The sequence below is a fragment of the Aythya ferina genome (assembly GCF_964211825.1).
Source record: "Aythya ferina genome assembly, chromosome: 11".
In the NCBI taxonomy this organism is placed as follows: Eukaryota; Metazoa; Chordata; class Aves; order Anseriformes; family Anatidae; genus Aythya; species Aythya ferina.
Genome location: NC_140307.1, coordinates 5,761,107 through 6,012,173, shown reverse-complemented (window position 1 = coordinate 6,012,173; position 251,067 = coordinate 5,761,107). Strand labels below are relative to the sequence as shown.

Genomic DNA, 251,067 nt, shown 5'->3' with positions numbered 1-251,067 from the left:
GTAACCTGTTGGATTTACTGGGGGTGTGGGTGGGAGTCAGCATGAAATGCTTTAATGTATGCTTATTTTATATCAGCCTCAAACTGTTGACACAAGGATTAGGCTTTTTTTTTTTAAGGCTGCAGTACCATAAATCTCTAGTCTGGCATTTGTGGTTTATAAGGGTTGAGTGGCTGTGGTGATCTTCCATAAACAATTCAGACATCTGGAAGATGAATTTTAATGAGTGTTCTCAAAGCTAAGTGCTACCTCTCACTTCTGCACCTCAAATTCACTGTTTTATTTTGTTATATTGGAGGCTGATCTGTATTTTTTCTGATTATCTACACTTAAGTTGGATTCCCTCAAACCCAGAGGAAGGGGACCATAGCTGGGTACACAGAGGTAGGTTTCTCACCTGGCTTTGCTTACATGAGGGTTTAGACTCCCAAAACACCTGGGCTTTTCTAGGGGTGGGATTAGCATCCTTGTGTTCAGGGATTGTTTCATTTACTTTTGCCTGTGCAAGAGGCTTTTGTTTCATGTCCTGTGTACAAAATGTTGAACCTTGTTCTAGGAAAGGCTCCAAAGTAAATTAGAGAAGCCTCAGGGGCTGTTTTAAATCATAGCAGCTGAGGCCGTACCCTAGCACTTCATGCTCCGCCCTGTGCCTCTTCTACCAGCACTCTCTGCCATAAGCTCAGATCTTCATCTTTCCAGAGAAAACTCCCTGCTCTGCATCATTGGCAGGTTTTCCTAGGTTGGGAAATAGTCAAATATGCTTACAATACTCAAAGAGAATGAGAGCCCACTAGGTTTGCTGGAAACAGGCATTCATTTACTGGTTACAGTAATTCAGCATTACTGTTTATATTCTGAAGAGCGTAGAGTGACGAAGTAGGAAAAACACAGCTAGAATAATTGCTCCTGGGTATTGTGCTTGTAGATGCAAACTTAACCACTCCTGAAGCTGCTGAGGACGGTTTCCCTGAACTTCCAGTATTGTGCAATTGACCGTATGCTTTCTCTGGGGTTTCCACTTTCCTCAGTTTAGGCAAATACTGGTCTCTGCCGGAGGCAGGGAAGGGAAATTGGTGGATCGGTGGAATGATCCAATACCAACAAATCCGTAGTTGCAAAAATAGCAAGTTATTCTTACTTTTTTCATTCTGACTCAATTTCCTGCCCTCCTGCTACACTGTTCTGAAGACTGCCTGGATGACTGATCTGCTTTGAAGATGGTTATACCCCTCTGAAAAATAAAGTGTGTGTTGAATAGTAATTTATCATGACTGTGTTGAAGAACAATGACTGGGAGCAGGGCAAGAAGCTGAGCTGATGTTAACAGCCTTTGATCACATTTGACATGTATCTAACTAATTCATGGGGTGGGCATTATTATTATTATTATTTTAATATTTCTGATCCTATTGTAGTAAATGATAGAAAACATTTTTTGCTTGATGAGTTTTATCATACTTCTTAGTGATCTCTTGCTCTCCAACTCTGAGAGTGATAACGCTTGGCATGGGCTGGTGGTGAGCAGATGGAGCTGGCTTTCTCTTTGGACAGTACAGCTGTCCTTGGTGTAGGAAGCATGATAACCTTTAATTCTACCATAAAGACCTTTAGGGATCTATGTACTAATGGCTCTAAAGGTGAATATGACAGTTGGTCTGACTTTGCAAACTGGTCACCTTTAGCTTGTCATCATCAAACCTTGTAAAGCTTAGCTATAGCAGTGCTCAGCTCACCTTCAGTAATTTCTGTATTTTTAGATATTAAAATAAAATTGAAAAGACTCAAGAGTCTGTGGTCTGATCCTTTCAAAAGTACTTCTGTGTGTGGTCATGTGAAAATGCTGGAGAGTCTCACTCAGTAGTACTCTAAGTAGACTTGTGACTATGTCTACATGGAAACACTTGCTCTCATCCATGACCATTACTACTGTGTAGCTCACTCCTCATCTAGAGGCACATACAAGACTAATATCCCCCAGTCAACAATTCTAGTGAGTCTGCTAAGACATGTCCAGAAGATTGTTTAATTAATAGGGATGGAATCTGTTGTGCTTTTAGTCTTAGATTTGGAATTTAAGCTTAATGAGATTTTGTGGTACTGTAATGAAACAGTGATAAATGCTGTAATAGGAGGTATCCAAGTCAGTTTTGAGAAACGAAGATATTGCTTCCTAGCTCTAAAACATTAAACACAGTTGAAGACTCGCATGTTAAAACTTTTACTGTCTGTAAGTTTCCTCCTTCAGCTATCCCAACTCAACTTCTGAGCACATGCCTGTTCCCACAGAGGCAGTGCAAGGCAGGAGAATCCTGTACTGAATGAGCACTTCTCTGATAGTAGGCCTAAAGGAAAAATACTTCACTTGGTAGAGTCTGCAATGGAATACAGATTAAATTCGTTTCCCTGTTCTCTAGATCCAGGACTTGTCTATAACACACTATTACTCTTCTAGTTTGTTTGCATGTTCTTCCCATGAGGATCAATTGAAATGGAGGGATTGTGTACACCAATAATCTGCTTTTAATACTGATTTATACAACTCTGCAGATGAAGGGAGGAGGAGAGGCTCTTCAGGAGGAATATTACAAAATATTGAATGGTTGTTCTTCATTTTTTCCAGCCCTCTTTAACTTATTCACATTGTTCAAATCTCCTACCTGTGCCTTTTGTGTTTGTGTTCTTTTTGTGTCTGAAGATGAAGACCAAAGGGATAAATATGAAGAAAATCACAGTTAAAGAGCAAAGATTGCCTGGCTTCAGTAGATGCATTCCAACCACTGTGCTGGTGATATTTCTCAGTGCTAAAGGTTATAGCAGAAGTCAATTTGGTAATTTAGAGTGTATCTAGGCAAAAGATTGCTGTGAGGTAAAACAGCCTCAATATGTCACTGACCAGAGCCCTTGGTGTTCTCTAGCTGTCACAGTACAATTTGTGGTGTGTCGGTAGTAAGATTTAAACTGCAGTTACCTTTTGTTTTAGTGTTTGAAGCTGACCAAAGGAACAAGAAAATATGGTAAACTCAGCTTAGTAGGGGTCAAAGCAAAAGCAGATCAAATATGGAAGATGCAAGCAAACTTCTGGATGGGGACTCCTGTTTCATTCAGAGCTCAGCAAGGTCTGGGATATCCTTTATCTCTCCAGGGCAAGATCTCACTGTCTGAAGCACCTATTGAATAATAAAAAAGGGCAGGGAAGCGATGAGGTCACCAATCTCACTGATTTCAAATGACTCACTGCAACTACAATAAGAGCACAAAACTGGAAGGTGGAAAATTCAGGTGCCCAACTTTCCTAGTGTGAGAAGTGCCATCAGAATAGCTAACCCAAAATAAACTGCCTAACTCTTCGTTTCCTACCAGATGCTTTGGTGTTACTGGAAGAATCAAAATGTTATATTCTATTCCTGTCACTGATTTCATATATATATATATTCCTATATAACCTTAAACCAACCACAGAACAAAAACTTAGCTTGTTAGTCATGCTTATGACTACTTCTAAGATGTATGAGGATGAATTGATGTTAAATTGCTTGGAGATTTGTGGATGCAATTCCTTATTCTGTTCCTGAGCATGTTTTCTAACAGCTCTCAGGAGCACATGGATTCACTGCACAGCTCTGCACCACTTCTGAAATGAATCAAAAGATGAGTTTTCAAATGTTCTTGAAGTTCATTGTTTGCACAAAAAAGTCTTCTGCATTGCTGCCTAATGAACTGTCAGGAAAATGACTCCACAGATACTAAATTATAAGATCTGTCACAAAATGCAGCATGCTTAAATAATTTTTAAAAGCTATTAATAAATTCTGAGTTGAAACAACTGTCTCCATTCTTTCTCACCAGAGACAGCTCATCAAAACGTAGTCAGCACTGAATGGCTTGACACAGTTGAGTTGCACACAAATATGGGCACATGACTGTAAAAGAGGAGAAACTTGAGGTTGTGATGGTTTCGTTTCTTTGAAGTTTAAGCTCAGGTTTCACCATGTGGCATTTCCGCTGCTCAGACAGAAAAGTGGTCAGTGACATTTCAGACAATGAGAAGATAATCTAGCCATAAAGTGTTTTTTTGTCTGAGAATCACAAGGATGAGTGGAAGAAATGTGGTTTTATGGTAATTTTCCAGAGTTGAAAATAAGTAGTCAAATCATAAGTAATTGTCATTATTCATATCTGAACCCTGAACTACTGACATGTTTAAATGTCCTGAAGTCTTGGATACACTTCTGTAGTTACACAGAGTGACTTAAACCTTGCAGCCTGCTTGGTTTGCATTCTGGGAATGGCTTAATGCTCGTGGATATGGAGAGCTAGCACACCCTTGGTCCTGCTCCAAATTCTGCCTGTAAGCCAGGTGCTCAGCTGCACAGAAAGTGAGCTGCATGTTAGAGATCTGCAGTTCTGTGTTGGGGTCATCAGGACTTCTTGGACCCAGTTGTTCAACTGTGAAATAAAATCTAGTATTTACTCTTGCATAAATGTTGCTTTTTAATAATATATATATATAAAGGCCTTTATTAGTTGTGTACCTGAGGGTTTTTGCCCTAGGCTAACAAATGTCAAAGTAATTGTTAAGCCTCTGTAAACAAGTCAGTGAAGTCAGCGCTGAATAGCTGGGTGCTTAGAATAAGGCCGAGGAGATCTTTGAGGCTTTTGGTGGTGTTCCCAGGGGTTGTGATAGTGAACGCCTACCTGTAGGTGGGATAGGAGACAGGAGTAACTGACCAATGCTTTTTGTTTGAACTCCAAATACTTGTGTTACTATATATGCTACTTGTGAGGTCAGGGAAAGGGTGTTCTAATGCAAATGAAGGATTTTTATTTTTCTTTTGACTAGATTTCCTTGTGCCTCTGTACACTCAAGCCTCGATTTCCCTACCTCATAACCCTGGAAGATGCGCTGCTGGAAGCGGCCCACATAGTGAACTGGCCAGGATATTAATGTTTCACTTGTTGTAACTCTGAACTTGTGATTAGGAATGCAACAAAAACTTATCTTAACAGCCTCATGTATATCCACTGTGGCCAACTTTTGATAAAGACTGAGTAAGTCATTTTTTTCCAGCAGTCAGATTACAAGGAAAAAAGCAGGGCAAAGGAGAAAAGTTGCAATTTTTTCTGAGAAGAGAGCTTTTCTTTATGAGAAAATGAGACATTCTTACAAAAGACAAGTTGGGTTTGATAATGCCAACTGTAAGTTTCAATTATATATTTTCTCTTTTCTTCTCCCAAAGGAATTGTTAATGCCATCCTTAATAACATCTAGAAGAAAATCATTTGTGTGCATGAAGGGGAAGGTGTACAGTGGCTCCTTGCAAGTATTCTATATAGCTGCCTGTAAAGGTAATGAAAAATCTTGTTTAGATATGCACGCTTTCATTTTTTTTTCCCCAATTGAAATGATTGTTGGCTATATTTTTAGCTGTGCTTTCATCTGTAATGTGGGATTTTTTACAGTGGGATTTAACTAGTGTTTCTCAAAGTCCAAACCAAACTGAGTTAATTTTATAATAACTGACATCTTAGCTCTTGATGGCTTCAAAGGCCATTGGATACATTCATAAGAGATCCTCAGGTTGGCTTCCCTTATGTTTTATCTTGATATTTCACCTGCTTCACTAGTCTTTGGTGATAATTCCAAAGTATCAAGTCCCATCCTCCCTTCCACCCAGCCCACCAACAATGGAAATCTATTTCCCAGCGTCACCCTCTCTTTCCTTTCTTGGTTAGCAGTGAAACAGCCAAAGCCTTGACATTTCCAGTACCCTGCAAAGAGCCTTGGCATTCAGTGTGCTGTAATGACCAGCATCAGATAACATCCCACTGCAGTCCTTGCAGTGGCTCACAAATCTGGGATGATTTCTCATGTCAATTCCCTTCCACTTGCACTTCAACTCCATGTCGATACCTTAAAAATGGTGAGATGTGTCCTGTGAAACTATGTTACAGGAGTTGTTAAAACTACTTTTTTTTTTTTTTTTTTTTTTAAATAAGCACTAGCTTTTGTTAAAAATGAATGCTAATAAATAGACATATAGTTACAAGTATAAGAGACAGGATAAGTTCTCAGGGTAGAGGTTTCTTGCCTATTTGTAATAACAGGGTGTTCTAGGAAATTTCATTACTATGACCATATCAAATAGAGGAAAGAGAAATATGAAGAGTTCAAAGATGGAAAGTGTCTATAGGGGCCAAAGAGGAATAATGAGTCACCAGGTCCACTAGCATTTACAGGAACTAGAAAGCAGATAAGGCTTCGTGCTCGATGTTTTTCAGTGAGATGTCTTCAGTAAACAAGCAAAACTATTACTTCTGTGGGATGATTTTTTTTGTCATCATGTGATTAATAATTTTTTACTCCACTTCCATCATTCTATTCTTCCAACAAGGCGCACAATGAACATGTACTGTTTTTTCTAAGTGTTGCATATGCACTGTCAGGGAAGAAAACAACAACAAAACAAACATAAGTAGTGATGATCCTGATGAGATTACATACTGTGAACAGCCCCCATAGCTGTGTGTTCCAAGATAGATGTAGTGGTTATAAGTTATTTGATGTACAAGAAGAATTTATCATCTAATCATTATAAGAGTCTGTATCTGGATGGTCCTGTAACAGTTGATTTTTTTTATTATTATTATTTTTTTATCACTAATCCATGGTGATCTTTTCTCATTTTGATGGACACAAGAGCTTAATTCTTGTATGTTTTCCTCCTGTTTCATCTAAAGGATGCTTGCATTTTATTTCAGCAAACTAGTTTTTTTCTTGGCTACTCAAAACATCAGCAGTGTTTTCTATTAGATTGCCCTTGGGCACATTTACAGTTCTGCTGTCTTGGCTATAGTATATGACAAAACATTCATGGAATTATTTTTATGATAAGCATTTTGTGGGATTATAGAATTGACAAAAGTATTTTAAAAAGACTATATTGTTCTTGTTCCAAAACTCACTCGTTTATCTGAATCTGATGCTTTTTTGATTTAGATGAAAGGATAACAAATATTAATGACAATTCTTCTGTTTTCAGCTTAGGTGTTTTTTTTTTTTTTTCTTTATTCTCAGCCAACTTCACCTTTATTTTCAATTGCACAGTCAGTAAAACTGGCCTACTCAGCATTTAGCAAAGCTTTGGAAAACCATGTACACTCTAGGAATAGCTGCATACTTTAGATAAAGACAATGGTAGTAACAGATATTCTCATTGAAGTAGTGCTGGAACATGAGGATTTGGCCACTCAAATACAAAGACTGTCACAGGGCAAAAATGAAGCTTTATCAATACTGACTTTTGTCCTAGTCCTATAAATATCTTGCATGGTGAGCAACTGTCCTACTGTTGTGTAGCTCCCTGCTCCTCACCTTTTAGATTGGGGGGACTGGTGAATGTGAATTCCTCCCCTCTAGATTTGGTTGCAAGGATAATGGTATTCACAATGTCTTCCCCATGTTTTCCTTCAGTGGTTAGTGGGATAATTCTTTGCACTACACCAAACCCTTACCACGTGTGTATGATTATGTCTATTTCACAATAGTATAACTTGATTGCATCACCGGTTTTCACTCGATGATATGTCAGTATGTCAGCTATGCTCTCAGATAATGTGCAATTCCAGTTGAGCAGAAGATAGGGGAAGTAAATTCCATTACAAAGCTTTCTTTTTATATATATATATATTTTTCTTTTTTTTTTCCCTTATTGCTTTTCAAGTCACTTAGCGATACCCCAGTCAATGGAGGTTAAGCACCACAGACAAGAGTGGTGACGCTTGACTTGCATGCAGTCTTTCAGAAGGGGTTGTGGTGGAGGGTGAGATCCACAAACTGCCCTCACAAACAAACTGATGTTTCAGAGGTGGCAAGGTAGCATTTGCCTTTCCATGCTGTGCCATACTCATGGGGAAATCCATAGGTGCTCTTGCCTCAGCTGTGGGCATGCCAGGTGAGCAGGTCACTGTACCTATCCCTGCCTTGATTGCCTTGTCTAAAGCACACAGCTGTGAGACTTGGCTCCCTCCTTAGGCACCTGAAGATGAAGCCAAGAAAATGTGTTACGTGGCAGTGCTGCTGTTGGTTTTCTTTTCCCCTTGCCTGTAGTCATGCACGCAATTTCCTTTCCAGCTCCACCCTTACCCAGGGTGGCTGTTACCAGCCCCCTGCACTCACCCACCCCCTTCCCCTCTGTTTCTCGGCCTTTGGGACAAAGGCCGTTCCCGGGGGGGAAACAGCGTGGGTGACTGGTGGCATCTGGAAACGATGCTCCACAGCCTGATGATGGGAAGGATGGAGGTCTGGGAGGGGATGCTCCTGGCGGGATCCATGCTGGGGTCGAGAAGGATGCTTTAGGGGGAACGTGCTGGAGGGGGGGATGCTGCCGTGGGGCTGGCGGGAAGAGCTCTGGGGGTGGAGGAGGATGCTCAGGGGATGGAGCTGCGGGCCGGCACGGGGATGCTGCGAAGGGGGCGCTTGCGGTAAACCCAGCGCGTTCCGGGCAGGGCCCCCCCGGGGCCGCGGCGGAGGCGGTGGTGGCACCGCCCGGCGGGGCGGAGGGACCGGCACCGGGGCGGGGGCAGCGCGGCAGGGAGGCGACAGGGACGGGGACAGCGACACGTGCCGCCGCGGGGGGACGGAGCGGAGAGAGATGGCCGTGCCCGGCTGGCAGGTAACCCGGCGGCAGGTAGCCCGGTTCCCCCGGTGTCCCCCCGAGCCCCTGCCTTGGCTTTAAGAAGGCTGCAAGATGCTGCTTGTGCCCGGCCGCTTTGGTTCTTTGCACCTTCTTCTCGCCTTGGTTTAAATACGGAGCGACTTCTCTTTGAAAGGAAAAAAAAATAAAAATTAAACTGCTCGTAGGAGTTCGGGGTTTATGTGGTTTTGCTATTTAGTTATTTATTTCATTGTGGCGGCCACGTTGTTTTCAGGCGTTGTTCTTATTGCCCTGGGTATCCAAGAGAAGTAAGTTTGTACTGGGAGGCTCGGGATTAACTCTGCTCGCTGCTTTTGCTTTGCAATGCGTGGCTGTAAGCGCTGCTGTGCATGATACTCGGACTTAAACGTTCAGACTTGTGTGAGTGTTTTTTTTTCCTGTGAGAAAGTTATGTTGAAGAAATCAAAATTCCTCTTTCCCAGTCCCTTTTCAGTGAACTGATTCATGCCTGTGTATATGTGTTTATTGGAATGGAGTTGACTATTGACGTTAGTTAAAGATATAAGCTACTTAATTAAACAAACAAACAAACATGACAACTGAAAACAAAAAGGAAAAAATACAGAAGTATGTCGACATAGCGAAGTTGTTTTAAAAGCACTTTTAAGGGAGTTTTAGGAAGTAAGCTATTGCATTTGTTTGTTTTTAAAACTTCAGCAACCTGTTCATGTGCTTGTAATGAGAAAAAAATAATTTTTCAGTGATGTTTGCACAGCCATGGCAACTAGTAAGGAGCTGGCTAGTTGGTGGACTTAATGATATGAGAGTTACTCAAAGTGTGCTGGAAGCTGAATTACTGCAATGTGGCTTTAAGAAAATAGAAATTATCACCTGGATATTTTTGCATTATTTTTTTGGTTATTAAGTTGTAAAATTTGTGAATATGTTGCGGTGATTTTGGCTCATTCTCAGAATGATGCTATTGAGTGGGTAGATTTAGCTGTCAGGATGAATGGGAGTGTTTGAGTAATAATCCTATTTGTTTCATTTCTTGCTGTTGTTCAATACCAATCGTAAAATAGCTTATCAGGCAAATAAGCTTTCATATGATGGAGACTGAGGGTGGAATTGACATGTGTAGTTCCACTTTGCAATAACTGTGGGAAGAAGAATTTAAAGAATATGGTGCAGAAGGGAAATTTTTAATTTTGTTTCTTAAAATGTTTTTTGGCACACTTCATCATTAATAGTAATAGTAGTGTCAAAAGTATGCTTAACTTTGATTACTTTAGAGAAGCTATCAAACTGTTTGAATTTGTGTGCATTTAAGGTATTCATTATGATACAAGACATCTACAGGGGCACCCACGTACTGTCACAGCCAGTGGAGGTGGGCACTTGAATACAATGTGGGCATCTAAATAATGTGTTTTCCTGCAATTGTCCCCTTTGGCTAAAGCACAACATTGTCTCTGAGGGCTAGAAGTGATGCTTGTTGTGTTGTGTGAGTTAATTGCTTTCACGACTAGATCAACTTCGCTGCAAGCTTTTTTTTTTTTTTTTTTTTTTTTTTTTTACAAGGGCTTTTGCATTTAGTAATGTAAGCAGCTGGTTTCCAGCTGTGCTAATGAAATGCCTTTTACTTGAACAGATAGTTGTTCAAAATACCTGCTCAGGCCAGAAATGCTCCTGAGGAGGCTGCATTTTGGATGCTGAAGCTCACCAGGGCTTGGGGACTCTGGTGAAGCTGCTTTGGGCCTGAGCATGTCTGGGGAATGAGCCTTGTCCTGGGATCTCTTGGTTCCCCCCTGAAGATTTCCAAGCAATAATGTACTTCTGCTTTGTCTGGTTTAGTCTAAATAAAAGTGATTTGCCCACCCTCTCATCTCTAAAGATAATTTCTTCTTGATAGCTGAGTGTTGTTTTGAGGCATTTGCTAGCTGTGGTGAAATGTAACACAGGATGTATGTAGCAACTCGAGCTGCTGTTGTGACTGGAGAACCTCAGGTTTTATCAGTGTTGGTTATTTGCCCCTATACTCTGAACTAATTTTAGTCAGAGGGAGGGCTTTGAATTTTGTTTTTTGGGATGTATTTGGAAATATGGGGTCTCAGCTCTGTGCTGCTGGGGTAGGGCCTGCTGTCATGTGCAAGAAAGCGGCTTCACCTTGGGAGAGGAGGCTGAAGCACTCCAAATATGCCCTGCATTTCCTCTGCGCTGGTTCCATCCTTGAGAGGAAAATTGCTACTGATTTCCTCAGATTCAGAGGATTTATGTTGGCATCCTTCCCACATTCCCATTTTGCTTCCAGCTGTATTTATTAGACAGCATACTTGTGATAGAAGTCCGCTTTTGAGTGACAGGAATGCTTTTCCCAAATCTATTCCTACCTGAGTTAAGCAGTTAAATGTTCCCTGGGTCCCGGGGGACTGTTTTTCAAAATGAAATTGTTCTTTGCAGGATTATGAGGCTGTCAGAAGCACAAATGCCTTGAACACTGGTTTCAAATTGAGTACCAGTGTAACAGCTGCACCTGAGCATGCCTGTTGATGCTATAAAAATCAAATGTTAGAAGCTGAGAGGATATTTGTGGTTTTGGACAATTCATGTCGCAATCTAGATTTTGTTTTGATGTTCCATATAAATGATACTTCTGAACGAAGACTGCAGGATCACATGCAAAATGCTAAGAGAAACTGGGCTGAGTCTCTTGTGTTTGGTCAAATGGTTGATCGCCTTATTAAATGCTTGGCAACTTCTCACTTGAGGAAATTAGGTTGGGTGTAACTACAGGTTTACCAGCATTGCCACGGAGTGGAGTGATTGCTGCGTGGGCAGTTTTGGTCTAATTTAGGCAGCAATAATAAAGAAACCTTGTTAATGGATGCTTTGTTAGATGCGCTCCATCTTCCCTGGATCTTGTGTAGCATGCAAGTGGTAAGGCCCTATGAAGGCTCAAGTCTGTCTGTCCTGCCCCAAAAGTGCTGAGGACACCACTTCACAAAGCATACCCAACTGTCACGGTGTGCATTACAGCTCAACTCTCAGTGCTGGGGAAAATACCTGCACGTGTGTACTTTTATTTGCTCTGACTCATCATGTAGCCACTCAGCATTGATGTTGTTCCTAGTTCCTAGTCTAATTTTTAAAAGTATTTGGGAATTACCAGTTTTGTTACTGTTTATCAAAACTGCAGTCCTTACAACACGATCTCACACAACCAATCAAGTTTAAAACACTTGAATTTTTTTTTTTTTTTCCAACTTAAAAATTACTTGTTTGATTAGACCTAATGAAAGGTTGTGGAAAAGAAGGTGTTAAATAATTAACTTTTCTGGAAACATTCCTAGAATGTTTTGGGGCTTTGATTGTCTTGAACTACATTATAAATTCAGACAAATCACTTACCTCAAAAAAAAAAAAAAAAAAAAAAAGAAAAGAATCATACTTTGTATGCCTACTGTGCATGCTAGTTAAGCTGTCCTGATGGCATATCATTAACTAGCCACTGTGATGATCTGTGCTTTTCAATTAAGAGGACTGTTTGGGGAGGATATGGTAGAAGTGGACAAAATCTGAGTGATATGGGATAAATAGAGAATGATTGCATATAATTTCACATAACCCAAGATCTTAAGTGAGACTGATGAGCAAAATTCAGTGATTTCTTTTGAGTTCCTTTTCAATAAAAGGAGATGCTGGTTTGTACAAGCATAATTTATATATGGAACCTATCGCTGTAGGGCATTCCTGTTGCTTAACTTCTAAATGAATTTTAAAAGTTTTAAAGCAAATTCATAGAGAGAAAAAAGTGTGCTAGAACTATTAATCACAAAGATGCAGGTATGATTTCTGGCTGAAGCAGCCCCTAAACCACAGATTCCTGGAAATCAGGAGATTATTTTGCAGGCAGAATCACTGTATAATTTGCTGACCTTATATTCTTTTCACTGAGCATCTGCTTTTGGTCAGAATTAGAGGCAGCTTATTGGTTTAAATCGATATTTGGAGCGATGCAGTTGACTTGCGTGCTCTACGGGATAAAAATTTGGGTAGGTTATTCTCAGGTCACCACTATGTCCAGAACATTTCCAGGCAAGTGAATGTCAGATATAACTTCAATTTTCAAGCTTAGGGAAAAAACTACAGTACTGTGCTTAATGCTGTTTCTTTACATTTTGATCAATTGGTTGTTCATAACATTCTGTTGAGAATGTGAATTGATTTGATGTTTTGAAAGGCTATATGGTAGCTGCAAATCTCCATTGTTTTATCACTCAAGAAACAATTGGATTATCTTGTGAAAATCAGAAGAATGTTGTGATTTTGTTTTTGATATGTTTCCCTTAAATGCATACTAATTTTCTTTTTCCTTGAAAGAGGCTATTTTTTTTTTTAATCTTCACATATTCAGTATGTTGACCTGTAGGCTTTTATATTTACTTATTTTTTTTGCCTTTCTTTCTGAATCTTATGCCACCTCCCCTAAGCCCAGCATCAGGGCTTGTCATAGTGACAAGTTGTGCCTGTGCTTTCCCATTGACTTCAGCTGCTGTCTGCCTAAGGAAAACAGACCCTTGAGCTGGGAGTCTTCAAGGCTGCATGTGGAATTCGTGCTGGAACATTTCCAGCTTGGTCATGCACGTTTCCAGCCTCCCTGTCGCCAGAGAGAACCTCACATGGGTAGGTGGGATGCATGGTGTGAACACCTTTTGTATTACAGAGCTGCCCTTTGGTAATACTTTCTGATGGTCCTTAACTAAAACTAGTTAGCTTGAAGGCTTTCTTCTTGGTTAGAGAACGGTGAGAATTGGAGTTAATTGACACGGAGGGTGACTTTTCTGCCTCCTGTGGTGAGTGGTTGTTTCCTTTGTATTTACACAGATGCCCCTTTGTTAGTTTGTTTTCACTTTCCCACAAGAACAAGTTGCTAAAATACCAGTAAAATAGTAACCAGTAAATACCAGTAAAATACATTTAGAAATCTTTTATTGTTGCTTTGTTTGCCTTCTGGGCCAGGGAAAAAAAAAAAAAAGAAAAGAAAAGAAAAGGAATATCTTATTTATATCCTTCCTTTCTGGGAAGTACTTGTACCCTTGACTATTCTTCCTGTTGCCCACTCCTACGAACTCCATTTGTCGTTTGCAAAGTAAATTATGCTTCAGTGGAAACTTTAGGTTAGTACAGAATTCATTATTTTTGGAAATACTTGGAATTGTATAGCTTTGCTGCATTAAAATCAGAGATAAAATCTAATTTGGAAATAAGAGCTCTATCTCCATATAACACCGTAAATTAAGACACAGAAGCATCTCTGTGTTCCCTCCAGTATTTACTAGTAAATGTTTTCCTCTTTGCTCTCTAACAGATTAGAGCTAATCTAGAAGTAAATTTTGGCTGGGATATGATATATAATCTGGGTTGTTTGGTAATCTCTTAATAGAGACAAATGAAAATGTGATGGCCATACTAACTTGTTTAAGCAGGCATTTGTCTCTAATGTCATTGATGTGGAGGTGGTGATGATCAGGAGCTGTCAACGAGGACAGAAGCAGATGCTCTGAGCTCATATCATGGCTGTGAAATTTTTTTTATAAACCTGGATCATTTGTTTTTAAATGGGAAGGGTTTATCATGCTCTGGCCTTTGAAATTGTATTGCTTACACATTCCCTTCAATGTAAAATCCTATTTAACCTGGTGTTTTTGACAATTTCAAATTAAAATATTCAAATGAATGAAGCAACGTAACTCTGCTTTCCTGGGTTTCAAGTAGAATGTTTTCTGGCCTCTTCCCTCATGGGAAACATCTGCAGAAGCAAATGACAAATCATTAATGTTCATTCAATAGCAGGCTTTGTTCCAGGTTTATTGTACTTGGAAACAATTAAATGTAGGGTTTTGTTTTGTCTTTTTAAAAAATACAAATATTTGGTTTGTTATATATTCTAGTGGATTTCTTAGAAATCTTGCTGCTTTGCATTTATTGTACTTCTGTTAGAACAATCTCCACACTCAAATTTGATAATTCAATCAAGAAATTGTGATAGTATCTCCATGGTTGGAGTGTGATTATTTTTTGTGTATAAGTGGCAGCATTATGTTCAACTTTGTAAAGCTATCATTTAAGATGTAAAGCTCATTACATCTTAAATGATGTAGTAGGCGAACATACGAGTTTTGAATTGGAGCCTTTCTTCAACTTCAGGAAAGATTCGGGTTTCCAACGCCTACCAAATGATGCATTGTAGTAACATCTAGCAAAAAAATCTATCTAGCCTTTGATAATAATGTAATGAAAGTTGAGGAAGATTGAGCTTTCATCTACTTAGGTGCAAAATTTGAACCAGAAACCTCCTAATCTATTTAGCTAACTGTGGGCAGTTCCCATTTCAGGACGCTTGTCAAATGTCAGATTAGTGACTCTTGGCTGTATCTGCTACATGCATGTAAAGGGAATCTGAATAGCTCTTAAATCCATTAAAAGCATTACTACATTTTGGAAGTTTTTTTTTTTTTTTTTTTTTTTTTTTTTTTTTTCTCACAGCTGTTGCAAAAGTTTTGTTTATGAGCTCTAATTTGTTTTACTCCATGAGCAAATACAGGAAATTGTATGATTATAATAGCCAAACTAAAATGCCTTTTAGTTAGTATTCACCAGAACTAAACGACGATTCATCAACTCTGCTTTTTGTTTGTTAATTATAGGCAAAGTTATCATAATTTATGCGTTTAAAATTTAGTTTGAGAATACCTGAAGGGGACATGGTGATGACAAGTGGACTGGTCAGTTTGATCTGCACAAAAACGTCCTGCCTGGAGCCATGTATACATGACAGGAGAGTTAAGAAAGCCCCACAGTGGTGACACAGTTTACAAATGAGCAGTTGGGCAGCATGAGAAAGGTGCTGCAGGTAGGCTGAAGGGAAGACATTTAAAGTTTAGCAAAATTTAAACATCACCTTCCTGTCCATGACAAACTTATCCCAGATGAATGGAGGCTGAGATGTTTTTAAGGGCTGTGTAATGTGTTTGTGTTTTTTCATGATAGAGTAGTTCGATTTGGAACGTCTTCATGGGCCCACCATGTGGATACAGCATGTGGCTGCCAGGTGCTCTCTGTTTGGATCTAGGATTTGTGTTCTTTAGTCAGTCTTGTTTAATCGAAATGGAATAAAATCCTGCGAACTCTGGCTCTGAATAGACCATCTCTTGAATAATAGCATTTTAAATATTTTTTTTTATGTTGATGTTTAGGTGTCTTGTGCCAACAGAAGAGGTAAGCACCCTTTCCCTTGACGGTGTATGGTGAGAATGAATAATGCTTTTAAAGATGCTCTTCAGTTTTGCCATGAATCACTGGTCCATATCAGCATTCCTCAAAGCATGGGGTGTTTCCTTTGTCCTTCTATCCCAAAAAGCATTTAAGGGAGGTATAAATGAGGACTGCATTGCACTGAGGATGCTGAAGTGAGGTAGGCATTGGGATATTGAATGCTTCTGTGTGATACCTACCTTAGCCTTAATTTTGGGATGGCCCTAGCAGCTGGTTCTCTGGCAGACACCAGCAAGGCATGCAGTGTAAAATCAGAGAAGCTCTTACTGGCTCCCCAGAGAGGACTGAATATTTTGCTAAATTCTGAGTTTAAACCAGAAAACACTGAAGAAAGTTGCCCGTGACATCAGATCGAATGACAAGAATGCTGGTACAATGTCAGTGAGCCTAATTCTTACAGAAAAGCTGCCTGTATCTGCAGTGATGGAAAAGATGTGCAAAATCAAAGCTCCAGAGAGGGTTTGTCATATGAGCCAAATACCTCAGAAGAGCTGAAAAATTAAAATTTTAAATGGCTGTACTGTAGTGTCAAGGCTTTCTGAACTTCTGCAGCTAAAGTCCTGAATGGGTTGCTTCATCCTTGCATGGGATAGCAGCAAACTCTTCTATTTTGATTTTGACCTTTTTATTCAAACTTCTAATAGTCACTGGAATTACAGTGTGTTTTTTTTTTTTTTTTTTGAATGATGTTAGCATTTACAGGCTTCAGCTTTAGGAAAGTGAAGTCCCACTGTGAAGACCTGGGAAGTGTCAGTGTGTAATTTGCGAACAAATATGAGTTAAATTTACCAACTTTATCTGATCTTCTTAATGGGAAAATCAGGCTGTAACAGAACCCAGAGACAAGTTACGTTTCTTGTGCCAGGAGGCTGTAAACTCAAATGGTGTATGGAAAGATAAACCTCAAAGCTGTTTCACTTCTGTGAGAAATGCATTTAGAGAGACCTGTGCTGGCATACGTTTAGTTGGTATAATTTAAAAAAAAAATGTTTAAAGGGGTCATTGGGTTTATGCTGACATTTGTGTACTGTCATTTTACTGACTTTAGGGGGAACAATGTGACTTTGTACATGTATTTTTAGTTGCATGCTTTGGCTCCTTTGTGTTTAAAGTACTGAGTTATTGTCTGTCTGGGATGAAATCCATATTCTCCAGAGTGACTTCTATGAATAAGTAGCATTGAGCTCCTTTAGCTCAGGCTAAAGGTATACTGATGCACGTGCTCGCTTTTCCATCATACAACAGCCTTGCTTCTTACCCAGAAGCCAGGTTGGTGTAAGCAAGAGAAATTTTCTTGGCATTAGTGATTAGTTTATTTGCATCTCTTTTCTATGTTGTTTGTAACCAGAGTAGATATTTTGCTGCTTATCTTCATAAAGTTAGCAATATAACATATGTTTTAGTCTCCTCTAAATTACTGTAATTTTTAAAAGCATATCTTATTGCTGATTGTTAAAAACTTCTCCTAAAATAGCCATTTTTCTACCTAGCATTACTGATCCTTACTGCCATGTACCCAATGAATGCAAAAGCAAAGATTTCAAAGATTTTTATTTTCAGTAGTTGTTCCCTAGTAACTTTCTGCACTTGCCTTGGTATTTTCCTTAATTTCTTATCTCTTTTTTAATTAAATTTTAGGATATCTGAGACAAACTATGAAGCCTACTAAAATGTTCACGTATTGGTTATATGCTTAAATTACGATGACTGTAACATGGGCATAAGCATGGGCATAAGTGTGTTCTGCACAGTCATAGTTGATTTCTTGGGTATTTGGGAAACATTGTGTGTTCCAGTAATCCTGCCCTAGAAAAATATGTCCATGAGAGGTGTTTTTTTATTTTTGTTCTTTTCCTTCACATAAATACTTTTTTATGAAATTTATAATCTGTAGGTCAGAAGCTTACTTATTGTGGCTATGAATAAGCGCCCTCTGAGTGGAGGATCTGATGACTGCTTTGTTGAATGCTGAAGATTTGTTTTATTCTTCATTTGGACATCGTTGTGCTTCTCTCAGGCTCTCTGTTTCACTTGTGGTCATGGTGTCAGCCATCACACATCTGTGTGCTGTCAGCTAGTCACAAGATGCGCTTTGGGTTGCATGACAGCATGAGAGATGGCACTGAAATGCTCAAACATTTGGTTTCACCAAAGGCTTCCTAGGATTTTTTTTTTCTGTGGGGCTTTTCCAATCTCTCAGCTTTCCCAATGGCAATGAACAGCTTCAGATACTTAAATGCAATGATTCGCTGTAAGGAGGCTGGAGGTTTTCACAGAAATTGAGGACTTTTAGTGATGAATTTCCTCATTCAGCGGCACTATGACACGTAAACCTCTATTTTCTTGAGTTGCCTTTGGCTTCCTGCCTTTGTGAATTAAGAAACTGTAAAAACACTCTGTAATTTTTATCTACAGATATACCCAAGCCATGCGGAGATGTTAAATGTGAAAGGAAATTTAATCATACAGGTCAGTACAGATCCAGAGTAACGTGACCTGTCCTGTGTACCTGGCATTCACCGTGAGCTCTGGCCCTGGCACGTGCTGTGTTGCTGCTGGGAAGAGGGACACGTTGTGGTACAGAAGGTGGCATACTGTAACAGCTGCCTTACTGCTGCCTTTTGTCCTGCTCAGTTCCAGTTAGCATCAGGACATTTTTTCTGATTGAAGTGTTCACTTTATGCCTCTCTGGCAAATAGTCCTTAAAGAATCATGCAGAGCTTTTTCCTCTATGGCCACTGAGTTTTGATGAGTAATTTGGCAATTACAGTATTTATTTAGGGAGCAATGCAGGAACATGCACAAGTAATTTGCATATAAACAAAACCTTTTTTTTTTTTTTTTTTTTTTTAATGTGACTTCAGTGCTAGTAAAAGGCACTGGCTCACTTGGCCTCCAGTGGAAATGAGTCTCCAGTTTCCTTCCTAGGTTTGTTTTCCCTGAAAGTTATGAAGAGGCATGATCTATTTCTGTGCACCTCTTGTTATAAAAATATACCTTTTGTTATGAGAGAGGTGAATGAAGGCTCAAAGGAGAGAGTGAGCTGTGAGGAGGCCGCAGGGCTGGATTCCTGCAGGAACTCCTCCAGACAGGCACTGACTCCAGCATGTGGCTCCCTGCCTCGTTCCTCATCTTGAGTTGCTCCTCACTTAAGCCCTGATAAACCCATTATTTTTTTCTTTATTTTATAAGGCCACTTATCTCACTTTTAGTCAATAACGACTGACATCCCCCATCACTCTTTCACCTTTCTACTCATCAGCTTTCCCTCTTCCCCTGCTCTTTGAGGTGCTCTGCTCCAGGTACCATCTTTCCAGGGATCACCTGGTATGGTTGGGAGCAATGAGGCAAGTTAGAAAATATATCCAATGGCAAAGAAACAACCTGCCTGCTGGCTTGGTCTCTGCACGTGGCACAATGCCTTCCGACGGCAGCATCTGTTGCTCCAGGATCTTGGAGTCTGGTTAGATGTGCGTATCCCCTACTGAGATACAGGGCTGCAGGAGACAGATCTTCATGTGAGTGGGAAGGTCTGGTACTTGTCAGGTGATGGCACTGTAAAGAATATATGCAATTATACCAGCTCGTTACAATCCTATGAGTTAGATTGAGAGGGGCCTCTGGCTTGCATGGGTACAATTACAAGTGACAATATTTTGAAGGAAGCTGAAGGAGTTGGAGGGACCTTGCGAAATATTTTTAGAAAAATGCACCCAAACACTTCCTCCTTCATTTCCTCCATGAATACTCATTTTTTCTTCTGTTTTAGAATACACAGAAACAAACCGAAAGCAATACTTTTACAAGCTGGAGTCAGGTGCAGGTTTTTTTTTTTTTTTTTTTTTTTTTTTTTTTTTTTTCAGTAACTTTCACTATCAGATGCTATTTTAATATGCTTGTAGCAGCTGGTAGTTCTGTTACTTCTTGTAGTTACTGTCTGCTGATAAATGTTGAGAAGAAAGCTCTTTAGATTGTGCAAAAGAGTCTCTGAGGAGTTGGAGCATCCTCATGTTCCTCTCTTGTGTGAAAAGTGGAGGAAGATGTGTGCCCATTTCTTGTTTTTGTGAAAGGTGGAGGTCATCGTGTTTGAACCAATTAAAAAATGAAAAGGCAAGCATGGAATCCAAACGCCCACAGCTGGAAAACCCAAGGACCTGTGGAGGATTTAGGTACAACAATAAACATAGCTAAGAAGAGCATTATTCAAGATGTTTCTATTATCTGCATGGGATAAACAAGCTTTTTGTAAGATTCACATTTACCTTTAATATTATTGATGCCTTTCTACAGCAAAGACTGTAGATTTCTTCCAGCTTACATCAAGAAAATAAGTTAGGTTTCTTTTGGACTTAGTTCTATTCAAGCATTGAAGCATGCAAAATTGTCTTTTATGAAACACTTGCACTAACTTGTTTGACAGCATCAAGTCACATTTTTATTTTTAAAATTTACCCTTGCAGTATGCTTTGCAAAGGAATCTGTAGAAATAGAAGAGCAGAATCTGCCTCAATGGACTCACATTATTTGAAGCCCAGCAAGGGAAGCTTAAGCCCAGCTGCAATGGTGAGATTTGGAAGCTGGCCAAGGCATGACCCTGCTTTTGCAGCAAGCCGCCTGTGCAATGAAGACGTTAGCTACACTTCAGCAGTGTGTTCCCTTTGATGCTTGTTAGTACTAAAAATAATTCTAACACTGATTTCCCCGGGGTAATTAGCCTGTGCAGAGTCAGACTGAGATTAGACTTTTTCTGGTGCTGTGGCAAATTTTAGCTCAGGTATTTACCCTGTGCTGTCGGACAGAGATGCAGGAAGAAAAGTCTGTCTCACTTGTTCTGTGTCATGATGTAGCTCTCTAATTCAGTGGCCCTCGGTAGCTTGTGTGATCACGGTCAGAGGAGCAGCCACAGGTCAGCCTTTTGTTTCGGACTTGTTTTACCTGCCAAGGAAGTGGTTGAAGGGGTTGATAACCTAAGGGACATCCTGCCCATGGTGAAGTATGCAGTTTTCTTTTTAATGTTTTAAGTATTGTATACGAGTTTAACTCGTGCTGCATTTAGAGTATTCCAGGAGAAACTGGTAGCTCTGAGCAAAGCTGGGCTTTGTGGAGATGTATAGATATTTTCTTATCTCTGTGGTTGATGATGCTTATGACTAAGTATTGCATTGCCAGATAAATGACTGAAATAAGCTACTGCAAAGAAGGAAGCATAGGTTTATTTTTCTGAAGTAATTCTGCTCTCAGTTGTAAAGCTTCACACTCGACTGAAGTTCCATATGCAGTGCTGAGGAAAAACCTGGGACACTTTATACAATGCTACAGAAGTAACCAGCCTGCACATACAGTTGTTTAACCAGCAGAGAGTTTTTTTTTTCCTTATATTTTCCTTATTTCTCCCAGGGAGGAATGGTTTAATTTGTGGCTGCTAGTGCAGATGGCTGGGATTTGTAGGAAAAGTGTAATTAGCTTTGCTTGAAAGTTGTGTAATGTAGGTTTTATGCCAGTGCCTGCTGTGCAGGCAGAGATTAGGGGGAGTATTTTACACCAGAACAGCCAGAATCAATGGAGGTTTTATAGCAAGGGAGTTCTGTTAGTTTGTTGTCCAGTGGGAACCTATGTTAAGATGCATGCAACTGAAGAATATCTTCCTAACATCCTCTAACACATTACCCTTTCCAGCTACACTGGGTTGAAATGTTGGCCAGCATTTGGTTGGAGCTGAGAGCATACTGACTGAATTACAGATTATGAACATTGTTGGCACGCTGACTGACCCAACATTCACACTTTAACTGGAGAAGTAAATTGAGCACAGTGATTACCGGATTTATGAAGGTTGTAATAGTGGCGGCGGTGTACTCAATTGTGTTTTTATCTTTTTGCTGGCTGTGAGGACGCCTCTGAAAGGCCTTAGCGGGGAGCATTTCAGGGCTGCTTCAGTGAGCATTAAGCACTTTGGGTGTGCAGAGAATGATTACTTAAAGTGAAGAAAGACAAACATGTTCTGTAATTTCCAATATTTAAATCAATTTGGTTTTGTTTCCCCACTTATTTGGGATATTGTTCACTTTTATAGTATTTTTTTGTCATGTAGTATTTCTCACTTGTGTTTCTTCTGGCTTCCTGACAAAACAGTATGTGAAGTGAAATTGCAGGATGATTTCTCTAGGCTTTCAATGACTTCTGAAATCTCTCACAGCCACCTGTTAGAACACCTAAAAAATCATATAACTCTGAATATTATAACCACTTAAGGGAGTAAGTAGAGTGTGTTACAGTGATAGAGACCAAAACGTTATTTAAAAAAAAAAAAAAAAAAAAAAAGTAATCCTGAAGACTGTAGTTAGAAGATACTTAAGGGAGAATAAAATACTAGAAATTAGTAACATCAGTCAGGTGGTGAGCTGTGACCAGTTTTGCTGTCATGAATCTTTTCTTTCTTGCTCCTACTGCCCCCAAAAGAGGAGACACAGCAAAAGAACAGGCTGTAATAAAAATGACAGGTGCAATCCAAAAGTGTCTCTCTGAAGGAAGAGATTAAGCTATAGGGATTGCTCTGAGCTTTAGCAGCATATTACAGAGTAAGCTGAAGAAGATAGACTGATTATTATTTTTTTTAATTTATATCTTATTATGTAACAAGGAGCCATTCAATTAAAAACAACCAAGTTAAAATTGATAACAGGAAATGTTTCTCAGGATATTGTTTGCAGCTCTATAGGACAATGTGCCATTGATGCAAGGAAAGAATAAAGAGGCCACGCTCAGACCAGCAATTTGGCAAAGTACGCCTTTCACCATGTCTGCTCGGGGAATCTCAGGTGATAGGCTTGGCACTAAACTTCTGAGACAGTGGAAGGAAAAGGAAAAGGTGCTGGCCTGTGGCGGATAAGGAGTACGTGAGCAACATGTTGACACAAAGAACAGGTTTTTTACAAGAAACAGGGAATTTCTCTCTCTTTAAAATGATGTGCCTCTGTTGATGCTGCTCAGTATGGAAAAGGAAAGTGGAGGAAAACTCATGAAGTAAGAAAGAACAGACTGGCTTAATTAGTGGTGTGGTTTAATGTTCATAAGAGCTCGTGTGCTCATTCAGGGAAACATCTGAACATGTGAATGTTTATTTTTGGGGTGGGTGTACCCCCAAAAGCCTGGCACACCTATCTCCAGCACTGCACCAGGGTGGTGGTCCCCATCCCTCGTCTTCCACTGATTTCTCCAGGGCATAAATTTCTGCTCACGGGGGTGGTTTTGTGTTGTTTTTCTTTGTAAACTGGGGAAGTGAAAAAAGTGCCAGGATGGCTGGCAGATGTCAAAGTGCATTTGCCCTTCAGACTGTATTTACCCTTTTTGTATAAAATCACAACACTTGCAGTAATGTATGTATTTTTGTGTATTACAACAGTCGTTTGGATTAATTTGCTTGTCTTTACAATATTTATAAAATGAAAGTTACAGTTGCAGCAGGCGTGTGGGTGTATAGGTTCAGAGGTGGAGTATGGCCAAACCCTTCGGCAATCCAGGGCTGGGTTGAACAGCTTCTCCTCTGGCCTCAGTTCAAGCAGCCTTGTGCTCCTTCACACAGCAAATATTGCCACTGTTAACCCAGCATAGGAGCTGCTGAGCTGCTCGAGCTATCCCTGCTGTCCTGACCAACCAAAACCGAGAAACCTTTCCCCTGTTTTTTTTTTGTTGTTGTTTGTTTTTTTTTGTTTTGTTTTGTTTGTTTTGTTTTGTTTTGTTTTGTTTTGTTTTCCTCCACTGTGATTCTGTCTGGCTTGAGGAAACCTGCTCGTTATGAGTCAAGTGCCAGTGGGGCTCAGAAATACCCCATGGCCTTCAGACCATCCTTGCTGAATGGGCATTTCTATGAAAAAACAACTGGAGGAATGTAACTACAAAACCTACAGGAACTAGCCTGCTGCTAGGAAACAAAATCTCAAAGCAAACAAAGTAAGAACGACAGCAGTGGGCCATCAAAACGAGAGGGGTGGAGAATAACAGGAAAGGAATGGGAAGCAGTAAGAGCCTTGGGAGGCGAATGTTGTGAGCTGGTTCCTGCCTTTATCCATGATGGCTTTGCTTTGGAAGGCTTCTGGGCAGGCGGAGTGGAGGCCACTGGCAGGAGACAGTTGTTTCAACGAATGCCAACAGTGGTATTTCATAACGTTTTGTGCAACTGTGTTTACCCTAGTAATTTCTCTTGAGGTACAATGCTACCAAGAAGGCCTGCAGCTTCCTTGTCAAATTTTTATTTAAAGAATGAAGAACCTAGGTCAAGGCTATCTGCCAAGGTGAGCACAGCTCGCACAGGGCATCAGGTGCTTCTTCACCATGGGCATCCCTGTATATCTGGTCAAATGTGTTCAGGTTTGCATTTATTTCTTCTCTCCCTGGTACATTTGGTTCAGAAATGTTTTTGCTTCTTCGTGATGTGAAGAAAAAATAATTCTAGTTGTCCATGTGCACTTTGATATTAGGTCTGTCTATAGGAGCTAGGGGTGAAAATCCTGTGTTTAGCTGATGTGTCTATACTAGCACACATTCCTATGTGGGCAAAATTCGATATTGCTTTGTTGAATGCATGTAGTGCCAAAATAGCTTATTATTTTTCGAATTGACTGTAACTATTATGATAGCAAGCATTTATATTGCAATATAAATGAGGGTAGGAGGGATTGTGTAGCTTTAGTTATGCAGTAATACAGTTAAAGACTTTTGTAGATGCCTGAACACTGCAAATGTGGTGGGGATAGTCATAAATTTAAATAAGTTGTTAAGAAACTGCCTGGGCAACCTCATTCAAACTAATGAAATATAAGAGTAGATGTCTTGGAGAGCAGACAGTGATTTCTCTATCTGGGTTTATGCATCAGTTGTATTTCTATTGTCTACTCTGGTATTTTCCATCAATATAGGGTAATAATGGGATGAGTTATTTTTGGTCAGCTAAGCGATTTGGTCAACTGTGTGCATTTAAATGCGCTCTGATTTTTGGAAGCAGAAATATAGAATTTAACAGGTATCCATTGCTAATGATATAGGTATGTGCTATAAGCTCTGTGTCTTTGTTGACAGTAAGAGTAAATCTGCAAGTTTCATTTTTTTTTTTTTTTCTTAACGACTGTGGATGATGGTTTGACTGTCTTTGCTTTACAGAATAAGGATGGTTGCTCAGATGCTAACTCCAAAAAACACAGTCTGTGAGGATATTCCTGTGCACAGATGCGTCCATTCAACCATTGTCTTACAATGCAGATTCAGTAGGTGATTTTGGAACTTTTCTTCGTGCCCTTCACTATTGTAGAAGTGTTCAGCATGAATCAATTTAAAGACAAAACTCCACCAGCCAGGTTTTCAAAATCTGTGATTTCTTATGTCATTTTTGTCCTCATTTTCTCTGAACTGCCTTCTTTATGAGGTAAATTAATTCTTCAGAGGTGACTACTGCTGATAGTGGGTAACATGAGGGTGTATTTTGGGGTGTCTTAGTTGGGATTTCTAATGCTACAGGTGATCTCTTCTGCCTTCTTCATTTAGTTTGTGGAGCTGATTTTTGTGTGCTTGTCCTCTGGTAAGTTATGGAAAAATCCTCACAGTCTAAGAAAGAACAAAGAAAATGTACGTAGACTGAAAAATCATCATCAGAAATCACAGTGACAGCTTTGCCAGCATTTTTTTTGTGTGCTAGAATTATGATTTAAATTCCGTCAGTAAGTTTTTTTCAGAAGCAGTTTCAAACGAGATAAATTTTTTTTTTTTTTTTTCAAACCAGGACTTGGCAGAAGTGATATAAAATGTTCTCATAGCAATCATAAAGCAGTGGACAGACATTGCATTTTAGTGTAGAATTAAATACTTGTTCTGGCTGTTTTCCTTGTAAACAATCAAACCTACCTACCAGATTGTATTGGGAAGCACTTACTAATGCTTTGCTTTTACTGTTGAGAAAAATGACTGAAAGTTTTAAGATGAGGCATTGTGAATCATAACCTTCAGCGGTTGTTAGTTTTCCTGACTGACTTGCTTTCTTCCTACGTTCCTTTTAGTCACCCCAGGAATCGCTGATGCTGTTTTGTACCAGAGGCATTGCTGAGGTCCCGTGTGCAGCAATGGACTTGGATAAGCCATCCGTCTGGGGATCCCTGAAGCAGAGAACGAGGCCGTTCCTGCAAAACTTAAGCACAAGGAAGACGAAGAAGAGATCCAGCAAGATGGTGGTGAGCAAGGTCCGCTCGCTGGACCGACGCCTCAGTGTGTCAGTGCCTGACATGCTGGAGGTGGAGACTATCACAGAAGAAGAAACGACGTATTCGAGCACTCAGGTCCTGTCAGGAGACTCCCCCAGCAACCTCCCCAGGCCTGTGGTGTCTCTGAAAAGCAGAAACGCATCGGTGAGGCCAGCAGGAGGGGACTGGCCATGGCCAAGGCAGTCGACTGCACGCACGGAGGGGGATGTGGCCTGCTCGGTTGCACGTGTGGCAGAAGGCCCCACACCTGAGGGGAAACGGCCGTCCAGTGATGACCTTCTTGAGCTGCTGCAGAGAGCCCGACTGAGCAATGACCTGGCAGATGAGATGATGGAGGTGAGGGGCTTGGGTGATGGCCAAGCTGAGTGGCCCTCTTGAGCCAGACTGGGTTATGAAGGGGTGGAGAAGAGGGACCACTTGTGAGGTATAAGGGTTAAAAAATAGCATAAACCCAATGTGCTATATATATTTTTGAGGCCAAATTCAGATATCCTTTCTGTCATTGTGGAGCTGCAAAATTAACCACACTTCGATTTTTTTTTTTTTTTTGGCAAATCTATGATACTTCAGATTGTTCAGAGACATTGGAATTGCTTACTTAGGTCAAAAGTAGCTGTAGCTTTCTGAGCTCTGAAACATACTGCTGTCTGATGCACTTGTAGAATTCTTTTTAATTAATATAACTTACTAGGACTGCTGTAGCAAAACCAACTTACTGCCCACTCAAGGTCCAGCTGAAGGCAAGAGGTGAAAGATGAAGGGTGAAGCGAACTCTGCCAACACCTGGAATTAGTCAAAATGAATGTGTGGTGGAATGCAGTGGGTGTGTGGAACATGCTCAGGGCTGTCCTTTGGGTTTGGTTTGTGATTAATTAGAGGAGGTGTAAAATCAAAATACTTGGTCTGAATTCCCCATCTTGTTCCCCTTCTTTCCTTTCTTACCACTTTTGTGGTCAGTGCTTCTGTGGCTGGACATAATGTCCCAAGAACAGGAGGATCCAAGTCCAACATGCTTTGAATTTGACATGAAACAGTAAATCCTGCCTGGCCAGAGCAAAGTGGCAAATCTATGGAGTCACATGGTAGCTTTATAAGACAAACAGTTGAAGGTTGTGGCTGTCTGAAACATTGTAGGCAAAATTTTTTTTGTTTGTGGAAATCTGTTTCCTTCTGAGTTGAGTTTTCACTAGGAAAGTTAGGTTTTGAGCTAAGTTTTGAGGTTGTTTTCCCATAAATTAAGTGTTGCAGGTATGGCAGCTGATTTTCTGAGTCATCCAAGATGTAAAAATGGAAAACAGACGCTTAGGTTTAAAGCTCTCCTTTGGAAGTGGCTTTCACAGGTGAATTAACATCTTTAACAAAATTATGATCAGTGCTACTATAAGGAAAATGGTCTTTTATGATATAAAACTTGTTCTCTATCTCTGTGCATTCTTATCAAAGCAATGTTATCTCCCCTGTGAAGCAACAGATCACAGTGTTAGCTAGTGAACATCACTTCTGTTGCTAAATTTTAAACATGTTAGCTTAAAATTTATATCAACTCAGGTTAATCAGCATAAAGTAGGTTGGATAATCATTATTTTAGGAGCTTGCTTCCAGGTTTTTTTAATGATATCAGCAGTTCTTTTCTGCTGTTGTAGACCAACAAATTCCAACCTAAAATTTAGCAACTGTATTTGCAGCAGCACCAAAATTAATCCCAAATTCTGCTTGACTTTTGGGCAAACTAAGCACTACAGCAGAAAGTGGTAACTGTATAATGATGGAATAGATTAATTTCAAGTTTCCTCCAGACGCATAGCAATCTGTCTGTCTTATTCTTTGTAGCATTTATATCATTCCCAAAATGTGTTTGTGCATCTAAATCATTTAATATTTACTTTCATGCCAAACCCTATCTCTGTGTGAAGATCTTACCTCCATTCCTGTAATCTGCCTCCAATAACTTTTAAATGCAGAAAGATTTTTCTAAATATCTTGTAGCAGAATGAAGCAAATGAAAGTAGAAATAGATAAGGAATATTAAACTCAATTATTTTCAAAGTTTGGTTCTTATTCTTCATTGAACAGCCATGAAATCTTTAGTCTGAGCCCCTCTGATGGGGACAGCTTGTTGTGCATGTTATTGGTGTTCTAATACTAGGTGGGGTTGTTGCAGAGAGCACAGCATGACAATTACTTGCATCATTCTTTTGTGAACATCATTCACTGATTAGTGAGGTAAATCAGAAGGAAGGCAGGCAGATCCATGGAACAAAATAAACTAAAAAAAGAAAAGATGTAGGTTGAGCTTTTTTCCCCCTGAATTGCCTGTCACATGCCACCTACTCATTTCCTGGTTTTCTTTGGTCACCCAGTACCATGAGATACTTTCTGAGCCTCATACCTAAGCTCAGTGTGGGGTTGTGGTTTTTACACCGTTCTGAATGCTCAACACAGAGCCGTTGGTGCTGGGAGCATTCCATCTTCAGTAGAAGTTCTCACTGCTCACATTGCATTTCCATTTGCCAAAAGATTAACTTTATTTGTCCTCTGTAGTCGCGGTATGCAGATTGAAAGAGCAGAGGAGTAACTGAAGTTGTGTTGAACCCCTGCCTGATTTGTTCAGATTGCAAAGGACACTGTTGATGTCACTTTTTGCTGTTGCTTTTTGTCCGTGGTCACGCGTCATTACTGAAGTGCACTAACACCATTTCTTCATCTAACACCTTGCTGTGAGTCAGTAGCAACCCAAAGGCCCGTCTGGTTGATGATATACTCAGTGCACTTGTATTTTGAATCATTCTTGGCCTTGAACAAATAAGAAGAGGAGGTAGAGGTTGTAAACCCTGCCAGGAGGAAAGTTTTATTCATTTGTATATATTCATGCATATGCTAACGTTTTATTTTTTTGCACACAGATTTGCAGCTATGACCCTGTTGATGAATGTGGTGCTGTTTGCTTGTATTAAGTTCAGAAATATTACTGTAGTTAGATAAAATCAAGATTTCAGGACAGTATTTTTGGCTAGACTTTTATGTATATTCAATGATCTCATTGCAATCAGCTACATAGAGTAATAGTGCTTCACTTTATATGGAGATAACATGAAAAACAAGCTATTTTTATTCAATTTCTATCCATATAATACAAGTAAAGAAAGAACAAACAACAAATACGAATGCATAACTTTGAGGATGGATTTTTTATTGTAAAAGATATTAGGGTAGTTTAGTACTTCTTATTATTCTAATTGTGCTTTTCAATACAGTTCTTTGATTCCATGTTTTGCCATGCAGAACAAGAGAAACTATTATCAGTGCCAATAACGGTGCCTGAAAGACATTCCTGTGAAGCCAGAGACTACTGTAGAAATGCTAGGTTTAATGCACACAAGTGAGATTTTATGCATGCTAGTCAGGAAATTCAAAGTTAGGGTTCCCCTAGCAGCTATAACTCAGTTCTGTTGTGCAAGGAAACTCTTCTGCTGCTCTTTATGATAATAATATTTCTACTTTTAATGTGTTTTTGCAAGGTGGCCAAGTTACGATTACTGTGGGAACCATAATGTTAAATTTTGTCTGTCATGCAAGTAAAATTTTACTTGCAGTGCTGGATTACTGTATTTCCTGATATGTAATATATGTATATGGGAAGAGGAGGGGAAGAATAATTACACAGAAGTTTATTTATATTTATTTCAGCATATCAATATCTCTAAGATTTATGATCTGTGATGCAGGAACTGCTTCTTTTTATTTATTTATTTTTTTGTTGTTGTTTGTATGGTGCTCAACACAATGCAGCTCTCATCTAAGAGATTTGGATGTTACCACACTGCACGAAATAACATTTTCACATGGGGATCAAATTTCACCTTGTGTGCATTTCTGTAGAGTGAGGTTGTTATTAGAATAAATCTTGGTATTTGAATAGGCTGTGATTGTCCTGCATTAGACCAAAGAGTTGCATGTGCACATAGGTCCTCTTCAGTGTAAGTGATCATCATAGACTGTCCTGGCAGTCAAAATAGCGTCAGCAGCAGTGTCCTGGCCACTGAATGAATCCCTTCTGTGTGTCCAGACAGTCTAGACACTGCGTCACTATAGCCTCAAGTTTTTGAATGAGTTAGTCTTTAGGAAGAAATGTTTGACTTCCTCTGATGTGCTAGAGACTTGATAACAATTTTTGGTCTTTCCAGTTACTACAGAATGTAGGGAAGTAAATGTCCACTATCCTTTTTTTCCCTCCTTTTTCCCTTTGACATTTGGTTCTAATTTTTTTTTTTTTTTTTTCCCTCTGAACTTTGCAAATGTGCCCCATGGAATTACACACATTGTGTGTACGTTTGTATGAGTTACTGGAGCATAACTTACACTAAAATATTAGCATGAAACCTTCTCTCCCCACTGAAAGTTTAAGAGATCTGAATTAAAACACAAAACAAGGTTTTGCAAAACAAAACAAAACAAAAAACAAAAAACAACAACCTTCTCTTGGGCCTTAACTTTCGGGCAACGAAGGAGAAATTGCAGTGATGTGAGAGTGCCACCCACTCTCCAAACTCAGGTTGTTGCTGCTGCTGCCACCACTTCTGGATTTTTATTTATTTATTTTAATTGTAGCGAGGAAACTTGGAGATTCAACAACTGTAATTCTGCCCAGGAGTAAGGGTCAGCATTGCAACTGATAAGTCACCAGATGGAATAACCATTGGGCATCAGGGGAGTTTTGGAAAGGACCTTCAGCAATGAAGGCACCGTGTATTACTATGTTACTGTTACCTATTACTATATTATTACTATTACCTATTACTATGTTACTTTTATTACTATTGTCTAACTCTTTCTATTTTTTTGATAGGACTCTTGTGGAGGAATAGATTTAGACTCTTCCATATCGTCTCAATTTTTTGATGATCAGATGGTACGTCCTATTACTTTAAAGTATTTTGAATCTTTGTCAGACTGTTTAGGGGAAGCACAATTAATTTTAGGTTTGGGTTCTTTGCTGATTTGCTCCTTACAGGTTAAAAAAAAAAAAAAAAAAAAAAAAAAAAAAAAAAAAGCATGTGAAGCTTCCTATAGGTTTTTCCGGCATGGTATTTTTGGGGCATTTTTTTGGCGGTCATGCAAGGCAGGTTTGAATATTTTAAATAGATTGGCATGTCCTGCTTTTGTAAAGTATTCTATAATTTCTGTTGGCAGTGCTAACTGATGAAAACATCAGCACAAATACTCAGTATCTCAGGAATAAATTGAATTAAAATAGAGACTGCAACTACCTTACTATGAATGTAGGGTTTAACTAACATGACAACAATCCAGTTTTACAACAGTGCAAAAAGGCATTGGCAGTTATTGACATGCAATCCTCATGTAAAGTGTATTTGCTTATTCTAGGCAAACTTCATTACCTTTGCCCTCACCAAATATGCCATCTGGATGGTGGTGATGTGGGAGGTAACCCTGGCAGAAACTCTGAACAAGAATGCTTTGTCTAATGCTGCTTTCATGTCTTCTAAACCTGTATAAAGAAATATTCCACTCAGTAATTTTATGAAATTTGTATTTTTCATGATTTCAGCAGATAAATGTGAATGCACAAGGAATAAGCAGCTAGAAAAAAAAAAAAAAAAAGAAAAAAAAAAAGAAATGCTAGGATTTAGAAAGCCTGTCTGTGCATTTATGACCTTTACTATTATAACTGATTATCAGTTGTAGCCCTCCTTTTGTTACCCTTGGTTTTGTGAGTTTATCTGACAATGATGATTAGTTATTTATGTAAGGAAGCAGTCTCAGACATCTTCTTTTCTTTTTTCTGACAAGTGCACTGTAAAAGATTGCCCAAAGAAAAAAGGCCTGTGAACTTCACCTCTGCAGTACCAAGAAAACACCTGCTCTGTTCACGTGTCTGCTTGGGGAGGCATGTAGTGGTGACTAATTTCTTTGTTCTCCTTAGGCTGTAGAAGAAGGAAGTGATTGTTTGAATGACTTGCCTAGCCCCTTTGCTTACCTCCTGACCATCCACCTGAAAGAAGGCCGGAACCTGGTTATCAGAGATCGTTGTGGTGAGCCACACCTTTCAGCTGCTTCCCTTTGGGTTGCAGGACTCTGCTTTCACTGACGGGAGTTTGGCAGCACTTTGTGCCATCAGCATCTTTTCTTATCTCTGATGCAATAAGTCATTGACTTGTGTCCAGGTCAGAGCACTCAACACCTGGGTTTATCCACCTTAGATACACAGGGGAGGGAGCTGCCCTGTGTTTGCTGCTCCTTCCTGATTGCACAGCTGCAAAACCCCTCCCTTATTGTACTTAGCATCTGTATCTATTCAAGAACTGCAGTCATTAATCTTCAGAGATTCTAATCTATTTTTTTTTTTTTTTAAAAAAAGGAATAATTTGAAATGTGATAAATAAAATAGCTGTTCTAGGAGAGCTTTAGGTTATCAGTAAAAAAATTTAATAAAAGGGAAACTGTGGGAAGAGTGGGTGTAAGTCAAGGCCCCTTTCATGAATTTCAAACACAACTTAATAAAACTTAAGAGGACAGAATTCAAAAGGAAAAAAAGTGTATCAAAAAAAGAAGAGAATAAGAGAATAAAGCCATACTAAAAAATAACTACAGTTTAAAGAAAATCAGCTTGAATTAGCCTTGCATTCAAGGTTTGCATCTGGAAGGACCTGTATGGATTTATAAGCCTTCACATGCGGTGCTTGTTTTGGGGATTTCCATCTTTTATTATCTCAGTTAACTTTTTCCATGTTGGTTTTTCATGTCTTCACCAAACAGTAACTCTTGGCCAAGCATATGCTGCTTTTTCTTCCTAGCTTTTGGAAGTAGTGAATGAATACTTAGATTAAGATCATCACTCTTTAAACAGAAGCATGTACTTCCTGACAGCGTAGCAGTTCATCAGATATCCTAGCAAGCTGCACAAGCCAGGACATATCCAGCTGCTTCCATGGAAGAGATGTTATAAATGAGTGATTCCAGCAGAGCAGTATTTCTATAGAGGACAGAACACATAGTTTGCTCTAGGCTGTGTTTTCTTGCATAAGAAAGCAAATGCTTGTCTTAATGAAGCATTGTGCAACAAAGTGAAACAGCATAAGGGGAAAAAATCAGTTTGATGGGTCTGTCACTTTCTGTGGCAAATGACTGTTCATTTAGAAGACTGAGTATGTGAGGTGGTAAATCATTCAATAAAATTCCTGCTTTTTTTCAAAGACTTTGTGGTGAAGTGGGAAAATAGTTTTTTAATGATAATTCTTCAGGCACAGTTGTGTTGTGGTGGTGGTACCTTCAGAAAAGCATAGTGGTGATGCCCTGATGGCATCCTTATAGGTCTTTGTCCTGCTGGTTACATAAGGTCTTTGTGAGACACGTAAGCCTGAACTGCAGCCACTGTGGTTTTTGCATCGTGCTTTTAGAAGTGGGAAGTTGGAGAGATGAGCAAAGTCAGTATGAGAACCTCACAGAAAGCTTGTGGGTCAGGCAAATGCAACTTCCCTCCTCTCACCCGCTGTGACACCAGATACAGCCGCTGCTCTGGAGTGTACTAGCCTACTCCAAATAATTTGAATACAGGAACATATTGGCTGCAGCCAGTGTATCCTAGGAGTCTGGCTGTGGCTAGGGCCAGAGGCCAAGTCGTGCTCATTCATGTTCTGGGAACAGGAAACCCCCAGAGCTAACCAGGCAATGCTGTCTGACACAGCTGGGAGTGGGCTTCAAACCCTCTTCCCCATTTATTTATCTATTTATTTATCTATTTATCTATTTATTTATTTATTTATTTATTTTGTGTAATGAGCTGCTCTGGAACTATGCAGGGGGTAAATGTCGAGTTCCTGGTCCTGTGTTTTATTGTGCATATTGGAGGGGTAAGCATCCACTGGTTAGCCTCGTGTGAGTAGCTGCAAAGATGCTTAGGTAGGTCGCAGTGGCAGTAGAGTCTCAACATTCATATGTAGGAGTACAGTAGCACTGTGCTGTTTTTATCCACATACAGTGGTCATACTGGTGGTAACTGCTTGTCTGGTCAGTGATGGATGCTAACTTCAAATCTTCTGTCTCTGTGGAGTATGTTACACCCTAAATAACAAAAAGATCACATTTAAACCACAGAGCCTGAGTGAAGAGTGTATACCAGTATTGCTGGTTTAAATCAGATTTACCATAAGTTTTCTAAATTTCCTAAATTTTAATATTTATTAATGATTAACAGCATTTTCTCCAAAAAAAGATGTCTCAAAGAAGTCATCAGAACCATCAGTTTGCATTCTGGGGAAGCTCTGTATTTACTCAAAAAAACAAAACAAAACAAAACAAAAAAACCAAAACCAAACCAAAACAAAAAAACCACTTACGTGGTGCCCTACCCATTTCTCATGCATGCACTTTTCCCCTTAATTTTAATTTACTGCCAGTTCCTTTCAATGTCCCTGGCTGAGGGCTGTTGGGGAATGCTGGAGAGCTCTAAGGGAAGAAAAGCCCAGCACAGCGGGTCCTTGCTGCCCTCTGGTGGCAATTTCCAGCTTCAGTTGCATTGTGCATTTGTGTTTATATACGTACGTGCGTGTATGTATCTATCAATCTGTGGTGTTTAACAGAGGGGAAATATTTCGGCCACCAGTATAGTTGCTGGAAAGTCGTCTTGGTTCTAATCAGCAAATCCACATGGCTAAACTTACTTGTTATACACTTAAGTTATTAAACAGGCTTTAATTACATTTCTCTGTAAAGATGAATAGTTCTGATAACCCCAGACTGACTGTAAGACTTAGCAGGTGACTTCACTTTTCCCAAGCCTTCCAGATATTCTTCTGAATTTTCACCCACTATGTACTGCTCTTTCTGGGACATGTTCTTTTTGGTATAGTTCAAATTTCTCCTTTGCTTTACCATATTATTCTTACTCTTTACCTTTATTATCTGTTAACCTAATTTTTACTACTTTTTTTTTCTTCACCTTTTGTCTTTTCTATTTTTTTTTTTTTTTTTGTCTGTCTGTCTGTACCCAAGCCAAGGAAGCGTAGTGCTGTAGAACAGCATCTCTGTTCTACTGACATGGGAGAGGCTCCAAAAAAAAATAAAAATCCCTCTCCAGGTCAACATTGCTGTGCCCCCTCTTGGGGATGCAGGGTGGCAGAGGTGTTACCCATGGGTCATTGGACTCAAGCTTTCTTGGAGTCTGGTTTATTTGGTTCTTTCTGGTGCTTTTTGGGATACAGTTCATACGTTAAAACTGCCAAAGCAGACAATTAGCAAGTGGCAGTCACATCGCTTGCATGTACATTGGGTGCCTAATGTTAGGTGGTGTGTGGGTCCTCCCATATTTATAACTGATGAACAAAACACTGAAGGTTGTGGTTCTGTCTGTGTGTACCAACCCAAACCCAACATTTAGCTTTCTGTATACTTTGTATAGTATTACTGTTATTAGATAACACGGAACAACATGGTTGTTGAGGAGTTTCTGACCTCTGCAGTTTTAATACCGTGGATAGAAAGCAGAAATGTTTTTTAGTGAACCGTCCATCTGTGGAACACTGGTAGTTCTGCAGGAGAGAGAAAAATTGTGTATCTTATTTGGCCTCAAGGAAATGTGAAACATTCATAGTCACCAGTTTTAAGTGATGCCATTTTGTTATGCCCTTTGTGGTTTCCTGGCATTTTTGAGTCTTTTTAATGAAGCTCACAACTTCCAGCTCTACGTGCTTTGAACTGGGAGTGGATGGAGCACAATTCTACTTGCTGGTTCACTTTCGTTGGACACAGTGATGTCAGTTTGTATGAGTCAGTCTAATGAAACCTGAAATGTCCTGGTCCCTTATGGCCACAAGATGCTCTGACTGTGCCTGCTGCTGCCTGTAAGAATCACCTTTCCAGAACAGTGACAGTGACACTAAGCAGGAGTGTGATGCCACAGTCGCACAGAGGTGTTACCTTCCTTCAGTTGGCAAACCCAGCTGTACTGCTGGTATAAGAAAACAAACTGTTCTGAGGGCCTTTAAGGGTGAGAAGCTCCTCATGTTTCTAAATCCTGCTCCTCTGAAGTATTGAGTGCATGTTTTGCTCTGTTAGCCACTGTGGTTATGAGAAATAGATTTCTTGGATGTGATGTCAGCTTGTGAGTGTTTGTGGTTCTTATTTTTTTTTTTCTTTGGCTGTATTGCTCCAACCTGAGATATATATATGTATTCATACACTTACGTTTCCTAGATTTTTTTCTTTTTTCTTTTTTTACAAGTTCTTTGTACCCTGTCTCTGTCCTTTTCTATTTCTTCCTATCGACAAGGTTTCCCTTGTCACCTCCTGCTGCTGCACTTGGGTTTTGCTCTTTTTTCTTTCTCTCATGATCCAGGCAGCAGAACATGGAAAACATGCATGTGAGGAGCAGGGTGAGTTGCAGGAGCTCAGAAGGAGCTGTCTCCTGGCTGGGTGTATCCCATCACCCCCAGTCAGAGCATGTCAGCAGCAGCTCTCACTTCTAACACCAACCACTTGATAGTCAGTGGGTTCTGTAAGACTCCCCGAGCCAGCAGAGGCTGTGCTGTTCTGCTACATGGGCAGCATTTACCACCACTGGGAACTATGCAAAAATGCAGTCTCCCTAGGGCAAATTAAATGGAAAGAAAGGGGACAGAACAGCAAGCACCAACATCCTGCTGTAGACCTGCACCCACTGTATCTCTGGACTGTCTCCTGCCTGGGTCCACAGTGGTAGCAAAGTGCCGGAGGCGAGGATGGGTTTGCGCTGGGCTGGGCGTTTGTCAGCTTACACAGAATAAATCCATAGTTTGGAAAGCAAATGCTCAGAGCAATTAGGCTGAATCGCTCCCTGCAAACATGCTGATTAATTTAGACTTTCTCTGTTTTCAGGGTATCTGCAATTAGATCATTAGCTCTTCAGATTTATTAATTATTCAGATGTATTAGGCAACTTTTCACACTTCTTTTTGAAAGGCATAATCATGACTAATTTACAAATGCGAAGAATTTGGATGGTTTTGGGTACTTATTTTGATGTTTTCTGGATTCTGTATAGCTCTGTGTACAACAGCTTGTGCTGCAGTTGTTGCTCTGCTCCAAATTCAGTTTCTTTGAATACAGCGGGTGGCTGAAACTTTGCCTCTGCATGGCAGTCCTTGCAAGCCTCCCTCCTCAACTGCCCTTGGGAAAGGAAAGCGCAAAGATGGGGGAACCTCAAGAAAATGGGTCAAGTTAGAACAAAAGCAATGATTCCAAAATGTGCCCCTCACCTTTGGTAACATAAACGTTAGATTAAGAAACATAAGGATGGTAGCACTGGTAAAGAATAGGTAAAGCCCAGAGACCAGGTCTTTTATTTGGTAGGTATCTAATTTAGATAACAGATTTCTTAAATGGTTCAATCTCTCTGTCATGACAATATCTCTGTCATGAAAGCTGACTCTCAGGGGCAGCTGCCTTCCCTGACAGCTCACGCTGGGTCTTGGGGCTCCTACAAGGAGCTTTTATAAAGCCATAGAATACAAATACAAGAAGATGCAACTACTTATGCCAAAGGCCCTTGGTGCTCACTAGTAATGTAAAAGTGGCTTCTGCTGTGTCCTTGCACCCTCCTGTGCTCCATGTTTGATCTACCCTTTGTCATAAGCTATCTATTCTTGCTGTCATTGTGTCCCAAATGTCATTTTGTTAGGATCTTGTTTGTTTTGTTGGTTTAATTTCAGTCACCATTTCTGAAATGTCTGGCACTTTTTCTTATTTTTTTCTCCTCAGCTGAGGGTTTGCGTGTGTTCCTCATATGTCTTTGGTCAAGTTTTTTTGGTTTATTTTCCCTAGGAGCCTATTGGTGATGCTTATTTCCAAGAAATGTTTCATTTCCATCTGGTTGCGTAATCTTGCTGTGCACAAAACTTTCCAAAATTACCTGGATTTCCTGTCATCAGATTACTTTTTTTCTGGTTTCCTCTTTAAGCCTTGATCTTTGCAAGGATAGTGGTTTTCCACTTAAGAAGAAAAGTGTGTGTTCCATTATAAAATGTCTTTTACTTCTTATTGTAAATAACTCCAGTAATTCTATTTCTAGGAAGATTTTAAGAAATACATTCTTTATGTGCATATAAAATAAATCCTTCATTTCCTTTTTCAGATTCAAATACAGGATTTTAACTGAAACTTAAGATGGTCTAGGTTATGTTTCATACTGCCCTTGCTTTGAGCTTTCAGGATTTTAAGGCGACTAGGTGGTAATTTTTTTATTTATGTAACAAGACTTGTTTCATATGCTGTATTTCCAGTAAGTTTACTCCTATAAAATGGAGTGTGGTTTGAAATCATATCGGGTCTGGTGTTTTTCTTGTAATTATGAAGCAAGTGTGCAGTATTATTAAACACTGCTGATGTGGTACATCTCTTGGTTGCTGCTAGAGGGCAGCAGTATCCATTTAAAAACACCATTAACAGTTTCTTGGGCTACTAAGCCCTGTCCTGATGCTGTGTCTCAGCAACTTTTGGTCACTGAAGCTTGCTCAGATTTTAGCTGAGGCTTGGTCTGCCTGCACTCATAGCTTGTAAGTGTTAGTGGAAGAAAAAAAGAGGCAAAATAGATATTATGGAAATTAATTCAGGGGAGTATCACTGTTGAGATGCATGTTTCTCCAATTCTCCAATGAGAAAACTGATTCAGCTGATGAAAGGATTTTTTTTTTACTCTTACTGGATTTTAGATTAAAAAGCAGATCATCTAACACATGCATATATAGTTAACTGTTTAACAACCTTCTTGTTGTTGCATAATATTTGAGTTCACCTCAAAACATCTCACCTTGCTTTATGCACCAGAAGAATGTTTGTCTGGGTCTAAATTGTCAACTGCTTCCAAGCAGGATTGTTCTCATGTTACCCCCCTGACTTGTGACTGCAGCTGAGGTGGTTGAGATGGGCAGGTTCAGAACCTGCATTGCAGCGCACCCCTGGGTGCGAGTGCTTACAAGTTGTTGACTTGGTTGCTTTTGCTAGGAGGGTGCTGCTGAAATTTTTCCTAATGGTCTGGCTTCAGAAAATTCTCAAGCACCTGCAGTGTCTAAAAGAAAATGAAACATGTCCTTTTTCAGACTAATTAATATCTAAAATCTCTAGTCACTTTGGAAAAGCTATTCTGTTTTGGTTACACTGTAGATTGTCCCTAATAAATAGTATTTAAACCATCTAATAGCTTCAAGCCTTGAACTCAAATACTGTTAATAATAATTTGCAATCTGTGCTGTTCATCCTGCCAGGTGGGGCTGGTCCACCTGCCTTATTTCTCATTCCCTGTCTCCTTTTAACCTACTCTGATCACCTGAAAGCAATCTGGGGCATCTAAGAGATGGGTGCAGCGACACCAGGAGGTACAGGAACTTTGTCAATGCAGTGTGGGAGAAACCTTGAAAGCCTGAAAAGGGGCTTCAGTGCTGTGTCCCTTCTCTATCCAGCCCCATTGCCCAGCTCGCTTTTTCCCTCCTTGCCACCCGGGTCCACCTGAGCAAACGCTGCTGAGCCCTGGTTTGCTCCCAGCTGCTGCCTCAGAGGTTAAAGTCCATCTGTCTGCCAGTGCGGAGGTGTCAGCCCATCATTTGTAGGATGTTGGAGCTGCACTCCCATGCCGCCGGCCCCGTTCCCCTGCCTGCCTAGTTGAGATGTTACCCCTCTGACAGCCCGACAGCCGAGCACCGCCGCAACCCGCGCCCGCTCGCAATTATTTTCCCTAACAATTAACGTGGTACTAACTTGACACTTCTTCCTTGTTTGGCTTTTGTAAACCATCATCCCTTTTTCTATTAATTCCCGACATTAATATTTTCTTTCGCGCGAGTGCCGCCGTTCACCCGTGAAGGAGTTTGAACATTATGTAGCTGTCAAGATCGCGAGGGATTACCCGGCGTGCCTTGCCCGAGTAAGTGACACCACTGAGGCCTGGCTTTGAGATGTTTATTTTGAGAGTAAGCTGACAAGCATGAAGGCCTGATCCCACAGTGGCAATCTTATTTAATTAAAGGCCTCTTTTTATTATAGCTTTTTCCCCACTGTTATATAGATATATATATTCTTTTGCTTTATATATATATATATATATATATATATATATATATATATATATATATATATATCTGTATGTATTTATAAAAAAAAGAAAAAGGAAAATTGCTAAAGCCTGATTCACACAAACAGTGCTAGGGAGCCTTTCCCCCTCTTCTTATTTTTCCCTTTATTAACAACTTGGATAGCTTTCAGGGCAATAATGCGATTGGGATGCTTACTTAGATATGGTCCTCTTGCTTCCCATCCTCAGAGAAAGGGCTCAGAGTTTTGTACTTGCAAATAGTGAACTTGTTGGTTGTTTTCTTTCTCTCTCTATCTTTTCAGGTTTTGTCCTTGCTTATGGGTTTTCTGTGCCAAAACACAGTCTGTTATGGCCACAGACTGCCTGCCTCCAGCACCATCTTCATTTTTTAGTTCCTACACCTGCTTTCCATATCTGGGCTGGTTACCATTTCATGCACAGAATAGATTCTGGACATTATTATTGCTGGTGTTATTTCTGAACATTCAGTTTGCTCCTGCTTGTCCTGTAAATAATAGTCAGTCCTCTTCCCTTTTTAAAGGAGAAGGGAGCTGGGATCTTTGGAGCTGGGAGAACATCAAAGATCTCAATGCTGTCATTTCTCAGCTTCTGCATCCTCTGAGGGCTACTGCCCCTATCGTGGGGATATGTCTTACCTTTCTGTTCCCATTCATTGTGTAAAATGTGCTGTTTTCAAGTGGTGTGTTTTATGCAAAAGCATAATCATAGTTTAGATAAGTATTCTACTGAAAGGTCTAGTCCTAACCCATTAAAAAACCATTAAGAAACCAATCTCTGACTTCCTTGGATTTATTGTTTTCATCTTTAAGAGAAGACAGGAAAGAAATTTCTTTAAAGTTTGCAGCATTTTTCACATTAATAAAGAGGTTGATTTTGGCAATAACTATTCAAAAAAGGATCAGATGTAGTTAGTAATTGAAATCCAATCAATATTTTCCTTCTGTGAATGAAACACTTCTGAAAAGAAAGTAGAATAAAACTTTCTGCAGTTCTTAAAAATAACTCCATATGTCCCAGGCACATAATTCTTCACAGTACTATTCAATTCCAAATAGATGCTAACACATAGCTATTTTTTCTCAAGTTTTTCTTTACATAGCACTGATCAGAGCCTTGAATATTTGAATGTGGAGTTTTTGTGTTTTCACTGTTTCACCAAATTACCGACAAGACTGAGTATTAGTCTTGCACTGGGTCATTCCGAACTGCTGCCCATTTGTCACCAGTAGCTCCATGGGTACCTGTGGGGGGACACAATCAGTTTATTTCTGAACTTGTGAAGTCTGGTGGAGGAGTTTTTCTTCTGCCATAAGCACCTTAAAATGTGCTACTTGCAGTGATGGCCATGTTGGAAGCATGCAGTGCCTGGTCTGGATATATCTGTTGGGTTAGCTGTGATTCTTCTAATGAAATTGAACTGTTAACAGGGAAGTAGAATTTTGAATGTAAGTTACAGTACCGGCAATACTGAATGTGACAGATAAGAAGCACCTGGGATCAGTTAATTGTATGTGCTGCTAGACCTCAATTTTACTTTTTCAGTTAGTGGCAGTCTGAGACTTCTGTGAAGTCTAAACCAACTATCTAGTGAAATGCTTTGTGTACCTCATTCCTTTTTTTTTTTTTTTTTTTTTTTTTGGAGTCTTATGCAGTGATTGGTGTTAGTGCAGATGCCATTGGTATAATAATAATAAAAAGTTGATTCCCTCTTCTGTTTTCCTTTGACAGCTGCAAGTCTGTCTATTGCTGCAGAGTGGCTTGAGCCCCATGGTCTGTCTGTGGGCATCTGTTCCATAAAAATATTGAATGCTATTGCCATGGCAAAATGTGTTGTTTGGATTTTTAAATGTTACCTGAATGTTATTTGTTTTCTTTACGGAGTCTGTTCTGTGTATGGTTTTACCGAACAATACCAGTATTTTTTCAGTGAAACTTCCAATTCAGATTTAAGTAAATTGGCAAATGACACCAGTGATGAAATCCTGATGAGCATTTTAGCTATTGTTGCTGATTTCCTTGGAGCTCCTATCCAAAGTTACAATGCTTTTTAGTGTTGGTCTATTCATATGTTTGTAGTCACAGGATCACATTTTCTCTTTCACTCTTCTGCTAGTTGCCCTGTAAATATTTCTTCATCCTTGTTTGCTTTGTACCCAAATTAAAATGTTAACTAAGTTACTAAAGAATAATTAACATTCTTTAAGAGTAACACGGCATAGATCGAGTAAACTGAAGATTTTGTTACCCCCTCTCAAACAGCCTTTTGGTTATGTTCAATTGGTTTCTGTATGAACTAGAAATTTTTATATATGTAATTATGCATACACATGTATATTAAAAATTCACTGTAATTTATTGTTGTTTATGGTTTTATTAAATTATATTTTACGATTATGGGTTTACATGGGGGCAGTGCTAATCTATTTCTTATTAATTATCACAGGTACAAGTGACCCATATGTGAAATTTAAATTAAATGGGAAAACTCTATACAAAAGTAAGGTAGTCTACAAGAACCTAAACCCAGTTTGGGATGAGACTGTAGTGCTGCCTGTACAGACCCTTGATCAAAAACTCTGGATCAAGGTAAGTTTGGGTTTTAAATTTTTGAAAGATAGGTAAGTACTCTTTTAAGCAATTGTTTTCTACTTTAAAACCATAATGATTTTTTATTCACTGTAGTAGGATAACATAAAACACGATCCAGTTGAAGAGTTTGAGCAATTTCAAATTAAAATGCACATATGTCTTTTCCAGATTTTACTTGCATGTTTTGCTTTCATTCTATGAAAACCCAAGTTGAAATAAAATTCCTTGCCTGGATATGTTTAAGACTATAGAGCTAAATTCTGCTCTAACTTACTGTGCTTGTGCGAGCTTAGTGAAATCAATAGTGGTTTCATAAGCACGTTTTAGGAGTGTAATTTGGCAGGGTTGAACAGAATTATTACCTGGGATGCAGCCGTGACAAGTAGCAAAGCCTTTTCTCATTATGAGTAACGTTACAGTTACCAGAACTGCAAGCTACCAGTTGTGAGCACTAATTGCTAAAACATCTGTAGCAAGAAGTACCTGATTTTGTGCAGCATTTCATCATTCTGTTGCAGAGAGCATAAAGGAACAGGCACAATCTGTAGCAGCACACGTCTCTGTTTACATAATATTAAGAAGACACTTTCAAAACACTGTTTAAATATTTAGTTAAAAATACAAATTAAAGCAGGGAGATGGAAAATTATCCCTGAATTATATTTAAGCTTTGATCATAAAGGCCTTAAAATATCTGTTCTTTTATCATCCAGGCTAAAACTGGCTTATGATGTGAAAATTATAAATATTTTATTTTGCCACCAGGTGTATGATCGAGACTTAACATCTTCTGACTTCATGGGTTCGGCATTCGTAGCACTCACTGAACTTGAACTCAATAGGTAATATGTTTATTTAGTTAAATGTTATTGCAGCTTAAATGAGAAGCATAACAAAGAAATGAAATGCTTTTGCTATAGCTTGGAATTCATCTATTCATGAAAACTTATTCTGACTGAAGGGTGGGGAGCACATTTAAAACATGAGAAATAGCTTCAGATAAATCCCACATAGGCATGCTTTTATCCGGCATTATGTACGGAATCCAACCCAAACTGGATGGAGCCCAGCTCAGAAGAAGGCACACTTTTCTTTTCGTATCTAGTAATAAGGACAAGTGTTTGTATATACAATATTGTTTATGGAAAGCTGCACTAGAATTATCTACAGAGGTGGATTTATGGCAGAAGAAGGGGAGAAGAAAGTTGAGACCCCCTATTAGCTCCAGGTAGGGTGGGGTGTGTTTTTTCTGCAGATAATTCAACAGGGGAATGCTTTGCCTTGCTGCCTGTGAGCTCCCCCATTTCCAACACCCCCCCCACTCCATCCATCCCTGCTGCAGCGGCATCTGGCCCTGATTTAGTGCAGAGGCAAACCCTTCGCCTTTTGTCTACTGCTGCTTGGTCTGAATGTGGAGCTGGAAGCCAGGAATTCAAGTTTTATTTCTCTCTTTTATACTCACTCACTGTGTGACTTTTTTGGTGGGGGAAAATGAGTTCTCCCTGTGCGGATATATTATAGCTCCCACGGCTGTTGTATCCGAGTTTCCAGAAACATTAATGAATTTGTCTGTGAGACAGTGCCACCAGGTAAATACCAGCCTCTTTTCAGTGAGGTAACTGAGTCACGGAGGGAGACGAAATGCATGTGGCAGTAAAGCAGAATACAGATCTTGTGAGTCAAATCCCAGCTAGAAAATTCACTTGGATGAGTTTCCCTGTCATTCTTTTTCCCCGTGAAGTAGAGGAAGCAGTAACTTAATTCAGCATGTATCCACATCTGGAGAAATGCAGATAATAACATAATAACATGATAGGCTGTGTTATTTAAAAGGTTGTGTATTTTATCAGAACTAAGGGGGAAACCCTCCAGACTTCTCCCTTTAATATTTAAACTCAGTGTTGGGAATTTCAGACAAGAGGCTGAAATTTGCACAGCTCAGTGTGACCTTTAGTAATGAACTCAAGTTAACTGAAGTCAACAAATGCTTTTTCTCTCTCTTTTTTTTTTTTTTTTTTTTTTTTTTTTTTTTAGAACTACTGAACAGGTTTTAAAATTGGAAGATCCCAACAGTTTAGAAGATGACATGGGAGTGATTGTATTAAACTTGAGTCTAGCAGTAAAGCAAGGAGACTTCAAGAGAAATAATGTAAGTGGCTTAGGAAATCAAATTTATAGCTGAAATGTGTTGAGGTGAAAAAAAAAAAAGAGCTGGAATAATCTGATTTACTGGGAAATGCCACCTTTATTTTCATCTTCAGAGACTCTATACTGAAATCGAGACAGATCATAGCTTTTTTTTTTTTTTTTTTTTTTTTCTTAAAAACACATATTTAACTGGGTAAAAGGTGCTTAGACATCTGTAGCTGAATGCTTTTGTCTTGTAGTTGCAAAGTGCTCTGTGGTAATGCTTTCCATGTATCGTGTACATGTTAACTTCGACTGCAATAGGCAAGTTGCTAAAGTGAATGTGTGAACTGTACCTGCTTTAATTGCCATTTCAGGGCATACTGTTTTCTGATTTTCACCCAGACACTTAGATTTTATAACCTACAAAGAACCCAATAATTTGAATGTGATTCTTACTTTTTTTCTTATCATGCTGATGAAACATACATTTTTGTGAAATCTTAAAACACCGATTTAATGTTAAGATTTAACCTCTAACAGTCCTGCAGAGAAGCACACTGGCTGAGGAAGAGATTTCTTGTAAAAACCCGAATTTTGCTACTGAGTTCAGCTGAACTTCACTCCTGATGCAGAAATACGGTGCAACTTTTGGTGATGCTAGAAACACCAAAAAAAAAAAAACAAACAAACAACAGTTGGTTGGAGACTCTGAACAACACAAGGCTGATAGTTTTTAAATTAAGTTGTGCATGTGTTGTTTTTGTTAGTTTTGTTTTTATTTGTTTTTGTTATAATTTTCTAAGATTGCTACCACTGTTCTAAACAGTGTGGAGCAAGCCTGGTCAGCCCATCCTGCTACTGTCCATGCAGCAGCTTTGCAAGGCATGGGGAAAAGCCAAGAGTAGGCATTTTCTTAGATCTGTTTTTCAAGCCAGACCAATTTTAAATATGTGACATAAATATGTAAAGAGAAAATCTTTCTGCAGTCTTCTGTATAGTCTACTGTGAAAGTTGCTGTTTACAACACATTATTGAATTATAGGTATGGAATTTGTCTGAATAGGTTTATTTCTAGAAATGTAAATGTTTAAAGGTGGTAAAGTTAACATGGGATGTCTGCTGTTCAGTATTTATTTTTCAAATTGTCTTTTCTGAAAACTGTAAAATTATCCACTGCATTAATTTAAAGATAATTGTAAAGTTACTTCTACCTTAGTCTGTGATTATTAAAAAACTTAAAGACATCAAAACACAGTTGTTATAGTTAATCACTATGTTATGAGATGGCTTCAATCTTGGATATGAATTCACCAGCTAACTTTTACAGGACAATGCTGTTGGCAAATGCTATCAGATTGCTGGAAGGGGTGAAACAAAGATGGTATCTTTATGTTAGCCAAAAGAACCTCAGGAATTCTTCTCGGATTTTTAGGAAGGCATGGGCTAAAGTGGACTTAACCAATGAGACAGAAAATAAATGGGTTTAAAGTAGTGGCTTTTGGTACTCTTGGGTGCTTGCTTAACATTCAGAATGCAGTTGATAGAAGAGTTGGTGCACACTGTAATTTTTTTAAAGATGATGTTTTAAGCCCTTGTATTTTAAATGCAAATTGCTCAGCCATTTCCAGTGGAATCAGAATAGTGAAATGTCTCTGTCCACATTAGCACTTAACAGCAAGATGATTTTTTTAAACTAGCTTACTGTAGAACCAGATGGCACCAGAACTATAATCCATGTTTCTTCCTAATGGTTCTGGGTCCCTCTGATTATTATTCTTTTTTTTTTTTTTTTTTTTTTTTTTTTTTTTTTTTTTGTGTCATGTGCCATGAGGGAGGGAGTTAAATGAATGCAGTAGTAGATCCAACTCCCTTCTAAGCTTTTCTAACTCATTTTATAAGCTAATGTTTGAATTATTTTGCTAAATAACTTTCCCCATTTTATTCCTCCTCTGCTTTCCCCTTCGTGGGTTCTCTATGTTACAATGGTGGGGACTCCTGAACAGAGATGGTCAAATCGGAAGAAACGATCTTCGTCCAAGGTAATTCTTAATTTTTTCTCTTCAAAAAGTCCACTCCCAAGTCTTTGTGCCCTCCTCTAAAAAAAGCTGCAAAAGTATAAAAAATTTGAAGTGTAGATTCTACCTAAGTGCAGGAGTTGTGATTATCTTTAGATTTTTGATTTTTGAATGTGTTGAGAAATTGCCACTGCTTTCTTACCATGTCCTATGGTAGCATCTATCAGTGATCAAGAGTGAGACCTCATTCAGTAAAGAGTTGTAGAAAGACACAGTCTGTACTAAGAAAACGTCTGTATAAATTCAGCAATAACAAAAACTGTAAATTGATTTATGGATAGGTAGATATTGGTGTTGACAATGGGTCTTCTGATTCTTAGCTGAATTGTTTAGGCTGTCTCTTGCCACTGGAGAAATTTGTGAGACAGCATTTTTTCTAGTTGTTCCTGTGGGTTTTGAAATCCCTTTTGTTTTTGGGATGGAGAACGAGTAGGCAGTTTTCATTATGAGCAATGTAACATGATTTCAAGGATTTGTGTTGCTACATATCTACAGAATTTGCTTTCCTTGGTCTTCCGTAGTAGCCCTGCAGACTGCCATTACTTTTATATCATTGCATTGTCCCATTTTTGCATTAGTTTTTAATCTTGTTCGGGAAACAGACTGTGGCTTTTTATTTGTTCTGTAAAGCTTTAATTTGCTATTGAGTAAATAACAATGATATAGAAACTGCAAGGCCTAGTACCCAGCTTGAGAGCCATACAGTCTAACTTTCTGAAAAGCAAAATTTGGCTCTTATGAGAACACATATGCATCTTGATATTTTCCCTATATAACTATTGGTTTGTGCCTAAATAAATTGAATAATTAACCTCCTCTTGTTTTATTCCTCATAACTCTGGTGTGGTAAGTAGAGGAGCCAACCCTCGCAGGTATTGTGCCAGCAAGTATATTTTTGTAAATAGAAGAAGTGCAAAGAACAGCTCTTGGAGCTGGCTGGCTGCTTGGCGAGCCCTGGTTCCAGGGAGATAACACAGACCCTTACCGCTGCGCTTGCAAAGAGCCACCAGACATCCCTGAATGCAGTATGACAGAAAGTGATGGAATAATTGAAGAGCTCAGTGCTTTAGTTTTTAACTAAAGCTCTGGAAATTACTATGCCCTCACTCAATCAGTGTAGCTTGATCCCCCTCTTTCTCACGCAAGCACACACAGCTGTCTCTTGATGCTGGTTGGCTTTGGGTTCCAGAAAAGGGAGCCAGGTTTTTAAACTCTGGTCCTTTTTGTCCAGAATAGCCAAACTTCTGTCTTAGTTGCTGTCATTTGATTTTTTTTTTTTTTTTCAGCTGTACACTATATCTCATTACATTTTAAATAAATTTTTATATATGCAGTTTTTAGACCTTTAGCTATAAGCCATATTGGCAGGTCTCTCAGTTCTCAAGACTCTGGTTTGTGCCTTCGCATCTTTAAATAAAATTGAGATGCTAAGGCACGGTACTGAATTAGGAGAAATTAAAGTATTGTTTAAAAGAGGAGGGGAAAAAAAAAAAAAAGACAAACAGAGCTGCAACCCTGTGCTCTATTCTGTTACAGTCACTAGAGGGTAGGAGAGCTTCAGTTCTTCCCAGGGAAGACACAGTTCATGCTCCAGTGTGATCTCTAAAGAAAAGCACTGTGACCATCCAAAGGCAGTAAAAGTATTTCCCAGCATGCGCCGGAAAAATCTGACAAAGCAGTATTTCCTAGTTTATTGATTCTGCTACTGCACTAAAACACTAGTACTGTACATCAATAACCATCTTTAGTTAGGAAACTCTGGTCTGTGGAAGCAGTACTAGCAGTTTGTGGCAGAACATAAAGGCTAGAAAGAAAAATTGTGTGCATGGGGAATATAGGTGTCTAGGGAAGGCACAAGAGGTTATGGAAGAATGGCCAGAGAGTATGATGGGGTAGAAAACAATGTTGCTGGACGAGATAAAGATATAGGAATAAGGGAGGCAGGGGAAATGGGAAGAGCTTTGTAATAGATGCACAAACTCATATCCTTTTTGGCTCCTGAGCTGACAGTGGTTGGTTGTTGCAGGAAAAAAAGGCCATATACTTTCCATTTGAGCAGCTAAACTGAGACAGATCTAAATTTCCTCTCTTTGGGTTTAAATAAATAAAAATATTCTATTAGGAATGGTTTTCCTGATATTTTTCTTTTTCCACTGAACTCTAGCTGACCTATATTATAATATTTAGCTTTTTTTTTTTTTTTTTCTAAAAAAAAAATAAAAATATAGGGGAAATGACTTACTCTAAGGATGGACAAAATAAACTTGTTTTTTACATTTTTTTTTTTTCTTTCTTACCTATGTAAAAGAAATCTGTTACACTCTAATTTGACCATGTTATCTGAGGTTGACAGATTTGGAATATCAGTATCCTAAATGAGTCCTGTCACGTTAGTCACAGGATTCTTTCTGGATTCTGAAATTCTCCCCAAATGGTTAGTACCTCTGCTGCTATTAATGCCTGATGCAACCATATGTCAGATTGCTGAAGGGATTCACATGGCCTGTGGTGGATACCATGTACTTTTCACGTGTTTTCTCCAAGCTCCTTTGCTTTTTGAAGGAAAAGCTTTGTTTAAGACAACAATGAGAATAGCAGCAGTACGAGATATCCAGTCTAACTATGGCTGTCTCAGTCGTTACAAATATTATGCAGGAAGAATTTCAGCCGCCAAATATTGTCTTTTAAATCATTTTGGTTTGAGCTGTTAAACGGGATGATTTAGCTATCTGTTGATTACACAGTATATATCTTTCGCTGCTGCTAGAAGGGAATCATCTCACATTTGGGCTGTATCCCAAGACATGGGCAGCACATGCAGAGCCCTCATTTTTCATGGGAGCTGAGAGCAGCATTGTCCTCTGCAGGAGCTGTCTCCAAGAGCACAGCTTTCTTCTTTGTAATGCCGCTCTCCATGAGAAAAGGGAGGGGGATACTGTTAAGTAGTATTAATATGTGAGCTGATATCTGTGTATTTGCAAGCTCTCCCCTCTTTTCTATTTTTTTTTTTTTTTAATATTTTTTTCTGGAGCTATCTGGGGCACAGAAGGAGTTGGTAACTATATCTGCTGGAACCCACTGTCCTGATGCTCAGTAGCCTTGTTTGTCCCGGGTGGCTTGAATCTCGCCGTGAGTGCCCGTCATGCTATTTCCAGCATTTGTACAGCTGAGTAACCTTTAAGTGTTGAACATCTATGAAGCAAATAAGCAGGTTTGCTTGGGGTGGATTGACCTGTAGCAGTTCAGTCCTGAAACAAAAGCGACACAATTGCCACCTTGATAGCCTAAGCTGATTGAATAAATTGGCTGAAAGGCTGACCAGACCCAAGTGCTCCTTGGCATCTCCTCACAGGGGAAAATCCCTCGCTCTCCTTTTTCTGCGTGGGCTGTTCTGTTTCGTTTTTGCCTGCCTCATTGTATTTGGCTTTCTCCCACAATACCCTGTGGGCAGCAGTGTGCTCGGAGCGTTTCGCGGAGCGTAGGGACTCAGTTGCCACGGGGTCACGCATCGTGGCGGCAATCTCGTGTTGGTTCACTTGCCTTTCTCGCTGCCCTCTCCTCTTTCCCAGGGGGAGACTGCCTCTGCAAAATGGTTTCCCTGCCTAATGAGGAGAGGTCCAAAGAGTCTTCATATTTGCGTGTTGTTGTTTTCTCAAATGGCAAATTACGTGGCCCAGTTTCTGTGTTTGACCTCTTCACAGGGATTGCAGCAGGCTTTCTGATGTCCTGTCTCATCCTTTTAAATGAAAGATGTGAGAGATGGGCTCACTTCACACTTGGCCACCTCACTGTGTCATTTAAATGTACAATTTTTCTGCATCTCTTTATTGCTTCAAAAACAAGTTTGAACTTGGGGCATGTATGTGTGCATCAGGAAAAGAGACAGATTTGAAAGCAGTACTGATGCACCAGAGGGCATTCACAGGGTGCCTACAGAGGGAGATTATATCCAAATGGTGCTATCAGGGAGACTTGAGCTCCTAAAGGATTTTGTGAAGCTGGGTCAATGAGCTGGTTCTTTCTCCTCCAAAGCTCAAACGTTCTTGCTCATCTCTTGTATTTGTCTCTGTGAAGGTGGAATATGGCCCACCTGCTCATTTTTGTCCAGCTTTCTTCTTTAAACCAAAACCAGAAAGTAGTGGAAAATAGAAAATTCATGTGAGAAGCTTTTATATTCATTTCTGAAACCAGAAACTAGATTCTGAAAATTATATTGTCAGCACTGATTTTTTTTTTTTTCTTTTCACTTCAGAGATGTGTGCTATTTTCCAGGGAAATGTCATTTCTGAGTATTATGGAGAGGAAACAAAACAAAAAAAACACTTCTATTCCTCTTGTGACAGGGTCCTGCTTCATGAAAGCACTATTCTTTTGCTTCAGAAAAGATATTTCACTACTTACCTGATGTTTTGCTATCCCTAAATCTGCAGTAAACATGATCTCTTAAACTTTCAAAGCATTTAGTTGTTTTTCAGAATAAAGCTTTCTGTATATTCTTGTGCTCACTATTTTCTTTCTGTCTGGCTTGTGCGAGGGATGCTTTTTGTTCAAGTTGTTATCCATTTTACAGCATTGAACTGCTCATAAGGATGACCTTTATGGTATTGCTGGTTATTTGCAGAGTAACACCCACACCAGATGCATGTGTGAAAATTCTTCAGTGCACGCAGAGCCCTGAAGTCAGAGCTCTGTCTGGAAACAACCCCTCAAATTCTGGTCTCAGGGCCAGAAGCTTAATTTCAGAAGTGATGGATGGTGGTGGGGAATAAGTAAACTTGTCCAATGTCTTGTGCTCAGGACATATGCCAACTTCCATCATGAAGCATGTGTTTCCTAATTTCCAGCCCTATAGCCTGATCCGAGCTTCAGCCAACTTTTCTGTACCTCTGCAAGGCACCTTTATCTGGGATGCAGCCAGAGTGTGAGCTGGCTGACTGCAGAGGGTTTGCAGAAAAATACAGCAAGAAAGGCCTGAGGGACCTGGCATCTAGTTTGGGAGCACAGCTGGAAAGAGCTAGGGTTCGGAGACGGGAGGAGCTGAAGTACCCAAGCACAGAGCAGTCTGTAGCTTGGGTGGTAACAGGGGAAGGGAAGAGCTGAATAGATAAAAATCGTTTAAAATTATTGCTAATTAAGTGGTAACATCTTCCTTTTCTCTCTGGCATAGAGAGGGGTTTTGACTTTTCTGGTGTGAAGGCAGGTTAGTATAGTGATGGCTGGAGGAATTTTTTTAGTGCTTGTTTTACCACGGACTGACTTTGTCAGACTAATGACTGCACTACTGTGTGCTCTGCTCTCTAATAGTTTTGCAAACTCAGAGGGAGGCAGTGAAGTTTAATCAATTAACTCTGTGTAAATCTGTTTGAAATAAGTAGGTGCAGGATATCAGAGAGGAGTTGAGACTTCTGAAATAAATAATGTGCTATTAATTTCTTTTCACCTGGGAGGCATTTTCTGTAGTAAAACCTTCCCCAGGCAACACTAAAGTTGACTCATTGAGGGCCCAGGTCCATGGGCCTACCACATATCTGGGTTTCCCCAGACATATTTCCTTCCAGAAACTGAGTGGAAACTGAGACAGTGCCTGTTTGGCTGGGGTTTCCATCAGGGTGGTCAAAGGAATAGCCTGCAAAATATGTGGGAATGCTGGGGAGGTGGCTGCAGAGCACACACAGATCAGGTCTTTGGTGTGCACGTAGACAATACGAGGCACAGGAGATGTGTCAGACCTGCTGAGCATGAATGACCCAGCCACATTAAGGAAATCCAAAGCATTCTTAATCTGATCGGCTGTCTTGCGGGGACTCAAGTGAAACAGCTTTCCTGGGGCTTCATGCTGCTCCATTTAGAGAGAGGGTTGAGGAGGTGGGAGAGCTGGGCTGGGGAAGGTTGGGAGCAGGCTGCATCATCGAGCCTGTGTGGAGGTGGTATAGATCAGCACCATGCCCTAAACCAGTTGAAAACATTTTGGCTCCTTTACCCGTTGTGATGCTCTAAAGCGATGCTAGATATTATCCATGGAGAAGCCAGGTCCTGTTAACATAGCTGGAGGCCAACACGCTCCTCTTCTGAGATGGACTCAGCACCCCAGCACAGAGTGCTTTTGCAGATGTGCAGCCATCCAGAAGAGGTGTGTGTGTGTGTGCACAAAGCTGTTTGCTTCGGGCCACCTGTTTTGGGAGGTCAGAGTTGATGCATTGCAATGTGCTCTAGTAATACCGAGCTGCAGGTGCTGATGTTTCCCGGGAATGGTTTGGGTACCTCTCAACACTCCTTTGAACTGTCAAGTTTTTGGCTAATAGGGTAGGGTTATGTATCGGACAAAATTTGTATAGGAAGACCCCACCACCACTGCGTGACTCCTTACAATACTGGACTGGGTATGAAATGAAAGGAATCCAAACTTGATTTGAAAACCGAGTGATAAGAACTCTCTTTTGTGTTCAGCCTGGAAGCTTTGAAGAGAACTGGATGTTTTGTTTTTAAAAGAAATTGTAACACAGATTATAAACTTTGTCTGTTTTTTTTTTTTTTTTTTTGTGAACTAACATCAAATACCTCTTCCTCCTCTGAGGAAGGGTGGGGGGAGGGAAAATCCTTGGTCCTAAAGCAGCAAGTACATCACATCAAACATGACTATGTTAAATACTAAAATGTTCAAAGTACAACTGAGATAGATAAAGGCTTTGATGGGAAGTGGATATTTCCCAGGGACATTACAAGCAATAATCCAGATGTTACGGTGTAATGCAACGAGTGTCCATGGATAGATCGGGAGCTCAAGCCAAGCAGCGCCTGCTGTAGGCCTTAGCCCTCCACTCCCATGCTGTTATGCCATATGGAAGCAATCTCCAGGCCCCTTTAATAGCCAGCTTTGGATTCCATTTTCACAGGGCTCATAGAGCTAAGTGGAGCTGTTTTATGGACAAGTTAGATAGAAGCCTTTCCAAGATAAACATCCAATTCGAAATTAGGACATACCAAGCTGCAAAATTATTTTAGGGCATATTTCATGGAAGCACTGCCATTTTTCTAAGGCGATTGCCAGACTGCAGAATGCCCTTTGATCCCATGTGGACATTACTCCCTTTTTTATAAAAAGGATTTTGAAATAGTTGCAGTGTTTAGGGAGGAATATATCTGCCGGGACTTTGAAGTATGTCCATGGGAACAGTCATGCTTTAGCTTTTTGGCCTAAAAGACGAACTTTAAAAAAAAAAAAAAAATTACATTGCAGCTGGATTTATGAATCAAAATCTCATTTTCTTTTTAAAGGTAGGAATTTTTCTCCAGTGTGCCAGGAAAGCCAAACGGGGTGTTTAAATAGAAGTATATTAATATGCTTGTGGGATTCAAAGAGTTGGGTATTTTAACCAGTAAAAAGCGAGTAAAAAATTTGTGAGTTCACCACCCATGATTTAAGAATTTTGTTGCTGGGTAATTGATCCATAAAAAGTAATCTTCAGACATCAGGTGCTTTTGCAATCATTTTATTTAGCAACAACATTTCTTACTTGCTTTTAAAGCTAACACGTCCTGTTTTAAAGTGACTTGTGAAATCTTCTCCTCCGTCTTTCTCCCACCTGTATATGACATGATTGAAGCTCTGAAGTGTGGCGAGTTAAAAGTTGCTTCACAAGAGTAAAATATGGCAGGGCTTTTACTGCAAGAAGAAAAGTATAGCCTTGAGTTTTAATGTTTCCAGCTCTTACTCCCCCCAAATAAAGGCCTATTTAATCATCCTCTGTCCAATAAAATATTGCCAGTTAGCAAACTGTTAGCACAGCCATCCTATGTTGGAGGAAATCATGAAGGTAACAAATGTGGCTACCAGTTAACCATAACTCCTGATAAAGATCCCAGTCGTGTCAGTTTTTTCAGCAAGCATCAGGACTTTTGATTCGTGAGCTCAGTTTCTGGAAGTGGCAGCTCCAGAGGTCTGCAGGGAAAGAGCTAATGCAGAGGACAGACAGTTGAGTGGTGGAAGACGTGACTTCAGTTTTTCACCTGGCTGTAGACTTTTGTACATCTGGGCTGTCTTACAGGAAAGGACAGGCCCAAGTTTTGTGGATGTAGCTGGAGACGTTTAAGTTTACTTTTGTTTCTCCCCTCTTCCCCCTTTTGTTTCTTCCCTCTCCTCCTTAGCACTCTCCTGTGTCTTGCCCTGAGCCAAGGTAAGAGTTTGCTCAAAATGCTCAAGCTCTGCTCTCATCGAAGTTCAGACAGCTCAGGTGAGGTTGACTTCTCTGCTGGTTTAAGCCAATGTGCTGATATGGCTCTGATGCTGAATGCAGCCTGTTCACAGGGCCAAGTATAGCGTGGAACGGGCAGAAAATTCTTAGCATTTTTGTGCCCTCAGTTCCTTACTACTAGGGAATGGTTATACCTCTCTCAGTTCTGATGATTTCATATCACTTTTTCACATCACACTATTTATGTGTGCATAAAAATTGGGTTTGTATGTAAATGTTTTGTGTCCCTGATTTGCTTTTCAGTCGAGTTTCATGAGGAGTATGCGACTCTCCGACTCTTTGCGGAAGAACCAGTTGTGGAATGGGCTGGTCACCATCACACTCTTGGAAGGGAAGAACATCCCCGGTGGGGGCTTGGCAGAGGTTTTTATTCTCCTGAAACTGGGAGATCAAAGATATAAGAGTAAGGTAAGTACTAAGGATTTCCTTAAGTTTGGAACTATTCTTGAATCTTTTTTGTGAGATCAAAACCAGGAGACCATGCCAGGGACACTAACATTTTACTAATGTTATACATGGCAATATAGAAATAGGAAGTTGGGAATTGTGTGTGTATCTGTTTTTGTGCATTTAACATACTCGTATTGGTGGATGTTTGATGTTAATATGAAATGAAACAAGGCAACATACATCACACGTGTTTTTTGTTCTCTGCCAATACAGAAGTCAGGTTTGCAATGTTAGGTATGCTGGGAAAGCAGACCTGTGTTTTTCTTGAAAAATGTTACCTTTTTTAAAAAAAAGGGGGGGGGGGGAGGAGGGGGGAGGAAGAAGGGAGAAGGAAGCTCATTGCGTGGTGTTTCCAAAGCTCTGCATTTCATCTCTGAAGTCTAATAAGGAGAGAAGGAGAGAAGCTGTAGTTTAAAAAAATAATAATAAAAAATATTCTGTTGAGAAAGCAAAAGCTCTGCGTGTCATGAACTAGAAGTGTGGAGGGAGGAGGAGGAAACAAACAAAACCCCTCCCGTACAAAACGTCCAGAGCAAGTTCACAGAACATAACATTCAGATGTAGACTCATCTGAAACCTGTACTCTGTCCCCCACAAAAGACCTCAAACTAAGGTCATGATATAATGTTTTTTATTCAGAAAAGCAACTTTCAAAAATAACAAATGGGTTAGTTATTTTAGAATAAATATATGTTACTCCAGTAAAGATTCCTTTTTATGTTTCTCCTTATGGTCCATAGGCCGTGTCATGAATTTGCAAGACTCTGCAATGTTTGCAGTCACAAAAAATTAAATAGTTTAAGAGGGGGAGTCCAGGACAATGTTGCCTGCAGTGATCTAGTTGCTTAGCATTTTTGTCTGGAGTCCAAAAAAAGTTGGGGACTGCAGCTTTAACACTGTAGTAAGATTTCTAATTGGCAGTACTTCACGTTCTTTCCTGGAGTTTAATTTATGAAGTACAATCTCATGGTCAAGAAAAGCAGACAAGGTGGGGTGAATCTGTCATGGTCCAGTTAATCCTGTTGCCCATTCCCTTAGTGGCCTTGCTGATCATGGTGAGTGTGATACAAGTGATTGCAAGTGATTTAAGTCCTAGTCTGGTAAATACTTGTGTTCTCAGAGTAACCTGAACACGTGAAAGGTCTCACTGAACTCAGAAGGACAATTTACAGATACTGAATTCACTGGATGTTAAAATTTTTCATGGCTGTTGCTACTTTGCCTATATCTTAACACCAAACAGGAAAAATACTTGTTTGATTTCTTGAATTCATTTAAACCAGTTTTAAGATGATCGTCTTCAAAAGGTTTATTCTTGATTTCTTCCAATATGAGTGATATCGAATGATGACTGTGGTCCACTGAAAGTGGAACTGGTGGATCCATCTTGCATTTCAGCATTTCTCCAGCCATTCACTGAGATCACATTTGAATATTTATCATTATTGGAGGAGGGGAAAGAGCTTGTAGGAAATACGAGGCTTTGTGTGGTGGACTATGGAGCTTTGGTTTGAATGGCCTTTTTAGTATTTGATGCCCTAATATCTGGCCTTGTTGTAGAAGAATTGATATGTGCTTTACTGTGGAAAAAAGTACCATTTAAGAAAAGTAAATATTATAACTGCATGTTTTCTAGACACTGTGTAAGAGTGCAAATCCTCAGTGGAGGGAACAGTTTGATTTTCACTACTTCTCTGACAGGAAGGATATGTTGGACATTGAGGTCTGGAGAAAGGATAACAAAAAGCATGAGGAGCTTTTGGGAACGTAAGTTGTTTTTCTTTCTTTTTTTTTTTTTTTTTTTTATTCTCTGAGGGAGGGTTAAATGTAAAAGGCAATGTGATTTTTATTATTTTAAATTGAACAGTTTATTTTCATTACCAGCATAATATTTTATTTTTCTCTCTTTATTCTGGTCATGTGTGTATTCGTCTGTAAAGGTATGTTTATTAAAACCTGCTACTGGCTAACTGATTAGCCATGACCTGAATGCATACACACCCAAGCTGACTTTGCACATGCAGACTGTAAACTCCAAAATACTGTGGAAGCACAGTGGCAGCTGTTTCTGGGAGAGCTGGTGGCATCGAGGAGGCAGTGTTCATCTGTACATGTCTGATATTGTTCCAGCCACTGTTGCTCTCTGCAGGGCTGCTTTGCTGCTTCAGGTTGGTTCCAGCTTAGGGACCTTTGTGCTTCTGTTGAGTCGAGCTGGTGTGCCTTTTCTCTGTTTGCACCTTGGTGGTGTAGCCTTGTTTGCATATGGGTCCTATTACTTAGGTCTGCTTTGTTTGGGTAATCTCTTGCCCGAACCACAAAATGTGACCTCTGTGTGGGGCTGGTGCCTTGCACTGTTGCACAAGCTCCTGCTGTTTTAAAGCATCGTTCTCAGGGGTGACCTCACAGATGATCTCTCATAATTTATACCTGATTTTGTCCCACTGAATTATTACCTTGTAATTTCAAACTCTATATATTATGTCACATCAGCAGCTTATAGTTAAACCTTTAATTTTAATTTTTTAATGGGAATAGAATATGGTTCCTACTGTTAAATCCTGATTATTCTTGTCCACTCTGACTACATCCTATTTGTACAGTAGAAATACAGTCTTGGTTTTCTAGAGTAACTCTATCTTTCCTCCTATTGCTGTCCTCCCTTCTTTTGGCTTGCAATGTAGGCGTCTAGACCAATCTCCCCAAACTATGCTGCTGGCTACATACTACAGCACTGAGAGCCATTTAATTTACCAGAGCCCTGCTTGGGTCTGTTTGTGCTTTATGCACTTGCAGGATCACTGCCCCAACCTCTAAATTCTTAGCAGCACGGATGTTGTCTGCAGTTGTTTGCATTCTCACCTGGCGAGTATTTCACAACTTGCTGACCAAATAGAAGCAACTAATAAGAACACTCTCTTGCTTTAAGTATTCAAATAGTTTGAAACTATTCACTGAAAAGAACAATGCCCTTTGGCTCTACAAATGTTTGTGGTTTTGCAGAGCAGGAAATGCTTTCTGGCTGAATGCTGTTGTTCATCACATGGAGAAGTGGCTGGAGATGAATCTGTTCCTTCCATTCTCACAGTTACTTGTATTACTTCTGATATTTTCTGTTTGGAGTTAAGAAACATAGCAACATTTGTGGCTTGCCTCAGTTTTGTCTCCCTGACAGTGGAGGAATTTCCTTATTTTTTTTCCTCTTTTTTTCCTACTTGTTTCAGGCAGGTGATGTTCAGGGTGGCAAAAAATGATCAGCAAACTGCTTATTCTATGAACAGTGGTGTTATTAAAGGTTTCAGCAATGGGAAACCCTCCGTGTATTAGATCTATCTTTAAGTTATTTTTACTGTCAGCAAAGAGAAAATATTGCTGTTGCTGCCTTAAGCACAGTAGACTTCACTGTAGCATCACATCAGGAAAAAAGTTTACTAGATTTTAAAGAGCAATTGCAAATACAAGTAAGAAATGCATCATAACCAGCCATGTTTGCACAATGCAGAAACTTTTGATACCCAATAAATGATGTTTTTATGAGTGGTTCAGATGCAGTAGTCTGGAAAATGATTCTGTAGGAAAACCAGAATTGAGGTGCCGTGTTTGTCTCCATGACTTCCAAGTTGAGTCTTGAAATTTCTGGATTGCACAACTTCCCTATGAGAAAGATTTAGTAAAATGGCTGTGTGCTATATTCAGTCATTACATACAACAGTATGTCCCAAAATAATATTCACATATTTTTAAGGAAAAGGCAAAATTTGCTGTGTGTTAACTAATAATTCTGTGGTTAACTTATGGATAGAGTAAAATTCATTATGCTCTCCCAGGGTTGTGTAGGCAGGACATTGTTGGTTAAACCTTCTTTAAATAAAAATAAAATAATAAAAAAGCATATATATTTTAATATTAAAATGAAGAGATTCACAAGGTGGAGTCATTTCTGATGATCCGTGTTGCGGAACTTCTGTGGAATAAAGACTCCTGTTAGTTCCATTAGACCTGGGATTTCATGTAGGATGGATGCTTTAAACCCTTTGGAACATGTCTTTTTTTTTCCCAGGCATAATTTGTTTTTAAGGTAAAATATTGTTCTTGAAATAAGACCTGAAGCCTATGGAATATATAGAATAAGAAATGTATTGGACCTTTGATACTAAAGACTAACACCTGGGGCATTTGTCTACTTCTGAATTAGTGAGAAAGCATTCAGTGCGATTTCATGTCACCCTTCTCCGATCATGAAATGAACCCTCATTGTCAGTGCGCAATGCAATCTAAATTATTACATTCAGCCTACCTACTTTGTCCCTATATTTCCAACGGGATCCAATTTTTCTTCCTTACTTAATATACTGCAGCACTGAGTGGTTCAGCTGCCAGTCTGACACTGAGGGGTGGCTGTATTTTGGTGCTGGATGAAATAATCCCTCTATTTAGTCTGCACAGAACTGCTAGTAACAGTTGCGGAATGTTTTTTGTGTCCTTTGGGATAAGAGGCAAGCTATAAACAGGAGATGATGTTAATGTATATTAATAAACAAAGGTGTTAACGTGTGCAGAATTTGTCTAGGCTGAGTTAAATTGTTTATGCCAAGTTGTTAGGGAGTGTTTCTGCATTAAGAAATATGTTTTGAAAAAAATTATACTACAGAATGTGGTTCTTTTCTCCACAAATTTACATCAAGAAAGAGCTTTTACAAAAATCACAAGCCTTAAGACGATGAGATATGAGGTGGGAGCGTGTCTGATATCTTTGAGGTATGCCTCTGGTAAAGGGTGTTTTTGTGACCTGGAAAAAATCTGTTCTAAAGGCCATGCAGTTGGCATTAAGCAGTAAAATCTTTGGTGGCTGGGCGCAAACCTTTCATTTAAATTTCACCAAATTTATGTCTAGAATCAGTCAGAATGGGACCATATTAATTGCCTTTCTGACACCTGTGGCATTTGAAATCCCCCTTCCAAATATTAATCTTGGACACAAGTTACTGTCTATTGTGGTAGTAATGCTGACCTCTTTCGTGAAGGGCTCCAAGAATTCGGGAGGGAAAAAAAAGGTAATGTTTTGTGTAGGTGTTATGATATATACTTGTATACGATATCATATATATATTTAAAGACATGTGCTCATGATAATTTGATGAACTATGGATTGGGTAATAAAATGTAACTCCATGACTACTGATAAGTGGCTAAGCCCAGCACCTTTTAGTGAAATTTTAACATTTCCTTCCTTGATAAAGTTAAACAGCTCACTCTGAACTTAGTACATACTGTTCTGAAGTAAAATTTGCATCTCTTCAAAATTGATTCCAAAAAGGGGGAAAGGGGTGGGTGGGGGGAGAATGGGTTTCTCAGTAAAGATGAAGGCTGTAAGTCAGAAAGTCTAAAGAACAATCATAAATGAAAACTAAAGTGGTGGTGTAATCCTCTACAGGACTAGAGGTCAATATAGAGGCTTAGACCTCTATATTGATCAAGAAAAGGGAGGAAAGCATTTAATTAATCGTGGTAAGAAAGGTGGTACATTTGTTTTCACAATGTGCTCTTAGCTTACAGACCTGTATCCCCTGTAGATCATGCATATGGCTGTGTCTGAAAGATTATTGAATCTAATATGTAATTCAGGGAAAGTTGTCAGCAAGCAGAGCTGTCCTATTCTGCGATGGGATTGCTATGTTCAGAATTTAACTCAGGAGATCATTTGCATCACCTCAGGTGCAAATAATCTGATAGTTTGGCCCCTTGGATTTAGATCAGGCTGCTTCTGAGCAAAAAATAAGGATAGTCTCCATTAGTTTTATTCTGTGCCCGTCATCATAATTTCTTGCCGTTTTCCTGTGGAAAAAGTTATCTGAAACATAGTCTTTCAGATATAAAGCTGAGAAAAAGGGAAAGGAAGAGTTTCTCTTTCAGGAGGATGAGGGAAATAGTTTTGAAATCATTAGACTCTGTTTAGTAGTGTAGAAGTGCTTGTGTGTAAAGTGATGAATTTATATAGCAAATTGAATATCTAATTGTTTAACCAAGATGCATCCTTTACAGTGTGATCAATTACCTTGTTTAACCTACATGAAACAGATTCTTTTTTCTTAAGCCATTTGCAAGTGCAAATGTGGATTTTCTTTTCAGTTCCTCAAAAGAAAATACGGAGACATACCTTGAGTGAACACAGATGTTTTAAGGAAGTTAGTTTGCACGGAAATCAGACATGATTTGAGGAAGAAATGCTTATACTCCATCTCCTGCTGCTTTCCCCTCCACATGTGCATCCCTCCTACCTCCACACCCTTATACTCAATCTTTTCTTTGACCTTTGGCTAATGAAATTCTTTGAATAAGTGAAACAATTCCAATTTGCCAAAACAAACTAGAATCATATTTAACTTTGCCTTTGAGATACGGGAAATTTCTGAGGTTATCTTATGGTGAGAAATGCACAGTTGTTTAAAAGAGCTGTCTTTTCCTCTCTCTTTCCCCCGTGGAAAGTTCTTAACATAAAAGGCAAATGCAGCTTTTCCCAGTTCTACGCTTTGTTGAGTGGGTGGCGTATGAAATGCCGATGTGGGAGATGTGGCCAGTGTTGCCAGCTGAACCACAGACCAGCTGGGTGACCCTGAGTTTTCCCCTCTCCTTGATTCTGTGTCTTCATCTGTAAAAATAAAAATTAAAAAAATGAGATAATGATGCATTCCCCCTTTTACACTGATACTTCAAGTATCAGTAAAACTGCTGCAGTCAGAGGAGCAACTGTGTTAATGCAGCCAAGGTGATGCTGACCTGCGTTGTGAAAGTGATAAGGTCTTTCTTAAATGCTTGCCTTTTTTTGTTTGTTGTTTTCCTTTCTGATGGTTCTTTTCTTGTCATATCTTTCTGAAGTGTCTAGGCATAGCAATGAGCTTTAAATGCAACCTCTCATTCTTGGAAACCGTGTTGAGAGGCAGCCTACGTGCTGAGCAGTGTTGGTACTCTCCCTGGTTTGTTTCTCTTTCAAAGCACTTGAAAGCAGTTAATAAGGGTAAACTTCCAACCTGTTGTGCGCTCAGCACAGTGAAGAGAGAAGAGCATATTTTAGGCAAAGCCATCCCTGTTGATTCTGGTCAGAAGCAGCTTACACAAAGAACTGGGTTTTAATACACAGAGCTCCTGGATGACTTACAAACTCATCAGAGCAATGACTTTTGCTTCATAACATAGCTTGTTGGGTTTTAAGGCTGAAATGTTTGGGGATTTTTTTTTTTCACCCCCCTTAGCATTCACAGAAAATAGGCTGTTAAGAAGCGGAAAGCATGCAATTTATAGCAGATGGGTATAAACTGCTCCAGCTCTACTACTGGAATGGGATCAATCAGGAACACTACATGCACCATTTACCCAGAAGAAACCCACCTGGGGGAACCCTGTGGAATTTTAGCCTATTAAGACAACACCTTAACAAGTTTAGTTTAAATAAAAACTTGTCGGCAGGCATTAAGCGGAGCGAAAACTCTCTCTCTCCATCATCTGCTTGCTGTCCCTTTGAGAAATGTGACTCCGTTTGCACTGTGGCAACAAAGCTTCTCCTTCCTTCTTTTTTTTTTTCTTTTCATCTGTAACTTTTGTTCAGCTCGTTCTTAAAAGCCAAGCCCCACAGAGGTTCAAAAAAGTTCCACTCCATTTACTGGACTTCTAAATAGAAGGCATTTAGCCGAGCAAAGTGATTAGACTTTGTGGCATTTAACTGCTCTCTTCACATATAACTGGTTGTCTGCTGATGTCTCCTTTAGCCCATCTTTAGCCCATCCTTATCTTTTATTATTGTCTCTTCATAAATGTTTTTTTGTTTGTTTTTAGTATCAGGCTAATGATGCATGCTGTGTGCTAGGGGTGGGGGAAGACTTTTAAGACCATCCTTCCCTTTGGGAAATATAACAGTACACTGAATACGTAGCTCTAGTAAGGCTTGTAAAAGAGATTGGGGCATACAGTATAATGTAGCATAAAATGGAGTATGTGACTTTAAAGAAACTAATCTATTTTAGGCTAATGTTTTAAATTTTGTGTTTGCCCCTTTTCTTTTCCCCCAGGTGAAATAAAATTGCATTTTGAATTCATCACAAAGCACTAGGGTATTTTAGAGGGGAAGTGAGGCAGGCCAGAGTTAAGTTTTCCTACTGTACAGCTTGCAGCCCAAACCTTTTACCTCAGGTTTACCACCAGATGAACCAGAAAGCACAACTGACAGTAAATGCAATGAAAACTGGCTGATTTGTTTCCCATGTCTAATTTTGAGTTTTATTTTTCTTGCGTTCTCTTGATCTTGTACAAGCAATTCAAATTTTATATACACACATCAATATTTAAAATGCTGCTTAGCACCACAAAGATTTTAATGCCTGCTTGCTACTGAAATCAATATCAAATGTTTTTTATATCTTTAATTTAAATTTATTTTTTCCTATCTTTTCTTACTCATTAACCTTTGGGAACGTTGTTCTAGGTGCAAAGTTGATATTACTGCCCTGCCAATAAAGCAGACCAATTGCTTAGAGCTGCCTCTGGAAAAACATCCGGGGTCCCTGCTAATGCTGATTGCTGTTGCCCCATGCACGGGAGTGTCCATCTCTGATCTCTGTGTCTGCCCTTTGGAAGACCCCAGTGAAAGAAAACAGATTTCACAGCGTTACGTGAGTTTCCATTTTTTTTGTCTTTCTTTTTTTTTTTTTTTTTTTTTTTTTTTTTCCCTTTATACTTGAAAGTAGTTAAAACTGCAGCCAAAAAAAGAGAGGTGGGGAAAAATTGTCCAGTCATAATAATGTCTCCTACCAGAGAAAACTGTTACATGGAGTAGTTATGTTTAGGATGACAAGGAGATTGGCAGGGCAGATAGACGAGCAATTTGGCTGCTTGTATTTGTTGAGTTTTAAACTAAAGCTTTCCTTTGAAAACTTGAATTGTAAAAACTTTAATTGTATTAAGAGATTATCATGGGGAATGAGAGACTGAATATCATGAAGAGAGAAGAGCATGATGAATTTAAACAAGTTGATAATACTTTTGAGAACTCCTGATTGAGCGTGCTACCTTCTCAACCTCTACTAGTTCTTCAGATCTATGTCTATTTTTTTTTTTTTAATGGACAGATAATAGAATCATGTAATCATAGAATTTCCTGAGTTAGAAGGGACCCATAAGGATCATCAAATCCAATTCCATAAAACTTCCATAAATAAGCAGGGCTCATTCCCATCTCCATTATAAAATTAATGTGTAATTTAAGTGAACTATGAATATCCTTAGGAGATGCTATCTTAGGTTGTCATGATACACATGGTTGCTCTGCAGTGAGAAATGATGTAGAAATATCAATAAATACAAAAATATAAGTTTCTCTGTAGTTCTTCAATTTGTTTCTTACTGAGTTAAAAATACACATCCTAAACTAAATTCTTTCCTCTTAACAGTGTATAAAGAACTCCTTTCGGGACATAAAGGACGTTGGCTTCTTACAAGTTAAAGTGTTAAAGGCAGTTGACCTGTTGGCAGCAGATTTTGCAGGTATTCCATTTCTGTTTTTCAGCATATGATGCAATAATGTGTCCTAAGTGTTATTTACACTTCGTGCAGTACTGTGAGTTGAATGTAGAAAAGTAAATTTTCTGATCACTTCTCTGCAGTGTGAAACCCCAAAAAACTGGGATACCAAGTGGTTTTGACTTTAACTCCCCAAATATGTGGGAAATGCCCACTGGTTGGCATTCTGGTTCCCCTTTGGATCTGATTGACATGGCCAGTAACTTAGGATGTCTTGATCAAATTTGTATTACACAGTGGCTCATCTGTGTGCCTACTTTCTGAAATACAAAATGAGATAGTTGGAACAGAAGTAAATGTTCCTCTGTAGATGCTGTGAGGTTTGATTTACTTCCTGTAAGCCTCATTGCAGAAGCTCAGCAAGTTTCAGGCTGCCTGTATTTACACCTAAGGAGGTGTATATCGAATACTGCCATCTGTTTTCTACTGTTTGTTCAAGGAGACTCGGTGGCTGGTGGGCACAGCATGTCACCAGCTTGTGTATGCTGCAGTAGGAATAATATGGTGTCAAATGAAACAAAAACACATTTAGTCTTTGCAGCAGGAAAAGGAAAGCTTGATACAGGTTGTCAAGTCCAGCTCTAGAAAAAGTGCTTGTGTGAGCATGAACTTTTCTGTGGTTTTATCCGTGATAACTGTGCTATGGGAAATGCCAATGTTGCATTGGTCACTTCTGTATTTTCAAATGACAATATGTAAACTAAGTGACTATGTAAAGTGATGATGCCTGCACAGGACCATCCTCACGTTTTGTTGGGTGTCTTGTGAGTTTCTGAATAAGAAGAAGGATTTTGGGGGCATCTGACGCAATGCTGACTGTGTGGGTTTGGGTGGCACTGCAGGCTGTCACCTGGGGGGCTGGGGGGAATAGAGAGAGATCCCTATTAATGGGGAAGAGCGTGATGGTTTCTCCTAGAGCTTGTTTGAAGCTTCAGTTTGGAATGATCTTCACAGCTTTTACTCCGTGAAAAGGGTAGAACTTCCACTGTGCTTTACCTCACATTGTGCCTAGTTCTGACAGCAATGGACACTAACACCATTTAAAAATACAATTTTATATTGTTTCTCTGGGGAAGAGATAGAGAATTGTTATTTCTCTGCAGTAACTGCCTGATATTATTATTTTTATCATCTTCTCCAGGATTCTGGAGACCTTTTAATTCCCCTCTGTATTTTGCAGCAGCGTATAATTCACAGACACAACATTGTGTGTTGTGTATTTGCTGACATAGTCTTTTTTTATTTATTTATTTATTTATTTATTTATTTATTTTTAAGATAACTTGTTGAAAAAGGCAGGGAAGATGCTAGAGAGAAAATGCTCTGGTATTCATGCAGACCGTGTAACATAGGAGAGCATTGCTCCTAGAATAAGGAGCAAAGATACTATTAACCATGATACTATTTCAGTTTCAATTCACTGCTTAGCCCTGTATATGAAGAAAAGGCTACTGCAGATACTAGTATTTTTAAAAACTGAAGAACTTGATTTGAAAACAAAAAAATCCTGCCAATAAGTAAAGGTGGCTTGTGCAGATGTTGTATCACAGCAAAGCAGAACTTTTGTCAAATGACAAGGCTAGGGACATCTAGAAGTAGGTGCATTTTCAATCCAGACAGCGTTGAGGGAAAGAACAGAGCCTGGGAGTTTGGAAAACTTGACTGATGCTAATGCAGTTGCAGTCAATGCAGTTGATGGATTTGGCCCCCTTTCCCTCAGTACTTCAACAGGAGCATGTGGGTGGATAATGAACATTGGAAGACATACACAGGTTCCTGATTCTGCAATTCGAAGACTTTTCATATGGAGTATGTGACATACATTCCTTGTGCATAGCAGAGAATGAAATTCTGCTTAAGTAAAAGGTTACTCAGTCTGTCATTATATTCAAAATAACCCAGGCTTTGAGCCTGATTCATGAAGCAAATGACAAATTGTTTTTCAATGGCAGTGCTGAAAATATCCTAGTATTATGCTGTAATAGACCCACCAAATTGCAAAAGGATGCAGCCATTTTAGGTAAAAATAGCATAATTTCTGATCGTGAAATGAGAGACATAAAGATTAATTATCTGTTCTGAGCCATTCATAAATGATTAGTGCAGCAATTATGGGTTTCCATAATAGAGCCCTCCTAGAGCAGTGCCATATTTCCTGCATTGCCAGGGAGACTGCTCAGATTTATTGTTATTGATAAAAGTAAATTCAAAGTCCAGCTAAAAATCTGATAAAGGAATAATTGTGGAGATGACAAGGGGTGTGAAGATTTCCAAGGGTTAATACGGGAGCCATTTGAGCAGGTGGAGTTCCCTCCTTGTCCTGTCCCACAGTGGTCACAGGTCTAGGGTACGTAAACTGCAGACCAGTCATCTCACGAGAAGTGTTATTCCACCTTATAGCTTGTTATTTACTCCCATAATAAATATCAGACTTTGGTGCGATTAGGGTTTCTGTTGTCAGTTAATACATATTGGCACTACAGATTTTAATTGCAAGTTCTTATCCTACTGTTATAATAGTTATCAGAAAAAAATCATAGTTTCTGCTTTGATTCTGAACAGTGATTCTGAAAATCCATACTTTAACATTTGATGTAAATTTTAGGTGATATTCCGTGCAGAGATATAGCAGATATGTAGAAGCTCTTCAGCAACAGCTAGCCCAGGCTGAGCCTTCCATACTTTTATATTCCTATATAATAGTTTTGTTGACATGAAAATGACTTTTTCTGCTTTGTTGGATGTTTGCTGTGTACGCATGAGAGTTCTTCTCAAACACTGCATTTGCTCACTGACCAAAAAATAGCATTCAGAATACCAAATTACACAGTGGGATTGTTTTTGGCATATACCAGTTTGCATTTCAAGCAGTTTCTCTGAAGGGCTGCTTATTGGGGAATGGGCACGTAAGCTGAAAGGGAGAAGACAAATAGATTCTACTAATATACATGGTTTTTAAAGTTTACCAATATTGACTAGTTAATATCCACTGTTTACATACTGAAAAGATTCCATTTTATTCTATAAACTTCTTATTATTGTAAGAACCTTAAAATGTCTGCATTAATAATACCAAAAGTAAAGATGAAGAAAACGAAAGCTTTTGCTTAAATATTGTTTTTTGTCTGCTGTCGAAATCCCTGCATTGCTGACATACTTAGTTGCACACATGAAAGTTAGGCTGGAGTGTCTGTGTCTGAGTTATGCATGAACACTGAAGTTGAGATTAAGTCAGATATTGAGCCAGACACACTGATAAAAGGAACTCTGTTCATGCTGGAAACTACTGAGCTGTGTTAAGTTGTGAAAGCTACAAATTCATGTAACGAGTTATCAAAAAAAAAAAAAAAAAAAAACACATTAGCAAACATGTCTTCATCACAACAGGTTCCATCCACGCTAGCATTCTCCTTTTGAGAGCTAGTTTGTTTTGATTTTATTTTATTTTTTTTTATTTTTTTTAAGTTCTTTACCTGGTTCACACCTGAATTCTCCAGTTGGTTCTTCAGTAGATGGGTTTTATTTAAGCTGTGATGCTGTGTAGGGTATGCATAGCTTCAAGAATTTGCTCATGTTGAACTGATTTGAGAAATGCTGCTGATACAGACACAATGCCGTGCTTCTTTTTTCATGGTGTGGGTACTTAATCCTCTGTTCAATGGGAGAAGGCCGCAAACTCTAAGCAGAGGATTAAACAACTGTAACTGAAGCCCTGGCACTTACCTGGGTGAGGATGACAGTGCTGCTTTCATAATGTTGTCTGAGTAGTTGTCAACTAGAGCAGATTTTTCTTGCTATAAAGATTTAGAGATTATTCACTGTAAGCTTCATATTTCAAGTATTCGAGTGAAGTTACCTGAATGAATTATAAGGTAAGTGTTACTGTTTCCAGGACTGAAGATGCATTGGTGATATTGTTTAGCAAGTCATTCCAACAGTGGGAGACAGTTTCCAATTGTAGTAATGGGTCTTACTCTTATTTGGTCAGTCACTTCCACAGCTGTACTGCAAAGAAAGAGTATGCATGCTAACTATAGTAACTGGTCCACTTTTTATTTATTTATTTATTTATTTATTTATTAATTTCACTGTGATCTTTCCTTAGGTAAAAGTGATCCTTTCTGTGTATTGGAGCTGGGAAATGACAGTCTTCAAACGCACACTGTTTACAAGAACCTCAACCCAGAGTGGAACAAAGTTTTCACATTGTAAGTAGATTGCTTTTGAAAACATGCTGAAATGCCAAACAGTTAGCAGTTTATCTACAAAAGCTATTGACTTTGGAAAAATACAAAGGTCAAGTTTAAGATATGTCATTTTTTCATAGTCAGAAGAGGATGTTGGAGAAATATCAAATATAACTCAATTAAAGCATTTGCCTTTTACTAGTTCTTGCATGGAGTTTATTAATAGAAGTCATTAAAAGAAGAATTACTGTGATATTTATAGGAAGAATCATGACTAGACATAATGGAGTCATATCTGGATCTAAGAGATAATATAACAGAAAGTGGAGACCAGATACTCACGCCTACATTTTCCATAATTTAAAATAAAATGTTTCATTGAACCATGGTAAAATACCTCATTTAATTTGTAAGCAAGCAGAAAATTAGAGCTCAAGTTGTTCCTGTTATATCTTATGAATTTAAACTAGTCAAAGATTGCTTAACCCAAATAAGAAGCTTAGATTTTAAAGATAATTAAAGGGTGCATTTTTAGGGTGACTTCATTAGTAACAAAAAGTGACAGTTATTGGCAGTGAAATTTGTCTTCTCTTATGCTGACAAAGATTTTTGTGAATAACTGAGTGGGATAAATGTCTCCAAGATTATAGTAGTCTGTGGAAAAGAAGGCAAATGTGAGGGCTAGCAGTTGAGCATTTATGACATTTACACCTGTCTGTTGGAAGAACAGTTTGAGAATCACAGACTTCTTGCAAAAACAACATTCCAAAACACTTAGCTGAATGTGAACGCAATAAAAAATATCTGATCCCTTTGATAGAAGTACTTTGCTGGATTTCTGTTTAATTCATGCATGCAGCTGAATGCATGTCTCTTGGAGTCCTTTTCTTTCTCTGTCTGTTCTCAAGAAGCTTCCACTCATCATTGTTTATTCTGAGGTTGTGCCAACAGATGAGTCTTTTTGGATGTTCAGCCAACAAAATAAACCTATTAAGAATCCAAAATAATTTTTTTAAGAAACAATTTGTTTCTGTATTTCCTGAGGGTCCCAGAAATGTCAGCTGTGGACTTTCACTAACTTTCTTACTGCTGTTGCACAGCTACTCTAAGCACTAAATCCACAGAGCCAGTCAGGCGCTCACAACTCTCTTCAGATTTTTGGCTTTTCTTTAATTGAGATCAAACACCTTAAAAGCTGTTGATGATCTAGATTTCTTTTGGAGCAGAGTGGATTGTTCTGAATCCATTTCAGCTTGAGCATTCAGTACTACCAGAGAGCCCTTCCCACTGTATTCAGATTTTCTGCAACACACTTACCTGTATGGCACATCTTAAGAAATATTTTATATCACTGGTAGCTATATTGTGTGGAAAATTGTAATGGCTTGTAGAAGAATATGGACAGTTGCTGAAGCAAGGGGTTTTTGATGTAATTTAATGACAGTGTCTCATAAATAGCACATATCATGGTAGTTTGGCTGCCACCAGCGGATCACATTGAAGACCATGGTGTGGCTGCTAGCCGGAGGGACAACCAGGTGGCTTTTAGGTCCTAACTGTGCTTCACGATAACCCACAACATGGTGTCACAAGCGGAGGGCCCAGGAGCAAAACTGCTCTGAAATAGCCTTCTGGATAGAGTGGTTGCACTCTGTTAAATAACAGACGCACTATATACCAAGTGCCTTTTTCTTTAATTCTAGCACATGGGAAAAGGAAAAGAGATAATGAATGCATCTCATAAGTCATCTCTGGTTACCCAGGATTTTTCAGACATGCATATAACTTTTCTCAAATGAGGCTCTGATTTATTAACAATCTGATAAATGGTCAGGATTGAGTGCCTGCCGCCACATTGGTCAAGCGTTTGCACTGAATGGAACACAAATATTGTACGTTTGGCCTTTAATTAGGGTTGTTAGATTTTTTTTTAAAGTAATTGGTTTTGCTAGTATGTTAAGAGGAAAATAATAGCCCAAGTCAAATGAAATTATATAAGGTTTGTTTCATGAATTATTTTTCTTGTATACTTACTGTCCTGAAGCCTAGTTTTGAATTCAGCCCTGGATATCTTTGTGACCAGTTTTTTCTGTTTGAGAGTGGAGTTCTACACTCTTAAAATCTACATCAGTGCACAGAAAATGTCACTGGTAGTTGTTATTTTCTTCACCTAGTTATGTGACTACAACACAAGGGGAAAGCTTGGGGAATACCCATCATTTGATTCAATTTTTTGGAATTTAATTAAATGCTAGTTTTATACTCCAAGGTAATACAAACTTAATTAGTAAAACAGTGTTCTCAGATCTTTGTGGAGAAGACTGTGCATGTATATCGAATATCATTTTTCATCTGTGCTTTTCATTACAGCCCTATTAAAGATATTCATGATGTTCTGGAAGTGACAGTATTTGATGAAGATGGAGATAAACCCCCTGATTTTCTTGGAAAAGTTGCCATCCCTTTGCTGTCTGTAAGTTACTTTTGCCATGTATATCTCTCAAACGTTGGGAGCAACTTGCATTTCTTTTCCCCTCTGTACAAAGCAACACAGATTTGGGGATAAACAGGTTTTGTGATCTATATGTGCCTTAGTTGGCAGTGTTTATAGTCCTTCCTAACGTAACAATCATTGCCAACCCATTTTAGTAGAAATTCGGTTGATTGGAAAGAAAATTGCTGAAGTGTCTGTACTTCATCAGTGCTATATGCTGTATAGGTCTGAAAACATAATTGAGTTGTTCTGTATGTTTCCACATCATCTTCCGAAGGTAACGTTTTATGCATGCCTTTGTTCTGTCTTGCTTCTTTTTGCTCCAAGAAAGTAATTGCACATCACAGTAGGATTGACTAGAGATAGCTGTTGTTATTGGCACAGCTGAATAAAATTACCTAAAAGGGGTGTTTTCTACTCCACAGTGCTTTTAAAGACTGGTGGCTTTTGTTCTGTAAACAAATATGTGAAGAGTGAACGCTACCATGGGAGTATAAAATCAAAACTGGAAACAAAGCAAGCTCAGGGGAAAGTGGTTGCTCTGGAGATTAAGGAGAGTTAAAGCTTTTTCAGAAATGGCCAAAAAAGGCCAAGCTAAAGAGAAGGGAACATGAAAGGGTCATTAAAAGACATTAATAGAAAAATGGGGAAAAGCAGCTTTGTGTTCGGTAAGACTGATTTAATTTGGAACAAGGCTGGTAATAATAGAGTAAGTAAACCAGATCAAGAGGATGTAAACAAGTCTGTGTGTGTATTTGCAGTATCACAGAAGATTCTGGTAAATTTTGCAGTAAAGTTTGGGAATAACTTTCTAGACTCTGGCTTTTGTTAAATCAATTAGGTGGGGTGAAAGGCCTCGTGGGACCCTTGTGTTCATATCATTCCAGTTGTTGTGTAAGCACATGTTTAACTTCAAGCATGGGGTTTCCCTTGAGTTTTGAGGAATCAGCGTTTTGTAGACGGTTCGCAATGGGGAGGAGACGGTGTGACAGGTATTTATGCAGCGAGTACTGTGTCGAGCCCTGTACGAACATTCACGCTTGCAATGTATAACATGATGTGAGTGATGCATGTAGTAGTGTGAACCTTTTGGTAATGCACAGTGTGATGCTGTGGGTAATAGCTCTCTTGAATAGGCTGCCGGTGAATCCTGATTGAAATTATAGAGCACAAAATTGCAGTATTGTTTAGAAGCATCCCTGTGAAAGCATATTCACCTCTGCAGAAAGGCTGGTATACATCTCATATTTAAGACAAGAGTTTTTGAGTCTTAAAGGTGGGCTGCTGCAGCAAAGGCTGTATTGTGGTAACAGGTTAGTGGGGGTCCATCCTTGCAGTGTCTGGAGAAATGGGAGATTTCTAGAGAGAAAGCAAAGTCCCATTAAATCAAAGTGGACCATATAAGCCCCTCAGGGTCAGCTGAGAAATAAATGGGCACAGCTTAGGTAAGGCCAATCAAGATCAGAGAGGGGAAGTTGAACTACAAATATTTGATGTTTCCAAACAAATAATGAACTGCCCAGAAAGCTCTTAAACCGTTTTAGAGAATATGATACCACATTGAAGAATGCTTTATAGTGGTAAAGAAATAAGGTAATGTGCTCCAGTTTTGTTATTATTTTGTTTAAATATGTATATATCTTGTGCATGCAAGTTAAAAGCAGTGTGGCTTCTGAGTCTCCTCAGGAAAGTGTGTTTATTTTCATCCACCATGTGCTCTTTCCAAGCAATTCTGGAGTCCAGAATGTGGGCACCCTGGGATTTGGGGATAAGATATGTGTAAACTGCAGGAGAGGCTGTGGGATAAATACTGAGATTTTGTTGCCTCAGTGCCACACTTGAAAAGCAGTCCCAGGCAGAGCTTCTAACCCCACCAGTACACCTGCATGGTGGCCTGACTGGAGTCACTGTAAATTTAAAAAATAATAATAATAATAATTAAAAATAAAATAAAACCTCTGTTTTAGGACTTTATAAAACAGCCTGAGTCTCCAATGGGGGAGAAGGCAGTTCAGTGTGGTACACGTGTGCATTTGATATGAACATACCTGCGTTTAAGCTGCCATGTGCTCTGCAGTACTCCTCTCCGTGCCTTGTACTGCAAGTGTTTTTTTTTTTTTTTTTTTTTTTTTGAGGCTGGGGATATTTTAGACTGTTTATCTATTTTAGTGGCTTCAGTTGTCAATATCTCCAGTTTTAGAACAATATTAAAGTCAGTTTGGCATGAAGGATGATTTGATGTTTACAGGGAGGAAAACTCTTAACATCTTTTATTCCATTTTTGATCACTTTGTTAATTTTTCCCAAAGTCCTCATATCTCTGATGTTACTGGAAGAGAGTGGCTGGAGCAGCTGCTCTCCTGCAGATCCAGTGCTTGCCAAATGGTCTGCATGATCGGCAGCAGGCTGTGTGGCCTCACAGTGAGAAGATGTTAGATTTGGATTTTCTGTTGATTTTATAGGCATTTGTCAAGTATCCCTTAGGAAGCATGTAACAAGGCAGAGGAGGGGAGTGCATGTGTGTGGTAACGTCCAAACTCTATTCAGCATAGGTTTTTTGTCCAAAGTTTGAGACAAAAAAAAAAATAAAAATTGTTTATGCTTTCCCTTGCCAACTGATTTTCTTCCTTCCCATCCAAACTTCTCTGCCTTCTATTTCAGTCAAATCTAGTGTAAATATCTCTGCTTCTGATTAAAAACATTTTGCACCTATTAACTTACTCTGCTCAGACAGAGAATTGCAATTTTCTCAGCTCTTTTTCTTGAAATGGGTATTTCAATGTATGTTGTGATTTTCACTATAAATTTGAATGTATCCTTTTGAACCATTTAGATAAATATACTGAAAGAGAACAATAGTTAAAGACTCAAAGAAGCCTCACAAATCATACTGGTTTAATTCCTCTTTGGTAGTCAGGTGAAATATTTGGCTAAATTCTCTTTTGAAAATAGAAGTTCATTTTCCCCCACCCTCCTGATATAGCTAAAAAATGCATCAGTTTGAGTTGTAAGCTGTCGGCACATGAAGCAAGTTTACTTCAGGAATTGTTCATGGATGACTACATTTTCTTAATAAAAAATAGCCTCGAGTAGATTATATGTTGAAGGGATATGAAGAGTTTAATTTGATGGAGAACTTTGCTTTAAATGTGTCCAGAAGTCTTGCACTGGCATTTTGCAAACATGCACACACCTTCATCATTACATTAACATTAAGACATAGATAATATTAATGCACAAAAAATCTTGGATGGTGACATTAGGTTCATCTTTCTATTCACCCTTGACTGTGATCTAGGTTTATGGCATGCAACAAGTAATAAATGTAAAAAGACTAGGCAACACAAGAAAAACTTTAAAGTGTCAGGTGATGAATAAAACTTAATATTCTTTTAACTGGCATGATGAAACAATATTGGATGACTGCATGATTTGCTTTGCTTCTCATACAGCTCTATTAATATATGCTGCAGACACATTGATTTTGATAGCATTACCCAGAATTTGGAATTTTCTCTATTTGCAGGTAGGTGGGGGACAGAGAGAGTGAAGTAGTGATTTGCCTTTTGCTATTTCAGGAAGATGAATTACAAATCCAGGGACTGCATCTTACTTTTCCATGTTAATCAACCTGTTGCATTTTTTTCTTCTGCCTTTCTTTGTCAAACTACTATACTCCTCTAAAGCATGTATAAGAGACCTCGTTTCAACAAAGTGCAGCACTGTCTTGCCAAAGGACACCTGTAGAGTCAGGCTTGCCTAAGTTTTGGGCAAGAGAGGTTGCTTTCTCAGAAAATGGGTGACGAGAGGGAAGACTACATACACCACTGAACTGATCAGCCCTCTGTGTTAGAAACTGAGGATGATACTGGGAAATGGGGAAGAAAGGCAAAAACTTCATTGCTTCAGGAAAGGGGCTTGGTAGGTTTAGAGATCTTGTAGGTTTTAGGGGACTTGAACTAATTATCAAATAAGTCCTTTCCATCTCTGTGTTCATTTGTGCTCTAGATTTTATTGAAAGCAACCATGTTTTCCCTTTTTAAGGCTCCATCTTTTTTGTTTTACTTCAGGAGACACCTATCTCCTAGAAGGCTGCAAGTTAGTGGAGGCATGGAAGCTTATGTGTTTCAATAATTTTGAAAGCAGGGTGTATCAAATATCTTTATGTAGACCTTTGAGTGAAGAGTTGTATTGCAGACTGGAATGTTTTTATCTGCTGAATTATCAGCTCAGATTAGACTTCAGCCATAACCCTTTTTTTCAGCAAACAGGAAGAGGTCTCTGAAATGTTTTCAAGTGCCAAGCAAGGTTGGCAACCAATGATACAGTGAAAACAACTAGCATGACTTTTGCAAGCTAAATTATCTAAAACATGGCCTGGACTCAGAGAACAGGCACCTGCCAGTTGTGATTACTTAGCACTTGACCATAAGTGTACAGCCTTTTGCAGGAGAAAGCTTTAGAGTTTGAGAGAACAGTGAAAATGCTGCACTTCTATCACACAGGTAGTTATGGAGGGGGTTGTCTGTTCTGATTTTTACCCCTCTCATGAACCAGAAATTTTAGAATGCTGGTAAACAAACAAACAAACAAACAACAAAAAAAACACCTCTTCCAGAGAAAAGGACACCATGTTTCTGGAATGAAATATTCTGCTTTGACCATGCACTTCTCATTGAAAATTGTATTGACAGGGGAATGTCTTTTTTTGAGTACCACTTGAGATCCTGGCCTCAGTGGCTTGTGCTCCTGGGGCTTTCAACATCTCTTCACGCTGCCTGAAAGCCCGTGACTGTCTGCTTTCAAATAATCAGCTCTGTACACATTTAGTCTTTGGACATCAACCCTATGCCAAGATTCCACATTTCCATTTTACTTTGGATCCTACAGAAGGTTATTAAAAGTGAAGTGTTTAGGGCAAAGAGTTTGGGATGAATGAATAGATTTTTCATATAAAAATCTAATCAACATACATTACAAGCCTGAAGACAAACAAAAAACTCTTTCTTCTTGTCCAGGTGGATCAAATATGTGCTTTGCTTTCATCTTTTCTTGGGGAAATATGTCCTTTGATAAGAGTAGGTGTGTGTCTATTACAAGACAGCTTTATGTTATTCAGGGTGAATGGTATGACATTGTGCATCAGCAATGAGCTCAAGCAGGAATATCAGGGGTCCCAAATGCTTCAGATGAATTACCCTTGGAGAGTAGCCATTACCCTTTCCGCACGTCACGGGTGTTGATGTACAGAGGTTTAACCCAGCATTGTTCTGTCAGGTCATCAATATATGACACTGAATCTGCATCAAAGCTGGATACAGAGTGAAGTTTTCTTAAAATCAATGTGAAAAAAAAAAGCCACTAAACCATATTTCTTTGAGACAAGAGCAATGAAAAAACACCCTTTGCTGCGTAAGGGTCCTGTCTTCTCACTGTTTTGTGTCATATCAATCTCAGCTTTCGCTATTTCATTAAAATTCCCAAGCGGTCAGAAGGTTGTTGCTTAATAGATTTAGCATTGGCTGGCTACATCAATACTGTGTTTAGTCACATTTGTTTTACTGGGGACATCTGTGGGAAGAGTTTAGCAAATATATTCATTCACTTGAAAGGAACCCGGTGCACTTTGGGCCTTGACTGTGCTGCAGTCCCATGCACCTGAACATTTCCTTCCAGCTGGAAGGAAGGCAAGACAAGTTGAAGCACTGCCAGAGGTTGCCTCCGTCTGAAGTGCACAAAGAATTTAGCTTTTCTTCCAGCTGATGATTTCCTTCACATGGTCCTGTATAGACTGTGGTACCGAAGGAAGTGTGAATTGCTTTGTTAAAAGATTGATATTTTGTCTTTCTGAGTTGCTTCTTAATATGAAAATGCCCCAAACATCAAAAATTCCCATGGGATAAAAATTGTGACTTTTTCTGATAGCAACTTTGCACAATGAAGCATGTGGGGTGGGTGCTGGTGTCCTCATGTTAGTCAAGTGGTTATGGACAGTCTTGGTTGTTGATTGAGTCCCTGTATGTTGTGTGCTATTAATAAGCTTTCATAGAATGCAGTCATCAGTATTCCTTGAATTTGTATATATAATCATTAATAAAGGAATTATATTGATAATGTTTCTTCAGGGATCTAAACTGTAGGTATTTTCACTTTTAATATTCTTTTGCATTCCATAGTTTATCTTTTTAGATAAGTATAGGTAAATATTAACAGTAAAAAGGTAACTTATTTTAGACACAACTATCAGGACTATTCGTTGGGTGAAGTTTGAGTGAGATCAGTTACATAGTGAAAGATGTTTGGGTGATAGAAGAAACTTGATCTTTCTGAATTTAGGTTCGTTCTAGGACCCTAGCCCAAGCTGCAACATTTGCTCACCTTTTCTACAGTTGGAGAGAACATTTAAGCAGTCTTTGCAAATAGCAGAGACAGGGGAAAAGTACCCAGAGAGGAGAAAGAAATGGATCCAAAATGAAATCAGTATGACTGTCTCTCTTTTGAGATAGAGGAAAATGTTGATCAGAAACTGAACTCTGGACTAAGAACAGAATACAATGAAAATGTAGTATATGAAAAGCTATTTTGGATATTTTCTTCTGGGCACAGATGAGACATGCCACCGATCTAATTTCCATGCAGTCGTGGATGTTAGTATTGCCCTACACCTTGCTGAACCACACTGGTTTAGCATGTTGCCAAAACTCTGAGAGAGACTTTTGTTTCATTTTTTCAAGGTCTTTTCTTTTTGTCCAAATGAAAATGCAGTGGAGAAATGCCATGAGAAAGAAACAAAGAGATGTTTTCTCGTGCCTTTTTTTTTTTTTTTTTAATCCTGAAGGTCAAAAGCTAGATCTGTATGAATGTTTAGTCTCAGACTGAGTTATAATTGCACATCTTTTACTAGACAAGTCAAACATTTTGAAATAAGGATGCCAAACGGAGCTGACTGCAAAAGTGGATCTGCACTGCTATATTTTCTGCCCTGTCCAATTTAAAAATAGCAGCAACAATAACGACACCATTTAAAAAAAAAATTCCAAGCAAACGTCTATTTTCAAATGGAAATTTGGAAATGGAAATTTTGTTGCTGATTTGAAAGTTACTGTATGTACACACCTATAGACACACCCAAAATGTTTGATTCAGGTCCAGTTGGGCAAATTAAAAATATCCAAATTGAGAAACATTTTTTTGAATGCCGAATGCCGTGTTGCTAGACCTTCTCAGTAGTGACAGCATTTCTGAGATGTCTTTCCTGGTTGGCTGTGCTCTTGAAAGATGTAGGTAAAAAATATATTCAAATTAAAACATGTTCTTACCACCAAAGTATGAAAGGAGTTCATCAAAAGGATGAAAGCTTGTGAGAAATGTTTGTAACCAAAAGACACAGAAATTCAGTCACCAAATTTGTAAGTGTGGAGAATCCAGAATTATGATGTTATGATATGTGCCTGGACTCTTGCATCTCTGCAGAAACACGGCTGGGTACAACTCACAGCAATTTTCAGTTTGGAAAATTAAATGAAGTCTTCAATTTAGAAACAATTTTTTTTTTCTTTTAAAACTATTTTTGCACTTGCTTGGGGTAGGGATGGATTTGGTAGGGGGATGGATGATGGATGGTAGGGGGAATTGTTGAAGAAGTAGAAAACTAGAATCCTTTCTGGCAGGCGGACTATTTTATGTGGTAGTCCGAGAACCTTCTGATGTCAGTCTACCCTAAAAATGGGGCTAGGCACTTCAGCAGATTTGCTGCTTTGAGACTGCAGGTCATCTGAATAATTTTTTGCCTGCTACTTTCTTGGCAGCATCCTTTGCCTCCAACCCTTTGTGTTCTCTTGCAGTGAAAGCAGAGGAGATTCACGATCAGTTTAATACAATACCTGTTATTATTGGTATTATTAAATAGACCTCGCAAATGGCTGGGTAACTCCCAGCATCCAGTTAAGCAAAGATTTGGATGAGAACACAGTAAAAGCTGGAGTTCCTGTTTGGACACCTCTGAGGATGCAAACTTGGTCTTTATGAGAGCCCTCTTCCCTTTCAACTGTTAGCCAGGAAAGCCATCTATGCTTTGACTAGCTAATTGGTACAGAAAGGGTGGAGCAACATAGGGAAGGAAAGTGACCTTTCCCTTGTCATGTGAAATCACTTGGTTCCCATTACAGCTTTTTTTTTTTTTTCCCCTTACTCATTTCTGCCATGGTTTATATGAGTACCTCTTCTAAATGCCAGAGCAGCAATAGCCGTTTTAAATATGGTTGCAATTTCATGCCCCCAAATTTCCTCCGTTATCTTTAATCTTTGATCATTACAGTCCCTGAATGTAGCTTTTTGGTAAGCTGCAGTTTTTTATGTTACTGCTGTTTAGAATTAACTGGTCTGCTTCCTAAAAAGCCAAATGTTTAATCAATACATATCCTACTGTGTATAATAAATACATTTCTGCCATCACTTTTTGAAGAGAGAATGCTTTTGATTTGAGCCAAATAGTTTACAAAATGGTTAGGGAGTTTTTTTGGTGGTGGTGTTGTTTTTATAGACATTTAATGTGATAGGGCCAACCGGCAGATTAGAGCATAGAAATTGTATTGAAATTCAGGAGTGGGGTGGGGGGAGAAGTCTTTTACATGAATTTGTTAATTTTGAACATTTGTTACATAAACATTCACTCCACTTAAGCTGATTAATTTCTTTGGATTATATTCGTTTCCTGGGTAATCATTTGACAACCTTGCAATAAACTAAGCATTAAGAAGTGGGTTCATGTACTGGAGCGTGCAGTAGGTAGGCAAGTTGTTGTGTCTCTTTCTGAACTTTGGAAGAAAAATTCCATTTTCAACCTGTAATAACGGAGGCTGATTACTTCCCATCAACTCACTGGCTTCCAGGGCAGAATTTTCAAACTGGTTATTGCGTGCGCTGCTCTACTATAAAGTATAAGGTCTGTAAATTAAAGTTGGACCATAAGAGATTTAATCTGCAATTTTATAGGTCTCTAATCCAATGGTCATTTTGTATTTCAGACTCTGAGTATATTATCAGGGTTTGGGGAGGATTTTTGCGCCTGAGTGTTTTTCTTTTTTTTTTTTTTTTTTAGTAGTGTCTTTTAAAATTGTGAATTACAGCTGGGAAAATATTGATGCTTTTTCTCCCCCCAAACTATAGATCAGAAACGGTAAACAAAGTTGTTACACGCTGAAGAATAAAGACTTGGAACGTGCTTCAAAAGGAGTAATTTACTTGGAGCTGGATGTCCTATTTAATCCTGTAAGTTAAAATATTTTCTCTTTGCTTATCATTTGTGTAAGGAATGGGGGGGGAAATGTATGGGAGGGGGGTAATCGATCCTTTAAAACCAGTAGCCAAGCAAGAAAATTTCCGTCCTAACTGCATTGGGGTCACGGAGGCCTGTTTCATACCATGGGTGAGGAGGTATTGGCACATCATACTGTGACAGCCCATCTAGGTGGATGGGACAATTCAGAGGCACGTTAGGACTTAGAGTGACCACAGGCGTCTTAGGAAGGAGGTGTCAATTACTGTGCACCAGGGCTTCATTTGCAGCAGCCAAAAAAGGGCTTAATGTTTAGATTATTATACGTTACTTTTAACACCTACTTCCTCCCCAAAAAGCTGACCCACAATGTTCTCTTCCCAGGGTGTTGACAGGAAAATTAATGAGGCATATACATGCTGCACTTAGTTTTTTAGGTGGCTGAGTCAGTCTCAATTGCTTTTGCCCTCCAGCCTTTACTGAATAGAATCCTATTTATTAAGGCCATTGTGGGCTGTACTGCAGCTCTGCTTTTGCTGGCCCTGTGGTGCGGTGAGGTTGGTCAACCAAAATCTGGGGAGCAGGGCTGCTGCCAAGTGTCAGGCAGAGAAGTTCAAGGTTCTTACACCTACAGTGAATGTGTAGGATTTAAAATATTTCAATATTTCAATTCTTCTGTAAGATGTCCCCTTGGTTTCTTTCACTGCGCTTCTGAATGTCCCTTAAGTGAGTTCAGCCTTGCCCAGTTTAACTCTTGCAGACTCCCGTGGGTTAAGGATTGCATGTGCATGATGGAGTAGGCCCCTGGATCAAGCGGAATCACAGGTTTGGGGGTACTGTTTGTGTTGTCACTGCTCTTCAGGTCAACAGATATGTGCCAGAGTTGCAGAGGGTATCACTGTGTATACCTGGCAGCTCCTCATAAATCATGCACAGGATGAAAAGAGAAAGATCCTGAAATAATGAATTAAAAAGCATGATTTATTTTATTTTATTTTTTATTTTTTTTAAGGTAAAAGCAAGTATTAGAACATTCAAGCCCCGAGAAAAGCGTTTCACTGAAGAGAACTGCAAATTTTCTAAGAAGGTAAAGATTGTCTCTGGGCTAAGCTCTTGTTTGTTTTGGAAAGTTTTGAGTTGCTGTAGTATGGTTGCAAGAACAAAACCTATTTAAGCATAAAACACAACACATGTAAATTCTGTGTATTTCTGCGTATGTTTAAAGGCTTGTTTGTGTTAACGCAGAATTGCTTTCTGATCTAGTTTGCATCAGTAGTTTTGCTTTGTGCTTCAGAATAGGGAAAATGATTGTTGTAGATGTTGCACAGTTCACAGCACCTAAAGTAAAACATAAGCTGTATTCCTTTCTTTGGGAACGAGAATTTAGGTCTAAATTAGCTAGTTAAAATATCCATAGGATTCTAGAATGATAGCTATTATCCTTTTTAAAATAAAGGTGATCGATAATAAGGCTAAAATTCTCATTTATTTCTATGGACTAATCCAAAACACATAGCGAAGAGGTTCTGTGTTTGGATTAAATTATTTTGAGCCCTTCTCCTCAGACACTGTTATACTATGAAAATTGAAAGGGAGCAAAGATAGGTTTCTGTTACTGTTCTATTTAGTTTTGGCATCAAGAGTGTTTTTTTTTTTTTTTTTTTTTTTCCTGAGGGATAAGGAAAATCTGGAAGGTATGGGTGTAATCAGAAAGCAGACAGGAGCTGGAGAGTGTCTCTGAAATAGAAGCTTTATTTGTAATATGTGCCCTGGCATGCATTTGTAGCTTAAATTATCCCTGTTTCTGAAGCAATTGTAGGGTATTAGAGTGTTTGATTAAACACCTCTTCTCCTCCCCTCCTCCCACTCAATATTTATCAGATCTTATCAAGAAATGTTGATCGTGTGAAAAAAATCACTATGGCAATATGGAATACAATACAATTCCTTCAGAGCTGCTTTCTCTGGGAGTCCACAGTAAAGAGCATGATAGCATTTGTGGTAAGTGGATTTCTTCTTTTATTGCATGAGGCTAAGTGATATAAGATATCGAGTGTTACCGTGCCTTCCTTTCCACCAGCGTAAAGCCATTTATCGTTTACTGTTATTGGTATTTTGTAGCTACACGGCTGCAGGGTGTACAGATTTCAACGGCAGCCAGGCCAGTGTTTGGCCTGCTGGACATGGAAATTAGACCTTCAGAAATAGTCTTTTTTTTTTTTTTTTTTTTTTTTTTTTTTTTTTTTTTTTGGCTTGGTTCAGAGGCTTTTGCTGACCTGTGCTCAGGACACCTGAGTCAGTGTGCTTGGTGACACCACCCTGTGAAGGTTTGACCATGTGACTATTCTGGACCTTTTTAGAGCTTGGAAATTGGATGTTAGGAAAGGAGGGAGGTTGTAGCAAAGAGGGTGGATACCAACTGCAGGGAGATATCTTTGATTTGCATGATGCACCGAGCTGATGGTTGCTTTCCCATCCATCTTCCCTTGCAATGGGGAGGTATTTAGCTACGGGTTATCAGTGTCTGCTTTGCATGCTGCCACCCCAGAGTACGCTACATGTCCTTGTGGCACAGAAGAAGCACTCCTGACGTCACCAGTTACAAATTTATTCCCCTGACCATCACAATACATTGCTTTTAAAGAAAAAAAAAAAAAAAAAAAGAAAAAAAAAAAAGGAAAGCCTGTTCAGTGTGATCTCCCCTCTGCAAATAAAAACCCAAGTTCTTCACCTGCCTGTCCCACTTTTCAGTCTTCTCCTTTTTCCTCTTGATAGTAAATACCCCATTTGCAGTTTTCTCATAATCCACTCAAGCACAAAAAGGTTTTGCCTGGTTTTTATTCCGCGGTGTGACATTTTCTTCATGCTTGAAATGTTTGGCATGCCATTAAAGGTTGCAAAATCATTTTGTGGTGGTCCAGCATGCAAAAAGAAAGGTGTTTTTTGGTTTGTTTGTTTTGTTTTGTTTTTTAGTGTTGATTAAGCAAAATAGCAGCCACATCTTCAAGATTTCTCCTCCTTTTACTGTCTGTGAATTATAAGTCACTTAAAGGCTCTTTTGAGGAAAACACTTCACAGTGTATTTGCTACAGATAAGTAAAGTGATTGAAAGAAAATCAGAGCAAAGATGGAGAAGCTGTCTTTCACCCTGCAGATTAGAGGGATGATGTGCACGTAAGAGTAGGTAGGATGAGAGGGTCTTTTCTGTGTATTTTTTTTCCCGCTTTTGTTCAAAGCTTATTTAGATCATATCTAGCATTAATGGTTCAAGAGCTGCTGACTAGTACCTTGAAGTGTTTTCTCTACTGAAGAACAGAGATGCTAACTGATACGCTGTAGGATGCACACTAAAGATGCTAACTGATACACTGTAGGATGCATACTGAAAGTGCTAAGAGGAAGAAAACCTAAATCAACTTCACCTTGCCCTTTAGGCCTTTAAGATGATGTTTTTCTTGAAACAGATGGAGTTGCTATGCATGCATATTTGTTTGCAATATTGGCAGCTCTCAAATCCTCTTTGTATGGCATGTAGGAGAGTGGAGTCCCTGGTACATCACTAAAGCAGGTATGGGGCTGTTCAAGGGAGCTGTATGGTTGTGCACAAGGGAATTGTACGGTTGTGCACACTGTGCTGGAAAGAGGCAGGGAAGTAAAATCCCAGCGCCAACATCCTGCCATCACCATTAAGCAGGAATCTAAGCACGTGCTTAAGAGATTTGCTCAATTAGGAAACAAAATACTTGTGAAGTTATAGCTCTGAAGTTCAGTTTTCTAAACTTGGGAAAAGTTTGTAAGTGGTAGAGAGGCATAAAAAAAAAGAAAAGGTGGGCAAGTGAGTCCATAGAAAAAGGAATTGTTTCCAGGTGAAAACTAAGATGAACAAAAAAACGGAAGGTTACAAATTACAGATGTTAACATTTTTACTGGGTAACATAATGCTCCCGGTTTGCTACAGAAAGTCAGTAGTGGGACAGGAATAAAAATACATGACTAAGAATAGTAAGAGCAGATTTCTTCTACGAACCAAAAGTGAAGTGTATTTGATTTTTTCCACATGGAAATAATTCCACTCAGGCATTTATAATGAAGTGCTAATTCTCTATCTCTCACTATTTCCAGTATGTGTGTTCATAATTGTGAAAATATGTACACAGCGTGATAGGTGCAGCATCTGTACTGCCCTGCCCTGCACTTGTACTCCACTCTTAACAGTTTAAATAAAAGGTGTATTAAAATAGTATTGTTTTAAAATCATCTTTCCCCAGAAAATAACATCTATATGCCTTCAGTACCTGGCTTTGAAAAAGCTTAACCTGTCCGATATTTGTCCTTGCTAACATCCCACTTGTATCTGACATTCAAAACTAGAGGCAGGGAAAATGCACAAAGCTCCTCACGCATGTGAACCTTATTTTCTTAAGCTATCAAACTAAAAACACCACCAGATGGAAGAAAATATTTTTAAGAGATCATCAGAGCATTGCAATAGGCAAGGACGCAGACTCTTACACCTTCCTGTTTTAGTCTTTATTACAGTGTACCTCCCTCCCCATTAATGCTGACAGCTTGCAAGTGTGACAAGGACATTTGCTGCTACTTCTGGGTGCACAAGAGAAAAAGGACAGAGGAAACAGGACAGTGCAGGCAGGACACAAGTGAATGAGAAAAATGCTGTCACCATGTTTTTCTTACAAGATGCATCATCCCAAGCTTTTTTTAGTTTGTGAGAGCAGGCAGTCAAAGAGCTTGAGTATGTGTTGTTTTTTTCCTCTGGTATAGAAATGAAATCATACTTTTCATCGGCATTTTCAGGTTTAGAGGTTTTAGGTGTTGGAAATAGGGTTGAGTGATGTGAGGAGAAAAGCTAAAATTCACTTTCAGTGAGGCTTGCCCTGTGCACAAAGGGATTAGTGTGAGTTGTGTTACACAAGTGCTAGGATAAACGTGGTGGGTCAGGAAAGTCACATGTAGGCTTCCTGGATTATTTTTCTTGTAGACTTTATTGTTGCTCTGGTACAAAAAAAAAATAATAATAATAGAAAAAAAACAACCACAATACACTGATAGACATTGTGTGTACCTGAGAATATTAGCATGTGTGGGAATTGTTGCTTATAGTGTTATACTGGGAGAGATCTTAAGTCTTTGTCCATGTACTCTTCTCCTTCTAGTCTATGAACATACCCCTTGAAAAGGGCTTTATTTTGAACATCCTCAAAAGCATCCTGTAATATATCTCTTTATAGATGTTCTTGTGTGCCTGACGATTTCCATATTCTACCCTGGACAATTTGCTCCCAGTTTCCAGAGCAAATATTGTGGTTTTAGCCTCATCCTCATCACGCCTTCCTTTTGTCACACCTTTCTTCATTGAGACGTTGCTTCCATGTTATGTTAATGGTGTCCAGAAAGCTGCGTGGTGAAATGTGCCTAAGGGAACGTTTGCTTACAAGTTGTCTTGTGTATCTGATAATAAGCTGTTTGTTTTCCCCCCTCGTGCATATGAAAACTTGTATTACCTTTCTAGTGTGCTTTTAAGCTGAATTTCTACTTCTCCCTTCCACATGCATGCTCTCCCTGCCTCCCCTGCTCCCTCTCTCACCAAATCAGTTGTGGAAGTTAAATCCATAATAAGAACTGAATCGTTCCTACTGCACAATATGTATTTTAAAAATATTTTAAAAGTTAATTTTAGTCACAGAATGATTTTCATGAGGAATTATGCATCATTGCACATTGTGCTTGTGATTTTATACAACATAATTACACCTTCTATTGACAGTTTTCCTCTGCATTAATGGTAATTATGTCATTTAATGAAATTACAGTAATTGCATTAAAAAAAATCTATAATCTGGTGCAAATTAAAAGGATATATCGACTGGAATTCTTACTATCGTATTTTTTTTTTGTAAAGTTTGCATGATAGCCACAAGACATTGACAGGATCAGGCAAATGATGGGAAACCAGCCACCATCGCACCTCCAGTGTGACTGGCAGCTCTCGCTGCTGGTGTGCTTCAGGGTCCCTGCACACAAACCCATGCCAGCATCCCTCATTTTTACTGGCAGCGTGTCCCCCTGCATCAGGTTCAGGTCTCTGCAAAGCAAGGCTGCTGCCAGGGTGGGTACAGGTGGGAGCAGTTTTTCAGGCTCTGCCCTAGCTGGCAGCCAGACAACGAACGCAGCACGGGCAGTATTTATTTTATTTTGCAGTGACATTACAGGGGGGCTGATAATTCTTTTAAGATGGATTAGTACCAGGAGGAAGACATGATGATGCAACTTAATGTAGTCAAAATGTGGAGTTTCTGATCAAAATGCCTGTAGTTATTGAATACTGGGCAGCAGGGAAAATGATAAGTGTGGGATTATTTTGGAGCTGTTTGGGCTTCTCAAAAAGCCAGCTGATGGAAAAGCAGGAAAGCCCTGGGGTTTCTGGATACTCAGCAGAGCTGCTGGGAGTTGTGGATACAGCAGCAAACCCAAACTTAAGCTTTTGAGCTCCTTGCTGCAGAGGTGGGATTTTGGCACCCTTCTCTGGTTCAGAGTTCCAAAGCTTTTTGTAAATCCTGAAAGAGCTGGAGAATGCCCACTTTTTTTGTTGCTGGGCTCTTGGAACATGGGAACTGGAAGTTGTGAGGAGTCATGGGGTGAACTGGGTAAAGCTGCCCTTTGCCGGTTTGCTTCAGTCCTAATCTAGGACAGCAGGGAGAGAGAGTTGAGCCCGTGAACTGTGCAGCCCATGAACTTCTGGGCATCTCTCCTTATTACAGGATTTAATATGCAGCCACTTAAGCTTGTGATATGAGAGCTGGATCTGAGCCCAGCTGAACTCATCTCATAGAGGAGACACCAACTATTTCACTAGACGTGAATAATTTTTAATCCCTGTTGAGCTGGGCTATATTTATATTGACGATTTAAAGACAAAAGGCCATTACCTTGTTGACAATGTCCTCTAAAATCACTAATTACACATCAGTAAGAGGGAAATGTCGTCGTGTCGTCCCCCCGCCCTGGAAAGATGTTTAACTCAAAATCTAAGCCTTCTGGCCTTAACATGGAAAAAGTCTTTCATTCTGCATGTGGACAAGCATCTTCTTCATGTTTTGCCTAGACTTTTCTAAGCAAAGCAAAATGTTCCAGCCCTGTTTGTACTGAATGTAATTCAACACTGGCCATGACAAAAAAAAATGCTGGTAAAACATCCAGTTTAACTCGTGTTGTTTTGAAACACAGTGGTATTTTATTTATTTAATCTTTTATTTATTTATTTATTTATTTATTTTTTGGTGGGAAGGGAGTTTTAGATCAATAAAAGGAAGTGTTTGGGGCAAAAGTTTTACAGGGAACATGTGAAATCTATGGAGAAATGAAAACAATGAAATCTGAACAATTTAGGATAGATACCAAGTCGCCAATCATCTCTTGGACCTCTGGCCAACCAAACAGAAGGATAGAAGATAAGTTTCAGTGAAACTTTACTTCTGAATTACCAGTAGATGGTAACATTTCTCCTACAGGGAGAGGGAGGAAGATGCTCTCTCACATGAGCTCCTGTATTTCTTCTTATTTGCCCTGTGAATTTTGAACAAGCAGTTCTCTGATACAAAGCACAATCCACCCCACCATTACTACATGTGTAACTGATGAGAAGGGTATAGTCTTTATTTCTCCTTTTTTTATCCTCATAGCTGAAGATGAAATATAAATCATTGTTCCCAAACTAGTTGGGAACAGCATTAAAGTAATGGTAGATTAAAATGCCTCCACATTAAAAAGCTAAATAAAATGAATAGATGTAATCCTAAAGAGAGAAGAATGAGTATTCTTCAAACACTGAATAGGGAACTTGGAAAAAGAAAAAGCTTAAAAAAAAAAAAAAGAAAAAAAAGTATTAATGCAAAAGAGATGGTCCTCACTTCCGCTTTACTGTAGAGCTTTTGCTGAGGGCTTTTCTCAGCCCATTTGTAGCTTATGCTTTGCTGCAGTTTTAAAGAAGCAATTGGAAAAGAGATGAATGCCGTCCCTTTTTAAATAGGAAAGCTGAGAAATAGCACTCTGATGAAAAAATAATAATAAAAAAATCATATTTAAGACTAGAGCTAGCACTGGAAGAGCAGTCAGAGGCAGTGTTTTGAGAATTTGGTCTAGTAACTAGTTCTTCAGTGTCCCTAACATTTCCTCTGCTCTTTGCCTCTGTAAATCCCTGGCAAAGTCACATCTTTAAAAATTATTGTCTTGAACTCCCGTGAAAAGGCTGGATCAGAGGTATGTTTTTATTTCAAGCTATTATATCCCTGTAAAAGCATTTTTCTAATGACAGAGGAAACGTTTACATCCTGCTTCCTCCACGTTGCTCATGCCACTGCCTGTGAAAATTCAACATTGTGCATGCAAAGCCGTTCTGAGCACGTTACCTGACACATGCAAGTAACTGCTTGGATGAGAAACAGGCTTCTCTGGGCAACTAAAGGAGATGGTTTTGCCCTTCTCCCAGCAATTTTACATTTCCAGTATTATTCTTTTGTGGTTGAGGGGAATATGATTTAAGCTTGAGACTCTGGGCTTTGCTTTGCTGCAGCAGTTAAAATTCCTGGAATAGCAACAGTAATATTGATGATGCTGAGAGACACACAGCAAAGTAAACACATGTTATTTCCAGCTCTTTAAAAAATGCAAGAACAAACAAGGACAAAGTTAATAGGGAAATAACCACTTAGAAGCTTGACAACACTATAAACAAGGCTGAAAAAAACAAAGTTTGAAGCATTGGAGCCAGAGTGAGATAGAGCATAGCAGCGACTGATACCCCGATCCTTTTTTTCACTCTAAAAAGGCTAGGTGGTCTTATGTTTCTAGCTCAGAGTTCAAGGATTTGCTTTTTACCAGTGAAACATTCCAGAACAAAACAAAAACAACAACAGTTTTGCATCTGAGGAATAATAGTTTTTTTCCTCTGGGCCTGCTTAACAAGGCATGCTGTAAAGTGAGTCCCTTGCTTTTGGGGTTGAGGAGCTTCGATAGCAATGCCTTCTGTGCTGAGCATGCATCACACAGGAGCAATTCACTCAGCCCGGGTAATGAGACCCCCAAGCCCCTGTCTCTCACTCTTTTTGTAATTGCATTGCATTGTTTTCACTTGATGAATAAAGCCTTTGCATATGTCAGTTGCATGTGCTAGACGTTACAGAGTGTTCAGGTAAAAGCCCAATTCTGCCAGAAGAAGAGCTTTTGTATGGTTGGTCAGCAGGAATGCAGACTCTTTGAAGGCATCCAATAAAGAATTAAGGTAATGAGTAAGAAATTCAGCTTTGTTATGGGGTGTACAGATATATCCTTAAGAGGCACATAGAAGGTGCCTGTATTAACATATAAATATCTAGCTATCTGTCTAGACCTGGATTAGAAGTGTATATATATATATACAAACATATATATAGTGTATGTATATAAAAGTGTGTATATACATATATAGTTTTAATCTGTTTGGCTAATGGCAGCTCACAAAGCCAACCCCAAATGAGCAAACATTTTTGTTTAAGAAAAAAAAAAAAAAAAAGAAAGGCAAAATGGCCCTTTATAGCTAAAACCTGAACTAAATGCATCTGAAAACAATTCTGACTGGCTTTCTGCTCGAGTTGTGACCTGTTGGAGAACTCTGCTCAGCGCTTGCGTTTCCAGCTAATTTGATATTGCCTTTTTTGTGGCTGAAGCTTTGTCATTTGTTTCTAAGCTGTCATTTTTATTAGTCTCCCTGGCTGATCTTTTTGGGCTCTCGTCAGGTGGTGTATGTTCTCCATTGTCTGCCTGGTCTTGGCAAGCTGTAGGTCCTTTTATTGCCATATGACGTGGGCGTGCTTGCAGCAGTAGCCTGTAATTATACCCACCACAGGTGACAGTTACAAGAGAGCTTTGGTAATAATTTTAGCAGCCTGATCTGATGTTTATGAAGAGAGAACCCTCTTTGTGGTCTGGCTGGAGTTTGCTATATTGTATTGTACTTTAGCTGTTTGATTTATGAAGCCCTTTCTTTTTTAATATATAACGTCTTGTGTCTTTTAAAGTTTTTTTTTTTGTGTCTTTTGAAGTTTTGTTAGATTTTTTTTGCTCTTATATTGTTTTGTACATTTAGTATGTATTTTTGTATGTCTTGTATTTATTTTGCTTTGTCTGGCAGGGTAAAATTGTACTCTTGCTTGTTATTAGTTTTATTTGTATATTCAGCATTGCTGAACTCCTGTTTTCAACTTCACATCAGCAGATACATTGTGTTCTCCTGCTTAGGAGTCTAGTCTTTACTCTTTTTTTTTTTTTTTTTTTTTTTTTTTTTTTTTTTGTCTTTAAAACAAAAACAAAAACACTATTTTATAAAGATCAGATTTGCTATCCACAAAGGTGTCATGGGCTCTGTTATTCCCAATAGATTTGCAAAACTTTCATGTCCAATGTTGTTTTTTTTTTTTTTTTTTTTTTTTTGTCCTGATTCTTATTGCTGTCTTACAAATCTCCCACCCAATGTTAAGAATTTGCTGCAAAAGAGCTGCCAAAGTCTAAAATACACAATGCCTAAAAATTGGCTTTTTTTTTTTTTATTTTTTTCCTGTTTTAGATTCTTTAGAGGAACTTCCAAATTTGTGAGAAAGCAGTAAATTTTAATTCCTATCAAGTAATTAATAGGTTAACAAACAACAGGAATTTGTTATCATTTGCCAATTTATTTGGTCCTAAAGAGATGATATTGCATATCAGGATCCCATCACTTATTTTCCCAATTTATCTGTTGCCTTTCCTGAAAGCTCACTTTATTTAAATGAAAGTGAGATTAGTATTTCAAGTTTACTGAGGACTATATCTGTGCAAGAGTCACATTAAACAGGACTGAGAGAGACAGAGAAACTACTTGCTCACTGCTACTGGAGATAACAGAATTTCAGATGGTTTTGTGTAAAATTCCCGGAGTTTGGTAGGGATGTGCACTATGAAAACTGCACAAGGAAAAAGTATCCAGTTCAGTCCAAGCATGTATTGTTCTTGTTTCTTGTCAGAAAATTATAGGAGAAAAAAAATAAAGTAGGAAGTCCTATTAGGAAGTGAAATCTTCATTAGATGTAAAAATTCTTTTTCTTTCTTAATGTGCCGCCCCCTCCAAGAACCTAGGTGTACTGATTTTCCTTCGGTCCAGATCTGCTTGGTTTTGTTTCATTCACATTACTTTGAGCTGGCATCTCTTAGAAAGTATTTTAAAACACTTAGTTTTACAGAAAGATTTTAGGCATTGACAATTATCTCCTCTGTTATCAGTGGAGCAACCCTATCAATATTTTGTGTTTTTTCTTCATCTTTTTCTTCAAAAAAAAGACAAATCCTTTATTTATAAGATGTTAACTTAAAACAGTGCATTCTCTGGAAATAGGCAATTCTTATTCTTTTGAAGTGATGGAATAAGTAGAGACATATCTGTAGGTGGTTTAAGTCACTGCAAGTCCATTTATTTCAGGAAACCTATATTATTTAACATTGGTTAAAAATTTCTATCCTCTGTGGAGTAAATCCTGCTTGAATACGACTAGCAGGTTTTCAGAAGAGGAAGAAAAATCCTGTAGGTGGCGATGGCCTCTCATGAATGAGCCAGCTCTGACTTTCATGCTTTTGTCAGATTTTTCTGGCAGGTTTTATTTTTCTTGCTTGAACTATTTTATTTTTAATTTAATTCACCAGTTCTCTCAGCGCTAATCTAACACTAGTTGCAGAAATGTTGACAACTGGAAGAAATTTCATATTTGAAGGTAACACAACATTTTGGCTTTTATGATGGAGACAGATGCACCTTGAGGGGTTTCTCTTAAAGCATTCTACTACTCTTTTTTTTTTTTTTTTTCTTTTAAATGAGAAAGAGTTGGATCCTTTGCAAGATCTGAAATAAAAGAGGATTAGTATAGAAACTACAGAGCAAAGACTTATTTTTATTTTTTATTTTTATTTTTTTTTTTAAAGAAGCCTGTTCTTTGTTTTACTTTCCTGCACTAGCAACTAATAATTGATTTGACTCAGAGGTTAGTCTTAAGCATCTGGGAAGTTCTCGGGTGTTGGACATAAGGTTGTTTAAGGATAGCAGTAGTAATAAAAGTACCCCACAACAGAATAATTCTTCTATTTTTTAGCGTTCACTGGGGAATAAAGCTGGAGCACTAGTCTAACTGAAAAATCCCAGAAATCTGATTTTAAAAGTCTGTTCTATTGATTGTTAATAAATTTGACTGCTGCCACAGTAAAGGATTACACTGGCACCAGTAGCATCCCTGAGATTTGATCTCTTTCTCCACTGCTTCATTAAAATTAAATATATTAGTCTTAATTGTCAACCTACATTTTATTCAAGTTTAGCTTGGTTTCAGGTGCTTTTTTGTTTAAAAGCCAGCACTGTGATATTGAGAAGTGTTAATAAATATGTAAGACATGTAGTGTTTTGTACTTGTCTAATTTGTTGATTTATTTGAGCCTTAACTTTACCCATGGAAAGCTAGCACGTTTAATGAGAGATGAGTGTGATATGTGAGCAGAAGTGTCCACAAAAAATACATATATAAAAATAACAAAGCAGCCTTCATGTGCTCTGCTAGTTGAGATTCAGAACTTTCTACTTGCTTTTTGAGAGAAGTTGCTGTCTTCTGTACTTTCCTTCAGCTTTCATCTTTTAATGGAATAGAGGAGCTGCACAGCTTTGTATCAGAGCCAATTGTCAACTTTCATTAGATGCAGTCTATTGTTTGTTCAGATTAGAAATAACTGCATTACACTTTGACTTTGAAGGCTCGTTTGTTTTTAAATATACTAGGTATATGTGACCTTTTTGTCATTTTTGATGCACTTGGTTTGACAAATTTGAGATACACATTTAAAGAGCAGCAACAAATATTTGCAAAGCAAGTACTTCACAAAAGCCACTTTTTGTATTTCTAGAAAAGTAAAACAAAATCCTGCAGCAAAATATTAGTAGATTCATATAAAGTGTTGTTAGCTAGCATTGTACCCCAAATACATCACGTGGGGGTGGGGGGAAATGCTTAGTGAGACTGCAGTGCTCATTATTTAGCAGTGGGTGGGAATCCAGCTAGCTGGTCTTAAAATCCCATTATGAATTGTCCATGTGAGTGTTTAGACATGGCCTCTGTCAGAACATAATGGCAAGGAAGTCTAATTCCATTAAAAAAATACACTGAGCAACTTTTCTTACAATGTTTAGAATATTAAATGAGAAATATATAATTGATACAGTAATATTAGCATTTTTTTTTCAGAGAACATGTCCATCAGGAATTAGATGGTGACTTATTCTAGCAGTTAAGAAAACTCCCCCAGATACTTTCTTGTGCACATTTGGGAAAATTATTTGCAATGATGTATTTCAATTTCCTTAATAAACTAGACCTGTCTTCCTAATTCCCTTTCCCTCACGTCCCTCCATAGGGGTTAAGAAATAAAGTATTTTGAAATTATTATCAGATAATGTTTCTATGAATAACAAACTAATCTATGCCTTTTAAAAATAGATTTATATTCCAAAACTGGGAAGTAAACAGTGTTGACAGAAAGGAAATATGAGATTATTAAAAATGAAGACATTTTGCAGAGCTACTCTGTGTTTTTTTTTTTTTTTTTTTTTCCATTTTTTTTTCTTTTCCTGGGAAGTCATAGCTCTGTAACAGCATGCACTGCAATGGCTTTCCTGCTATTTTAAAATTTGTGTGAATACTGGTATGGTTAGTGGTCTGTTAGTGCCTAACGCACACTGTCTTATACACCGATACCTATAGTAGCACATAAGGAGTGACTATGAGATCAAATGCTCTGGTTAAAAAGCCTTAGGGAAGCATTATGTGTCTGAGGTCTGATCTATTGTCTGGGAGGTCGGAGAGTGTTAATGCACTCTGCAAAGATTAGACTCCCTCTCTAATTGCTCCAACACTTCCTTAAAGGATTTAAACAGTCGGGAAAGGTGATGCTCCATGTCAATTTTTGTCTTCTGACAGCCGTTGAAGTTTATCTGTCTTTCCACGGAGACCACTAGATCACATAAACCAAGCAGTATCAAAAGCTTAAACCCTGAATTAGGACTGAGACCTACAAATGCAATTATTTACAACTTTGTTATTTCAGCTTTTGAATACTTTTAACATTAGGGTCGGGATTGATTTTACAGGCATACTTTTTCATTTGGTGGTGGGAACTTCCTAAGTCCCATGAAAAGTTTAACTTGCTGAGTTTGTTGAAAATCCACTCTTTTAATTCCAAAGCAGATCAGGCTAGCTGTATTTCTTACAGCATGGTCGATGCTTCCTCACTCTATCTCTATGGCACCAAGCTGGCGCATGGAACTGCCACTGTAATGCTGCTTGTTTATATGATGTACAGCGCTATAATCTGAGCTACTGTGAGACACTCATTGCTATTTATCCAAAACTTTTCCTTTCCCAAACAAAATCTAAGAAGGGTTCTGATTTCCCTTGGTCTGTAGAGCCCAAGTCACATATAAAATAAATAAATAACAAGTAAAGCAGTAAAGCTCCTGCAGAAAAGCTTTTCTGCCCCTTAACCAGCATGTCCACAGTGACAAGACCCCAATACTTGTTTTACAAAGCAGAATAGAAATTTGTCCGATGGATCAAAGCTACTTAAAAGAGGCAGTTTATAGTTCTTATTATTCTGCAATCTAGTTATTTGAAAATTAGCTGGAAGCACCAGGTAGTTTTGTTGCTGGTTAAAGGACTGATCTATTGCAGTGGTTTATGTTCTCTTGCTTAGAGAACCACTTTATGAGTTAGGGATGGAAAAGGGTGAATGTTACTAGGGAAGGAGAAACATGGTTCAACACTGAGAGAACTTGGAGCATTTAATATTTCTGCAGCAGGGCCATGGTATCCTGATGTTCACAGTAGGGTAACACTGTTGTAACAAGAGGGGAATTTGACCCATCTTTTAAAAAATGTCCATTCCTGTTTCACAGACAGATGTGAGTGCGTCCCATTTTACCGCAGCTCACATAACACCACAGGACCTGCCAAACAGAAAACCACCCAGTAGGGTGTTTTTTTTTTTTTTTTTTTTTTTTTTTTTTCTTCTCTTTCTTTTTGGTGGATTGGAGGCTTTAGAATTTGACAGTGTCAGTGGTTTTCTAGTTTTGTAGCATCTAAATATGTTGATATATATAATCCATTTCACACACAAAAATGTATAAATATGACCTATATAAATATATATTTTTAATGCATCTTTTCTAGACTCTGAGCAGATGACTAATACAGCTGTTCAAAGGAGAAAATGATTTTATTTTTTTTTTTTTAAAAAAAGCCCTCTTGGCTCTGAATCGGAAATTGAGGAGCAGAATTCATCAAGTGTATTCTGATCGTTCTCACATGGGTAGTTCCTCCTTCCTTTTCTGCATAGCATGTTCCTTTGCACTGTTGCTATATTACATGAAATGTTTCATCTGTATATAAAAATTAAAAATTCAAACAAAAATCTGGCCCACAAGAAGAACAGGCCCTTTGGGCATATGGTTCATTATGCATATTCGTTTAATTACTAAAACACTTGGGATGTCTCTACTGCCCTTGCTTGCAACTTGTAAAGTTGGATCTGTTCTGCAGCACAGAATATGTTGAACAGGCATGTGTCATAAAGGACTTGAGTTTTCTCTTATTTAAAACTCTATATAATGTTCTTGGCTGGATTGTTAGAATTTACTGAATATTAGTTCAATCCACTGCATCAAAACAACAGTTCAGAATCTCTTTTCCCTTAACACCTTCTCTAACCCCAAAAAGGCAGGTTTTACAGTGGTTAGTTCATAGCTGTGTTTACTATCAAAGTAACACAAGACTAAGGCTTTAGATTTCAGGCACATTCCCACAAAGCACCTAAAGTCACACGTTGAAGCTGTATAACTTTTATTAGCTAAGAAGGGATTGCTGTGATAGTGTGACTTTAATTGATTTTCAGGGCAAACAGGTGGTGATGGTTTAGGCATCCCCTGGTCTCCTGCCATTCCTAATTTGAAGCTGCACATATAATAGCTTTATTAAAATAAACAATCTTCTGGCTTTAGTTTTACCTGAACAGCTGCCTGAAATTGCAAGAGTCTTGCAACTTTTTTTTTTCCTTTATTGTTCTGTGTTTTGGAAAGCAAGATGCTATAGGTCTGTTAGTGGAAAATCTCTATTACATGGTGATGTTGTCAATACTTAGGATATTTTTTTTGGATCTTTGCAGTTGTTGCTAACTTACAATAGCAACATATTTAGGATATAGTACAGTGAGTATAGCAGTCATCTTCATGCATTTGTTCTGTAATGCAGCAATTTTGTCTCTCAGCGGATTATGAACCTGCTAAAATTATTTAAGTGCATTGAATCACTCTGACTGTTCTGAGCATTCATTGTGCGCTTGTGAGATATGGGGAAGACTGGGATTCGATTATGATTTTTGCTCTACTTTTGATTGTGGAGAATTGGTTTCGGGTAGATGAAGGGTACTTCTGGGCTCTGGCACAGGGTGGCTGATGGAAGCTGTGGTGGGGAACCCTGTATGCACACGAGAATTGTCTGAAATCCTTTGCCTGAAAGGATGCCATCTTGCTGCATTGCTTCATAGATGTTTTTAGATTTCTGTTTTTCTACTATGGGCTTAGTGGGATTTTTAATTTTTTTGAATATTTTTGGTAACTACTTAACACCCCCCAAAACCAAACAAAAACAAACAAGTAAAAAACACAACAAAGAAACCCAAACCAATGCTTTGCTCCTTCTGCTCTGTTTTAGTCTGGAAGCATTGCTAAGACTGGAGGCTTTGGAGAAACACATGCCAGACAGTTATGAAACATTTCTGAGTACAAGTACCTCTATATGTGGGTATACTGCAACCTAATTTTTTTTTTTCCGTGCCATATCTGGAGATTGCCAGGGAACAAATGTGTGATTCTCCTGCCACTGTATTCTGAATTAAGTCTAATTAAATATGCTTGCTTTATTAAGAGTCTTTTTTGCTTTACTCGTTCATATCTATGAACATGAAGGAGGAAAGTCATTAAAGTAATTTAAGCATATTGCTTAAATGTCCCATTTGCTACCAATTGTAACCCAATGTTGATTGTCCAAAGTTAAAGAACACTTCCACCAAATACTCTTTCCATTTACTGTATAGTTACGTCATCATCTGACCCTTACTGCTAGTGTTTCTCACAATGTTAACAAATATGTCTCCAAACTAAGTGGACATTTATCAGCTTAGCTAATGATAATTTTTTTCATGACCCTTTTAAGGTGTTCACCTTATCCAGAATAAATAAAATTAACCTACATTTTTTCCTCCTTTTAAATAGCACAGATATTTTTTCTGACACTTACTGGAAGAATTATTTACTATAGGATCAGGCTTTTAACTTGCATAGTGCCTGTCTTCCCTAAAAATAGATCATAACTTCTTCTGTATGAGAGCAATTCTGAAACTATGACCCTACTGATAAACATAACCAAAATATTAGCGATAAAAATGACCATTTAATTTAGCTACAATATAAAGCAACATATTTTTGTTTGGAATGCCTTCCTCCCCTTTGTTGTAAGATCTTCCTCCATTGCCTTTGTCTGTCATAGTTACCCCTTTAGAAATAACATGCAGATTTATTCCCCTGATCCACTCCCAGTGGATTACCCCGAAAGATAGAAAACTGTTGCAATTTTTCTTCCCTTAGTTTTTAAGCTTTATTGCTTGAGGGTCTTTAACTGTATTTTACTTGGCTCAGGAAATGTAAAATACATTAGATAAAAACATAAGGGAAAAATTAGACCAGTCAGCATGCTAGCAAACAGCTATTTCTTCAGTGTCTGCAGTCTGAAAAGATGTGAAGTCTTTTATTGTAAAACCGTTGTGCATATATAAATATAGAACCCCAAAACTACTGGTGTTGTAGTTGCTTTTGTTTTGATTAACTTATTTTGAGGTTAGGGATAAAAGAGGAAGTGCAGCCACAAGAAAACTGTACGGAGGCATCCTAATAGACTTGTGGTGGTCTGCTCTGCTTTGGGGTTTAAATGTGTATGTCCTAAAGGAAAAAGTTGATACCCTATTCCAGATAAAACTTTTTGTGTTGAATATTGTTTGTGGTAACATTTGACAGGTAGTCTTCAAATATCTGCAATGCAATATATAAATTTTAATTTACATATAAACTTAAGAGGTGTGATGCATTCATTGAAATAAACTTGAACCAGGCAGCTCTTCCCTGACCCCTCATTAAAGAAAAATCTCTAAGGATCTTGTTTTTAATTTCCTGGGCTGGCTAATCTCATTAATGTAATGAAAATAATCAAAATAAAGGAAACCCCTTTTTTTTTTTTTTTTTTTTTTTTTTTTTTTTTTTGGTGGGGGGGGATAGGGTTTTTGTTTCTTGTTTAGTTCTTGTTCTGTAATGTTATCCAGTATCCAAGTGTGGACGTTCTGTAAGTGTTTCCAGTCAGGTACCCTTAAATGTAGCACCACAGCCTTCCTTGATTGAGTTGCCAAAAGCAGCGTCCCAAGAGGATGGTGGAGAACAGATCGTAATATTGTCAACTCTTCTGATTTCACTGCGACTTTTTGCAGAATAACATGCTTTTCTTAGAGCTCCATTTCTTAGAGTCCTGTGATTGCACATGAATCACAGCTTTCATTTAAAACACAAATGAGTTTCTACTTCCTTGCAGCAGCAAAAAAAAATGAGATCCCCCTGAAGAGTCTAAACCAGACAGTGATAAAAATGGCCCTAACACATACTGACTTAAACTGTATGAGATTTCTTGTGTGTTCTTAAGGGATTTTTTTTTGCTGGTTTGTTGATTTTCATGTCTTATTTTGTTATGAGTAAGGAGTATTATTTTTTTTAATGTTCAAACTGCCATTAAAATTGTGACCCTGGTGAGTGTAGTTCCAATCCTGCCTCCTTACTTCGAAGTCATTGCTCATTTTCTTTCTTGCACCACCACATGCAACATAAATTGTCAAGCACAGATCAGACACCTCCTGTTTCTCTCCCCTGATAACCTCATCCACTGCCACTTTCTCAGAATGCTGCAGCTGGGACAAGTAGAGCTGGGATGTGTGGCTGTGGCAGCAGGACAAGCCTTTGTAGCTGTCTTGCTTGGCTTGATTTACACAGACTACTGAGATGGGCAAACGTGACCATGCAGTTTTTGTTACTTAAGGTGATATATGCAAAATAGAGTGAGATCCACATGGTAGCAAATTGTGCTATGTAAGCAACCCCCTTACTCCTAATCCTCAGTTCTATTCCGTGACGTACATCTAATGCCCAGACTGAGCTATACTGAGGCACAGCTTGGTGTTCTGTTTTGGATTTGGAGTGTTTAGGTGGATTTTTTTTTTTCCTCTTTCTTTTTAAATTCCAGTAGTGTTTGCCCTTGCAACAGAACACTTATGTAGAAGAGCTAAACTTTTTCCTGTCTTATATCCATGAAATTAGCAGGTTGTACACAGATGGTATGTATGGAAAAATGCAGGGATAATTCATAGCATGGCATAAATATTTAAGACCTTCCATTCCCTCAGGTCATTTTTAATTTTGGTCATCCCCACTCAATACAACATACACACCATACTGTTCTTGAGATGCTCTGTGTTCTCTTCCTGGATGCACAAAGCAGACTGAATCCAGAGGTTTCTTCTGACAGTGCTGGTCTGTTTAAGTATAATTTCTCTTCCTGCCACATTCTTTGTTACTGCATTGCAATGAGGGAGTGACTTTGCTCATCGCTGACCCCTCCTCGAGCTTGGTGCCTGGAGTTTAGGTAGCTCTCAGCTGAGCATGGCACAGTGATGAAGCATCCCATGGATATGGGAAGGAGGAATGCTGGAGTGCATCTCTTTGGAAGAAGGTCTACTATAAGAAGAAATTATTTGGAAGGGGGACATTACTGGAAAATGCATTCTTTATAACTGTCTCAACTTTTATTTGCTCTGCCTTGTAGTGGAGCTATTTTAAACTAATTGTTTGCAGCCTCTGTTGCAGGCTTTATTTATTTATTTATTTATTTATTTATTTATTTATTTATTTATTTATTTTAAATATATCTTCCTCATCAAATGCACAAGCCATCCCAGAACTGCAAAGACTGCTACTGTGTTCACATGGGCCCACATGATATACTCTGGTTTCTGTTAGCCTGATCGCAGCACCATGTTAGTGCATCTATATTGCCTGTTATCTGAAGGCGATGCTTCTGTGTAAGCAGGTACATACACATGCATGAGTTTCCTGTTTTAAGTGGGTGTGTCCACTATTCCTCTGACTCTTTTACTCTCCCTTTCTAAGGACAGGAATAAATATCTGTCAAAAATAATTTGTTGTCAACAAGCTTATTGCCTCCAAGGGATTTAAATGCCCTTTTGGAGAGCCAGTGTCTTACACTATTGGCTAATGTCCTGTATTTTGTTTGGGGCAGAAGGACAGAAGGCTTCAAAAAGAATAAAAAAAAAAAAATGCTAGAGAGTTTGTTCCTGAATACCGAGCTGCAGAAACTTCTCTTCTTTTTAAACAGTCAATTTTTGCATACATGGTAACTTGAGACTACATAACCTCAAAATAAGTTAGAAACATGCAGTTCCTCTCCCCTGCAAATGGAGGGGAACATCAAATCAAAATCAGTGTTTTGGGTTAGTTCAAAACAGATAACTTTGAGTAGTATTAGCTTGTTTTTTTCTCCTGACTTCATGAGTTGTGTAGACCGTGTTTATAAATTGCAAGGAAACTTTTGACAAAGCTGTTAGTCATTTAGACTTCGGTCAAATTGTGTGTGGTTTTGAAACCTGAAGTTTCAAATAATATTTTTCACAGCTCCACTGATGAGGCATTTCATTAGCATTGGAACCTATGTTGGCTGAGAAAATAACCTTTTACCATAGGTTCCATCATGCATGCATTTAATCTCCTTTCACTTTTATTTTTTCCATCTGATGGAATGTATCCCTCTCTTCCCCATCACTGTTGTTTTCCAAGAGTTATTCTGTTATACAACATAGCACATAGCATCTTTTACTTCTCTAGAAAGACTTACCAGGCCAATGAAAGCTTTTTTTTTTTTTTTTTTTTTTTTTTTTTTTTTTTTTAAATTCTAAGTCATTTGGGAAAATTACTGTGCAGAAAAATTGCCCAGAAAGTCCCATCTAATGCTAGGCTTCTAAACATCTTAAAACTGTTCTATCCCATGACTGTGGGTTTGCTGGTGACAAATGTTTTATGGGCATACTTTAGTGGACACCCGTCTAAAATCTGTTCTTAATAGTCAGATCCTAAATTAGAACCAGAGGGGCAGAAAAAACAGATTTGAAACGTGTTTCTAAGGGTTTGTTTTTACTTTCAGTTGAGACTGCCTTCTCTCATCTTTTGTACTGCTGTCAAAAGGGCCACTCTCATGGTTGTTCAAACTCCATGCTTCTTGACAGGAACAGTTGGACCCCTCTTCAATGATTTTCAGATGAAACGGCTTCCAAACCTCCAGAGCTTTAACTTGTAGTTATTAGGCCCTTTGAAATAGCAACACATTAATCAGCTGAAATCAAGTGGTCCTTTCTCCAAGGCTGTTCTGTTGCTGTTCTCTTCTAGGTAGAACTATAGTCTAAATATTAGTTTCAATAGTTCTTTTTCTTCCTCCAGATATGTCTATCCCATTTCTGCTTCTATTTTGATCATTGTTTTGTAATGCTGTGAATTAAATTGCTCAGTTCTATAATGGGCTTTTATACTCTCAAATTGCATTAAGAGATGTAATGCAGAAAGCTAGTTTTCGCTTGCTTGACTTTTATTTTAGAAACTGGTTACTGTCCTTTTAACTTTTCTCATGCACAGTATGAAGCCCAGCAGAAAAGGTGTCAATGATGTAATGGATTATGTCTGACAGAATTTGGTCTAATGATGAAGTGAAACATGAAAAAATAAAGTATGGTTTGTTAAAAAACAGATCATTTGAAATTGGGGTGCTCTTGGATTCTGTCCCTGGCTACTGTGATCATGAGCAAGTGATCTGAACCTGTTAGTGATTTCCTTTACCAGCCTCTGTATTAGGCAAAAGACAGACTAGTGACTACAAGAAATTGGGAATATACTGAAGCTTGTAGTAGTTATTATATGTTAGCAGTGGAGCCATTCTCAAGTTTTGATAAAAGATGTCATTAGAAAATAATTTGAGGAGGATAATGCGGGAGCTTCTCCCAAACATAAGGTATCACTGGGGAGAAAATAAAAACATGCATAACAGAAAGCCCATTTGGGGAGTAGGTGTCTATACCACAGGCCTTTTGGTTTTGTTGTTGGTGCCCGGGTGCTGCATGAGAGCTGAAAAAAATAGGTCATGGGCTTATATGGGAACTGCTTTGATGGCTGATGCTGCAGAACTAGTGAAAAGACTGTTAGAATGCAGAAATATTTCTATTCAGTTTATAAACACCCTCTGAACTTTTATGATGTACTGTATGTTCACAGCAATCGTTTCCCATACCTCGGAGGCTAAATAATTTCTGAATAGCTAAATCAATTTGTCTTGTATCTGTGTTGTGTCACAGTAATGAAAGCTCCTCTGCTGCGATGGTAGCAGTAAAGCAACTCTTCTTAAGTAGATGTGGGAGCTCTATCAAAGTGTTGCTGTCTGAGCTATAACTCAGCAGCTGATTAACCAGTCAGCATTAGAAAGGAAGCGACAGGATGCCTCAGCTATCAGTTGAGACTACACTGGGATTTTGTAATTAGATTTTAAGTTTTATTTAAGGTCTGAAACTTAATAATACACAAAATATACTGTTGGATCTAAAATCACCAAGGTCTTGATTTTGTATCTTGCCTAAATGACCTGTGATTACAAGGTTGTATTATACTTGCAACTGAGCGGAGCGATGTTCATATAGGATGATGACAGATGCACTAAAATTGGTTCAAGTCCTGCAACTGAATGAATGAAGAGAGGTTCTTCAAGAGCTTCATTGACTTCTGTAGGACTTTGCATAGCTGACTGCCAGTGGAGTCTTTTTGCTGCGTTAAGATGAGACTGAGTTCACATATAACCCAGGGACATTATGTACATGCAACCTTCTCCAACAGGCTGAAATCGATTTTTTGAATTCATACCTAGCAATGTGAATTTATATAAAGGAGTTTGCATAAGAATCAGGTGTGTATCTGTGTATGCATCTATTTTTATCTATTAATATATATACCCTAGATTGTTGTATGTATAGATATTTGCAATAACATATCCTCATTCTTTAGAATAATGCTTGAGGTGGGATGGCAGCTGGTATCACCTTCACTTTGTCTTACAAAGCAAACAAAGATTCATTCATTCAGGAGAGTTGGAATAGCTTCAGAAGAATTTGTTTGGGTTAAAACTTTTTATTTATGGAACTTTTTCTTTTTAGCTTGAGATACCACAATTTTTGAAGCCTCCTGTAAGAGAGATCAAGTATCATGCCTTCTTGCCAGCGTTCTTGTGTTTTGGTTGCCTTGCTTATGTATGAAATTTGACTGTTGGAATCATTATCACTTCTAATATTTTAGTATGTTGAAAAGCATGATCAAAAAGAAATCAAAACCTAATCCTCTTCTAAGTTCCTAAGCTGCAAATCAATAGTATGGGGATATGTTTTTTGGATGTCAGCCCATTTTATGAACGCATATATCTCAAAGATTGTTTTACTGGCCTACAAATGCCTTGAACAGGATGACAGTCTAATTCCTTGCATAGCAACAGCTAACATAAAATCATGTTTGCTCCAGAAAATGCTACTGCTATTTGGGCAGGGCTACATATACAGTCATTGTTTCTTGGTTTATGTTTGGCCCTGGTAGATATTAACTGGCCAATTGTCTGATGTCAGGCAAGCCTTTTTGTTTAAAAGTTACAACAGCTGTTGTTTTTTAGGTGTATGAATTCTAACCCCACTGAATGCAGTGGGAAGTAGTGTTTTGGTACACTGTGGCTAGACTTTTTGGTCCATAACACAATATATGTTGCCATAAATATCCCATCCTAAAAAAGCCAGACTTGCCTTCATATATAGTGTCTGACAGACCAAGGATTAATGGAAATAGAGATTTAACTTTCTAATCACACAGAGTTTTCCTCTCATTGCAGTTCGAGATGCATTAACTGAAGGATCTGACTCATTTTCACTTACCTGTATTATTCTATTTTTTTTTTCTGATAATTTTAGGTATTCCTTTGGGGAAAGAAAAATATGATAAGTGTATTTGTGTCTAGTTTTTAAAGGAGATTGTTTAAAATAGCTTAAAGTTACTACAGGCATTAGGTCGCTCTTCTGAAAACACTATGTGAGAGTAGAAAAGGAAATGGGATCACAACATGCATTTTATGGCTGTTCTGGATATAGTTTATTAACTTTGTTTTTCCAACCACTCCAAGTTTGGAGTCTATTCAGGTATCAATGGTACTTGTAAGATGGGATTGCAGTTTGGCTTGATATCATATTTTTGAAAAATACTAAGTGCTTTTTCAATTACCCATCATATTGGTTACATGTTTTGCTGATCCAAATTGCGGAACAGAACTTCAAAATTTTGTTTCTGCTATTGCAATCAGTGGATTTTGTCAGATACCACTCTGAAGATACAAACTCGTACCCTTTCTAGGTAATGAGACCCCACGAAACCACTGAAATCAGAATATGCTTTGCTGGAAAATGGCAAATGTATGGGAATGGAGAATAGGATTGCTGGATCCCTTCCCAAAATAATGCATCACATGCAACCTAGAGCCTTGCCTCCTGGAATGTGATGGTCTTTCCTCTGTGTTGCTATGCCAAGAACACAGGTGGATTAATTGTGAAAATGAATTTGCTAAGCATCCCTCATTGAGCAACTAGAGAGGTGGATGGCTCCTGTTACACAAGAAGAAGAAACTCCTCTAGCCTGTGAAAGACGGGCTGGCAATTAGGGTTTGATGAAGTGCAGCAGGTCTATTATGCTCTAGCATTAATGACAAAGACCGTTCAGGCTTGAGGAAGTCCCAGGAAGGAGTGAATAATGCCTTTGGACCAAACTTACGTTATGGCCTTCACCAAAAACAGGGAGGGAGAAGCTAACAAATAGCAGCCTAATGGATTCAAACAGAATAGAAAGCGAGTACACTTTGCAAGCAGATTTTCTTTGCCAAAATGAGAATATGAATGAGGTTAAGAGAGATTCAAGGATGAATGCACATCAGGATAACGACTGAAAGGCCTTCTTGTACGTCTTTCTACTTACATACTTGTATGCTCCCTTCTATTGCTTTATTTCTCCCAGGTATTTGTGGTCACCGTGTGGAGCGTGGAACTGTACATGGTGCCCCTGGCTCTGCTTGTGCTCTTTGCATACAACTTCTCCCTCGTCAAAACAGGGAAGGTCAACAACACCCAAGATGCCCAGGCAAGTAAAATTGCAGTAACGTTTCTGGCAGACCCCGCTTGAATTTGCCCTTGAGCAAGTTGTCATACATTTTAATGGTATCAAGCTAGTTGTGTAGCTAAACATTTTTATTTCAAAGTTACTGAAAAGAAACCTCCACCCTCTCATTTTTTCTGATTCAATTCAGGCAATAAACCATTCAGTGTAGTAGGGGGAAGAAGACAAGAGTGTGTAGGAGGAGGGGGATTTCACTTAAAAATGTTTGCAGTGATTTTGTAACTAAGTTGAATTAAGAAAGACTTACAAAATGACAAGACCCCCAGATCCATGCCCCCACTGCTCTTACACTTTGCATCACGCTGATGATTCATGATTCACAGAAGAGGAAAGTCAATACAGGCTGAAAGTGAAGTTAGTTGTTTTTTAAACCTTGTTGGATTATCTGAGACTTCAAGAAGAAAAACTTACTCCTCCTACCTGTCCCCCAATTTTAAATGATGTTTTCTTTTTCTTTTTCTTTTTTTTTTTTTTTAAGTTAACCTTCAGTTCTTTAACTTGACCTAGGAGAAAAAAAAAAAAAAAAAAAAAAAAAAGAAAAAAGATTATAACACACATATATTTACATGCTGCAAATTACAGCTGTTGAGATATGAGACTGTTGTTGCCCACTGTCTTTACATAACAAAAGTAATTATAGTTAAAGGAGAGGATAAATTAAATTCAGGGATTTCCATAATGTTCCATTTTAGAATGTGTAACAAGTACAAGAACAAAATATAAGCTGAACTAAATATTCTAATTTCTGATAAAAATATGATTGACATTTGTACCCCTGAAGCCTACCTTTACACAAATCGATTTCACGGATTTTAAATAGACAAATACTATCCTAGGATTAAAAAAGGTCAATTGCTATTGTATTAGCAACAAAAGTTGCTTCTAGTTCAGTTTTGATCAGTCCCCATATGGAAAGATTGTTGGAACACAGGGCTAGTGTGTTCCATATAGGGACCAGGATGTAGACTTGATTTGAAGATAAATGGTAAAAGAAGTGCTTTTCTTCAATTCCATCTAAGTCCAGAATAACATAGAAAGATATTGTGTGTCTCCAGTGACTACTTTATTTCATCAAGAAAATGAGAACTTCCCATATGGGAGAATCCCAGCCAAACTTTTATTTTATTTTATTTTATTTTATTTTATTTTATTTTATTTTATTTTATTTTATTTTATTTTATTTTATTTTATTTTATTTTATTTTATTTTATTTTAATTTTATTTTATTTTATTTTATTTTATTTTTTATACAAAAGGCAATATAAAATAATGCTAGGTTACCCAGGAAAAAATACATGAACACTACCTCTCAGCACCTACTATTCTTCCTATGGTGAATTTGTTGCATATTCAAATGAGTTGTCTCACATAAGTCAGCAAGATTGAGGAGCATATCATTGGGATAGATGCTACAAAAAGCTTGTGTCTGAAAATGCAAGTTAATTGTAGCAGTACTGAAGAAAGGTCCAGCAAAAGGATTGCCCTTTTTCTGTCACACACATCCTGCAAGGAATGAGATACTGTGGAATTCAGGGGTGTATTTTGCATAAGCAAAATTACACATCTGCCTAAGTGCTTTGTAGGATTGGGATCATATGGAACAAGTAGTCAAAGTGCCTTTAATATTACCTGATTTCTTTTTTATGTGTGCCTGTGATTCTAACCATCTGTAGGTCAAAAATAGACAATCAGGTGCTACTTCTAGTCACATCTGTCCTGCAGATGACAAAAGGTTTTCTTCAAAATACCAATGTTTTTTTGCACATTCATTTATTTATTTTTTGCTTCTTCAGATCTTGGCATTACTTTTGTTTTCTGTTTGCCAGCATGCACATTTTATGTATATAGAAGAAAGAAAACAAGAGTTTTTGGAAAAGAGGACATCATATTCTCTCCCTGATTTCTGTGCTATAAAATGGGGATAACAGTATTAACCTTGTAGGCATGATCCAATTGCCAGGAGGCTAAAGTCATGAATATTGGTAAAAATGCTTTATGATTTACAGATGGGAGCTTCTATAGAAATGTAAACCATGATCACTGTTAATTCAACTACTCTGGGTATTGGAGAGAGCCAAGGAGTAAGTCTGGATATCTGAGTTCTTGGTATCTTGTGTGTACTAGATGAAACTCTTTTTCTGGAAAAGAATAAAAACCAAATCCCAAACATCTTTTATTCTGATTCTTCACATTCTTTTATAGTTATCTGTATTTAAACGTGTAATACGCTGATTCAAATACACCTATTAAATAACTAAGAAAAACCTGGAGGCTCAGCTTATAAAATACCTGAATTGAAAGCCAAGTGCTCCTAATTTCAAGCCATAGCCAAGTCTTTTGTTTTCTCCTCTACCTGTCAGCACAGAAGTTAAAGGGAGAAAATAATGTGGCATAGAAATCTGAATGTGATTCATGAGATTGATTATGTTTATACTAATGTATTTTCTACCATCTAATGCTTCAGTAATGGCCCTAAAGAGAGGGAGCAGTCATTGTAGCAGTGAGGATGGAACAAGTTGAGTATAGAGTCCTCAGCCTTGACATTCCGACTGGTTCATTTGTCAGACTAAGAACAAAGCTGTTTACAGATAGTTAAAGTTGGCAATGAATTTGAAAGCCTGTTGCCTTCAAACTACTGGACACAACCACTAATGCTTTATGTAGACTTAAAATTTGTATAGGGCATTGCATGCTTTGTTCAAGCCATCACAAAAAAAGTCCTTGAATACAAAACATTATTTCTGAAAGGTGAAAGTGGTGGGTGTGTTAATGACTTGTAATAGAAGTGAGAGAAAACTGTGTAATGAAACGTTGTGGGAGTATCATAAGCTTTTTGAATGTTGCCTGCCACTGAGAATTAAGTGTAATGTTTTCTAATGTGGGCATCTGCTTTTGCAGGATCTTATGGGCTTGGATGAAGATGACGATGAGGATGATAAGGTAAGCATATTTCATGATGGTATGTTAGCTAGAATCAGAAGGAAAGTGGGAGAGCACAAACCCATCGCCCTATCTCTGTGAGATCTCCATTCATTGTCTGTATTAACTGGGAAAATAATTGTTTCCAGTTTGCTGCTGAGCAAACTTTAAAGATTGAGAAGGTTGGTTGGTTTGTATAACATTCAATAATGGCATTAGCTGTATGAGACCTGTGAACTTCATTTTAGTCTGAGCATTTGAATCTGCTGTGTGCTTGAAATCATAAAACACATGTTCACGTATGTGTCTGTATGCTTATGGGTGGACAAGGTAAGTACATAAAATCCCTCATCACTTCCATTGTGAGTGTTTGATATGCAGTCTGCACTGATGGCTTACTGCAAATTATTTAGTATTTCCATTCTTGTAGGCCAGAATTGCTGTGATTTCTGGAGGACAGCTTAGAGTTTTCTCAATATTTCTGTTAAAGCCTGGGAAAAAATGGTTTTAGTTTGTTGGCTGAAATGTAGAAAGAATAGGAATTGGCAAGGCCTGTTCCTCGTTTTATTAGAGCATACTTACTCATTCTTCTCACTATGAAAAATTCATTGGATTTTTTTCAACCTTATCAAACCACAGTGACAAATGATAAAAGGATTAGAGGGCATGACATATGAAGAAAGATTAAGAGAATTTAATGTATACAGCTTGAAAAAACATAAGTAAGTGAAGGAGGATCTGATAATCTATAAATACTTCAGAGCTAAAAGGTGAGGAATTATTTAACGAGCAACAGCATGCAAAGAAACATTAGCTGTTAGGAAGAAAATGTTCACAAGGCAATGTGAAACTTTCAAATTGCATACTAAGTTAATAAAATCTTCTTGAATATTCTGTTTTAAGAGTGTTAAAGTGAAATTGTTGATTGTTGAGAAGGAAATCAATACCACAGTTAGCAAGTGCACCTTAACTCTCAGTCAAAGACGCTTGAATTGAAGCTCAGCAGACTAATTGATGGAAATAGTTATTTGAATTTAACCTGCTCTTCTGCGGTTGTTATATTTTGATGAACAACCAGAAACCCATCAGTTATAAACTGAAGTTTAGACAAGCCAGTTAAATTACAGGTTTCTTGCAATGCACAATAATGATTTAAATGCTCTTATTTATATTTAATTCTTTGCATTGTAAAATTGGTCAACTAAATGGATCAATATCTGAAATTAAGCAGAAGTTGATAAATGAAAGTTGAATTATTTTCAAAGGAATGTTATCCCTCTAAAACTTGATAATTTCTATTTTGTGGGTACTCAGTGTTAGATGCCAGTATATATTGAGCCTGTATTTTCTGTGTGATGCTTAAATGTGAATCTTTATCCTCTGGAACCAATCCTATTTACATTTTTCTTTTTTAGTTTTCCAGTATTTTTACTTTCAAGTGCTGAGGTGGAAAAACATGTAAAAATGTATTAAAAACATACACAGTCCTCTGCCTGTGATGTGCAACAGACTAATTGATGTAAACCAAAATATTCTAGGTCAGATTTACCCTGGCTATTACTTTTGTGACTTTGGTTCTCTCTATAAATTCATTTGGGACACTTAAGTATGGATCTAATCACTTTGCATTTTTGCCCCCTGCTAAACAACTCCACTATCGTTTTCTTTTTTTTAGTTTATTTTGACCAAGTGTTGTAGTCTGGGAAAAATCCTGAGAGTCAATGTTGAACTGTCGATGGTTTGGCTCAGCTGTTTTTGCTGTAATCAACATTGCCCCTTTCATGCAGTAAAGGCCCTTAGAAATAGAGAGCTGAAAGAATTAATTAAAGCAACTCACAGTGGACACCTCCATCAGGCTTTCTGATCAAGATAATGCTTTATATCCCACTATGACAGCAATGATAATTCATAACTTGTATTTGTTGTGTACTAGTGTTATGTGTCTATGAGATTCAGACATAGAATTATTAGAGAATTGCCAGCCATTATGTGTATCCCATGTCATACGCTTTGTAGCACTGCCTTAATGTCTTCATGCTGTCTTGGGTACGTTCCCTTTGCACCACTGCTAGACCCTGTGTGCACTCTGACTTGCATCTTTAAGTACATTAGGTTACTCTAAGTGACTTTTCCAAGTCTGAGGGTGGCCAATGCTCACTAGGGAGTGTAAGAAAAATGTAATTTTATGACATTATCTCATTGCAATGTCAACGTTTAAACAGACAACTATACTTTAAAAAGAAGTCTGTGTATTTTTTTCCTCCCTAATACAAGAACTCCTAAAGTTGAAATCTGTTAGTTGGGTTGTAGTATACAAGGTCACTGTTTCTGTTTCCTATCATCGTGTTGTACGAAAATAGTCGCACACATAGCCTTTCTGGGTTCTGCTGCAAGTTAGACATAACAGACCATGCTTCTGGGAATTGTAACACACCCTCTAAGAGACGAACTGTTTACAAATTATAAATACACAGATGCTTAGTTCAAAAAACCCAAGAGCAGATTAACTCCCTCCACCTAAACTATCTGTCTTAAATGACAAGGCTTAATTGCCTACTCCTCCATTCGTTCCCTCTCTGTCCTTTCTGAATACCATCATGGAGGACTGTAAAAGATAAGAGAGATGTGTCCCTTTGGCATAAGCTGCTGGATAGATGAATGCCTTCTCGGATTTGTGCCATCTTGGATGTAGAGTTCAGGCTGTGTCCTGTCAGCTCTGGGGTCTGTCAGACTGTCTGAATAAGGATTGTTTTAAAATTACATCACTGAAATATCTTTTGCCCGCCAGTAGAAAGGTATAGTTGCTTGCAGCTTAAATCGTGAGTCATCTGTTTGTAGAGCATTTCTATTTATTTTACTTTATTTACTTTATTTTACTTTTTTTTGGTTGTTGTTGTTTCTTTTTTTGACAACAACTGTAAAGTTTCAAGAGCAGGTGGTCACCTTGTTGAATGAGTGTAGCATAGCACCGGACTGGAAAGAATTTTGGAGTCTTCTTGTGATCTTAAGTTGTCTGGATAAAAGTTTGCATTTCCTCTGAAATAGGAGGTGATAGTGTGGTGGAACAGTTACTACTATTTCCAGATTTGGTAACTGACTTAAAAGAAAATCAGAGACAAAAATAAATCAACAGCACTTCCTGTTTTGTTTTGGAGGGTCTCCATCCAGTGATGAGCCAAAAGAGCCATGCTTGTATAATGGGGTGTAATAGGGAAGGATTAGATGACACTGTGACTTCAAACCAAGTCAGCTGGCAACTTACAAGAAATTTTTAGTACCTCATGGCTATTTTTTTGGCGTGTGGGATCCCCAAAGAAGAAAAACTCAGTATTTTTAATACACGAAATTCTCTGTCAAAAATAGGTACAAAAATTTACAAACTTTTATCAGCACAGTTCAAAAAGACTCCAGCTGAACAAATTAAAATCAAATTCATCCAGTAGCAAACAGCTGACATTTTCCATTTGTGTTAGATTCAGCATGTGGAAACCTTCCGTATGGATCTTATTTGTATGGGTGGATTACGATGAAAATTGCATTAATTTTCTCCACAGTAAAGGTCAGTAATTGAAACATGAACCAAGAGTCTATTGCGTAAGATGCTATATCCCCATACTTAGGAAAGGTCATACAAGACAATATCATCTCATTGTTTTCTTCCCTGAAAGTATAAATAATTTCATTAGTTTTTTTTTCTTTTCTCTTCAATACCACAATTGCAATATAATATTTCAACATCTCCCATTGAGATTACTGAAGAAAAATGATGGTAAAGGCTTGAAAATACCCCATAATACAAAGGTTACATTCAGACTAACAAGGCTGACCCACCTTCTTCACAAAATTGTGGCCAAGATGGCATCATTAAAAAACAAAACAAGGTGTGTTTTTGTGTAGGTGTGGACTCTCTTAAGTTGCTGATTTCTGTTCAGTGGACTCTTTGTGGTTCTTCTCTTACTGTTTCCTAACAAGTCATCGTACAGACCATGAATAAGTTAGGCTTCTCCATCAGCTATAATAAATACTATGGGACAGATTCTGCTGCTTGCATGAGGTACGCTGGAGGACGCACTTCTAAGCACACACAATTGTCCTGTCTTGCAGCTATATCAGCTAAAGTTCCCAGATATCACTTAAGACACAATTATGGCTTCTGTGAGCTTTCTCCAAGCTTCTTATTAACCTAATCAACTTCTGGTTACGCCAGAGTGCAGGGATTGCTCTGGTTATGCTTTCATCTTTGCAAAGTCTCCTTTGTACCAGAAACTGGGAGAAATAGGGTCTGTTATTTCTCTTTTACATTGTGGCGTTTTTTGTGATCTGTAGGCACCCTATACCTTGGCACATCCTTGTCTCATCATCATGGCCCACCAGCAGTCAAACCATCCATAGGTATGGGAGTGATAAGATAGAGAAATTCAAGGCAGGGAGGGGGCCAGGGAGATTTCCATATATCCTAGGCACTGTTGCATAGCTCTCCTCAAATATAAACTTTAGCAGCCCTAGGCAGTCTAAAATTCTTCTGCTTTCCCTGCAGGTAGATAAACTAACACTCTAACTTCTTTAAATCTCTGGAGGAATATTAAATAGCACCAATCAGGCTTCCGGGCTGAGCTCATAAGCTTTAGGGAGTTCTTGTCCCTTAAAAATTCTGACTATTTAAAATGTTTTTAAAATTTCTTTTGAATTGGCAGATGTATGAATAGGTCTATCTTCCTCTTGTACCCCAAATTGCTAAAGATCATTACCTAGATTATAGATGATTATCCAGTAGTTTAAGTCTAACCACTGTGCGATTGTTCTTATGTCTCATGTATTTCCAGGAGAAAGCACTTTTTTAAAATTTTTCCTTAAAGTTGTTTTCTTTTCCTCTCTTTCCCTCTTCCATTTTTTTTTTTTTTTTTTTTTTTTTTTTTTTTTTTTTTTAGATAAACGGTGAATGATGACTTTTTTCTTTAGTCATTGTGCACATAAATGGTGTTTTATTCTGTTGTGACTGTTGATATTGCTTTAAGACTTGTATCGCCAGACTCTGGGTTTATATCTCTATGCAAATGTGTACGAGTACAGAAAATGCATCTTAAACCCTCTGTATTTCACGTCTGTCTTGTGGGAAAGCAACAGAGCCATGATTTAAGCCTCTCCACAGAATCTTAAACTCTGTTTGGCTTAGGAGACTCTCTGGTCCTTTGCACATATATGAAATTTGTTTAACGTGAGCAAAGGAAGTGTGGCGCTATGTTTTCCATGAGCATTTGTTAATAAGGCATGAGATGGTTGTCTTTGGCTGTTTTGCCAGTGGCCCCCCAGACTTAGCTGTAGGATGATGTGCCCTGCATTTGGAATATGTTCTTTTAAGGCTGATGGTGCTCTCCTTCATATCAGTCTGAAGTAATTCTATTAGCTCTGGTGGAATTATTCCAGATTTCACACCTTTTTAACTGAGAGCATAAATTGACCTGTATGTGTTGCATTTCCTCTATTTGGTAATTATTTCAAGTACACTCAGATTCGCTAAATTTCCACAGCCAGGCAGGCACATTTGCAGTATGGTGTTAATAAACAAAACGATCCTGTGATGCACAGTTTTGGGACTGCACGAGGCAATCGCTCAGAGTTTGGCAGCCATCCTCTCTGTGTGCCCGTTCCCCCTGTAGGAGCCGAGAAGCCCTCCTTGACACGCAGCAGACATCACAACACAGGGCAAGACAGTGACTCAGCAAGGCAGATTGCTGGGATTGTTTCAGCCACCCTTGGCTCCCACCGAAGGCAGGATCCAGTTCAAGGTTGCTGTGGTGTCTATTTTCAAAGCTCTGCCTGGAATTCATTTTAGCTACCAAGAGACTGTCTGTCACTCCATGGCTGCCACCTCCCACAAGAGCTTCATTCTGCTGCTAGACTGAAGCTGTTAGTGAACGGTTCCCTGCAGACAATAGAGGACAGTGGTCTGCTGTTTATAGCCAATAAAATCTTTCTGGTTTCAGAAGTTCTTCATCTACAAGTATTTTGGCCTTAAGATGTTTGGCATGGGTTTTGCCAGACAGTGGCAAGTTTGGAGTTCTGCAGTCGAGCACAGAGCAAGTTGCAAGTGAAATCCAATTTCAGTTAGGTCTCCTTTTCTCTAAATAACTACAGCATGGTTTTCAAAACCCAGAGGAATAGTGGAGCAAAAAAGCATGCACGCCTGAGTTTTTTTCTTTTCCCCTTTCTGTCAGTCTTGTTCCTTGGTAACACACTGAGGAGTTCATATCCAGTACAAGGGATAAATCCTGGCAAAACATTGCCCTAATGTGCTTTTAGCAGTGGTAACATAGTGGAATAGCTACTGTAAAAAAGCTAATCCTGAAAGCTAGGCCAGCCCAAGCTAGGCGGAGTAATTTTTCCTATTCCTGAAAATATTCTAAATTTTCAATCCTGATTTGTTTGCCTGTGTCCTTCTTCCTCCTTTTACAATAATCCCTGTATCCTTGTTTGTTCTTTCTCCTCCCCTTATTCCTTGTCCTTGCCCCCAGTGTTTTTCAACTTTATATATTGAGTTTCCCTTGGCATGCCAAAAATTTGCTGATGAATACCACTTGTTTGAAAATTGCATGCTAGATTTCTTTTTGTGAGAGTGTTTTATATGAAATCCAAGTGAAGTATTTAGAAGTTTTAAGTAACTTCGTAACTTCAAACCTGAAATGTTAGTTATGTGCATATGATATTTGCAGTATACATCAAAAATGCACTTAGGAGAATTTTATTTTTTTTTCTCTTGCATTTGTTGCTTACTGTTCTGGATATATCCAGAATAAAAAAATGAAAATCTGGAGGATGAATTAAAAAAAAAAAAAAAAAAAGGGAACAGCTTTTAGCTTTTGTATAGATGACAACTATTAATCCTGGAAACAAATGTTCACAAGAAGTAGTAGAGCTCCACCATCCATGTTTTTAATTCAGTACTGAATACTTCACCCCAGAGTAGATTCAATAACTAGCATTATTTGGTCTCTGTTGCAGGGCAGAGCAAATAATTGGTAATTTACTAAAATACAGTCTCTTCCTCTGTAGGTCTTGTAGTCTGTAGCTCACCAGTCATGAATTGCTGGAGGTGTCCTCTCCTGGCCACGTATCACACACTTTCAAAGTCTCCATCACTGAATGTGCATCAATTTTGCACTCATGTGAGAGTTTTCTTTGCAACTGTCCCTGAACATCTGGGAGCAGGACAGCATTGTTGGAAAGGGAAAAGATATCACAGAACTGTAGTAACTCTTTGTGTGCATTTACATGTTCTGTTTGTTAACTGTTACGTATTTCAGAAAGAAAAATCTAGAAGCAGTTTTTGCAGAGCAATTTTGTGTCTTCATGTAAAAGTTCAAGCTGATGTGCATTAAGTGGACACAAAAGACTTAATTTCTGAATTTGCTGCTTTTTGGCTTTTTTTTTTTTTTTTTTCCTTCTTCTCCTGACAAGCTTAATCTTTTGTAAGACCCCTTTTGTGTTTTTGTTCAGGCAATTAATGTAGAAATGAAGGTTTCTTAAATCAGGATATGCAAGGAAGATTTGAAGTAGCACACTGATTATATAATTAATTCTCAGTTGTAAGTTCATTTTGATGGAGTTAATTCTTTCCCAGAGGCTCCAGGCTAGTTTTGGTCCACCCACAGTGCTGTAATCAGCTAAGAAATAAAGAAGAAAAAGGCCTTGAAGGAAAGGAAGTTTCATGACTGGCTGTAGAAAAAAATGCCAGAAACAGGCAGGATATTTTATTTTTAATTCAAGGAAAATATACTGAGCTGTGGTTTTGAACCATGGGTATCCAAAACCTGTTTTTAAGCAGCATAACATTTTGAGTCCAAATGAAATCAGGAAAGAATGATTTCTCAGGAGGATGGAGAAAAATTGTCTGGGTTGAGGGGGACCTTGCACAGATAGGAAAAGTGTTTTTAGTGGAAGATGAATTTACGATTATTTTTTACATCTTCCACAAGTATGGTAATGCTCAAAAATAGACTTCTGCGTGGCATTGCCCATTTGGTAATAAATGGAGCAATGACTTTTTTGTGGACTACGAACACTCTTACTGCTTCTGACAGTGTTGTGTGAGGTACTGACTTCAGAAAGCATCTGCGGCACTCAAAAACCCAAAAACCTAAATAATTTGGAAAATCCCATTAATCGTACTTCATTTCTCTGCTTCTCTACTGCTTGACTGGTGACCTAATCATCATGTGGATGTGTTTAGACTTCAGGCTTCCAGAACAAAACAAAAATAACAAAGAAAAGACATTGACTAATTTTGAAATCATTTTGCACAGACAGTGCTATGCTTAGTGCATGGGCAGTGGTAGCCCATTTTATTGCCCAATTACTGATTTCAGTTATAAGACTGTCTAGTCCTAGACTGCCTTTTCCTTGGTTAGGCATATTTTCTATTATAATTTGAAGAAAAAAAAAAAGTGATTTTATTGTGCATGCTAGGTAAAGATATGCATACAATTGTCGTTGTATCCTGTGAAATGGTGGTTTCTGTTTTGTTTTGTTTTGTTTTTTTTTTTTTTTAGTCAGCTTGGTGGCTGCAGCAGAAGTTATGTTGTATTGATTAAAGTGCATTATCACTATGTTTCCAAGCTCAGTCAAAGATGTGTAAATGAAGTCAGCATGATGCAGATAGAGTTGTTAGATGATCTTCCTTGTAGCTCTGGGTAGCAAGAGTAGGCTTGCCCTGGAATATCACTGTCTGAAACAGTTCCTTTACCCCTCTGTCTGAATTTGGATAGAATGAAATTCCCACTGGCTGCTTCTCCATGAACTGTTCTAAACTTCTACTTGCAAGTTTGCTGCATAAAAGCCAACTATGACTAAGCGACTGTTGCACCATTCTAGTGAAGGAATAGTTAAAAATAATCCTAATGTGTCATTTACATTTAAGCCTAACAAGGTTATAACTGGAGTTGTGTGAAAATGACTTTTTGGTGCTATTTTCACGTAAACTAACTATTTATTTATTTATTTTGTTATGGGGTTATTTCACACCCGAAGGGTTTCATTTTTGTTGGTTGTTTTATTAATGTAAAAATACTCATTTTCACACCCGAATGTGTGATTATTTAAAAATCTTGCTTCTATTCATTGTGCACGCACTCACAACCTAAAGGCAAATATTCAAATGTCTGGAGCTTGATAACTCCATGGTGGTTTTGGCTGGCTTTTTAAGCTCAAAAATTACTGTGAAGATAAATGTGCAGTAAGTAATTCAAACCTTTGCTTTTAAGGGTTACAGGGGCCATGCTGTCATGTCTGGCTCTTAGCATCCAAGGATGGTTCATATGTTATTTTAGCACACATAGATATAGTGCCGTGCCCTGTCTCAGATGCATGTAGACCCTCTCACAGCATGGTAATGCAAAAAAGTCTGTAGCTATGAGGCTTCACCTCTGTGGCCTGTTGCAACTGTAACTAGCCTCTGATCCTCTCTCCTGCACAGCAAAATATCATGGGCTCACAATGCAAAGGCAAAATTTCAGCCAGTGTTGATGTGAACATCTCTGGTCCTTTTTACTCTCACCCACCCCTTCCTCTGCCCTGCCCAATGGGGACCATGGAGAACATGGGTGTGACTTGCATTGTACCAGCATCTCCCCTCCCTGGACACTGAGGGGTTAAAACACAACTTAAATTTTCTTTCTCTCTCTTTTTTTCTTTTCTTCTAAATTGAGCTGGTTTTGTAGAGTCTAAAAGTGATGTAAAATCAGTGTCCAGGGCTCTGCATTTTGTAATAAGTGAATGTTTTGCTGATTTCTTGCTAGAATATCTGCAACCACACCAATTTGCATGCCTGTATGTGTGTTAGATTGCTGGCAAAGAAATGCTGAATGCTGATAATTGTATACTGATTTCCAAGGCTGATTTAAGTCATTTTGATTTTTAATTCATTCTGTGCTTCCTTTTTATTTCTGCACATGTGTAGTAATGTCCTGTAATGTTGTTGCCTAAAATAAGCAGTAAGAAATGAAGTTGTGAGATGGTTGCTGTAAAAGGAAAATGTCATTTTTTCCCTTTGATACTTTTCTTTTTCCAGTAAAAGAATGTCTGTGTATACAGAATGTTCAAAAAAAAAAAAAAAAAAAAAAAAGTTGTATCAGTATCTTTCTGTTAATTTATATACAGAAAACAGCATGGCTGTTGGGAGTCTACAAAGCTCAGAAAAGTGATATTCAAAAGTTCTGCATAAGAATATCCTTTTTCTCAAGGAGCACTAAGCACCCAGTCAGCACCCAGCACTCCCCCTTGAGGTCGGCTGGACTCAGGGGTGCTCAGCACCTCTTCTGGTTTGATGTGCAACTGGGTTCTTCTTTGAAAGCCTGGTTTGAAATCTTGCTCTTGATTTGTATTAGAAGATGAAGAAACCTCAGCACATGTACTGAGGAACTGTATGCCTCTATGTTCTTTGTATGTAACAAATCCAGGGTAGGTTTTCTCTCCTTCACGATCGGGTTCATGGATACATCGATGATACTGGGAATCTCTTACTTTCCCCACATGTCTGTGATCATGTTAGCAAATTAGCATATACTGAGTAATTTTTTTTTTTCCTTTTTAAAAAGGAATCTGAAAAAAAAGGATTAATTGAAAGAATCCAAATGGTCCAAAAGGTCATCATAGCTGTTCAAAGCATCCTAGAAGAAATTGCATCATTTGGAGAGAGGATTAAAAAGTAAGTGATGGATTTTTCTTGCTTAACTATGATTTGCAATGAAGAAGAGTGAGGACAGTTAAGGTGGGGTGAATTTCTTGATCCAAAAATGACCAAGGTAGAGCAGGAGAACCTGGCCAGTACTATCATTTCTTCTTCTTAGGGTGTCTTTTACTCCAAAAACATTTCCAAAACATAAAGAGAAGAAACCATGTGCTGTGCTGGTGTAGCTCTCACCTTCACCCGTTTGCCCAGATGTTTGATCTTGTCTATCTGTGATAAGGTTCAGAGTCATGCTAGGAGAATACTTCTTGAAGGTGTGGGCTCAAAAGTATCAGGCTTTTCTTTGCATTTCCCCCAAAGAAAGTAGGTAGGCATTGATGTTTGGCGTTGCCTTTCCCACGCCATCCCAGCCCTGGTTACAGAGGTTACTAGTCACTGATTTCCTTTTCTAGTACATCGATATTCTTTTCTACCACTTTGTCTGCTCCCTACTTCCTGCTGATGCCATGAGGAAGCCCAAAGGCAGTTTTCTGGGTCTTGTCACCATGGAAGGCACATAGGGTATTCCTGACCCTGCAAGGGAAAGAGGGTGAAGAGCCAAAAAAGAAAAAAAGAAAGAAAGAAAGAAAAAAACCTCTGCATGCAAACACACACAAACTTTTATAACCCAATCTTTATTGGCACTTAATTGACCCACATTGTTTTCTGTTTTGAACACAAAGTGATGGTTTGTGATTGAACGACACTTTAATGAGGAGCTGGGTTCAGACTAAAAATACAGCAAACCCATGTGGTGTGATTCCACTCCGTGCACCCCAGCTGGGGTGGAAGTGGCCCAGAGATGTATTCCAGTCTATGAACAGGGCACTGTTCTATCCAGCTGCATGGCAGGAAGACTCAGAGTGTTTAAGCACTGTTAATTCTTGTATTCATTTTGGTAACAATGGTCTTAGAGAACACATTGGGTATTAATGTGGAGGCCCGATGTAATTTCAGAAGAATTCCATTGTAACTCAACAGTAATGTACCATTAAAAAATTGCCACCAAAGTTTTCTGTAAGTGACAGACTGAATTGTGCTACAGTTTCCGTCTGTCACTCTAGTTATGCAATCATAGGGAGTTTTAATAGTTTAACTGAATTGAGCTGTTTTTCTTTTTCTTTTTTTTTTTTTTTTTTTAACTTAAGCTACGTTGATTGATAATGATGGGTCCTCTCCCACCTATCTTTACTTAATATTTAATACATCTATTGAAGCTTAAAAGTAATTCTTTTTCCCGTCCTATTAATTTTATCTGTCAAGGGAAGTTCATATTATTTTATAGCCTGATGAGTGGTCCACATTCATTCTCTCTTCTTCCTACTCCCCGTCATCATGATGTGAAGTTAGCAGGCAGATTGCGTGAAACAGATGCCCAGATCTGTAAATCCACCTACAAACTAATTGGCATTCATGTAGTCCAGGTATCTCAATGTTTGGTGGTACCATGGAGATGCATATTGCAAGGGAACAAGTTGACAAAGTACCTTCTGGGCTTATATATGAATGGTCTGGGTGAAAAGAAATCTTGTTTTGTGCTTCAGAAGTCTGAATGATCATGGTGGCTGAGCCTTTGGAAAGTGCTCCCGTTGGGAGAAATGGTGGTGTGTAAAGGCTTAGACTGATGCTAACACACTACCACCAATCTAAGACAGCCTCCTTCGGACAGTGTAGTAAGGAATTGATGAAGATGTGAGGAAATGGAAGCAAATGTATAACTATTAAGATATATTTATATAGAACATTATTTCCTAATGCTATGCAAAGAAATGTCTCCGCTCTTTTAAGGTTTACTGTCAGTTGTAATTAAACCATTCAAATTATTAGTGAGGTTGATTCTGACTACCTGCTACACTCAAGTTGTGCATTGACATACATCTCATGTCATCACCACTGTGCCCAGCAGAGCCAGCTCAGATGACTTGCACCTGTGGCATGGCTTTGTCTCCAAATCAGATAATCTGCTCATGAATAATGGAGAGCTGACCGGTGAGCAGAGATGTGTAACCAAGTGCAACGTGTATAAGAAGAAATGAAAAACAACTCGCTACATGGCTAACAACTTCACTGAGCCCTCCAGAGACTATCCTCTCTCCTTATCATGATACCTGCCTCTCAGATACCACCTTTAATCTATTACAGCACCCAGATGCAGGACTCAGCTTATCTGCCTTCCGAAGGGTCTGCAATGTACAGTGTATTTGAATACGCCGAGCACTGAAATGCAATCATTAAATTATTGTTGGGTAGCAGAGTACAGAGCAGAAACATTGAGTAAGATTATTGTTGTTCTTTACAGCACGTTCAACTGGACGGTGCCTTTCCTCTCTGTTCTGGCCTGCTTGGTCCTTGCAGCAGCAACGGTTATTTTGTACTTTATACCACTGAGGTACATTATTTTAATCTGGGGTAAGTACTCCACTGTGTCTCATGCATGCAATAAATGCAGTATATATCTACAGAATGACATCAAGCAAGCTTTAAGCTTTTCTTAGGGTTCTTTATAATTTTCCAGCAGCACCACAAGAGACATGTTAGTGTAGATAAGCTATTTGCAATATAGCTATTATTATTATGCAGGGAAGTAATTAGCTTCCTGGTGCTGGAGCACACAGACAGGAAATGGTAGGGAGTGGGCAAGGAGTATTTAAAGAGCTTCACCATGGAGGCTTGATCATGCAGCCTTTTGGTTCTTAATTCCCCTTCAGTCAGGAGGAGCAGTGTGCCCGTGGTCCAGCAGGAGGCACTGAACATCAATCTGGAGCGGGGGACAGAAAGGAATTGCACGAAAATTCATCACCTTCTGGGGATGATGTAAAAGAGGAGCTTTTAAATATGAAAAAATGCCTAGCAGCATTCTGAAGAAGGGTAAGGTGGTCTTTCACAAAAGAAGATGGTATTTCAGCTGCTGAAATCCTTCCTTATCTCCAAATGGCCTTCTGTCTCATTTATGGTGATATGTTTTATCTCAGACTTGAGGTCAAACAGCAGAAACAGTGCAGGTAATCCTCACTGAACCATGGAGCTCTGCCCTGGCACAGTGCTGGGCTGTAGGGAGCTCCCATCACCTTCCTGGACTCAGCCATGTGCTGCTGTCTTGGTTCTCCTGGATGCAGAAAAAGGGAATGAGAAGGTGCCAGTGTGAAAAGCTACTGGAGCGGGGGAGAGCAGGGGATTAAGTGAAGGATTAAATCAAACAAAAAGAGCAAAAGGAAAGGAGAAAAATTGCTGGGAGTAAAAAAGTTCAGTAGCAAAATATATTTGTTCTGGTATGGAGGACACGGTGAGTACATGAGAACTCTACATCCGTTCAACATCATCTAGACTGACAGGGCCTTCAAATATGATACGTGTTAAACAACTACCCTGTGGCAAGGCCTCAAAAGACCTTATGGTATTTTCTGTTTTTTAAAAATCAGGTACACAGAAAATTGTGTTGGCATTTTGCTACAAGCATATGGCTTAAAAGCTGAATCTCAGATGTGAAGCAGGTACATGTCAGAGAGAGGAGAAGGCTGGAGCAGCCATCACGTTTTAAACTACTTTCAAGGAAACTAGTATGGGATTTTGGATAGGAGTGTGATAGGATTGAGTGCTCTATTGTGATTTTCAGAGGCAACAATGTATGTTTTTTTTGCGTGTGTGTTTTCTTTCTTTAAAGTGGGCTAGTTGTTTTATTCTGCTTCATGATACTTTGTTCTTCTACTGCACCTTTAGGTAGCCACGTTACTAGCTGCAGTCTCTCAGTGGGGAAGTGGTGGCAGCAGGGTGTTAAAAGTGTGCACTGGTGCAGGGGGAGTGCTGGGAAGGGTGATCAGGTTTATCATTTTTTCATCCTGGTCCATGCAATGGAGGTGATGCTGGCTGGAGGCAGCTCATCCCTCCCTTTCCTCATAGAGAGGAGAGGGAAAACCTTATGAGCTCCACAATAAAATGAACATTACACTCCTGTGGATCTTCTTTACAGACTGGTGATCTCCTCTGACAGCTGAAGTATATCCAACCCCATGGAGAACACTGGGAGTGCTGTTGCTGCAGTTAAAAAGCCAAATTATTCACCTTAAGATTAAAATGAAATAAATCTCGTGATAAGTTTTCACAGTTTGACACAGCATCAGAATATGGTCAGCTTGTCAAATTTGGTTCTGAAAAGAGAGGATAAGCTCTGAGACATGGTGACAAAGGAAACTTTTATTTTTAGAAGTAGAAGAAAAGAAAACTTATCCTGTCCAATTCTTTTCAGAGCCTTCTAGCTCCCTGGGTATCAGCAGAAGGGAATGTCTTTGCTCATGTAGGACAACAGATTTAACAGTAGTCTCAGTTGCAAATTGGTGTACTCTCCCCATGTTATCCTCTGGAATAAATGCATGCTACAATCTTTTTTATTTTTTTTCTCCAGTATTGACAATGGATCACCTCCAAAATAGAGAAATGTATTTTTAAATAATGCCCCTTATTTTCTCCAGAAAGCATTTGTGAATGATTCCACATGACAGGCAACGTGTGCATGACTTGAAGTCTGAGGCACTGTTTTCACACTAATTTTTACTTGTGAAATTTTCTTTCCTTTTTCACCTTGCCTGAACAGTTTAGAAGGGAAGGAATAGAATGGAGTTGCATTATTTTGTTTGCTTTTTTCTTTTTCTAGGCATAAATAAATTTACTAAGAAGCTTAGAAATCCCTATGCCATCGATAATAATGAGCTACTAGATTTCCTCTCCAGGGTACCATCTGATGTTCAAAAGGTACGTAATGAATGGCCAGCACCAACAGAGGCAGCAAGCAGTACTGAGAGCGGCTGGGTGCTCTGCTTGGGGAATACAATGCCACTGCACTTTTGAATAAGTGAGATAAGGAATTGGGAAAATCCACAAAGGGTGGGGGGTGAGAGGGATGTTAAAAGAGAGGGGAGCCAAAATCCTTTGTCAGAAGCATGATTGCAGAAAAATTATCCTGAAAAGACCTACTTAAAAATGATCTGAAAAATCACCCAGCGTGGTTACTGAACTATGGTTTCCGTCACCTTTTTGCTCCGATATTTGTACGGAGGGAAGAGAAAAATAGTCTCTTTGATAGAGATAACCATCCAAAAGGCTTTGCTGAATTCTTCCTTTCCTCAAAATGGAGTGTGGGGAGCATTATTTCCATGACTTTGTGCTTGCTACGCTTTTTCACATCAGCCGTCCCTCAGAATTCTTCCTCCCCACCCACCTTGAACTCCAGGCTGTCCTTGGACAATGCTCAGATCATCTTTTTCATTAGAGAAAGCCTTGAGATGTGTTTAAAATACTCTGTGGTTGATGAGATCAATCTTCTACCATTATGGAATTATAACTTTTAATCTAGCCAGAATCTGTCCTCCCTCATTTTCAGTTGTCTCTTTTCATATTTCTTTGAAACAACAACACTGTCTTCAGTAATCTTGCCTATCTTCCTGGAAATTATTTGAACAATAAGTCCTTTAGAATGTCAAGATCTGTTTATTTCTCTTGGAGGAAGGAAAATAGTCTTGCTGGGTAATGAAGCACATGACATAAAGAATTCTTTCTTTTGTTTTAATCAACTGGAATCTGTGTCCTCAGGCCATGATCCTGATGCCCTGGATCCCACTGACATTGTACCTTTCTCTGTGAATTGTGGTACTTTCACAGTGAGGTGCTGCTTACTGTGAATAAGGGGATCACAATCTCGCCTGTAGTGATTTTACTCTGCTGGAGACTGAAAAATAATTGCCTCCATGCAGTGTTGAGGCATCTGGTAGAAACAGGGTTGGAAAGGTTTGTGGTGACATTTATCTCAAGAGGCCACCAGATTGGTTGATGGCAGCACTAATAACTTGAGAGAAATCTCTCTGTAGACTGGTGGGAGGAAAAAAGCTAAACAGGAATAATCACAGAGACATTAAGCTTGAGTGTATTTTTTTTTTTTTTGGTCATTGCTCTTGTAGAGTGCACTGGATTTACAGTGATGGTTTGCATATGCCCTTTTAATGTTTATGTTTAAAGATAAGCTGCTTTTCTATTTATGCTTTATTTAACATTTACATTTATAACATTTCCTTGAGTGGTTTCTATCATTTTGGAAACCTTTGAGCTCTCTGAAGAAAATGATAACCACTTGCTATGAGGGAGGACTGATAAAAGTTCCTACAATGGGACAGACCTTCTCTGAGGAGTTTTCCACTAGTGCTAAAAATAGCGAGCCTGTGTGACAGCCACGCACTCCTCCAGCGAAAAGTCATCCATGGCAGCTCCAAATCCCTTCTGTCTGTTTCCTCCTGTGTGCTGTTGATGCATCATCATTTCACTGTGGTACTGCAACGAGTTGGAAAATACCTCTGTATGTTAGCCATTTACAACCCACATGTGCTGGACAAAAGACAGAGGAGGAGTGGAAAAGATGGCATGTTCAGCAAAACGTTCCTGTGGTTCCAGTGGGAATACTTTTCTGTAACACAACAGACAATTTGCTGTTGGGATTACCTGATCCTCATCAGTTTATCACACATGTTTTAAGTATTACATTGTAAATGAAATTGTTTTGAAAGCTGGAGGCAGCTTTGTCCAGGTTACTTTGAGAAAATATTTTCCTTTTTGAAATGATTAAATATTCCAGCATCCCAAGGCCTGTGTACATTTTGACGATTGTCATTTTACTGCATATTGGGATCCACTTGAGTTGTAACTCCTGAGAGAAGTTTATTAAACTTATAGGTTAATTTCAGAAGAAGAAAAACAACTCCCAAACCAAAACAAACCCAAAGATCGATCCTATGTTGCTGAAATCAGGTAGAACCCCATGTATCTCATTAGAAAAATCTGCTTTTAATATTTTCGTTTCAAGAAATGATGCATGACTTCTCAAATCCTTCCTGCAATTAATCCCCCATGTTCCTGTGTTTAGAAAATGATTCATTACTTTTGAACCTTCCTTAGTTTCCCTTGGTTTGTCCTTGGGGAGCCATTAACACACACTGTAGTGAGCTAAAGTTACCTAACTGCAAACGTCATGTCTATTTGTTTTTACAGGTGCAGCATGCTGAATTGAAACCATACAGCAGCTCCAGTCCCATTAGGAAGAAACGAAGTGCGCTATAGGATGCAGTGAGATTTTGGAATGCAGCATCTCCCTCCGTACCCCCCACATGTGCTCACGCGCTTCCCCCCTTCTCCTCCTCTTGGTTCGGAACAACACTATAATCACTGCACAGACTTTTTTTTCATGGAAGACATGGTTTTTGATAAACACCTATCTTGAGTTGTCTTTATGGGCTGCCTTTTAGGCACTGAGATGTAGCCCCAAAAGTGCAGGATGGAACATATGAATTAGTTCATAGGATGGGGAAGAGTATGGGAGGGAATATTGCCACTGCGTTCCTTTTTTTTTTTTTGTGTGTGTGTCTTTGATTGCAGAGGCAAAGCTGGATGTGGTAGCACTCCCTGTTTTATGTAGAAAGAAATAATTCTGCTTAGTGTTGCAGATCAGCTGAGCTGATGTGAGGAGATGCTCTGAACCAGTTTTTAACATATCCAACAGATTTACATTAAGATATGAAAGCTATTCTTTTCTGAGTTAAATCACTGTGCCTAGAAAGGTTTAAGCTCTGAATTAACAAGTCTTTGATACCCATCTTCTGTTCAAGCAGTGTACATTTTTTAAAAGTTTTTTATCATAATTAGCAGAAAGAGTGAAGAGCTCCAGTAGTATCTCAATATTTCATTCGGCACTTGTGGGATTTTCCTTTTTTTTTTTTTCCTTTTCTATTTTTTTTTCCTCCAAGAAGAGAAGTCGACCCTAAGCTTAACTGTTTGGACACTGGATTCATTGGAGATCCATTGCTGGCAATGGATGCATGATAACCTTCTGCTGTGAAAGGATTAAAAGACCTCAGAAAATCCTAACTCACTGACCTGAAAAGACTCTGTTGACTTGCCTTTTATAATTCCATCTCATCAGGTATTTTCAGCGTAGCTCTTGTTTTTCTGTCTAAATCCAGAGGGGTCAACACTACAGATACAAGAGAAAAACACTTTTATAGCCTTAAAGAAACAAGTGCTTGTGCAGAAAAAGTGCATGGTGCCCGAAGACGTGGTTGTGCAATAGTGGGCAGGCTTTGTTCCACCACTGATTCTTGTTGGAGTCCTTCCTGGTAATTCACAAGAAATGGATCAGAAAGTGAAACTCTATGGGAAATGAACAATGAAGAGACAGGAAAAAGGACAGAGTTTTCTCTTCCAGGGAGAATGATTTATTGCTTACTGATCTTTTAGCTCTTGTGTTTTTGCTTTATAGAAATGACACAATCAGCATTATTCATATTGTTTGACTGAGGACACTGATGCAGAATGATGTGTAAACCTGCTCAGTTTTATTGAGAATGTAGCCCTTGGTCTTTCAGATGCTGTAGGACATGGTGGGATTGACTTGCCTCCACGAGTCATTGGTAGCACGAGAGCTGGAGCTTGGTTCCCTGGCAGGTGTTTACACCAGCATCCACTGGCGTGGTTCATAGTACAAAGAAATAGGGAATCCTGGGAGACAGGTTACATTTTAACAAAGTAAGACTTTGGAAGTCTTATTAATTAAAGGTAAAACGTGTAAAGCCTTGTTTATGGATTGGTGATCCAAATGGAGTCATGCTGTTCAATAATGCAATCTTGTGGGCCTGTTGCATGAATCTGGGGGAGAACTAACACCAGATTATCTTCCACTGGATTATTAACCAGATTCAGTGAGTTTTAAAAAAGTTTATTTTACAAAGTAACAAGTCCCTCTGTGTCTTTGAATTAGGAGGGGCATATTTTCATAGACTTGATTTAGAATAGAATAGTTCAGTTGGAAGGGGCCTTCAAAGGTCATCAAGTCTAACTGTGTGACCACTTCAGGGCCAACCAAAAGTTAAAACATGTTACTGAGGGCATTATCCAAATGCTTCCTGAGCACTGACAGGCATGGGACATCAAACGCTTCTCTAGGAAGCCTGTTCCAGTGTTTGACTAACCTCATGGTAAAGAAAATTTTTCTAATATCCAATCTGAACTATCCCTGGTGCAGATTTTTGCCGTTCCTGCTTGTCCTATCATTGGCTCTCAAGGAGAAGAGATCGGTGCCTCCCTTTGATAAAGAACATGTTTTGATCATGTAAAGCTGTGTGCAGCTGCATGTGAAAAGATAGGGAAAAGAGTATCCCAATTTAAAATGCTACAAAAACGCCTCTTTGTGTGTGCGTGTGCTTGTGTACCCATGCATGTACATAGTTGTATATAAAGAAGCGTACATGTATAATGTATTTATAGGTGAATGTGTGGGGAAAACTGGGTGAATATACAGATTTTAAAACCTTGAAAATGTTTATGAAAAATGCCAAAGATTCAAAAGCTTATCTTGCATCTGTTCTTCTTCATTTTATTTCTTTCCCGGCATGTCTCTCTGGCTGAGCCAGATCTCTGCATGATTTGATTTACTTCAAGTTAATGAAGTCAGTTGGAAAGAGCCTTGTAGAAATTATAAAATCTCCAGTAAATCTCCTTCTTGTACATACAATAGATGTCCACGGATCCCTTTGGCTAAACCAGTTTCTCAGTCTTCTGTATAAACAATGCCTCATTGTCTCGCTTTAGACTATCATCCAGCTTATCATCCTGTAGTCTTTGTTATTTTGTAAGTACCGAAGTCAGACATATTTAAGTAGGCATGTGAGATCTGATCATTGATTTGAGTGAAAACATTCAACTGCAGAAATGTTGTTTATTTATTCAGAAGTTAAGACTGATATTTTAAGTGTTATTTTTTTCTATAGATTTTTCCACATTGAACTGATTTCTGTTCAGAAGACAGGGTGAAGTCCTTTTTTTTTGTTGTTGTTGTTTTTTAATGTAGATATGTGCGTTTCAGAATAATTTGTATGAATTCTTATGCTGGAGACACACCAAATGAAGGGTTTTGGATGGTCCAGTAGTTACGTATGTTGTAATGAGCTCTTTGTTTTGATAAATGCTGTTTGAAATGCAATAAACATTTGAGGTTAAGCTGATGCTTTTAATTTATCTGGATTAGGATATATGTTTCCCATTCCTTACAAAATGCTTACTGCGCTATAATAAGTATTTGACTAGGTAAGCAAGTACATCACTTGACAGTGCAGTGTTATAGCTAACACTGGAGGTCACTTGAAATGGAGGCTGTGTGGCTGTAGGAGAATGAGGTAAAGGGGTAGTAGTCCACCTGCTTTAAACTCTTTGGCAGGATTTCCTAGCCCCTGCGTAAGGGAAAGGAGGGTTATATGGATTTGCTGTACACCCCAGTAATCAAGCTCGTTATTCAGAATTTTCATTTGATTCTCGAAGCAAGAATATCAACTGATACATGTCTGTGTGTCCGTTTACGCATGGAAATTGCTATTTTTTACATTGTTAATCTGTTCAGTGTATAGCATGGAAGTTATGAACATTTTTTTTTATATGAGGTAGTCATTTCTGTGCAACAATATGTACATTTGCATTCTAATGTCTCTAAGACCAGAAGGCATTTAGAAAATTTGTGGGTCTCTTGGCTGACTGTAGATTATGGAATCACAGAAATTCGTTGATAGAATATGACTAAATGTGTCTACTACCCATATAATGTGTAAATAACTGGATTTAACATATATGTGAAGATGCGATATGTACTCATGTTTGCTCAAACATAAGCTGTTGCTGAAGGTTGGTTCCTTGACTAATCATGAACAGGAATGAGGACCCAGCTCCCTTATGGATCAGTCAGGAAAACCCAGTCACTGAAACACACATCATGGAAAGCAAGCAACAACTGAATAAAGCAAAGTCGATGGAAATGTCACAAGCACCTTTTCTGCTTCCCAGAACTAGGTTGTCCCACCAGAAAACAGAGAGTTGCCATTTAATTTCCTGTACTCTACATAGGGCTACATTTTTATTTATTTATTTATTTATTGGAGGGGCTGATCCTGCAGGCGTTGCCGCAAGTAGAACAGGAGTTATTTTCCCGTCAGACCAGTAGGTTCACACCAGGAAGGAATTTGGTAGTTCTGACATGTTAAGAAAAAAGTGACAAAATACACACTAATCAAACCTTAACCTTTAGATTCTCTGTCCTTTAAACTAAACTGATAGGCTACTTGGGAAATGTTAGCTTTGACTTTAGAGACCATGGCATGTGTTAGAAGTGAATCCTCTTCTGACTTAATACTGTACTTGTGTTTTATCTGTAAAGCTACATGTGTCAGTGCCCTGGTGCCTCTACCCCTTCAAATCACACAGGGACATGATAAGAATATCTGCTGTTTAGCATCCTTAAAGTTACCAACTCAGAAGGAAGCTGAGATACTGCAAATGATTGTTAATCTGCTGTACTGCAGACTGAGTGTTTTAATCATTCTCAAACCTGGGGTAAGTTAAGCCAGGTGAAATTCCAGCATTTCTGGACAAAATGTCTGCCAGGCAATTATCAGTGGGGAAGACCATCAGCAGCAACATCAATTACATACTTTGAAAGTATATGCAAAGATAAGATGTTTAGCTTAGTGTGAATATTCACAAGCATGTAGAAACAATGATGGAGTGAAAATACCTTGCCTCTCAAGTTTATACAGTTTTTAATCTACTTTTCTCTGTATTTCTTTGACTTAAAACAGAGCAGCATTTCAGAAGACTGTAGAAGGTTATTTTGTTTGAATAAATAATGTGCTCTTCTGACATGAATCATGAAATTGAGCACAGGGAAGCAGGAGGTGGTGTTCAGGTCTCAGTGTCTGCAACAGCAGCAGCACCTGGGCGGGCACAAGTTCAAGTTCTCAGCGTGGCTCTAACCTGAGGGCTGGTGATTCTTGTTAAATTTTACGTGGAGGAACGTTGCCAATCAGTTCCTGTGTGTTGGATTGAACACCTGCAATTTCCCTCTTGGCTGAACAAGATGATATGCCTCTTATAGATGAAAAAAAGTAAAAGCTGGAAGATATGCTGGTTTAAACTTCATTTAAGCTGATTTCCTAGCACAACAAGCCTTCTAAGATCTCGAGGATGTCTTTATACAAAGAGGTAGGAAACTCCTAGATTACGTGTACATGCATCTGGTTCTGGGTCTTCCAGGGTGGAACATGTTCAGATTAGATGGTGAACAAGTTGTCCTTCACATCACTGATCACTGACTGCTGGAATGACTATCTGAAGCCCTCTGCTCAGCTGGCATGTTTACAAAGTGGCCTTCAGCCCATGGAAAAGATAGGTCTTCAGTGAAGTAGTGGGCTTCAGTGAAATAATGGGTAGATGGATGGGAATGAGTGGGTTACCTGTGCGCTGGTGACACCTTAGTTAGGGATTTCTCATCTACACCACATTGTTGTGATCAGATTTCTAGCAGACAAAAAAAAAAATATTCTGCTCTTGATCTCTGCATTTGTGGTAAGTTGCTTCTATCACCGAGAAGAATTTTAAATAATGTTTAACAGTCATGTATGAAGTGGAGATTATAAAACCTAAAGATTTGGGACTTATACTTTAAAATGCACTGTTGGCCTAGATTTCCCTTCAGTCCAAAAGGGTTATGAAGATAAAATAATGCTGGATCAAAACATGTTCAGTCCAAAGTCTGCTCCCCAGTATTGCTATGGTGACTTCAACGTTAACTGGTAAGTACTACAGTTGCATTCTCAGCAGCAGCAAGTGAATAAAAAGGGTTTTGTCTTAGTGATGCTACCCCTTTATTTCTGCCGTGGATACTTCTTTAAGGAGATCACCTGAAAAGAAGCAAAGCAAAATGCATTAGTTTTATTTTTTGAGCAAACCCTTCCTGCTGCCTCTATTCTAGCATTTGTATGTGGAAGATGGGATCTGACCTTTGTTCCCTGTCTTGTAGGGCAACTGCTTCTGAGGCCTAAGTCTGTGCACAGCAAAACCATTTAATGCTGACTTGCTCAGTACGGCCACCTCCCAAAGTAGAGTAAAATATCTTGTCTTCATTTCCAGGTGGAGTTGAGCAGTGGAAGGAACATATGTTCCTACAGAGGAGGAAAAAAAAAAAAAAAAAAAAAAAAAAAAGTACTTAGTTTCATGGACTTGTGTGCTAAATTTTAGTTTAATCATGGCTGGCTGATTTCTCCCTCCACCTTCTGTCTGCCTGTGGTGGGCTCTGCAGAGCACAGCAGCCACTACCTTAGAAGAAGAGGAGGGGGAAAAAAGTCTCCCTCTGTCTCTGGCATTAGACGACTTTACTGAAAGTCAATGCCATTCCCTTGCATTTATCACTGCCACTCTTGCTCTGCATATTTTTGGTATTCGCCATGCATTGTTAGCGGTGATTGTCATGTAATTAAATCACTGCTCATCACAAGAGCCTATTTTTATGCTGAGATAAGCATCAGAAGTCTGCTGCAGCGTCCCCCAGATCAATAAAGATGTTCCCTGTAGGATTACAAATAGTCTGGGGTTGTACAGGGCACTGGAATTAATTAGGAATGATTTCTCTTTTTCTTTCTTCTTTCAATACATTTTTAATTGTTTATCCATTTTCGATGGGCTTGTTTTTAACTCCACCATGATGCCCAGATGCTTCTGTTCAGACCTTTTGAATATGTGATATGATATCAATTGGGGCAATACCATTTGCTGTAAGCACTCACTATTATCATCATCTTTCCATAGTCATATGTGACTATTGCTTCAAAATACATTTCTGAATGTGATATTTGCATCTCATGCTTTGCACCTGAGATTACAATTAAATGGGTTCATTAAGTGGTGGGCTTTAACCAAATGCAATCTGCAACCTTCAGGCCCTCTCCTGAAGATTTGGCATTTTGATCAGACAAGACAAGGGGACAAGCAGAGTGACTTGGGCAGTTTATTGAGGAAGTATTTGCACAAGGTCACAGAGCACGGCTGGCAGAAAAAGGACTAGCACAGAGATCTCCCATTTTCAGATGGTTCTGGAGCTTGTTTTCTGGGGTAGAACTAGCTCTTTTAATGTCTTTTAGGAGTTTGTACAGAAATATATTTGGTGTAGATAGATAAATAACTGTGCTGAGACATTTGGGAGCTGATTTTGGAAGAAAAATGAATTCTGATTTTTTTTTTCTTCTGTGTATGTGTCAAGGGGTAGCCCAGTGAAAATTGTGGAGAAAGATCAGATTTGAGTCTGTGGATTTCCAGGGTGCTGGAAATGTACTGACTTAAGGATGGCAATGCTGTAATTTTCTTCAAAATTGTATTAGAATTGGGAAGTTCTGTAAATTTGTGTTATTCTTATATCCTTAGTGTCTGGGAAATGGAGAGAGCCCCAAATTTGAAACCAGCTTTACCTTGGAAGATTGATGTCTTTTGGAATATAATGTGTTCTGTCTACCCTTTACAACTTAAAATACCTGCTCCTTGTGCATGGTTTGCCTGCAAAGCAAATATTAAAAAATCTAGTTTTGTTGCCTAAACCGTGTACATCATCTAAAATAGTAACAGCCAAGTACACTGGATTACTTTGGTTCCTGCTTTCCTATCCTCATCTATCTGCTTTCCTTAGCCTTGTCTTTAATTTTTCTCCTGCTTATGTGCCAAACTGGTTTCATCATCTTCCATGGGGTATTGATGCAGCTCGAGGACCTTCTGCTGCTTGTCTATGCCTGCTGACCTCTCCTATCCACAGGGAAGTCCAGGATTAGCAGCAAGCTCCATGCTGGATTTCTGCTGAAAGTGGTGTGTACCGACCCCAAGGAAGCCCCTTGAGTCCCATCATTTTCTGTAGAGGTAAGAGCAGGTAAAAGTCCTGATGGGTTGTAATGGATTATTTTATACGGTTCTTAAAAAGAAGATAAACGATGTAGAATGAATTATAGTGTTTGTCTGGTAGCAAGCTAAACTAGAAGTACAGGTTTGAAATTATGTAGTATTGACTGGGTGTGTGAATGGAGACTGTGGACCATCTGTGTAGGATGTTGTATAGTGAGACAGAAGTTTCTAAAAGCAGAGTGGTGCTGCCCATGAATGAGGTATAGGGAATGTGGAGATTGTCATCCTTGCTAATGCCATCTTCTTCTCATCCAGCATCATTAAAAATGGAAACATTCTTCAGCTCTGCTGAGGAGAGAGTTTTTCCTCTCTATAAGGCTCAGGGAAAAGTTAAATTCCTTCTAGGAATTTAATTCCTTCTAGGAATTAGGTGTAGAGGTTTAGTTTCCATGCAATGCATAAGGCAATATCTGAAGGAAAGGCTTAGCCTCCCCTTCATGTATGTCTACAGGCCTCCAACCAGCCCAGGATCTACCAGAAGACTGTAGTGGGCAAGGTATCAGGGAGGTTTCTGTAAAAAGAACCCCACCCATCCCCCAAAATTTATCTCGTTCATCCACGGGTGTTGCAAAATCTTATTTCATGGCTACAGGACGTGGCTGGACCTTATCTGTCCTGTGTTCTGCCTGGGTTTATTTTGGGGTGGTCAGAAAGGAAATCCCAGTGTGGAGGTAGGTGGAACTTTTTTTTTTTTGGTGGTGGTTGTTGTTGAAGTGATGTAAAAAAAGAAAAATACCTGGCTGTTTGGAAGGGTTTGAACTCTTAGCATAAGGCTTTGGAAGATGGATGAGCGGTCAGGGAAGAGGTTACGGGGGTTCAGAGGTCCCGTGGCATAAGTCACGGCTGCAAGGAGTCATGGTCTCGCAGTGAAAGTATCAGAGCTGGCTGGCAGCAGTGTGATCCTTTGCTGTCACCTCACCAGAAGGATTTCCTGTCTGAATATGCAGATGTGCACACAATTATTTTACCTATCTGCCCAAACACTGTCCGTGTCCCTGCACGCTTAAATAAATCTTGGCGCTGTCCCTTTCAAAAGGCATTTTGGGTTCAGCCTGGTTGTCTGCATCCTGCATGGTTTTGTTCAGCAGAGTCCTTGCAAACAGCCTGTCTCCTCTTCCCTTTCCGCTTCCCCTTCCTCCTCCTCCCATCCCACCACAATCACTGCTGCCCAGACCCATCCTTCACTCGCACAAAACTGATTTCTGTTTATGGAGCAGCTGGCAGCAGCGCCGCTCGAGCGCTGAGCGATGACTAAGAAACAAGCCCACTTTTCCCTTAGCTGTCAGGAGCTTTTAGAAATAACACCCTCCTCTGAGGAAGTCAGAATAGCAACAGGAAAATAAGTAAAACCTATTATAAAACAGTTGTCCAAGAACTTAGGCACGGCGCGGGGTAGAGATCAATATGCTGTGAAGGTTAAATCTATTTTCACACTGTGTTCTATTTCACAGTTTAATGGTGTTTTAATGTGTCTGTCACTGAGCCCCTTTCATGTTATGCAGGTAGAACCTTTACAAAGGAGAAATAACGTTGGCTTTACAAGCTTCACAGTAACATCTTATTTACTAGCTGAGATCTGACGCTTTCCTCTCTGGAGATACGCCAGGGTTTGACTATTTTATTTTATTTTTATTTTTTAGGAGGCATAATGCAGTGTTGCATTTACAATAATCTTTAGATAGCTTTTGGGGAATGCCTGTAGGATTGGGAGCAGCAGGAGCGTGTGTGCGCTTGGGTAGAAGGGACAGAAATATCTACCGCTGTTTGTACAAGCTGAATGCATGGAGGATGTGCAAAATTCCCCAGCTCAGGTTTGCATCCAAAATGGTGTGCTTGAATGCTTTAGCTCAGATTTGTCTGAAGCTGGGATATCGCATTGGGCTTGGGGAGAGCATGGGGGACAAAGGCAGTGAAGAAAGTGGAGTGATCACAAAAGCAAAGAAGGGGCCGTGGTATAAAATGCAGGGTATGCTACACTAAAGCACATGTACAAACCTGTCCTTGGTGTTTGAGAAGGGGTTTCTGTCTGCCCACCCCAGTTCATGCTTTTTGCCTAGAAGACTAAAAAGGAAAAAAATAAAATACAAAACAAAACAACAAAACACCTGTTCTGCTTTAATCCTCTAGGAATACGCTGTAGGAATAGAGCACACTGGAGAATGAGATAATATTCAGGGTTATTTGGAGCAACTTGTTAAAATCCTCAAGATTTCCCTGACCTGGTTGCTTTGCCAGGGAAGCAAGTATTTGCTCTGTTGGGGGCTGTTGAAGGCTGCTGCTTGCCCAAGTGTGAGTTTTTGGACTTGCAGACTGTTGACTTGGCTTACTCTGCATTTCCCTCTGTAGCAGAAATGCCTGCAATGTGTGTTTTGGCTTCGGTGCTCTGAGTCCGTCTCTTCCCCCCTTCTGTTTTCCATTGTTGGAACAACGATCTTCTGGTGGGTGCTGATCGCCACTGGCCCTGTATTGTGGGTCCAAAACAAACTCTCCACTAGCAAGTTTTCCACCCTCCATAAGGTAAAACACTGGTGCAAAGAGCAGCTGAGCCCCTAGTGGGAGTCTACATCTGGAAATCCTGCGACTGAGCTCATGGGACAAAACTTTGTCTCAAGTGATACTGCTGAGAAAAGAGCTTCTGTCCTTTGAAGCTGGGGCATCAAAGGGTTCGGACTTGAGAAAGGAGGTGACTTGGTTTGGGAGGGCTGCAATGGTTTCCCCCCCACACGCACTGCCACCAAACTGCAGCTGATTGCATTGAAATGGTCACCAGTTTGCTGTACCCCACGGCATCGAGGTCTTTGCTTTACCTCTCCTTTCCAAGCAGGTGAAAACCTCTGTGAAGGTGCAGAGCTGGCGACAGAAAACTTTGGGAAGGCAGAGTCCTGAGGTGCTGCCAAAATAGATCCAAACCATTTTTCTGCCCTAGTTTTGCAAGTGGGAAATATTCAAGCTTCCTACCTAGGCAGGTCGTCACCCAGTGCTTCTTGTGCCAAGTCCATGATACATTCATACCTGGCCTTGTGTGATAGGGTTAGAATGATATTTTCTGATCCACACCAGAGCCTGATATTATTAATATTTTAATTAATTAATTAATTAATTATCCTTTTTTGGGGGGGAGGGGGTGGTGGTGACGGTGGGGAACATAAAGGAACATGAAACTTTCAAGTTCATTTGCCTCTACAGTTTACAGCAAAGCGCTAGTCCGTGGATATTTGAATTATGAACTTGGAATTATGCTTCAACACACACTCACCCAAGTGAGGCCACCTTTCTAGAAAGAGAACTGGACACCTGTTGGGGTCCTAATGTTTAGGGACCAAATCTATGTAAGTTTGGCTTCTTAATTCTAGAGTCAAAAGATCAAACTGAAAAATAGAGAAAGCTTGCCTGTTTGAGTGGCTTTGAAGTTTAATGGCATCTTTCAGAAGTAAAATTTTAATACCTTTGGCAGTCCATAGCCATGTGCCTCGTATTAGGGGTTGGAGTTTTGGAAAAGTGACAAAAACACCACTAAAATAGAAATGTTTCATTATTATAAACTCACTCTTTCCTGCTTTGCAGATGAGACCTGGGGAAAAATGTTTGTTTGTCTAGCTCAAAAGAAATATTTACTTAGATCATTAAGTTAATAATAAAACTTCAGATTTACTGCAAGTTTTCTCCTGAACTATTGAACCACCAAAATCGCAGAATAGAAGAAAATATGTGTTAGAGACAGTTAGATGTCTAAAATGATGTGACATTTAAAGAACTAGTAAACATCCAGGAGTTAGGTATTAGTAGTAACACACATGGTAGTTAGGTGCTCATCTGCAAGGTCACATTGTGAGCAGAGGATAGCAGCGGAGATAGACCCCAGAGATATGAACAGGTCCATGAAAGGAGAGGGGACTGGATGCTCACAGATGGAAGGACAATAGAATTGCTGAGCATCAGCTTGGGGAGAGGTTGTGTTACTGTCAAGAGAGACAGAATGCTGAAGATTTGCTCGCATGGTCCATAGAAATGGTTAGTTCTAATGATATATAGTTTAGTTTCTCTTTTACGTTTTCTGTTCATAAAGCTTGGAAAAATTGTTGAACATTTGAAAATGCTTCATGATGCCACACAGCGACCTCTAGCAGCCTGCACGAAGGTTGTGGCACTGGGCTCCAAGATGATGACCTTCTGCAGAAGGTCATAGCTGGTTCCACCTGCACATCACATCATCTCCAGTGGACTCACCTAAGGAAATTTTCAGCTTCTTGAGCTTGGTAAGGATGTTTTTGAAGTCATGCTTCTGATGCTGAGGTTCACTTATGTCTGCACTTATGCTCACTTATTGTCTGTTCCAATAAATTTCCTTACTTCACATAAACTTCATATAAAATTAATTCTCTGTAACATTAGACCTACCAAAAATAAATAAATAAATAAATAAATAAAATAAGCATCCAGTGAAGCAACATAATTGTATTTAAATATCTGTAAAACATTATTTAAAACTCCTACCTGGGTCTAACAATTTGTGAAATTTAATGGAGAACAAACATCATGAAGAAATCTCCTATCTTACTACTCAGTAAGAAGTTTCTTTTAAAGAGCTCCTAGTAACACAGCAGTGACATACCAGTACATGCCACCAGAATATTTTTTCTGTTTTTACAATTATAGGACCCAACTTTATATCAGGTATATAGCTTAATGTTTTGTCAGCAATGCTTCTGTTTTTTTTTTTTTCTTTTTTTTTTTTTTTTTTTCTTTTTTTTCTTTTACTGTTAGCTTTGCAGATGTCCAGTCAATTATGTCTGAGAAGTAAATCAGTTCATAACCTGATAGTAAGTACTGTGCCACAAATAGAAATGTAAATGTTGCTCTGAAACTCCAAGACTTTTTCCATTTCCAAAATAGAAAGTGGCAAACAGTTTAAACTTCTAATCACATTTTGTACATTTTATTTAAATTTCCAGCTATGTTTCATTACAAGCCTTGGGAAAATATTTTGTAACAAGGCAATAGTTCTGATAATAAGGGAACCAAAGTTATCACAGAAAAAAAAAAAAAAATCTTAACAATTATCCTTCCCACCCAAACCTTTTCTTAGAAGCCCTATTAGAAATGTTTAATGGCATTTTACTCCCACTGCTGCCAAAGAGAGTTTTATCATTGACCTAAAGGGAAGCATAGTTTAACCCTTTAATTTTTGCATTAGCAGAGAGGAACAGTTCAATAGTTAGTGGATTTTGGACTTAACCATAGCTGTTGCAAATAAGCCCGGTTACACTTAACCCAAACTGAGGTGATCCCAGTTCACCCAGTTTAAGTTCTCATTCTCTGCCTGCAATTCCCTGAAAAGTCACTGTCAAGGTGTCATCATGATGCAATGTAAAAAAAAAAAAATAAAAAGTCCAATGATTATAAAGAAATTGCTACAGTCTGCTGCAGGCAATGCACAGCCTGAAACGTGATAGTCATGGTCCTGACACAATGCCGACGGGAAGCCAGGAGCTGTCAGAAAGGTCAGAATTTCAATAACATGTCTGTGCATCTACAGTGCTCATTGCATTCTCTTCTCCTGCTCCGTTTCCTTTTCATGCCCATTTCTAGCATATGCATCCTCTCAACAGACTTTCCTGGACAAAAATGTAGTAAGTAAATAAATGAGGAAAGTGTCAAAGCCAGAAATCTCCTTCCAAACCTTGTAAAAGAGATATATTTTGGAGCATGAAGAGTGTTATGACCCACTGAGCTCTCTTGAGCAGCTCTCCTTTCTACTTTGAAAAGTTAGTACTTTGGCTTTTTCTAAAATAATTCACTAAAGCCCTTCTTATCTTCTCTGCACTTGCCAGGTCTGCTTACAGAGGTTGTATAAGTTGAAGTGCTTGCAAACTGGGGTTGACTAGGTTTAGGTCTGAAATTTAGTCCTCTATATCTAACAATTTAAGAGTTCTCTGATTTATGATTGCAAAATTATATAGACCCAAGTGCAAATTAGATGAAACCTGGTATCGTGAGTTTATCCAAGTAGCCAGTGTCTGGGGATTGAGCCGTAGACATTCAGTCCAGTGCTGTAATCATCCTTCTGAGCAGATTGCTGATCTTTCCTTTCCACTTATGGACCCCTAAAATACCACCAGCAAAGAGGAGGATTCCAGTATAAACATCAGCCTCTGAAAATGGGCTTGATTTTCACAACCACCTTTGCAGTCTTTTTGGATGCACATATACAATTCTATTCAGTTTGAAATGCTTAATGGCTTATTTGGAACTGGGTGTTTGCTATTTGTTTTTGCCTTTAAGGATATGTTTCTTTGAATACAACAATTAATAAATATCAAATAGAGAAATACCCCCAAATCAGCATCTACAGCCAGTCATTCCAAGCAACCTTTGGTTTTAGATATGCCATTTCTACAGCCTCTTTGTTAAGGCATTCATGTTTTCAAGCCTGTTGTCCACTCTGAGATGGCACATTGGTGTTCTGGTTGCAATTTATCACCAATTGTATTTGAGCTTTTCTTATTTCAGCAGATAAAACAACTACCAGAAGCTGCATGTCTCTCTTAGCAGGCCTTTCTGCTGGAAATGCAGCAGTTCTTTTCTTCCATGGAGTTTTTTAAGAATGAGGAATTATTCACAGCTGCTGGATTTATGAACTGGACACAGCAACTGCATGCTCTGTATAGCCTAAAAATGAAGCTAACTTTGACTTTCATTTTGTTTCTTAGCAAATCAGCTGTGTGTATTCCCAGCAGGACTGATGGAGAGAAACAGTGTCCAGTGTGTTCTAGCCCTGTGTAATCTGCATTTCTAATTAAGGCTATTCGCAAGTCTACTTATCTGACATGTGCAAAGAGCAAATAATAAAGCAGTGAGAAACCAGAAATCTGCAATGAAACCTTTGTTTTAAATTCCTTCTTTTATCTCTCCCTCATATAAATGCCATGTGCCTGTAGCACAAAGGATGCCTTGACAATGGTATCCGCGGCTGCAGAGGCTCGTGGCACTTTTGGTTGTTCTGATCTGCTTTCCATCTCCAGACCCTTCTCTAGGGAGTTACACACTTGGACACCAAGCATTTGATCAGAAATGGCTCTGAGTGCTTCCAGATCCTGTTGATTTACATGGGATTTGGGGTAGGTCAGCACCTAGCTGGGACCCTGATGCAACTGGGAGTTAATTCAGTTTAATTGTACTTTCACTTTGGAGCCCAGCATGGCTGGTTCAGGGTCTGTGCTGAAGCACAACCATGTTCAAAACCACAGATTCCTAAGTTACTTATTTGTGGTGTCTTGAGTCAGGAGAAGGGCTGGATTTTAAAACCTTTAAAACAGTTTATACCTTCAGCATTTTCTCTGGTATTTATCCTGTTTTGCAAATAACCTGTGCTTTCACCCAGCTGGAGCCTCACTGAGGAGCAGTTTCTTCTACCTACTGTGCCACCCTTTTTGCTTGATACCTTGGCAGCTGACTTGGACTCCAGTGTTTGCTGACAAAGTACCATGTTTTCAGTGAAGCCTCTTTCTGGGAGAGAAAGTCATCCAGCCTGCCCCACTGATGATCAGGCTAGGTATCTTCGATTGAGAACTGCTCAGAAGAAAGGGGAGAAATGGTGTGGAAACCAAATCTCCAAAGGTATAAAATATTAAGAGAAAGGTTAAAGGAAATAGTACCACCTCCCTGGGATATGAGGTGCTGATATTTCCTCTAGGAGTTTATCAGAATCTGTGGCTTCAGGCAAGAATTTAATGGTATTGGAAAACATTAGGGAATGACATTTTGCTGATCTTTCAATTTTTGATATGCAGCCATAAAGGAAAACTTTTTCAGGTGTTTTAACCCAACCTCATTCTGCTGCCTAGGGGGAAACTGAGGCTGACTTTTCATCTTTTCTATAACAATGTAAATCTGCAGGTAAATTTTATTGTTTAATTTCTAATTTACTTTTCCATTGTTGATAGAGTACAAACCTTGAAGGTGTGCTAGTAGGGGACTACTCTGCAATACCACAACTTCCCTGTGCATCCATCTATTGGATTTGGACAAGACTTCATTTCAGAGAAGCTTGGTTTAGATCTTGAGACTTCTGCTGCTTCTGTCAATAAAAGTACAACCTGCAATGTTAGATCACAGTTCTAGTACACAGAGCTTTGTTACTATGACATTTTTTTCTAAAATCCCACTATTTTGTCCTTCTTCAAGTACCTCATCTAAAATGTTGTGTCTCATGTACTCAGAAGTCACAACAGGCTTGTTTAAATCATGGATTGCTTTAAGAAAGCAAAAAAAATTTAAAGCTCTTTGAGGCTTTTTTTTAGGCTCCTTCTCACTGCTGAACTTGCAGCAGTCCCTTCTTTCTATTTTTCATGATTTCTCCACTGTTCTCTTGCTGAGATGCTTGTACTGTTTCTTGCTTTTAGAAACCAGTGCTAAAAAAAAAAAAAATAAAAAAATAAAAAAATCTTGAAATATATAACCACAAGAACTTGGCAATATATCATTTTTCCTTTAAAATTAGCATCATCTTTTCATATACAGGTTTTCTCGGATTTCTTTTGCTTGAGGAAGGACTCTGGAGCTTTGTTTTTGCTGGGCGTAATAGAAGATAAAAGAAGAGAGAAACAGTGGGCCACTGCTGTGATTGGGGAACCTAGTCCTTCCCTTAGTCTATCAAGTGAGTCAGTGATGGATGGATGAAGGAGCTTACTCTCGTGACCAGATGGAGCCAGGTTGGTGCTGAGGTGTGTTATCTTGAATGGTCTCCTCTGTGAAGAGCCAGGGAACGTAACTGGAGGGGAGCACTCAGAAAAGAGGTAAAGAATCTCTGAAGTGGGTAATCTTTATCCCATTTGGGCTGTTTTGTCTCCTCATCTTTGCGTTGCTCCACCCATCTTTCTTTTCTGTTGTGATCAAGATGTGCCATGGACCTTTCAGGGTTTCTGCATCCTTTGGCACTACGTTTTGCAGAACTACTTAGTGAACAGAATCAGAGATCCATTTCAATCATTTCACACCTCCCACCTCTTTCCCTGGGTTAAAATTCAGCAAGGTCTCATTCCCGGTTTGATTCATAGCCTGGAAGAGAAGAACACAGTTGGGGGCTGCAATATGCAACAGGTATGAGAAGGAAGGGAAATGCTTTATGCTGCTCTTGTCACTAAAAATAGATCTGTAGAAATCCTCAAGAGTAAATACAAATAAGAAAGAGTAGAACCAAATTTTTTTCTTTTTTTTTTTTTGCTAGCCACAGAGGTATAAATGTGTTATGGGCACACACGCACTTCACAGATAATCCCAGACTGCAATATGCAGATTTTATTTTAAATATGATCTTAGAATAACAACTTGTAAAATGAGAATTTCCTGCTTCTCTCAGTCCTCGCAGAGGCCTAAACCAAGGTCAAAGACATCCCGTCTGTGACCCTTGGGTTAGGAAGATCAGACCTGAGCAAGTCTCACCTACTGCGTGAGAACAGTGACGACCCACCTACCTCACCCATTGGAGGCTGTGGGAATGAACATGCGGGGGTAAAGTGCTTTGAGATCGTCAGACTGGGAAAGGTCAGGAGAGCATCGCCGTCTCTTTCAGGAGCTCCAACACCAAGGGGAAAAATAAATCACACAAAACCTTAAATAGGAAACCGCAGCAGCTGTCAGATTAAATCTGTTACAAGTGCATTCCACTGCCTCGCTGAACAGTGTTTTATTTCACACCTCAAAATGTGAGCCCCTGTGCCATGGACTTGCTCCTTTTTCCCTATTCCCCCTAGATGACTTAACAAGCTGAAAGTGCAGCTGGAAATTAATGCTTCCTGTCTTTTTAAATAATGTGACATTGAAATCCCGGTATTTAATGCGTTGGCATTTAACATGCCACAATATTTCAGTTACTTTGCGCTGGTTGGGGTGCAGAAGTGTTATTACAGCTGTTCTGAAATTCTGACAAAGAGGTGCATTTCTCTTTTTTTTTTTTTTTTTTCCTCCACTATGTCCCACCATAATTGCTTTTTGCTGCATCTCTGAACCGTAACCATGGCGATCCGCCACATTCATCAGAGGACCCTCTTGTTGTTTTGCTTGTGCGAATGTAAGAAGGGGGGGGGAAAGCAAGGAAAAAAAAGAAAGGGGGCATAAAATATTTGTGGAACTTTCCAAAAAGGCAGAGCTTTTTTTAAATTACTTTTTAAATTATTTTTTCCCCCTTTTCTTTTTTCCCTTCTAATGACAGAAGCTGCATTGGAGAAGTGGCCTGGCCAAAACACCAAGGACTTGTTCATAGCCTATAAAAGGGAGAGGAGGAGTCTGGTTTTGGAGGTGTCACTCTTTGTGGAAAACAGACTTAGATAACTGGAACTTTCAAGCTGTTCCCCCCTTGAAAGGAGGAATTGTTGTAAGTAGAAGGGGCAGAAAAGGTTGACCCTTTTCCATTTCTGTCTGACAACAAACTGGTCCTTGTTTGGAGAACAAGTTAATGTGGAATATCATTACCATATTAAAGTTGTGCCATTTCTGACTGGGAAGAAGAAACTGCCTGGCTTTGGACAAAGATTTGGAGCTGCCCTTTTTCCGAGCTTTCTGTTTAGGTTGTCTGCTACTCATGCCATGGACAGGGAGGAAGAAGAGATGCTGAAATCAATAACTGTGGTGGGGCTATGAAGGGGAAAGGCAATGCTATAACCAATTTCAATCCACCAGCCACTATTGGTGGATTTTCCAGGACACACATAAAGAAAACTCATCAGTGGTTCTTAGAGCTTCTATTTGGGATCCTGTAGTGTAGACCTTGAGAATGGTATAATTTCCACTGTCCAGTATGTCAGATGAGGTGGCCTGAGGTGAGGGTTTAGAGGCCTGTAAAACCTGGCTGTTCTTTCCTGAGGAGATCTAGGAGCTCCTCAACATGTGTTCATGTTGATTTAGTTGCAGAAGAGATTTGTCCCCCTGTACAGCTAACACAGCTTATCTTCATGGAGTGTGAACAAATACATGAGATTTCCCTATACTTCCATGTGAGAGCAAGGCAGGGCGTGATGATGCAGCTGTGCTCTGGACCCTATGCCAGCATGCACCAGGTGATCTTGAGAGATTCCCCAAATGTCCTTGCTGTGGCAATCACCTATGGCAGTACCTGGCTGTCTTCGCAGCAGAGAACATGGAGCCGTGGCAATTAGAAGGAGGGGTTTCTATCCCTTAGCTAGCTAGGCCTCTGCCATCACCACCTTCCTCACTAGCAGTGCTGGTGGAGCACAGCCTATGTGCACATCTCCAGCACCCTAATTTGAAGTTAGGGACATCATCAACACATCCAGTCCCTGTCAGTGACTTCGGTCAGCTTGCTGGACCATGCGTGGTACTGGCTGAGGCAGGGGCATGCATTTCCTCCTGCCAGCAGCATGAAAACCCTGGAGGAGGAAGGTTCCTCAGGCAAAGCTATTTATTGAAATGCCTTAGATTGGGCATTTTCAGGAGAGGCAGAGCCACCAGACCATTGCTCAGTGACCTGAGATGTATTTGGTTGGAAAATGTCTGGTTCTGTTCTCGTCTAGGAGCCATTTGATCCGTCCCCAAAGACGCGGTGTAGCAGAGGGCCTGGGGCCCTCCCATGGGTGACAATGGATACACTGGGGTCTGCAGAGCAAAATGGGTTGTCAACAAGTCAAAAAGTCTGAGACCCATTTCTAGGTGGGATTGTCAATATAAAATAACAAAGCAAAAAGCACTCCAGGCTAAATGTTAGCAATGATTATTTCTAACGTTATTTTTACTGTTTCTGATGTGTTCTTCAATCTGTCTTCTTGATGTTTATTTTTCCGTTTGTGATAAGGGTCATATGTCATGCCTCCATTGCATCAGGTACTATACAACAATGTACTGTCCTTCCCCCAAATAGTTTACAAAGTATTTCTGTGTGGATAGCTTTTCGCTGGCACTGAATTGTGCATGCCCTTTAACAGCAGTTTGCTAGAGGATCTAGGACTACTTCTCTTCTCAAAAGCAATGAAGAGTTATGAATGTCCTTGTTGGAAATAAAATGGGATTTAAAAATAATAATAATAAATATATATATATATATAAAAACAAACAACTGACATTTTGAAGTATTTTCAACAATTAAAATTTGCATCTATTCATAGTAATTATCAACATCTGAATATTGAATGGTCTGGATATTAGTATAGTGAATTCTGTTTGTTCCTGGCTTCTTTTCTTCATGTCTACTCCCTTCTCTCACATAAGGAAAATGTTCTTCCCACTTACTCCCTAAAAATGTGGGCCCTAAATGATAATCTCAACATATTTTTTCAGATATTTATCAACGTAAATACACAACTTCCATAATACTCACATTCTCTGCCATATTCAAAAGAAGTGTCTGTAAAAAAGCTCTGTATGCTGCTTGCAGTCTGCAATCAGAAGACAAAGGCAGAACCTTGTTTATGAACAGGACTTGCACTAAACACATTTCCAGCCATGCTTAATTAGGGATTCACTAAGTAGATGTCTGCAGATGTAGAAACCTATCAGTGAAAAATTATTATATAAAGCTACTCATGATATAAATACTGAAAAAAGGTAATTTAAATGATGGTGAGTAAAAAGTGAAATGGCAAGATTTCATTAGAGAGCTGTATTCTCTTTTTAGGTAGGAAAACAAGACACTGAAAGAGCTGTGTAAGGTCCCACTGGACCATGTGAAATCCCAGCCCGTGAGGCTGGAGGAGCTCTGGGAGTACAACTTCTCATCCCAACCAAATGGAGTGCAGTATCAGCTGGGCTTGGGAGCTAGCTTTCAAACAGTGCGTGCTTACAGCCCTGAGGTGCCAATTTAAACTTGGCTTTTATTTTTTTTCTTTTCTTCCCCAGATTTGAGCAACACCTAGAGTTGTCAGTCTCCTGTGGGTGAAAAACGATAAACAGACTCTCAAGGGATGCATCTTGGTGGAGCTAGAAAGGTGCACTTTCCATATTTCCAATCTCTGAGTGAATTGCTCTGATATCAGGTAGGTTCTGAGCCACAGATGATTTATTTTTAACTCTGTTTCAGTTGTTGTGGCTGAATGCAGAACGGGGCTCTGTGGGGCCATTTGGTGGAGCTGCCACAGGCGGAGGAAGCTGTTTGAGGTTTCCTCAGAGTAGCATTGCGGCGGTTTGCATGATGAGCACCAGCGACCATACTGCCAGGTAGAGCAAATGGAACTTGGAGCTGAAAATTAAATATTTTTAATTAAAATCCACATCTGCAAGCCACTTGCTAGGAGCCAGGATTTGGCTGCTAAATTATGCTGACACGCTGGGATCACCAGTGTCAGAGACAGTAATCCCAGAGTGGCAGCCAGCAGATCTTGCTGGTTAATATTTAAAAAGCTGCTGGCGCCTGATGGAAACCTTTTCATGAAATACTCCATCAAAGCTGATTGTTTCTGCTTGTGAGTAGTGTTGTACGTGGGCAGCCTTGCTGCCCTTTCTGTCTGTGGGGTAAGCCTGGTCTTGATGCTGCCCGGAGGGTAGGCTCCAAGATGGCTTTAAGATGTTTTGATGCAATGGCCATCAAATTTGGTGTTATGCCAGCAGTGTGCCATGAGCTAATGTGCAATGGCCTAATTAGACCATCCCCAGAGTTCTTCTAAATTGCTCCACTGCTATTTCAGTGGCTGTGGGTAATCTTTCTTGACTGCTCTGTCTTTTCTCCCAATTATTTTTAGGCAGGAGGAAGCTGGGGAGAGATGGTTAATGTGCTGCTAGGGCCAACGAGCCAGGGGCTTGTACCCTGTGTGTCCCACTCCACTGCTGGCTCATGCCCCACTGCTTCCCAGCTCATCATCTTGCAGCATTGGCCATGGCCCTCAGCTGATCTCCAAGAGCAAGGCCGTTGTCTTGGTGTCATCTGAAGACACTCTGGAGCTGGAAACACACCAGGAGAGGTTTCTGTTAATAGTGCAACTCTAAATCCATCTTGGGAAATCCTTTTTAATGCAGCTGTAGAGGCAGGGAAGAGTTAATTGTGTTCCTCTGCTCTGCTCTGTGTACATTATAGGCCGTAAGAGAAAGGGTTTGAAGCCTTTTAGCTGGGATTTCAAAGCCAGAGAGTAGAGCAGCACATTTATAGCTGGTTAATATATCTCAGCTCTTATCAGCATTTAGCAACCCCCTACCCTGTCTTTACTGCTTTGTTGTTGTTGTTTATTTATTTATTTTTTCAATGCAAGCTTATCTAACAGTATGTTTTTCATTAAAAACAAACAAACAAACACAACAGAGCTTGCATCCTAACACCTTTTAGCAGGAAAGGAATGATGTCAAGCAACAGAAAGAGGAAGGAGCCAGAAAGAATTTTTGGAAGAGGAACACTGGAACCTCCTCTTCAGCTTCTAAGTCATAGATTTGGTGTTGGTGTCACTTACAGGGAGAAACAGGGGTGGGTAAGAGAGAACTGAAAATTTACTGACTTCAGACATGAAGATCTCTGTAAGACAAACGCTTGTCACCCTCATACATCTTCCCAATCAGTTGGGAAACAAGACTTAATCAGTTGAGACGGTCTGAGCAAATAGGGTTATCTTGCAGCTCTCTCTAAGAGTGGCCAGATTAATACTTAATTCTGTCGAACAAGAAGTGAAGCCTTGAGAAAGCAGCCCGCCTCGGAGAAGGGCTGCCATCAGCGCCACAAAGGGAACGATGAAATGCGAGCGGTCAGGTTCACTTTTGTTTAAAATCAATTTCATTTGCTCTATCACAACCTGGTTGTGTTTGTATTTTCAGTAATGGCTGGGAATAATTAATTCTCCTTCATTTAACAGATCCCTTGCTCTCTCATCACTTGAAAGAAACACCCAAATTATGTTAAAAAATGACTTTCACAACAAATTAACTAGAGATTTAAAACCAGTTGTCAGTGTCCCTTTAAGCCAAATCCTCTTTCCACTTATAGCACAGATGCATGAAAGAGGAGGATGCTGTTCCTGTGTGAGCGTGGAGGAAGATTGAGTTGTGCGTGGGAGGACAGAACAGGAGAACACTCCAGTTACTTGGGCCACTCCTCCAGCAAATTTAATAAGTATTGTTAGAAAGTACTTTGCAGGGAAAAATAAAGTTAATCTCCTATGCGTAGTTGAATGATGGGGCTGAGCTGGCAATAATAGTAATTAAGAAAAAAACTTTATTGAAAAAAGTTGACTAATTTTCTACACCATTCAGCTTTATTCTGGGGGAAGAGGAGGTAGTGGTTTTTATCACTGTTTCCGAACTGGATAAATCACCCAATCTATAAGCCATAACAAATCCTTCTTCTGTTCCAGCTCTTTCTGAAGTTATTTTTCCTCCAGAGAGGGAGAATAGAAGCCCCAAACTTGATTCAGAAAGGTCCAGGATATTCAAGCCTTCAAAGGTCATTCAGACACAAACTAAGACAGACCATCTTGCAAGCATATGGGGATTGAGTTCAAAATCAAATCTAGGTAGTACAAATACCCAGAAGAATTTTCTTTCCATTTTCTATTTTGCACCATCACTCATATATTGTACTATTGAGTTATCTAAAGAAATAAAGCATGTTTATGTTATCTAGGTATATTCAACAAACTTTATTCTGCTCCCAAGCGTTCATCCATCAGTTCCAGCCTCCATCTAAACTTGGGATGTGGATCTATAAATATGTCAGTGCATCTTTCTGCATCTTGTTCCTAGCAATGGCTGATGGCAATACCTCAACAAAAGGCCAAAACTGAACCCAGAATGTCCTTTAACATAAATAATCTCTTTCTTCACCGTTCCCCTGGCCCCACCCTCCTGAATACATTTAAGAAGAGTCATCATAACCTCTTTTAATCTTCAGCTGGTGAAACAGGACAAACTCACTTAATCTCTTCATAAGTGAGCCATTGCATTCCTGTAATGTATTGGTACCCTTCTTTATACTTGTAACAGTAACTTTGTCATTAAATACAGGTACCAGAACTAAATGAAATACTCGCACAGGTTTTTACCTTTCAACACAGATACCATTATTTATGTTTTTAGTAAAATCTCCTCTACTAATGTATTCCCACCACTCCTCAGGTAAAAAAAAAAATAAAATAATAATTGCTAGTTTCTTTTTTTTTTTTTTTTTTTTTTTTTTTCCCCCTCTGTGGCACTTAACGGATTAAATTGTTCAGGACTGTAACTTTCCCTTTTCCAGGGTTTGGTGGATCTTGGGAAGAGTACAGCTGTGGCAACTTCAGTTCAATGAAGCCAGAGGACCCTACACTGTTGATGAAATATTACTTTTTTTCTTCTTGGCATCTCTCCGGTCATTTTCATCATGACTTGTACTCAAAGCAGGGATGTCTCTGTGCCTGGATGAGACTGGTAAGATAAAGAGAAGTCACAATTCTGTCATACTAATTCTGTAACAATATGCCAGGTGATCCCCTCTTAGCCTGTGTTCCTAATGTGTTCTCAAATATAGAGATGAAAAAAATATTTTCAAACACTGAATGGGAGTATTGGTTGTTCTCTAAAGAACCTTTTGCAACTGAGTTGTGCAAAATTAAAAATCAATTCATGTTGCCTATCAGGTTTCTGAAGAGCCACAAAATCAGTCAAAGCAAATGCTGGGAACTGTGGATTGCACAGATGGTGCTTCAGCAGCTCCATTGTAGTTTCCTCTGCATCATCAGCTTAGTCCAGTAGGGACTGTCCCAAGTTATCATTCACTTCTAGATCAAAGATCATATTTTTAATATAAAGAACACAATTATAAATAGTTTATAAAGCATTAGTAAATTATTAATAGAGAAGAATACTCAAGTCATAAATAACATGTTATAGATTATTAAAAGCACATCAATTCTAGTGGTGTAGATGAATAAACCTGACTAATAATACACTATTGAACAGCCCATAACAATTGATTTACTCATTATTAATATATCTATTACTACCTTATTAACTTGTTGTTCACTATGAGATTACCCTAACAGTAAATGATTGTAAAATTATTTCTTTTGGAAAAAAAAAATAATTTGGCAAAGCCATTTTTCTAGATGCTGAATTTTGATTTTATTAAAGATAAAACATAAGTATTTTTTGTCCTTTTAATAAATTAAAAAATACATGACTCATTGGTTTTAATGGTTTCCCATAAGCTGTAAGTTTACTAGTAAGCTCCGTAAACTAATCGAGTTAATGTGCAGGCAGGGAAGTTAAATTAAAATAATTATATTCATCTAGGGTTTTGAAAGAAGAAAAGTTGACCACTTGTCAGTTGGAAGTTAACAGGACTGGTGAAAGCATTGTCTCTGTGCAAAGTCATCGGTGGGAAGCCTGGGATATACATCTCTCTTGGTAGAAGACATTATCTGAGTGTAGCTTTGGGATGACAGTGGGCAAGGACACTGTAGGGGGAACATCAGGAAATGTTTCCTGGCAGCAAGGTCTGTCAGGCTATGGGATGATCTCCCCGGAGAAATGTCGGAAGTCCTGTCGTTCAAGTCAATTAGAGGGTAGTCTAGACAAAAACCCACAAGGATATTCTCCTAAGGACCTGCCTTGTAGCTGGGGAGGGAAATGACATGGGGCATGGGAAAATGACTTCATCAATCTCTGTCACCTTTAAAATGCAGAGGTTTTGTTGGTATTGGCAACCCTTCCACAGAGGATGCTAGTGAAGATGTTAATCATAGGGATGGTTTTGTGATATGGGTAGGAAGGAATCAGTAAATACCAACGTGACTCATAAGAACTGGCAAAAAGTCATTAGGAGGTGTCCTCTAGTTACTATTTTTTCGTGAGGTCTGTATTAGCTTAGCACATGTGAAAACCCGTTTGGCCTGTTAATAGTGCCCAACCAGTTAGTGTTTGGATTCTGAATGGTTAGATTTCATCATTATAAACAAAATGTAGCAAAAGAAAAAATAAAATAAAATGCAGAGTACCTAAAAACGTTGGAGTGCCCTATGCTGGAGACAGTCTTTCTGGCTCCATCCATGGCTGCATTACCCCAGAATTAATGCTGTAGCATAATCAATAAAAGAAGCTCAACTGTACAAGGGTAATTGCACCTGGCTTTACTTTTGCCTTATGGCAGACCTTGGCCCTGTGTTTTGCAACAATGATTGCATCTCAGTAGCCCTTTTTGATGTAGAGCAGCTATGCAGGTGAGGAGGATGATCACCTGGGGGCTTCACCCACCAGCAGAGAGTTGCTTGTAGCGAATGAGCCCCATAGTGGCATTTATGCTCTTTCTTCCTTGGTTTCTGGCAGATGGGAGGTAATCAGGGCCCCCATCTGCCTGCCTGACCATGGGGTGTTGCAGAAGCCCCCGTTGGTTTTGCAGACAACGTCAATGCAGTCGGATTTAGAGATGCTCCAGTTTGGTCGGCATTGGCACCTCCAAGACAGCTGGAAACCAGAAGTGGCTTTAAAGCATCTCAGGGATGCACCAAATAAGCACTTAGCTCAAAAGCCAGCCCTATGTCTCATGCAAGCTGGTAAGGGTCTGTCAAACACCATCTGTGCTGAGCAATAGGGAAGGAGTTAATGATGGCTTTTACCTGAAGGTAGGAATTATTTTAGTCCTGTACAATAAAAATGTAATATGGTATATCCGAAGCATGACTGTACAAGCCAGCCCATTGTCAGAATGTTATACTGAATACTGCATTGTAGTTAAAGCACACAACAATCCTCTCCTTGTCCAGCAGCTAGCTGCGAGTCCCCAGAAATCAGGTAGGGAAGGCTAAAAGTGTTTTCCTTTCTCTCACACTATGTAAATTGCTGTTGACTGCTTTTGTTTTTGTTGCTGTTATTTTATTTTATTTTTTTAAAGTGAGTTCCCAATGTCATTAAAAATGAATGCGGGCCTTTACATTTCTAAATACCAGAGGAGCTCCCATTAGCTCTCGCCCTCCTGTCAGTGTCTTTTCGGGAATATCGGAGTCGCAGATGCAGAGGAAATGCGCCCAGCCGGTAGATAACGCCTGACTGCCCTCTGACCCTCGGGTTAAACTGCTGTCTGGGCTGCGCAGACCAGGAGCCCCCTTCCAAGGGATGGAAAGCTGCCAGCCTGCTGTCAGCCTGCCAGGGCAATGCATCCAGCACAGGGATGCGTACACACCATCTCGTTTGGATGCCCTTTCTTCTCTTTGTGTCCCCCTCCCTGCATGAGCAGGGCTGGGGGATTGTGCGAGCCGGCACTTAGCCTCCTATTGGCCGTGTTTTTGTAGCTGCCAACTAAATCTGATTAGTTTGTCTGCGTTCCCGGGAAAGCAAATCTGCTGTTTATCGCCGGGTCCATCAGATCCTGGCTATTTCGACTGATGCTTGTTAAGGCGTATTATTATTTATTTTTGTTATTATGCAATAGCCGCAAGGGTTTTTACAGTCTGTTGAATTATAGGTAAATGGGTGGTTTATCAAGCTAATATAATGAGACTGGTGAGCCAGAGCCAGCATCTCTGAGCCCCTGGTGCAATAAAGGAAGGGAGAGGGAGAAAGATGCAGGCAGCTTTGATGTGGTCCTGATGGCACTAAGGAAGGACGAGTGATTGCCTTGATATGCTACAGCTCCATTAACATCACCCTGAGCTGCTTGGGGTTCAGTTTTTGGGACTGGAGCTCTCTTTTCTCTCTATGCTAAGAACTGGTGGTATGTCCTGCCACTCCTGTCCTGGTGCACTCCTCCTTGCCGTGCACTGATGTGGCTTGAGCACCTCCCTGCCCCTTCAGTATTTGTGATGGGAAAATGAGATTAAGTGACTTGCCTTGAGTCGTGCAAGAAGTCAGCACAGAGCCAGGTGCTGAGCTGGGGGCACCCTGGGAACCCCAACACCATCCTCCCTGCTTGTCCCGTCCCGTCCCAACACCACTTTCCTTCCTCTGACCTGAGATGGAAAACAGAGGTCATGACCAGGCACACTTTAAAGCACAGCATATAAGCAAGAGTAATCACGAGACTGAATGGCTTCCAAACAGGATCTTTCTACCTAAAATACATCCGGCTGCTCAGCTGCAGAAAAGTCTTCATTTCCCTCTCTATTATGCTTAGCTGCTGTCTACCCCAGATGTGTCTATGTCTCTGTGGTGGGTGAAAAGCCTCCTGGGAGGTCACAATGCAGAAAGCTTTTATTAGAGTCATTTTTTGTGCACTTGGAGATTCACAAGATTTGCTTTGGCAATGACTGTCACTGGGACACAGTCTGGTCTTGAAGGAATATACACAGACAGACAAATTCCTGGTACTCATCAGTCACCTGGGCATGAACTTCTGCTCTTCACATAGATACTTCTAGTTTTTTTTTTTTTTTTTACTCATTATTATTATTTATGCATTCATTATTATGCATTTAGAAAGTGGATTTAATAAATATATATATATTTTCCCCACCCTTACTGCAAAGGGATTTTTCTTAGGAAAATACAGAAATAAATTTCAAACTGTGAGAAAAGCAATGAGTACCATGAAAAAGCTTAAGTCAATCATGGATCTTTTCCTCATGTGAAGAAGACCTGGTAGACTCAGGCTGAATTTTGACTGTTATGCCTATAAAGAAATTGGAAAATGGCACTCAAAATATTACAGGTGCAGCAGGTTTGGTTAGCACAGTCTTCATGTGGAAGCTGGAGGGTAGCTCAAGAATGAATCGCTCCAATTTGGATATAAACCATTGCATCATGCTTAAACACAGCATCACTTAAGCTTCATCCATATGTCCCTCCTGCACCAAAACCCCTCACACACAGAAGTGTTCAAGTCTATGCTTAAAACACACATAAACTTGGGAGAGCACATCTGCTGGCAGCAGCTGTACAAAAGCATCCCCTTCTTGCTTTCATCTCCTTCCTAATGGAAAGGAAAATGGAGCATAAAGATATTCTGCAGAAGGTTAAGTGCTCCCGTCCAAGCGCGGTGGGTTTGGAGGAGTCAATGAAGCAGAGCCGGGGGGTGGGAAGAGGGCAGGGGAGCCTGGAGGGGATGCAGTGGTTTCTGTTGTTTGGCTGCAGATGTGTTATTCCAATTAACTTGAAAGTGGGAATGCAAGGGGTGAGCAGGAGGGGAAGGTGAGGAAGCGTTTTTATGGCAGGAGGTGAAGCTTAGGCTTTAGACAGTGATGGAGATGACCCTCCTCATCCCTCCAAGGCCATCTGTTTTTATGTGAGGAGAGGGGTGTAAAACCGGTACAAGAAACCCAGACAGAAGGGGCCTGAATGGCACATGAGGAAGAGCTTAGCAGGATATGCTTGACCCAGGGCCTGGGCTGCTACTCGCCACCGAGTGGCCCCCATGAATATAGGCTTTGCTGGATGCTTCCCTAGGGTGTATGATAACCCACCTGAAGCGATGATGAGCTCTACACTGTGACTGTGGTTTATGTTAAGCTCTGTGAAAAAACTTGTTGGGTTGATGGTTGGCATCAGGGTAGAGATGGAAGGAAGTCTACCTGCTGGACTGTAATACCAAATGTACCTATAACAGCACTGTGGTGAGAGCGGTGTGCTAAACAGAGTTCCAGGTTGGAAGTGAGGAACAAAGTAAAAGGGGGGGGGGGGGGGGGGGGAAGTACATGGTAATATTGAGAATAAAAGTTAATTAAAAAATAAAATCAAGAGAAATGTGTCTCTAAGGCCACTTCTTTCGCTGAGACCACCTGTCAAACACTTCCCTGTCTATAAACCCAAGATTGGCTTCCAATCTACTCTGCAGTTCTTTAATTTTTAATGCCTCTCCCCTGGTCTCACAGGTGGCTATTATAGACAGAAGCTGTCGCCTGTATAGATACAGATGTGCACGATGCAGGCACTGAACGTGAGTGCTCAGGATTCAGGCACCGACACCAGTCGGGAGTTGGAGCTGCCAAAAGAGGTTGTTAAACTGCAGAGAGCAAGGCATCTTGGCATTAAGTATTTCTGTGTCTCTTTTCTTCATTCTCTTCTAATTTCTCTCTCTCTCTTTCTCTCTTCTTTTTCTTCTTTTTTTTTTCTTTCTTTGTATTACTATTATTATTTTTGAATTTCTAAAATGTCATCTCAATGCATTTGAACTGACAGCAGCACTAGGTGCTGAGTTGGAGGCAGACAGCTCAAGGTGGGGCTTCTTCATAGGATTTTGAAGCTTGAAGCACTTGGGTTTAATCCAAGCCCCCTATGTGTTATGATACTTAGCTTTCCCATCACTGTGTTTCCAGGTGAAAAATAGGGGAGTTGTAATTCTTTACCTGATTCACAGGGGTGTTGTGAGGCTCAGTTAGTTAATTATAGTAAAGCTTCTGAATAATAATCATAATAACATTTAGCAAATGAAAAGCAGGTATTATTATTGTTAAAGTAATGACAAGGCACCCTGCTGAAAGAAGCAAATACAACACTGATTATTAAAATCATTTTTATTTAGTGGTGCAAATGTAGTGGCTGATTTATAAACCTAGAGATGCAATCTTGTCCCCAAGCCATAACAATAAGTAATTCAAAGTGTTTTGTTCGGTTTCCCAGGACATAGGAACAAACAAGTATATTCAGTCAGAAGGGCCTTCTAAAAAAAAAAAAAAATAATGAAGAAAGCAGTGTAAAAGAGAATAAATTCAGCATCTGGTTGAGATGAGGAAAATGTGAGAGTTTTATCTGAGCACAAGTTGGTTACTCTGCCCAAATCCCTCTCATTCCAGCATATCAGGAGTTAGGGATGAATTTGGGAAAAGTTGCATGGGGAGTGAAAGAAGCTGGGTCAGTTTTTCATGCCTGTGGTTGCAGCTATCTCCCCAAAACTTTCCTGCCTTGCCAGGGTACAGCAAGAATATACCCCAAACCCAGCAGGGTCTGAACACAACAGTGCTGTGAGGCATCCTCCTTGGGAAAAGAGTTGACACAAGGGGAAAAAGGAAGAGTTTGGGTCAAGCCTAGTGAAAGCTGAAAACTCATGATTTTGAAGTAAACATCCATCTTTTGGGTAATATTGTATTTTTTTTCTTCCCTTTTCTGCCCTTTAAATGCAGTTTCCGATTCGAGCAGCTGGAAGGGGCCAGTCAAAAAGTCACTTCTGTCAACTGCCCATGGAAAAATGCCTGCTCCCATCAGAGCATCCCTGCCACTGCTGGTCATGGCCAGCTGACACCAAAGACGCCATCTCTGAAAAGGGTAAAAATATTGCATGGGGGCTCTGGGGAATCTCATCACTCTCCTGACATGCTATCTTTGAGTCCCGCATTAAAACAAGTGGTAGAGAGAGAAATCTGCGGAGTCACTATTTGTGTGGTATATTTTTTGATGATGGATGGATTTGGTTTCTAGAGCTATTAATCCGGTATATTTTTTTTAGGAAAATAAAATTAATTTGGGGGGGATGTGGGGAATAAACTACATAAATAAAATGAGTATAATTGGATATTGCTCTGGTTACACTGATTCAAAGGCAGTAAATTGCACTTGATGTTTCCAGTGTCAGGCTCTGAGGTCTTTAATTCTGTTCCTCAAAGATGACTTATGCAGTGAGGGGCGAGTGTTTGCTTCAGCAATTTTGAGTACCTCAAGGGAATCCCAAAATTGCTTTAAAAGAAAAGGACTTGCTTGTTAATAAAACCTCTTTGCTTTTGAGCTGCGATATTTCACCTTAAAGCTGGCTTTTGATCCCAGGAAGTGTTATTATTCATATAAATCCGAGGCATGTGATTGTGGCATAAATATTTAGGCTGATGTTCAGGTATTGCTTGAAGAGTAATTCTTCTGTACTCCTGGTTCCACTGTGGCTGAGGTTGTATTGTTCTCTTGGCCCAGTGACTGCACATCTCTACATCTTCTGAGGTCTTTTGTGACTGGTTTTGGAGAGTTGTGACTGTTTTCACATCCTGGGGGGATAATACATGTATTTCAGCTTGTGAGCAAAGGCTCTTTGACAGAATAAGCTTTCAGGTGCATTAGGCAACATTTTTTTTTTGCATCTTAGACACCAGCCAGTAAGTTTTGATTCACTTCTTCTCTGAAGGGCAACTTTTGAGACGTGGCAATTCATTGCTCTGACTGTAGTGTCCTTACCATGAGCTGCCAAGAATAGGAGACAGTTTAGGTGTATGTATTTCCTTTACCTCTCATAAGTTCCGTCTTGAAGCTGACAATCCTGCTGGATGGTCAGGTGGAACAGAAACTGAATCCACAGAGGTATCTCTTCTGGTCCAGTCTGGCAGGGATGCTTAAACTCTTCACTCTTGTTATTTCTTTGTTTAATTTATTATACTGTCATGTATAAACATCTTCAGGAAAATATTAATTAGAGTGTGTATTCCTTGACAACTAACTCTAAATGGATTAAACATGCTTTACTCGATGAAGCAAAGAGGTGTTGATTAAGAGAAATTGAATTGTATCCCTGAGATAATTTTCTATCTCTGCGTCTAGAGAATAAATGCAAGCCAATGCTTGTAGAAGAAACTGAGCTGCTACACTCCAAGTATCTCAAAACTAATATTCGGGACATACATATTAATTGATTTAATGTAAAAATGCTTGATGCAAACTTCCACTTGTACTGAGACTTTAAATTGAGGTCCTGACCATACTCTGTGGTCACTAGAGGATCCTCCAAGAATGGGAATGACCTGGCAATTTCCAGTTTGGATAATTATGTTCTGCCTCCTTAATATTTCCCATGCCCTTTCAATTAGTATGATAATCATCTCCACTTTGCGACCTAAACTCAAGTGCAAGTGATGGTACATACTGTTACATAGCTGCTGTGCTCCACCCTGGAAAGAGCTGCTTTCCAGCGGCGGTGCCAGAGCTGAGAGCTTTGGCATGCCCGGTCTGATGGGAGCAGGGACCTGGGGCTCCATCAGGGACTCACAGCTGCCCCTTGTTTGTGAGCTATTTTGGAAACACTTCTGGATGGAAAATCCAAGAGCTCACTTTAACCAAAGGAGGGACAAATAAATGAACTGCACGGAAAGGGGGGAGTCATAGTAAATTCAGTCAAACAGCAGGTGAGGAGACCTCTGCTGCAGCTCAAGGGTAAATTTTTAGTGCGAGTGGTGCAGTCCATCAAGCAACTGCAGAGGAATTAGGAGGTGCTGCAGCTCCCATCTGCCTGACAGCGTGATTTAAAGAACTGCTCTTCACTGGCCTGGCCTTGTGTCTTTCAGTCGCCTTGAAAGGGAGAGAGAACCACGTCTCTGCTCCCTCACTGGCATTTGTCTTAAAAATAATAAAAATGAGAAAGGAAAAAAAAAAAAAAAAAAGAAAGAGGGAGAAAAAAGACAAAGAAGGGAGTGCATGAGAGAGTGTGGGAGAGAGTTTTCCATGCTGAGCACCCTGCCTATCCACTGGGTAACAACAGGAGTGTTTTGCTGAGCATGGCATGCTTTGTTTAATCTCACTTTGATGGTAGAGCATTTCTTTTTGCTGCCACTACACCTTGTACCAGCTACACTTTGCACAGAGGAAGGACTGCCAGCTGCCTCTGGGACAGCAGAGTTTCCTTGCAAGAGAGATCTTGCTGTTTTATATGTTTTCTTGATATGCAGCCTAAATGAAATCTCTGAAGGGGGATCTGTCTTTTCCTAACAGCCGTCATTTTTGTATAAAATCGAAGGTATTCATATTATGTCTTCATCTTCTATATCTCAACTAGTAACAATATCACAACTACTCCCTCCTGACAACTATATTCATTTCTCATTAAAGATATTTCATGTTTTATTCAGGAATTTAAATGAAGCTATCAGAGCCTGTAATAGCAACAGTTTGGGATAATTGTATCTCATTGATGGCAGCCTCAAGAGTTCTAATTAATATATATTTAGCTCCCTGGCTGTCTTTAGACCAAGCGCCTCAGTGTGAAAGACAGGGAGAGGCGATAAGGGGAGAGGGGGAAGGGAACAGGTTCCAAAATAACAAACCCATGCTGAAATTTGGATGGGAAAATCTGTCTTGCAAGAAGAAACTGTCCTTTGGGATTATTTCCATCCAAAATAACTTTTTGAGACATAGGGTCCTTCTCAAAAAAAAATAATATATATATATATATATATACACACACACATATATAGATTTACTGCTCATTTTTTTATTGGGGAGGAATGACAAATTTGTTTCTTCTCTAGTGATATGCCTGATATCTGAGTTCAGCTTATCAGTGGTCTCTGCTTTTATTACCTCCTTCCCTGCCACCTCCTCTCTAACACTTCTTCAGCCACAGAGTGCCCCATTCAAAACCGCTCAGCTTCACAGATAAGATCGATATGATCTGCCATGCAAAGGCTCCTGTTACACTTTTTCATACCCAAAAAGGCTTACTTTGGTGTATGACTTAGCTCTTGCCATACAGCTCTTATTTTTCTTATTCCCTTTGGGCTTTCTTATTCTGCCCCCCACCCCTTTCCTTCAACACCACCTTTCCCTCTGCTGTATGAAATGAGAATATAGGAAAAGATTTGGGGGTTGGGGGTGTATTCTGTCATTGGAATTCATGGCACTTGTATTCACTTACAAGCCTGAACTATTTTCTCAAATCACTTCAGTCTCTGACTTTCTCAGACTGTAGTTTATAAATCACTTTTGTGGTACACTATCTAGAGGGGATCAAGACCCCTGGAAGCTTGAGTCATATTGAATTGCATTGTGTAACGGAGAGTCATTAGGAGTTTACAGTCAGGGGAAAAAAGAAGTCTTATAAATAGGCTAATTCAACTGGCACTTATATGTTTTAAAGGCATTACTGAAGAAGGAGGATGGTAGTATTATTTGCTCCCAATTTTGCTCTCATCATCAGCAGCTAAGGGTGGCTCTTGAATAGGACAGGAATAGAGATTTTATAGACCTCCAGCTTCAAAACCTTTTTTTTTCCCCCCTCTCTCCTTTATTATTTAAGCAAGTACTAAGGACTGTTTAGAGGTGTATTTAACTGGCTTCAAAGCTGGAAGCTAATGCAGCGTGTATGGTCTCAAATTGCCTCAGTTTCTCCTGAATGAGAGTTGCTTTTCCTTTCAGCTGATTTTTTAAAGGTATCTGTTTGATGGAAGCATCATATGTAGAGCAGAACAGGGGTTCTCTGACAGTGAAAGGATTTTTGTTAGGAAGTTTTTTTCTTTTCTTTTCTTGTCTTTTTTTTTTTTTTTTTTTTTTTTTTTTAATCAGTGTGTGACAGTGAAGCTATTCCAGTAAAGGTCTTTTTTTTTTTTTTTTTTTTTTTTTTTTTGAACAAAGAAAAGAAAAGGAAGTGATGCTGTAATGAGAGTTTATTTATTTATTTATCCCACTGGGGTGTGTTTCACTTGCAGAATCATCAGCACAAAAGTGGCAATCTCTGGGCGTTGTCTCACTGCTGTCTGGGTGTTCTTGGCTGCATTTGAAGGGGATCAAATACCTGGATATCCTCACTGCGTGCTCACGTGCTTACAGGTGTGGTAGAGGCAGAACAATGACCAGAAGCAGGTGCCTGGCCCTCAGGAACTCTAATTTGTTGCCAAAAAGCTTGCTTATAGCCGAAATAATAATTATTATTATTTTAAAAGGCAATTTTCAGTATTGTTTGCAGATCTCAATCCCATGTCATCCACTTCCATGCCATCCGTTGGGGCGTTTGGCTTGGTCTGGACAGGATTTTCTCAGAACAAAAAGAATGCAAAGCAAGCAGTGTGTCAAAATGTCGGAAGTTTGGAGGATGGAGAGCTCGTGTGGCCAGCAGCAAGCAGTTGGGCTCTGCGGTGGCTTTATGCGAAGCACCTCCTCAGGACCCGGCTGATGGGTTGCATTACAGCTCTGCCCCTGCTCTTCTCTAACCTGGGCTGGAAGCCAGCCCAGGCCTGAGAGATGGAGGGTCAGTCCGGTTTGATGGTGTAAGGTCAGAAATGGAATGAGGCTGGGATATCTCAATTGAGATTCGAGCGTATAAAAGCATAAATCAAAAAAGCAAAATCCTTGAAGGGACACCTTGCAGCTGTCTCGGGAAATGAAAGGCTTTGAAATGAGAAGGCTGGAGAACAGGAGGATCCTGCAGCCAGTGCAATAATGATGCTCTTCAGCCTCGTCTCAGAGAATAGCAAAGTCCTTTCTGTTGTCTGGAAAAGTGCAGGACGTATTCTCAGACCTGGGGAGAAATGCTCTGCCTTCACACAGTAGCTAGGGACATTATGTGTGCATGTAAATACAAATCACATCACTTACACAGCTGCTTTCTGACTAAATGCATCTAAAAGGTTATTCTAAAAAGTCTTTGGCAGCTGTAGAGCCCCTTCTTGTGTATCCTTGAAAAGTCTCAATAGGCCCAAAGTTCACCAGCAAAGTCAGGGAAGGAGAGAAGAATGGGCTTTTTCATCTGCACTACCCTGAATGCTGCTGTCTCATTTTGCTGCAGGATACTCATAATTTTATGCTTATTTAAACAGACACATATCTAGTTTATGGGCATATTTCAGCAGAAAAAAACAAAATCTTGTAGCTCAGAGTGCATTTCTCATGGGCAAACACCTGATCCCCTTTAATGAGAGATAAAAGGGAAACTATTCCCTTGCCAAGGGAATTGCAGGGCTTTGCTGGCAGGAGCACACTGGTAGCTGTTCTTATGCCTGGTATGTGGTGCTGCAGAGACTCAGCTCACAGATTTGGGGAGCATTGGTGGCTGGTGGCAATGCCATGCGAATTCACAGCAGCAGAACCTGTGGGTATCAGTGAGCACCACACAAGTAGGCTGCAAAAGAGGTTTAGGAATTCAGGATGTGCACATCTGCCAATCACACGTGGGTCAAGGGTGGACCTAATTGATGGTTCAAGTTGCATCAGTCAAGGGGTCCTTACTCTTTTAAGGATTTTCTTTTTTTCTTTTTTTTTTTTTCTTTTTTTTTTCTTTTTTTCTTTTTTCTTCTTCAGTAGTTCTCAGTGGTTTGATATTTTTATTGCTATTAGTACTTTTCCCGAGGAAAGCAAGTTGAGTGCTCAGCTCCCATGTGTTAGTCGATTTCTCCACTCCCAAGGATATTTATAAATTTACATTTGTGGGTTGTCTGTGAAATAGTTCATGCTGGTGCACTTCTATTCTCTGTGGTGTCTCTTATCTAGTTAGTTGTATGCATTGGATTACCTTGTTTTGCCTGCGAGATGGTCAGAGCAGTTTAAAAACTGTTGTCTCAGGTGTATGAAATGACAAAAGCTATGCAGGCTACAACACCAGCCCCAAAAATGCAGGACCAGCCGTCAAATATTTCCTCTTGCACCTTTAAAGCTGCTGCTTTGTCTTTAAAATTGTCTTTAACCAGGAGCACAATGAGAAACGGTAAAGGTAGGTGCCTGCCTGACACCTAACTGGTCATCCGGGCTCCTTGGGGACCCAAAACAAAAGATGTAGGCTACCTCCATAAGTGCCTCCTCCTGTGAATTAGAGAAAAGTGCCATGAAGGTTTCTACAAGAGAAAGGAATAGGCATTGGTGCTTGTTATCACTGAAATTAGGAAAATCATAAGCTCTCTTCTCTAGCTTGGATTCATGAATCTGATCTCCTCTTCGGTCTCTTCTGGATGGAACTGTGGTTTTATTCACTGTTTTTCAGGACATTCAAGAACTGATCTCTGAGCGTCATTCAGGAGCACAGATTTCAAGAAAAGCCACCATTGGTGAGTTTATTGGTTCTGACTTGTCAAAGTCCAGCAAGTCCTGTCATTCATTTTTAAGCAGAAACATTGTGGATTTTGACAGAGTAACTTTGCAGTGAAACTTGTATCTTCACTGAACCAGAAGGTTTCTCTTATTCACACTGATATGGACACACCAGGAACACCGTAAGAAACTACATTTAGAAAGTTCCATTGAGCAAACCCAATGTGCACTTAGTTCAGATAAGCCCTGGAGATTCAACCAGTGAGACCTCAAAGTCCAGTGTAATTTGCAGGCTGATGTAGCCCAATCAAACTTCTCTGCTCACTTTCTACAAATCAAATGGGAGAGGGGGAAAAAAAAAGAGGCAAAATGATCAGCTGGAGGTGGCTCCAGAATAAGTGTGCAATCTGTTCTGTGGTGTCCAGGTCTTGTTTGACTCATGCTCATACACCACTCAGGAAGTCAATATATGTTTTAGTTTGATATTTAACCTGCGTAGAGGCATCTACGTGTTTAAAAATAAGGTGAATATTGTTCATGTGTAATTTAAGAGTGAGGTTGGAATTTTTTTGAGAAGAGGAAGACTTTTTAAAGACCACTGCACCCTTCTTTTAAGTTTCATTTCTTTTTGTGGCATGTTACTTCATACCATGTATCCAAGGAGCCCAAACCTTGTGGAGCTTCTTGGAGGATGATCAGGATTGTGTCACAATTCAGAGATAGACTGTATTTGGGTATCTTCTTGTCTGTAAAAAGCAAATGAATGCTACAAGAGCACGATCTGTAGAACATATTTTGGGTTTCATCCACGTCAGCTAGCTTGCCACTACTATTAAAATAATTATTCTTAAAAAAAAAAAAAAATAAATAAAAAGTTATTTTAAAAATTACTTAAAATAAATAAGTGGAAAGACTTAGTTCAAAAGTCTTGTATTAAATGGGAACTTGGCCTGGGACAGGATGGAGCAAGCAGATGTCCCCTCTGCTGATTCCAAGCTTCCTTGCCTTGCTACCATTTTTTTAGGATTTGATCTATACCATCACAACTTTCCAAAATTCTCTGTTCTAAACCCATTAAAGCTTTTTATGTTCTGGAGCCTGTCACCTCTTCCCTTTCCAAAAAGGAGCAGAAAACTACACACACTCAGAGAAACTGATGATATTGGAAATCTGCTGAAAGCAGGATGAACAAGTGAGCAAAGAGCAGAGAGGATTAAGGAAAAGAACTACCTCAAATCCATGCTTTTGTTTTATGGTCAGCGTAGCCTCTGTTTGATGTATCAACAACAATAACAACAAAAAGAATTGAAATTAAGTGAAAGGTTTGGCAGTTAGAAGAGAATTGTCTGTAGCATTTCAACAAAGCCGCTGATAGCTTGTGCCAGTCTTGGCTCCTCTCCCCACCTTCTCCCCCTCCTCCCCCGTTACACGATACTACTTGGGAACATGTTATCAGGGTCTGAGAATCAGGCCAGTGGCTGCTGATGTTAAAAGGACATGACATGTGCACAAGGCCGGGCATAGGGGCTGGCTGCACATATTAAAGGCAAACACATCACAATCCGATTAGTAGAAATGGAGTGTGTGTGCCGGCTCTGGGATTTTTTTCTTTTTTTTTTTTTAAGTAATACTTCTGTGCTTTTTTGTATTGATTTATTTATTTTTGAAAAGAGTAATTCCCTTCTTGCTTTTTTTCCCCTCCTCTCCTCCCTGCTACTCCCCATGTTCAATGCATTCATCCCTGCCTTTTCACCTCACCAAAGCTCCTGAGGAACAGGAGTGCAAAGCCAAGTGGAGTAGGGAGGAGAAGGGAAAAAGGAAAAAGAAAATATATAAATAACACAAATGCAAAGAGATCTTTAATTTCTTTTTGAACTGTCTTGCGCAACAGTCAGTTTCTGCAAATCTAACATGCACTTCTGAAACTTCAGTTTGGGAAGACTGGAAGGGATAAAAAAAATAATAAAAATAAAAAATAAAGTTTTAATTATTTTATTAGAATGCATCTCCTGTGGACTTGCACAATTATTTTAGTAGGAACTTTGGTAAGAGGGCTCATAAAGAAAGGACAAGATTCTGATTTTTTTGGGGGGGAGAAAAAAAGATCTGAAGGTCACATATCTTCAGCACGTTTTGCTGAATGTAGAATATATCCTGTTATCAATATCTAAAATGTTTTCAGGTTCTGATAAAATGGGCAGTATATTGCTATTGGTCTGCAATCTTGTTTATTTTGCTCCTAGACTAACTAAATAATTCAACATGTGTAAATTTAAGTTTGCATATAGTACCACTAAGGGAATTTCTTGTATGTCTAAAGTTAGACTCAGTGTAAGTTGGTTGAAGCCAAAAGTTTCACCTCAAGTCATTACACTTGAAGTCATCTTTGCTCAGCAAATTACCTAAAAGCCTGCTCTGTTGTGAGTGTGTACCTAAATTTCAATGCTCAGGATTCATCTTGCTAATGTGTGGTCATGAGGTTAGTCTAAGGCAAAGGTCAATTAGCAGAGAAATAGGACAGGCTTTTTTTTTTTTTTTTTTTTTTTTTTTTTCACACAGGATGGTAAATATGTAGAATTTTGCTAGAGGAAAACAAAAATTCATGGGGAAAAGGAGAAGTTCAAATGAGGTAGGTGGACCTACATGGGCATTCTCGCTTCCTTCCTTCCCACAGCTTCCTCTGTTCCTATAATCTCAGCACAGATGTTTCCTTTTTAATCCCTGGCTCCAGCTGGCAGTACATCTCTGCTCTACCGTACTTAGTCGCAATTACTGTAGACATTAACTCTGCACATGCTTCGGAAATTGACTTCTTTTTCTTCCTTGGAAATGTTGCTCATCATCAGGTTTTTAACAGCCAGAAATAAAGGCCATTTGTGTACTGATGAATCCTATTCCCTTCAAGATTTGTAAGAGAGATAAAAGGCACAAGAAACAGGCTTAAAACAATTGCTGGCATCATGGAAAACTTGGATATATAGTTTGTAATACCTTCTTTTACAAGTATGGATAGTCTTCATGTGATAGAGTAGTAATGGCAAAAATGTCAGGCATGTACCATGTTCACCCTCCTGATGTTACTTTTTCAAACTAACCACAAGTGCTTTATTTATTTCTTTTGATCAGCAAAGCAAAGGCTGAGTATACTAAGCTGATTTTGCAGTATGTTTTATTGTAGATAAAGTTGCCTTTATTAATGGAGCAGGGATTGATCAAAATTTCTGGAATCAACATAAAATTCACATGCAGCATCTTTCCCTTGTACCCAGCTGTGAGACTGTGTCACCTCCTGTTCACCCACTTGTGGACTGATGATGCACAAATGCCACCTGAACCTGGTGTGGCCCAGGCCAGGTTCTTACCAAGAACAATGACACTGAAAATTAAAGCACTGTGCCCCATGCTTGGTGGCAACATGGGATCCTTCAGAATATGCTCAGCTCAGCTGGTAATTTCAGGGGTCCCAGTTTACCCTGATTATCCTGGTAGTGTTTTTTTTTCCATATTCATGTCTAGCAACTTCCCATTGGGTGGGTAAGTGATCTGAGACAGCTGTACTACTGTGCCAGACAGAACTGATGGGCAAAGGAAGGGTAAAGAATCTGGAGGGTCCACACATCAGGTGTGGTAGCTTATTTGCTTTGATGCAAACTCTTAAATCGTCTAAACAGACTACATGAAATATCTTTGAAATGATTAGGAAATACTTTAGTTGAGCTGGACTCTTGTCTTTTTCTGAATGATTCCAGTGGACTCAGGTTTTCTGTTCTTGCTCTCTCAAGAGCAAACTGGACCTGTGCAATACAATCTCCTAAAGAAGTTACTGTGTGTGCTTCACCCTGTTTTCCTTATTCTCCTTAGCGCTTGCTGAAAGCACTGAATACATTCCCGTTGTTTTCCACCACATTCCTGTGAAAGAGGCAAATGGATAGCATGGCCAGTATTTCAAGTGACTGCTAATATGATGTGTACAACTTCAGACATTTATGTGAGCACCCAGAGTAAGAGGATGAAGTTGGCAGCAGCGTGAGGTCATCTTGCCTATAAACCACCTAACCACTGCCCTCCAGGTAAGAAACTGGAAACCTGTGCTTATCTCTATCAGTTAGTGTTCTTAAGTGAGTAGTCCATTGCAGATTAGATAGATGTGCTGTTACATGCACAAAAACCTTTCAGAGTCCCTGGAGAGTTTTCAGTGTAGATCCGTGCTACCTCAGTCAACAAGAAAAGTGGGATTTGTTTCACAATGACAGTTCTAGGACTTAAATGAGAAAGTTCTGCCAAATGATGATAATTCTGTGTGGTCCTATGGAAAACTTGCAGGGATGTGCATACTATTTTCCCAGAAATGACCTGTAAAATCTAGATTATTATATTAATGCAGAGGTTTATTTACCCTGCATTGCCTAATAGTGCATGCAGCCTTCAACATCATTACACTCCGTTGAAAGGGCACTATGATTGAGTATTTTGGCTTCCTACTGCTATTGTATTCACTCACTGATGGGAAACAAGAAAGGAGCGTAAGAAGTCGAAAGCAAAACTGAAAGTGCTTTAGGACAATTCAACTTTGGATTTCTCTTCATTAAATACAGGAAAAGTTCAAAACTAGACCTCTTTGAAAGTTGCTTAATAAAGGCTGTTGCAAAAGCTTTCCATAATTTTTGTCGAGCTTTGGCTCTTCTTGGGATCCTGTAGTCAAGATGAAGTGTGTGTACAGGCGTTACTGAGATCAGCTATTGATAAATTAAAGAAAGCCATGAGCAAAACTTTTCTGATGCAGATAAACTAACTGCAAAATCTGCCATGTCAGTAAAGCAGGAAGAAAAGAGAGAGTTAATCAGTTTTTTAGTTGTGGTACTTTTTCTTTGCTCTAATTTCATGTACTATGGTTAAGAACGTCTCAAACAGTTTTATTTCTGTGGCAAAGAAATAGTGGGGGCTTAGCATTGGATAGTTTTTTTTTTTTTTTTTTCAGGAAAAATTAACAAATTCTTCAAGAAATACATCCCCCTTCAAATGAAACAAAACAATGTCCTGAAGTAGAACCCATTAGGAAGAACTAAGAGCTACAGAGAGGCCAGATGTAATAAGGCTTCTGCAATATAGTGTTAAACATTTGAAACCAGTTCCAGGTGACTTACACAATAGCTGGGCTTGTGAGAATGATCATCAGTTAAAAAATAAAATAGAGCAGTCACATTCCTTGAAGGGATGGAGGCACTTTGAAACAATCTCCCCCTCACCCTGCCAATTCTTCCACATTAAATCATAGCAGTGATTATTGAGGTTCTTTTTCTCTATTAAATAAATTTGGCAAGTTTGTCATTTTTAACTTTCATGAGTTGATCTGATTTAGCTGGTAGTTGAAAATGTTTAAAAGTAAATAATCTGCATTTTCTTTAATAAATCCACCATATTTTATACAATATATTTGCTGCATATAAATTCAGCAAGGAATAGGGACTCAGCTGCTGTGTAGAACCAGCTAGATTCTCCAATTTTTTGAAGTGAAATCCTGGATCTCACAAACCTATTGGGTCTCTTGCTGCCTGAGCATGTCATCTGGTGCCATCTAAAGTCTGGAGCAGAGATCAAGAGAACACTTGATGTGCCCTTTCTCTAATAGGAGTTGGCTACTGTGGCAGAGCTGAGCGAGAATTCAATTGCAATGGAAGTTAATGGGATTTATTTTTATTGCTGAGGTGCTGGGAAGTGGATGAACCCTTGAGTTTACTTTGGCTTCCAAGTTATGTCAGCTTGTCCTCAGTGGTCTCACTGCCTCCGCTGCTTTCCCTTGGCTTCTTTGCCTATAGAAGGACTGCATCTATATCAATAAGTAGAACACCTTATGAGCTACTCCACAGAGGGAAATAGTTGATGCTGTTCACTAGTTTTCTGTGCTACATTTATTTGGAGAAGAATTTGTCTTTCACCATCTCTAGTCTGGGCTCACAAAATGATTTTCCATTACTAGTTTGGGTATGAGCTTAGCTGCTCAAGCTGGCTCAGAGAAGTGACCCTTCTTAAATCAGAAAGACTGCTGTAAGCAGCAGGAGAAATGGAGAATCAAGGGTTTATTTTCCCTTTATGGTTTTGAGATATTTATGAGAAGGCAAACAATTGTTTGTATAAATTCATAATTTCAAATAATTACCACATAATTTCTGTAGGTGGTTTTGGATGCTGTTTATCTGGTTTAATTTGGATTGAGAGGTCTTGTGGTTTGTTTTAGTTCCCTGACTAACTGGACTTGATGTTTAGATTCACATTTTTTGAACTGATACCCTTGTTATGAATTTAAGCTGGCTTCCTACAAACCCTCCTAAATAATTGATACAAGCTGGCTATTTCCATGGGAAAATACATGTCTTAAAATATTTGCGAAATAAAATTTGTTTAAAGATTAAAATTTGAATCTAGATTTTCCCCTCAAAATGTTTGCCTTTCTCCATTGTGTTTATAGGCAGAGGTTATGTTTTTGACAAGATAGTATTTATTTTTTTTTCTATAGTTCTCTCCAGAAGGAACAAAATTTGGCTGATTGCAAATTTAAATGCTTTTTTTTTTTTTTTTTTTTTTTTTTTTTTTTAATTCAAGTGTCTATCTGACAAGTTTCCATTCACTATTTAAACACTGAGCTCTGTAGTTTTCAGTCCTCATATTCTCACAAAGCACGTGTGATAACAAAGCTAGTAAACATTTGTCATGGAGATAGACTCAGCAATCCAAGGCTATCACTATTTGGAGTTCAGAACCAAGCAAAAGGAGAGCCAAGAAACACACTGCAATATATTTGTTTCAAAGGAGTGGGCAAAATGTACTGATGTCTCTTCCAGCCTTATAAAATTGTTAGAAGAAGAACACTTTAACTAAACCAAAACAGATGAAAAAAAAAAAAGAAAATGGTGACAAAAGAAAATGGTGACTATGATAAGGGTGGATAGCAGCCAGGGAACTAACTTCAGAACCATTTACACACAGACTTCCCACATGTACAAAGTAATCATACCCCCCTTACTGTAGAGAGGAAGGAAGGAAAAAAAAAAAAAAAAGAAAAAAATAGGAGGGGAAAAATAAAATGGCATGGAAAGGCCTTTTAGGTCAGCTAGTCCATCTCTTGCTGATCCAGGCATATTGCTGACAGTATTTTCACATCCATGAGTGCTTTGTCCAGGCTGCTTTAACTCCATCACTAGGGCTTCCATTTGCTCTCAGGAGAGATCATTCCATTTATTTGTTATGAGCTGGCTCTATGGATTTTTTTTTTTTTTTCTAAGGTTTTATTTCTATTTTCATCGACAAACCAAGCAATGAAGATTGGGTTTCCAGGCCCAAACCTCACAGTGCTGTATTTTTTTTTTTTTTTCCTCCTCTCCCTGAGAATGGGGAAAAGCTTTCAAAGTAGAGAGTATCACTTCCCCTTGGTGCTCACCATCACGAAACCCTGACTACAGAAGCATCTCATTCATCCCCTGCAGTGTAATCCCTCGAGATCTCAGAAATACTCCGTAACCTGAAAATGCTTTTTGTTTTGAAGGATAAGAAATAATGGACTGTTTCCACAGTAGATAAAATGTAGGGTTTTGTCTTGAATTAGTGTCAGCTTTTACTAGGACACGGGGATTTGTATGTATTTCTGAGCTAGACATGTGTTATGAGCCTGCATGTGTTCTTTGCCACGTTAGCTCTATTACTGAGCAGAGTTTGTCTGTCTAGGGGTCCGCTTCCCACTATCATACAGTTTTAAGCCTGATCCTGATTCGATTTACACCCTTGCCCTAAATCAGACAGTTGCTATCAGTGCAGTGATTGATGCCAGTGTGAAGCAAAGGTGGGTGAGCCTGACCTGCTGCACTTTCTGTTTGAGGGAGGAATCAAATTTTGCTTCCCTACTTTCACCTTTGGTTATAGGCGAGCTGTATCTAGCTTTGCAAAGGGAAACAGTTGGAGGAGGGCTATAGGGGGCAAAATGCAGTTACATTGTGTTCTGCCTGTGAATTTGCAGGCTGCTGTGCTAGGCATCCAGCTCTTTGTACTAACAGGAGTGCTAATATGATGTATTAAATGTCACACCAGCATCGCTGGGTATGCATATCTCTCCTGTTGTACTGCCTGTTTATGCTTATTCAGCTTTTTGAATAATTTAACACATTTCATACTCCAAATTACCCACAACAGTTTGACGGGGCTGCTGGCAGTTTACTTGAAACACTCAGTGTTAGGTCAAAGTAGGGCCCAAGCATCTGCTAAATAGAAGGACATTTCGTACTTAGCAAGGCATAATTAGATGTATCCCTGCACATTTTTCTTTGCAAGAATAGGTAAATCCATGCTCATCCCAATGGTACCAATAGTAATAAAGGGCTGTGCCTGGCACTGCTATGGACAGCCCTACAGCAGGGATAATTTGGGCTGAAGAAGTAAAGAGGCTGGTAATTGGTGGGGACAGATAAAACTGAGCAAGATGACACAGCTGTATCAACGTGTCATTCATGCTGTCGCAGAGCAGAGCTACTGATAGCCTTGGTAAAGTTAGGATGGAACTGGGGACATGGGAACCTTTGCTAGCAATAGTGCAATATTCTTCATGTATTTACAGAGCCTTGTCTTAAAGTGGCTGTCAGTTGGCTGATCAAAGAACTTGGCAGCTAAAGGTGTAGGGGTCCTTAGAATATCAACTGCCTTGGGGAAAGAAATAAAATTATGTTGCTCTATTCCAGAGTAGATTTAAACATTTTCAGGCAACAAGTTTAACACAACCCAGGGAAGAAACAACCTGGCCCAGTGTCTGCCTGACCCTCAAGCTGGCCACATGCAGTCACAGCTGAACCTCTGCATCTGTATTAATGTTGTATTGGATCAGCTCTTTTCTCCCTGCTTGACCAAATATAAGGGAATGGCTTGGTAAGGGCATGGAGCAAGCACACAGAGGTCTGCCCTCATCCACCCCTCTTGCTGCTGTAGCCAGTCACCAGAGGTGCCCATCTTAGATGTGCACTTGCAGGTTCTCAGGTTTCACTTTTCTCTGTCATTGATTAATTCATTAATTAACTCAGGTTCTTTTTTGGGGTGAATGTAGAAGAGAAGTGGGAATGGGGAGAAAGGGGGCATGATCCTTGGCCAGACAGCTCAGGATTCATGTGAGTGTAGGTCTTTGAAGTTGTTTGGATAAAATCATGAAGGAGACACTGAGCTGAGAGAGAAGGGATGTATGTTGTGCTTTGTGTGTGTGTTGATTTGGAATAGGGATGCGTTTAGCCACTAGGACCATCATCTCTGTTATTTTATTATAAGACACACGTAAAATGAGTGTCACTTTCACAGCAGTGCCTATTCACCTTGCAGAAGTGATAGTCTGTTTTGGACCACTTGCACCTGACACACAGCCCAGCAATAAATCAATGGGCTCAGCGTAGTGATGTTCAGACTAATTTTGGGGTGGAGCTAGCAGGAGGCTTGAAACTTCAGGCTGCTGCATGCAGGCGGCTCTGAGCCACTGGTGAGGCAGCAGGATGGGGCTGTTCACCTCTCCATCGCTGGCAAAGTGACAGCAGGGCGCTGATTGAGTGAACCTCCCAAGTCCAAAGCACCGTATGGCTTCAGAGGATATGCTGAAAATCTTTCTTGGGGATTTGCACATCCTTACAACAACTGAGGGGCTGTAATGAAATGTTTGCTTATCATCCATTTAACCTACTTCGAAGAGGTCTGAGCCTGCATTGTAACCTCAGGTCAAAACTATTTTGGATAGCTGAAACTCATGATAAACACATGCTTTTGAAGGTTAGGAAGCCATCAGTGGGAGACATCAGATTCACTTCTTTATTATTAAAAGGGGAGAAAATCCAGGAGTGTTCAGAGCAGCAAGTTTTGTATAAAACATGAAAAGCAGGCAGGGGGAGGGGGCAGAATGAAGGAGGAATCTTTTTTGATACCAAACAACATTGCTTCTGCAGCAAATCCTTTTCCTTGTAATTTAAGATTGCACTTGAAATAAGGAGCCAGCTGCACCCGGGGGGAGCAGAGGGCAGCCTGTCCTTTTGGGTGCTTGATTGGCTCTTTCGTGTATACCTGATAATTACTAGGGAGCTGGAATCCAGTTGTGCTGCTTCCACATGCACTGAGCAGCACCATCGTCACAGAAGCCCTGTTTGGTCAGAGAGCTCCAAAAGCAGGAAGGATTGTCAGAGAGCACAGGTCTTTACTAACAGCAAGTTATGCCTTATCTAAACTTACAGTACCCAAACTTGCTAAAAGGCTGTGCCTACTGTGGGGTTTTTAACTGAATTAAGCATGTTTGATTAAGGTGCCTGAATTAGGAAATACACCTTTATTTCTCAGCTTCGCACAGGAATCCTGCTGCTCTCTCTCTAAAATAGGAGGATGCCTGGAGCATAGGCTCGGTTGCAGTGTCATGGATGTGGCTTTTAACAGCATCCACTGAGAAGTGAGATGAGAAGAGAGGGAATAGCTTCCCACGTGCCAGCTCTGAGCTACCGCTTACTGTTTGAGTATTGCACAGGGCAGCCAGAAAAACTTTAATTATTTTTTAATATTGCAGATCTCTATAGATGTGTGGCATGTGTGCCTGTATGCATATATGTATATATGCAAAAGTCTCACCCCCGAAAATCACAGTCCTGCACCTATCTCTGAACTGTTTTCTGAATAAAGAGTGGAAATCTGTGCTGCAGTTTCCCCTCAGTATCAGCCATAACATACACAACAGATCCAACACCGCACCCTTGCAGAACTTCTGTCTCTAATAATTCTGCTGTGCAAGGTTCTCTGCCATAGCAGCCAGCTACAGCTGCAATCAACAAAGTAAGCTAGGAGATGCTAGGATGCTAGGAGAGCATATAGGCTGCATTGCCTCTTCCTGGGGCCTTCGTGCTAAGTGGGCTCAGTTTCCAAGTTGGGAGATGCTGTATGCATTTTTTTTTCCCCTAGTGGTCAGAGATGGCAAACTCCCTCTGGGATCTATGCGTTCAGCTTTGTTCTTTCTCCCTCCCCTGCTGTCGCTGGTAATTAAAGCTGAGCGAAAAACCAAACATGCTATTTTTTGAATAGATATTTGAAATTTAAAGTGGAAAAAAAAAAGTTGTGAAACTTGTCAGATCAATGATTTGACACATATTATTTAGCTGGCTCTAAATATTCTGGAGTGAGAACTTAGCTAACAACTTGTTAACAAAGCATAATTCGGAATAAAACCCATCTCTCTCTTTGCTAGATGCATTTCAATATGGGGTTGGTTTTAATAACTGTCTTAAGTGCTGGTGTGGTCCTTTGCACTGCAGTTTCTAAGAGTTTCTGCCACTGTAGTGCACAGAAGTAAGGGGGAAATGAATGCAGAGGCACCATGCAGCAAACCCTGGTGCTCAAGGTATTGCCAGACTTCTCCGATGGAACCTGTCCAAGAACACACAAGACATGGGTGTTGGGCAGCTCAAAGCAGAACTCCTGGCCAGCTCTTAGACCAGCAGCTCATCCTTCTAATTAAGCATCTGAGAATGGATGACACATGAGGAACAATTTCTCTGAGGAAAAAAGAAAAGAGGTCATTTTTCTCCTGTTATACCTGGACTGCAGTCTGCTGTCTCTGGCCAGATTAACAAGCCTCACTATCTTTGGGCATCTTTTAAAGATCACTTTTTAATGAAAGATTAGCTGGTCTGTCTTTCTCTGAAGTGCATCCGTTCCCCCTCACAACTGTAAACGATAGATTTTTTGCACACGAAGTGAAAGGGCAAACACATCTTGCTACCAGTTTTGACTCTGTAGAATGATGTAGCATATAATCTCTATTATTTTTCCTGTGATTTGTTAGTGACTGTTGCTAGGTAATGCCTTTTCCACTAAGCATCAATGAGCTAATGTGAGGGCTTTGAGAATGTTTCATTATACAATTAAGCCCTTGGTGGTGCTGACTTCTACTTTACAAAAGTCTCATATCTTTTCCATGTGAGCAAAAGAAGTTGTTAGGGCATCATGCAAGAAGCCAACACAATTTCTTGTCACTATGTTCTCTATTCTTTCCTTATTTGTTACACACAGCTATCAGCCCCCTGCATGGTGGCAGACTCTAAAGTATTTAGATAGGAAACACAACAAGTAGATGGAATGTATGACCAACCAAAACCATCATTGAATCCCAAATGCGTCTCTGGACTCCAACTGCCATTAAACAAATGTGGTACCTTTATTTTGACATCTGGACACTTAGTCTAACCGTGACCTTTGCTTCCCAGGGATAGAACTGAAATACAGAAGTGCTACCTTGAGAGGACATAGCCAGACAGACTGCAAGACAGAGGCAAGATTTTCCCCAAAATCTTCATACTGGTGAGCCTTGAAGTACTATTCATTTTGGTTTTTTGGGGGGTGAGGGTAGGATAAGGAAATGGACGGAGGGCATTAAACTGAGAATATGTTAAAACACAACAGCAAAACAGAGTTTGTATTTATTCATGCTTCAGGTTAAGTATCAATATCAGCAACTTCTGCTGGAGGAAGAATGTTTGGACTTCACAGCATACAGGACTGTGAGGCATTAAGCCACCCTGATGCAAATTTGCTTCTCATCAAGGATACCTATCAAATAAGTAAGAAAAAAATAAAGTACAAGGATCAGCCCTGGCACTGCATGTGAAACTCTAGCTTCATTGGAAAGTGTCAGGGTAAGTGAAAGAAGGGCCTTTGTAATTGTTGTCTTACAATTATGTCACTCACTCCTGTAGCCTTCATTTTCCCTGTGCAATTTGTAAGAGATGAGTCATTCAAAGTACCTCTGTTTACAGAGAGCCTCTGTAATCCAACACCATGGCCAGGCAGATTCCCTGAACTGCAGACCCTATTGTTGACAGATGGGGTTTGTGAGTAATTGTTTGATGGGCACCATGGTTGAGGATGTAGGGAAGTATCAGGAGAAAGGGGTGCTGTGGTTTGTTTTTGAGCTTGGAGGTCACGTCCGCTACCAGTGAGAGCATCTTTCAGTGTTTTTTGATTGCATTGTTATTTTGGTGATGATGAAGTTTTAAATGGGGAAGGGCAAGGAGGATACTTCTCTTATCCTACACAACTCTGCAATGCCTGTGTTAATGTTAGCTAGGGGCAGGATCTCAGGAGCTGCTCACTTTGCACCAGGCACGAGCCAGAAGAAAGGGAATATGAACAAGGTGGAGATGGCTGCATTCATGCAGAGTAGTTTGTGTAGAAAATGTTAATCTGGTGAACAAAGACAAAATGAAGATGCAAATGCTTTGCACAGAATGGGTGTAGTATAGACCACAGTGCATGCCCTCCTACACACTCGTAAAGGGGCCTTAACCCAGTTCAGTCCATTTTTATGGCTTGGTCAGTTTGGTGATTAAATCCAGTACATTTCCATTCTGTAATTAAACAACAACAACAACAACATAATAATAAAAAGAAACAGAAACCATAAAATAAAATAAAAAAAAAATAAATAAAAAAAAAAGGCAAAGTAAGTAAAATCTCCAGGGTCTGTTGCATGAAAGCCACTTGATAGCAAATTAACTAATATCAGTAATCTTGCTATGCAAGCTTCAGGATACTGCAAAGCATACTTCAGGTATTGGAAAGCTAACAATTATTTATTATGTGTCTCAAAGCATTCAAGATCCCAGTCACAGGATCCCTTGTGTTTGAGGGCTGTAAAACCAAGGAACAAAAGAAGAGTCCCCAGCTAACACTCTCACCAAGTAACTACAAGGCAATTGGCAACAGATGAATACTGACAGAGGCAGAGTGGTACGCTGGGAATGATTATAGCAGAGCTGTCAGCATGAAAGGCAGTGCTCATGAAATACCTTTAATCTAGCCACCAGTATTATTCTTTTTTTCTGGGCAATCAATGTTTTCCCTTAGCCCAATATCTCACAATATGGTGGAAGTTGTGTTCAGAGGTGCTGTGCTCCTACGTGAGGCTGACCTCTGTTCTCTTCTCTACCAGGTGAGAGACAGAGAGCTCCCAACCTGTTAAAAGCCAGACTGAAGCAAAGGGGGGGCTCCCCAGGATCCTGGCCCTGGGCGTCTCGCCCTGAAGCAGAAGACAACATTGTCACCAAAAACAGCAAGTTCCCATTCACAGTTATGTCTCATGTTAATTACTACAGACAAAATTCTCCTTGATCTCAATTGCACAGGTCACAACAGAGAAGTTTAGCACTTCAGAACATCTTTTGCTTTCATCTGCATGCAGGACATCATTTTGAAATTGCTTTTAATCAATTAAGGAAAAAAAAAAAAAAAAAGAAAAAGAATTCAAAAGTTTGCTAGTAACTGGAGTTGTCATCTCTTTGTTAAAACTGAGGGAAAAGGAGTCTCTCTAGTCATTAGCTGTTGGCTGGATGTGTGCATAAACACACAGCCTCACCAGAGCAGGTAAAGCATGAGTGAGAGCCATGAACAAATATTGACAATCGCTTCCTTCAGTAGTCACGCAGGAGTCTCATCGCATCATTCTTGCTTCGTTAATTTAAATCCAAGTTGTTAGCTCTATTAGATCCCTGTTTACTGTGCCATAGGAAATACTACTGGCTCAAAAATCCAACATTTTTCACAGCAAGGGGATGCATATCGGCTGTAATTTACTGCACAGTGTACCTACGCGCTCCCACATTAGCAGTAATCTCTGTCGTGCTCACGCCAACATTCCAGCAGTATTTGGCATTTCACAAATGCAGTATTTATCACTGAAGTTCATGCAAAGTTGCCAACCCTAACAAGGCTTATCAGCTTTTACAAACCATCTCTGTCCATTGGATTGTGACGTGCTGAGGATAATTCTGCTCACTGTGCAGCCATCAGGTGCAAAGGGGGAAGGGGAGCTTCAAAGCAGCATTTTGGATCACTTTAAATGAATCGTGAAATCAAATGTCCATATAGTCTTTAAGTTCCTGCAGGTGAGATGTAACCTGCAAGCTGGGCACTTAGAGCAGTCTCTCAGTCATGTAAAATCATCTCATCGTTAGTGATGTGGCAATTATGCCCTGAAAAATTGCAGTACAGTGGCTGAATGAGGGGAGCTGGGTCTCAAAGCTCAGCTCCAGTGGTTGCCCTGGGTGGCTGGGGGGACATCAGGGCACTCTGGTTCACTTCACCTTCTGCCGAGAATGAAAATATCATCATTAGTGGACTTATTTCAGAGCCTTATCATCCAGTATTATCAAATATATATGTGTATAAATCTTTGCCTCTGATTTTTTTTTTTTTTTTTTTTTTTAAAGATTGGAGGATGTGGAGAAAGTTTTTTAGGTGTGGTATTGCCACAGAGGACTTGGTGACCTCCTTCCCTGCTGATCCAGACCTGTATTGAGGACAAGAATGAAGACAAAAAGGCATGAAAAGTGGCTTGCTGTACCTGTGTCTTGTGTGTATGCATGCCCCTGGGTATATAACGCCCCATCACCACCCTTTTCCTGCTCATCATGCACAAATGTGACACACTGATGTGGGTGGAATTTGATTGAGAAATGAGCTACTGTTTGTATTGTCATCACAGAGCGTTCAAACAGCAGGAAGCCAGTCTGAAAAAATCGAGATGCTAAAAATTGCTGTTCCCCCTCTCCCCATGCTTTTGAAATCTTCAGTCCACATTCAGATCACTTGTGCAAGGTGGTGTTGGGATTTTTGTTATAAATAGAAGTCAGAAACATCTCTTTTAAACATTTGTGAGGTCTTGTTTGATTCTCTCTCATTTAAGTCCATGATTTCAAGAGTCAGACTGTTAAGTTTAATGTCTTGAAATAATTTATTGAATATTGTGTAGGCTTTCATAGTTCTATTGACTTCAGCTGAGATATTCCAATTCACACCAATTGAAGATACGTCCCCTAGTATTGGAAGTGTAAAAGAATAAGGCCAGGCAAAATTCGTGTACAAAGAAGAGTAATTTATCCCCTGCCAGGGGAATATTTGCAATGGCTGAAGAACAGGCTAGGAGATCTTACAGAGTTATGAAATGAAAGACACATTAATTGCATTTGAAAAGTCTGAAGCTTCGGTAGTTTTGTGCATGCTGATGCAGAGCTGCAAACACGTTTCCTTGCTAGCAAGTGCTTCAGGGCCATTGGTGTGTCTGTTTAATTGCCATCACCACATTTACTTGCTGTACTCACACTGGCCACAGCAGCCTGTGCTACTGAGCAGGCACAGCCCCAAGCTGACTCCTTCAGCTGACCACGGGAGCCCCACTGAAGAGCATCCCTTCAATTAAAACAGACACGGTCACACCTACAGGCAATGTTTCCATTGCCTGTTATTTATCATCTACTGTGCTGTTTGCACATACAGTCCATGGCAAAATTTTCCATAGTAGCAGCCTGAACTGCTTCAACAAATGTTGTTCACGATAAGGGAATGCTTTTTATTTATTTATTTATTTTCCAGGATTCTTGTTGGTGGTGTATTTTTGCAGCTAGTGAAATCCAAGGCACAGGCGTTGTGACTTGGAGAGCAGAAGTGGGTTCCCTGCCTGCCTCCGTGGCTGACTCATGCTCTAACCTTGCTCAGGTCACCTAGGTGTTGTTGTTGTTTTCTATTTCTCAGTCTTTCCACTCACAGTTCTGACATCATAACATCGTCTTGGCTCTAGCACCAATCTGTATCACTTCAGATATACATTACCTTCTACAAAAATACCCTCCCACCCTCGTACCCCGAAAAAAATCAAATTAGTCAAAACTCCAAATTTAGATTGAAAAAGGACAACTGTGCAGACAAGAGGATGTTTTTCAAATTTGAGTTGATAACTTTTTTTTTTTTTTTTCTTGAAACACTCTTGGTTATCAGAAAATCTTAATCTTTAAGTTGACAATTCAGCCTCCTACCAGGAGTTCCTGGGTGTGCTGGGCCAGGCAGCAGCCTGAGCTGGGACACACTCTTCATCCCTTTGCCAAGGGTGAGGACCCTTTGCAGGTGTCAGACAGCTGCAGGATTGCCCTGTCCCTGTCCACCCAGTCCCATCCTCTGCGTACTCCCTGCCCTCTCTCTGCAGCTGTTTTTTGCATTACTTCTGCTGCTGTCTCTGTGCTGCCTCAGTTCCAGCAATAGAGGAAGAGGAGGAAGCAAGAACAGACAAAACAGTCTTCCTACCACATCCTAGCCTGGCTGTGCAAACATTTGCAGCAGCTAAAAACAGCAGTTGCAAGGAGATTCCTGCTCTAGACCTGTAATCCTGGGCTGGAAAAAGCTCTGTTCAGATGCAATCATCAGCGGATCCTACTGCCATCCCGTTAATCTTCTCTCCTTTCCCACCTCACCCCTGCCAAAGCTTAAAGCCCATAGCCAGGGCAGCTTTGCATCAAAGATATGCAATTCCTCCTCTTTTTTTCTTTCTTCCCTTCAAACATTTTTGAGGGACTGGTGAGAAGTAGTTAATAAAGAAAATAAATAAAAGCTTGTTTTGTTGCATTTTGGGAGGAAATGAACTTGGGTATGTCGAAATGCTCCCACTAGGCTCAGATTTTAGAGAGCGATGAATCACTCGCTGAAGATGTGTTTTTCTCCTCTGACTGCACAAGGTGCCCAGACACCTTGTGTAGGCACTGTTCAAGAGCCCCTGTGTGTAGGCAGGCTGAATGCAGCCCCACAGGCAGGCAGCTTGTGCTGATTTGCAAGTGGGTGGCATTACCATGCCTGCAGGGCAGGACAGCAATGTTGCTGGCCAGTGACCCCAGGCCCATCTGCCAGCACGCCATGCTTGGGCTGTCTCAACTTGGGGGCTTTGCCATGCTGCTCTTGCACCCCCAAGAGAGTGTCTCCCAAGGGTGCGCTGGTCTAGATGGAGACTTCTGCTGATGTGGCTGCAACCCGTTGCTCCTGGGTGCTCCTGGCCCTGTTTGGATGTTGTTTCAAACCCCACAGCCTGCCTCTGGAGGACTATGTGGGCACACATTTAACTATTAGGTGTAGCTACTGCATAGTAAATCTGTATCATTCATTTTTATCTAAGCCCTTAGGCCCTGAGCCACCATTCTTTGCAGACAGATTAGCATCAGATCCCCTGCTCCTCCAACAGGTTGGTGGTGGCTCCTGGTGTTTGTTGGGACTTGAGCCTTGGTGGTTAACTGTGAGGAATGGATTAGAGAGTCAAAGAACTTTCACAGAGAAAGTCCTGACCCCAGATCCATAAATAAGTCACCCTCTAGCCCGCTTTGTCTATGTCTGTGCCATCCTGAGCACAAAAAGAGGGAGGCTGTGAGCCCGAGCTCTCCAGCAGATCTTCACTGTCACAAAGAGGCATCGAAGGAAAAGTAGTCTGTAAGACTACTGTAAAACACGTATCATGCCTTTACGTTGTACTGCAATGTCTCGATATTTTGTATGTACTTATTGCTCTGAGTTTGTATCTCTTTCCCACCTGTACTTACACTGTCTTTTTTCTGTGGCTTGTTATTATTTCTATTGAGCAATCTTCAGCCGAACTGGGAGATCTCGCAGTGACTCACTTACTTGAACATTATTGCCTAGTTCTTTACACAAGACAGATTGGATATGAATGAGATCTCTTGTCCTCATGAGCATTATATTTATTTCACAAGACATTTTCTTCAGAACTCTCCCTGCAATAAATTATGTGGTATATTTATTTTTTCTTCTACCATGCTATAGCTCTGTGCTTTTTTTGTTGTTTCTCATTTTTCAGACACCACTACTTCTATGATCTGCTGTTGTTTTCTGCCTTTTTTTTTTTTCCTTACAATCTTTTAGCTGTATTCTTGGGATTTTTTCCCTTGTACATTTTTCTAGCACACTGCATGCATTTGACAAAGTCAAACTGAGAGCTTGAGATAAGTATTTAAAGTAACAAAATGAATTCCCTCTTTTATCTTTCAGACTTTGTGTAATGACTGGGAAAAAAAAAAAAAAAAAAAAAAAAAAAAGAAAAGGAGAAAAGAAAAGCAGGTGAAACATTTTAAATGGAGTGTAGAACCATAAGGTATATACACGTATGTATCATTTTCTGATCATCATAACGTCAGCTGGGTGAAAGACTTTGGAGTGGTTTACTTCTGAAGAATCACTTGTCCAAATTTCAGCAGCGGTCTCTGGGAAGAGACTGTAATAATGCACTTGCTGAAACCCCTGTGTAATCAGAGGCAGGGTGAGTATGGTTGGGGTAGATGGCACTGGGGTGGGACTTAGAGATACCACATCTAAGGTGTTTATGCGAGTCTAATCTTAGGACTGTATATTGTTGTCAGTGTATCCATCAAAACTTCTCCATGTTTCTTTGTTTCCCAGCTCTCCTGCCCAATCTCTTGTGCCATCTTAGCCTTTTTACTCCCATGCTCTGTGATGGAAATGCAATAGAAGCCCAGATTAAATCCAGTTCTGGCCTTTCTGGAGGAAAACACATTTTGAACTGAAGCTCAAGTATAAGTAATCCAGTGGGCAATTTTGAAATCTAGGTACAAACTGGACTTTGAGCATTGCTGCTTAGTTCTATTTCTATTTTCCCAGAAAGGAAAACTACATTATTCAAACAGAAAGTTCTCCTAGTCACAGGGTAGAAGGCTTCTTCTGATGCAGGTCTAACTTGTTGTACCCCAGCTGTACCAGCTGTTTTTAACTTAAGTAACATCTCTAGTTGGTGAAACAGACAGATTAGTAGGGGATTCATCTCATATATGTCACATAAAATCAGAGTTGACTTTAAGAAGGTACTGATTTATTTTTTGCATGGCTTCAAGTAGAAAGTCAAGTACCAAAGCATCTGCTCACAGAGGGAGCCTTTGAGGATCTATTCATTAAAACGCACTGAAGATTAATCTGTGGAGCTATGCCCATCCTGGCTGAGCCTTAGTGTCCAACACGTAGTGTTAGGCAGGAGTATAGGAAGATAAAAAGGGTCTGCTAGACTATTCCTCCAAGTCTACTGCTGTACTGTGTTTAACTCCTAATGACTGTTTGTTTCTCCTAGAGATTACTGGTTTGTTTTTAAAACTAGAACTAAACTTCTTCACCCAGAGTGCAGTACAGAACTAGGACATGTCTTTCAGGGAAGTGGTGGGATTTCTCTCCCTGGTGACTTTCAGGGATCATCTACACAAAACCATCACCGACCTGATCTAGTGTTGATGTTAATGTTGCTTCAAGCGGAGGTTGGCCTAGAAACCCCCGGAGGTCCTTTTCAATTTTTTTTTTTTTTCCTATGATTTTACAGTTCTGGTAAGCGTGTTACAGTAAAATAACCAGATGGATTTTTTGGAAGTATAGAACAGATACCCTGAAGGCAGAAAACAGTATGTAGAGAGAGAAGACAAGGAGGGGGAAGAAGCTTACTTCTTTCCATTTATGAGTTAGAGAACCAGGACTCTCACAAGGAGTTGAGAAATTCATCTTGATTTGGAGATGAGAAAAATAAACACTTCCAAGTAGCCTCTCGCTCTCTGCCTGCCTGGCTCATGATCCTCATCCTGTCTTGAGAAGGGTAGACAGTGTTTCAAATGTTAGGGTCAGCCTGGTTCCTGCTCTATCTAATCAGTTCACTGTACATATCTTTCCACTAGGGATTAAATATGTCTTGTCTCCTGTGGTTTTATTAAAGGGCAGAGAGGAGGCAAGGAGCCTTTTACTTTTGACGATCTTTCGGCTGCTTGCCTGAGGTATCTGCTGCTGGAGGAGAGGAAAGGAAGAACAGAGAGATCTCACTGCTGTGCCCCATGCTACTGCAGGAGAACTTGGTGGTGGGCTGGGTCCATACCTTATTCTTGCTCCCTCTGTGCACAGGGCCAAATCAGCAGGAGTGGGGGTAGAGGAAGTGTTAGAAAAGTGGAGGTTCAGAAAGTGCCCAGCATCCTTCTCTATCACCTCCACAGGCAATAGTTCTAATGGTCGTTGTGCTTCTGGAACAGTTTTGCAGGCAGGGTTGCAATAGTCCTAATAGTCCTTGTGTGCCTGGAATAGTTTTGCAGTCAGGGTTGCTCAGCTAAGGACACCTCACCCTGGGATCTGAAGTTTAATTTTACCCTTGGGACAAGCCAGTCTCATTTGCTCCCTTTCCTGAATGTCTTCCACCTACCAGATTAGGCAAAATCTGCTGCTGCCACTAAAACCGATGATTTTTCATGCAAAGCTGGAGTTTTTGTACTCAGAAAAGGAAAGGGCCGGCTCTGGCTGTTCTGCCAGTAGATGTCCCTGCATGCACGGCTGCAGTGAACGCGCTGTGTCTGCCCAAGGAGAACCAGCCTCCGAGATGCTGAACTTCATGTCACTTTTGATGAGATTTGTTCACACAAATTTATTTTTTTTCCTTCCCATTTGGTCTTCTGGTATAAAGTTTGATAAAACCCTTTAAATACCAACACTAATTTCATTTATTTATTTACTTTTAAAAGGTCATTATTTCATTGCAAAACACACTTTGTTACCTATAAATATTTTTGTGTTTATTTACAAGGACAGTCAGAGTAGTGAGCTTAGATAAAGACCCTGAACTGCTTTACTCCCTGCCCTCCTCTCCTGTTCTGCGGTCAAGTAACTTCTACAATTTTTCCCTTCCTTGCTTTTTGTTCAAGCAGACCTTGTTTTGGTGTACTGTGAAGAAGAAAACAAGACCAAACAAAAGCAAATAGTGCTAAGCACCAGGTCCTCACTGTTTGGTGGGCATCGTTTAACAATTTTACAGACATCTGTGTCTCAGCCTTCAGCCTGCAACACATCTTCTGTAACCTGAGAATTTATCAGCTGGCTTTCATAGCCCCGTAGGTGAGTTTTACTCAGTGCTCTGTATTATAATCCTACAATTACATATTTACATGCATACCAAAGGACCACCAGAAAGTTATCTTCAAAAGTCCAAAGACCCTCATTGCTCCTTTCCCTGGGAATAAGGGGATGATAATTGCTTCAGAGGACAATTACCTTTACACACTAGTGTTTTCTCCCCCCCCCCCCCCCCCCCTTCTTCCCCCCCTCGCTTGCCAGCCCTCGGTAGGAGATTTTCCCAGTGCAGGACTGCTCCAACTGTGCCCAGAACATGCAGGGTGATGGCTTCTGGTCAGCAGAGGAGGACCTGGACATGCTCATGCTACAATGCTGCTGCCAGCCCTGCAGCTCACAGTGCTCGGCTCAGAGTGGGGCTGCCACTCGCCCTGGCAGCCTCTTGCTCCAGCTTTGAAGCAGCGGTGGCAAGAGGCTTCAAAAAGATGAGTGCCGCAGCCACGAGCAGGGGAACGGCTCAGTAAGTGATTGGTGGAATAGGAATATTTATTGATTTAAGAGCATTCTTTTCTTTTGCATTGCCTTTGTCTTCTAAGGCAACTTTCTTTTAAATTTATGTCCCACATTGTCACATCAGGAGGAAAATACATGAGAAATGTTTTGTTATTTCAAATTTATTGCATATTACGTCAGCTGGCATTGTGGACTCACAATATGTAATGCTTCATAAATTATGAAAAATAAATGTTTTATGGGCTTACTATGCACTCTGTTTGAAAACCGTTGAGCTGGGGAGACTCACTGACCCCCGTACAAATTAATGCGCACATTATTTTCATTATTGCAGTTCATATGGGAAGTTTGAATATCTTTATTTATTTCTTTAAAGGAAAACGAAGACAGAAGTTGCTTGAATCCAGTTAGCTTTTCTGGCAAGAAGCAGGTATCATTTCACCCAGCTTATAACCTATTACTTCCCTCACAGTCATTGTTATTCCAGGCCAAAGCTTAAACTCAAAATCAAAACTGCAAGGACTTAGCACACTCTTCCAAAGGTCAAATCCTGCAGTCCTTCACCAGGCAAACTAAACCTCTACCTTGGTAGGATTTTGTCTACACAAGGACTGCGGCGTTTGCAGAAAGCTAGGAAAGCACAAATCAGTCTCCGTCAGCAGGGAAGGCTGTAAAAGAGATTTCTACTCAACTTTCCAGCTCTGCTTTCCCTGAGTGCGATGAGGAGCAGCAATCAGACTAGTGCTGTGCAGCTCAGCCATCAAGGGCCCCACCAGCAGCAAAAAGCTAAATCTCAAGGCACCAGAGATCTTAAACCTTATCGAACACGGCAGTCTTCAGCTCCAAGTTGCAGGAATTGGAGGGAAACTTCATCTGCCTGCATGGGAAAATGTGTTGTCCCATTTTCTGAGGAGCAAAAGTTCACTCCAACATGTGGTGCATGGGAGGTGTGTGTGTTCGGGGGTAGAGGGCATGGTGACGTTAGGTACAAGGAATGGTGAAGCACTCTCAGCTGCTTTTTTTATTATTTTTATTTTCCCCCTTGCACCCAAATATTTCTGCTCCTTGCAAAAAGAGGTCAGGTGTTGTAACTCTCCCTGGATGGTTTTCGTACCGCCCAGATCCACCGCTGTGTTTCTAATAAAGCCACCAAGAGCATAACCAGGAGCTCCCTGCATGGGCTTACGCGATGTAAGCCGCTGCTTCAGAGGACTCCCTTAACTTGGGGCTGGATGGACTGAAAAACCTTCCAAGTTATTTTCTCCTAATTCAAGTCAGCTGAGGCATCGAAATGTTGGGCAGTTGGACAAGATCTTTGGCTGGAGCCATCCTGTTTTCTGCTGCTGCTAGGGCTATTGCAGTCAACACTTAGAGATTTTACTTTATTTATTTAAACTTCAATGAGTTTTTCAGAACATTAGCCTTCACATAAGCATGTCAAAGGAGACTCCTGTGTGCTTTTTAGTGCAAGAGCCCATGCTCTCAGGACCACAAATTGCAATAAAGTGGATTAAACCGAGACCACTACCCATTCCCCCAAAAATAGTTTCGTTCTCTCTCCCTCTTTCCCTCCATAGTGCTAGGAAGAAATATTAGATTTAAATGTTGTGGTTAAATGACAGTCATCATTACGGCCACTTGGCCAGGACACAGTGAAAATTATTTTCTTGGCAACTGTATTTTCTCAGAATTGTTAACTCCAGTCGTGCTAACCCTGGGGACTCTTTGTGCTGGGGAGATGCAGGAGAACAAACAAAATGAACAAAGTACACCCCAAGTTTGTACTTTCATTTTTTTTTCCAGTGATTTTATTTATTTATTTATTTATTTATTTATTTATTTATTTATTCAGTGAAAAGGAAACCTGCTTTTGCCTTTCTCATCCAGTGGAGGGCAGTTGAGTTCCACGGTAAAGAACGAAGCAAAATTGCACCACGGTGTAAAACTCTAAAGGAAGCAAGCGATGATTGAAATTAACTGTTCTTTGCCTGCATGAAATATCACTTAGGAATACCTGAAGAATTAAAAAGGAGGAAATGGAAAGCTTTTCAATTTAAACTGCTTTTTAAACCACTTTGTTAGTAGAGCAGGAGCAGATCTAAAAGTTTTCTTCAGCAGTTGAAGAAAAAAAGACATATCCATATACAGAAGTTTCAAGGGTTTCTATTTTATATGTTAATCAGAATTTCCAGAATATGGATATTAATGAATAAAGTTCCTGATTTTCCTTTTGCTTTCTGATCTCAACAGTTTTTAAGTTTTAACTCTGTACTCATAATTTCAGCACAAGGAACATTTTTTAAAGGCAAATTATCCTTTCTTGATATTTCAGCTGTACCAGAAAGAATAAGATAAATCTCAGGAACTGGGATTGCAAGGTAAATTGGTAAATTTAGCCATTGTTGAAACTGTGACCAGTTTTGAAATGTTCCCCTAAACGAAAAGTTTAAAGCAAACATTCCAATCAGAAACAGAAACCTTACCATGTTGCTCTTAAAAACTGGGCTCCTCAAACTCCTCCAGTTTATAGCATGGACCCTTGGGCTATTGCAGTCTAGAAAAATCTGAAATAAAAACCACACTGTTTTCTGGGTCTGATCATGCATCACTCCTTAAAAAAAAAAAAAAAAAAAAAAAAAATCCTCCCAAGAAATACAAGGTTTAGGTCTTCTTTACATGTGGTGTTCTTTTTAAAAGAAAACAGTCTAGTGTGTCCTTATTGAAAATACATTATTTTAGGTGCATTCACATTAAAGGGAATCACAGGTGGTTAAAAACAGAAAGCTTTAAAAATGTTTGCAGTTGCACATAAATATTATTATGGTCAGCATTCTAGTTATTTTTCACATTGTCAGGGTTATTTACTTCTCAGATTTTATTTGCTTCCCATCGCTAGTCTCATGCTGCTGTAGTAGAAGATCAGGCACAAATAAGTGCTTACACTGAAAATTAAGTTTCTGTAAGTAACTATTTTAAAATGGTTGCTTTTATGTTTACTGCTGAAGGATCTCAAGAACTCCTGCCAGAAAGGAAAGTATTTATTATCTCTCTTTTACAGATGAGGAAACTGAGACACTGTGAAATTAAAAGCTTGGGGAAATTAGTACACAGTAAATTACGGTGTGAATTTACTGTGTACTACCCACCCTGCACGAACTCATCATGTGGACTGGCGAAGAAAAAAGATTAAATTCCTTTAAATTATCTCACATTTGCCATGGACAGACAGCTACCATGGGTCAGCTGACATGCAGCAACTTCGTAACCCGCAGCAAGCCATTCACACGGTGAATCCCCTCGGAGGACAGGGACAGAGTCATGGGGCGTTGTGCTGAGCAGCTCATCCTCTGCAACTTCATGCAAGAGTTTATTAGTCGCTAATTTCCCCAGAAGGCCAGATCCTAAGGGGGTTTACCTAAAAATCACAAAGGAAATCTCTGGCAGAACTCAAAGTAAGACCCAAGCATCCTTGCAGCCTTGAAATCTGAAGCTGTGAGTTAAAAGTAAAAATAGCAGGAGGAAATAAGTGTTGTTTGCTTTGAAGGGCGGACTGACTGCAGGGTGCTTCTAGGGCATGTATGAGTTAAACCAGTGTGTTAGAGCAGTGAGATCAGAAGGTGAGTCCTGGCACTTGAAAACCACCCTGATGTCTCGCAGTTTGGGGTGTTAAAGCTGCTTCCAGAAGTCACACAGCTTAGAAAACCTGCAGGAGTTTGTTCTGCAAAGCCACATGGCATCCGTCTGTCCTGGGAGTCCCACCGGGCACCTCCTGCAGCCCTCCAGCTGCGTCAGGTCTGTGTGTGTGTGAGAGAGCAGGGCACCCAGCCTGCACAGTGACCTCCTTGCCAAGTGCCCTTCACCCTCGACAGTGCCACTTCTGGGAAGCAGAGTGGCTGGACACGACCGCCATGGCTCTGCCCTGCCCTGGTAGGGACCTCTGAGCTTGGGAGGCCCCTGGCAAGGCTCCGGGAGCAACCTCCTCGCTCCACAGCACGCTGAAGGGCTGATGTTGAAACAGCTTTGGCAGGAGCACTCCCCATTGTTGCCGACCCCAGCCGGCGAGATGAGTATGTAGGGAGCTGGGACGGGGGCTGGCTGGTGGGAAGACAATTACGGACAAGTTCATTCCACTAATAAACAAAGACATAAATGATGACACTGTAAAGAAGAAGCAGGATTCTGTGGAGAAAGCCCTAGAGAGACCTAGTAAAGAGAGAGATGTTTAGACGACTGTTTTACATTACACTACTTTGTAAAATATGTGCTATTTTAGCTCCAAGCTTGAGTCCAGTTAGAGCTGCATCAGGACTTAGGAAACAGCATGTATTTTAATGCCTTGTGAACAGGAATAGCTGATAACTAGTACATTTAAATGTGAAAAGCAGAACTTTTCTCTGGGGGATGTATTATTTTTTTTCGTATGGATTTAGTCTTCATAGTTTACATTACAGTTATAGCATTCCACTGGCAGTCATTTATCTAATGACTTACATCTTTCAGGCTGCGGAAAATGCAGGATAAGAGAGAGAGAGAGAAAGTGATTGTGGGGGGAAATTCTTTTTAATTTGCATTTCAGGGCTGTACCTAGGATCATAAATATACAGAAGTTAGCACCTACCTAACATCCCTCAGCTATCTTATTTCCAGAGCATTACGATATGAAAACAATGGGATTAGGGCACTATATGCTTCAATCCCTATCACCCCCGATCCCCAAAGTAAGTCTAAATAGAGGTGGATTTGCTTCTGGTATAGCTGAAATTAAGACAAAGGGGTATGTCTGAGATATATATATATATTTTTTCCTGTAAAGCTTAATCTTAGAAAATGCCTGTCTGTGCTAGAGAAATGGATTGCACATAACATGACAACCATCTTTTATAGAGGCAAACCAGACTCACTGGGCTCTAATGTTGTAAAAGAAAAAGCTTAACAGGTATAATTAACCTGTGGAATGCCCTACCATGAGATATTCTTGAAGTACTGGCACTAATACCATCTGTCTTCATAACTCAGGGCATCAGCGGCCTACTAGCTGAGAGAAAGAAGCAATCTGCTCTGTCCCTGCATGACATGACTCTGCTGAATGAATTAAGAGGTCGCGGTGACTTTTGGAGCAATGGTCACTGCTGGAGTTGGAGGAGGTTTGAGTTTCTGCATGAAAACGTGCAGTTATGTGCAGAAATGAGCAAGAGGGAGCAGCACAGGATCTACCACGAGGATCTCCCAGGCTGCTGGTCTACGTGAGGAGGAGAGGAAGGCCACACATGAGGGGAGGCTGCGAAGGAGAAAGGTAGGTCATGATGGGGGTTGTACATATTCCTTAGCTCTCAAAAAACTAGAAGTTACTAACTGATATGTTGGATGAGTAGGAATATTCAGTGCCTCCATGAGCATTGCTGAGTGGTGAAGGAGTGACTGTCCATTTTGGGCCTCGGAGCAGTTTGACATTCAGCGCAGCCTTTTCATTCTTGCATATGGGAGGCAGCAGTGCCCTCACATCCCAGGGGTTCGCACCTAAAGCCTTTGGGGGAGATGTTCCAGACACCAGACTGTAGCTGGGGGTTGGTGTGTGTGTGTACAGTGTTGGGGGAAGATCTACTAGGCTGTGCCTGTTTCACTTGTTTCACTAAAAGCTCATTTGGAAGAAGAGAGAAGTAGTAGCAAGGGTGTGAATGAAGGGTCTGCAGAGAGATGAGCTCTGGTCTGAGGATAACTGTGCTTGGAGATGAGCTGGGCTCCTGTGTTCTGGTGCCGTGAAGCCCTTGTACAGCAGTAGAAGTTCCAGCAGCACTGGTCCTCAGGAACTTTGATACCAAAGACATGGGAAACATTTGAACTTTAGATGACTCCAGACTTCAATTGCAGTTTAGCAGGATTTTAAGGCTGGCACTTTATATATATAAAGGATATATAAATACACACACAATATATATATATATATATGTGTGTGTGTGTGTGTCTGTGTGTGTATTTTTATATATGCTTTAGTTTTTTTCTCTTCTGTCAAATAAATTCAGTAACTTTCTCTTAGGCTAGAACTGGGGGAGCCTCTCTGGCAGGAAGAGGTTTGATGGAGCCATATGAAGCGTTGAGGCGTCTGCATCAGAGGTTCTTCAAATGTTTCATTCAAGGCCAGCTGATCATTAACATGAATATTTGATTTGAAGTCCTGCTGGTTTCACATGTCACACTACTCTGGCACTGTGTGAAAGTGGTGGGAGGAGAGACTGGAGGAGGGGAGCGAGCAAGCAGGGAAGGATTTGGTTATCAAAGCAGAGGACTTAGATTCAAAAGTAATCGACAGAAGGAGATTACTTCGGCTCATAGTCCAGACAGGGGCTCTATCCTAGTAAATTAGGCCACCCCCTCACCCAGACACAAACCACTCTATGTGCATTACCAGCTTCATCCAGAGAGAAGGAGACAGTGCCATCACTTTGCTGCCAACCTGGCCAAACAGCAGTTTTTGCTAAATCCTGACTCTAAAGAATATTAATAAAAATAAATGATTTTACCCTTTCTGGTCTCACTTACAGCAGGTTGCTAATAATGCCTTATGAGGCTGCTACATAGTTCAATCAATAGTTTGATTTTTCTGCCCTGGAGTTGCCACAAACACAAACCCCAAGCTCAACCGGCAGAGTGAGGACCTAACCGCAGAGACAGCCGGGGATGAAGGGGGCACACAGGATGCAGCTCCTCATGACTTCTGGGAAACTTGGGCATGGACCACTCCTGCCAAGCCCTATCCTGAGCCTCCTCCCACCATAGCCGCATCCTGCTGAACCCATTGATACTCCTTGGTGCCTGGTACCGGTTATTTATTTATTTCCATGTCGCCTATGGAAACATTCAGGTTTGACAAAGGGGAAAAAAGCAATTCAGCGTCTTTTGACAGAGGGAGGTTGATTTTCATTCGAGGCAGAATGGCTCATTTTTACCTTTTTAGCTCCTGGAAGAGTAAAAAGTGAGAGGTCAAACCTGCATCACCATGACAACCCCTGCAGCGAGGGGTTTTGAGCAGATGAAGGGGAGTGATAATGGAGCTGAAGTTTTCTGCCTGTTCTCATAGTCACTGAGATTTTTGTTTTGTTTTTCCTTGTTTCTTCTCTTTAGGTCCTGTAAGGTGTGGCCTTGTGCATTTTTCAGGGGTTGAAAGGTAACATAGGAGAGTTTAAAATGCTGCCATACTCAGTCTGGGAGCAGGCCTTAGTGTAGCACTGCCTGGTGTTAAACATACAAACCGTATAAAAAAGAGCATCATAAAGAGCTAGCTGGGGAAGATCAAATATCACCTTACTTGCATTCCCTGCTCTAGTGTAGGTACAATATGCCAGCAAGTGCCTTCACATTATCAGGTTTGCATCAAAGAGAACTGTCATCCCTGCCTCTCCTTGCAGCACCTTTGGAGTCCAAAAATAAGCTCATTAAAACAGCCCTTCTCTGAGGAGAGAAGGGATTGCACTAATGAAGCAATCAAAAATGGGGTGGGGGGGCTGAGGTGACATGCTCAGGAGGGATTGCAGGTAAAACTGGAAGCTTATTCAAGATGCTGAGCTCATGTCCTAATTTCTTAGACCTGTGCAAGGAGGAATGTACAACAGCAGATTGCAAACAGCTGAGGTTACAGCCATTGAGCAAAAACAAGTTAAATTAACGTGACCCGGACAATCCTCCAAATTTTCTTCTACCTAGAAACTGAGCCCAGTACAGGGAAAAATACACAGAAGATCAGACTACACATTTTTCTATCATTTTTTTCCAGGTACTTACTAAAGTCTGTATTCCCTAAGATGGGAAGCCCTCTCAGGGTACAGGAATATGTACCCTTTGGTTTGCAAACATAGCACCTGGAAAAGGTTGTGCTCAAACTCCATCTCCAGATGTTGTCTTTTGAACATGATGCTTCTTCAGTGTTTTCTTCAGTTTTGAAACAACCTTTTGTTGTACAACTGATATTTGAGTTGTGATTGCAACAACAACCAAAAAAAAAAAAGAAGCAGAGCAAGAAATCCTAAAGCATATATTCAAGTGTCAGAAAAGTTAATTTTGCTGGAAGAGGTAGTCAGTCAGACTTCAGTGAGATTTATACAGCAATCAGACAGTTATGCAGAGAAGAGGAATATCAGAGTTAGCACTAAAAAAGTTTTCAATGACTATAAAATCTCAAGCTGAAGCTGGTCTCTGTGTCCAAAGAATTAGGCTAAAGCTTTCACAGTGGGGATGAATTATTACATTTGTGACTAGTGAGAGGTTTCTCATATCTTCTTCCAGCATGGTGGAAGTGGCCCCTGTGTCAGGATGGAGCCCATCATCCAGACAGGCAAACTGCAAAGAAAGAGCACAGCTATGGTCTGTCTGCCATGAGATTTGGGACAATAGCTGCATCAACACATCCACCCAGCAGGAAAGCAGAGCTGGGCTATTGGGATCAGCCTGCAGATAAATCAAAGCAAATCTGAGCGATAGTGATATGATGTTGCAATAATAATTCACTCCTCATGCTGATTTAGAAGAGGAAGCCAATTCAGCATTTCACAAACATGAGGGCCAGCATACAGCCCTGTGGGACAGTGTGAAAGAGAATAATCAGTTCAGATGGAAAGAAACTGTAGGTTATCAATTGCATAAAATACAGGCCTGGCAGAAAACAGACGAGATAATTTGTGGACAGACCTTGGATTATAATCTGTGTTTAGACAACTGATTTATTATCTGCTGGACATTTGTATTTTAATCAACCGATCTGAAAAATTAGGTTAAATATGAAGATGCTGTATATGAGAGTGTTGCAGCAACATTAATTTAAACAAGATGTTTGAGTATGATAGAAAATAAAATTTCATCCTGATAGTGATGGGCTAGAAACCTCAGCTTTTCTCTTCCTGTGATGTGCCTGGGCTCTCCTCAGTGAAATTTGAACTTTTCTTATGATCTTGGAGAGGGGCTGATCTCCTTTCTGCTGGTGCAGCTGAGGGAAAAACTCTTTTTGGGAGCTCATTCTCTGTGGACAAAATAAAAAATGCCAATCACATTGGCATCAGACCATTTGGATGCTTTAATTAGATTTATTTGATTTTTATTCCTCACTGCAACTCTACTCAGCATATTGGAGTCAATGAAACCTCATGTTGTTTTGGATTCACTAACAACTCTTTGAAAACCAGACGCGTCTCAAGGGGGAAATGTTCTGAAAATGAATTGCAACCATCCCCAACTTTCATAGCTTTTCAAACATTTTAATGTTTGAATGATACCTGGCAATCGTGCTTTCTTTGAAATTATACCTTTAATCTTTAATGTTTCAGCTGATTGATATGGCTGGAGCTAATTAACTTTGAAACATTTCAATTTTAAGAAAAAAACTGTCCCATGACAATGGAGTGCTCAATCACAAGAAGAAAACTATCCCTGAAAAGATGGTGGGACTGGCACACAAAGTGTGAAAACCCACGCAAGCTCTGCAAAAATTCAAAAGGGTATCAACTAATGCTTGAGAGAAGAAAATCACAAGCAAATCATTTCTCTCTCCAGAGCTACTCCAGCTTACTTTTTGTCTGTGAAAGATGCTGGCATGGCAAGCAAATATTGCTGTTCATGGGTTAAAGTTCAAATGCATCACTTGAGTAGATGAGGAGTTCAACCAGGGCAGAATGACTACCCATTTCCTTCGGGGAGTGGTGATGGTGGGGTGGGGTGGGGTGGGGTGGGGACAGACGTGGGTGTATGGTGTAGGATGTAGACAGCCACAGCCCTTGTACAGCAGTTACCATAAAGTTTAAATAAATACAATAGCCTAATTTCATATGGAAGTACACTTTAATTAAGTCGCTGCAGAACAATGAGCTGCTTCCATAAGAGCTGTGAAAATCATCACTAGGGACTGTCCAGAGGAAGAGAGAAACAAACAAGAGAAGCTCTCTTTGTATAGAAACTATGTACAGGAAGTATTTTGAAAAGCTGTTTCCAGTTAATTTACCTAGGAAGAATTAATAACGAACTCCATTTTTTTTCTCTGTTTTTATATAAACTCCCTAGTCCAGAGTCTCATCATGTTTACCAAGCTGAGGAAGATGCAACTTATTTGCAGACTAATGCAAAAACATCACAATATATTGTGTGTGATGTACACCAGTAGGCTTAGCTAGACTGAAATGAGTTGCTTCTGGGCTGAAAAACTGTGCAAGATAAACTCCAGATGTATAAGGAAAAAAAATCTGTTCTTCCACAAAGTTCATGATGTGTTCCTTAAGTTAATATGGTCAGGTATAGAGATCAATAGGTGCTGGGAAAACACCACATTTCCCATTGCTTTCTTAAATTCCTTTATTTCCTTAATTAGGTCTGAGTTCCTAATGCACTGGAATTACTACATGAAAACAAATAATTTTGCCTTAGCATTTCTACTAACCCTTGGATGCTTAAGCACATGCAAGCACAGGTAAAACTAGCCATGTTCATCACATTATTCTCTTCCTCAGACTGGGATGCCCAACAAAGGAAATTTCAGCTGCCAAGAGTCCCATCAGGCACGTTATAACTTGTGATGATTTGGGATTCAGTAACACCTACAGAACAGGTATGCTCATTACAAAGACCAAATTGAGATGTTCCCTAAATCCCTGCCAGATAGAAATCTGCTCAGGTAACAGAGCAGACTGATGTTCAGCTAGATGTTTCCAAAGTATGATTTTTCTTTTAAGTCTTGGTGAGTAATGGGTATAAATTACCAATGGTCTAATTTTTATCTATTTATTTTCTGATTGATTTATTGATTGCCTCATGGTATATTATAGATAATTTTATTTATTTTATTTTCAACTTTTTATAGGTTTAGAAGCTGCCAACTTATTGCTTGCAGCTATACAAGACTCAGGCAGGTTAGATCTAGGGAAGCACAAAATCATTTAATGCTTGTCTTACATCTAGGCTCTAAAGGCTTTTGTCCGGGCACCGCCTTTATTTGCTTTTTTTGTTTTTATGCAGCTAGGTAACATAGCTGGGCCCAACTCCATATAAGTTGTCTTGGGCATGGCTGCACTGTGACCAGAAAATCATTACCACCAGACTATCAGCTCTCAGTGCATGAAAGTTTCTGCCGCCTGTTTGAAAGCGAGTTGAAGCACTTGTGGAGGTTTAATCGAAATCTAAATACATGTGACTGAAATTGGCTCTCTGTGATTATTTATACAAGTAAATCTCTGCTTCTCAGAAGCTCCCAGAAATCAAATGCCAGCCTTGTATGATTTTTTTTTTTTTTTCCAAAGGAGTAAATATTTGGTGAAAATACTTTGCTGCATTAATTTTGCTCTGCCTTCTCTCAGGCAGCTCTGATAGGGATGGAGAGACTCCTGATGTGCATCAATGAGCCCGCAGTGAAGAGGGATCAAGCTAGCTGGTTACTCAGTCCATAATGAGTTATTCTCAGAATGAAACCCAAACTTTTCAGGTAGCCTAGAAAAGATCTTAAAATAGCTCATTTTTCCTTATACATCTACATATCCAGCTAAAATCTTCCAGGAACTGTTCCTCGTTTTAACACTAGGTACGTCAGGTGTATTTTAAGCAGGAGGTAGTTTAAGCAGAAAAACACATATTTCCATGCTTTTCTAACCCCCACCTGAAAGCACATCTGCCAGTAAGTGGTTTATAACTTGACAGTCAGCCACTGCTAATTTCTTAATGCTATATAATGTTCTCATTCCCTGTTGCTGACCTTTTTATTTCTTTTACATTTTTTTTTTTTTTTTTTTTTTTTTTTTTTTTTGGGTGTGTGGTAACCCTTTTACCTTCTTTTTCCCTGCTCAGGCCCATTAGCAGGATGTTGTGCAATATGGTGCTTGTCATCTGTTTCAAAGACACAGTGATGAGATACAGGTATGCCAGATGGATAAACCTAGTGTGACTAATTATTGTGTATTTGCCTTTAATTATTATCATTTATTACCAGAGAAAAGACAATAGAGGTTCCCAGACTCAGAAAGGAATGTCGGCAGAAGGGGATTTTTTTTTTTTTTCATGAGACTGGTACATCAGCAAGAAAAGTTTTCTTCCTGGGGAGAAATATAAGCAAACGTCAAGACAAGAGGAGTCAGCGTGACCCGTGCAATGCTCTCCTTTCCTTGACATGCTTGAGAATCAGATATCTCACAGGTAATACATAGTTTCTTTGTAATTGTAGAACAGCTTTTCCCTTGCTTGAATGTGCATGCACAACATAATGAATGTATGGGGATTCTTTAGTCATTTGCAGGGATATCTACTCTGGGATGCAGTGTAGCCTTTGGTCCTCTTTCTGGTCATGTCCTGGGAGGTGAGGACAGCCTGAGGTCTGCCCTTTTGGCACTGGCAGAATGGGGAGTGAGCTGGTCTGGGTACAAATGGGCATCCAGGTGAATGGGAGATGAGGTTTTCCATTGCTCTGTAAGCCAGGTGGACCTCAACTGCTTCGTGGAGAATTCAAGTCCTAAGCTGCAATTTTTGTATAAAATATAGGCTCAGGGTAGCAAATATTATCAAAAGGTTTCTGTACTTTCAGACTGAACTCTCAAACCTTTGGATGGAATTTGCCTCTGTATGCAACCCTAATATACAGGGTCCCTACAGTGTTTGCTATAGCCATAGACTTTCCACTTTTAGGTATTATATTGTTATTATCAATAAGATTCCCTCAAAACCAAACCAAACCAAAACAAGAGCAACAAAAACACATATAAGACAAATCTTTTAAAATACAAGGGATAACTCCTTTGTATCTCAGTAGATCTAGGCCAGACACTTTGCTCAGCTCAGGACCCACAGCCTGATGTGCTAGACTACTTTGAATACTAGAAAGTTGATATCAGTAGGGAACTTTTTGAAGTGTTAATACTATAGCCCCCAAAGCTGCTTTCATTTTACAGCCGAAATAGCTATTATTTACTGGTGCAAGTAGGATTATGATGGCTCATAATTCTGATCTTCTTGCTTATAGGGCACAGCACTTTAATTTGGGAGCAACCATACTGATTTGGTAAACAGATTGAGGAAGAACTTCAAACATGGTCTTTAAAATTCATAAGGATCTGATTTAGTACATCTTACACTGATATTTTAGCATATTGACTCTTGGCTAAATTGCATCATAACCTAGAGGACCAGTCATACACCACAATCTATCGCAGAAAGTGAAAGACATAATCAATGTCACCAATCTGCTGCAATATTTTTATTAGTAGTATTTGTCAGGCAAATATATGCAAAGGCACTAAAAAAAAACAAAGTCCATACATGGACAATTTACAATCAGGAGAAAGGGCTAAATTTGCCACTGTTTGCTCTGAATAGCTTACCCAGATTACAGGCCAATTTTGTTTCAGACAGCAATATTTTCCATAACAGTGTCTGCTGAAGTCAAAAGGAGTACTATTCCTTTGGCTGCAGGATGGGCTCATGGGCTGGGTTGTATTTTGGGATTGGCAGCTCTGACCATCTCCCTTTAACCCATTTCACCACAGTTTGACTGGGACTTGACTAAACACTTAATATTCTGTGATTGCCTTGATCGTGGACTTCTACTTCTAAACCTAATGCAATGTCATTAATATATAGCAAGAAAAATCTGCCCCTAATAACCAAGACATATTGCATTAAGTAGGCAGACTGGGAAATAAATATGCAGAATCAGCCTAATGAAATAACTTGCCTTTGGTTGCAAGAACCTTCATCGTTCTTAAGAAGATTTAAAGTTAATCTGACTCAGAGCTGTTTCAGTCCAATTATTTTTCAGGAATTTTGAGGGGAGCTTTATTTTCCTTTTCAGTACCATTATTTAGTCTTGGCAGTTTTTATTTTGTTAATTTTTTGCATATTGAGTAAATGGGAAATCAGTTTACCACCATTTTTAAGGAGAAATGAAATGCCCCGTAATCCAATTTTGATCAAAATTCATTTTTGCTTTCAGGGACAAACCAGTCTTTGCAGTTATCTCCACATGCACAGAGTTGATAATAAAGCAAAGTAAAGCTCACATTCTTTTCCCAATGAGAGAAAATTGCACGTGGTGGGAATGGGGCATTGTTCGGCAGAAGAACAATGTGCCATTCCTCCAGTGTGTGGCAAAGCAAGAGAAAGACAAGAAGATGATTTCTCCCTGTGCTTCCACTTTTGTTTTTCAAATGTTTACAGTCTCAAAGTAAGCCTTTTTTCCCACCTCTGGCTGGGTGGATCTCTTCCCTGGAAACCTTTCTGTCTCTCTCTTCATATGCCTTGTGTTCAAAGAAGATAGCTTGCTACTGCAGCACCTTTTCCAAAGGCAGCCTTGAGAAAGAGAGACAGATTCATCTGTCTTCACAGACCTGTTTTACAGCTCCTCTGCCTTCCAATTCAGTATCCATTGTCATTTGGTTTTTCAAAAAAAAAAAAAAAAAAAAGCCACAATGCATCACAAAAATGCAATTCTTTTCAAAACAGTGACTGTACAAACAAGCCTTGTATGTTTTACGTGGTGCATGAAGGTATTCTGCTTCCTTCCTTCCTTCCTTCCTTCCTTCCTTCCTTCCTTCCTTCCTTCCTTCCTTCCTTCCTTCCTTCCTTCCTTCCTTCCTTCCTTCCTTCCTTCCTTCCTTCTCTTTCTCCCCTTCCTCCCTCCCTTCCTGCCTTCTTTTTCTATTATTATTATTATTATGCTGGCTTCAGTGATTCCTGTTCAGTTCCTAACTTGTTCACCTGCTATGGTATTCACCTTTGCCCTGGAGAACCAATACCTAAAGAAGGCATTGAGTTTCTCTTGTGCAATATCAGCAAAATCAGTGGTTTTGAAACGGTCCTTTCCTCCTATAAATGCCCTTCTTCCTTCCCACCACTCATTTCCTCACCAGCTCCACCGAGCTACAGGGTAGGCTTTTCTCTATGTTCATTCTTCTCTGACATCAGTTTACTTCTCCATGTTCTCAGAGGTCCTTTGTGTATATATATACCTTTTGACTTGCAATGGCTATATATTGATGTTGCTTCAGGTAGGTAAGCAGTGGAGAGAAAATAAATGGTTTGAGGAACTCTGGGAACAATGCTGGGAGTTGTAAGTGAGGGGACAGGCAGTAGAGAACAAGAATATAGGGGAATGGGGATTTGGGCCTGTAAAAATCTTTGATCTTCACTTTCATACTAGTGGAAAACATAGCTTTTAGTGAACTTCCTTTTATCTTCAAATAAAACTACTCATTCAAAGATAGCTGTGTCAAATACTCATTCATATACCAGTGCTGACAGCTTTTTCTTCTCCACGTTAAGGTTAGTTTAAAGATGTCTTATGGTTACAAACATGTGACTCAGAACTGATAGAATTTACACAAGCTCTGCTGCTGGAGAGGATTCCCCGATCTCTGAAATTTTAAGAACAAGTTCCCCCCATGCTGTCACCCAAATAGTGAAGAAAAAAAAAATAATAAAAAAATCAAAAGCAACAGGTACAGGAATACTTGTGGACTTTATTCACCTTGATTTGTCTATCTGCATTTATATGGACACCTCCCAGAAATGTGCCTAGTATTAGCCATTGTCCCCACCAAAAAAGGCCAATAAGATTTACATTATAAATAAGTGGCCACAATGGGCATATATTAACTGTAAGTATGCAGCATCCCTGTTTCCTCAGGAAGGTTCACAGTTGGACTCTTCAAATTAGACAAACAGAATGCATGAGCAGTTGGTGTAGTCCGTAACACAGATGCTGAAAAAGAGGAGACCGAATCTAGTTGTCTTATTCCTGGTTTCTTTCTCTGGAACCTATAGAACTATAAAAGTATATGAAAAGATATAGAGTATATGAATGAAGCCAGATGCATTGTATCCTGGCATTACCTTCCACAGTCTGAAAGCACTTGGAAGCCCTGCTGAATTGTTTTTAGATCTTCCCCGCCACACCCCCTTGAGGTATGGTGCAACCAGATTTATGTTGCATCGTGAGCTGATACCAGGGTTGAGAGTAGACTTTGGATTTCCAAGCTTCCCACTAAAGTACATTTCTACTGTATTTCACCTCTGTTTTAAAGGGCTCCTGCAGTTTAGAAAAATAAGGACTGCTGTCTGTTGCTTCAAGTGAAGGTAATGCAAAGGGCATTTTTCTAAGCTAACACAGAACACTGAATATCAAATAGATTTATTCAACCAAAAGAGCTTTTTTTCCCAGGCATCTGTCACTGTATCACCTATCCATGTGAACCACTTGGGATTTTGAGCCCACATAATTCTGTGAAAAAAGTAACAATGGAACAATTCACTCCTGTGTGTGGCTGGACTGTTCTCTGAGATGAGCTTGGCCACACACCTGAGTCTGGGTTGTCACATCTAAGTATTAGATGGGAGGATCCGTTGTTTAATAATCATCTTGACATTATTTGCAACTGCCAATTGTAGGTGACACATCGGTATGGGATATTATTAAATGGATCTCTATGGTACTCTCCCAAGACAGATAGCAAATGTTTTCTTTTCCACAGTGGCAGGAACTAAATTTGTAACTAAAACCATGAACTTTTTATACAGGCTGTATTGCCTTTTCAAGTTACCTTTATTTTCATTTACTTCTCATTAGTTACCTCCTTGTTTGTATCTATTCTCTTTGATATCTTGCAGTTTCTTGACTCTTCACCCTTTCTATTTTCCTCACCATCTAACCTTAGAGCACTCTTCTTTCTTTCTCTCTCAAAATCTGCCTTCTGGTATTTTCCATGAATCCATCTGCATTGAATTATTTATAGTTACAATAAAGTCTGCTTTTGTCTAATGTTTATTTTCTTTAATAACAAGAAACATGGGGAAAATGTTCCAAAGAACCGAAAAAGGACTTGACTTTTCCTGGACGCTAGGCAACGGTAGCCAAAAAGTGCAAAACAAGCTGTAGGATGTTCGTAAGATGCCTTCTAAAAATAATAATACTTAGTACTTTGGTATCTAATGTGCTTTTTGCCTTCATTATATTTCTCAAATCTGAACCTTGGTTATAATATTGTCATGTCACTCTAAAGGCCCTAATAGACAAGGAGTTATTGTAGAGGCAACCAGGGACAATAAGCAGATGGATATGGCTGATGGGGCCAGGTCTCTGCTACCTTCTCATTGTCCTAGGTGTTTTATATAGGTCATGGAAGTCACTTATGCTGGTCATTCCCGGCCAACGGGTTTATCTTGTGTTTGGGAGAAATTAGAGCAAACAATATATCTTAATGAGTCGTTGGTAGTCCTTTGTTACCTTTTATTGCTTGTTTGAATTTTCTTTTCATTATGATTTAAGGGCTTTTCCCATCTCCTTTTCAAGTGGAAGGTTTATGTTGTTCATTTGCTTCTTTCTTCCCTTCAATTATGCGAGTCATGCAAGCATTTCCCCTTGAACACTTTCCAGCATCTCCCACCCCATATCTCTCCCCTCCATGTCCTCCCCCTCATTTACACAGCTCCATTCTCTTCTGTGTTTCCTGCACTGCCTACAGTAATTGCACTTAGCATTGATGCCATGGGGGAGGGAATATGGAAAGGCAGAAGGTAAAGAAAGGACTTCTGAGGGATCTGGATGAGTTAAAACTGGAGACTCCTCTGCACATGTGAAAGATTGAAGATGTAAAATAAGTAGTGGAAGGAAAGGAAGAGAAGAACAAGTCAAAGTTCAGGTCCAGGGTGACAAGAAACATTCCCAGCATGGAAGCAGTTGGATCTTGTCTCTCCAGAGGGAGCAAGGAGGGACCTGGAAGCTACAGAGATGGGATTGCAGAAGATGTGGTCCTTGTTCTCCACTCCACCCATATGAAGCAATAGCCAGAGACTAAGGCTTGGTGAGCCCTCCTTAACACCTCTCCTGGCAAAAGGTTGTTCGGGGTGGTTGATTGGATGCAGGGGTGGCTATTTTTTCTCTCACTCATTCTGTTTCCTTCTCTATTCCATACCCCTTGACCACTTGTATTATTGCAATTTCTTGTCTAAAGAAAAATGTCTTAATTGCTTCTGTTCCACCTCCAATGTTTAAACCACAGGAAAAGTAGGATTCTGGCACCACAAAAGCAGTGTCCTCCAAACTTTGGGGCTGTACCTATAAGCTGGGGATGAAATCTACATCCAGGAATTGCAGTGACCTAACCCTGTGCTCCCCAAGGTACGTTAAGGCTGTGAATACCACCCCTATTTCTCAGAGATGCTTTTCAACGTTTGTCTCAGAAAGAACAAACACATGCCATCAAACAGCTTAACTAACAAACACACCTTCAGAGACCGGCAATTCCCCAAATTAGCCCTCAAAACTCTCTGAAACTTCACTCATTTGGATTAAAAGCTATCTGGATGCAGAACACTTGAGCTATAGGAGCTGCACATCTGTGGCAGGTACCTACTTATTTGTTTGTTTTTCATTCTCACACTCACCTATGTTAGCTGATCTCTAGCTATCAAATTGTGATGGAGCAAAGGTAATAAAATGGCTGTAGGAAAAAAATCCTGCCAGAAGTTCTCCCATGGCTCAGCCAGACCTAGAAGATGCACAATTCAATTAAAAGGAATACAAAGTTTTTCTTTCTTCATCTTGCTGCTTTTTCTGTCTCTTCTGTGTATTTCATATATCCATATATATATATATATATAAATAAATACCCACGCATGCGCATACACACATACACGCACAAACCCACCCCTCCCCTTTCCAATCCTTCCTTTAAGGTTTAATTTAACAATAACATTTGCGATCGGGGTCCTGAGCATCTCAAGGGCATTGCGCTTGAAATTGCACACACTCCGCACCATTTATCATAGGCTGACATGTGTCATGTTCCAGACTGCAGCTCCAAGAGGTTACAGCTCACGACTGCTCCTTTGTTGATCAGCTGCCGAGACAACTGAGGCACCTTTCTTTCTTTTTTTCTTTCTTTCCTTCTTTCTTTTTTTATTTTTTATTTTTATTTTTTATTTATTATTAAAGCTGCACTGTCCTCTTTTCAAAGGGTTCATTCTGACACAATAGAGAAAGAAAATGAATCCTTCTCCTCTCTCTGCAGTCTCCCCACCCAATCTTTGTCAGCACCAATTCGGATCCTATTTACCATGGGTTTGATAAGCTAGCCTGTGCTGGTTAATATTACCTCTTAGTATTAACTGTGAGATGAATAAACTCTTCTTATGTTAGGTCTCTGCTTGAGGAGAAGAACAGGGTGCTATTAACTGCTAAGGATATTGGGGACAATGGTAAGGAAGTCCTCAAATGTTTTCTGGTGGCAAAATCCAGGCAAGATTTTTCCAAACCAGTGAGCTTCTTCCATTGCTGAACTTCAGTCCTGCAATTTTGGGATAATGAATTTTCCCTCCTCCACAGTTTCTGATTTGATTACTCCATCCCTTCTCCTTTACTTCCTTGGTGTCTTGCAGAGCTCTTGCTGCCTGCAGAGCACCTGAGACCTGTATGTATCTTTGCAGAAATGATGCCTACAGCAATTCAAGGAACCAGGCTGTTCATAAAGCATATTGACAAGAGCTACTGAATTGTGCTCATAAATCACTTGTAGATTGTACTTCTGCCAGTCTTCATCCTTCCAATCAGCATTCGTACAGGGTATGGGTACAGGTGTCATCACAACTTAATGGGTAAGGGATGCAAAATGCTATTGAAAGAAAGAAATGGGGTTGGCATACTTGTCTAGGATATGAACAAAAGTAGACTTTGCTTCATATTTTTCTGTTTTCTAGAGGAAGTAGGCATATCAGGTGAGCTAGTCATTTCTTTTATAATCATTTAAAAATCAACCCAATTTTAAAGCAAGAAATGCTGAGCTGGAGCCTATTTCCACATTTCCTCTCCCTGTTTTCAAGTTCATATCTGTCCTGGAAGACTCAGAGCCCAAATGTTCAGGTCCCAAAGCCTGGCTGTGTTTTGGAATGATATTTGATCCTTCAGATTCCTATTCCCCTCTGAGCTCTAAATCATGCGATGTTCATCACCACCTGTTAGCATCAAGCACAGCCTCTGCAGACACAGTTGGGGTTGCCTTACTTTCTCTCCCTCTTTCAGCTCTTGTTGATGGATATATTCAGAGGTTTCCTTGGCTTTAGAGGCCTTTGATTAATCAGAGGTGCCAGATGGGAAGGCTCAACTACTACCACCACATTTGTGTCACACGCTTATTAGATTCACAAATGGAGGTTTGGTGTTCTTTTGCTCCTTGCTGACAAGATTTGGCAGTCCATCCTTCACTGTATGTTGCTCACAGCCACCCATCGTGACCCTCTTTGCCTTCCAGATCAGCACAGACCTCTTTTGCAGACCCAAACTGCACTTTGCTGTGTGAAACTGGCTCTTTTTGTCCCCCCTTCTCTAGTTTCATGGCCATTGCTGGGTAGCCCCAAGCTCACAACACCCTCCCTGGTTCCACAAGGAGCCAGATCCCCTTGTGTTGCCTTCCTGACCTTGACTCCTGCTTGATCCCTGCCCTCCCCCTCCTGAGGGGCACCTGCAGGGCCTTGCAGGGATGATGTAGTGCCACCAGCTGGGACTCAAGTCGATGGTGGGCCTTCGCCAACTTTCAGTCACATAACTCTCCCTGTCCTGGGGCACATGGCCACCTGCATGGTCTCACCTTCCCCCACATTGAAGGATGGAAAAGGATTTGCAAAAGCAGGAGAAAGCCATGCATAAAAGGGAGAGACCACCATAAACACTGCTGCCTCATCAGTCTGCCAGCTTCAGCAAGTGCCGGGTGCTGGCGCTGTTCCTCTGCCCCCAAGCAGAGAAGCAGCTTTATGCTGCTGGGCTGCATGGTCTTGAGCGAATATAATGGCTCCCCACAATGCCTAGTGAGACTTACTGAGGATATTTAAGAGGGCTGGAGCCACGTTATTTATGGAGAGGCTGTGCCCTGGGTGTGCCTGTGCCTTGCTCTCTTTTTAGGACAGCTGTTCCCATGAAAGCTGCTACGGTGTTTTAATTCCTTGCTCCAGAAAACACAGGGACTGGCCTGGCCCCCAGCAGTTTTAAATGGAAGATAAATAATTTTAAAAGTATTTTGTGGACTTGTAGGGAGGCTGAAGGAAGAAAGAGAAAAAAAAATATATTTTATTGTCAAGCCCCCAAACAAATAAGTAAATAAAAGCCCTTCATCTCTCCCACCTCTGACAAGAGATATTCTCACCATAGTATTGCTCAGGAATGAGTTTCCTTTGGGAAGGGATACACAAAAACTCTGAGCACAACAGAAACATGACAAAGAAGGCAGCTCACAGAGCAGTCAGGCAAGCAGTCAGTCCTTTGAATATCTCAACCATGCAGTATCACTATGAGTGGATTCAGAATTGGCTGAACATCCTGGTCTCCCTCTGGAAGGAAATATGGCTACAGCAGCCTCTATTTATTGGGATGGCATTGGGGGAGGCTGGAAGTTAATTGGCTCCTCGGATATGAAGAATAAAAGTAACCTTGAGTCCCTCTGCTAATAAGAAAAGGAGATAACCACTGAGCCCAGCAACATATAAATAAGAGGAGAACCAATAATGACTTTAAAAAAGTATTTAAATGCAATCAGGCAGAGCTGTTTGAGATATCAGAGGAAAGAATAATGACATGTGTACAGTAGACACAATGTAGATTACAATTTATAACAGGATACAGGATGGAGCCAGCACTTGATTAGGGGACCATGTTACAAATTTTTCAGCATATGTCCTCTGTTTTTCTTTGCCTTGGCATAGATAGCTGGGCACTGATGGTAAGTAAATCAGATTGTCAGAAAATGCCCATGTTGATGAGAATTGCAGGATCCAAAGAAATTAACTTGACTTGTATTTTAGACAATTCTGCCATATCCATTCCTTGCCCAGAGCTGTCAACTGGAAAAGAGTTGTGCCTGCTCACAGCTTTAATCAGAGATAAAAATTATCCCTAGTTCATGAATATGTTTATCATGAAGATATGTCAGTGGCAGACAATAGATTCTCAGCACACAGTTCTGCATGTCTTCCATTAAACATGTCATATACTGAAGTGTCTTGTTCTCTGAACAGCACCCTCATACTCAACACGTTGCCCAGCTTGTGCCCAGACACATGCAGAGCCTGAGAAAGGGGAAGTCCTCCAGGATGAAACACAAGGAGCTTCTGTTGATGAGCCTGTAGGACCTTAAAGCTCCCTGGGTGTCTGCTTGCAGTGCCTTGGCTGCATACGAACCATTCACCTACTTACCAGCAATGAAGTCAGGAAAGAATTTTTCCCTACATCTGATCACAAAGGCTGCTGGGGCTGCTTTTGTCTTCTTCTGTGGTTTAAGGCTCAGTTTTCACCCTGGACATGTTTACAGAAACGTTCCCTGCAGTTGTTGGGACCTGAGATGTCAGCATGGCTCCTGACCACTCCTGCGGTAAGTTGTGCTTCCAGTGGGGTGGGGGAGGCTGTGACATGCTGTTTCCTACGGATAGTCAGACTATGAAAAAAGAAATGCTCTTCATGGTTTGAGTAATCCTTTCCACTTCTAAATGTCTTTTCCATGCCAGGCTGGTAACCCCCCAATCCTCGGAGTATCCTAAATTAAAGAAACCAACACCAGAAAAAAACAACAAAATCAGGAATGCAACTGGCAGAGTAGCAAAGCCGAGTAAATGGTTGACAAGGGATGTTTATGTGTTGCAGTGTGTTATTTTGGCTGCTCTGCTTGTCAAAATCCCCCTAGAAAACAGAGAGAGCGCAAGCAGCTAAATGAAGGCTTCTTGTGGGGCAAGGGCTGGCTGGCTGGCAGTGTGTGTGTGTATGGTGTGGGTATAGTTTTGTGCGTACGGTGAGGAGGAGGGAAGCTTGTCATTGTGTTTTCTTTTCTAGACAGTCATAAACACCTCTGTTTATTTCCAGCCTGCCATCTAAATTCAAAATTAGCATAAGTTGATGATGTTAATTGATTTATATGCATGCAGGCAGTGCTTTATCAAAGGTAGAGGGACATAAGGTCGTTCCCCTAAGGGCCTCCAGGGAGCAAGTACCCATCTGAGATAATATTGAGATTGGCATAGTTGGGTATATAACCGCTTCCAAGTATGGAGAAATGAAGTTCTTTGTCATTAGCAAAACAAAAATAAAATAATAATTTATCCTATTAATATTGTAATTCTCCTTTTAATAAATGCTGCCCTCACTGAGGTCTAGGAAAGTGCCCTCTAGGTCCACCAAGGGGTGGCACAGGCTGCAGCTGGCAGGCTGGCAGCCTTCCCAGAGAACAAGAAAGTCATGTCGCAGAGGCCAGCTGAGCAAGGCACTAGAAATTTAATTCCCTTCAGGTCTCTCTACCACTGCCATCGTGGAAGTGTCAGGGTGATTCCTTAGAGGAGGCCAGTGACGACACAGAGACAGTGAGGAAACAACAGAAAGTTCTCCACTTTCTAAAGAATTTCATGAAAATATTATTTCATGAAAATATTATTTCATTTCTATCCCCTAAAGCTGTACCAAGAGCAGAGCCTCAGCTTGCAAGTTTAAGGGCAGAAAATATTTCTCATCTTACGCTGCCACCACCATAGAAAGGGAGGGAAGGAGAGGAAACAATCTCAAATATACTGTGGTCATCAAAATATCTCACTATCCTGATCAGTTTTCATCACCTGTTTTAAAAACTTAATTTTTGTTAAGCATGAAAATGGGATAATCCAAGTTGACAGTTTATATATACATATATATATATATATATATATTTTTTTTTTCCTGAGTAAGTCTGGGGATCTAGAAGTGAAATCTATCTCAAAAAAGAATCTTCCTTTTGTAAGCAAACATCCCCTGCCTGGCAAATTGGGAAATTTGCCCTCCTTAATGGGAGCTGCGCTATCTGATTGCTGCCTGATGAAGTAGTAGCTCGGCGAGGCCACCTCTATGCCGAACAATCCCATACATCAGAGGCCATCCATTTGAATTCAATGGCTTTACTGGTGCTAAGAGAGGATATTGGAAACCTGGTCTTAAATCACACTTTTCAGGTAATAAGTGGCAATGAATGGAAGAGAAAAGGATGCAGGAAGCTTATAGGATTTAAGGAGTTTCTTTTGAAAAAGAATCCACCCCACTGCTGATGGCCAGATGCTCATGTGTGTGTGGAGACGTGCAAATAAAAGCAGGGTGTAAAGCTGTTAGCAGTGGTTCACAGCAACAGACTAGCTCCTGTCAAGGAAAAGCAGGTTAGGTAAACTTTTCAGGTGTTTGGAGGTGAATCTTTTCATTTGTGCACAGCCCTCATTTGACCCAACTATTTCACATCATTACCAATTGCTTTGTTCGTACGTATCAAACTTCCTTCTTGTGCTTTATTGGTTTCTGCTCTCACTGACCTCTTCCAGCAGTTTACTTTCTAACATCCTGAAAGCTTCATCATGTCTGTTCAGTGCACCTCACCTAAGGCTGAGATTAAAACTTAAAAAAGAGAAAGAGTGAACACAACAGGAGAAAAAACAGAAGAGCTTTTGGCAGCAGCCTGGTGACACACTGGAATAAGTGAAATGGGATGGGTAACCACCTGGAATAATGGCAGGAGAAAAAAAAAAAAAAAAGGAGAGAGAAGAAACTCAGAGGATTGGCTCAAAGAGCAGGGCCTGGGTGAGAGCATTAGTGGAAATAGCAAGCTGAGCAGACCCCGGGAATGGAGAAAGCAGAAAGTGTATCATCTCAGCTCTCTGTTACAAAGAGGATGCTGAGAGCAATTAAAATAGAATATGGGCTTATTTGAATCACAACACCAAGCCCAGATTCCTTGTATCCTCTCCCAGAATAAAACTAAGGTGCAAGATAAGTCACAAGGGTATCTGAAGTGAGGGGAGAGAGGAGACAAGGTAGAAATCAAAGAGGGGAGACCAGATTGCATCTGACCCCAGTTGCTGGACATTTTGCTATAGCATAGTGATCTATGGGGGACAGAAAGGAGGTGAGGGGACATCAGCCTGGCCAAATTTCACTCAGGCTGAGCCCAGAAACTTCTGCCTCTTCTGTTCTGGGAACTCACAGCAGGGTTATGTTTGGGCTGCCTAAACAGAGCATTGCTGCCATTGGAGGATAAACATTTTAATCAGCATAAAGGGAGTAAGACTTGGGAGTCTGTCTCTGCTTTCAATGGGAGTGACAATGGAAACATTCAATACTTTTGCCAGGAAACATCTTAAGATTTATTTGGTGTCAATAAAAAATAAATAAATAAATTAATAATAATAATAATAATAATAATAATAATAATAATAAAAACACTGACAAAATAGAACTTTTTTTTTTTTTTTTTTTTTTCCTTTTAATTCTCTACTATATGGTAGAAAATTAAAGTGCAAAGCCAAATACTGTTGTGTCCCCTCAAAAAGCTGGCCTGGATTCTCTAACAGTCAGAATCTTTCTTTCAGTTTTCCTTGAAAATGTAGTTCTGACAAAATTAGTTTGTTGCTATAAAGTGTTTCTATGTTGAAATTATATAACTTACAGTTGGTATACATGTGACTATCTAACACACTGAGAAACCTGACCTCCAGGTGTTTGTCTCTCAGGTTATCCTTTAAATTGCAAAATTCAGTCTTTGCTTTAGGCTTACAGTACCATGACATGTCATAAAGTTCAATGATGCTTGGATTGGGACTTTTGATTTTGACACATCAGAGCAAAACACTGGGAGGTCATGTTAAAGGAGAATGAATTTGAGGAAAGAGCAACAGGAAGTCTATTTTGTGATGACAATAAAAATTATGTGGCTGCCACTGCAACTACATGAAGTCTCTGAGCAAAAGGCACTATGCAAATTTCAAAATAGAACTTTTGGTTTGGGGAAAAAAAAACGCATTTGTCCTGAACTCTTTTTTAAAGAACTATATGATTATTTTTTTTTCTGTGTACATACTGCTTATTTTATAATGCTAATGAAGAATTAAATTGCTACATCTTCAGACTAATGACCCTTTTCAAGACTATTTTAACAATGTCTTCACAGCCTTTCCAAATCACGGCTCTGCATTTAGGAGACAGAGGGAAGTTTAGATTCCATATCTGCCTTCAGTCTTTCTGCCAACTGTAGATTTGAGAAATGCAATGCCATGTCCCAGGGTACATAAAGCTTCGCTTTGGCGTCCTTGACATCTTTGGTCCTTGTTGTGGCTATCTCATAATTCATGCAAGTGATGCCATACAACTGTAAGTTTTTCATGAGGTCATAAAACTGATTTATAGAGGTTTTTCCCATAATCTCCAAGCAAATTAAAGAAGGCTGATGGAGCTATGCAACTCACTGTTGCCTCAACAATAGTTTCATTCAGAAATGACACTGAATAAGATTGAGGTATTAAGATAGCAAGAATGTCCTTAAGAAGTTTTGTCTGTCTGTAAAAAATGGGGTGCCTAAAAACCAAGAAGGGTTGTTTCTTCTATACATTTTGTTGATTTTAGCCATGACATCTACTATAAGATTAGTCAGACATTTTCTTCCTTTGCTTTCTGCTTCCAAATGCAAAAGTCTGATTAACCCACTGCAGATCTCTACTTCGTAAAAGAATATGAGGTTGCAATTCTTTCTTTCTGATGTATTTGAAGTTAAAGATTATATCTCCTTCAGTCAGCATTATATTGACTTTTGACTTTTAGAATAATTTCACATTAATAGACTAAATTCTACATGTATGTATATATATGCATAGACATATATATATGTATATACAAAAATGTGTAAATATGTATGTATATCTATATATGTAAAATTTTGTAGAAAAAAAAAAATTGCAAAACACAAACAAGTTACTGTATTTCCAAGCTGCTTAAAGTGGACATTTTAGAACTGTAGTAACTTTATACTTCCATCTTTACCTCTGAAGCTGTATGTAAAGTGCTTGCATTTTGACAGAACTATATAGTCCAAATAAGCTCTCACTGAACTGTCTCCAACTTCAATATATGCCCCGTGTCAGACTTGGAGAAAGCTTGGATGTAATTCCAACCTCTGTGGCTGGAACAATTATCCAGCAGCCAATGGTCTATTATACCTCTTTTTTTTTTTTTTTTTTTTTTTTTTTTTTTTTTTTTTCCTCTGAGAATCTCTCTTTTCTAGCTAAAATGTTCAGGAGAGCTTGCAAATTATTTACTACTATTGCTCTGGAATTGAAAATAACCTTAAAAACATTTCTCTGTAGTAGCAGTCGAGGTGATTCGTCCATCCTTTCTTAAAAATGGTGGTATATCATTCCTATCTTCGCTCCTCAAACTTTCCCCAGCAGGTTTCTGAAGACCTTTTTGAGGTAGGTGATATCTTTTTTTTTTTCTTTCTTTTTCATTTGAATATTTCATCTGCAAACTTCACAGGGAGACGACTATCTCCCAGCTGCATGAAACCAGCCAGGAGTGTTTTATATGTATGTTCTAAGGCATTTGATGCAATCTGTACTATGATTATATATAAATAAAAACAGAAATTCTTTTGAAAATCACCTTTTTATTGGAATGAGTGGGCCTCTTAGAGGAAAAAGACCATAAAGATCATACACAAACTGAGAAGGATCTAAAGGTGAGAAATTCAAGTACTTTAAACAGTATTTGAAACACAAACATTTAAACAAGACAGAGGATGGAAGACATCCTTCCATCAGAAAATTAATTCTTAGAAGGACTCCTTGAGTGATTTAATAATGAAAATACTGGACAAAATTCTTATCTCATAGTTCTGTGAAATAGATGCAACTTGACAATGTGACTTTATTAAAAAGAGGATGGCATCAACTTTGTCATGTTCAGGTGGAGTGTGAATAGATTTAAGTAAATAAATAAAAGACAGCTTCTTTGACACACACAACAAAACTGTATTTCAATGCAATGCCAGCTCATGGCCAGTGTATTACAACAGGATAGTAAAAGAAAACATTGAAGTCATTAGGTACTGTGGCCTTGCATTTTATTTTTGGTTCATGTATTATTATTACTATTATTATTATTGTTCTATTGTTAATTCTTGTAATTTTCTCATGGCATTCTGTAAAGCCTCATCTGTTACAATCAAGGCATCATTGGGAGAATTTATTTATTTTTATATAATGCCCTAGATTTTTTAGTTGTAGAAAGAAGCTCAAAACCATATTTTGAGTGCAACTTGCAAACTAAAAGGAGGCACATAAAAAGACATCTAATTTTATATTACTATATAAGGACTGTCATAAAATACAGAAATTACAAAAGAAAAAAAAAAGTGTGTGAAATATAGACGCTGCCCTAAAGATCCCAGCTCTTAATTTAAATGTCCCCAGTGCCAGTAATTAGGATGAGCCTGGCATTCCTTGTTACCCTGTGAAATTACCTGCAACGCCTTTTCAGATTGTTTTCATGCCACTATTTTCATGCTCAGTAGAGCACTAAGAGTCAATGATGGGCAGCTCTTGTGTTAGTCTGTGAGTCATGGAGAATCCTCTTTTGGCCACTCTTGAAAATCCTTAAGGTGTTTAATGACAATTCCTACAGACTTTTGAAATAGAGAATTCTCCTTTCTGCCTGTTCCTCAGTACCTACAAGGCCCATCTCTCCACATGTAAGCACTCTGTTTCAAAAAAAATGTAAAAACTTTTTTTTTTCTTCAGTACCTTCTGTAATATAGTCTTCAACAGAAGCTATGGATGAAGTATGCTTCTAGACCAAAGTTATTCCAGCTTTGAACAATGAGTGTGCTGCCATTTCCCCCCCATTTGTTTCTATGGTGCTGACTATACATGTATGTGCGGCCATCCATAAGGGTGCTGAGATACCCTGGAGAGTGAAAAGATGGCTGTGGCTATTTTTCATTATTATATACTTCACTTTGTAATACATGAGATCCACAGCATATGAATATTGGTTTTGTAGATCATCATATCATCAAACACAAGGAATCTTATGTGCATCAAAACTAAATAAAATAAGGTAAGTAAGCCCAAGAAAAATAGTCTGGTGGGGCAGTAGAGTGTTCAGGACTGTGCAGTGCATCCTGTCTGTCTGAGAATTACATTAGGACTTAGGGAACTAGAGAACGGTTACTTTTAAAGCTAAAACATTGTCTGTATCTATAACTCATCTCTATCTATATACATAGGTTTCATAGGTTTTCTTCCATAACAAATGTATAGATGTATATTCCCATTGTCTTGCAGATGTCTTTGGGATAACAGAGAACAGCAAACAACTTGTGATCCAAAGGAAATAGCAGCACTAGCAACAAGAGTGACACTCAGCACTGGTGGTGATGGTGAGTGTTGAGTGTCTATCTAGAGCAGATTGGAATATGGTATTTTAAAACCAAGCTTATAACAGATCTGGATTTTGAGAAACATCCATGGACACACAGATAGGATATCTGTCTGTCTGCATGACCGTGCAGGAGGGTTGGATGGTCCTGCTGAGGCCCTAAAGTGAATTTCCAACCCTGGTTGGCATTTTGACCAATAATCCAAGGATGTGAACTATTGAACACCTATTCAGTGTTAAGAAAGTTATGGATATCTATTCCCAGAACAGCAGTTAAACTCCAGAAGTATGTTGTTATTTTCACTGCTCAATAATGCTTTGGTACCTCCTGCCTTTGCATAGTGATCTGGTTTTTGGAAGCGCTAACAGCCAGTCCTACGCTGGGCTGATTTTGTGTATGCAGACAAGTGCCAGCAAGAGCCTCCAGAATGCTAAAAATTGGTTTTAAAAAAACACACTCAGCACCACAAATCATCCCAAAGAAAAGGAATTAAGAAAACATACCTAGCATCTCAAAATGGTACAAATATGTCCAGAGTGAGATGTTTAACCCCTTACAATTTAAGCTACAGGAGACAGGCCTGAAACATTTAAATTTGATTTTTTGGTTCTTTTCCTGATCAGTTTTCACTGATTTTATGGGTTTACTCTCTTTCTGAAGAAGGAATGGGATTTCTCTATTAGCAGCTGAGTCCAGTGACTCCACCCTATATACAGCCTGTTAACTATTCATGCTGCAAGAGGTTGGCTTTCTAATTTTGGAAGGGTTTCAAAACTCATGGCAGAGCATGAAGAGTTTATAAGATCTTCCATATTGCAGACTTCTGGAGGGAAGGGCTCTACCTAACAATTCATTTGGCATCATAAAATTGTAAAATTGCACAAAAAAATTTACACATGCACATACACTTTCCTACTGTTTCAAAATACAGTGGTTTTCTCCACTGTTTGCCTTGGAGTGAGTTGAGAGAATTCTGGTTTGGTTAAACTTTCTGCCTCTCAGATAAAAAACAGCAGCAATTTTCTGCTTGAATTTCTCTGTGACTAAATCCATTGATCATCCTTTCTCTCTGTGAGTGAGGAGTGTGTTTTCTCTTTAATAACTCCTATCCTTCTCCCTGAATATTTTTTTCTCTCCTCTTCGCTTGTTTGTGTTGTGTTGGTCAGTCCACTGCACTATTCCTCCGAGAGACAGAGAGAGCGCAAAATTGAAGTTATTTTATGCTTGGTCTCCCTCGGTCCCAATTTTCAAATCTTCATGTCAATTTTCACACATCAGTGTCATATGGTGAATGCTATGGAAATTTCAGTGGGGTCCTTGGGAGACAATTTATACATGACCCCCCATTCCCTCCCCTAACCAGGCTGCAGAGCCTGCCTTTATAAAGAATAAGTGTATTTATAATTAATGTGGATTTTAAAACATAACTACATTCAGAATTTTTCCTGTTGGTTGCCTCTTTTGCAAAAGGAGTGCAAAGGAATACAAGCTCTCTCCTTCTCCTAATAAATTGGCTCAAGTTAAATGAATAAAAATTATAGCATGTTGAAAGAAAAAATCAACTCATTATTCATTTTAGTTTTTTTCTTCTTAAAAGGTATGTTGAAAAAGGTTTATCATGCAACTAATTTGGTAATCACCAGTTAGCAAATGCACTCATTGCCACCTACCTAGGTGAATCAGAAGGTTAGTAGCAAATGAAACATGGTGCAGTTTGGATTGGTAATTATATCTTCTTGTAAACTAATGAACATACATCACCTTAAGAGTCCTTGGTGAGTAAAATCCTAGCAACAGACGCAAAAGCTCAGCTGACACCGTCACAGCATTTCAATCATTGACCTTAAAATGGGCCCCTGACATCAGAAAGGGGTGCACTGAGCCTACTCCATTTTACAGCATTAATTATCCTCTCTGTGGGGGGGAAAGCAATGATAAATTGTCCAGATTATTTCCTAGAGCATCTTAAATCTTAGCCATTCATGAGGAGACCTAAACTGCCCCCTGATCCTCAGTCTTTTGATTTTACTTAAGAAGGTTAGCAGTGTATCACATGAACTTGTTTCTCTGTCTCACCTATGCCAACCATCATGTAGTCTCTTTTTTTTCTTTTTTCTTTTTTTCCCCCCCCTCCTAATTTCCAAAGCCCCATATGGACACTCAGCACCTTTTGCAGATCCCCTATTCCACCATCTGCCTAAGAAACTTCTTATCACTCAGTTCCTGTATGTCCTTCCCCTCAGCCTTGTCTGACTTTTTATGCTTTTGGGAAACTCTTCAGAACCACAGAGGTAGTGGGACAGTGGAATGAGTTTTTCTTATGAAAATTCTGGAAATCGGTTTTGGGCTATGCAGTTCAATGTCTCATCCTTAAGGTACAGAAATCAGAATCACTACATCCTCCAGTTTGTATAACTTGCTTCAAAGCCAACTGGAATGTGTGCAGCAGTGCACTACAAACCTCTCCTGAGCCTCCTACTTTGGTGACTTTGTGAGCAGCCTCTGGAAGGGATAGTGTTATCATAATTGTTCTCCTTCGATCCAGTCTGAGGGAAATGACCTGGATGAGCGCTCTTGCTTTGCTACCCAGAGACCAGTCAATGCTCTCTGAAGGGTGAGCAAGCAAAAACACACCACAGCCCAAATCTGGTTGGCTAAAATGAAAGGGCTGTAGGAAATATATTTGTATGGTATTTCTGTTACTTCACTGCTGGCTGTGATCTCACCACATATCCCAGGCTAAGGCAGGGATAGGCAAGGTGAATTCCTGAAGGACAATTCAATAGGGGAAAGGGAATATCCTATAGATCCTGGGGTTGCACCTTCCTGTCAGGTGCAGGTGTCTCTGGAGTCACCATAGCGTCAGACAGTCTTAAAGAGGTCATTTGGGACTGAAGCCTGGAAGAACCCCCTAATGCAAAGCCAAAAGTTGTGGGGGATGTTCACCATGTGAAGACCTCTTAGTTTAGTGCCTTGCTGGAAGAATCAGTCCTGAGGCTGTGACCAAGCTTTTACACTTTATCAGGGACCTGCCTGTAGAACTTCTGAAACAAGTCTTCTGGTGGTGCATGAGGTTCTAGCTCTGGTACAGCTTTGCACCATGCAGTCATAGCAAGATCATTTGGGAGCTGCAAAATGCTCTAAAGCTGAAAGCCCATATTTCTCATAGCCCATCACACGTCCAGTACAGTCCTTGTTTTCCCTCCCAAGAGCAAAGTTATCAACCAATTTCTGTGGCAAATACTAATGTAGGCAATTAGGTGCCCATTTCAACTGGATTGTGACGATGGTGATGATGATGTTTTTTCCAGCCAGTTCTTGTCATTGCTGAGTTCTGAATAGTATGGGATACAGGGTCCAGTAGTAGGCATTACATGACAATTATTTCTCTGTCTGTTTATGGATGCCTTAAGGCTGAAGGATTTTTACATTTTCTAAGGCTCCAAGTTTTAAGATCAAGAGTCCCCACAATTTAGTAGGATTTAATGGAAGAGGATTCAGTAATATGTCTTTGCTGAATTAACTAGAGAAGGGTTTAATTCACAGAGTTGTGGTGGAAGGCAGGCAGTACACCTGGCAGCCCCAAATGCCTACTGGGGACTCTGCTCCATGGGATACTCTGGGGAAGACAGCTGTCAGACATTCTTGAGACTGAAATTTAGTTCCACTAATGATTTTTTCCAAGATCTTAGTCAACTTACTTATTATTTTTGTATCTCAGCTACCCTTTCTAAAGCTACAAGTACCTCATTTCGGGGACTGTCATGAAGATTTACTAATTATACAGATTCTACCACAATTAACTCAATAATTACTGTTAAATTTCTGTGTACCAAGAAACACAAAACTTTGGGCAGAGAAAGCCTGATTTCCAGGGATGTTCTTGCTAGCTCCAGCTGAATCAGAACAGACTGTGTCTAGAGTCAAATCATTTGAGGCATATTCACTGCTGGTGAAGTCTGTGTTACACTGATGTAGCTGACAGAAGGATAGAGCCCTCAGCTATACTATATATATTTCTATGTAGACAGAGGCAATCCACCAAAGCAAGGCACTATAGCACATAACTCACATGTGCCTGTGCGCGTGTGTGCACCTGGGTATGTGAGAGACAGAGAAAAAGATGAGATATATCGGGAAACATATGAGAGATGAGACGGGAAAGATAATTTCCAGAAAGTAAAGCCACCATCAGAAACTCTGTCTTTCCAGCTGGAGGGGTTTGTGCTGCTGGCGCTTTTCTCTTAACTTGACAGCTCAACTCTTAGGCCAGCTGATAGTTGCTGCCTATAAATTTAATTAGAATGGGGGTAGGGGAGGAACAAGACTGTTTGGCACTCAGCACAGGGCTGAAAATAACCAGCTTTAATACCTCTGACATTGAAGCACCTGCTAAGGGCACAAACCGCTGTACAGCTGACCGACCCTTCTCTGAAGACAGGATGTGTCACTTCACTTGTCATCGATACGTGCTGCCTGGCCGGGGAATCATATGCAGGACTCTGTGGGTCTGCTTTTCCTGTGGCACCACAAGGCAGTACTTCACTCCAGAGCAATCAGAGAGGGGAGTTCAGCATCTCTGACCATGTGAAAAGGGGAGAGACTCAGCCACCGCAGTGGCTAGTGTGCCTTAGATATTTCATTTTTCTCTCTCTGATGTAGAGGGTTATTTTCCATGCTTGCAGCTAAGCACTGTGCTGCAGCCAGCCGTGAACATTTCTGTTGGCCCAGCTGGCCTCTTGCTTTAATGCTATTCTCAGGGCTTTCTCTGGGTAAAGTGGTGAAGTAAACATCAAAACCTTACTCTCATATATGCGTTTAATTGTGTACTGATTTTATGCTAGGGAAAAGACTGTTCATTTCAGGTAGAAAACTCCCAGCTGAGACAAGAGGCTAGAAAACCCCTCACTTCTGGTACTTCTTGAGATGCAGCAATGCTCACCTAGGTGCTGACTCCATGGCAGAGATGGAGCTTTTGATATCATGTTTTATAACCCCTGGGTGGTGCAGAATCTATTTAGTGATTCTGGGTGTTTGGCCTCTTTCCTAGGCATGCTGCAGGGAACTACTTGTGATGGCTTTTGGTCGTGGGGTTTGGATGTCTCTTGTACTGCCCAGTGGTAGAATGCAGACGACACCTGGATACATTCAACCTTGATATTGCTAGCAAAAGGCACTGTTGCTACCAGAACCAATTTTTCAGAAGTGTTATTTTTTTTTCTATTGTTGATGAATTTAAACCAAATATAATTCAAAGTAAGTTAATCTAAATCAATTCAAGATCATGTTTAATTCCCCCAAAATCTGGGGGTATTTTTACAGCTTTCAGAGAAGGACTTTGTGGAGCTATCTTACCTTCAGGAGGAGACTATCAATGACTTTAATGCATCTTCCTCACCCCCTTTCCTTTTAGGGTCTCTCTGCCATGCACTGTGCTGCCTGGCTATGATATCCCTCTGGTAAAAAGATGCCAGGTAAAAAGGGTCTATGCAGCCTTTGCATCAACCGTGCAAAACCTCTGAGGGCAAGACAAAATACTGTTCGAATGTGCTACTGAATTTTGGAATATTCGACCTGTTCAGACTTAGCAAATGCCTTCAAGTCAGAGATCAGGCTACCAGGTAGCACAAGTATAATTGTGACTATGCAATAGTCCGTAATGCAACAGCTCTAATGTGAAGTTATTACTGGAGGCACAGTGTTGATACCTGTGTTAAGCCTCTGAGCATTGCCCAGTGTGAACTATGTGTTTCCACAAGACTGAGCAGACCCAGACAGAGCTGATTGCTCTTGCAGTTAATAAAAAGCGCTGCACTTTCTCTCTTGACAATCCCGACACCTGAGTGCTTCCTACGTATGACAGTTAGCACATTCTGGTTGCTCAGTGGCCTGTGAGAAATGAGCCTCTTCTCAATTTAGTTCCTATCATCAGACAAGCGGTACACACAATAAAAAACACACCTTGACAGTCAGCCCCCAAAGTAGCCCCGGGGACCGAGGGTCCAGACTTTCCTTTCTCATATATGATCCCCATTAAATTGATGCAATTTATTGGACTGGATCCTGCTCCCTACTACCTCCAGGTAAATCAGGGTAACTCCACTGAGGTCACTCTGGTTCAGTGTCAGAGCACACAGTAACCTAGAGGAGGGGAACCTCTCCTGACCCCACCAAGTTTCTTCTCTAGATGGAGCTTGTCAGGCTTTCCCTGGTCAGGGCAGGGTAAAAGTATTGCCTCTGTCATTACTTGAGCATTTGGCTGAGGAATTGCCCTTCCTGCAGCAAAGAGCATCAGAGTGGGTATGAGCTCCTTCTTCCCCAGGACAGTGAGAAAGGTGCACGGCAGAGGCGGGCTGGGGCAGGAGGAAGTGGGTGGATATTGCACGGGCTCCACTCCAGCCCAGCCCATCAGGTTGTGTCAAACGGAGCTAATATAAATGTCAGTGCACTGCTTTCAGTGGTGAAATCTCTGTTTGTTGTAATACGGTTCATTTTCAGTCTTCCAGCTCTATGGATGCTATCAGCTGACAAGTCTGGCTAGTATCCTCTGCCAAAAATACACGCGCTTTCAACATTTCTCAGGAGTGTTTTTTTGTTTCCCCCCCCGCCCCCCCTCCTGTGACATACTCATGTCAAATTTCTTCTTCCTAGTGCTGTGAGACACAAGACTGTCCACACCTCCCAGATAATGAGTTTAACATTTCAAGGACAGAAGCTCTCAATCTGAGTGAGACATGGGTAGGATTGCAGGCCTGATTTGGGGCAGGTGCCAAAGGTGACAGTGCTCTTCTAAGCTTCTTTGGCATGCTCTGTTTTAAAGTAATCAAAACCAGCAGAAACAGATGATGTATAGCTCAAAGTATCACCATTATTATTGCTATAGTTAAACTGTATGTTGTTATTAACAGTAGTTTGAATTCTTTCCTCACCATCCTTTGCTTTTAGGATAAGTTCAATGCCCTTTTTGCAGGTCAGGATGGAGCTGAGATCTCATCTTCTGCTGGAATCCTCCACAAGGTTATCCCATCCTGGCCCTCCATTAGTACAGATATCCAGTCCACTTCAGCTTCACTTTCTCATCCACATCAGAGCCATTTGTCTTCTCTTTCCTGGCAACATCCTCTCTCTTGCCCTCCTCCAGCCCTGGTCCCAGTCTCTCATGACTTCTTCCAACCACATTTTTGACTTCTTCCTCAACTTTCCCCTTTTTGTCTTTGTTTGTAGCAGTGTACAGTCTCTTGCTGATTTATCTGATGAGAAAATTGAATCAGGTTGTTTTTCTCTTTTTCCTCCTTCTGCCATTACAGTCACAAACATTTTTCTTCCTTTTTTTTTTTTTTTTTTTTTTTTTTTTACCCTTATAACCCAGAAGTCTAATTTTATTTCTTCATCTTTAGTTTCCCTTCTCATTTCCTTCCTCATACTCCCAAAACCTTTCACTATTCTCTCTTCACCAGGTCTCACAACACAATGCTTTATTCCTTCAATTTGTAAGCACTTCTCCTTGCCTGTGTTGCCTCTCTGGAGACCTTGTTCCCTTACCTCTCTAGGCTTGCTCAATATGCTTTTTCTACCTCCTCTATCCTGTGTACCCAACATTACGTCCCACTGAAATAGCTCTCAAAAAAATCTTTCCATATTTCTTATTGGGCAAAACCTGGCAGCAGAATGCTACCCTCAGCCTCTTGAACCATCAGCCACTTGTGACATCATTGCTTAATTTTTGAATTTTGTTCTTCTGGGCATCTGTGACTCAGTTCTGTATTGATGCTGCTCTTGTTGACTGAAGGTCCCTCATCATCATCCCCACCCTCCAATTTTGTGTTGGCCACAGATAACAATCCTTAGTCTCTTTTCTGCTCCCGTACTCTTCTCTGGGCAACCTTGTCTGCATATACAAACTCAATCATCATTGCTATGACAATGACTCACAAGTCTACTCCAAATTTGTTTTGTTTTGTCCAAAAGTAAAATTTTAAGCAGTTCCTTTGACATTTACTCATGCATGGTGAGCTATCATCTTAAGCTGACCATGAATTTCTAATTTTCAATCCACAAAATCCTGCTTGCCTCATCTTATTTCTGTCATGACCTGCAGCCCACACTTACTGTTACCAAAACTTCTAACGTGAACAATTTCTTCAACTTGTTCTAATTCCTCTAATTTATTGTATGCAGAATATCTATGTCCTTCTGAGCTTTATTTATAACAAACAGAAAAGATGCAGAATTTTCTGACTCTACACAACTAAAACTCTTACAGAGGATTGGAATTGCTTGCTTATTATCTGTGGAAACATCCCCTTTTCTGGACAAATTGGATCACATGCCTGTGTTTTAAAATTGTTCTGTAAATGTAATTTCCCTAATTTATTGGTGTGACCAAGTCAGAGCTGTCTCGGCTTCATTCCCCTGGCAGCCCTTTTCTCATGACAGTTCTTCTGTTTCATTAAACACAAGCTACTCTTCACTTCAGAGGCACTCTTCTGACTCTCACAAACCCTACAACTACAGCTTGGTCTGCTGAAACACTGCTGGCCCCCTCAGGAACAGGTCTTAGGGGCAGCCAAGGAGCCAGAGCCCCTTTACCCTCTCAGGATGTCTGGCCAGAACATACACATTGTCTCCTTTTGAGGGCAAGAAGTGTGTTTGCAAAGCTCCTCTTCCATGGCTGCAACTGTAATTTGCTTGTTTTAGCTTTGTCTGTGCATTCCCTGGGATGAGACAAGATTTCCTAATTCATCAAGACCAAGCACAGCAGCTTCATAACTTCTCTAAAGGGTGCTGTGGGGTACCTCATGCGATACAGGTGATACATAACATGCATTAGAAAAATGGTTTAACCGGGCATAGTAGAACAGAATGGGACAGTAACCAGCAACAACTGCTTCAGACTGGGTGTCTGAAACACCCAGACTTTTCTCTGGCCAACTGGTGGGCCAGCTCACTTGGCCTCAGTTGCTCTGCTCTGACTTTGTCACACTGCCCACAGGAACACAGGATAACCACGATCAGAGTCAGTTCCTCCAGCCAGCGAGCATCAGTGGTGCTTTTATTTTGGCAGGCCAGCATAATTCCAGCAACCAGCACCAGGGAAAAACAAGCACACACACAGCCCTCTCCTGCCTGTGGCAGCCAGAGCACCTTTTAGACATCCTGCCTCACCTGCTGACACAATCCATCAGTGCCCACCAAAATCAAATGCAGCTAATTGGAAGGTGATGACAGCCCAGGGACTGCTGGATTTGCATGCTAATTCCTTTATTTTAGAGTCACACAGCCAAGCTACAGGTAAAATGAGCCTGAGCACTTCATTCCAGATGATTTCCTGTCTTCTCTTTCTCAGCACACATGCACATATACACATACACTTTCTCTTGGGCTTTGCTGTCCTGAAGCCAAAAATCAGCTGGAGATTGCATTACATGTGCTTTCCAAAAAGCCAGCCAAGAACTGCAAGGGGCAACATGTTTTTGTCCTCTCGGTGGGACAGGACTGCAGCCTGCAGCTGTAGATGAGCCTTGAAATGGCACAGCAGCACAGCTTGTGGCTGGGGAGTGGAGCTTTTTCTGCAGGTTGGGTTACATCTTCCTCCTGCTTTTTATGCCAAAGCCTAGGATGGATTCCTGGCTCTTGTTTCATGCAAAATTGTTGAAGTTTTTCTTCGAGTATCCAACCTCCTCTCCTGTTCTATCACTGGTGTCTGCCCCTGCTCCAAGTCTACCAATTATTTCCTTTAAGTGTCAGCAGCACACCAGACACACAGAGATATAACCTTTCTTCAAGTTGATGCTGTTAAACTATTACTTGAAACTGAAGTCGCAGTTGACAAGTGCTACTTCAGTCACTAATAACTACTTCAGAAGTGCTAGTGGTGTCTTGGCTCTTAATGTTGTGGCTCAGGGCTCAGAGAACGTCTTTACAGGTCATTTAGAGCCATCCATCTGATCCGAAACAAGATCAGTCAATCTCCCCACTGACTTTGCGCCTTGCTTGCCTCAAGGTCCTCTGTTCATGCCCCCAGAGCTGCAGCAGTGGTGCATCTGGGTGGCTGGAGTGGCCATCCATCTTCTGGAAGGTGAATATGGCCCATTTGTGGGTTGAGGCTCTCATCTCCTTGCCCTCATCACAATTTCTACTATTTTATTTTATTTTATTTTATTTTATTTTATTTTATTTTATTTTATTTTATTTTATTTTATTTTATTTTATTTTATTTTATTTTATTTTATTTTATACTATATTTTTATTCTGTTATGTTATTTTATATTATATTTTAAAATATTTTTATCTTTTTAAAGCAGGCTGAATACTTTCTTGAGAAAATCAGGATGCCTGTATGGAAGGAGCAGGACAAGCGTTCATACACAATTCCCATCCTTGCAGCAGCAGGTAGGAAATAGTCTTTCTTTTGTTTTGCACTCCCCTATTTTCAGGCTCAGCTCCTTCAGTCTAATCAAAACATTTGAGGTATCTCAGAGCCAGAGGCTTCTCTGTTTGGCAGGGGTCACAAACATTTCCCTTATATTTTGGCAGGTTTTTGGCACAGTCTTAGGATAAATTGGGAAGAGAGTAATATAAGACAAGGCCAGATCATCTAGGTCACTGAGCCTTATGCCCTGTTACTGCAAACAATCCTGTAAGAGATGTTAAATCCAAAACAACTTCCACTTTTCCTTTGTCTCCTGCACATAACAAGCCACGATGTGGTATAACAAACTAGGGCTGGCTTTTCAACAGAAAAAAAGACATGTCAGGTTTTAAGTCTCCTTGACATGACAATGTCTTCATCTAAATCCTGAAGCCATATTTTGGATAGCCCAGCCTTGGTCTAATGTCTTTTAGAAAATGATGCTCATTTAATTCCTGAAATGTGAAATCTAGGTCTCAGGTCAAGAGCAGTGATGTTCTTCAGCTGAAAAATTCAGATCCATCAGAAGCTGTCTGTATGAGTCTGTAACTTTTCAAACTTCGGATTGCACCTCGACTTTTACATCTATAGGTAGTCTTTTGAAGAGTGGGATCTAAATAAAAATACCCTCGAAGAATGGGGCATTTTTTATACTTCCACCCCTGCAATTTATTTGAAGAAAAAAGACTTCTTCAGGGCCACAACCTGTCTGCACAGAACAAATAGCCAGACCTCAGCTTAAACTTTATCCCTCCTTTATGCAATATCCAGCCCAAAATTGCTTCTCAGGCAGCAGTTTGATGGGATGTGATGGGAGATTCTCCTAAGACACCAAGGCTGTAGGGAGTTGCCACCATGAGAGACCTGGAAGCATCCCTGCCAGAGCAAGGCTGCTTTATGGAGTGCTGTATGCGCTCCCAGAAACTCAGGTCAGGAAAAGAGCTGTCAGAGACTTGAGTCTATTGAAAAGCATATGGATTACATCTAAACAATCATAACTGCTATTACTGTCAGTGGCAATATTCCCTTCTTGACACGTATGTGTTACTACTAACCTTCCAAGCTATTTCTAGATATTAACTTTACAAAACCCACAGAGACTGTTAAGGATTGTGGAGTTGTGCCCATTCCACAGGCAGACAAAATATACTAGAGACTAAAATTAGGCTGATTTGGGATAAAACATAGATAAATAAATAAAACAAATTATTCTCTTAGTAATCATATGGACAACTTAAATTTAGTCCCAAGCAATCAAGAATCACCCTTTTATGGCTCCTAGATGACAGACCTCTGGTCAAGCCACATGCACCCTAGTAGTAATTGGCTTACTTAAATCTCTTGCCAGACAAATTTGTAACCCTTGTAAGTTGTGTTGGTTATTGGTAGAATGTATCTACATCACAGGGAAATTTTTATCCTCAGTGGGGAATACAGCTGGGCCAAAGGAAAACTCGTGTTCCACCTGTATCTAGCACAGATTGTGTATGCATATGAGAGGGCAACAGAAAGCCCATTCATAAGGCAGTTGGGTCTTTATATCCTCTCCATGTGTATGAACTTATGGTTGTATGAACAGCCATACCGAGTTATTGAAGTGTTTGATGACCCCAACTGCTCAAGGCCTTCTTATTCCATCTCATTTCCCATTGAAGTTTTGTACAACCTTTTTACTGGCTTTCAGCCTGCAATAAATACAAATGACTTGCCAATAAAAGCTGGTGTCTCCCTCTGTCAGGAGGACTGTAGCATCATTGTTATTTAAGAGGTGGCAGTTTTGACACAATGCTTATTTAAAATTCGTAAAAGAAAAAAAAATGATGTAATAAATCTGTGTGTTCTTCCTAAGCAGCTATTGAAAGTCTGAATGCTCTTCCCCTTTCCAAAAGCATCCGCCGTTTAATGTTTCCTAAGTTGTTTTTACATGAATTAGGGCGTTTGAGTGAAGCACTGTCAGTTACAAAACCGCGCTGTTGTCTCCAGCTAATTTTGTTTTAGCAGCTCTTTTAAACTGCTAAATCTAGTTTTTAGTGTATGATGATTTTGTTTTGTGATGGTGTAAAACAGCTGCTACTTTTCTGATGAGTTGCCTGTTTTCCATTTTATGTCTCTGCAAGATGTTGAGTCTCATCATGGCCCAGTCTGACAAGCAGCTGAGAAGAACCTGCAAAAAAACAAAATCACAACAAAAAACAAAGATCCTCCAATCCAGGGGTTCAAACATCCACATGCCCAAATTGAGAATGATCAGTCCCTCCTCATTTTTACCCTGAGATTGTCTTGGACTTATACTAGGACCATCAAAATGAGGACAAGAAAGTAGTATTAGAAGGGAAGCATATTACTTGCTGTGTTAGGATGATACATGAGAGGACATCCAAGTCCCCCAGGCTGTTTCTGGGGCACTGGTGCAGACTTGGACAACTGTGCTGGTTGTGCTGTTGATGTACATGTTGTTAAAGAAGATACCACAAATCCCTTGCAGCAATTGATAGGAGAGATGGCCAAACTGGCACCTACCAGGCTTTTCTGCACTGGGGTGACAGAAGACAGATGTCCAAGAGGGTGAACTGAACTTGAGCATTTGGTGCTTGCTTCACCTGGATTCTCCCCAATACCAGAACGAGAAAGTAGAGCCAGATAATTTTTTACCAGATAATTTTTATCTGTTTACATATCATTAACTTTTAGCAAAGGCCAGCTACAGAAGCCCAATGAGGCTGGCATACAGCAATGGAAGGCGGCCCAGACATTCACCTCTCCTCCCTCTAGCCAGTGCTGCATCTCCTGGGACATGAGTTTTGTAACATTTCTTTCATATTCTTACCTCTCTGTCTAGGTATGCCAGAAGGATGAAACTATGGCTGGGAGTGGCTTTCCAAACTAAGTATGACTCCACCTCAGGCTCTTTTGAAATTCTTGGGTACCAAGCTCTTCTTGTTAGCAGGACCCAGGATGTAGCCCCTTGTGGCAGTCAGGAGATGGGAGCAAGGACCAGACTGGCTGTGAATTAGCTACACCCCAGTAACATTTCAGCCTCCCTTATGGCAAATTCCTCTAACTTTGTGCAAGGTATCTTGCACTTTATGTTTGCCAGAAGTGCTCATGAGGATGCACATTGCATTCTGTATGTCACCCTTTAGCTACTCAGTTTCCCACACAGGCAAACAACCCTTCTTTACTCAGTGGCAGAAGGCTGAGCAATTGTCTTTGATCTGTCTTATCCCCTGTGTTCTCTCGGCTGGCATTTTTTCCATGTGTACAACATCAAGAAAATGATGAAAAGTATAAAAGAACTGCTCAAGGAACTCCTCAAAGAGATGAAGACTAAGATCTTTCCAATAATAACCCACACCCCATAAAAACATCTTAGATTTGGATAGACAAATTGGAAGCAGCTCGCCTCCCTGATTCTTCCTTCCCTTTGTGCTTACCTCTCCCCAGAACAACATGCAGGCTTTTCCATAAGCTGTGCAGCCCATTGAACAGCAGTGGTCCAAACTATTATGGAGATCTTAAACTGCTGAATTGTTACAAGCTAAAATTGATTGCCTACTGAGCCTGTGAACTGAAGTGCTAGAAAGTGTATAGAGAGAGATAGGGAAAAGGTGCTAAGGATTTTGCTTCTTTATGCTTCTTTTTTCCACTTTTCTTTTGCATGAAACACCATCATAAGCTTTCCAAGCAATCTTGCCTTAATGATTTCTACATCTCTCTCTCTGAATATCCATTGGACAGTTTCTCCTGGTATTTCCAACATAAAAGGTATTCTCAGTTTGTCTTCTAATTTGCTTGTTGCTATGTCATTTCTGAAGAACTCCACAAGTATTTCAAAGTCAAATCCAGAGGGAAAATTGATGACGTGGATAGTATGACATTTAATCCACCCTCAAGCTAAAAAGCCTTTTTAGTTTTCTAACGCTAAAATTCCTTTCTTAGCCTGTTTCACTCTATTCTACATTGGTTTTATTAGCACCCTCATCACCAGAGCATCTGAACACCTTCAAGTAGTACATTAAGCAACGTGACTAACATCTGTCACGTATAGTTTTCTCATTCTCTCTCAGCATCCTTAAAATGAATTTAGTTCTTGTGCTAGATCGATAGCACTGGAGACAGCCGGTCTCTGTACAGCCCTGGCAGAGGCACAGCAGTCAAGAGACCCCTGGATGTCCCCTCTGCCCCCCAGACCCCCCAGTACCTGTTGCCCCTCTGCCATCACTCTCATTTTGGGTACAAATTTGGAGCAAGTTTTATCACAGCAGGACAGAAAAGTATAAGCTGTTCTGGGAGGTCAGATGAGGTTATCCATGGTAAATTTCTGCCACTTGGAGCCTTTGACAGAGACAGTGGTTTCAGATACTTGAACTCAGGTCAATACAGGTCCCATGCTGAGTAGGGCTGGCAGCCTTATCCAATGGAGCCAGCACCAGGAGCAGGATCCAGGCATCCTGAGGCACTGTAATTTCAAGCAATATGTTTTCTTAATGGGCCAAGTACACTTTGCCTAATTTTGCTTTGAGTGCATGGGACTGTTATTGCTCAGTGGCCTCACACAGGTGTTTAAGCAGTTCTATGGTTTGATTTCTCAATAACAGCATAAGGTTTTATTGTCTGTTACCTAAAGAGTAACTTCAGAGTAAATGAGCATTTACAAACAGTTGTGATGAATGCACATGGAGCTATGGCAGAAATCTCATGAGCAAGTGACCTCTTTATCGTGGTCTGAGTATTTTGGGTAAGAGTATAAAGTAACTGAAAAAGGAACTTATTTTTTTGTAAAGTAAGAAGAATTAGGAGAATTTATGCTTCACCAGAAAACTGTTGGCTTCTTAGTTCTGATAATATGAACATACTGAGAAAAATTCAATAAGTAAATCGAATTCTGACGTTTGTGAGGATACTGCAGTAAGGAGTATGTTCTGTTTTATGAATATGTGTTACATGGCTGACTAGGGGACTCTGGTCTCTGTGTGATAACATAAATTATATAGATTTTGAAGCATAAGAGAAATCTGATCCAGTGCACAACTTCTCCTTGTTTTAGTTCCACAGTAGGTCAAAAACCAGTCACCAGCTTGTGCCTTCCTATTCATAAAAACAAACCCAGGTACCTGGCTGGTTGGAAACCCAGCACCCTCCAGCAGAAATCAATCATGGCATGTTATGGAGCCTTTCTCTGGACAAAACCCCAGGCTGTGCTACAGAGTTAGCAGTAATGGAAACATCAGATATCCGATCAAGAAAGGCAAATACATCTATTTCAGAATACATAATCTTACCACATATGTGAAGTAGTTTAACCATTAGCAAGTTGTCAAGCATTATTGAATGGAATTAACCTCTTTATTTCTGTGCAGGATCAATTCTCTTCCCCCTCCCTTTCCCTTTCCCAGTACAACGAGCTTTTATACGGTACACATTGCAACGCCTGGGGCAGATGACACTTGCCAAAGGGCTTGATGATCAATTCTGATACAAATCTGACATGAAAAGGCTTGGGAGAATCTGGATCAGATGATCAATGGGAGACAGAAATCCACATTTAATGCTGTGATGCTCCTAAATGCCTGTGCCTGTCTCAAACATACTAGGATCCAAAAGAAAGCATGATCCACAAAGACAACGTATGGACCAGTACACGGAAAGCAGCGGGAGGATGGCATTTCACATGCCCTTTCTGAACTGAATATCAAGGAAGTGTTAGGTGTAGGATTGACAGCCCTTCAGAATTAAGTATTAAATTAATCATAAAAATATAGGCCAGAGAAATGCTAGTGGTTTCTTGTCTACCAACTCTGTGCTACAGAGTCCATGGGCAGAAATGACTTCCCAGGATTTTTATTCAGTAAAAATGTGTTAGATTCACATCTCTGATTCAAAGATGAAAGAGAGACCTATTACCAGTCCCAGACCTTGGAGCTATGCCTTCATTTACCACCAGTTGTCTTTGCTTCTCTCTCTTTTTCTTTCCAAGCCTGGCTGTGTTTGAGTATTCATGAACGTTCTTTATTATTTCTCCCCTCACAGTTGCTTTTTTCTTCCCACACCTGCCAACATTAGCTCCTTCCTTTGAATCACGCTGCCATACAGTCTAATGCATGTGATCTCCATGCCAAGATGTTATTTAATTTCCCAACAAAGTTCTTTTGGTGTGGAATGAGCCGAGCAGTAAGAGCACAGGAGGGGAGGCATAGACGGGGGTGGAAAGGGGAATGAGATGGAAGAAGGACTCAAACTTATGTTGCCTCTGGCTTTGACAATCAGAGTTGCTTCAGCAAGTGGCTGGGGAGCAGCGTGGGTGGGGTGGAAGTGGCAGCAGGGGGTTCATAGATGGCAGGTTGCTGAATCAGGAACCCTGACACTTGTGAAGTACTCTGTCAGGAACATTAAGTATCCAAAAGTGATAAAGCTTCAATTTGCTAGTCCATTAGACTAATTACTGCAATAATTAAGTAACTACTTGATTAGAACTAATGGGTACCTAATTATCCAGGAGAAAAGTATCAGGTGGCAATTATCAGGTGGCAATTAATAGACTGGAGTTAATGTCTTAGCACTGTCTTTGTATGAATTCATAAGCAAGGTAAAGAAAACAAACAATAACTTATTAATATTTATTGGTGCCACAGTGTTTTTCAGCTTGTTTCATTTACACAGAACCAATTAGTGAAAAGACAGTTAGTGTTGCAAAGACGTAAAGTGACTGAAGCAGGAGTTTGATTTTAAAGGAACAGGATCACATTAGCACTTATAAGCAAAGACAAATGGATATCAGCCAGGGACTTGGTTCTGGTGCTACTAATTCATCAACAGAAGAAATCAGAGTAATTGAACTCAGTATTAATAATGAAACACACAGGAAGGCAGCTCCTGTCTTAATGGGGTTCACTTTAGTTTTGGTCCCTCCCTGAATCTTCATCAGCATTTTCTACAGTGCTTGGGAACTGGAGAGAGTACCTTTGTGAATGAAGGGGAGAGTCCTGTGAGCACGGGTTGGAGACACTGCAATAAAATCTTCCAGATCAATGCTGCAAACTCTTTAAGGCAGACAGCTTTCCTGAGCAGCTAATGCCTGGTTGCAAAGCTGCTACAAATGCAGTTTCCATAATGAAGGTGGTAGAACTGAATTCTTGCCTATATACTATGTTTACCTGTGTAAAGAAACCATAATGAAAACTATAATGAAACCATCTCCATTCCTGGTAATTTCTCCTTAGTTTAGCACCCATCCAGAACACCACTTGTAATTAGAACAAGCAAAGTCCAAAAATAAATCTAAGACTCAGCTTTGAGTGTTTTGTTGTTGTCGCTGCTGTTTTCCTTTGACGGCCATGCAAAGGGCTAGTTTCTTATATGACAGAAATTGATGCTGTTTCTTGGGTGTCAACACAATGGTAGTGATCTACACAGAACCAAAATATGGTCCTAGCATCTATGTTTCTCACTCTCTTCACCAAATTCAACTGGCTTCAAAATAATAATAATAATAATAATAATAATAATAATAATAATAATAATAATAATAATAATAATAATAAATATTAATAAATAACAAATAATTATTTCCTATATATCTTTATGTCCCTAATCATCATTGCTCCTCTTATATGTGCTTCAAATGAAAAACCATTCTGCATGCAAGTCTCCTAGTCTGTCTATAAGAGAACCCATATTAGCAATAATTACTCTCATGAGTAAGAGTTTTTACAATGTGACATGCAATGAGCTGGCGACAGCTTTTAGAACACAGAATGAAGCCTGGCTTCCCTTATACACTTTTAAATCCTTTAAAATTCAACTGTTAACAAATGAAAGATCAAATTCTTAGATGGATTTATATCAGTGTAGTGAGATGTAGCTTTGCTAAGTATATCGCTTTATAAAAGTTGAGGATCTAACCTCTGCACTAACTATTCTCCCCCCTCCATCCTTTTCTCTGTGATATAAATAAATGAAAGGTGTCCAAATCATATTTTAGACTGTGTGCAGAGTCACATGCTAAACCATAATGTCTCTATATTTGAACATGTAGAATGATAAATGGAGATAAATCTAAAATTTATAGAACATGAACATTTGCATAAACTGCAATATCCAAACATATAGGCTGTTAAGTAACAATTGTCACAAAAGACATAAAATATTCAACTTTGTTTCATGAAAAGAACTCAAATTCCTAACATGATTAAGATAATATATCATTTGTTCCTATCTTATTAAAGACATAATTGTTGTTAGACGCAGAAGTGGCATTAACTCTAATCTGGCTTTATATATGTACAAATAGAAGTGGAGGTGAATGTGAAAATTGATGCTTTTGGTGATCCATAGGCATTTTATTAATGTTTGAATAATAACTGCCTGGAGGGGCTGTTATAAATTAAAGGGATGAATTGAGATATAAATTTTTATGAGGACTAGTTATACATTTCCATTATGTGTTTAAAAATGAAGGAATTACTGTGAACACAGCAGAACTCACATTTATTTGAGGTGATTTGGATGGGAGGGAAGGTACAGTGAAGGAAGCTGCATGCTGGCTGTAAGAAAGATGTATCTGTTCCTTTGAAAAGATATATCATATGTCATGCATGAACTCAGTTTTACAGGAGACTTTTCTCTGCAGCTGATTTCGCATGATTATTTATTTGACAACAGCAAGTGATGATATAGCAGTGAGTTTTAGGCCACTTAGAGAGGAATTCTTATTCTTAAATCATAGAGGAGTTCCCACACCCCAACCATTGTCAAATCAGAGTTAATCTATGAGAGGAGCCCAGTAATCCCTTTGGCATTTATTTCTCATTATTCCTCCTGTCCCGATACACACATCTTCACTTTTAGTGCATCTGTGGGACCAGTAGTGTATCTCAGAGCTTCCTCCTGCCCTTTGTTGTGGCTGTGTGTGGGAGCTCAGCTCTCATGGCTGAGCAAGCACCATACCTCTTTTGTTATCTTGCAGATGCCCTGCAAGATCCTCAGATAGTCCCATCAAAGTGCTTTTGCTGTGACATTGGGGGGTGACCATAACCCAGTCTTCACTGAGGCAAGCATTTTGGCCTGAGAACATGTCTGTTCATAATGGAGAGGGTGTATTACCCCAATATTAGGGTAATATTAATTACCCTCTTTAATATTCTGGGGACCTGTTTTCTACCTGCTGGTTTATTGCAATTGACCCCCAAGAGCAAAGCCTATTAGATCAAATTCTCCAGATTATTTTGGATTTATCCCTTGTTTAAAGTCTTGATTTCTCTTGATTTCAATAGGTTCCAGCAAACTGATACCCTGGAAGTCTCAGGCTGTTTCCTCTGTTCCTCAGTTCTTTGTCTGTAAAATGGGGAGACTCACAGGAGTGGTTTGAGGAGGAAAGAGCTCATTGCTATAATGTCCAGAGAGATGACATTGTAGTATCATCTGCAGGCATGCTAGACAAGCATAGGAATGGTGCTAGTGTATTTTTGATGGTGCTTTATTGTAAGTAAGATGCACAGTATAGGAGCTTTCTGTTCTGCTACCTTTCATCCTTTCATGTGAGCATGTGAGTAAATTAATGAATTTGAAATTTTATAGCTTTTTTTTTTTTTTTTTTTTTTTGCTTTTCCAAAACCCCATTCTAGTCAGCCTAGCAAGGACTAGGCAAGTAGTTTCTGTTTGGTCTAGGTCTGTTTCATTGTGAAATAAGTTTAGCTGATGCTATTGTCTAGCAGAGAACCCAAAGCTTTAGTGAAATTAGTAAAACATTGAGACCTAGTTCAACCTTGTTTCCAATTTTTGAAGCATTGCCCTTGGCTCTACCATTCGGAGAGATCACTGAGAGCTTGCAGAAGAGTGGATGGGAGTGTCCTTTGATAAACAAACAGCATTTTTTTCCCCCAGCTGGAAATGATTTGGCTTTAAAAAAATAAAAAAATGTCCTCATAGTTCTCATTAAGGATTCTAGTTTTAGCAGCCCTTTGAGTCTGGACCAGTACCACAGATAGCTCGCTCTATGACAATAGACCTCACTTTGTGATAGTAAGAGGAATGATCCACATATTTCCTTCACTGATGCAGTTGGATCAGCTTTCCAGGACCTTATTTCTTCTTCTTTCAGCTGAGGGACCCAATTTGTGACCCTCCTAATCTTACTCAGGTCAGGTTCCCGGTGTCCATTTCCTTCAAGAATAACACTATGTTTGTGGCTATCATCTATATGATACTCACATAATGAAGGTTCTCTCTCATAATGTCATACAACTGACCTGACTGCCTGGGAGCTGATCTTGAAAATATCTTCTGACTAGCACCAAAGCAGCAAAAACTGTTCTCCAGTCAATAAAAACATTTTCTAAATGTATTTCAGTGCTGGACAAGTGACTAATTAAGCAAAAGAATCGCACTGTCTGTTTTCCAAAACTATATTTTTGTCTGTGTGTGTGTTATTCAAAGGACAGATTCACAAGAATTTCTTCAGGGAAGGTGCAGGGGAATGTTATAGAGAGTAAGCTCTATGACAGAATTAGCAAATGTATTAAGTACAGTGCCAATCTGGTATAGCAGAAATGACTAAATACCCATCAGGGCCTGTCACTCGTCAAGAAGTGAAATCTTAGACCCATTTAAGTCAATGACAAATGTTCACAGAATCTGGCTGCAAGTTAATAAATGTTTGGAGCCTGTATAACTCAAACTCTGATATTTGTCAAATTAATTATTTGATTGATCTTATTGTCTGAAAAAAAAAAAAAAAAAAAAAAAACAAAAAAAAAAAACCTTTGTGGAGTTAGAAAGCTTTGTGTTTTACTATCTATAACCTTGATGAAGAAAACGTCATACAAATATAGGGATATATCATTGCATGTTTATGTTGGGTAACAGACGGTTATTATATATAACATAAAATCATACAGCTAAATATGGAATTTTAAAATGTTCAAAATGGACCACAGCTAAGGTTATATCTTCTACCTCCTTTTGGTCATTTCTTGGTTTGGGAATGCTTTAATATCCAATCTGAACTTTCTTTTACTATATCCTTTTAATTAGGTTACATATACATAAAATGAAAGAAATAACTCCACACATACACCAATTCCTTCAGCTTACCCTTGCCTGTAACACAAAACAGAGGATTTCAAGACTATATACATCAGGTGTTTTCAGCAAAGTAGCAGCAGCAGCAGCAAATCATAGACATTTGTCATTCCTTGGAGCTGTCTGACAGTTCTGACAATTCATTAGGCTGGGCTGAAAAGAGGTTTAGAAAGCAAAGGAAGGATCACAGGTAGTGGAGTTGCTTTTGCATGATCCAGTAATAGCTGATTTGTATCATTTTTGGTGATGGATACACTGTTCAGATTAAACTCAGCTGAATTTTCCCCCTTTATTCTTCTCTTTTTCTCCTTCACTAGGACCTTCCAGGCACTTTAGTCTAGATTTAGACCTCGATTTATCCCAAGAAGTAGATGCCAAGGAAATTCTTCCCGGTAAATACCGATATTTGTGGCTTATGAGAGCTATGGAGAAGTGAAGTGAGTTTTGCTATTCTGTTCCTACCTAGCAAGGCTTTTATTTTTTGTCATGTTTGAGTTATATTCTTTTGTATGGCTATATCATGACATGTGCCATTCTTCAAAGTCAGAGTCATTCCCACCTGAATGTATGCAAACCAAACCTGCATCTTTATTCAGTGATAAGTGCTTCCATTATTCTGCTCTTTCCACTTACTGATTTGTTTCTGAGACCCATATACAAACAATTTTTTTTTATTTATTTTTATTTTTTTTTTATTTTTTTTTATTTTTTTACTCGAAGGCAAATCTTTTGCAATAATGCTGAATCTGCAGAATAGACCACCTGGAAAATATTTGATCTTCTACTAGAAAACATTTCCCTTTTGCAGGCTGGTGGACTGTCTCAAATCATGCCACAATGTAAAATGCTTGGGTCAAATTCTGTGCAGATGAGGCAATGCTGCCTGGCCAGATTATCCCTGGGGTCAGGAGATGATGGTCTTGGGAATCAGTGCTATCATGGAGCCCACTTTGTCCTGTAGAGGATGAATAGCTTTCCATCTTCATTCTGTCTATTTTATAGCTGCCACAGAAGGAGCAGTCTGAGAGTCTGAGATTGATACTGACCCAGTATTTTTATAGGTAGGTCCAACAAGAGCAACATTTGCTCTTGGTAACTGTTGGAACATATTCCTTTAAAAAACTCTAACATACATGTAAAGGAAGGCCTTATAGAACCTTTTTTTTTTTTTTTTTTTTAATTTTCTCAGAACTTTAAAACCATCATTAAAATTCTAACTACTTAGGTTAGGTTCAAAATGCCAGCTGTACTACCTGGACATCCATCTGAGATGCAACTCCTTCTCCAAGCAGAATTTCCTATGTGTCTCAAGCCAAAGGCTTTGCAGCTTTCAGCCACTGAAAACTCAGAGACACCGTTTTAGCTGGACAATCCCAGAACTACCCACAAACTATGTTGGTGTTCTGCTTCTTCATGTTTGTCTTCATGGGCCTGAAGTCATCTTCTTTCTTGTGGAAATAAAGGTATTTCTGACCCTGTCATCCTACACAGAGGACTAGGCAGTATAAAGCAATTCATGGTGACACTTGTGGATACTGGCTTGTGTGTCATGTTGTCTGATGTGCCTCCTTATTTGCATGTAGGTTGTGTGATTTTTGCAGTTGTTTGTGAGTGGCAGGCTGCACTTGCTGGTTTGTTATTCTGGAGTTGTGCATGTGGGTTGAACTGTTGGCATTAATTATTTTTAATAATGAGTCATATACTGAATTACAGGATCCTACCCATGGATAGAAGAACAAACAAAGAAACAAATGGCTCTCCTCTCCCACCCCCAACATAAGTCATATTTTGTCTCCTCTAACCTCAGCTGGCCCCTTAAATTTCGTATCAAACATTAGAAAGAAAGAGGTCAAAGTGAGAGCCCTGTTAAAAAAACACAAACACAACCAGCCCAGATATGAACTATGGGAACTTGTCATCTTATCATCCTAATTGAAGTTGTTCTGCAATGTATGACAGTCCATCATATATTCTGCCAGTCAGTGTGTCATACACGATGTGTAACGAGAGGGCTCATAAACCCAAAGGAGAAGCCCCTTCTTTTTTATTACTTTATTTGATCATTTTCATAAAAATTCCCTTTGCTTGGTACAGAGGGATGTGTTTATTAGCCCCATTAAAGCTTTGTCCATTCATTTGACACTGATTTACACAGCTTTACCCACAAAAAAAAAATCCCATTATTTCTAGTCTGGAGAGGTGTCTTTTTTTATTGTGTGATGAAAAATAAGTATTTAATTCCACAGGTGAAGGCAAAGAAAGGGGAGGTTGTTGTCAGAAGCTCAGATGTAAACAAAAGGATTCTTTAGGTATAATTGATTTGGAGAAAGAAAACATTTCCAGTAAACATAGAAAAAAAAAATAAATATGCTTTTCCCAAGGAATACGCGTTGAACCAAGCTCAGCTGAACTTTTTTTTTCTTTTTTTTTTTTTTTCCCCCGTGTGCCTTCATTAAAAACAGCAAAATTTGGCAAAATTTCCCTCTGTGTTCTACTCATGAATGTTTCTAGAAAATATCAGCTTTCATACGCAAATATTCTTGAAGTGAAATTGGTGGCTTCCTTTGAACACAGCTAGTGCCTCAAATCCCATCTGCTTTTCCTACAACACGCCCACTCATTATCTAGCTTATTTGGCTTTATTTTATTTTTTTTTAAATGAACACAAATTAAGCTATTTAATCAAATATGTACATGATTACATGGCATTTTTGCATAAGAGTTATACACCCACGGAAATCATTAATCACAGATAACAACACTATGTTAAAATTAGACATTTTGCTTTCTTTCTTTTTGTGTGTGTGTGTGTGCTTTTTAACATAATATCCTGTGTAGCTCTAATTTCACCTCTACTCTCATTTGAATAAAGCAGGATTGTTTTACATCAAATTATTCATTTGTCTGTAGCTCTGATAATTGGTATTTATGTTTAGGCTTGATCTCAGAGGAATAATAATACAGGATTTGAAAATAAAATTGGAATGGATCGGGTCTTTTTTGTTTCTTCCCCCTTTTGCTTGCACAGAATGTCATCATGAATGTCCATGGGCAAACTGGATAAGAAAGAGTGTCACAGTGCAGGACAACCTGGGAGATGACAGGTATTTCCAGGCATAGCAATGATGAGATCAAATTCCCCTCAACCTGCCTTGTTTGCTGATCTTTTAATCAGATTCAACTTCACTGCAGCTTTAGCACAAGGTTCCCTGACAATGTATGACAGCATGTGACAGAAAAATATTTTGATTTTTTTTTCTTTTGACCATTTGATGCTATTTCAGATATATCTGAAGCCCCAGAAGCACCTGTTAAATCTCCTGAACTATTTTAGTGGTGGTTTTTAAATGTGCATAAATGAACTGGAGGGTTTGGGACTTATGTTCATATGCGTGTAGTGGAATCCAAACAGGAAAGCTGGGAAATGATCTAAACCCTTTGAGGTTAACGTGCCATGAAAGAGCATCAACGACCGAAGAGGACATTATTAAAAAGCAGCCAACCTAGCTCAAAAAGAACCACTGTGTGAAGCAAGAGCCTGCAGAACAACACCCAGGGCTGTTTGTGATCCCACAGGGATGTGTATTTCATCCCCTGTCTTCATCTCTCCAAATTTCCTCTGAACTGCTTCTGAGCCACATTCTTGAAAAAGAAAAACACCAGCAACTACTGAATGCTTCTTATCAACCTTTTCCCTGCAATCTGTTTCGTATTCCTCTCACACCCGTGTTCTCACAGTGTCTTGGGGAAATGCTCGGATCAAAGATAAGAGAGAACAAGGAAAGGAATGAAGCAAGAGACAAACAACCAAACAAAACCACCCCCCAAACTTTTTGACTAAACTCCTCTGCAAGTCATGTGCATGATTACAGCAAAGTTAAAACTGCCTTCTTCTTCACCAGTACTTAATTCCTGCTTTTAAAATCAGGCTCCCTTTGATCTTGAGGATTGAAATGATCTGGAAATGAAACAGCCATTGCTTTGCAGAAAATCTGGATAGGGTCCCAGACATGGCTTTTACCTGGAAAGCTTCCAAAATAGGATGAAATCTCTCTAGTTTCAGAACAAATTGCAAGATTTTTTCTCTATGTCTAGTCCAACTGTGGAACTCCAGCCCTGATGTCTGCTAGTTCCCAAAGTGCAGATGCAATAACCTCTAAGGTGAACTGTGAGAGTTATTCCTCCATTTTCTACCCTCTGCCTCTCCTCTGAGGATCAAGGGCTGGGAGAATTTTATTAAAGCAAAGGCTTAAATTTCTGGGCAAATTTAAGCTGAGGTGACAGTTGGCTATAACCTGGGCTAGGTCCAGCCACATGAGGGTTGGAAAGGACAAAGGGCCAGGAGCATTTGTAACATCTGGATCTTGTTGCATGCACAGAAATATCTGCCTGGCTTTGTATGACCTGGTCTCAGAGCCAAAAGGGCTGAGAAATGTGGTTAAGAGACACTGAATCTGGCTTTGCCCTAGCAAATAAGTCCCACTGAGAAAGCAAGCACATCAATATTTCTTTGAGTGTGTTTCTTTTAGTTAATATATTTCCATATGTTGCATGAATATTTCTTTTATTGGGGATTGTAAGTCCATCTGGTACTTGTTGGGAAGGCTTGAGCTGGTAGATCCCTACCCCATGCTGTTACACAGAGATCATGACTGCTCTTACAAGGATGGGTACATTATTGGGTAGAGACAACTACTTCTCAGCTATCTTTTCAGTTAGAATTTCCAAAGAAACACGGACAACCAGGTTACATACCATTAATAAGTTACCGTAGTACCTTTTTTTTTTTTTTTTTTTTATGTTACAAAATGTGTGAGGGCTCCATCTCTGAAGGACAGCAGTCCATGGAAAGAAACCCTTCCGTTTTTGTGTGCACTGCGCAGTGAACCAACCCTGACCTAGGAGGCGTAAATGAGAAAGGATACCTGAACGTCAATACTAAGTGGAAAATGTGCTGAAATATCAGAGTTTGCCAAGACAATGAGAATCACTTTCCCTTGCATGTGTTATTAAGGAGCTGGGGAATAATTATCTGTTTTAATATAAGCTTTTTCCTTCTGCATGATTAACTTCACTGATATCAACAGAGAGTGTGATGACTCTGAAATGACAGCTCCTGGTAGCACGTTCTGGGATTAGCAAAAACAGGTTGTCATTTTACCCCAGTCAGGAACAGTCAGTCTTGTCGTGCGGAGTGCAGGACAGAAGAGCTGGGTTTGGCATCAGGCATTTGACAGCCAAAGCATGCAGCGGGTCCAGCCTCCTGCTGGGTGGCTCTCGGCTTGGGCACACAGGGCTGGAGACTTAGTCCTTCTCACATAGTGCCGTGTTGTGGTGGTTTTGCAGCTTTCAGACCCTAATCACCTTGTCGCTGTCATGATAATCTATGATTTACCACCTCAGATCTACGTTAGCCTGGAGATCTCTGAGATGCCCTACCCTGAAGTACTGACTCTCCTGGTTTCTCCACTTTTTGCAGCAGTGCACAATAGACACAGCTAAAGACTTAAAAGATTTAAAAGTATATATTATATACTTTTAAATGGCTTCTGATGGTAGACCTATCTCTGACCACTCCAGGTGCAAAGCAAGAGCACATACATCAGCTCACGGAAGGGTTGGATGGAGAGGCAGGACAAAGACACAAAAGAGTAGGTCAGAGTAATGGTATGAAACAACCAAGCAATCTTTTTATTCTTACTAAAGTTGTCAAAAAATCTGTCATATGGCTTCTGTGGAAATTAATCAATACATAGAAAACTGCATAGCAACTATGGGGACAACATGAACGTGCCTATAAATTAAAAGAAGCTACTGTGAGTATGCAGAGCTATCTGAGGGAAGCACTGGGGCAGGGTAGCAGGGCTCAGTGGAGCTAGGACAGGGTCCATATAAATGGATCCTTCACTAAAGTCCGTATTTTGTCAATGTCAAGATACATAGGAGCTAAAAATAAAGCAAACTGTGCCTGGAACCAAAATAAAAAAATTAATCCAGCATCATGTTCCTTTGGAAACGTCATAATCATTTTAAAAGGATGACAAAATGTCTGTATATTTTTAAAGAAACATCGCAGGTGGAAAGACTCATTCTCAAAATACATGAAGTATACAATGATGAGTTATTGAGGACTGGGGGTGGGGCAGAAGAGAAGGGAGGGGAGACGTGTTTTTGTAATTCTGTAGGCATCTCAGTCCTCTGGTGAAATGATGTATGGGGCAATCGTCTGGTAGGGGCTGATGGGATGTAAATGAAACTAATTAAGGAAATGTCAAACATAATTAATAAAACAGGTTTAAGTTGCAAAAGCACTGTCAGCTGAATGAATGGGGAAGAATGCTGCATTCCTATTGTTGTGGGGCTTGCTTGCTTATTTATATATTTATTTACTTATTCCTTGCTCGCCCCTTTAGCGTTCCACCAGTTTTGCAGTTGCACCATTCAATTAGATCTCAGAAAGCTCTTCGTAGATGCTTGCATTTCCACCTTGCCCCCCTTCTGAGCTGGGGCCCCATAGAATAGGAGGAATATAAATTTGCCCTGTCGGCTTGCAGCCTGGGAAGAAGAAGAAAAAAATTAATTGCTAACTCCTCATCTTCCCCAAGTACTACAGGACATTAACATAACCAATTTGCTTGAACTCCTCACTGGCTGCTTAATAGAGCATCTGACCAGCTGATAAGACCTGGGTGCTGCTGCCTATGATACCTTGTTATTAGCATTTTCATAATATTTAAATATTACAGCCCCATGATTCACTAGCTTCCATTCATTATTGATAAGTACTAAAATAAATAAAAAGGGTTTATAAATAGCAAAGGGGGGTGAGCGACCTATAATTATGGCAAGCAAATTAGGGTGCATGGTAGAGTCAGTTACATTTGCCTAGGAGTAATGATGCTCAAGAACTTTTTCTCTCCAGGGACCAGAAAAAATAATGGATCCCTGGCAGCTGCAGATGGGCTAGGAAAGGCTGTCACCCAGGACACTGTTTATATAAGTTAGGCAGAGCATATGGCTCCGCGTCCTGCCTGTAGCCTCCTCCAGATATTGCAGTTTCAATTAAAAAAATAAATACATAAACAAAAATAACTCTTCACTGGACGGTGATCATGGGGAAGGGATATGAAGAGAAGAAAGTTGTGGGGAGAAAAAAGCAAACAACGTCAGCAAGTCCACCCAAAAGTTTCTGATGAGGGCACTCACAGCAGCTCAGTGATCCAGTAGGGGTGATACCCATAAAAACAGAGGCTATTCAGCCGAACCATTGAAGAGAGAAAGATGAAATGCTGTTTCTGCTAAAGCAAAACCTTTTCCATGTTCCAGTCTAAGACAGACATGTTTATATACCAAAGCTTTGAGCCTGAGATGATAAAAACATGGACCCAGTTGCAAGTAAGAGCTACTAGAAATAACCACTGGATACTTTATAATTTAGTCCCTGTGGTTTTATTTCCATTAATCCAATCAAGGGCCTTTTTTCTTTACTAATGAAACTGGAATGAAACACAAAAGGGAGGCTGATCTGTTAGCAGGTGACTGTTCCTTATAAGTTATTCATTAAAAACACCCCAATGCTCTGGTGCTGAAGGAGGCTGTACCTACTTCTGTATAAATTAAATGTAAGTGAAAAAAAAAAAAAAAAAAAAAGTTATTTCTCTTAACTTCAAACCATTATACTGCACTTAGAGGAAATTACACCCTTGCAGACGATTGAAGGCTAACCCTTACATACCAGCTGCCCCCATTGTTTTCTATTCCTAGTACCTCTAAATATCCACTATGGGCATGAATATTACTAATATTTTTCAGTCAATGTACTTTAGGTAAGTTAGGAATGGGTTTGGCATTTCTTGTGAATGTTAGAGTAGGCTCAGAAACAGAAGGAAAGAACTTTGGCAGGAAAAAAAAAAAAAAGAAAAAAAAAAGTACAGTTGGGAAGACTTCCCCATTTTGATTTGTTTGTTTATTAAATTCAGTCACATTACTAGTGAAATTCCTTTTGTCTTCTTATTGTTGTTTTTCAATCCATTCATTGGAAACTTCAAAGAATGTGCCGCTGGAAAAACAACAACAACACTATCTGAAAATGTTAACTTGCCCACAAATTTCACAGTTCATTTTTGACTTTCCACTGCTGTTTTCAGTTTCTTCTGGAAGTCTTCTCTGGACTGCATTCTTATTGCAATGTAAAATTCTTGAGAACTTTCCTGCACCTTATCAAAAAAAAAAAAAAAAAAAAAAAAAAGGAGAGAGAGAGAGAAGAGAAGAGAAGAGAAGAGAAGAGAAGAGAGGGTATTTGTAAGAGCAATGAGCAATCTTCCAGTTTGCCATTCTCAACAGCCCATGCCTGGAGCCTTGTACTCCATTTTGATATATCCAAGAAAAAGGAAAAAGTCCTACCTCACACCTATTCATCCTTACATGTTGAATTCTAGTAAGGTTTACCAAGTAGACAAAAGCTCAGCAATGAAGCCTAGTTCTGCAGCAAGCAGAAAGAAAGTTTTCTCCCCAGACATTCCCAATCCTGTGAAAGTTCAAGCCTGGGTCTAAGCTGTCCATCTTCAACACAAGAATCCATCTTACAAAAGGATCCTTAGGCATCATGTAGATTCTGTTTTGCCTTAAAACTCATGTTAACATCATTGCAGAGAAATACAAATCCAAACTGACACAGACTTTCTTGTCTCTGCCTTTGTGTTTAAACACAGATGGTTGCTTTTGTTGTGCCGCCGCATTTCAGCCAATATAAGCAGCAAAGTACTTATCTGGAATATGTATCTTTTTTCTTCAAACTCTCACAGTTTTTTGTAGGTGAAACATTATTCCTAAGAATAAATACAGCGTTTTCACGCATCTTGATCTAATCCATTAGTCCTTATAATTTATTGTTAAGTGCTTCAACATAGGAACCATGACAGCTTTAAGTAAAGCATATAAGCAAGCATCTGCTTTATATAAATTATAGGAACCTCGGTTGCACAAGTTTTCAGAGACAAAGGTCTCTTACAAACTTCTGTAGCTCTGATCTTTGTAGTGATTTTTTTCACTGTAAGAGGCTTTGGATCTTGGAAACAGTAACAGAGCAAATCTATGAACTACCTGAAGACTTGTTATTTACATTTGTATTTGGTATTGTGCTAATGGCTCCAAGGAAGGAGGAATGTGATTGACATGGGGGTTGGGAGACAGAAAACACTTTATTAGTCTCAAATCAGCTCCTTGGAGGCTAAAGCCCTGATTAACTATAACTGGAGTAGATTGTCTTAATCTGACTGCTGTAGTATTTTATGTCTAGTCATTTAGGCTTATTTCTGTAAATACTTAGATAAGCTTGAATCAATTACTTCAGTGTCTCCCTTTGTCTCCCGCCATCAGAAATGGCATGGTGTCATGATATAAGCAGGCAGAGCGGCAGGATCAGGGAAATGATACCTGATTGCACACTGAGCAAGGAAGATGTGCTAGCATGGGAGAAGCATCTTCTCAGAAGATGCCTTCTTATGCACAAAAAAGGATGTTCCAGGTTCTTGCTCAGTGTCTCTCAAAAGGAAGCTTTCTAACCCAGAGGGGCTGCAAAATCAGTGTTATTCTGAATATTAAAAGGCTCAAAGGCCTTTCTTCCCTCTTTCTACCACTTTTCTGACTTTTAATGGACTATGAGACATCTGAAAGGACAACAGGACTTTTGCTGGTGATACGCAGTTGACCAAAGGTCTGATGTGCAGATGCTTTTGTCACCTTCTTGCTTGTGCTGCTTGGATTAATTTGGCTCACTCATGAAGCCTTATGCATTGCACATTCCCTGACTAAAACTGAAAAAAGACCGGCAGAGCAAATTAATTGAAACACGGTAGTCTGCATCTCACTTCAGCACCATCTCTCTGCGCTGGAGCTGCGCGGTTCAAAGTTAATAAATAGGCTGCAGTGTCAGGGATGCCACTCACCAGGGTGAAATGCAACACAATGGTGGACAAGCCTGGTGAGTGGTTTTCCTCTTCAAAACTAGCTTGGAGACACGACTTCACTCTCTTTAGTACCTCCAGATACACAAAGGCATAGCTGTGAAGGTGATGGGATCATATCAAATTTACCCAAGTGCAGAGCTTTGGTTTAATTTTTTTTTTATATCAATGGCTGGTCTCAGCTCTAATTAACCTACTCCCCTATCAGTCCATTCCCTCCCCACATGCAGTCTTTTCCCCTTCCTCTCTGTGATCTCCATTTCACTGCAGAGATGGCCTGGCAAAGAGACATTATTCTATTTAGAAGCTGAGAACCTCACTAGGGGTGACAGGCCTGTTTTTAGGTCATTTATCTAATTGTTCTTTGCAGATAAGAATTAATTAGCCCGATTATTTTTCTTAGTTTTTGGATGGGTTCCCCACCTGGAGAGAAGAAATTCCTCCATGTCAGTGATTAATTGCTGAGCCAGAAGCTTACTGCCTTGCATTTGTAATAAATGCCGACTGGTTCTTTAGGTCGCATTAGGAACCAGGCAGATTGTGGTTAAAATGCGCAGGATAATAAAGCATTTGTACAAACAAGATCACTGCCATTAGATTTTGATTAAATATTTTAATTTATCTGGAGGTTGAGGGACTGCGGGAATCAAAAGGTTTAAGGTCTCTTTTCCCAGCACTTTCCGATGAGAGCTGCCCTATAACCCTTTGATCTAAAACAGATGAACCCCATGGCAAGGCTTCAGTTTAGGATTTGGCACAGCTGGTTTGTCTCATACTGGTCTGGGTGCTCTGAGGGTCATAAGTGTGCAGCCAGCTCAACTCAGTTGTGATAACATTTTGTGAACTAAAATGGAGCAGGGATTTGTGTGAGTTTAAGGGAAAAAGGCTAGGATTTGTGTGTGAAATTATGGCAGGTTCATATCCAGCTGAATTTAATGCAGTAGAAGTAGCCAATTCTTCCCTTCCCTTCCCTTCCCTTCCCTTCCCTTCCCTTCCCTTCCCTTCCCTTCCCTTCCCTTCCCTTCCCTTCCCTTCCCTTCCCTTCCCTTCCCTTCCCTTCCCTTCCCTTCCCTTCCCTTCCCTTCCCTTCCCTTCCCTTCCCTTCCCTTCCCTTCCCTTCCCTTCCCTTCCCTTCCCTTCCCTTCCCTTCCCTTCCCTTCCCTTCCCTTCCCTTCCCTTCCCTTCCCTTCCCTTCCCTTCCCTTCCCTTCCCTTCCCTTCCCTTCCCTTCCCTTCCCTTCCCTTCTCTTTTTCCTTAGCATTCAGCTCAAAGAAATTAATGCCTTTCTGCAGGACATGCTAAAGAAAAGAACTGTGGCCTCAATTCACGTGCTGGCCAACCTAGGACAGGCCTCTTTCCAGGATTATATAGAAAGTCAGACAGTACGATCTCTTGTGCCCTTAAAATCTGATTTCTGCCCTAGAAAGTTCCTAGAAGAAAATGGGAGTCTTACCATTTATTTCACTGTGCTCGTGAACTGTTTGAAGCCCCTGATGGCCCAACAGGATAAATTAATTGCTGGTGTTAGAGCTGTTTCTCTAACATAGCTGATCGCAAAATACATTTAGCTGCCTACTTCACAGTGATCACTACCACCTCAGAGAGACGAGGACTGAAAAGGCAGAGCAATGAGATACTGACTGTCTTCCCTTGGTCTGACTCCTGTCTCACTGTTGAGAGATGTTAGGAGGGCAGTACCAGGGCACTTGGCAGTCGATGCTTTTGCTGTGTCTGTTCTCCAGAAAAAAAATAAAAAAATAAATCATCTTCATCCCTAAACACTTACAGAGCCTTTAAATCAGAGAGAAGTCAATTAGGGTCCCTGGGTGGACTTTTGTTGTTAGTGGGCAGAGCTATTTTATGGGTGGTTGTTTGCTTTATAATGGAAAAGGGGGGGAAAAAAAAAGAAAAAGAAAAAGAAAGAAAGAAAACCCCAAAACATGTCAATTTCTTTCCCGCTAAGTGAGCTTATTGCATTGTAAAAAGTAACTTTCCATGGAACTTTAATTCTTACTCGACCACAGTATTTTGAGAATACCATTCCCAACTGTGATTTAAAGACAGAAAAATCTACTGCTACACTAATGCTTAGTCAAAAATCAATGCTTAGAAATTGCTCTTACCTTCAACTTCCAGCTACAGGACTTTATTTTGGCTTTGAGCATCAAGTACAGCCTGTGTGAATCAGATACAACTGATATTTCTTACTACCTAGAAAACGATCAAAATTCTTTTACCTGTTCTTTTGTTAAATTGAGATTTCATTCTCGACACCATAGCTGCCCACATTTCATACCTAGACCTATAAGAACAGATGCCCAAGACAGAGGATCTAACCATTTTATTCATGGATATCCAAGAGGAGTCAGATACTTGAGAGTTGAGCTGATAAATATCTTTTTTTTTTTTTTTTTTTCTTTTTTTTTTTTTTTTTTTTTTTGCTAGCTACTGGGCCCTATTTTAACTAATATATTACATAATAATTTGGGAATAAAGACAACATCTCACCATGTCACTGGGAAGATACATCACAACTTCTGTTTTTCACGTGTGGAAATGGAGCCCCCACGAGTCTTTCTTTCCCTTTCTTACCACAAAATGTGTCACTGGAAAAACTTCACACAAAACCTTAGCAGTCTGCTCTTCTTTAAAGCCCACACCAAACCATTTAATTTAAGTAAGATTTACCTCCCCCACCTGCAGTGTCATTTCTGGCACTGTACATGAGGAAAATTAACAATATTGGATGGCCTGAGTTATTACAATGAAAGATGGTTGCTAAGAAAAACCATGATGATAGCCAAGAAATTAATATTACAGAGATGAAAATCTTCTTATAGACCCAAAATAATAGATGTTCTGTATCAATATATGACTAATCAGCACTCAAGGATTTATCTTTCAAATTACAGAACATGGTGGAGACATTTAATGCAATATGGTCTCCCTTCAGAGAGATACAGTATGTGACTAAATATCTCCAGTGAGTAATATTCACACTTACTCAAGTACTGTAAATATATCCCTGATAAATCTGGAGAGTGAATTCTTGTAAATTCTTGTTTAACACTGTAAGGAAGCTTAATAACTTTCCAATCTATCAACATGTTTTAATTTCCTACTGTGCACTTTCTAACCGTAGCAGGGCATTTAACAGAGGAGATTCAAAACTAACGGAGAATGGACTGCCATGTATCATTTCTGTTAGAAAACCTTGGTATCAAATATGCAGCTGACTTACTGTGTGGGTTTGGGCAGGAGATTTTTGAATGTGAATGTTTCATTGCAGCTATGCCTAATTACGCATGCAATTTTTCATGTAAAATTAAGTGCATTTGCAATGTGCAGATTAAAAAATGAAAAAAAA

At 39.7% G+C, this 251,067-nt stretch overlaps 1 protein-coding gene and 3 long non-coding RNA genes across 12 annotated transcripts; all 4 read left to right on the top strand.

Annotated features, from left to right (window-relative positions):
• The first annotated feature begins 8,209 nt into the window (after window positions 1–8,209).
• Window positions 8,210–130,539, top strand: MCTP2 (multiple C2 and transmembrane domain containing 2). Of its 8 annotated transcripts, none has more exons than XM_084532643.1 (24): window positions 8,210–8,299; window positions 25,146–25,249; window positions 26,036–26,572; window positions 31,083–31,145; window positions 32,181–32,289; window positions 42,781–42,923; window positions 43,692–43,768; window positions 44,961–45,075; window positions 47,060–47,095; window positions 55,627–55,791; window positions 57,470–57,600; window positions 64,307–64,493; window positions 65,271–65,364; window positions 69,506–69,608; window positions 71,958–72,060; window positions 81,250–81,351; window positions 82,371–82,445; window positions 83,240–83,359; window positions 106,713–106,835; window positions 109,770–109,811; window positions 120,380–120,489; window positions 122,810–122,919; window positions 125,159–125,256; window positions 127,540–130,539. In XM_084532643.1, the coding sequence occupies exons 3-24, from the start codon at window positions 26,054–26,056 to the stop codon at window positions 127,606–127,608; spliced, it is 2,694 nt and encodes an 897-aa protein (XP_084388769.1). In that variant the 5' UTR covers window positions 8,210–8,299; window positions 25,146–25,249; window positions 26,036–26,053; the 3' UTR covers window positions 127,609–130,539. The 8 variants fall into 8 exon arrangements, with proteins under 8 accessions (XP_084388769.1, XP_084388767.1, XP_084388772.1 ...); XM_084532641.1 differs by lacking the exon at window positions 8,210–8,299 and adding an exon at window positions 8,590–8,672; XM_084532646.1 differs by lacking the exon at window positions 8,210–8,299 and adding an exon at window positions 8,608–8,672 and having other exon boundaries at window positions 25,146–25,253.
• Window positions 130,540–145,566: 15,027 nt separating this feature from the next.
• Window positions 145,567–151,577, top strand: LOC311442854. Its single transcript, XR_014696909.1, has 3 exons — window positions 145,567–145,678; window positions 148,153–148,289; window positions 151,466–151,577. It is a non-coding gene; the product is annotated as an uncharacterized lncRNA (long non-coding RNA).
• Window positions 151,578–185,101: 33,524 nt separating this feature from the next.
• LOC311442772 lies at window positions 185,102–186,869 on the top strand. The gene is made up of 2 exons (XR_014696841.1): window positions 185,102–185,555; window positions 186,390–186,869. It is a non-coding gene; the product is annotated as an uncharacterized lncRNA (long non-coding RNA).
• A 29,202-nt stretch (window positions 186,870–216,071) lies between these two features.
• LOC311442919 lies at window positions 216,072–228,890 on the top strand. 2 transcript variants are annotated; one of them, XR_014696949.1, is made up of 3 exons: window positions 216,072–216,245; window positions 226,550–226,637; window positions 228,774–228,890. It is a non-coding gene; the product is annotated as an uncharacterized lncRNA (long non-coding RNA). The 2 variants fall into 2 exon arrangements; XR_014696950.1 differs by having other exon boundaries at window positions 216,184–216,245; window positions 226,547–226,637.
• Window positions 228,891–251,067: the final 22,177 nt, after the last annotated feature.

Bases quoted from the DNA above. Each gene is read 5' to 3' on its own strand.
- MCTP2 (XM_084532640.1), top strand. From the start codon at position 8,652: ATGGCCGTGCCCGGCTGGCAG. The intron at 72,061-81,249 runs GTAAGTTACTTT...CCCAAACTATAG, and splicing joins TTGCCATCCCTTTGCTGTCT to ATCAGAAACGGTAAACAAAG. The intron at 109,812-120,379 runs GTAAGCATATTT...CTTTTTAAAAAG, and splicing joins ATGACGATGAGGATGATAAG to GAATCTGAAAAAAAAGGATT.